This window comes from Spermophilus citellus, assembly GCF_964194105.1.
Source record: "Spermophilus citellus genome assembly, chromosome: 15".
Taxonomy (NCBI): Eukaryota; Metazoa; Chordata; class Mammalia; order Rodentia; family Sciuridae; genus Spermophilus; species Spermophilus citellus.
This window is the reverse complement of record NC_138195.1, coordinates 52,133,953-52,379,480: the sequence shown is the minus strand read 5'-3', so window position 1 is coordinate 52,379,480 and position 245,528 is coordinate 52,133,953. Positions and strand designations below refer to the sequence as shown.

The window sequence follows — 245,528 nt, the reverse complement described above, 5'->3', positions numbered from 1 at the left end:
GCTGGGCACCCAGGACCGCCTGGCTCGGAGGTGACCTCTTGCTTCCATTGTCTGTGGCTCAGGCATAAACATCCTGCTAGGGATCACACAGCAGAGTGAGAGGGGCCAGGCCTCGAACCCAGGATCCCATTTGCTCACCTCAGGCATGGCCTGCCCAGCCTGAGGCTTCCGGGCTGTGGTGGGATCTTGGTTGAGTGCATGCCTCCCTGTGCATGTGCCTGTGTGTTTTGTTTTCCCAGAAAACAAACCTAACACAAACAGCCTGAATTTCGACATCTCCTGCCTGGTGGAGTTCTGGAAACCAGTAATTCCCCTGGACAGGAAGGATTTCCGGTTGGACTTAATGCCCACATCCAGAGGCGGCCAGCTGCTGAGGGGCCCAGGAGAGAGAAGAGTCCATTAGAGAAGGGACATGGGGGACCCAAGAGGATGGCCCAGTTCTGGGAGGAAGCTGAGGCCCCACAGGAAAGGTGTCTCCTGGGGTCACCCGTGGACATGTGGTAGAGCCAGGATTTGAACTTTTCGAGGTCTCCCTTCCCACTGCAGTGTTTCAGAGACAGATCTGGGACTGACCTCCAGTTAGCAACCCAAACTCAGAATTGCCAAGGTGGGACAAGGAGTGAAGGCCCCAAGGGCTGGGGTGACCTTGAAGAACAAGAAGACCAAGCAGGAAGAGAAGGAGTAGGGGGAGCATCTCTGATCATGATGGTTATAGGGTCATATAGAGCCCCCTGTGTTGGTCCCTGACATAGAGCAGAAAACCAGACCAATACCCAGGCCAGAGAGGTGGATTTATAGGGCCACCCACCACAGCACCAGATCCCAATGGGGGCTCAGTGTCCTCAGGCATTTAGGGAAATCGGGACATCCTGAGGTCTGCAGTGGACAGCCAGGCTGCTCCCGCCCACAGCACAGCAGTGACCACTCTGCCCTGAGGTGGGAACCACTGTGGTATGGCGGTTCCTCACGCCAGGAGGCTGTGTCTAGATGGCCATCCAGACTTTCTGGCCTCATGCAATCCCACAGGAGCCCAGGGAGGGGATACTATGTCTAGGGCAGGTGGAGAAACTGAGGCTGGGGAAGCCCCTGACATCCAAGCCCTACAACCTCTGCTCCACTCTCCGACCTCCACGGTGTGCTGTTTCTGAACCTGACAAGGGGGGCTGAGTGAATGTCTATGAGCCCATTCGGTCTTCCATGAACTGCCACCTATGGGCCCTTCATCCTCAGGACTAGGCCTGGTGCCTGGCTAGGGCCAGCCCTCCATGGGTTGAGTCGACAGGCCCCACCTGCCCTCAGACTTCCTGACCCTGGCTCCCCAGGGCCTGGAAAACCCAGGGCCAGGCATCCAAAGGATGGCTGTCCTCCAAGCTGTCATCCTCCCGGGGTGTCTGGGAGCAGGGACAAGGGCAGGGAGGGGCCAAAAGGAAGTGGGGTAGTGGCTGAGGGTAGGCTCCCCTCTCAGTCAGGCGTTCTGGCTGTTCCCCAGAGCTCTGGCCTGAGCCAGGAACAGCCTGTCCTCAGCTCAAAGGCCTCTCCAACACTGCCCCCGCCATTGATCCTAAGGCTGGATTCCCAGCAGAGAGGTTAGAAGCACTTCCCTGCCCCCACCCGACCCACTCGCGGGTGCACACACACGTTCGCCTTCTCCCCCACTAGTACACACTGACACCATCGCACACGCAAACACAGACACCTCACATGCTCGTGCCCACAAGCCCAGCTGCAGCAGGTGGAGTGCCTGGGGCTGCCTCTGAGGCCAGCTAGGCTCTGCTGAGGGCGGGGTCTGCAGCCCAGGCCCCCAGCCTCTACCCCTCCCTTGTCCCCTCTTGGCCAACACTCACTTTAGGGATGAGGAATCACTATAGTGAGATCAGCTTCCTGTGAACCTGCCCACCTCCTCCCCCACAGGCCTCTGTCCCTCACCGGAAACGGAGGAGCCAGGTAGGCCAGAGAAGCCAACCAAGCCTCGGCCCAACACAGCGAGCAAAATCCTGTGCGCCTACTTCACACACTGGAAGGAATTCAGGTTCTGTGAGGTGTGATAACGACACTGGGAACCCATAAGAAAAGTCCTTACGGGTGACCACAGGACAACACCTGGGCTTTGTTTTCAAACAATCCAGAATGGCGGGGGTGGGGGCGCCGACAGGGGGTGCTGTTGAAATGAGACTGGCCAGCTGCTGAGGAGCACGGCTGGGAACTGGAACTGCAGCACTTGACGCTCTGTTCTCCTCTGTGTCTTTTCCACACCTGAGCAGGAGATGAGCTCACAGGTGAGCCAGGCCAAGGTGTCCAAGGCAGACAGGAGGGGTGGGGGGTATAAGGCACATGCTGTGATTAACACGCATCTTTTTTGATTCTTGCAACATTTTACACAGGAGGAAACTGAGATTCAGAGAGGTTGAGTGACTTGCTTAAGGTCACGGAACTGGCAAGGAGCAGAGCCCCCATTCTCCTCCCAAAGCTACCCCCCTTCCCAAGCCCCTGCCTCCAGGGGACAGAGGTACAGAGTCCGATCCCCCTCTCCTGCTGCTTCCTGCAACTCCCACGCAGCCCATGGGTCAGCAGCCTTACCCCAGCCCCCTCTGCCTGCCTTGGCCCCCTGGCTCTGCCCATCATAGCCTGCCAGCCTCCCTGGGCATCATCTAGTACAGGCCCATGTTTCATGAAGACCTGGATAGAAGCCAGAACCCAGGCCCAGTCCTTCAAGAAGCACCCAACTTTCTTGCCATTTCTATCCTTGGAAAGCTCCCAGGAGCCCCTCAGGGGTAGGGGCAGCTCTGTCCACCTCTTCTGTGCCCAGAGCGAGCAAGACAAGTTGGCACCTGTGTCTTCTCTCCACGGACATGTTTCTCCTTCCTCCTCCTGGAGCCCTGAAGTGCCTCCAGTTGCCCTCCCACTTCTCCCTCTTGGACAAGAAGCCTCCAGCCCTCAAAGACAGGAGCTGAGCAGCGTCCCCTCTACCACCTTCTCTCCATCCCCCCTCCCTGTTCTGGTCACTAAGCTGAGCCCAGCTCCATAGCCCCTCTGCACCCAGCTCCTGCATCTTGTTGGACAATTTGGGGTTCAAGTCCTGCCTTGTAAATCCAGGACCATGGCGTCTGCTGTGACCTGTCTCCACCTCACTACCCTCATCCTGGGTGGGACACTAGGTCACCTGTCTGACTCAGTTTCCTCCCTTGTTAATGGGAATGAGAATGCTCACCTACCTACCAGAGGGTTGTGGCCAAGATTAAACTGCATAAGGCAGACAGGAGCTTGGCACATGGGGCACACTCAAGAACTGTTAGCCACTGTGCTCATCACAGAGGTGGTGATGGCCACCTGGGGCCCCTGGATTTCTCTCTCGGCCTCCTCCCATCCACTTCTTGAGCCATGCGCTCTAAAGCCTGCGTCCTGACAGGCTACAGGACCATGCCCACACCTTGCCTCAGAGCAGGAACTTGGATTGTCCTTGGCCTACCGGCCACTTCCTTCCCTTCCCCAAATACCCACATTCTGTTAGTCCAATTCTTTTGACTGGGCTTCTGCCCCAGTTCTGTTGTACTGTGGCAAAAGGCCCTTGCCAGGCACATAAATTTCTAGTCCTCCTTTTCCTGGGAACCTGAACATAGTCCTGTATCAAGGTGCAGACCACTTTATATGGCCTGCACCCCCTGCACAAACTAGCTAGCCCCAAATTCTCTTCCCTGTGCTTTCTTTCCTTTTGCACCCATCAGCCAGTCCCCTTCTGCCCTCTGGTGGCAAAACTTGAGAACTACAACTGTCTGCTGGCTGGCAAACCTGTACTGCATAGGAGATAAATGGGGATTTTTTTTTCCCTTTCCCCCAAATCCCAAGTGAGTCCTGATCTCCTTAGGCCTCAAGCTTGAGTAAAATTTCAAGTGGTAATATTGTGCTTTCTCCCATTGAATGTAAAAACAATGCATGCACAATATGAAGTGAAAACAACAAAGATAGGCAGAAAGATGTGAACACCCCAGTAGTACATCATTGTTTGTAAAAGTCAATCTTTTTTAATTTTTTTCTTAATCACCTTTCTGTTTGGCATGGTGGAAAGATCTGGAATCAGAAGAGCCAGCGTTTGATCTGGCGGCTGTTAGAGGGTCAGTTCACATCCCTCTGCCCCTCCAGGTCTTAGTTCCCCCATTGATCTAAACTTTCAGGACATTGGGTTCCAGCTAGAACTCTTTACTCGGGCCCTCCTGACCTGTGATTAAGTCTGGAGTGGACAGAGCCCACAGGCTGCCTGGGGTCATCCATGTAGTGCGTCTGAGAGCCTGCAAACTCCCCAGAAGTCTAGGAATATATATAGTCTCATGCTGCATAATTAATGTCAGTTAACAGCAGACCACATATACAACAATGGACCCATAGGATTATATTGCCTCAGGTCCTTGTAACCACTTTAGCTCATGTAAATATACTCTGTGACATTCACAATGCAATCATCCTGTGATGCAGTTCTCAGAACATGCCCCTTGAATAACATGCATTATTCAAGGCGTGATTATATAAGCAATCATCCTTGACTTATGTTAGGGTCAATTCCAACAGCTCCATTGTAAGTCGACAGTATTGTAATTTGAAAATGCATTTGATACATTGAATCTAACAAATATCATAGCTTAGCACCATGGTATACTAGAGTACTAGTTGTTTACCCTCCTGCTTGCAGCTCTTGCTGCTATTGCCCAACATCACAAGGGAGTATTGTATTGCTAGCCCAGAAAAAAATTTCAAAATTCCAAATTCTAGTATGGTTTCTACTGAATGCATACTGCTTATACACCATTGTTACTCAGAACATCATAAGTCAAACTATCATAAATTGAGGACCATCTGAAATCAACAAGGAATTGTCTCTGTAAAATAAGAGGTCTTATAATTTGACAACAAAATCACTAATTTAAAAACACACAAAGGATCTGAATAGACTTTTCTTCAAAAAATATATATACAAAGGTCCAATAAGCATGAGAAGACGCTCAACATCACTAGCCCCTGGGAGGTATAAAAAACAAAATCACAATAATAATATTGTGGTTTAATAATGCCACTTTACATCCACAGGAAAGGCTAGAATAAAAAAGATAATAGTGAGTGTTGAGAGGTGTATGTAGGGAATTGGAACCCTCACGCATTGCTGGTAGAATTGTATGATGTAGCTATTTTGGAAAACAGTTTGACAACTCCTATGAAAGTTAAGAAAGTTAAGAATAAAGTTACCATTGGTATATAAAACTATTTTTCACATTTAAGTAAAATGTATGTCTACTTTTTATATTTAAATTAAAATATTATTTGCAATTAGTCTGTGATAAGTGAAACAATATGTAGTTTACCCCAAAGAAATCACTAAAAAGTAAGATGAAGAATTAAATCTAATGAGTCAATGAGATAGAAATGGAATCACTTGGGGAAAAAAAAATTTAATCCAAAAGAAGAAAACAGAAGGCAGATGGGACCAATAGGTGGGTGGCTTAAATTGACATATATACCATTACATATAAATGGTCTAAATATTTTGTTCAATGTCAGATTGGATCAGACAGTAATGCTCAATGCTCTGGTTGTCGGTCCACTGTCTCTTAGCTCTAGAGCCTCCCTTCTTAGCCATTTGTGACACTGACAGTTCTCCCTTGCCACTTGGAATATATTAGGTTATATCAGCAGAGGGCACTGCAGAGAGTCTTCGACATTTCCATTTGCTCTTAGGCATCACACTTTCCCTTTCAAAACATTGTGTTGTTTGTCTCTTGTTTGGATCCTGACTACATAAAACTGACACCAGGAGTGGTCCCACGAGATAATCCCCATAAAAATGGGATTTGGAGGTTTGTTTGGTTGTGCCCCTGGACTTGAAGGCAAAGCTGAACTACCTGCCAATGAGAAATGGTATGCTAATAATTCCTAGCATGCAGTGACATCCAAACTAGTCACATGTGGCCAAGTGCCAAAAGCATGTGCCTTCAGAGGCCAGTTGGCTGGAGCTCTTGACCATCGTGACAGGGATGATGACCATGAAGACTGTGATGTGGGGTGAATTCTTTTGTGGCTACTTGATTGCTTACCAAATGAAAATGAAATATGTTTATCCTTTAATTCTCAGTGTAAGTAATAGTCCGAGAACCAGAAATCTTCCATGATAACTCTAAAAGATTCTCCAGTTTCTTGTAGGCACTGGGCTGATATCACGTGAAATGAAACAAAAACTTAATTGTGTAGGTTGATGAATCACACTATCATTTGAGTTCAGTCTTATCAAGTTTTGCATGTGAAAGGGCATTGACATGAAAGAATGGGATCCTGAAGTTTGGAATGGGGATATCTGGTTGGATCCAAATGAAAGCAACAACTTGAAACCTTAAGTAACTCTGGTCATCCCTTACCAGAGGAATTAGTTTTCTCTCCTGAGCCTGAGATAAAATAAAAATACTGTGATAACCTCACCCAGGACAGGTGCTTTGAGAGGGCACACTCAAGACCCACCACAATCACCCCCTACATAAATAGGATGAATCTCAGCTTTTTGTTCAGACATTAAACCAACCGTGCATTCCTGGGATAAGTCACATATGGTTTGGCATTCATTAGGTATCAAGTGTGGCCAGGAATCTGCAGGTTTTACCAGACCTGTGATTCCTAGAAACATTGCTTTGGGCTTTACCAGGCCTAGGAAACATCTAAGAAATTTCTTTCATGCAGCAAAATTCTATAGAACTATGCACAACAAGTCAGACAAAGGTGAATCCTGTTTGATGTTTCTACAAAGTCCTAGAACAGGGACAGTTTATCTATAGTGACAGAATTCAGTGACACCTGGGAAGAGATTGGAGAAAACCTTTTGGAAAGATGGAAGTGTCTTAAATGGTACTTAGATTAACCAATGTATGTGCTTGACAAATCATTTTCATGCACACTTGAAACTTGTGAATTTTATTGTATATAAATTATACCTCCATGAAATCATTTTGAAAAACTATCCTGTCTTATAAATAAAATTGATGTTTCAGACTTTTAAAAACATGTTCACATGGTATCAAGTGAGCAGGTATATGGCTCATTGCTTCATTTATGCATTAAGTATTGAGTACATAGGACCAGCAACAAGCCAACATTTTCTTTGTGTATTACTTATGCTCTTGCTTTATATAAGAAATAAGACCAGAGTCAGGCTTTTGCACAGAGTATTGAGAGGAGAATTGCAGGGAGTGGGCTTGCCTTCAGAGAACTGTTTCTAGAAAACCCTTGCTTACCCCACCCCACCTACCCCATACAGGACACCTCCAGATGGAGAAAACTACACCCCCTCCTAAGTGAGAAGGAAACACTGGATGATTAATTGAGTGAATATTCACAGACTTGGAGGGATTGACATTCTGAGACCCCTCAGAACTTAGCATGGAGCACGTAGGTCAAGTTCCAAGGGGCTATCCCTCAAATTGTCACTGCTACCTGGAATGCCCCAAGTCAACAGCAACTGGCTTTGACGTCCAAAGTTGGTAGTAATCTGAATGTGTGTGATCCCAAGACCTTTGGCAATATGTCCCCAAAAGGAGCCTGTGCCATCCCTCTGGACAAGTAAGAACCCTAGGTTCTAGCCATTGCTCTGCCAATTGACTCACATGGTCACCTGGGGCTATTACCATCACTCCTGGATGATGTGATGAACAATTACCAGTTATTATTTGGTTCAAGATCCCATTCCTCAAATGAAATCCCTTTCAGGGACTTAAAGAAAGAAAAAATGAAGAATATCTTTGATGGCAAAGGGACTCAAGGCCCATGCCCCTCTCCTGCTTGCTCTACTCCTAGGTCCTTGAGAAATTTTTGAAAACTACCAGTCCTGCTGAGCTCCCAGTCCACACAGCTGCACCCTGAGTTCATGTAAACTCCATAATTCAAGGACCCAACCCATCACCATGACCTCAGAGTGACTACATCAGCCAGTGACTTCATAGAACCTGACTCAGGAAAGTCTGTGTGGAAGGACTCTTGGTCTCAAGAGTCCAAGTCCCCTCTCTGAGGACTGCCTGCCTGACCCCCCACCATCCTGACCACATAGGGCTCTGGTGTTTAAGGAAGGTTTTTTGGGTTTGTTTCTTTTTTTGGCGGGGGGGGAGGTATGCTGCTGGGGATTGAACCCAGGGCCTTGTGCATGCAAGGCAAGCACTCTACCCACTGAGCCTCTTAAGGAAGTTTTAATCCTCCTTTACCCTCCTTGTAAATTCAGAAACAACTGGATTCCAAGTTAGAGTGGCACATCAAGAACAGGAAAAGAGCTGAGGCTCAGTGCTAGAGTGTTTGCCTGCCACACATGAGGCCCTGGGTTCAATCCCCAGCAACACACACACACACACACACACACACACACACACACACGAAAAGTCCACTCCTTACCTTAGATGTTGGAGGCTCCTGGGCTTAGGCATCTCTCTCCTTTCCTAAGATCCGACCCATGGGCCACGTCATCATCCTTGTCATTCCAAGTGCTGATCACAGTGATGTGGCAGGCACTGTGCTATATAGTATATAGCTCACATGGATCATATCTAATCCCGACCACCCTGTGAGGTGAGCTTCATGTACCCATCATGCACCTGAGGAAAACTGAACCTTGGGACACTCACAGGCAGAGCCAGGACTTACTTGGAGCCAGTGCTCATGGTGGGGTATGGATGCTAAGATGGAGTCTGTCTGGGCCTCGGCTTCATCTCTGAAGGGGTGACAACAATGATCCCCTCATAGGTTGTTGGATGATTAAATGAGACAGTCCACACAGAAGTCCTCAGCATAGGGCTAGGGCTGTACCTCAGTAGTAGAGCCCTTGCCTAGTATGTGTTAAGGCCCTGGTTCAATCCCCAGCATTGTTAAAAAAAAAAAAAAAAAAAAACAAACAAACATCCTTGGTACATTACCTGACACTCAAGAAGCTGATAGTGCAACAAATTTCCCTCCAGCTGGGCATGGTGGTGCCTGCCTAATCCCAGCATCTCAGGAGGCTGAGCTAGGAGCATCATGAATTCAAAGTCCGCCTCAGCAACAGCAAGGTGCTAAGCACCTGTCTCTAAATTAAATATAAAATAGGGCTGGGGATGTGACTCAGTGGTTGAGTGCCCTGAGTTCAATCCTTGGTAACCACCGCCCTCAATTTTTTTTTTTTTTTTTGCTTCAATTTCTTTCTAAATCCATAGACACCAGTCTTTTGTAGAAAATAGGATTTATTATCATTTAAGGTGAACACTGAATGTTCTAGAAATCTTTTATATACATCATCAGTAGTTTCAATTTATTCAACACACATAAAAAGCAAAGACCACCAGGAAATACTTTCCTCCTGAGGACAGGGCACTTACAAGCCACTTCCATTTTTGACACAGTGATTCACATTGACTTGGCACAGCTAGCAATAGGTTTGTTCCCAGAGTCACCTGCTTCCACCCGCAGACCCTCCTCAAAAATGAGAGCAGCAAACCAATGGGATTCACAGTGATGGAAGGAAAGGCATCTTGGGAGCTTCTACAAAAGCCCTGAGTTATGTCTCAAAGGTCAGGCTCTCAGGTTCTGAGTCCTGTGCCACCAACTCAGTCACATCACAGCATGTTATAGTGTCACAGCTTCATTTCTAGGCAATTTTATAAAATTATTACAATTAGGAAGACAACACTGAACAGGTATCACAGCCCTTTTGCAGCAAGTGGCTGTCCCCCAGGTCAAGGATAAAGTAGAAAGCTTCACTGGACGCTGACCTGTCACCACCACCCATGACACAGATGAACTTGGGCTGGGCGATCATCAGCAATGCTTGATGAGGGGTGTGTGGCCTGATGTCATATTAGATGCCCAGAAATGGGGTCGTGAGGGGTGAACATCAGGAGAGTGCCCTGGGGTCCTGCGGAGGGGCGTGTCCCCAAGCCTTCCTCAAGCTCACACACAATGACAGTGGAGCCAGCACTGGCAGCTCTTTGGGGCACCTCCACTAAGAGCCCTGGGCAGTAACCTGGGCAAGTCCTAGCTGCCGTCCCAGCACCTTGGCTGTGGGTTAGCTTAGCTGGCCACAGTCTGTGATGACAATCTTCTTGGATGTCTTCCCACTCTTAGAACCAAAAGATTCAATTTTCTTCACAACGTCCATGCCCTCTTTGACGTGGCCGAACACAACATGCTTGCCATCCAGCCTGGGGTGCGGGACAAGCAGACACAAGAATAGCACAATGTCACTCAACAGCCCAGCCACTCAGTCATGGGAACATCTGCCAATTCTGATAGACCCCACTGATCCACTCCTGAAGCCCCCAAACCCTGCTGAGCTCCCCCAACACACTCCAGCAGTTGCCCAGTTCCCAAGACAGGTTCTGCCACACACATTGTGACCTTGCCCCAGGCCACTTGGCCTGAATCCTGGTAACCTGGTCTATGACAAGTGAGCTGTCTGTAACAAGTGTTCTGCCTGGGGAGATGATGGGATATTGAACTACACTGAAGTAAGATGTCTACGCAAGGGAACCCCTTTCACAGTCAGGAACTGTGAAACGAGAGCCAACATAACAGGTGTGGAGGGACACAGAAGCCCTGAGCACCTCTTGATTTGAGAAAGTTCCAAGAATGTGAAAGGCACTTAGTCCTGCTCCAATGAAGTCAAGAGTGTAACAGCCAAAGGTGGAAGTGGAAGGCCCATTAAAGGCTCCATGGAAGGAGAGAAGACGGGCAGCAAGACGGACTGCCCAGCCCTGACATCCCATCTTTCTTGATTGAAAGGGAGAGACTAGCAGGTGTGCATCCCACCTAGGAAATCCTGGAAATGAGCTTAAGTCTTGGCTCCCAGCCAGCTGTTGGGCCCCCAACCCCAGTGGCCCAGGGCTAGAACACTAGGGACTCCGAACAAAGAAACTTATCTCTTAATAGAAGATTTGCCAGGGAAAAGACATCCCCGGAGCCCACAGGCATGTGGGAAAGGGGGCCAGAAGGGAGTTACCTGCAGGCCTGAGCTAACACAGGGCTCGATGAAAACCTGCCATGAAATCCAACCATCTACTGCAGTGTTTTCCAAGGTACATCCCATGATGAGACATGGTGGCCTGGACTAAACCAGGGGGGGACCCGCTTCTACTCAGGCCAAGGTGAGCCCTGCTGGCTGAGGCATTTTCCAAGAATGTGTGGCAGAGAAACCCTCTTGTGTGGGTGCGCAAAATACACAGCAATGACAATAAGTCTGATTATGACAGAGTTGTAGGACAACCTGAATTCTCCCTCAATCCTTTCACTAACTCTCTCATATAGACACACAGGAGAGGGCTAGTGTCCCAGATAAGACATGCACAAAGTCTCCTCCCTCCCTCCATAAGGGCATCCCTCATTCCCAGAACGCCTGGGGTGGGGAACTCACCAGTCTGTCTTTATGGTACAAATGAAGAACTGGGAGCCATTGGTGTTGGGGCCTGCATTTGCCATGGACAGAACACCTGTCAAAACAAGCAGAGGTGAGCCACAACACCCCAGGGGGCATCTACTAGGAAGCCATTCAGAAGAGGGGATGGCTTAAACCACATCAAGGACGTCTGAGTCTGCAGATCAGAAAACCAGAAGAGAAGCAGGCTCAATATGCCTGCCCTTGCTGCCTTCAAGGAAAGGGCCTTGGGGAAGCTCTCAATGAAAGAGCTGAGCAGGATCCCCAGTCCTGACTTCTAGACTTTTCCACACTCCACCATGGTCTCAGGGGATAACATGCAGGGTTTCTGCTTAAAGGCCCTCCCCACCCAAGTTCCCAAAGGGAAGGTGGTGTTCCAAAGTCAGAACCTGGAAGGAGAAAACTCCAGGAAAACCCAATGGGCCAGAGTGCTAAGCCACCCCAGGGGGCGCTGAAGGAAGGGAGGGACACCCTGAGATCAGACTGCAGCCTCCTGGGGCCCGCAGCTGGGAGCTTAGAAAGGAGGACAGCAGTGCCACTCACCTGGCCCTACATGCTTCAGCGTGAAGTTCTCGTCAGGAAAGCGGCTCCCATAGATGGACTTGCCCCCAGTGCCATTGTGGTTGGTGAAGTCACCTGCCTGCACAAAAGCACCCTCTGAGTGGTCCCATACCAAGCTGGTGGGAGATGGTTCTCTGGCACTGCCAGCAGCCCCAGAGACTCAGGGCCTAGACTAGGAAGATGCCAGTCCAAGCTCCTGGATGCACTCAGGGCACCCCCAGCCTGAGAGGCATCCAGCAAAATGAGGACTAGTAAAATAATGAGGAAAATGAGCAAAAATAAAGTATAGTATTTTCTGTCATAACAACGACCCTTAAACAGTGAGCTTTTTTTTTTTGTCTGAGGTAATTTTTAAGTAATACTCCAATGAACCATTCTGGACTGTTTCTTAGTGACCCAGGATTTTCAACATACAGCTCTTAGAGGGTAACAAGGAAGTAGCCAGAGGCCATATTCCTGAGTGTGGTCTAGGGGAACAGCAGCTGGCTCGGGCCAGTTCACATTCCCTGTCCTGGCTTCATGTCCAGGGGTGCTGTTTGGAACACCCAGAACAGGGTCCCCCGGGGCTGGCATCCTTCCTCAGAGATTGCCTAAGATCTAGGACTTCCTTGGAGTGCTCTGACCAGAAGAATCATGTGACTGCCCTGTGCCAGTCTCTGGCCATGGGCACACTGCAGTTTTCCTGAGATAGGATACTCAGGTGAGCCAAACAACCTACCCATTCCAGCTAAAGCATCCACAGATGCCTGGCAGGTGTCCCCAGACATCAGGTCTCGGTCTCTGAGGGCTATTACCTCGTGCCACAGAAAGCTCTCCAAATTTGGAAGTCTTTATCTTGACTCAGGATAGCCACCTTAGCTCCTGCTTCACCCCTCAGCCAAAGGAAGAACTGTAAACTCTGCAGCAGAAAGGCCAAAGGGCTGGGCCTGGCTGGGCCCACAGCCACAGCCATGCCTGCCCTTTCCTGCCTTCACCCCATTCAACACATATATAGGCATCACATAACGCCAGGAGTCTCGGCCCCAATCCATTGCCAGCCACTGGGTCAGGGTGAAGGGAATGGGGATAGAATTCTGGGCAAAATTTCAGAAAAATCACACCATCCATGCCCCTGCCTTTAGGCTCCGCTGGCCCCAGGACATTAACCCCTGACTTTGAAGGTCTGCCAAAGAGAAGGCAATCTCAACACTGCCCAGGTCCTGACCCCTGGGAAGTTCTTGCTGCCAAGCCTAATCCCCAAGCCTCTGACACAGCAATACTAACTCTTTTGAAAAACAGGTAAGACATATTACTAAAAAGCACATTCACTTAACAGAGAAAAATGCCCTTCATGGAACAGAGGCTCCAAGTTCAGGCATGCACATTCCTCTCTGCGCCCCGTCTTCCTCCTCCTACCTCTTTCTCTCCATCCCCTTTGCCCAGTGTTCAAGGGATTATGCAAAAGGACAAGGCCAGGCACTGTGAGTCTGCTGCTCCTTCAAAGCCTTAAGGTCCATTCCCTGTGCACATCTATACCCCAACCCAGCTTGTCCCTTGAAGCCATTAATCTCCCTATGCAGCTAGGCAAGGCCATCCCACCACTGGCTCTGTTGCCTAATTTCTGGGGCAGGCAAGGATCATAGCAACCTGGACAAGCTGTGGACTCTCAGGGTGAAAGGACAAGGCAAGAGAGCAATGAGAAAAGCCCTCTGCCCCTGACCTTCTATGCAATGTTTACAATAATCCTTGGAGGCAGCACCACATACAAAGAAGAGGCACAGAGGGCTGTGGTTACCTGGCACATGAAGGAAGGAATCACCCTGTGGAAGGTCGAGCCTTTGTAGCCGAAGCCCTTCTCACCAGTGCACAGGGCTCTGAAGTTCTCTGAGGGGTAGAGGGAGAGGCAGGTCAACCGGACGAGTCCCCAACCTCAGGGACTAGCAGCCTTGGGTCCCCCAGGAGGTGAGCTGGAGATTGGCAGACCCTGGCCCACTTCCTGGATCTGCTCTGCCTGACTCACCTATGACTGGGACAAGTCACTTCCCTCTCTAACCCCAGTACCCAAACATGTGACAAGAGTATACAGTCCTGGCTAAGTTAACCAGGTCACTGGGACAAGGAATCCCAGGGCTGTGGGCACATTGGGCAGAAGGGAGGAGTTGTCTCTGGGAATTTATATGTGCCTTCCACTGGTTCTGAGGTTGTCAGCTACTACCAGACAGGTGGGCAGAGCCAACATGAGGCTCAGAGGGAAAGAAGGTCACCCCATGGCACCCAGCAGCTGAGCCTCAAGTGGAACTCCCACCTGATCATGGTTTCTGAGCCAAAACGCTTCCCACCAGCCCACAGGACTTACTTCACCCACTCCCTTCCATCTGGACACTAAGTTGCCCTTACCTGCTGTTTTTGGTACAACATCTGCTTTCAGCTATGGGGAGAGAAGAGGGACAAAAGAAGATAGTTAGTCCAGAGGTAGGCGCTGAAAGGAGCCTCCTCACCACCCTAATCCCACAGTGGCCAAGGAAGTGTGAGAAAGAACCACATGGCCATTCCACTCCTGTTACTCCAACCCTCCCTCCAGGAGGCAGCCTAAGCAGCTATCATTTCTGGCAGCCACTTCCTGAACCCAGGGCTGGGAGGAGGCAGCCTCAGTTTCCTAATTTATCAGAAGGGACTAACAATATCACCCTGGCCCACTTCCCACTTCCGGGGCAGAACTGACAGAGGGACTGGCCCCAAACCGTCAGAGACTCAGGGCCTAGACTAGGAAGATGCCAGTCCAAGCTCCTGGATGCACAGATGGGAAACTGAGGCCCAGAGAAAGGCAGGAAGGTATGGGTAAGGAAGGGAGGTTGGAGCTCCACCCAAGGAGGCCGCTTGCCTCTCACCTTCAAAGGTCATTCTTACAGTAAATGAGGGCAGGGAGGGTACTCCCCATTTCCCAAAAGAGAAATAAATAAATAAATACCAAGGGTTCCCAGGAAACCAGATAATCCATACTAACTGACCCCTTTATTCAAAGTGGGGATAGACTAGGGCTTCCTCTCCATTACTTTGTACATCATGTGTTTCTTGTTTTGCTTCTGAGAGAGGCAGGTGCTGAGTGTCCACCCCTAGAAGGAGGCTAGGACTGGGGCTCCAGACACCCTGCCCCATTCTCAGGAGCGCCATCCCGAGTTCACCCGGTGGTCCGGCCGTGGCCTGCTGGGTACTCACCACCCAGAAGAGGAGGGTCACAGCCTAAAGCCGCTTCTCCCTTCCATTACCCAGCACCCCGCGCCTCGAGTGTGGGCGGGACGGCTGCGCAGACCCAGGGAGCACCTGGTGTTACGCAAGGGCTGCCACGTGAGCGCCCAACGGGCCTGCGGCCGGTACCAGACCCGACACCTAGGAGCTCAGCGCACAGACCCGGGCCTCATGGGCCTCGGCACCGCTCCCCAGCCCGCCGGCAGCGTGGCACTGGGCCTTCACCCTCTACAGGCTGACCTTGAGCTTCGACCTCCCTACAGGTCTTTCCTATCGCCTCCACAATTCCGCGGGAGGCTGCATGAGACCAAGCTGATATCCCTTCTCAGAGAGGGGAAAACTGAGGTCCAGGACCCGGAGGTGGGAGGCTCAAGGTCATCAAGCGCGCCAGGCACAGCAGAGGGCCGGGGTCCAGTGCTGCCCCAGGACGATCCCGCACGCCCAGGCCAGCCCTGTCGGGGCGAGTGGCTTACCTCCAGCACCACGCGGCCGAGTGGCTGCCCATCGGCGCCGACATCCAGGTACACAAGAGGGTTCCCGGAGGAGGAAGAGGGTGGGTTGTGGGCGCCGCCACTGCTGCAGGTGCGGGCCGCCGAGAGGCGCAGCGGCGCGGAGCGAGGGACCGGGAGCAGGCCAAACAGGCGGGAGCCGCAACGCAGCGCCAACATTGCGGGCGCGATTGGGGCGGGAAGCGGTGCGAGAGAAGACTAAGGCAGCAGAGGTCACACTCCCAGGAAGCGATCCTAGATGACCGCGCGCCGCCACTTTTATTGGCCCGGCCGGCTTGAGGCTCCGCCTCCGTCACGCCCCCTCCAGGCTTGTCCGCGGGCGACCCCTACTGGCCACATAGGACTGAGCAGCCAGTTAGTGGAGCTGAGGAGCTTCAAGTCTTTTGATGGGCCCCTGACAGGACCAGAGACCCTGGGGGACAAACACGACCGTGCAAGAGGATGCAGCTCCATTTTTATGTGGATCTCAATAGATTTTTTTAATTTTCTATTTTAAAAGGAAAAAATCTGGACTGGGGTTGTGGCTCAGTGGTAGAGTGCTTGTCTAACATGCATGAGGCACTGGGTTCCATCCTTAGCACCACATAAAAATAAAATAAAGGTATAGTTAGTCCACCTAAAACTAACAAATAAATATTAAACAAATAAATAAAAGAAAAAATCCTAACTGCATGATTAACTGCAAAATATCACCATCCATGTTTTTCTTCTAATATAATGGAAGTCTACTTTTGTGCCTTGTATATAGAGACAACTCAAGCCAAAAGACCCCCTGCCACTCCTCTCCCTAGAGGTGCTGCATACAGAAATACAGAAAGATGATAGCACTGAGATTTAGAGAAAGGTGGAGATCAGAAAACTGATTAGAGAGGGCAGGCAGGAGGAAGCAGATAAGCAGAGACACCTTGCAAGTTACCTCACAAAGTGACCACAGGCCTCCTTGTCCTGATCTGAGCCTATCTCTAGATGCTTCTAGAGACCAGACCCTCTTCCATAAATGCACTGTGGTCCTACAGTGCTCCTGCCAGGTCCAAAGCCCTCTGAGGCTGACTCCTCCTCCCTAAACCCACAGACTGACAGCTCTGGTCCACACCAGCCAGGCCAGGCAGCGTCCCTCCCACCAAACACTCACCCTGAAATAGAGAGCTCCTGTCCAAACTCACAGCACCTGCAGGTAGATGCACAGCAGCCATCCCATAGGGAGTGCAAGGAAAAGTGACAAAACATGACACAGAAGAGAAGGGACATCAGAGAGGGGGACCACAGCAGGGGATTTAAACCCCAAATTACTTCATACAGCCTGGGAGGCACAGGAGGCCCTTAGTAAATGAGTACCAGCAAGGGCCTGAGAGGGCATCTGGGCTCACCCCTGTACTCTGCGGATGAGAAACTGGCCCAGAAAGAGTAGTTTTCTGACCCTAGAGGATCCTAGAGTCCCGCTACCAGTCAGTGCCAGGCCTTCCAGATACCTAGTAAAGTAGTGATGATAACCCTTACCCTGCTTTCTAACCAAGTCTGTTCTAAGGGGAAAAAATGAAGGAGAAAGAGGAATTAATCAACTGTTAGCACTGTGCCCAAGAGTGTCAGTAATGGATAATGTAGACCAACTATTTGGGGCTTGGGACTCAGACAGCAAGGAGTGTCAACTGCAGGGGCCCAGAGGCCTGAGGTAACAAGAGAAGGAAGCAAATTCTTGGAGGCAGGTGGACTTGAGCTGGAACCTGCTCTAGACTAACCTACCCCAGTCCTTGAGTCAGCTTATGGGAAGGGGTTGGGCAGCCATATAGGAAGAGCAGTGTCCTAGCCTCCTGAGCATGCAAGCTTGACCCCTTTTCTGGAAATTCACAACCCCCTTGTCTATATTTCTGTCCTAGCAGGGGTCTGGGCATTCATTGAAGCCTCAGTGGGATGCTGCCTACGTCCCAGTCCAGCTTGGGGCCTCACTTTGCCCTGGGGAGTGGCCCCTCTTTTCTTGTGATTGTGTCCTGAAGTAAGCAGGCCTGAATGGGGAACCCACTTGCTCCCTACCCCACCTAATCCCTTAGTGTGTCCCCCAGACCCCTCTGATATTCAGACACACTGTAAGATTTGAGGGAGGGCAGTGGCTCATCTCCCAGGCCCTGCAGTAAAGCTTTCTGAGAGCCAAGGCCCCCAGCAGCCAACCCCAGCCCCTGAGCTCACACAGCCCCCAACCATATCAACAGGGGTCTTTGGAACACTGCTCTCTCTCAAGCCTGCTCTTGGGACCTTAGTTTATTCCCCACCCTGATGCTGCATGAGCAGTCCTACCCAAGGAGAGCTGCTATCATTCACACAACCACTTCTACTCTGTATTTCCCCAGCCCTAAGCTCACCTGCTTATCACATCTACCTGAAAGGCAACCCCATTTACAGATGGGAAACACAGGCCCCAAGAATTAGGGGAGTGAATGGCCCAAAGACGGTGTTGGAGCTGTGCCCTATCTGTCTGACTTCAGGATTGGGGTTATTGCATGTCAGTCCTCCTTGCCATCATCAAGGAGCTGGGAATTGGGACAGAGTGGGGTGGGCAAGAGAGAAGTCTTGGACAGATGATCCAGAAATACAGAAGCCGAGGAGGTAGCCAAGAGCTATGGATCTCAGGGATCAGGGAGAAGTTTTCCACTAGGGGATCAGCTCTGACATGACTGTGTCTGAGAGAGAGAGACACAAAGATATAAAGAGGTGATTCTAGAGGGGAATAAGCCAGTGCCAACCCAGACAAGGAGAGGTCAGGGCACTGATATTGAGCATGAGCCCAGAGGCCTGTAGAGGCCCAGTCACAGAGCCTGGAGGCCAGGCTGAGGTCAGACACTGTTGGATAGCGCTGGAGAGCCACAGAAGGTGCTATGCCCCCACCCCCAGCTTTCTTCCTTCAGATTATTTCTCCTTCCCTTTTTGGAAAATCAAACATCATCGTTGCCTCCTGTCTAAGCCAGAGAAAAGTTCACCTTCCCCACGGGCTTGGTTATGATGTCATCCCTACCTGTGCTGTCCTCAGTGGTATCAGGAAGAGAGACAGTCCCCAGGCTGAGCCATGGCTGAACACATGCTCAGCCCTTGAGGACACTGGGCCCAGATGAGATCATGTAGGTGTTGGCACTCATCTGGCTCCCCAGCTATTTGCGACTCTGTGTCATCCTCAGAGACAGCAGTATTTCTCCCTACTCGGCCCACGAGACTTCTTGTCCAGGGTGCGGATGCTTGTTGCCACCTGGGGATCCTATAACTGTGCCTGTAGGCTTCACAGAGCTGCAGTGCTGGGCTCAGATTCATGTTTGGCACCTGCAAACGAAGGTGCTTGTGGGAGCTGGGCAGGTGACAAAACTGTGATACCGGTGGAGAAGACATAAGTAAAAAGGGGAGGGGACACTCTATCCAAATGGCTAAGGCATAATCCAGTTAAAGGGTCACTGCTGCCAGGCCAGCGCTTGTAGGTGGGACTGTGGGCCAGAGTAGCCAGCCAGGTGTTCTCATTCTCCAGTAAAAGCTGAAGACTTCAGATGTCATGCAAATCCAAATTTTAAATGTTGGTAACTAATTTTAAAATAAAATTAACCACTAGTGAGCCATAAACAACATATCTGCAATCCAGATGAGGCCTCAGGGACAGGAGTTCCTAAGTTCTGAGGGAGAGAACTGAAGCTCAGAGAGGTACAGTGACTTTTCCAGGTCACACTGCAGGGCAGTAAGTACTAGGACTATAGCCAAATCCCTGTCTTCCCTCTTTCCAAGGTCCTTTTTACGAGTTTTTCTTCCTGTGTGCTGGGCCCTGAGCTTCACCCTGGGGACAGGCAGTTAGAGTGCAGTGGCCTGGGCTGCTGCCTACATAGTAGTCCTTAGGTAGAGTAGGCCTTCATCTCTCTTGGTCCTGCTTGAGGGGCTTGGGGTCTGAGCCAGCACCTGGCACAGAGGTTCTCGGTGACCCTGCTGAGAGGCGATTGTGAGAGCTTTGCTCTGGGGCTGCTCCCCTGGGGAATCTCCAGGCTTCATGCAGTTCACATGAAAGCTGTAGCTTGTGCTGGCTTCCAGGACCCAGATCAGTATGGAGGGCAGGGAGAGGCCAAGACCTGGAGTGGGCGGGGTGTCCGCCTTAAGGCCTAGGGTGGTGACAGGCACAATGACCAGGGAGACACCCCAAGGGGAAGAGTCCAGCTGTGTGATCAAGGTCACCGCAGGCCCCCAGGGGGCTCAGAGGGAATGGCTCACACTCCAGCTGCCTGGTTCTGACCCAATCTCCCCAGCGCAGTTACCCAAACTCAGAAGTCCAGGGAGCTCACCTTCCAGTCTCTGCATGTCCACTGTGGGCTGGGTGACCCCAGGGACTGAGAAGACGACTTCCTGAGAATCCTCCACCTAGGGGAAAAGCTGGGAGGACTGGAGAGGCAGGCCGCTGGGAAAGGGTGGCTGTCCACCAGCCTGGGCCTGGCAGCGTGGGCTTTGGAGATGGCAGAACTCTGATGCAGACCTGGCTCCCCACTCCTTCCTTCATGAAATGAATCCATGGCGTCCCTCCATTGTATTTTCTGAGCCCCTGCCATGGGCTCCGTGCTGATCTAGGTTCTGGAAATAGGTGATCGATGGATGGACCCAGGGGCAAACTCACATTCTTAGGGAAAAGAGAGTCAAAAGACTTTCAGAGAGTGATATGTGTTACATCAGATGCGTTACATTGCCATTTGCTAGAGTGACTGAGTCAGAGTCCCTTCTAGGGAGGCTCCATGTGGCCTGACCACAGAGGGGACATTTGGACCCAGTCACAGGTGGCTGTGTGAGCTCAGGGAAATATTCTGCTTGTTTTTGTTTTGTTTTGTGCCTCAGTCTCCTCATATGTAATGACGAGTTAATAACACCTGCCTTGCTGAATTGCTCATACTAGGAAGAACAACATTACAAAGGCCCTTGAACCTACTAGGAGCTCAGGGAATCAATGAATGAATTACTTAATTAGTGAATGAATGAATGAATACTGCCCAGCTCAGGCCAGCTGAGGATTCAGGGAAGGGCAATTTGCATGGATGATTTTGTACCTTATGGTGGGATCCTGTGGGGGTTTGTGGGTGGGTTTTTACTACTTCCCATCCCAGGCTCTCCTTAGAGAATTAATAATGCCATCCCCGCTTCTAACTGGCATATGACATTTGGAGTCTTCCTTACCTGAAAGTATACTCAGTGCCGTGGCTGCTGCTGCTGCTGGATTTTTGTTTTGTTTTGTTTTTGGTACTGGGGATTGAACTCAGGGGCACTCAACCACTGAGCCACATCCCCATCCCAGTCATGTATTTTATTTAGAGACAGGGTCTCACTGAGTGGCTAAACACCTCGCCATTGCTGAGGCTGGCTTTGAACTTGAAATCCTCCTGTCTCAAGCTGCTGGGATTACAGGCATTCGACATTGCGCCCAGCTGTGACTTCTTTTGATCCACACAGTTTGTGAGGCTGGCTAGGCGGAGTTGTACTCTCATCTGATAGAGTAGGAAAGATGGGGGCTCTAAGTACATGGGGGGGGGGGACAGCCCAAACAGCCAGTGTTTAGGTTTGGTTTCTCTCCACTCTATAGAGAAAAAGTTGTCATGCACCCTTTCCCCATTCCCACCCTTACTGACAGTCTCTAAGTGGCTCCCAGTGATGCCTGAGAGCCTGGTACAGTCCCCTGGCCTTCAGTGCAGGGTAGATCAACTGATCCAGATTCTAATGCACACAGTACAGCTGGCATTGATGGGTTCATTAAAGATAAGGTTACAAAGTGACGATTCCAATTCCGAGTGTACTCTCCACCCCTCCCCACCATCTCTCCATACACAGACACATGCATCACCAGCTCCAATGTCATGAGGACACCAGGCAGCTTATGGGGAGGTCCCCACAGTAAGGACCCAAAGCCTGCCAGCAGTGTTCTTGGACATGGATCCTTCAGCTCCAGCGGAGACTTGGGGTGACCATTGCCCCAGCCCATAGCTCTGCTGCAACCTCCTGAGAGGCTCTGAGCCAGAGGCGCCCAGCTAGCCCACGCCTGGATACCTGCTCTGCAGAAACTGGTAATCCATGATTGTTGGTTTAAGCCACTAGGTGTTGGATCATTTGGTCGGCAGCAATAGATAGCTAATACACAAAGCATCTCACGCCCACCCCCAGCCACAGCCTTTTGAAGACTCCATTGCCTCACACACAGCCGATTGCTGATCTGCCATCTCAGCAGCTTCAGTCACCAGCTGCTCTTGGCAGAGACTCCACAGGCACAGTCAGAGAGAACTGGCCTTGCAAGACAGGACTTCCTTGTCTTTGTGGAGACAGGGAGTAGGCTGGCTCATTGGTCTCATTCCTCTGAAGGTGAGTGGATGGAGCTAGAGGAAAGGAGCTGGAGGAAGTCTTCAGCAAGGGGGCTCGAGCCTCATTTTACAACTATGTACTGGGTTCTGTACAATGGTGACACCCTGAGCCATCGGAGATTGTTAGCCCTGTCTTACAAGTGAAGGGATGGCGGCCTTGAGAGTGTAGCTGGGTTGCCCAGGTTCACACCAAGACAAAGTGGAGAATGGAATTCTGTCTTGGCTCTGTCTTTCTTCGAGACTTGATGGGCTCCCAGTGGCGTTCTGAGATGGATTATGACAGACTTCATCTAGTGCATGAAGTCTTTTTCCAGCTAGTCTTACACTGTGCTTAGTAATATAGATCTATGGTGCCATCCAGTCCTAATGATAATAGCACAGGAGGGTCTCTGGTTCCCATGTGATAGATCCCAGGTGGCTGAGTTGGACTTGACCCCTTGGCTGACTCCAAAGTCTGCACTCTCGCCCACTGCCCAGGTCTTCTTGCCCCAGGGAGTCTACCCTTGGCCTCTAGCCCTGCAGTGCCAGCCTCCCACACTGGGCGGGAATTGTGTAAAGAGCTCAGTGCTGTGGGTTCTGTACTGCTCAACTGTACACAAACCCACAGCACTGGACTGTTCACACAGCTCCCACCCAGGATCAACAGGAAAAGGAGTTGGTCAGCAGGACCCAAGACGTCCCCAAGCCAGCCTAGAGTGGCCCTTTGTGCATGCTTCATTCCCACCCTTATTTACTGTTTGCTGATTTTCAGTGGCTTTTCTCAACACCTCATTATCTAGGGAAAGGCCTGAGCCCTTGCCAAGGCTGGCTTGCTCAAACCTCACCTGACTCTGGGCTCTCCACCCAGGGAGGCAAACAGCCATAATTCTGCAGTCTCCTCTCCCTTTCTTGGTCTGTTGATTGGCGCAGTTTTCTTGAGTCTAGGGACCTGACCCTCTTAATCTCTACTTACTAATTCTGAGAACTTTCCTCTGTTGAAATAAATTCTCTTCTAATCAATGATGTTTGCCTTCTCATCGATATTGCCCACCATTGATCACAGGTGTTTATCTTTTCTTCCAATTAAAATAAGCACTGCAGCCTTAAGTGCTTGATAACAATAAGAACAGCTATCCTTTATTGCAATTTAATAAACTTCACTCAGCAAGTGTTTATAATGTTATTTATTAATTCCTGCATGGCCCTGGAGAACTAGCACTCACTGCTCTTTATAAATGTGGCCTCCAAAGCTGACAGAAGTGTCACAAGCCATTCCAGATCACGTGGACCTTCCTTCATGTTAAGTAAATGGCCAAGCAGCTGGTATTTGGTCCTGCTCTGCCTAAGCCTAGACTTTGGCTCCTGCCTTGAACATGATCTCTAGTGTCATTAAACTGTAGCATAAAATGTCAGCAGGCCAGACTGAGAGAAATCTCAGTTTATGAGACAAAAATTTCAGATTTTAAGTGAGCCGTGGCTCAAAAAGTTGATTGACTCACAGGCTATATTCCTAAGACAATGTCCATGTCACAGGTCCTGGATTTGGCTTTCCCAGGCACATCTGGGGAGCACAACAGAGGCCTCAGCTCCATGTGGACAGCCTTGCAAATTCAGCAGAAGTCCCAAGGAGATGGGGGCAGGGATCCTGTGAATCAAGGGTGTGCAGAGCAGGTCTGGCTTCTTTATTCACTAGAGGAGCAGGTGGGGTGGACACAGTGCCACCTCCAAAGAGATGAGAGGTGCATTGAGTCAGATGCCACAGCACAGAGGTCCCACAGCCAGGTCCAGTGGAACCAGATTTGGGTTAATTTAGGTGAAACAGCTTTCTGTCATCAATGGTGTTGCACAACAGTTTAATAAGTTTCCCGTTGCTGGAGGTGTGCAGGAGATGCCAACCAGAGATGCCCCCAGAGTATACCTACCCAGTGTGGGTGGTATGTCCAGGTGACCCAGGAGGTTCCTTCCAATTCTAAGACTCTGATTTAGTTCCCCTAATTCAAGGCTGCCTGGGGAAGAAGAAAGTTCAGTATGTGATCTCAAAGTGCAATATCCAAGTCCTTTGTTGACATCTTGGACCATAAAGTGTAACATGAGAAATAAAAGCCAGAAGAGAATATTGATATATGGTTACTGGTTTCAAAATGGTTCAAATTTTCTAAGCATAGAAGCAAATGAAAGGAAGTATAAGGGAAAATGTGGAACTATTTGGTGGTCTAACTTTACTACACCTGTGTTTCAAAAAGCGCCACTGGCCTCACTGGGGCAGAGTAACCTGGCCTTCTGTATTCCTCACTGCCCTGTTCCCCTGGGCTCCAGAGCAGGTGCACCTCAGAAATGAGAACAAAGATGTCAGTATTTGGCTTTGAACTTTCAAAAAATTCCTTAGGACCTAGACCTGCTTTGGAAACTACGCATGAATGTTCAGCCCATCTTCCCATCTGGCCTCTACCTCTGTCTTCCCCCAACCTGCCAGAGACTCTCAGGTTGGAGGAAGAAGAGAAGGGCACAGAGTGAGACCTACAGAGGGAGCACGAGGACCCCCAGATGAGAAATCTAAAAGCAGAGGTGACTGGCGCTGAGTGGTTGAGCCCAGGGAGGGATCACGCCTCCTTTTCCTGATGGGTTAGGAATGTTGTGTGGAGTGTCCGGGGTCAGCTCCAGCACTCCCCCAGCTATGGTATGGCAGAGGCAGCAAGGGACAGATTTCCTGGAGACCCAAGAGGGCACAGAACAACCCACAAGCCTAAAGAACCGAAGGCCTCAGAAATAACAATAGGGGCTCTGCAACAGACCAGAGCCAGATGGAATGAAGGACACCGGATAACACCAGAGGGATCAAGAAGGACAGCTGTAACAGATGCCCTCAGCCCTGCCATCTGGGCACCTCTGGAGTCTCCAGGAACTGAGAGGCAATGCCAGAGAAAAGACAGGGCAAGGGGCTTCACCCAAATCACTAAACTTGTGAAAGAAATTAGTTAAGTTATAGAAAAGTACATGATTAAATGGGCAACCAGGGAAGATATCTGGGATATGTGAGTGACTTTAATGCAAAACGATTCATGGAAATCAATAAGGAAAATTCTGACACTATAGCAGGAAATACCTAGAGAGCATGATCAGACCATCCCCACAATGCAAAATATCAATGATCAATAATTATAAGAAAAAGAATGTTGGAACTCTCTAGAAGTCAAAAGCAATGTCCATAAAAGGGATGTGACATCATTTGGCACCACTGGCCTTTTTCATTGTTCGTCATTTGTCTTTAAAATACCTCTTGCTTGTTCGTGCTTCTCTGCAGCAGCCCAGGTTCCCTCATGACTGCCCCATATGGCACCTTGAGGATGCATGGCTCACATCTCTGCCTGCAAGGAGCACCCAGTCTGCTGCACCCTGAAATCTATGGCCCAAATGTCTGTCCCCAAGCCAATGGCTGAGTATAGCAGGCATCCTAAGGCATCCCTTCCTGGGAGACACAGAGCCCTCTGATGGCCAATTTTGGCTAGTGGGCTCCTCAAAGGGCACCCAACCCAACCAGATTTGGGTCATCATCCTGAAAGATACAATCCCAAACACCATCATTCCAATTGTTGAAATCCCCAAAGAGCAAAATCCCTCAAGTCTAAAATCCAGAAAGATCAAAATCTCAAAAATATAACTCAGGAAAGAATCATTTTAAAAAAATCTTTGAAAGACTTTTGTTTTCATTTAAAAAAAGAAATTTATTGAGAAGCATAAAAACATGACAGAGCTCTTTATACAATAATAGACCTCTTTATACAATAATATAAGCAATAATAGCATGCATACTCTTGCAAGCATAGAGACTCAGGTATTCTAACAACAGTCACAGGCATAACAGTTATGAGCAGACAAACTATATTCATAAAGAGCTGGGCATGGTGGTGCATGCCCATAATCCCAGCTCAGGAGTCTGAGACAGGAGGATCGTGAGTTCAAAGCCAGCCTCAGCAACAATGAGGTGCTAATCAACTCAGTGAGACCCTGTCTCTAAGTAAAATACAAAATAGGGCTGGGGATGTGGTTCAATGGTTGAATACCCCTGAGTTCAATCCTCAGTGCCCCAAAGTAAATAAATAATGAAAAAAAAACTGTGATGGGTTGCCACCATGTGTGCAATTGTCTGAAGAGCTGAGTATTCAAGAAAATTTTATCTTTCACAAATGTAGATACACACAAATTTTTTCTCTTTGTTTATTAAGGAAGTTTTGACAATTTTACACGCATGCACAGTGCCCGGACATAAAGTCAACATTGTGATAATTCCCTTTGCGTGGTCAAATTTGCAAAAGAAAATACACAAATGAATTTGAATTCTCTAAAAGTCTTTATATGGTTTACATCTTCAGTTTTGGAAATGATTTGAAGATGAACTACACAGCATGGAGAACTGTAAACAACGATGCTGACGATTTAAAAATAATGGGAAAAATCTAAAAAAGGAAAAACTAAAAAGATCATTCAGCCTGTGACACAGTGGGTTCCAAGGATAGGTTACAGGCAACTGCACAGAGCTGTTCCCAAGAGTGGGTGGACCTTCACAATCTTGCTTGATACCTGCTTTCCCCCCTTTCTTTCTTTCAGGGCACGGCTCTCCTTGGGGAGTCTGCTCACATTCATTTGAACGTGCTGCTGTTCTTTCTGAAATTCTTTTCTGATTCCCTCGCTGACATGACTGTTCCCTATTACATTTTCCATCTTTTATGCCACGACTCTGTGGCCGTGGGTACAGAAGCCCCCAGCCCCCAAGCGCTCACTCACGTACAGACCAAGAATGTGCCTGGAACCACCCTGGTGAGGGGAGCTCAACTTCACTGCACAAGGTCTTCTTATCCCACTGTGCACATAATGATTTTTCAAGCAGTCAGTAACTTCACTGGCGGCTTCAGGCAAAAGTGGCTTTAATTCATTAAAAGCCCCCAGAATCTCATCAGCTGGAAGGAACATCAACGCCGACAAATGAGGCATTTTTAAACTCAAGTTTTCATAGCTGGCTTATTGCGTGGCCAATGCCTTCCCTGGGGCTCAGTTTCCTGCCCTCTTCTGTAGCTTCCCCCCACCCCCTGCCACAGGAGTGATGGTTTTCAGGAATTGTAGTTTGCAAAATATTCCGGATTTTAATCTTCCAGGATTGTGACTTTCAGAATTTGAATTTGGGGGAGTATGGTATATGGGATCAGCTCTTGGGAATCATGATCCGCACCACGCACAGACCCTCCTTCCTCTGTCCCTCCCTCCCGCCTGCCTTCCTTCCCTCTCTCCATCACTCAAGGTCCCACGTGACTCATTGGGACTTCTCTTTCCCTCTTTCCTGCCTTGGTGTCTGCTTTCTGGAGGGGCCTGCTAACACCCACCCATAGACTGGCTTCCTGCCTTGGGGGTCCATGGCCAGCCAGGTGGGGCCCTGCTTAGGGAAGACAGAATGGACTGCAGGATGGGCAGGGGTAGCCTCAGAGGGTGACTCTGGTCTGCCCCAGCCTGGGCCCCCCTGAGGACAGGCTATGATGGGGGAGCCCCGCCCTACCCCAGGGTCCCCTGGCCAGGCCCACTGCCCAGTGGTTCTGGGCCTGCCGGGAGAGTCTGACTTCACATTCGAGGTGACTCCTATAGGTGCTGTTGGCTCTCTGCACTCTTTGCTGCTGGGCAACGAGTTCTTTTCTGAAGGGAAACCCCGGGACCACCCGCCCTAGGTCATCATGGATCATCCTCCTGGATTATGAGACAATCTGCCCCCAGGTCTCTGTCTCTGCCCCAACTCCGTGCCTAGAGCAATAGTTCTAAAGCACAGCCATCACCCCGGGAAACTCACAGAACACTCCTCACCTCCTGGAGTCAGCAGATTACTCCCTCACCAGCCTCTGCTGGGCATGCAGGGAAAAGGGCTGTGGGCTCTGACAGCCTGACCTACAGCTGGGCTGCCCCCTGACTTTCAGGATGACCTTGGGAAAGTGACTTTACATTGCTGTTATTAAAACATTTTCTGGGCTGGGGTTGTGGCTCAGTGGTAGAGCACTTGCCTAGCATGTGTGAGGCACTGGGTTCGATTCTTAGCACCCCATATAAATGAATCAATAAAAAAATAAAGGTTCATCAACCATTAAAAAAAAAAAAATTCTGAAGGTGGCTGCCAGGATCCAAAGAAATGCGACAGGTAAAGTGCTCAGAAGAGTGAGCAGAGGGTCCACTCTCAGCCTCTCTGCCTGATTGAGGGCCTGTTATTACTGGCAGGAGTAGATGTGGCCCTGAGGCCCCAGGTAGCAGAGCCCTGTGAGGTGGGCCGAGCTGGGTGTGGAGAGGTCAGAGGGCACGGGAGGAACCTGCTCGTGCGGGACATGAGTGGTTGCTCGCTGCTTGGTTCTGATCCCAGTTCTAGTCCCATCAGGCTCTGTGGCTGGATTGTCACTCACAGTCCTGACCTGCCCCTGCCCACTGGCCACTGTGTAGGAGCCTTGTTTGCTGAGTTCCCGGTCCCGCTTGGCGCCAGCCTGTCCTACTCAGTTCAGCCCTTCCTCAGGGTTGTCCCTACAAGCCATCTCCCCCAACAAAAGGCCAGTGTCCTTGGGAGGGCAGGTGCTGCCCAGGCAGGACTGCAGCCCGGCCTGCCAGGGAGCTCTGGGCAGTCAGACCTCAGAGCAGCAATCCGGGCCTGGTCAGGCCAAGGGCAGGGCTGGCAGGTTCTTGGTTGATATTTTTGCTTTTGAGCCACTGTCCCCAGGAAGAGGTCAGGGAGGTAGGCCGAGGCTCGGGCCAGGGAGCTGAGGTGCATTTGCCAAGGTGGTGGCCAGAGGCCAGATGGGGACCTCCCAAGAGGGATGCTGGCTCTCTTTCTTCCCCACTACTGGCCCCGGCTCCACCTCAAGCCTTTAGGACACAGCTTGACCTGAGGCCCAGCTGCAAAGAGCTGGAGTCTACCCCATTTTCAAGCCAGACAGGAAGAATCCACACTTTCACAGGGGAATCTGGGCTCCCCTTCTGCTCTCCCCTCTCATTTTCTGCTCTGTCAGCCCTAGAAGCTCCTGAGCAGGCCCACCATGTACCTCTCTGCTGCCAATCTAGGCTGCCTACCCATCCCACAGGGCCAGACTTCAAACACACAACTGATCAGAGATGCCCTCTGGGAGTCACTTCTCTGAGCACAGCCTGGTCACAAGCAAGATTTAAGTCAGTGGTGGGCCAAGGCTACCAACCATCTCTGACCACATCAGTAAAGCCCACGTATCTAAAACAAGGGAGGAGAGAATCGTCTTTTCTGTTTGCCGCTCAGACCTGCGGGAATCAGACTATCTACAAATATTGGAAGGAGTGACAGAGAACAAGGACAAATAAATGAAAGTTTCAGAGACTAAAGAAAGCTATAGACTTCAGGACAACACGAGGATAGATAGAATTCTGTCAAGGATTTGTGTATGTTGTATTTCCCCCCATCAGGCCTTAAGCTCCTGGGGGATCTAGTTCACCCCACTAACTGCTCCACTCTCTCAGACGCTCACTGCCCATCATCACTAAGTGGTAGCAATAAATATCAGATCAATCAATAGATGGGTAGATGGATGAGTGTGTGGATGGATGGAGGCCGGTGGATGATGGCTGAGCAGGGAAGTTGATGGATGGATGGGCTGCATGGACCAGGATGGGTGAGTAAATAACTCTGACACCAGAGGGAAGATGGAATGGGAACTGGTTTGACTCTGACCAGCACAAAACCTAGGCTTGTCAAAGGTTTCTTACAGAGGATGTCAACAGCTCTCAAGAGAAAAGGTGGATGACTTTGATTTCATGAACACAGGTCATGCCCATTCAATGGAAGACATCACTTCAGAAATTGAATTAAGAAATGAAGCCATGAACTAGGTAAGGTGGCACATGCCTGTAGTCCCAATGACTTGGGAGGCTGAGGCAGGAGGATTGCAAGTTCAAGGCCAGCCTCAGCAACTTGAACTTCTGTCTCAAAATAAAAAGTTTTAAAAAAAAGGCTAGAATGTAGCTCAGCAGTAAAATGCCCCTGGGTTCAATCACCAGTGCCAAAAAGAGAGAAAGAAATGAAGCCATGAAGTGGGAGGAAATATTAAAAATATATACACATGAGCAAATATATCTTGTACATGTAAAGAATTCCCACAAATCAATAAGAAAAGGTAAACAGCCTGATAGACAGTAGTCAAATGACTTGTGCAGGAGTTTCACACACACACAGACACACACAAATGTATCCAAATGACTCATAAGCATGTGAGAAGGTACACAGCATCACTAATCATCAGGGAAAAGCACAGTAAAGCCCCAGTGAGATACCTACCAGACTGGCTCAAATTAAAAAGGATTGCTGGGGATGTGGTGTAACTGGAACTTTCCTATGTTGCTTGTGGGAATATAAATTGGTACAATCATTGTGGAAGACTGTGTGGCACTTATCTAGTAAACCTAAAAATATACCTATCTATGACGCAGAAATTCTTCTCCTAGGCATGTATCCAAGAGAAATAAGCATGTATGTCCCCACTAATAGTCTATCAGAACCCCAAACTTGAAGCAACCAAAATACCCATTATCAGTAAACGGACACATGTAAATGTACTTTCTAACAATGAATATTACTCAGCAATAAAAAGGAATAAATTATGGATATACGTAATAACATGACATCATGCCAGAGGAAGATAAATCATATACTGTATGATTCTATCTGCAGGCAGTACAAGAATTAGCAAAAGCTCATCTATGGTGACAGAAGTCAGAGTTCTTTGTGGGGATGGGGCTCTCTGGAAGGGAACACAGGAGCCTTTTAGAGTCCTGTGAATGCCGCCATCTTGATCTGGTGTGGATGTGTGTAAACAGTTCTAACTTGACATGGATGATGTGTGCACTCACCATATTTATATGTTAGACCTCAATAAAACTTTTTCTAAACCAGACACATTTCCTTTATTCTAGAAGAACTCAGGGTGCAGCAGGGAAGAGGGAGGAGCCCAAGGCAGTGTTAGTTCCGCCCTTCAAAGCCACAGGATTATCAGGATTCAACACCAGATGTTTCAGAGGAAACTTGTGGGAAGAGGCTGAATTTTGTCCAAGGCCAGGGGCTGCATCAGATGAGGAGGAGGAGGAGGAGGCTCCTACAGGGAAGTCTGTGGGATGGGGAAGATCAGGACCTGGTGACACACATCTGGGATCTTCCCACCAGTGTGCCTCCGGCCACGCACACCTCACCTGCGGAGATATGCAGGAAGCCTGCCAGGGGTTTCTGTGCCATCCTGTCCTACCCTTTGAAAGGTTGTGACCCCTCATGTGCTTCCTGCCACTCTCTCGAATGGTGTTCCCGGGAAGGAGGATCTGTGTTGGCTTCTGTGCCAGCTGCCAGATGAAATCAGAGGTATGTAGGAGCAGGTGGGGAAGGGAAGGCCATAGCTGTCTCCTGCCCCCAGCAGCCTCTCCTCTGTGACTCAGGGAGGCTGAGCTCCACTGAAGGTGGTTCTCCACCCCCTGGAGCTCAGAGGGCTCACCAAGCTCCTGCGCTCTCCCAGCAGCAATCACAGCGAGAAAGCCTGAGGGTTCAGTCTGCTGACCTCACTGAGCTAAAATCACCTGAGCCCCTCCTCTCATGAGTCAGGGAGTGTCATAAGATATAGGCACAGGTGACAGCTTGTGAGGCCTCCCTGTCAGCCATGGGACAGCCAGGCCCTGAGCTGGTTCAGGCAGGAAGCTCACAGATGGAATGGAACTGGGCAGAGGGGTTATCACAGGTGCCAGGAGAGGAACCCTCAAGTTGCCCTCACCTTTTCCTCCTCTTGCCAATCAGGCAGTCATGGTGCCCTCCGTATGTCCTCAGCCTCCTGCCATCCGTCCTCCCTATTCTGCAGCCCCTGCCCTAGGACCAGGCTACAGCCTCTCCCCTTAGACCCTGCGGGAGCCCTTGCTGCCCTCCAGCCCCAGCCCCTCAGTCCAAACCATCGGAGCTCCCAGGAGGAGCACTTCCCCCTCCTTGGTCCAGAAATGATTGACACACAGTAAGATGCACAGACCTTAAGGGTAGAGTTTGAGGAGTATTTACCTATACATGGCCCTGGGCAACCAGCACCGCAGTCAAAGAGTCAGTCATTTCCATCACCTGGGAAGGTTCCTGGATCTCTTGCAGGCAACCAGCCTGCTTCCCAGACGACAAGGGTGCTGACGTCTACCCCACAAAGGAGTTTTGCCGAGTCAGGAGTTTCACAAAGAATGGAATTTCATATTAGTTACATAGCAATACTCTCTAATGTGTGGCTTCTTTCACCCACAACATTTTTCACCCCTCATTCAACTTTTGTGACTTTTATTGTTGGGTAAGTTTCCATTTTATGATTGTAACTCAATTTGTTTATCCATTCTTTTATTGGTCAATAACTCGGCTGCCCCTGTCTATGACTGCTCTGGATAATGCTCCTCTGACCTTTCGTAGACAAGCTTTTATCTGGACATATCTTTATTTCTCATGGGTAAGGAGCTATATGTTGAATTGCTGGGATGTATAGTCAATATATGTTATTTTTTATAAGGAACTACCAAACTTTTCCAAAATAGTGGTCCCATCATGAACTGCCACCAGGAATAGGTGGAAGTTCCGGTTGCTCCACATATACGACAGCCCCTGGCATTGTCAGTCTTGTTAACTTGAGCCATTGGAGGATGTTTTTAAAGGCCACATCTAAATGACTTATATGTCCATCAACTGGTGAATGGGGAAACAAAAATGTGGCAAATCCATGCGATGGATTATAATTTGGCAATAAAAAGAAATGCAGCATTAGCTGGGCGCAGTGGCCAATGCCTGTAATCCCAGTGACTCGGAAGGCTGGGGCAGGAGGAATGTGAGTTCAAAACCAGCCTCAGCAACTTAGCAAGACCCTAAGTGACTTAGTGAGACCCCAATCCTAAATAAAATATAAAAGGACGGGGATGTGGCTCAGTGGTTAAGTACCCTTGGGTTCAATCCCTGGTACCAAAAAAAGAAGAGAGAGAGAGAGAGAGAGAGAGAGAGAGAGAGAGAGAGAGAGAGAAAGGAAGGAAGGAAGGAAGGAAGGAAGGAAGGAAGGAAGGAAGGAAGGAAGGAAGGGGGAGGGAGGGAGGAAGGAAAGACATGAAGTATTGACACGTGCTACAACATGGGTGAACTTTGAAGATATGCCAAGGGAAAGGAGCCAGTCACGGGAGACCACATATTGTATGACCCCTTTTATACAAAATCTGCAGAACAGGCAAGTCTAGAGAGCCCGAGAGTAGATTAGCCTTGCTTAGGCTGAGGGAAGGGCAGGCCTAGAGGGTGATGGCTTATGGGCAAGAAGTTTCTCTTTAGGGTAACAAAGTGCTCTAAAATTCATTGTGAATATATTAAAAGCCACTGAATTAAAAGATGCTTTAAATGGGTGTGCAATGTGTATCAATAAAGTTGTCCAAAGACCAAAACTCACCACATCTAGTTAGTAGCTACCCCCTGTGCCCCATTCCACCACTAGTGTCCTCAGGGTAAAGATCCAGATGCCCAAACCTAGAGTCATCATCTCCCTCTTCTAGAGCTGCCTCCAGATGTGAGAGACACCATCATGCCCCTGAGTGTCCGCACACTCTGTTCCCTCTCCCTGGAATGCTACCCGCCCCCCTGACTCATCCTTTCTGGTCCAGCTCATCTGACAGCCTTCCCTTCTCCTCTTCTGTTCCTTCCTCCATTCCTTGATGCAACATTAAGCACCTGCCATGTGCCAGGCTCTGTTCTGTACACCAGGGAGACAGCAGAAAACAAAGCAGACTAAATCCTTCGTGGAGCTGATGTGTCGTCTGCTGGACAGGCAGGGACTGAGCACTTAGCAAATGCACAGTCTTGTGTTCCAGGCCCCACCCTCAAACCTCCTCCACTTCCCCATGGTGATTGTCCCCTTACCTCCTACTTTTTTTATTTTTAAATGCAGTACTGAGGAATGACCCCGGGGGTGCTCTATCACTGAGTTACATTCCCAGCCCTTTTAATTTTTTATTTTGAGACAGGGGCTCAAATTGCACAGGCTGGCCTCAACTCCAACTCCTGTGGACTTGCATGATTTAGCAGTGGGTCTCCCCTGCCAACAGGCTAGAAACTCCAAGAACTCCAGCTTGCTCTCCTGGGCACTAAGGCAAGGCTGATAGTGTCCTTCACAGTTTATATCCCCTTGCACAGTTCTAATCTCATCTGATCAGCAAGCAGGGAGTTGGGGAGACACCATGTGAAGGCAGGATACTCACTGCCCAGATGAGATAATAAGACCCTGAGAAGAGAATGGCTGGATTGCACAGCTGCAGGACTGTGAGAACAATCTGGCTTCTCTCACTCCCTGCCCTGGGCAGCTCCTTGTGGCCTGGCCATCTCTGAAGGCTGAGGATGGGTGAGCCCAAACCAGGGAGTGGTTTCGGGGCAGCAGGGGACAGGGGCAGCAGTGAGTCCTTTGAGCTTCATTCCCTGCCCTCAACCCAGCTCAGATGAGTCACTAACACCAAAGCATGAAGATGTCCCCTGGTCTCCTCCCCCAGTGGTCATGCAGTTCACAAGGAAAGCCAAGGACAGAGGCCTGCGGGAAGGCCTCCTTCGTGGAGTGTTTAATCCTCATGTGGTTCCAGGCAGCCCTCCTGGTGGCACTGTCCTTCAAGCCTTGACATACACCAGCTCCTTTTTTACTTGTTCCTTCTAGTCTGTTCCGATGGAAGCAGAGGTGGGGCCTACAGTATCTGGGGCCTTCCTGGAACCCACATCCCTGGTCCTTTCTGGATTCTTTCTCTTTGGCTGTCTGGGGTCAGGTCCCAGATGGCTGGTGGCCTCCGAAGGAAACTAGTAAGAACCTGGCTACATCTGCTCTTGGTTCCTGACTCGCCCCTGGCCATCACCTGACCTGATTCACCTGCTCTTAGTCACTTGCTTTTGATTGACTACAGATAATACCTCTGCCACGTGGGTCCTTGGATCACCTTCTCCCAGGCTCAGTCTGTGGACATCTCCAAACTCCATTCTTCCCAAGGAGGTGGATTCGAGACTCACTCTCCTGCCTCCAGGTTGCTTTTGAATAACCCTTTCTTTTGCAGACCTTGTCATTTCAGTGATTGGCATGCTTCGTGGCTGGCCAGACAGGCCTGGATTGGTCACAGGAAGCACTTTTCTTCAGCTTGGGCCCCCTTCTGTGTTCCTGGAAATGTAGCCCCTGTGAAAGTGCTGAAGTGGGTGGGCGACACTTGAAAGTCTCAGAGACATGTGGCTGGGAAGAGGAAGCAGGCATTGGCCCATGGAAAGCACCTGAATGTTTTCCTCACAGACAAAAGGGGGTGGTGGGGATTCTCCCCAGGCCTCTGCAAAGCTTCAACAGGTACCTCAGATTATTTTCTCCATCTCTTCCTACCATCTCCTCTTTCCTCCCCTCTTTCTCTTAGGTTACCCCATCTTTCTTGAAGCCTAAGCCCTCTGGGTCCTTGAACTATCATCCTGCTGGGACTGGCAAGGAGAGGAAGGAAGGATTGACCCCATCTCCCATTCCCTGAGCTGTGCTCTTCTCAGATTTCTACAGATCTGCACATCCGGCACCACAACAATGGCTTCCTCCAAGGTGAGGGTCTGCTCGCCATTATTGAGCGGTGAACAACCCTGGAGCAGCTGCTTCCAGTAATAACTGTGGCTGGTCCTGCCCACGGATCTGGAGGCTGGCTGCATTCACCTAGGTGGCTCTGACTCCAGGGGCGTGCGGCCTCATCGTGGTGACGGGGTTGGGGTCCTCACTCAGGTCTGATGTCAAGCTGAAAAGACTTTGTTTTTCCATATAATATAATTGCTTATTTATTTTAAGTCTGAAACAAGCCACTAAAAAGCTATTTCTATGTTCAGAATGTTTGTCCCTCCAAAACTGAAGTTGAAATTAATTATCAATGTAATAGTATTTGAAGGTAGAACATTTAAGAAGTGATTGGGCCACAAGGGCTCCATTTTCATGAGTGGGTTTAATGCCTTATTCAGGAAGGGTCTCTCTCTCTCTCTCTCTCTCTCTCTCTCTCTCTCTCTCTCTCTCTCTCTCTCTCTCATTAAACTTCCCACTCTCTAGAACTATTAGCCAATAAATTTCTTCCTATAAATGTCTCTGTCTGTGATATTCTGTTAGAGCAGCACTAAACATATTAAGACAGCTATTAAACTAGTAAAGGATTCAATAAGCCATCAGACACATGATAACTGAAAAAATTCAGAACTGTTTCATATACAAGCAATAATTAAATAGAAAATATAACAGACATTGTCTCCTCAAAAGGGATAAAAATGTAAATACTTAGAGCTAACCCTAAACTGAAAGTCTGCAATACTTATATGAAAACTACAAATCTTTACCAAAGAAACAAATACTACATGTTCTCGAAAAGGAAGAAGCATTTTTTTCTTTTTTTTTAATTTGTTCTTTTTAGATATACATAACAGAAGGGTGTATTTTGACATATTATACATACATGGAGTATAGCTTATTCTAATTAGGATCCCATTACAGATAGACTTTTTAAAAGGAATGATTAATTTTATTAGTATGAACAATAGTCGGGTATCCTTTAGCACGTTCTTTGCTTATAGTATCAGATATAAAATGCAATTACAGAGCTCTTTATCCTAAAGTCAGAAAGAACTGGTGGATTTAAACCTTACTCCCAAACTACAATTATACCAAATGGAAATCTTGTTTAAAAAGCTGGATTGTGATTAGAAAACCTATTAAAAATATGTATTTCCAGGCTGGGGCTGGGGCTCAGTGGTAGAGCTTGTGCGAGGCCCTGAGTTCGATCCTCAGCACTACATAAAATAAATAAATAAAATAAAGATATTGTGTTAAACTGCAACTAAAAAATAAATATTAAAAAATATGTATTTGGGCTGGGGATGTGGCTCAAGCGGTAGCACACTCGCCTGGCATGCGTGCGGCCTGGGTTCGATCCTCAGCACCACATACCAACAAAGATGTTGTGTCCGCCGAGAACTGAAAAATAAATATTAAAAATTCTCTCTCTCTCTCTCTCCCCTCTCTCACTCTCTCTTAAAAAAAAAAATATGTATTTCCACCATATTAGTAGGAAGCATTTAGTGACTTCTTGGACCTGATTTTTAATCTCCTTTCTTCCTTCTTTCCTTCCTTCCTTCCCTCCTTCCCTCCCTTCCTTCCCATTTCTGAAAAGACTGGCAGCCAAGGCTGGAGCATCCAGAGCTCCGCAAGCATCTTTCACTTTCTATGTGGTCTTTCCATGGGCAGCTTCAGAGGACTGGACTCCCAACAGTGTCTGAAGGTGACTCGAGGGTCAATAAGAAACAGTCCAGTCTCTCTGTGGTTTATATGAACTTGACGCTTTTCCTGACTGTAACCTTGACTTACTGGGCACAGAGAGCCCCCACTCCTCCCAGCACTGGATTGTACTGCAAAGCATCTCTTCCATTACTGACAATGTCAATGAAGGGCATCCTGTCCAAAGCTTTTCACTTAATTCCTGGGTTTCTCCTGGATGACAGAGCTGGTGGAGAATTTCAATTTGAAGCCACTAAAGATCACACATACACCCTCTGTCCTATTTGGTTTCTCAGAATTCTTCCCTTTTCTAACAATACTTTTCTGGACGAAGTCTTCCTTCCTTACATTATCTGTCTCTGTAGGTCAATATATCCAGTGTCTGAGCCCTACTGTGTGAGCCAGGAGTCTGCAAACTTTTTCTTCAAGAATCAGATAGTCAATATATAAGGTTTTGTAGGCTAAGAGGCAAAATTTACAGTATGATATCAGTATTTATATAATCACTTAAGATGTAATCACTTAAAAACAGAAAAATCACTCTTAGTGTATGAGCCATGAAACAGAAGCCCGGCTAGAGTTGGATCCTGGACCTGTGGTTTTGTTCACCCCTGGTGTAAACCAAAGGAGTTCCTGGGGCACCTTCCATCAGACCCTCTCTCATCATCAGGAACAGAGGTCTGTAGAGGTGGGGAACAGTTTTGCCTGTGAATTCATCTTTAACCTATCAGGTGCCTCCAAGCAGGAAGTTATACCAGGACAGGGAGAGAAAGTTGGAATTCCTTCATTCTTTCTCGTACTAGTCTGGATGAAGCCATCAGTTCTTGTTCTCAAGCTTGTCTGGGACATGCTCCTGCCTGTTCCAAGCTTTTTTTCCATTTTCCCTTCACAACCTCTCGATTCACCTAGCAGAGAATGCCATTTGTTCTTTCCTGAGGGAATCAGAGCAGGATGCTGTTGCTGGCACCCAGAGCGCCCTAATGTGAATAGTAGTAGTTTCACTGTGCCTAGCTACCACGGGATCTTCTGAGAAAGCATTCCAGGGTGCAGGAACCCAACAAAGCCTGGGATGCTGGATTCCCAGAATCCAAACTATGGTCCCAGAATTTAAGACCCTACTCATTTGGGCTCTGGAGTCTCCAAGTCCTCAGAAATCTCACCCCTCTGCTTGGGGTGGGAGACATCCCAAGCTGGGAGGAGGGAGAGCTGGCACCAGCTCCGTCCAGGTCGATATCTCTTGTGACTCTTCCATTAATCCATCTCTTTTCACCAGTGCAGCAATTGCACCTTAGGCTTAGGTTGAACAAATAGCAAAGACCTGCATTTGCCCATTGTTCCTTCATGGCTAAAGTTGTGTCTGGCAGAAACCTAAGTCAAACTTGCTTAGACGAAGGGAATTCCACTAGCTCATATCCCTGAAGAAGACATGGGATTTCTGGGATTGTAACTCAGTGGTAGAGCACTTGCCTAGTATGTGTGAAGCCCTGGGGTTGATCCTCAGCACCATATAAAATAAATAAACAAAATAAAGCATTGTGTCCATCTATAACTAAAAAATATTAAAAAAAAAAAGAAGAAGAAGAAGACATGGGATTGACTGAGAAGCAGGGCTTCTGGGCTGCCCAGCTCTTTCTGTTGCTCTGCTTTGCCCCTCTTTGCTTGGCAGCTCCATGGTCACCTACTGCAGGCTCCTTCTCCACGTGGCCTGAGACATGACAGCTGGCTACTCCCAAGCTCATATTCACACAGCTTCCTGGCTAGAGGTAAAAGGACTTCTCCACCCTAGCACCAGAATGGAAAGTCTCAATGAAGGATTCTGATTGGCCTAACCGGTTTATGGGCCCACCTCCTGGACCAGTAAGTTCTGGAAGGCAGGATTGTATTGACTTCCTTGGGAGGATGCAGCAGAAGCAGGCTGCAGATTGCAATTGTCCAACTGGAAATATCCCCTTCCATTCTCACAGGCCTCTGTGCAGCAAGACATTGCAGCATCGTCTCTCCATCTCCCCCAACCCCTATTGAGTGGAGGAGTCCATTTCCCCAGTCCTTGAATCTGGGCTGGTGTTGAGACTTGTTTCAACCAATGGGATGGAGTAGCAGCCATGACATCGTGCCAGTTCTGAGCTTTAAGAAGCCTTTGCACTTCTTTCTCATCTCTCAGAACCTGCCACCACCTTCTGAACAAGCCCAGGCTGGCCTTGTAGGGGATGAGAGACATGACTGGTTTCCCTATCACCCCAGTTGGCTATAAGCCAACTACCAAACATGTGAGTGCAGCCATCCTAAACCCACCTGCTCACTGACTGCCGACACAAGGGAGCCCAGGTGAGATTACTAGTGTCTTGCTCAAGTAGCAGACTAGACCATGCTGAAAATTAAGCAAACAAATGGTTATTTAAGGCCATGAGTAAGCAGTTGGTATTTCACTGAATGTGGTGGCACACACCTGTAAACCCATGGTTCAGGAGGCTGAGGCAGGAGAATGGCAAGTTCAAAGCCAGCCTCAGCAACTCAGTGAAGCCCTAAGTCACTTAGTGATATCCTGTCTCAAAATAAAAAAGGGCTGGGGTTAAGCACCCCAGGATTCAATCTTGGGTACGAAGGAAAAACAAAAAAAGTAGCTATCTGTTATAGTAGCAAACGTAACTGATCTACAGACTAAATAATCATCACATCTGCCTTCCAGTTCACAATGACTGGTCCAGGGAGCTGGCACAAAGCTCAGCTGGACTCATCAGAATCCTTCCCTAGGTGCCTACATTTTTCTGGATCCTTGCCATCTTTCTGAGCTACTCTCCTACCATATTGGCAGCCAACTGCAGCCAAGTGATAGCGCTCTAACCAATGAAATGTGGGCCTGGCCCTTAAACTCACTCCCTACAGGATATGCCTTGGTTTTTCCCCATCTGGTAGCTGAACACAGGGAATTTCAACATTCATCTATTAAAGCAGCAAGGCCCGGCTTACGGAGTTGGGAGGGGCAGACAGAGGAGCAGATTCCCAAGAGGAAGCTGGCTGCGTTCCCAGAGGAAGGGAGGGGTGCTGGCAGGAAGGACATTAAATGTCCAATCAGAAGCCGGGAGTCACCTTGAGAGTCAGGCTACAAAACCAACCCAACAGAAAGCTTGGAGAGCTGCCAGGGCAGGACCTGGGGTCCACGTCTCCTTGCCAGCTGCAGTTGAGGGCAGCACTTGTTCTTGACTTGCAGGGAAGACACCTGGTCCTGGACAATGAGCAGTAATCACAGAAAGAAAGGGCTTCCAAGTCCACTGAAACCAGGATCCTCCTTTAGTGTGACATCTCTTTCCTTTTTATCAGATATGCTTTCAGTTAAAAGCTCGTCATCTCCTTTTGTTCTAATGACAGGGGTCAGAAAGCTTAACTTTTTTTTTTTTAATATCTTTTAGTTGTAGATGGATACAATATCTTTATTTATTTATTTTTATGTGTGCTGAGGATTGAACCCAGGGCCTTGCAGGGTAAGACAAGCGCTCTACCACGGAGCTACAGCCCTGGCCTCAGAAAGCTGAACTCTCGATATCAAAAATTCATCTTTAAAAGAGGAAATCCTGCAGTCTGATGAGGAGGGAATAAGTCAAAGAGAAAGATGGAGCCTAGTAACAGATTCCTCAAGAGCAAGGGAAGATTCTAGAGAGGAATCCAGGCTTCAAACCCAACCTGGCTGCAGGTGGCCATTCTGCAGTCTTGGTGCCTCAGGGCAAATTCTTGACAGAGGAAGCCACAGGATTGCTCACTGGCCAGCGGATCCTCAGGTTACAGGTCCATCCTGGTCTAACAGGTGAGGTCAAGGGAGGTTTGAGCTCATGAGGGACAGGTATGGCTGCCTTTCGGCAGAGGCCGGTGGCAGTTTCCAAGAAAGGAGGACAGGGGTGCTCAGGAACTCTCAGGAGTCTACCGTGGCATCCTAAGAGGAGAGATGGTCATTGGCAAATACACAGAAGTGTGGGGGTGGCTGAAGAGATGGGATGGTTCAGCGACAGGGATGGTGGGAGATGGGTCATGTCTTTGGGATCCGAGGACCATGTGTATCTCTGAAGGGCTTCAGGCAGGATGAGCCCTTCCAACTGCTCCAGAGGTACAGAACATGGTGGTTAAGTACTGTTCACTGGATTCTCACAGGGCTGGACTTGCATCTCAGTTTTGCCACTTAAACCAACATGTGGCCTTTAGTCAGAGGTCAGGAACTGGCGGACATTGAGGCAGACACAAACCACATCTGGGTTTAATTTGGGTAACATGGTTTCTGAGCAGATTTATGTTTGCTCATTTGCAGCATATATATTTATCTGTATACACACACACATACACACACACAAACACACACACACACACACACACACACACACACACACACACGCTCTTTGGTCCCAGCCAGTGCTCTCTAATTGTCCCCATCTCTTCATCCCCTAGCTTCCTGTCCGGTTCCAATGCCCTGTGTCATTGACCTTCTGCATCAGCTTTCTGTGCTGTTTTATTGTAGCAGAGAAATAATTTTTGTATCTATGTGTAGCAGGCAGAATAATAGCCTCACAAAGATGTCCATGTCCTAATCCCTGGACCCTGGCCCATGGCCAAAGGTAATTAGGATTGCAGATAGAATTAAGGTTACTATCAGCTGAGCTGACCACAGGTTCTTAAATGTGGCAGGGTCAGGAATGGAAAGGGAGGAAGACTCAACCAGCCATTGCTGGATTTGAAGATGAAAAGGATCATGGGCTGGGAGGGGTTGTGGCTCAGTGGTAGAGCGCTTGCCTAGCATGCATGAGGCACTGGGTTTAATCCCTGGCACCACATAAAAATAAACAAATAAAATAAAGGCATTGTGTCCATCTACAACTAAAAAAAATATTTTTTAAAAAAGGGTCATAGGCCAAGGAATATGGGCAGCTTCTAGAAGCTGGAAAAGGCAAGAGAATATTTATCTTCTAGAGATCCAGAAAGGAATACAGTACTGCTGACCCCTTAATTTTGAGCCCAGTCAGACCCATTTTGGAATTCTGACCTTCTAAAATATAAGAGGGTAAGTTTGTGTTGTTTCAAGCCACTGACTTTGTGGTAATTGTTGATGACACTAGAAAATTAATACATCCTGTCTCTCTCTCTTTATTTTTTTATAAATATTTTTTAGTTGTAGTTGACACAATACCTTTATTTTATTTATTTATTTTTATGTGGTGCTGAAGATTGAACCTATTGCTAGGCCTCACATGTGCTAGGCAAGCTCTCTACCACTGAGCATCCTGTCTCTTACCAAAATGAGCATTAAACCAAGAAGGTAATGTCCTTTGGGAAAAATCATGTCTTAAAGAACATGAAGAATATTTTTATTTCTTGTATTTAATTTGTCCACAAATTATATGTGACACCTGGGTTTTTCATTCACTATTTCTGTCTGGATATGAAGGCATTTGGGACCTGCTCTTTCAGACAATTATGATTGGCCCTCTATATCCATGGAGCCTACATCTGTGGATTCAATCAACTATGCATTGAAAATATTTGTTAAAAAAAATGGGTCAGTACAGAACACGTATGGGACTTTTCCCCTATTGTTATTCCCCAAACAATATAGTACAACAATGATGTATGTAGCATTTACATTGTATTAGGTATTCTAAGCAATCTAGAGATGACTTGAAGTATACAGAAGGATGAGCACAGGTTAGATGCAGATACTATGCCTGCTTATGTGGTAGACAAGAGCATCCACAAATTTTGGTATCTGAACCAATACCCTGTGGACACCAAGGGATGATTATACATAAACTTTCTGTTCTTCACTTTTCTTTTTGTAAAATGGATCCACTTTATCTTTTTGTCATAATAAAAAAAATTAAGCAAATGAAGACATTAATGTAGTATCTCCTATTGATTTGGTGAATGTTTACTCAATGGCACTATGATTAGAATATGAGGATGAATACATTAGAATGAGATAAGCTTTGCTGTAGTAACAAATTGATTCTTAACATCATTGACTTACTATAATAAAGGTTTATTTTTATCAAGCCACGTTTTCAGAATAGAACAGTGGAAGGCTCAGCTCCCAAGTCATTCAGGGACCCAGACTGCCTCATTTGTAGCATATGGCCTTCTTGTCACTGTGGCAGGGGAAGGCCTTAAAATGGCCTAGAAGTGACACACTTTATTTAGGCTCACAACTCATTTTCCAGAGCTATTCACATGAGCCCACATGCAATTTGATGGGGAAACACAATACTCCCAAGTGCCTAGATAGTTAGGAGAACCAAAATGATTCAGTGACAGAAGTCTCTAGTCTTCGTTTTGTGTTGCTATAAAAGAATACTGGAGACTGGGGACTTCAATAAAGAGTTCTATTTAGCTTATAGTTTTCCATGCTGAAAATCTAAGATCAGGCAGCCCCAGCTGGCTGGGCTTCAGTGAGGAGTGGATCATAACATGGCAGATGGCATCCCATGGTGGGGGTATATCTGGAGGGTAGGTCACACGGAAATACAGAGATGACCCACTCTCTTGGGAACTAATCCAGTCCTGTGAAACCAGCCTATATTTCTTCAGGAAGACAGTCATGACCCAATCACTTGCCACTAGGTTCCACCTCTTTAAGGTCCCAACACTTTCAATACTGTTATATTGGGGACCAAGCTCTCAGCACATAAATATCTGGGAGACAAAACACAGATTTTCTACCACAGTGTCAATAATAAGAATGGGGCTAAGGGAAAAGTTAAGAAGCTGTGAATTTGTGCAGATGAGAACGGATGGTGATCATGAGTTATAACATCAGCATTAGGGATAGAGAGAAGATGCGGCCAAAGAGATAATAGGAAGTAATCAAAACCTCTTGGTTAAAGCTATAGGAGGGGTTGAGATGCACTGAGAGAGACTGTGAGAGAGAAAAGGGCCTCAGGCTAACCTTTAACACTGTAAGAAAGAAGAGCTGTTGTCTCAGGTGGAGTTCTGTGAGGCAGAGCCCAAGTTGCAGATTCTTGTGAAGCCGATTTATTGAGGGACTGCTTGTTCACAGCCTGTGAGAGTGAGAGAAGCATGGTAAGGAGAAGGAAGAGATGAACAGCAATAGGATCTCCAGGAAAGGCTCTCCTTGGTTGGGCCACAGAACCAGGGCATTGGAACTAAGGCAAGATGGCGGGCATTTTATACACAGAGCTAGTCAATCATTTTGTGTGGGTGTAAACTCCCAGGAGACGCAGCTCTTGCCACTGAAGGGCAATTGACTACAGAAAGGGAATCTGTGAGCTCTTGGAATCAACCCTCACCGTAGCTGAAGGATGGGTGCATGGGCAAAACCCAAGGGAACATGGTAGAGCTCTACAGTGTCTCCTGTTCAGCCCCTGCACAGCGCCACTTGCTTCTCACATTAAGTTTATTCTGTCTGCCTATTGACAGATGCATGATGGTCATTGATTTAAAGTGACTAGTGCAAGCTAAAAGATAACAAGCCATCTTCTTCCACCTCACAGGGTGTAACCTCCCAGTTGGCCCCTCAGCTATATCTTTATGAGCTATTCTATGCTTTCTAGGTCGTCAGTTTCTAGATGGTGCCACATGAGTAGGACCAGTGGATCCTATAGTCACCAACCTACTGGCATACTGCCCCTGCTGTGACTTGTAGCGATGCTATATGAGAGCCTGCACCAGTAAATCACTCAGCCTGAGAGTCCTAAGATCATGGCAATGGCCTAAGGCACCATCAGAACAGCTTGACTCATACCCAAAATATATATGGCTCCTGGTCAGAGTGACTCTCTACCCTTCTCATGATCTCTTTATTATAAAGGGTCCCATGTAATAAACTTGCCACTGAGTGGATAGTTGGCCTCCTCATAGGATGTTACCATATCAGGGTCTAAGCTTTTGTCTCTGTTGATCACCGGTTGGACATTCAGCAGTAGCAGAAGCGACATCAACCTTGATAAAAGGAAGCCCAAGCTTTTGGGGTTATGTATAGATTCATAATTGTTACCATGATCAGGTGTCCATATTGTACAAGCACTACCTGAAGGGCCAGGGGCATTGACAGGGACTGGCTGATGTCCCTTGCATGAGTCACCTTGCCCACCTGCTTGTTGAATGCTCTATGTACATGTTACAATGTCACAGGGTGGATCTTCACACATTTTGCTGACTCTCATAGGGCCACATGCCTCTTTCCCAAATGTCTCTGATGGTCCAGTCTTGCTGTTTCCAGCCCTCTGACCAATAGCTAACCATTCACTACCCACCGCTAGTACACATATGTTCTTATCTCAGATCACATCTCTTGCCACGCCAATGGCCACTCAAATCTACCTGCTGGAGGGATTTCTTCTCATCATGGTCTTTCAGGGTCACCTTCTTTGGGCTGGAGTGCAGGTGCAGCTCACTTTTGGCTGGCCCCATATACCAAGTTGGCCCAAGCTCTGGAATTGTTCTTCTTCATTATCGGGTGGATATAAACCCTCTGTGTGGCAGTATGTGTGTGCCAGTGGAGAGGCATTGTTGCAAATGTCCCCATTCCAAGATTAGGGGCTCAATTTGGTATAAGAGACTGTCTCGATGGGGAATTCAGCCTTTTCTGTCAACCCACTGCTCTTGCGCAGAAGCCCTCTCCCTGATCCTCACTCTGTCTGCCCTCCGGCTGCAGAAGGTAAATGTTTTCAAGGCTTCCTGCCAAGAGGTTTCGTCTGACTCTCATCCTTTGTTTTAAATTGTCGATTAAGAGCTGTGCAGAGTAATTTCCTTTCTTCAGTGCATCACTGACACTTAGCAATAGACACCCAATGCCAAGGTCTTAATTCCTAGTCATTCTTCCCTTACCTCTCCAATGCCAGAGACTTGGTACCAGCTGGGACAGTAGCCTGCTTCATCCTATCCAGTTAGCCCAGGTGACACACTGCCACCCCTTGCCAGCCACTATCAATCTCTACCTGCCACCAGTACATCTCCAGCCTTCTGCCTGCAGAAAGTTTCCAGGAAGGAAGAGTAGTGGTCACATGTGCCTTTGAGCCCACTCTCTGAGAGCAAGAGGTTGCTGGTGAGCTGGCAGAAGAAGTCTCAGAGGAGTGGGCACAAAGTGGGCATGTGGTGGGGGCAGAGGAGAGTGAACAAGAGCCTGTTCCTTGACTCTCTAAGGAGCCTGTGTGAGAAGGAGGGGAAGGCATCAAAATCCAGGATTTGGGAAGCCGGGGGTAGACCTCACAAGGGCAGGGCTGAGGCCCAGACCTAGGAAGGAGGAAGGCAGGGGAAGGGGCTCCCGATGGAGTGAAGTGCTGATGGAAGAGAAGCAGGTTCTGGTGTCAGGGGCTGGGGAGGAGCTGGTCCCCACGGGAGGGACACCACCTCCTCTGAACCTGGGCTGAGGAAGGATGTATGGCTGGGGGGAGATGGATGTGGGCCTGTGGGTTGGGTGGACAGCAGTGGGCATCTGAGGGTGGGGCCCAGTCTGAGGTGGGCATGGCTGAATGGGAGGTGGGAGCAGGACATAAGAGCAATGGATGGTAAGAGGTTGGCTGGATGACCTGAGGACCTATTGGGGCTGGAGACCCCAGTGTGTTCTGGCATCTCCCTGTGAGGCCAAATGACTCCCCCAAGTAGCATCCTGCAGGCTTCTATGGGGGCTTTGTGAAGTGGGCTAAGGGAACCCCCAAGATGACCTGTGATGTAAAGCCCAGGTGTGTGTGTGGGGGGGGCTGAGCTCCTGCTGCCCTGAGCCAGGGCCTTCCCGGGGCTTTATCAGTAAACTTTTCTCATCCTGGGGTTAGGGCCCTAGAAGGAAGTACTCTATCTCGGGAGGGAGAAGGATGGGCCAGCTGGTCTCTTTGAAGCCTTGGGTCAGCCACAGGCTTGTATCTGGCTGTCTCCCTGGTTCAAGGTGTCCAGCTGAAATGGCAGGGAGGTGTGCTGTTTGTCGTGACGTTGGGGAACGCACTCCCTCCCCTCTGCTCACCCACTTCCACCTTTGGCACAATGCCATTCCAACTTTTGTTTTTAAACACAACCCACCGGTTCAACACGCGTGTGCATGTATACACACTCACACATTCACACCCTGAAAGTGGCCTGATATACTCCCTCCCTCTGTCCTGTAGGGTACACTGCTGATATTTTCTACTTTATTTTCATTCAAAAGTGTTGGCCATGCTCCGCCATGCTGATTGACAGCTTGCTGGAGGGTCAGGCTATAAGGAGCAGGAGCAGGACCTGCCCCTCTGGGAAGTGCTTCCTGATGCCCACCCTGCTCGGCCACCCTTAGAGCAGCAGCTCCGAGGGAAACGTCACTGTGTGTTGTGGCAGAGGGCAGTGCCTGCGGCTCAGCAGCAGCCTGGATTCCAGTCTTAAAGTAAACCCTTCTCCCTCACCTTCCATCTCCTACCCCAAAGGGAAACTCTGGCCACCTCAGTGCCACCTTAGAGTCAAGGGACTTCTGGGCACCCAGACCCTATAGGCAGTCCGTTGCCACCTCAGCCCAACTTAGGCACACATTACACCCCTCACTCAGTCCTGCACCCTCTCCTGACCCACATCCTCACAGACATTCCAGAATCACACTAGCACATAGATTTGGGGTCCCTGCCAGCCCCCTACTTCCCCGTGGCAACCATGCCTGTTGTCTTCCTGGTGTCCCGTGGTCAGGCTAAGGGGAGTCCAGCAATTGACTGCTGAGCTCTGCCAATCTGATTCACTTCCCCAAAGTTTAAATGGGACACACAGAAGAGCAGCCAGTCTGTTGGGTGCTGAGGCTGTGAGGCTGGTTGGGACTGTGGTCTGGGTGGGAGCCATCATGAGACCAAACCCCAGGGAAAGCACAGTCCTGGAGAAGAGAAATCCCAAGCTCCCCTTGGAGGGGATGAGGATGGGTGTACAGAGAAGCAGGTGGCCAGGCAGAGCTGGGGAGGGAGAGCAGCTGTTAACACTCCACTTCCTGTGAGGCCTGGGTAGGCCTCTGTTTTTTCATTCTAGACATTTTGGATCCAATCACCACTGGGGGGATCAACATGAATAGGTTCCTGCTTTTTAATCCATGGGGGACTATGGGTGACAGCCACCATTAGACACCCTGAGTCATGCATGGCTACAAAGACCTGGATCTGTTCAGGCCCCATTTCAGCCACACACCACTCACTACCCACTCCATCTGCCCCACCTGCCTGTCAGGATCAGGGCCTGCTGGAGACAAGTTCCTGCCAGAAGCAGGTGAGGAGGGTACAGGGTTCTGAGCACTCACTTGCCCACAGCTCCCAGGGCCCCCTGCAGGGCTCTTCCAGCTTCATACCCAAAGCAGAGTGACAGGGCAGGGGTAGTGGTTTAAAAACAACAGCCAAAACACCCAGACCACTCCTTGGCAGCCACAAAATAGCTGATTCACCAAAACCTTCATTTTTGTCAATTTATTTAGAAAAAAATTAACATGGGCAAATGAGATACCTCAGTGTTACAACAGAGTATAGAAATGTCTAGCAATAGTCAAATAATTTGATCTTTAAATACAAAATAACCACATGAACACCTAATATACAGGTTTCATCTGAATACATATTTATTAGATAAATATTAGAGGTTGTCACATCATCTAACTACATACAGCTTTGCAAGACTAGAAATCACAATTAGTTTTTCTGACCAGTTGAAAGTATGAAATGATTGCATTGTACATACGATGTACAGAGACGATGACGGTTTCTGTGGGAGTCACTTCAGGCTGCACGTGTGGGTGTGTTTATGTGTGTACGTGTGAATCACCTGCGATCATGATATCAAAAATTATACAAAGTATGAATTTGGTTACAATTTTCTTCTGAAATCCCCCGTTTCTTTTCATTATTTCCATAGCACCCTAAAAAGTACACAGGTGGCAGGACTAGTAGACTGAAGCTAAATAGTACATGTAGGTAAAATAAAAACAAAACAGAACAAAAATGCCTTTCCACACAGGGTCAGAGTATATTACATGAGTGGGACAAAATGTGGAGAACTCACAAACGCTAACAAACAGGATCTAGTTTTTCCACGTTAAGATGGAGTTCCAAGCCTTTTTTTTTTTCTCGTTTTGTTTTGTAAAAGAAAAAAAAAAACAATACACATTCCGAGAGAAATGAATGCATCTGCTGACGTGTGTCTATTTCTCATTTACATATATACACGTCCCTCGAGTCACTGCTGCTGACGCTGCCCTGTCTGGACGGGTCAGGCCCGAGGCCTGCTGGGAGCAGGCCTGTAGCTCTCTGGGGGTGGGGGTGGGGGTGGGGGTGTTAGGGCCTCCATTAGGGAGAAAGCATTAGAAGTTTCTTCAAAAATAAAATGGCTACAGGGAACATGATACATGGATAAAGCTTCAAACCAAGAAGATGGGGTGATGGCCCACAGGGGGCTCTTTCCGTCTGCCGGCTGCCTTCCACTCCATCTTTGTGGAGAGGTGGCAGAAACGTGCCTATGGGGTGGGTCGATGCGTATCATGGAAACGTGGCTTGCTGAGGCCTGTTTTTTTTTTTTTTTCCTTTTTTGAGGTTACTTATGGCTCCAAGTTGTCATCTGAAAGGATCAGGGAAATATCTTTCCAGAGCTCAGGCCTGCCTCTGCTTACAGATGTTGCTCTTATGTGCATCGGTCACTACTAAGGGACAGTTCCAGCTCCAGATGTTGTTGCTCCTCCCTCATACCCAAGACAAGCTCCAAAATTACTGTGGGAGGGGGATGTCCCTGGAGGGTGGGCTTCTGGCAGTGCCGTCCACAAGGAAGCTCTTGAATGAACTAGCTGGTGGAGGCTTGCTTGGGAGGGGGTCTAGGAAATCAGCCTGAGGTGTCCAGCCCAGAGATGGCCAGGAGAGGGGCCTGGAGGCCTCCCTGCCAGCACATCTACGGCTTCTCCACTAATGCTGTGGATGGGTCTGTGGGCAGAATCTGGGCACGCAGTGAAAAGGACCAGCAGGGTCCCAGGCCTTGTCAGGGCAAAGGATCATGGCAGGAAGCAGGATCATCTAAGGCAGGCTTCCGTCAGTCTGTCTGAAGGTGAACATTCCAGATGGTCCAACCTAGACCATGGCCTCCCGCCAGGCCACAGGCCCTGTGCAGGGACGACCACAACACCACCTGGCATGATCTTGTACCCAGAAGCCCACTGGGTATGGCTCTCAACTGTGAATTGCCTAGTCTTCCGACTCCCAGCCTAGCCACCCATTCTATTCGTCCCTCATCTGTACAAATAGCCCTGGTTTCTTTTTTTTTATTGTTTGTTGTTTTTTTTTTTAAAAAAAGAGGACTCGAGTTTTTGTTGTTGAGTCAAGGTATTTTAAAAACACCAGCAAAGGCTATAACCAGGTCATGAAAATGTTGAATATTATCAAAGACAATACTAAAATATTCACAAAGATATTTACAAAAGCGATTCTTAAAATAATTGATTTGCATACTGAACAACACACTGTTTGAAAAAACCTCGACAACGGGGACAAAGGAAGAAAAAGGGCGGGGGCGATGGCAGCTTTCCTACAGAAAACCTTGTGCCATTTGGTACGGTGACTGCAAGTCAACAGCTGAGGCCACCTTTCCGGTATAATCCGCAGAAGAGTGCTGGAGACCACCCACCACCCAGAGGGAGACTGGGAGATTGATGGCAAATGAGGATACCAAGAGTGGACGGGAGGGCAGGCAAGGGCCCTGGGCAGCAGCAAGAAGGGCGCCAAGAATTTATAGCTAGGACCCAGGTGAGGGGACACTCCAGCATCTCCATACGCCATGAGGCTCAGGGGCACAGATCAGCCTGGAACAAAGTGGACATGTGACAAGCTCCCAGGGGACACCTAAGCCAGATGGAGTGAAGCAGTGAAGGAAGACCAGAGGGAGCAGGAGTGTGTGCAGAGCTGCGGGTGGAGGGGGATGCCAAGAGCAGGCTGGCGGCCACACGGACACTCACACCATGAGTTGCCTGCAGGGCTGTCCAGGTGCACTCAGCGATGGCTGGGCTGGAGCCAGGGGCAGCTTTGAGCATGGGGAGAGATGCGGGTGCACTGGCCACCTGCTGCCCAGCTCCAGTGCAGGCCTCACCTGAGCCGCCCTGGCGCCTGCCCTACCTCTCCACCGGTTACCACTGCTGTCTGGCTGGACAAATGGAACGAGGACACAGAGGGAAGTGAGTGTCCCATGGAACAGTCTTGGAGAGGCGGGAGACGGGCCGCAGGAAGGAACCAGCACACGTGGAGGGAAGCTGCTTGCTGTCCAAGTGCAATCTTCCTTTCCTCCAGGTGACTTCGGGACTTTCCATGTGGCCATCTCAAATCAGGGAGTAGCTTGGAGCAGAGTTGTAAGCGGCTGCCCTATTTGACTCTGGCTGGTGGCAACCCCACACCCCCCTCCAGGGGCATAATCATTTGGGTTGGGTGCACACACGTGTGTGTTCACTCTCTGCCCTCTGAGGCTGAGCCTTGATCTGAGTCCAAAAGGTTGTGAAACCCTCCAATGCCTCGTCCTGTCTCCCGGGAGGCCCTGATTTCCTTTCCCACCAGTCCCCAAGCAGGAATGGCAGACCCTCTCAGACACAGAATCTTGTCCTTTTTCTCTGCTTTCTGAGAAAGTTTACAGGGTATCTTGGCTTAGAGGTCAGAGGCCAAAGTGATGACCTTTGGCCTCTGAGATGTTCTCCTTCCCAGAGATTTGTGCTTTTCTGTGGTGGGTGGTGGGGGGCAGGCCATTCCCCTGCTGCCAACTGTCACTGCTTCTCCAAAGTTTGGGGTTCCCCAGGTCTTTGGGGGCCTTCTCTCAGGCTCCAATCACTTGCAGGAAGCTCTGGGCTGGGAAGCAGGGAGGCAGGGCTACAGTTTAGAAAGTGGAAGAACCCTTGGGGACACTGGAGGTCATCTGGAGTCAGCACAGACAGAGGGACCTTTAGCCGCCATCAGCACAAGCCTCTTGCTGGGCCGGGCCCCCCTCAGTGGAGGTCATCCCGGGGCCTGCTCTGGGCATGGGAGACACGGGCTGCAGACTCACAGGCCTTCCGGGTACACCCTGCTCACCCTCAAGCCTGTGGTCCCTGTGAGGGGCAGCCTGAGGCATGGGCTCCTGGGTGGAAAAGTGTGTGGGACAGACGGGGTAGGAGGCAGAGTGGGGAGGGATGGCCCCAGTGGAGGGGTGGCCTTCAGTTGTTCTCAAAGAGAGATAGGAGGTCATCGTTGCTATTGCTTGGAAGGTCGGGGGGATCCAGATAAGAGAGGAGCTCGTCAGGATTTGTGAGTTCCGGCAGGAGCTGGAAAAGAATGAAGTCCAGATGAGGTGTTAACTGGGAGTGGCCCAGGGAGGGAGTGCAGGGATGCCCGCCAGCCTGGTCGTTCCCCTTCCATCTGCCCCCCAAGACCCTAGCCCAAAGAGGGACCCTAGCAGTGTTGAGTGTGGGCCTTCTGGCTGCCCACACACATCCAGGCCACTGGGCCTCGTCCATGCTCATTTCAAGCCTAGGGCAGAGGAGCTGGACTGCCGAGACCTGGGCTGGGCTGGTCCTTCTCAGGCACATACATCAACCCTACACCCTGGGAAGTCCCAGGGCAGGTTACACGGCCGCCCAGCAGAAGCCACGCGTGGCTTTACACGTGAGCACAAGGAGGTGGGCTGTGGGAAGGCCAGTGGTCTCTGCAGTGCTCACCACCCTGGTCCTCTCCCCAGACCTCCTAGAAAAGCCTGTGGCCCACTGTCTCCTACCCTCTACCATGACACCCCCACTGGCCTATGTCTGGGTGAGAACCCAAGATGGCAGCACAGTGAGTCCCACCTGCTGCGAAGCCTCTGCTGCCCAGTGGGCCCAGGAGGTGGAGGACAAGTGTCACTGAGTGGAGGACAGGCCTCCTCTGGGGAGCGTCGACGTAGAGGTGTAGGCCAGTCACTGCCCCCAGCAACCAAGGCGGGGATGGGAATAGCAAGCGTCCTGCCCCATACCTGCCAGTCCGTCCAACTAGTGCTCAGCCTCAGTCATTCCGTGTCCCACCCTAATTTTCCAAACTGTTTAGGCCTCAAGGTGGGGGAGCCCTGAACCTCAGTTGTCCCCTGATAGTGAAGCTGATCTTCCTGCCCCCCAGCTTCTGTCACCCCACACAGGGGCCTCTCGGAGTGAACGATGGAGCAAGCGGAAGCAGGGAATGGACAACACGTGGACAAGAAAACTGCAGACAGACAAGACCAGCAAGACAGACAGAAGGGCCCTGTCACTCCAGCCCCTCCCGTGCCTCAGGCCAGAGAGGGTGCAGACACAGAAACAGCAAGCTCAACATGGTGGGGAAGTGAGGGGAGGAGGTTGGGAAGAAGGGCAGGGACCCTCCTGTGCTGCCTCCAAAGCCCTGGCCCCAAGGGAACCTGCAAGGACCTGGGTGGAAGGACTGTGGTCAGGGGACTGTGGGGAGGGGCCAGCGGAGCAGGGGTTCTCAATGACACTTCCCCCTGGTGGGGCTTCCTGGTTCTGGAGCCAGGGCAGACTGGCTGGGGTCCACCCACCGCCCACCCACCTCTTCCACCCGGGGCCTTGAGCCCTCAACACCCACCCCTTCTCTCGGGCAGGTCCCGGTGCCAGGCCTGGCCCCAGGCCAAGGCGCATGGTGACCCCAACTTACATCCAGTGAAGGCTCCGGCATGTCGGACGCTCCCTGCGCGCCGGCCTGACCCTCTAAGGCTGAGGAGGGGTTAAAGGTCAGGTCGCTGTGTGGATGGTTGCTGGGAGCGGCCTGTGGCGGCTGCCGGGGAGGCTGGGAAGGAGGAGGAGGAGGAGGAGCCCCACTGTGATGTAATGGAGGCCCTGACTGGCTGCTGGGGTGTGGTACGTGCAAACCTTGTTGTATGGAGGGATGGGGCTGGTCAGAACTGCCAGCGTGTGGCATCTGTGGAGGAGGAGAGAGCAGGAGAAAGAAAGGTGAGGTGACGAGGAACAGCCACGAGATGCCTGGAGAAAATGAAAACCAAACAAACCAGGGAAATAACAACCCCCAAACAAAGCTGCCCCCTCACAAGGCTGAATGGTTGTTGGTGGGAGGGGGCAGAAAAACAAACAAAAACCCTGTCCTCCCCTGAAACTGCCAGCCAGGGAGGCCGCGGAGAGGAAGGCAGGGGACCGGGCCTCTCAGGCTGCACGCGGCCCCGAAGGGCTTTGAGACAGGCGCAGATGCTGAGAGCAGGCCCAGGCCCCTCCGAACCCCTCGGCCTCCCCACCCCAGACACCGTCACAACGAACAACAGCAAGGGCAGAATGAAGAAGCAAAATGGGCATGTTTCTGGGGAGCGGGGAGGCAAGTGGTGCTGCCGGCAGCGCGGTGCAGCCCCCCAAGGGCCAGGGCAGCAGAGAGCAGACGCAGACACATAGCATGGGGCAGGCGTGCAGCTCAGGCCCGGGGCTGCACCCCCCAAGTAGGCCCAGGAAAGGGGCAAGGCTGGGCATGAAGACGATGCACCCTGCCTGCCTCCAAGGATGGAACTCAGCTGTGACATCAAAGGGTAGAGCAAGGTGGGAACTTGGGTGACCAGGGGCATCTCAGCACACTGCTGGGCCCTTCTTCCTGGCCAACCCCCTCGTACCAGACACTGAGAAGGCCAGGCACCTCCAGGCCTTATTGAGCCTGGAGTTGTCTCTAACAGATCTAGGTAATTCTTTAGCAAGCATAAGCACCAAAAAATGGGTTGTCTGCAGATAGGTGGGTAGGTAAGATTGAAACATGTACCCTGCTAGTCTGTTTGTTGTTCCAAGCAGGCCCTCCCTCAGAGCGGAAGGCCTGGGGAAGGCTCTGAATGTTGAGCCCATGCCCTTATCCCCACTCTAAACATCCCCACAGGGCCCGCAGCCCCACTTATGTGCTGCCAATTGGAACAGGCAGCCCGGTGACCACATGTTTTCTTAGTCTTCTGGGCCCCCTCTCTGTGCCTGGCCCCATCTTCTGGGCCACACAGAAAAGCAGTTCTGAGTTTGCAAACAGTAGTCACGCTACCCCTGGTCTTCCCCAGACCCTAGTTCTTCTTCCTGTTTCTGCTGAGGGCTGTTACCCACTTCTGCTGTGGGCTGGCCTTGGCCCACAGTCCAGGTGGCTTTTCTTCCTTCCAGCCCCCACCCTGAAAATAGGGGATAACCACACGACCATGGGGTTTTGGGACCTTGGAGAAACCACATGTGGGATGACCTGAGGAAGAGACTGGAGGAACAGGCCACTACAGCTGTCAGTGAGAGGCAGATGACCCACAATGTCCATTCTCGGGCAGCAGGAAGGGGCTCCATATTCCTGTAAATAGCCCTGTTCTGGACAGATGGTCCTTGGATCTTCTGACACAGCCGTTCCCCTGGACCCTGATATGGGCTGGAATATCTCAGAGCCTGGAGGGCCAGGTGTTCTCTGAGCCCTGCTAATACACTTGTCAACCTTAACCTGGCAAGGGAGAGTCCTTGGGCACATCAGCACCTGGTGGGAGCTGTCCAGCCAGTCCTGGCATACAGGGTGGGGAGGAGGGTGGACTGGCTACCTCTAGTCGTGCAGGTGTGCTGGGAGTCGACCTGTGACTGCTCACCCCACCTAGTACAGCTGTGCTTCTGGGTCTGCTTGCCTTCTAGTGATAGGCCAGAAAAAAAGGAGCATCCCTGGGAGGCTCTGAAGTCAACTCACAGGCTCAGGTCCCCCTGCACAAAATGCCAGTGACACGGCTAACAGAAGACAGGAGAGCATATGGCCTTCCCACTGCCATCTCCCAGGGTCAGGACGTGTACGGCTTGGGATGTGTGGTGGGTGTGGAAGTGTGATCTGGGTGTCTCCTGGGTGCAGACTGCTGAAGTCCTGGGAAGCAGAGCCAAGAAAGGAGAGAAGCCCCTAGGAGTTGGAAGCCCCATGCAGAGGAGTTAACATTCAGACTCTCTGAGAATCCAGGAAGCCTCTTGCCCATAGGACAGCCTCTAGCCCACAAGAACAGCCTCTGGCTCAGCGGCAGAGCTAATTCCATGTTAGGGATGTGGAACAGCACAAGCCAGAAGCCCCTTTCTTGTAGGTCATGTGACAGAAGATCAGAGGACTAGAGTGACCAATTAAATGTAGGTGCCCCCGAACCCTGCTGCCATGTACTGTTGAGATTCCAGACCTTCTAACTGGCTGGTATGTTCTTTGGCAACTGCCTGTCCTCCCCAAGGTAAGAGAGCAGAGTAACTGAGGCCTCGGTCAAGCTACTTAAGTTTCTGCAAAACGCTAGTCATTCTTCCTCCACTGTGGAGGCTCCAGAAATTGTGCTCCATGAGCACAAGGCCCCTGTTTTTAGTACTGGGGATTGAACCCAGGGGCCTCGCACATGCTAGGTAAGTGCTCTACCACTGAGCTAATAATTTAATAATTTCCTTTTGAGAGAGGGTCTCACTAAGTTGTCCAGTTTGGCTTTAAATGTGTGATCCTCTGTCCCAGCCTCCTAAATGGCTGGAATTAAATGTATGTGCCACCATGTCCAGGGGTCTGTCTTGCTTTCAATTGGCACACAACTGACGTAGAGCATGCCTCAGGAAACAGTTGCTAAACAGAGGAGAATCCAGCACTCTCTAGATGAGAACCTTGAGGACAGCTGGGTCTCCAACCACTGCTGTCAGGGTTACAGGAAGGGTAGGTCTTGGGTAGCATGGGATCCCTTGCCCCAGAGAGGCTTCCCCAGCTATTTGGGCTGTGTGTTAATCATCGTGAAACAGGATGAGGAGCACAGACTCCTAGGGCAGTCAGATTTCCTAGCACTCTCTTTTGTAATGACACCCTGAAGACTCAGACCCTTGGGGAATAGGTGCCTGGGTTTGGGATCAAATTCTAGGTGGCTGGAATTATGTGCAAAGGGGTGTCGGGAGAGAGAGGGAGGCAGAAAGAAAGAGAAGGAGAGAGAAGTAGGTAGTGGTATGTGTGCACGTGTGTGTGCGATCGCCCAAGTATCCTGTGTATGTAACTAGGAGCCTGGAGCTTCCTCAATTTCCAGAAAATCCAAATTCTAGATGAAACAGTCAAGTCCACGGATGCAGATGAACCATATCAGGCCCCTTACTCCCTTCTGAGTCACCAGGCCCAATTCTTGGTTATCCCCTTTGCCAAGGAAGGAACCAGGGTACCAACATCAGGAAAGTCCCAAGGGGGGCCTTGTCCTAGACAGCTCCCGACAAGCTGGAGTGCGGCCTGAACCACCGGGCAGTGGGGAGGGTTGGGGAAGGAAGAGGTACTCACAGTTTCCTGCATGGGGTGACTGAGGGGTTTCTCGAGGGCAGCCATGTTGTTTGGCATGTCCGGGGGATGGGAGAGCTGGGGGGGTCCGTGCATGAAGTCATTCATGGATGTCCCGCCAGGATTCCCATGGGGGAAGTCGAAATTGCCATGGCCCTGATAGTTGTTGCCTGGGGAAGGAATGAGATGGGGACATGGAGTCACCCAGTGCGGTGATGGCCACCCCCAAGGAATGGAGAGAGTAAAGGTAAAAGCCAAGTCCTTGCCCCTCAGGAGGCTAGCAAGGCTCCTGCAAGCCTTACACTTCTGGGCTGCACAATGGAGCAGCAAAGACATCTCCTCTGGTGGGACAAGGTATTCTGGGGCATGCGCTGCTCTACTGTGGATGAGAGGCAGAGCTGGAGAAGGGGGACATGGCACAAGGCCAAGTCTGAGTGGTTCCTCCTGATGGCCATATTTCATAATGGGAAGACCAAAGCCCAGAGGTTCTTTTGCCAAGTCCACAAAGCCTCCAAATGTACCAGGCTCAAAGTGACATGAGAGGGGACAGTGGTCCAGCTTCTTCAGTCACCACACCCTCTACCACATGGTGATGGTGAAGCTCAGAGAGTCAGCATGCTGGCACACTGGAGTCCTCAACAAGCCATGGGACATGAACCAGGTGGGCTAATGTCTCTGGGCTGCTAATCACCCAGCAGTCCTGGGGATCTAAGATCAGGGCTCCTGGTTAGGGAGATACCACCCTCTGATTTTTGGGGTGGGATATTTTTTGGACCAAGTAGCAAGCAGTAGGGGTGAAGTGTAGTCTGGCCAGCAGGGAGTAAGAGCCAGTGATGGTGAGCTGGGTAGTCAAAGGCCCTAGGGATCCAGGTACCCGGACTCTGTCCTGGGAGAGTGGAGAGTTGGAGGGACAGGGACAATAAGAGATGTCACAGAAAAACACAGAAGGGTCTGAGGGAGGCAACAGGAGAGTGGCTCTGAGGCCTTGGGCTTTGGCTGCCCTCCCCTCCAAGTGCAGTGATTTTAGGATTCCTGTTTGGAGGTATGTCACCTCTGCCTCTTCACCTTCCCCTCTGCACCTGCTGCTATCAGCATAGAACTTCTGTGTCCCCACTGGACTCGGGGCTCCCCCACCTCGTCTGGCATCACCCACCTTGGTTGCTGTAGTCGTTGGAGTTGGTGCCCCCGGGGGGAGGTGGGAGTGGGTAGGGGGATGGGCCAGGGCCCAGGGCTGCAATCATATCCATGACGTTGGGCATGATCATCTGGCTGGGGCTCATGGTCTTGAACCGCTTAGAAGGGATGCCGTCAGGATCGTCCTTAATGTGTAGGTCTGACTTGATGGGCACTGGCCGCCAGCTGCACGTGGGGTCAATGGTGACCTCTTCAAACTCAGAGCTGTGGGAACAAGGGGATCAGAGCTAAGGCTATGGGGTGCAAAGCCTCCTGTCCCATTTCACCACACTCTGTAAGAACGGAAGCCTGGTGGGGATGTTGACAGCTCTGGGAGATGTGGAGACTGAGGCTAGGGAAATGAGTGGCTGGCCTAGGGCCCTCAAGGCCTGCCACCCAAGGAGCTGCTGTGGGGGTACTGCGAGCTTCCTGCCCTGGCTAGTTCTGTTCCCTCAGAACATGTTGGAACATTCATTTGCCCCAGGTCCAGAAATTCCCAAGGTAAAGTTACAGAGAGATCAGGGATGTGGTCAGGGTTCTGTCTGTCTGACCAGGGACGTGATCGTTGCTATCTGCAACCTCCCTCTCCTCCCCGCCCCCAGTCCCCCAATACTGGCCACAGTCCAGCCAGAGACCACTTACTGTTGAATGGCGTTCAGGATCCCCCACATGTACTGATCCACCTCCAGGCCCTCGAGCAGAGCAGTTTTACTGGAAGAGGAAAGGAGGGCCTTGGCCTTAGCTCTTGGGCTCAAGGAAGTGGGGCACAGCTGCCTGGCCCCACCCGTGCCCACCAAATCCCACCCCTGTTGCTGCTACACAGCAGGCGGCCCTGTGACAAAGGTTTCTTGCAGAGCCCATGGAACCCGAGCTCCTCTGCTGGGCTTTGGTTCTGATTTGCTTTTTGGCAGGTGAAAGTGGCTGTACCCCGGAGAAGGGGGACAGCCAAAGGGAGGGGGCGCTCCTCCCCTTTGCAGCCCCGTGGGGGAATTCTCTGCCAGGACAGTCATTACTCACTTGCACACAGGACACCTCCAGGTCCCTCGCTCACAATTCAATTGTAGATAGGACTCCAGGTCAAAGCACTGCAGAAGTGGAGACAGACAATAGACAGACAAATGGTTGAGACGAGGCCTATCAGAAGCTGCCTTGTGCACCTTGGGGAGACTTGGAAGACTGCCCTACCAGGGATGGGGACAAGCAGAGGGTGCAGCGAAAGGCATACCAACTTGTTTGCATGTGAACCAGCCCCTAGTCCCTCTGCCTGGCACCCTTCACACCCCTGACCCTACCTCACACCCTTTGAGATGGCTTCCTGGCCCCACATCCCAGCCATGTTGCCCTGTGAAAGCCTCTCAGTGAGGACAAGGGCAGTGTGGACTCTGACCACCCCTCTAGCCCAGCCCAGACACTGAGGACAGCTCTGATCACATCTATCCACCCGGCTGGTCAGATAAACAAAGTGACCAGGACATCCATCACACGCAACGTTCTCAGAAGGAGGGAGGCTCCTGTTCCCTGGCTTAGCCCTCGGGACCAGCCATGTTTGACCACAGGGTTCCGGGTGACGGCCCAGTGCCACTCAGCATGCCCTTATGGGCTGGCTCCTCACCCCTCTTCTGAGAGACCTTGCCTGAGCAGTCCCTACACAATGAATCTCTCCCAGCCTGGACTGTCCACATGCTCCTAGAGCCCCGTCACAGCCTACCTGGACTGTGACAATCCCTCATGCCCTCTCCTGAGTGCCTGCTTGAGGCAAGGCCCTGGACACAGCAGCTCACCAGGCAGAGGTGTCCCTGCTCTCAGGTCCTGGGCCAGCGGTGGTATCCTGGCAGGATTCCCAGTCAGAACTACCATCTGCCAGGATAAGGACTCTCTAACCCTGATCCTGTAGCCCTGGGGACCCAGGTCCTGACTTGGCAGAAAGGGTGCCCCAAGCATAAATGATGGCTGCAGGAGTAAGTGAAGGAAGCTGCTGACGGCGTCCTTGGGGCTCAGAGACAGGCCCTGCTGGCCCCTCGCCACCCCTGCCTGCTCCAGGTGCTTGTCTTAGAGCTGCCCTGGGAAGGCTCACCTGGACGTGTTTGCAGTCGTGGCCTCGGGCAGGCAGCTGGATGCGCCGGAATGTGATGGGGCACTTCAGAGATACCTTGATGGCTGTCTGCTCCACGCCGTCCTCCCCGTTGAGGGTGGTGTTGCCCGAGGAGGCAGCCACGCTGCTGAAGTTCCGCTTGACTGTGGGGTGGGAGACACAGGTGGTTGAGGGGGCCCAGGGGACGGGTCGACACACACACCTGAACACACCCTGGGTCCTCCCTGCCCATCAAGCACTGGAGAATGGAGCGCATTCTTTCAGGGGTCGTGCGGCCCAGCAATGAGGAATAGCAGCCTCCCAGTGTGACACGTAGGAGTGCTCATGCCCAAGGTAGGGACCTGCAGCTCCCCAATCTCTGCAGAACAGGATCGGCCTTGGCTAGCAATGGGGGACTTTCTGCAAAGTTCAGAAACCGTCTGGCACTTCTCTGATTTACTGGGTCAGCAAAAAAAAAAAAAGCCCCTCAGGCGCCTTTGCACTTGATTCTGGAGTATGGAAACGGAAACGGATGATGGCGCAAGGTGGCAGTATGAAGAGCAATACCAGAGGAAGAGGGGCCGTCTACACCCCACTGCCTAGGGCTCTCCCCAGGACAGGACCCCCTCCCAGGCCCAGCCGCAGGCTGTCACTCCTGTGCCTACCCAACACCCACTCACTTTTTGTGATGCAGTGCTCTGCAGGTAGGAGGCGCTTTTTGAGGAGGCCTTGCAGCACGGAGCGCACAGAAGGCCGGTGCACCAGCTGCAGCACGAAGAGGTGGGACTGCAGGAGAAAGCAGGAAGCCCGCTCAGTCCCCGCCCGCTGTCCCCAGCCCTGCCCCACCCGTAGCTTCTACAGCCTCTGTTGCCACGGCCCAGACTTTTGAGAGCTCAAGGTATTGCATCTCAAGGAGAGGGTCCCCCAGGACCAGGGATAAAGCCCAAGAATAGTCAGTGTATTCTAGTTGCAAGTCTGGGGCCTGAGCCGGGGTCACCACTCTCATGGCTATCTGTTTTCCATGTCGACAAGGTGGAAGAACTTATGGGACACGTGGCATCAGAATGGAACCCAGTGGCTTCCTACCCACCCCCACCCCGTACTGCTCCCATCCTGCGTCTTCAGCCCTTCCTGTCCCAGGGCGATGGGCTTTCCCCCCTCCAGGCCACCGTCCAGGACTGTCCACCCAGCCTCCTCACACTGATAGAGGAATGTCCTTGCCTAGCTCCCCTAGTCCTGTGACTCCCAGCTCTGTGGCCTCAGTGCTCCTGTACTTGCAAGCGCAGAACCAGAGCCTCTCTTCTCCTGGGTCCTCAAGGAGACCAGGAAAGCAGCACATGCGATTCACCCCATGCAAGCTGCCCCAGTACACCCCCATGTGCCAGCCCCGATCTGGGACAGCATGGCTCAGTCATGGTCCCAGATCAATGACTCCTAGGCTGGAGGGACAAGTGCTCACAAGTGTGGCACACACCCCTCCATGACAACAGGGCTGGTGGAGAAGGACAGTTAACTCTGGACTTAGTGGAGGTGGGTCTGGGGGAAAAGGTGGTTAGAATATAAAACACTTATACAGATGAGGTGAGTGCAGACCCTGGCTTTGAGGGATGCACCAGACTTCACAGAAGAGGGGTGCAGGTGGCCAGGGGAACCTGAGGAGTAAGGTGGAGATACGTGGACAGAGTGGAGTATAAAAGTGGAAGAGGCTGGGGCTGGGTGCCAAGAGCCAACGCCACGTGCGTGGCATTCGTGGAAGTTTGGGAAATAAAGTTTGTTCCTGCTTGAGTGGCTCGTGATTTTGTGCCCAGCCAGACTGCGGCAGCTGGGGTTGTGGCTCAGCCGTAGAGCACTTGCCTAGCAAGTACAAAGCCCTGGGTTCAATCCTCAGCACCACAAAAAATAAATAAATAAAATAAAGATATTGTGTCCAACTACAACTAAAAAATAAATATTAAAAAAAGGAGGGGGGAGGCTGAGTCTGAGATCAGAGCACAGTGGCTTCGATCACTCTGACAGCTGTGGGGTGGGGAACAGCAACCCAGGACGTAGCTGGAGGGGACCCGGGGATCCCACGAGCCCCACCCCGCCGCACACTCACACAGCAGCAGGCGGTGACGGTGATCTGGATGGTGTTGCGGCCTGGCTGGCACACGTGCTTGAGGTGCAGCGGCTTGTGTGAGGTCTTGTTGTCCCCACGCTCGATGGTGAGGGGCGTGGCGTTGACACTGACCTGCACCGAGGCGGGCCAGTTGGTGTTCATCTGCCGGTCCTCATGGTGGTAGCACTTGAACTGCAGTTCCAGGTCAGACCTGGGGGCAGGGCTCAGGTCAGCTCTGTGAGGCACCCTGGTGCCTCCAAACTACCATCACTCCTGAGTCCTGCAGGACGCGACCCCCACTGCTGCCCATTTCCCTGCCTGACCACCTCCTCGCTCATCCTGGAGATCCTGTCTCCAGTCAAAACCCACCCCCGCTGAGGCCCACCATTCCCATATAGCAATACCTCACAACAAAGACAGAGGGCCTAAAGGACAGACGCTATTGACAAGATGGACTGTGAGGTGGTTACACCCATCTCCAGGCCAATCAGGGGAGCAGCCTTCCACACGGGGCTCCCGGGTACGAAGTATGGGTAAACAGGGCCCACCTAGGTCTGCCCATGGGTGGAAAGTCTTGGCCCCTCCTGAACGAGTGTCCCAGCTCCTGTGTCCTGAATGCCCACTCACACAATAACAAGGTGTGTAAGTCTATGAGTGAGTGTGGAAGTGTGTAAGTCTATGAGTGTGGAAGTGTGCATGTGCCCAGAGCAGAGACCCATCTCCAGCCCTCAGGATGCTCACTGGGCAGCTGTCTAGTCCCAGGAAGGAGGAGGCAGCATGAGGGAGCCGTGCCTGAGGATGAAGGACCCAGGGGTAAGGGGTACAGGCTGGTTCTGGCATCCAGAGACCCAGGCCCAAGTCTTGGCTCTGCGACTTGCTAGCCCTGAGAACTCCCACCCTTTAAAGCACTTCTTTAGCCTTATTTCCTCAGCTGCCAAAGGGGAAAGCAATGTCACCACCCAAGATCACAGCAGGTTGTGAACACAGGGCCTGGCCCAGGAGGGGGCGCCTAGACCCCATACTTGAGTTCCCCATGTGAGTGGCAGTCCCGCCCAGTGGTCAGCCCCTTGCCCAGCCTCCCGTCAGTTCCAGCCTCATCTCTACATTTGAGGGTCTGGCCACATGAGCCAAGTTCAAATTCTTAACTGCTTTTTCCCTCTTGCCAACTCAGGGCCTCACCAGGGACAGCCTCCTTCTCAGCCACTTTTGTGGGTGGGCAGTCTCCCCCACACTCAGGACCTGGGTAAGTGATACTGCTTCCAGCCCCTGGGACACTGCGAGTGTCCCAGGAGCTCCCCAGAGCCTCACACAGGGCAGGGCCCAATCAATGATGCTGAACAGGTGAAGGTAGCAGGAAGCTGCTGCTACCACCCATGCAAGGCCACACCGGGCCCGGGGCAGTCTGTGGTGTTGTGGGAGCTCCCCCGTCCCACCTGGGCTGCGCCCCGCTACACTCACCTCCACATGAGCGTCTGGTGGACCGTGGGCCGCAGGTGAAACACGTGGTTGCTGACAGCCAGGTTGTGCTCCAGGCGGAAGGGCTCCAGCACCACGCCATCCCGCACAGGGAACGTGAGCCGCAGCTCGTCATTGTGGTTGGCTGGGGAGGGACAGGGGCCGGATGAGCCACAGGCTGCCACGGGAACAGTGGCATAGGCTCTGGGGCCTTGGGTGGGACTCACCCCCGTGAAACCGCCTGGGTTGCTAGCTCAGAGGAACTTGGGGCTGGGCCACAGAACCCCACAAGCTGGGCTGTGATCAAGTACACACCAGGGAACCAGGGAGCCCACCTGTGCCCTCCCATGACCCCTGGGCCTCCCTGCTCCGGAATTTTAGGCTCCTCCTCCTGGCTTCCTCCCCAGCCTTTGGCCACCCAGGTGGGTGGGCAGCCCAAATTCTAAGCCCCCTACTCCTGGCCCACTGGGGGCTCCCAGGTGAAAATGACTGGAGAGGAGACTGCGGGGTCCTCACCTGGGGGTGGCGGCAGAGCGCTCATATTTGGCTTGATGTCAGGTGGGAAGGGCGGTTTAACATCTTGACTGGGGGACAGGTAGGGAGGGATGCTGCTCCCAGGGGTCATGGGGGGCGTGGGGTTCCCTGGAACGGGCGAGTGTGGGTAATTTGCCACAGGAACTGGCCTGGGAGGCTGGAAGGAAGAGAAACCACAAGTAAGATATGGGGTCACAGGGAGGGAAAGGACCTGGCTGTGGACACAGCCCCACATTCTCCAGGGCCCACGAGGGTGACCACTCACTCCCCCTAGTGGAGGAGTCTCCCAGGAAACCAGTCTCCTATGGATTCCGCTCTCCCTGGAAGAGTACACCCCACCCTTCATCTGATCTCACACCATGAGCTGCTTCAGTGCCAGGAGAATGCAGATTTCCAAACCCATTTGACAAATGGGGACACTGAGGCTCAGGGTAACTGGGGACTTGTCTAATCTACCCTAGGAGGAGAGGAGAGCTGGGACCGGCCAGGCTGCCTTCCCACATCATGACTTGAGGCCACAGCGCCCAGCCCCAACCCATGGAGGTCCCCAGGAGCCCTTCTCCTCTCAGTCCTCGCCTTGTTCCCTCTCAGACCCACAATCCTCGTCGGCTCACCCACACAGAACTGTGGGCATCTGGGCCCCAAAGCAGATGACCAGGAGGTGTATGCCCCACCCGTGGACACTGCCATCCAGAGAGGCTGGGCAGGCACAGCGAGGACCTCTGGATCCTCCTGCTGCCCGAGGGTGAGAGGTCTGAAGACTCAATGGGAACATACCCTGTTGACATTCCCTTGGCTGTAGTTACTGTAGCTGCTCCCCGAGAAGGTGTTATTTTGTCCATTAAACTGTTCTGGCTGTTAAAACAAGAGAAGCAATGGTAGGAGCGGAGCAGGAGGCAGGGGCGCCCTCCCTTCTGACGGCGCTGGAGACTGCCTGGAGAACAAGGGGATGCTGAGGAGGCTCTGCCTGGGCGGGAAGGAGGGCGGAGCAGGGCGTCCCCCAGGGACCGTGTTCTGCCCCCTCCATCCATAGTGACTAATTTAGCAAAAGAGCCCAGCAAAATAGCAACACAAGCGCTGCTGAAGTCAGAGCAAAAATGGTAAACCCACGTGGCAGATGGCCGCGTATGCTGGCACGGTTCTTTGGCAAGTAAATGCAAAATAGTGACGTCTTCTTCATGCCTGAGAATGTATTTTATAAAAATCCGGAAGGAAAAGTCTGGATGCCTTAAGAGGTTTATCATAGTATTATTTCAAAAGTGAAAAATCAGAAATAACACAAACATCCAACAGAGGGAGAGAGTAGTAAATCAGGGTGAGATTGTTGGAGTATTAGGCAACTGTGAAAAGGAAGGATGAGCCAGGCGCGATGGCACATGCCTGTAATCCTAGCGGCTTGGGAGGCTGAGGCAGGAGGATTACAAGTTCAAGGCCAGCCTCAGCAACTTAGTGAGGCCCTAAGCAACGTAGCAAAACTATCTCAATATAAAATATAAAAAGGGCTGGGTTATAGCTCTGTGGTTAAGCATCCCTAAGTTCCAACCCTGGTACCAATACAAACAAACAAAACAAAACAAAACAAAACAAAACAAAAAAAACCCCCCAAAAACCCACACAGAAAAGAAAAAGAAAAGTGAGAGTAACAGAGACACTATAGCAATAGGTAGTATGCTTATTAACTCAGATTAGGTTAAAAAAAAGATGCAAAATTATAGGTGTAGCTGGGAACAGTGGCTTATGTCTGTAATCCCAGCTACCTGGGAGGCTGAGGCAGGAAGGTCACAAGTGTGAGGCCAGCTTGAGCAATTTAGTAAGACCCTGTCTCGAAATAAAAAATAAGAAAGGCTGGGAATGTAGCTCAGGGGTAGAGCACTTGCCAAGTATGTGTGGGGCCCTGGGTTCAACCCCCAGTAACAAGAAACAAAAAGATCACAGCTGTAATAAGAGTTTTATAATGTGTTGGTTTAGAATAAAATGTTAATATAGTCAGAGTGTATAGTTTTCTTTTGAAAAAGGCATTTCCTTATTGTTATTATCTTGTGTGTGCCATTTATGAGCAGGAAAGCCTCATCTAAACCCATAAGAACAGGAACCAAGGGGCTGGGGATATAGCTCAGTTGGTAGAGTGCTTGCCTTGCAGGCACAAGGCCATGGGTTCAATCCCCAGCGACACACACACAAAAGAACAGGAGCCGAGAGAGAGGCCAGTCTGACTTCCTGGCCTGAAACAGCTCTGAGCATACCCAGAAAACCAGAACCGCCCCCACCCTGCCCTCTGGTGTCTTGGGGGGACTCATGCAGCCCTAGAATGTCACCAGTGAGGTTGAGGATATGAATGTTAGGAGGGTAGTGAGGTACCCGGAGGTGGTGGGACTCACCTTGTAATACTGCCCCATGTTGACCGTGGGGGGCGGGTACTGCCCGGTGCTGGGCTGGCTCGGCATCCTTTGCCCAGGGTAGTTGGGAGAGGTGAGTGGCCGTGGGGGATTGGGGGTGGGGTACTGGCCTGGCTGGGTGGGGAACTGGCTGTTTGGTCCGTATTGCTGGTTTCCATAGTTGGGCTGTGGTGGCAGGAAAAGGAGAGGGGAGAGGTCACCAGTGTTTTGTAGCCCAGCTGCTCACTCCAATGCCGGGACCAGGCCTACCTCCCGACCATGGACCCTGCTGTCCTTCTACCCTGAAATGGCCGGCCTGGTGGAGAGGAAAGGCTGAACCTAACGAGCCCCTTCTTGCCTCGACACCTGGGGACATTATACTCTGTCTGTCCAACTCATGGGACACCTCTCCATATGGTCATTTGTCCTGAGGCACATGCCCTTGGGACTCTCGGGCCACTTCCAGAGCTTCTCAGTCCTGCCATTTTGAGGAGGCTCTTTCTAAAGTCCCCCTCTGTGTCTCTCCTAGTGTTTGCTTCAGGTCCATGTTCCCCAGGGTGCACCTAAATGTGACAGGGAAATGCAAGCCATAGAATGCTCTTCCAGAAAGCTGACACCCCCAGTTATTCTGAGGCTGAGTCTGGGTAGCACTGTCCCTGAACCCCACACTGAGCAGAACACACACACGTTCAGTTCCAGGCCATCACCAATCAGTTGTCCATGCAGAGCCTGGGAGACCTCTCCAGTAAAGGGACAAGATAACCTCTTCCTGGAGAAGCAATTTAGAGAAGATTCAGCGCCACTCTCCAAGTCCAGAGTCAGGTGATGCTCAGGCCCACCTACAGCCCAGACCCCCAGAAAATGACCTCCCGTGGAGTCGCCGGTTTCTTCTTCCTTCTCTGTTGACATTCTTGTCTCAGTGTCTCTCCAGTCCTCTTGGCTTAGAGATCCAGTTGGTGACCATGCCCCAGTGCCTGGCAGGAAGCAGGAGCTCAACCAATGAATGAAGGGCTTGGGGCACACACGAGTGGTCAGCGCTGAAGGACCTTCCATGATGCACACTGTCAGGACCTGGTGGCTGCTCTGTGAAACTGTGACCCTCCTTGCTGCAGATGTGAACCTGGATGGCACCTGCCCTCATCTGGGACCAGATGACCTGACTCCAGCCCGCCCTAAGGCTGATCATTCAAATGTGGAGGCGCCGTAGTGAGGAGGGGGCAACCTTCCCACAGGGGTCAGGCCAAACAGGTGGAAGCATCCAGCACTGCAATCCAGGACCAGGCAGTTTGTAATGGGACAGCAGTGTTCCAGGAGGACGACAACTTCTTCAGGAAAGATGAACAGGAACTCTTGGGGTGTTCTCCCGGGGCAGGCATCACATCGGTGCAGGTGCGGGCTTAGCATTAATGACCAGGGCTCTGCAGTAGCCACGTTTGAGATTACCTGCTTTATGCTGGCTGCCCAAGGTTCAGCTCACAGAAGCAACCCCAGGGCAGCCAGTGGGGACACTGCAAGTGTCAGCATAGGGGGACTGAGAAGAGAGCTCAGAAATAGCGGGGGCTCTGCGCTGGGAGTGAGGCCAGCCAAGGCCTGGGAGGGGGTCCATGGTCCTTTGCTGGCCCCTCCCTGAACCAAGGGATCAAGCCTTGACCCAGCCTCCTGGATGTTTGAGGACGGCTCCCAACCTTTGAACGGCTCCCCTTTGATCACAGGACACCTCCGCTGGTGCCAAGTCACCCAGCTTGTGCTAGAGGAGATGCTGAGGGGGCTGCACAGACGTTCAAGGACCTTATGCTCTTTGGGATTGAAACTCACTGCAAGTCCGACCTGAAGGCCACAGCAGGGAACCAGGCAGGAGGAGGAAGTGGACCTGACAGAGAGCCAGGGCCTGCTGCAGAGGTGAGCAAATGGGTAGGCTTCACGAGCATTCAGGACTCTGGAATCCCAGTGTCTCCTGCAGGTGAACTAAATCCTTACGTGGTGCCAAGATGGGCCAGTGGCTACCAATTTGTTCTCCCGTGTCACTGGGGGTCTGGTAAGACTCCCTTTCTCTGGCCTCCTGTGGAGTTCTGTACCACCTGCAGTGTTCCTTTATGGGTTCCGGTTTAAGTCGTTTCTTTCCTGCTTTAGTCTTGGGTTCCTGAGGCAGGAGGTGTGGGTTTTGCTTCCTTGAGTCTTCCCTAGCACCTCTCCTTAGCTGACTGTGTGCCCAAGAGCCAGCCACTGCCCCTAGCATGGCTGAGGCTGATGGAGATGTGTCCCAGTACTGTGCAGCTGCCTGCCAATCATTGATCTCTCTCTCTCTCTCTCTCTCTCTCTCTCTCTCTCTCTCTCACACACACACACACACACACACACACACACACACACACACATTTAAAGGGCATCGTCTCAGCTCTTGCTCTTAGGGGGAAGCCGGGAAGCCCTCGTGTGGACGTGAACCCCTGTTCTTCACGCAGTCACCCAGGCAGCATCTGAGGCAGGACAGAGAGAGTAGCAGCAGTGGCTACTGGTTACTAAGAAGGACTTCTTGTACATGACCTCAGCCAGGAACCCAGGCAGCCCAGTAGGTGAACTGGACTGTAAGTGCTTTTACAAATGAAGAAACGGTGGCTCAGGGAGGGGGCCTGACTTGCTCAAGGACTTCTGGGTGGGAAGCAGCAGAACCAGGTCTCAACCCCAGGTGCCCCAGCTCACAGAGTCCTGCTGCGTGGCCCAGGTTTTCTGCTGGTCCAACTGTGCCCTTTCCACGGTAGCACCCACAGCCCTGGCACCTTCAAGCCCAGACCTCCCACTGCCCTCTGCAGCCCTGCAAGCTGCTGCAACTCACCTCTCCGGGGTATGGCCTCTTTATGCTCTGAATGGGAAGGGACTGGGGCCGGGGGCCTGGATAGGTCTGCTGGGGCATCCGCTGCCCGTGCGTGCCAAAGGGGCTGATGCCGGGCGGCCGGGGCTGGTTCATGCCCATGGGAGGGCCGCTCATCCCCGAGGGTGTCATGCCAGCCGCCATGCTGGCAGGGTTCATGCTGCCCCCCATGGAGGCAGGCCCCCGAGGCCCGGGCTGGTTCATGAATTGGCTGTTATACGCCTGGGTGGGACCCATCTGGAAAGAGGAACAGACCTTCAACGGGAGAAGAAGAAGAAAAAAAAAAGAATAAAATGCCACATGCATTGAAAGTGCAGGGAAGAAGGGGGGTTAGGGGAGGGAGCACATTCCTGTGTGGCTGCTGCTGGAGACCAGGCCCCAAGGGACCCCGTCCTCCTGGGCTCACTGCTGTCCTCTGCAGGCCACACAGGGAAGATGCAGCTCCAGGGTGTTATGGAGTGGGGTGGGGAGCAGTCACTCCAATGCACAGGCAGCATTTCCAGGGAAGCAGGCAGGGGACGGGGAAGAGTGTGCAGGGTGAGGAGGGACATGGGGAGTGGCACTGGAGGGTGGAGGCAGATGAGGATGGAGGCTGAAGCCCCTTTCCTGGAAGTTCTGGTCCTTGGGTAATGGAGACACACCCTCCGTCCACAAGGTCTGACTCAGTTCCAGTTTTCACTTCCGCTATGTGGTCCCCACCTCCACACCTCCTGTCCTGCATTGCTATGGGGGTCCTCCTGCTCACACCCCAGGGCCTTCCTGAACTGGCACAGGTAGCAGATGCACCAGCGGGCCTACCCAGGGCCCCGCCCCAGGCCTCCAAAGTGTTCTGGGAGACGGGTTGGTAACAGGACTATCTGTCAACACTGAGCCTACTCTTGGGTGAACAGGGGGGCCAGACAGCAATACAGAACCTCTTTCCTCGTATGCAGGCACACCAGCCCACACCGAACACACTCAAGCTCCCACATACCCGCACCGCACCCAACCAGGCTGCCACACTCACATACGAACACGCAGTCTCTGTGTGCCTCAGAGAACACCCAGCGCACCCTGGCACCATCGGCTCTCCAGCACACACAGCCCCACAAGCATCTGCACTCTGACTGACTTCCCAGGCTGTCTGTCCGGGCCAGGCTGGGGCAGGATGAGCGGGAACCCTTACCGGTCCATACTGGTTAATGTCCTTGTTCTGCGTCTCCTGCAATGCTGCCACAGTGGCCGTGGCCGTGGCAGTGGCTGTGGCTGCCGCTGCTGCTACTGCAGCTGCTGCAGCAGCAGCTGCCGGCTGAGTGAAATCAGCAGGTGGCCTGGTGTGTGGAGGGATGCCCATGCCGCCAGGGGCACTGGGACCCCCAGGGTAACTGCAGGGAGGAGAAGGACGGAAGAGTCAGACACTGCCTGCGCCTAAAGATGAACTCAGGACTAATCTGGGGCTGGGGGTAGGTGGGGATGGGGCTATCCCGGGGCCTTGGACTCCAGCTGTTGGGTGTATGAGGCACTCAGATGCAGAGACCAGAGGGAACAAGGGACTCCTGAGGTTGGCAGCCATGGTGCCACTCAGAGATGACCAGTCCCTATGCCTGGAGCCCTGGCTGTTGTGACACCCTCACCACATGCTCTGGGTCGCCTGGTCAGCTGTCCTCTAGGGGTCGCTGGGCCCCAGCAAGCCTGAGCAACTTGCCCAAGGCACTCAGGCACTGAGAGCAGAGCTGCAGATGCAGCGCCAGGTGCGCCTGACACCTGAGTTAACCAGCAGGCTGTACTGCTCTACCAGCCCCAGGCCAGAAACCCAGCAGGGCTGAGGTCTGTACAGGAGCCAGGGAAGGTTAAAGCCAAGGTGGGGGTTTTGCTAGGGTAGGGTGGGCACCTCTGCTTGTCTGCGTCTGCCCTGGAACATCCCTGGAACTCCTTCCTGGGGTTCCCTGCTTCCTTCACAGACCAGCAAGACACAGTGGCTTTTCCTTGGTTGCTTAACAAGCCTGGGCAAGTGGGAGAGCCCTTTCTAGCTGCTCTGCAGCTCTCCTGGTTCAGCTCTCTCGATGGCTTCCAATATAAAGATATGAGGCAGAGAAGAGTCACTAGAGTGAGAACCTAGTAGCCCTCCACTCCTGCCGGCCCAAGAGCGTGCCACTCAGAGATGACCAGTCCCTATGCCAGGACACGGCCCAGCTGCCACAGCACTGAATCTGCAGGCCAGCCCAGACAACTGAGGGGACGGCCAGGAATGAGACAAGTGACAGCCCCTGCCCAAGCTTCTCAGGCTAGGAAGCATGACACTGAGAATTCAACTGAACCCTCGCATGTAGATGGAGGGTGGACATACGGCCAAGCTCCCCGCTGCCCGCTCACCTGGCCCCGAAGCCGCCGCTGCCGGGGTAGTTGGGCCGGCCATACACGCTCTGCTGGATGTAGGGCTGGGCGGGGCCGGCCTTGGCCGAGAACTGCTGCTGCTGCCCAGCGAACTGCGGGGAATTGAGGCCGGGGTTGCTGGTGGTCATGCCCGACGCCATGGGGTTGCCGCCTGGATTCATAGGGTTGTTGGCATTGGCCATAGGGTTCCCAAGGACCTGTGAGCAAAGAGAGTGGTTATCCCCCAAACTGGTACCCGAGGTGGCATGGAGACAAAAATGGAGAAACAGAGAGGGGGAGGGAGGAAGAGGGAAAGAGGGGGAGGACAACAGAGGAAAAGTAGGTGGCGGTGCAGAAGGACTCCCAGAGTTTACAAGGGGGTAGGCTGGGAAGCAGGCAGCGGCAGGGGGCGGGGGGGGGATGAGGGGACGCTCTGACCAAGGTCCACTAGGTCTGGGCAGTTCTGGAGAAGGGAGTGAGGCTGGGCCTGCAGCAGGTGGTGAGTACTGGACTCCTCGGTCCCTGGCCTACAACAGGGTCTGGATGCCCAGAGGGTTGGGCACACAGAGGCCCCAGGCTGCTACTCTGGAGGGCAGAGGACCTGGCCAAGAGGCCTCCTGGGGCCTGAGATGACACAGAAGCACAATGGCTCACTCCAGCGTGGCAACCAGCCTTGAGCCTTCCAATGGGGCTGTGGCTGACAGAGGTTGGGTGGGTGGGAGACCCTCTGTCAGGGAGTAAGAAGGGAGGAGGAAGGAACAAGCTGGAGACAGGCTTGACTAGGGGGATGACTGAGGGCTTGTCACAAGGTCAGTGCATGACCTTTTTTGCTGAAGTCTGACCAAGGGCATCTAGAGTCAAAGAACCCAGACTACACAGGAAGTTCTCCTGCTTATTTAACCAGAGTAAATGTGGCTAGGGAACATCCTTGTAACCCATCCAATGAAAGTCAATCTCCCAGGAAGGCTCTAGGATGGGGACAGTCCACAGGGGCTCAGTTGTAGCCCTCCTAGGTAGGTGCAGACCCTAACTGGGGTGGAGATGTGCTGGCATCTGGGTGTACCCTGAAAACAGGGGTGCCAGCTACAGCCTGGGAGAGCCAGGGGGACTGGCACGACAGGGGGACCTGGGGGCCTCAGGAATGAGGGGGTGCCTGGAAGAGGCTGTGGGTGAGGGCAAGACAGGCTCTTACCTGGCTCTGCGATGTGTTGGTCACTCCCCAAACCGTGGTGACCACGGACAGGGAGCCGGGAGGCTGGTTGGTGTTCTGCTGCCAAGGGACAGAGTCATAGGGGAATGACCCATCACTGCAGAGGGAGACAGAGGGAGGTCCTCAGGGGCTGGTGCACAGGGCTTGGGTGGGGCCATGTTCTTCACCCCATCATTCTGCCGCTGCTGCAGCAAGTCCCAGGTGACCCCATCCCAGTTAGCACAACCCTCCACCCCCAAGCCTCTTGTGGCACCTGGTACAGAACAGGTGGGCCTTGCATGGCGGCAGGCTGTACAGAGAGTGCCTCCCCCATCCCTGAGGGGCCAACCCTGTGTCCGCCTGCCTCACCTTGGCCCCAAGTCCACAGTCCATGAAACGGAAGGAAGCCGTGTGTCCTGAGGCTTGACCTACGCCCCTTCTGCAATCACGCTAACTCTGTGCAGCCCTCCAGGAAGAGCCAGGTCCCTGCACCACCTCCCCTGGGGGACTGCTGGGCCCCTTCTCAGCAGAGGCTAAAAGGGTTTGTGGTGGAGAACCTCAGCTCTTCCCACCCCCTCATAGCAGGCTGGCTACTGAGCCCAGCTGGCCTGGCCTTTGGAATGCAGGCTTCTTAGGTCACCCTTCCCTCCTGACCGAGGACAATGCAGGTACAGGCCAACCTGCCTTAGTCCTTCCCCTGCCCCCTCCCATCTCTTGTGTGCATCTCTGCTGAGCTAATCCCCTGCAACACCTAAGACCCTCAGCACAATCAAAGTCCTTCAGTGGCTTCCAGTGTTGACAAGGCAAAGTCCAAATGCACGCTGAGAATGATTTACCCACTAACTCCACGGACCTCGCATCTATCCAGCTCTGCCTCTGAGCTGCCCTGGACGCCTCCCCTCCCTGACCTTGCATCAGGCCTGCCAGTGCCCATCTGACCTGGTGAAGTCTCTCCAAGGAGCCCTCAGCATCAGAGCCAAAACTTAACTCCCCCCACGTCCTGTCCCAGGCGAGGAGTGGCCAGCAAGGTCTCCTGCCAACCGCTGAGGTGCGGGAGCAGGGAGGGCGCCTGCAGATCTCAGGGAGGAACAGGAGCTTGAGAAGGAGCAGGTGGGGTCACAGCATGAAGACCTGCAGGGGTCCCAGCCCCGGTAGGGACTGAGCTGAGGCCACAACACCCCTAGAACCTGTGCCGGGTCTCCTGTGCCACCCTGCCAGGGAGGCCACAAAGTCCCAGCACACAGGCCCCAGGAAGGGCAGAAAAGCAGAGCGCCCCACATCTGTGGCCCCAGCGAAGCCCACAGAGCACCGTGTGTGCGCGCATATGCACACACGTGAGCCACGCTAGAGACGGGGTCTGGCAGAGGGCAGGGTGGTGGGAAACAGCTCGTGCCTTCCTTAGGAAACTCAGTCCAAGGTGAAGGCTCACCTGAGCCCTGCCCGAGGGGCCATCCAGTCCTGGAGGCTGGGGTGGAGGTGGTGGAGGTGCTGAGGGCACTGCACTCACGGGAATGCAAGTGGGTACGAAAACCAGCCCGAGGCCAGCGCTCCAGGAGGGAGTCCCGCGTGCCAGGCAGGAGTGAGGAGCCAGCGCAGCTGCTCTGGTGCCTGTGCTGCCTGGGTGGGTCCTTGGCGATGCTGGTCAGGTGGTGGGACCCTGCAGCGGGCTGTGTCACTGGGGCTCACTTGCCCTTCCCCTGCCTCGGCCACCTCTCTCCTTATCTCCTTCTGCCTGGGGTCTCTTTTCAGAGGTCACCTGTGTGGAGGGGCTGGCCCGGCCTAGCCCTGCCCTCCTAGGATAAGAGCCATCTCTGCCCCACACTCCTTCTCTCCCTTTCCCTGGCTTTTGAGTATTTCCACAGCACTTTACCTCAGTTATGATCATCTATTTTGTTATTACCCTCAGCAAGAGCAGAGCCCTGTGTTTGTTCAGCATCTACCTGGACCCTGAGAGTGAGCTAGACCTGGATGTCTGCAGTCCTCAGTGAATCGAAATACTGAGGGACAAGGGCGCTGGCCTGTGGCCTGTCTCTAAAGGGAGTCCCTGAGCTCTAGGAAGCTCCTGCCCACCCTGCACCAGCACAGACTTCCCCCCTGTAGACCAAAGGAGGTTTCCAGTCTCGCCCTGCACAGGGGTCCTAGAGCAACTCGGCCTCACTGTTCTGGACCCTGATGCCCATCCAGAGGCTGACCCTGGATGCAGGTCCTGGTTCTACTCCTCACGAGCTCAGGGTCCCGGTGCAAATCCCCACATTGCTCCTTACATAAAACGGGCAAGCATGATGCCCCCCTCTATTCCTTCGGTGTTTTCTAGGTATAGGTCACAAAAACACGAGTGGGTCAGGACACTGAGCCAGCACGAGAGGAAAAAGTGATCAAGCCTGAGCTCACAGTAGGACGAATGCTATTCCTTAACCTTCTGTGTTGGTCTAAAACACACATGGGCTGTGGGATACTGTGTGTCTTCACCGTAGGTCTCAGGTGCTAAGACTGATGCGGCTCAGAGACGAAAAGGCTTCCTCAATTGGAAAGTGACACACTCATGACTCATGATGTCTGATGGGGAAAGAGCAGGAGTAGAATCTGGGGGAGCGATGAACTCAGCCACACAGACAGGATGAGGGTCAGCGCTGCTGCTGGAAGGAGGGAGCACAGACAGCAACAGAGCTGGCAGCCTGGGGACCAGGAGCCTAGAGGAGCAGGCTAGAGCAACATGGGAAAGAAAAAAAAAAAAAAAAAAAAAAAAAAAAACCTAAGCAGGCTCCTTGGGAATCTGTGCAAAGGACCCCCTGTTCTCCCAGGGAGGCAGCTGAGCATGAGGTGGTTCCACGGTGGCAGAGCAGCATCTGGCAGGGAGGCCCTGCAGGAGACAGTTTTAAAAACAGAGATCCCCAGATCCCTGACACTCACTGTCCTGCAGGGCTCGCAGCCCAGGTGTGCTGGATAAACACAGGTTCCCCCGGCAACGGAGCAAAACACAAGCTTGAGTCTGTTTTCTCTCCCCAGAACTCTAGCCCACAAGTTCCCACTGACCCTCCAGGCTGATGGTGGTGTAGACAAGGTTTCTGTCCTTTTAGAACTTGCCTGGCCATGCTCAGGAAGTGACCCCCCTCTGGGGCCCAGGCAGCTGCTGGCTCACCACCTCTGCAGGGGAGGCCCCTTGCTCATGGGGATACTGTGCTGGAGGCCCACAGGCAGCTCCTGACTGCCCTGCAGCTCTGTGGGTGGGCCTTGTGGGAGGAAACTGGCTCCTTCCTGTTTCGCCCACTCCACCCCAAACTCGGTGAGAAGCAAAGTTAACTAATGTTCCCAAAGTGGGCATCCCACTGCCTGGCTGGAAGGGTCACTGTCCCAGAGAAAAGGTGCACAGCAGCGTGCACATGGCATGCTGAGGATGCGTGCATATCCGGGGCTCTGCTGCTTTGCTGCCTTGCACACTGGGGACAAGAGAGCGCACTGGGGAGCGTGGTCTTGGTCTTGGGGCCTCTGTGTGCACCTGCTACAGAAGCAGAAGTGGCAGCCGCGCTGGTGCAGCTGTGACTCATCCCGTGTGGGACAGATGCTCCTGCCAGCACTGAGGGCTCTCGCCCCCGCAGGCCGCCACAGCAGCCAGCCCTCCTGCGTCCGCCTGGACTCATGTAGTCCCAGGGGGCTACCTGGTCCCTGTGCCCAGGCAGGGGCTTGGCTGTGGTGGGAGGGAAGCCTGGGGCAATATAGAGAAGGCCCCAGGGGCTTTAGGGGATAACTGGAGACCCCTTCTGATCCCCTGACAAGCACTGGTGACCCTGCAGGCACGCTCAGCCCCGGGCAGGGGTGTTTGGCCTTTTGGGACTGCCTATCAAGGGCCACGTCCCTTCCCTGTCCTTGCCTTGCTGCAATGCAGAGGGAGGCCTGAGCTCCCGAGGTCTGAGAAACCCACTCTGGGCGACTCTGCTCTGCTCTGTACACCCTGAGCCAGCACGCACCGTCCCCACCTCATGTCACAGAGTGCCCTCAGCCATAGTCCTGTCCAGGCACAACCGCCCCAAAGATCCTGGTCCATCCACAGAGGCACCAGTGCTGTGCGGCAGAGAGGCTACTTGTGTGGGCTCTGGGGTCTGACTGGGGTCGAACCTCAGCTCTGCCTTTGCCAATCCTGTGACCTTTACCACTTCATTTTCAACCAGCCTCAGTTTCCTCATCTATAAGTGGGACTTAACACTTTCCTAAGAGGAAAGGTGAGAATATGGGTGAAATGCCTGGCAGTCAGACCCTGCGCAGCTGCCCTTTCTCTCCCTCCAACTCTCCCCGCCAGCCATCTGCAGGTACCCATATTTGTTCAAGGATACACTGAAAGTGCTTAGAAGTTTTACAAATATGCTATTGATGAGAGGGGCCGTTACCATTCCTCTTGGTCAACTAAAAAGAATGTTTTCCAAGCCTTTGAGGCTTACCTTGGTATTCTCCTGCCTTCCCATCTCTAGCTAGTGAACTCCTACCTATACTTCAAAGCCCAGCCTGCATACTCCCTTTCATGACTTTCCTAAGTAAAACTAAGGGCACGTTCCTCTGTTCCCTCAACCTTTTTGTGAATATTTTATGGAGAGCTCTTCCCACTGCAGTTATAGGAGATGGCTTACATGTCTGTACCACTCTATGGCACCCAGCGAGATTTGCTGGATGTGAGAAAATGAGGTAGGCCTGGGGTGAGGAGTGATGGACCCAGGCTGCCGGGTACTCCCAGTGCCAGTGTCTGCACAGACATTCATGGAAGGTGGGGAGGCTTGCGCTTGTAGCTGCTGCTTTATTTGGGAGAAATAACCAATTCTCATGAAGGGTCTTGTCAGAGCCTAATTAATTGCCCTGATCCGGCTGCGTTGGCCCTGGCTCCGCACAAGGCTGTAGCGTGGCTGCTAATGAAGCGCCAAGCCGGTGAAGGGCCTGCGCTCCTGGTCTCTCTAATTTAGGGGAAGCATTAACATGTTCTCCATCATCACAATTACTGGGGCCTCCTTCCTCCCCTCCCTACGGGGAACTCGGGAGGCTTCCACAGGAAGGAGGAACAGAAAAGACCTTTGCGTCTTAGCAATCTGGAGCAGGTGGGGCAGGAGTTAGGGGTCTTTCAATTCTTTCTGTGCTTCTCTTTGAAAAAAGGAAATTTTCTGGGGGCAAGAAGGGCTCATGTAAGCTGAGCTTCGCTGCAGCTATGCAAAACAGAGCAAGAAGCAGCAGCTGTGATGACGGTAGGGATGTGACCAAAGTGAGGGGAGAGTGGGGCTGGTTTTGACTGACCCATCTCTGTGGGTTGACCAAGAATGAGCAATCAGGGCCAAATGGCACCAGGCCAAGGCTCAGGACAATAACGACTAATCTGTGGGGCTCCAGTGTGCCAGGGTTGGCCATAAGCATGGACTTCCAGCCCCTGATGCGCCCCTTCTATGGATGAGAAAGCTGAGGCACAGAGAGGTTAAGTAACTACCCAAAGTCACCCAGCTAGAAGACAGCAGAGCTGAAACCCAAGGCCCAGGAGGCTGGCTCCAGGGCCTGTTCCCACCTGCTACCCTCAGGGGACCCATCCTCTGAGTGTCAAATCCCACACCTGGAACAAGGGTGGCACCCTTTGATCTTGGAATCTTCCCCAGTTCCAGCTAGCTTTAATTGTAATCAAATTAACAGCATAAACAAGATTTATTAGGCTTTTAATTACCTTTGCAACACTGATTTGCATATGGACAATGTGCTAATCACAAATGACTTTCTTAACCACTCATTAAGAATCCAGGGAAGGAAGGCAGAAATAGTTGTTGGCATCAGGTCTGGGTCACTGCAGGGACACAGAAGGTGTCCTAGTGCCCGCCAGTGTCTGGAACCTCACAGGACCACAAGGCACCCCCTGGCCTCTCCTTCCTCTGCCACACACTGTGTCCAGTAGCAAGGACAAAGTGGGCTCCTCAAGACTTTCACAGTGTCCACATTCCTGTGGCCATTCTCAGAAACTGCCACAGGGCTACGGTAGCCCGAGCTGTCCCTGGCACCTCACTCATAGTGCTGAATGCCCTCGTGTCCCCATAGGAACTGTGGGAGTCAGCGAGGCCAGCACCTCGCGTGCAGCCACCACCCTGGGAGGGAGAACAAGCCGGGACTCTCAGCCTCACCCAGTGGCACACAGTGGACATGACTGTGGCAGTTGAGCCACAGGAATCCTGCAGTCACCAGGGACCTTCCAGGGCTTGGGGGAGGGGGGGGACAGACGTCAAACTTTCAGGCTCCTTGGCCCTGCCCCTCTGCTTGTCCTCGGACCTGAGTCTTCAGACAGCCAGCCCCCTCTGAGCAGCACGTCCAGAGCATCCCAGAGCGCAGCTCTCCCTGGCCCAGCGTCTGTCTCCTTAACATAAAGGCACAGAAGCCACCTTCCTCCAGGTCGCTAAGGTCATGGCTGAAGGTGATGGGTTCTGTTTTCCAACTCTGAAAGCTCTCAGTCTTCTCTCCCATTTCCTTCCCCTTCACGTTTAGGAAATTACATACGGGGCCTTAAAAGGTGAAGGGCTGTGCTGGGGTTCCCCTGGAAACAAGTGATTTCTCCCTTGGGACATTCAGGAAGGTCACAAGGAGAGACATGGCTAACTTGACCTGAGTCTTCAAACAGCCAGACCCCTCTGAGCAGCTGTCCTTGGAACAGTGCTCGGAGAAGAACAGGATGCTGGCCCTTGTTCAACTACTGACAATCTTCTTCCAAATTATTACTCCCAAATGAGTAACAGGTGGATTGGATCAGAACAGTAGGTGACCCTCTTCCAAAAAGACCCCCTTGATCAGGCTAATAACTAGATACCACTGACCTTGATCTACGAGTAGCAGGGTGACGGTGGTGTGCAGAACCCTGCTCTGCTCCTTACTGGTTGTGTGTTCTTGGGCAAGTCTACCTTCCCACTCGAGGTCCAGTTGCCCTTTCGGTTCTGCCACTCAGAAATGGGGAGGGCATTATCCAGAAAGCCCACCATCTTGCTTGGCTGAGAGGAGCCCTTATTCCATGGGACTGGTTGGTTACCCATCCATACTTAGTAAGACTTCTGGCCCACGGGGCTCTCCTTTCTCTGCAAGACCATCTGGGTCTGCAGAATAAACGCCAGCATGGTCTTTGAGCTCCCAGACCACCTGCTTGGCACTATCTGTCATTTGGCTGGACCTCTGGGGAGCCAGACTTGAAGTGGTGGCAGAGGAACAGGGCCTGGGATGCTGGCTGGTGGCTCTTTGGCTCATGGCACTTCTTGGCAGGGCCAGTGTGAATTCATAGAATGCATGTGCCTACGCCCAATCCAAGTCCTTGACAGTTAAGATCCCTGTCCTCTGAGCAGCCTCCTGACACTCGGCCCTGCTCACCTTTCTCCTTTTGAACCCAAAGTTACTTAACCCTAACCCTGCCTGGATCCAGTGTCCAGATTGCCCTGTGAGCCTTCTTTCCCTGGCTGGCTATCTAGAGCAGAGACACTCATCATTTCCATTTGGGATGGAACAATCTCATGCCTGAGCTCAACTGACAACTAGACCTGCAAAGGGCTGGCTGTGGTCTAGATCTGTAGCCTGATTATGGTCAAGCAGGTCTGAGGCGGGTCTCTAGTGGAGAACAAGGGGGCTCACGCCCATCATCAGCATCCACTTTGCTGAAATGACTTGGAGGAGAGAGGGTTGGGAAGGAGAGTATACCTGGACTGACGGGTGCAGTGATTCTGGAGGGATGGCTGGCCAGGCCAGAATCCTGAGCTAAGGTATCACAAAGGCATTTACCAAATAAGCTGCTTTGGTTACTATTCAGCCACTGCCTGTGCTCAGAGGCTGGGCCCCAGACACGACCTGCAGAAGCTGGAGCAGGGATCGCAACACAGGAGGCAGTGGTTTTCAGCCAAGGGTGATGCACTGCTCTCCAAAATGTGTGAGGGTGCTTTTTGCTTGGTGGGGAGAGGTCAGTCATGAGAAGACTCAAGCAGACAGCGACCAAGGGAAATGTCCTGCGAAATCCTGCACCACAGAAAATTCCCTTGGCCAAATGCCAACCGGGCCGAGCAACACTGCCACAGAAGGGAGGCAGCAGCAGCTGTCAGTGTCCGGGTCCAGAGTCTAGCAAGGCAGTGACCCTGGGTGGTGGTGGGCTTGCTGTGGTACAAGGTGCCCCTGACCGAGGCAGGGCACCACATGTCAGGGAGATCCTGCCCAGGCAGGGACTGGACTTGATGAGCACTGAGGTCCTTTCTGGTTCTGAGAGTCAACAAGCCTTTAATTTGATTTATAAAGCATGGTTGACACTCGAGTCCCCAGCAGTGCCTCTGTGGTGCAACCCAGGTCTGCCTGCAGCGTGCTCTGGGCTGTGGGTTCCTCGTTCAGGCTGGATAATGAGAGCAGAGCTCTGACTGCAAATGCCCCTCCCGGTCATTAGCAGGGACCCACACAGGGAGTGCAGACAGCATGACAGGCTCCGTTGTTCCAGGGTCAGCCTGCAAAGTGCTGGAGAGAGCATCCCAGCTCAGCAAGGGACTCTCGAGATAATTAACTGAGGGAATTGCCGGGCTTGGCCACGTGCTCTTCTGAGGCTGGCGCAGGGCGGAATGGCCAGTTCTTTGGTGCCTGGAGGCCTCCAGCAAGCCTGCTCCTGCCTATGACCCCAGACTTCCGGCAGACCCAGCCCAGACTCACTTGGCTCCAAGGTGATTGACCTGAGCTGCTTCCATCCCCACCTGGGGCAGGACCACCAGCCCTGTGACCTTCCTGAGACTTTGTATGCTCCACTTTTTTTCTGTCTTCCCAAGACCCTGAGTTCAGGACTTTTTAAGATTCCTGCAGAAGTCCAGAATCTACAAAGAAAGAGCCCCATGCAGGAACAGGGCAGTGGGGCTGGGGAAACCTAGTGTCCTCGGCCTGTTCTGATGGGGGAGAAATGTGCTCACCAAGAGGATTCAAAACCCAACTGTATCTTTGCAGACAGGGCATCTTTTCTGTGTCAGAGGCCCCTTCCCAGTCCTTATGCTTGAGGGGTGTTTCTAAGGAGACCAGGGCACCCACCCAGGCAGCCTTGCCCCGCCCCCTGGTGGCCTGTGCCCGCTCACCTGTGCGACAGAGTGGGTTTCATGGAGCTCATGGAGTTGAGGGGGGGCTGCATGGGGAGTTTCCCGGGGGGGTCGCTCTGACGGCTCTTCTGATGTCGGAGCAGCAGCAGGCGGCCAAGCTCCTCACACCAGGAGGACAGCAGGGCTGCAAGGAAGGACAGGATGGTCAGTGGGCACCTGGCGGCCAAGCCCTGCCACACTTGGTCCCCGCCTCACCCTCCCCGGACTGGGTGGTGTTGACGGACGCCAACTTTGCTCCCGGATTCAAGGAACACCAGGAGACTCACTAAGTCATCTTGGGAAGCCTCAGCGTTCTCAACTGTAAGATGGGACTAGCACCTCTAAAGGAGGATTCATTCAAACGCACCTGTTGCCAAGAGTGGATTGGAGGAGGGTTTTAATGGCCACCACACAGAGTGGTATCAGTCGGGGCAAGAGATGGAGGAGAGGGTCTAGACACTGAAGAGGAGGGCACAGACGGAGCCAAGGTAGGGACAAGGGATTAGAGGGCCTGACACGCACGACCTGTCGGGGCCTGGGTAGGCACTGCTTGCCGCCCCCAGACTTCAGAGCAGCCCATCCCTTTACACTTGGAATGGTCAGCTCAACGTGGTCAAAAATTTTAAGTTTGGACAAAATCCACAGCTTTCTTGGAGCCTGCTGACAAGCCAGGAGTGTCTGCAGGGCTCTCCCTGAAATACCTGCTAAGCACACAAGTGGGTACACGCCTCCTGGTCCCCACACTGCTGGACACAAATGCTTAAGGAGGACAAAGGGTTTCCATAGCAGAGGGTGGTGGGTGCTGAGCAGGAGACTGCGCAGGTGCAGGCACATGCAAGAGCTGTCTGCATCCAGGCCGAGCGGCCTCGACTGCCCTGGGTGAAGGGGGAGAATGCTTTTCTTTCATCCTTCACTGTCTCAATAAGTATGGCCACCAGGGGCCAAAAGCAAGCTCAAGATTAGTGTGTCTCAGCCTGGGCTCCAGGCCGGCTGATCCTTCCAAAGTGCAGGACGACGGAGCCAAGGTTGGAGGGGGGTCAGGAAGCCTAGGCTCTGTCACCATCTCTCTGCGTGACTCTAAGCCACTCACAGACCCTCTCTGGACCTCAGTTTGCTTGGAGGGAAAGAGGGGCAATATCTCTTGCCCTGCCTTCCTCCCCCGGCTGTGGGAAGGGGCAGGTGGAAGAAGCCAGATGGTGTAGCCCAGGGAGACCCCTCCTCAGCAGATGGCCCACTCCTGCTCCAAGCACTTCAGCCACAATGACCTCAGGGGTCGGGAGGCAGCTGACCTGTCAGAGGGCTCTGCTTAGCCATTTGGCTGGGTGCAAAGCCTATTCCCTCACTTCAAGGGTCACCCATCTGGACACCATATGACACTCTCCTGCGTCCTTTACTCCCATCTGCCCATACAATCCAGGACATTCCCTGTTATTGTTCCCATTCTACAGACGGAGCCTCAAGCAGGTTGAGTCACTAGTAACCACAGCTGGAGAGTGGCAGAGACAAGCGACGGTGCCCCTGCTCCTGGCAGAGGCCTGTCATAAGGGAAAACCCCAGGTGGTCTCCTGGCTCCTCTGATTTCATAATGAACCTTCGAGTCACCCCGACAGCATGCTCCACTGGTATTGGGGGAACGTGACAAAATACACAGTGACCAGGAGTGGCTGGGCACTTCACACAGAGTCCCCATCAGTGTAAGCCCCAAGAGGTCTTGCCAGGGCCACTGGGTACATCTGCTTGGCTCACGTGGGGAAGAAAGATGGCCATCCCAAGAAGGCAAGTGGGGGCTGCAATCCCAAAAGGGCACCTGGCTGCCTGGGGGTGGGCCATGGATGGTCTGAGTCTTAAAAGATGTGTCCTTTCTCTCTCTGCAGGGTCACCTTGCTGCCAAAGAGGGAGGAGGGTGTCAGAGAGGAGACACCCCCCCTCAACCCCGACCTTGTGTGTCTTCCCAGAGACTGGCCAAGGTTCCTGCAGTGGGTGCCCAGCACACATCTGCTGCCGCTGGAGGGCGGGCGGCCTGCCTATTCAGAGAGGCTGGAACAAACAGAAATGTGTTTCCAGATCGCCCCATTCTTCTCCCAGGCCCCTAGTTACCGCTTCTTGTGTGGGGGCACTGGGCATCTGGAAACTCATTTGCACGCCAAGCACGAGGCCCGCCCCATCACAGCCGTGGGGACCGCTCGGCTGCCACACAAAGGACAGCTGCAGACGGTGCCGCCTGCTGCCCGCCCCTCCCCTCCCAGCCCTCGCTCCTCCTGGGTGTCAGCCACGCCATGCTCCATGGGGGAAGCAGGGCTTTCCTTCAATGCCACAGGCTGCCCCCTGCTTGCTCAAGGACAGCCCTCGTCTTCCCATCCCTAGTGAAGTGGTTTTCTGTTAAGGAATAAAGGAAGGACCGCTTTGTGGCAGGGCTTGGCCACGACCTCGCGTGGGGGAAGGCTACATTCCTGCAAGGGAGAGGGGAAGGCGGTGCTGGCGATGGAGGCACAGGCCCTGGCCCCGCTGGGTGGCTGGCTGGCAGAGGCTGTGCCCGCACCCACCTTCTGCAGCTCCGCTCACGGCGGGCGGGCGGACGCAGTGCATGTTCTCATTATGGCGCAAACCAACGTGAGTCTTTAGGAGGCAAATACCAGCTGATGACAACACACAGGAATTTATGGCCAAAAAAGGAGCCTGGTCCCTGTCAGAGGACCAGGCGGCTGGACAGGGCCAGACCGAGGCAGGCGGGGGATTACGCAAGGACAGGGTGACACGGGTCAGGCAGGGTTCTGTGTGTGCCTGGATCTCGGGTCACGCACACATCTGATCTGGGAAAGGCCATCTGCTGCAGCGAGGCGGGTCTGGCCTCCACACCTGCTTGACCTGCCTTTGTCCTGTGCCCTGGCTGGGTGTGGTACAAACAGCCCGAGGACAGGTGACAGTCCAGGAAGGTCAGGTATGGTGTGCCAGAGTGCCTGGCAACAGGGCAGTCTCAGTCCTAACCAGCACAGCTGCCCCTTGCCTTGTCCTGAGAGTCCCACTCACCAGTGATAAGAAGGCTGTCCCCAAGTCCCCTTTTCCACATTAAAACAGCAGCTAGGATCACACGTCCCTTCCCCTTTTACAAAGTGCAGCTTGCCTGCCCCAGGGCAGCCCTGGGCAGCAGGTGTGACTGCCTCTCCTGTTGACAGCGGTGGGTGGCTTCCTGCTGATGCACCTGTGGCCAGATGTGTACATGCTACCTGCACAGCTGACAACAGAGGCCACTGTGACCAAGGCCACCCTCAAGAGCTGAGCATGTCTAAGGCGAGATACCCCAAAGCTGACCGGACACTTGGAAGTGCTCTCTGGCCTTTCCGTGCTCCCTTCTGGCCACCTCCCAATCTGGGGTGTTGCCAAGGGGAGGACCTTCTGCCCAGTCGAAACTGGGAATCAGAGGTCAGCCACAGCCAGGAGGAAGGTGGTAGGGAAGGCCGGTGGAGCTGGCCATGGAGATGAGCCAGAACCCCCCACCCAGGGCTGCCCCCTCGCTCCAGCAGGACCTGAGAGAAATCCCCTTTGCCACCTCCCGTGGGGCAGGCCTCACACAAGAGCTGAGCTGGGCGGGGGTACCTGGGGCTCTGGGCTCCTCCTCAAGCCCCATCTGTCATCCTCACCAGCCCGTCCAGGGCCACTGGGGGCCCTTCCAGCTGAACTCATAATGCCTATAGAGGGGGCTGGGGAAGCAGTAGGGTCACCTGAGACCCCAGCTGCCAGGTTTGAGCCTCAACCACATTTCCAAGCACTCCCAGAACTTCTTGGCATACAGTGCACAACACACACAACCTACCCGTCTAAAACAATCCCTTATCACCAGGCTCCCAGCACTCCATTCCATTCCCATCTTAGGTACCAAGGCATTCAATCACCCACCCAGCATCCATTCCACAGCTTCTGAGCATCTACTGTGTGTCGGAGCTGCCGTGGGGAAGGGGACCAGGTCAGCACTCCTGGCTGAAACCCTGCATAGTTCCCACCACAAAGTCCAAGCCACTCAGGACAATTGCCAAGTCCAGCACTCTCATCTCTCCTCACCGAGGAGGCAGCTGCCACACTCTGGCTCAGGGCAAGGAACCCCAAGAATCTGGGATCAAAATCCAGTTCTGCCCTCACAGCCATGTGACCTTGGGCAAATGACAGAATCTCTCTGGGCCTCAGTTTCTTTACCTGTCAAATGGGCATAATACAAATGTTTACTACTTAGGATTATTGTGATACTTCCAAGACACTGATACCTGTATAGTTTAAAAGAGCATCTGGCCTGTAGGAGGTGTGGGGTCTGTGTTGGCACCTTGTGTGGTCGCAGCAGGTAAGACACGTGCAAATGCACTCTGCTCACTGTGGCAGGACAGCACCTCAGAGACGGGAGGTGGTCTCTTGTTCCTCTGTCTCTAAGCCCAGCAGGCTCTAGGGCCACCTCTCTGTGCCAATGCCACCACCTCCCTACATGCCAGTCCCACGAGACATGATAAAATTTCCCACCTCTTGGCTGCTGCCTAGAAAATACTTCATCGCTTCCTCCGGGAAGCCATCGACCCCTCTCCTGGGTGTGACGCGGGCCAGGCACTCAAGGGAGAGGCTGGGAAGGCTTCCTGGAGGAGACTCCATCAGAAATGAGCCATGATGAGATGCAGTGCGGTCTAGGCAGAAGCCAAGAGGAAGGAAGGCGCTTCTGCTCCCCTGGGGTCCCCCACAGTCCTGTCCAAGTGCTTTACCTAAAGTGGCAGCATACTGGCTGGTCCAGGCTGTGTGCTGTGGAAATGGGAAGGAAAGCATGTGGGGACGGAGGACCAGGGGGGTTTAGGAAGCAGGTCTGAGTGCAGGCACTAAGGAAGATCCAAGCTCCAAAACCTGCCCCCAAGACCTTCCAGCAGCGCCCCTTGCAGCCAAGAGCCACCACAATGTCTTTTAGGGAAAAGCAGCAGGAAACTAGGTTAAGGGTGAGGCAGACCTGGATGGAGCCCCAGGGTGCTGGAGTCTTGGCTGCCCCGGCACGTCCTCCCTGGGGGGCCGTGACAGGCCTATATTTGCCTCACCAGCATTTCCCAGCAGAGTGGGGGTCAAAGCCAGGTTGACCAAAGAGAGGAGGCAGAAGCTGCAGTGCCCCAACTTGAGACTCGCGGGGACACTAGGTGGGGAGGGGGGAGCTGCGCTGTTTCCAGAGCCGCGGAGACCAGCCTTTGTTGGTGGCTGGTGAGGGGCTGTGGTGGAGGGGAGAAACAGGCTGGCTCTGGCCCCCACAGGGAGCAGAGAGGCTTGCCCGGGCACAAAGGGAAGGCTGCCCCTCGCCAGGCTGCGCTCCAGCTTGGAAAGGAGCAAGAAATCAGAGGCGGCAGCGGCCACAGGGAAAGAGGTGATCCTGGTGGAGCTGGGTGGGGAGGTGTGGACTGTGAGGGGAAGCCTGGAATGCTCGTTCCAGGTGAGATCTGGGAGCAGGAAGGCTGTGAGAGGCCTGGGAGGGATGAAAGGCAGTCTGAAGGAGGGGACAGGGACCCGGATGTAAGGGCAGAGCAGGCGCTTTATCCAACCTGCAGCCCCGGGAACCACACGCCAAACGAAACAAAGGCGGATTGAGTATCAAAGCATGTGTCAGCTGCTAAAAGGCTGCCAGAGAACAGAGGAGCTGTGTGTATGTTCTGGGGGAGATTCTGAGACCCACAAGACCCCCAGGACAGCACAGAACTCAGACATGCCCAGAAACAGGCCTGCGAGGCCGAGGGCCTCTCATTCTCAAACCATGCCCAGGGGAAAGGACAAGGGCAGAGAGTCAGGCAGAGGAAGGGGGGGGGGGGCCTTGGGAGAATGCAAGTGGGCTCACCATTCCAACAAAATACCAGTGAGGCATTTTTAAATGCTTCTATACCATCAGCTTCCTAAGGCCACCAGAGAGACTCTGACTCAAGGGAAGAGGGTGAGTGGTCCTGTTCCCCTGCGGGAAGCTGGGGGAGCATTGTGTGATGAGTAGGGGCAAGAGAGCTGGGCCCCTCTCTCCTTCCCCTTACCTTGAAGACATGTTCCTGATCCCACATCCTCTGGAATCCCAGGAATACCTCCAGTCACCTCTGGAAGACATGCCCTGCCCCATGCCCCCCACTGTCATCACCTGCATTTGGATCGTCTTTGCAGCCGGCTCCTTTGCTCCTTGACTACTCCAAGCCAACAACCTCTAGCATCCTTGACGGTTCTCTCTGAATTATGCCAAGAGCGTCCTATCATTTGTCTCAGTCAAGAGATCTGCCTGCTGCCAACCCCCCCTCCACGTGGCTGTCAGAGGAATTTTTCCCACACATGCATTCTGGCCACCTTGGGCAGATGGGAGATGATCAATGGACACAGATGTGAATCACAGCCTGGCTGGCCAGGGAAAGGCATGAGGTGCCATGGCGTGGGCATGTGCCCCCAAGGGCCACAACAGGGTTGAAGAGGCTGGCTTCTGCAACCCCAGCACGGGGTTTAGCACATGCTCTGCAGCCAACACATGACTATCAGGTTGCTGTGAGTCACACACAGAAATAATCCAGCATGCAGGGGCAAAGAGATGGTCACACACAGAGCCCAGCCTCTGGGACCCAAAGGTGGGGGTAGTGCCCAGAACCTAGTGCCCTGCACATTTCTAAACTTGCCAGCAGCTCATCATTCCTGGGGGATACCCAGCCCCAAGGGCAAGAGCCTCAAATGCAATCCTGTCAGAATGTGTTCAGAGATCGATAAATAAAACCCACAAAGGAGTCAAGCAACACCTGTCTCGCAGCACACACAGCCATGCACAGCTGTGCAGGTAATGTGAAATAAAGGGTTTCTGGTAAAAAGGTCCAGACCACACCCTCTGACCCTCTCACCTTCTTTCATCTCCTATAAACAAAGTCCTGGGACCTCTGCTGAGGGGATGGGGGTCAGAGCCTGTGCCCAGAACCCTTCCGGACCCTATTCCTGTATGCAGAAAAATGGTGGTGGGGAGAGGCAGGTATGTGGGGTGGGGGGGACACGTGGTTTGAGATGACCCAGGTCTACTCTCTTCATCCTTTCTGTAAAATAGAGGAACAATAAGGAGTCTTTCCTACTCATTGACCTGGTAAGAAGAGACCCAAGATGAAGGATAAATGAGCTTTGTAGCCACTTGAGAGATGGCAAAATCTTTTTTTTATTTTTGTGGTCCTGGGCATTGAACCCAGGGTTACGCTACCACTAAGCTGCCATCTCCAGCCTTCCATGATTTTTTTTTTAAATTTTGAGATGAGGTTTCCCTCAGTTGCTGAGACTCGCTTTGAATGCACCATCCTCCTGCCCTCGATTCCCGAGCTGCTGGTACTACAGATGTGCAACACCGAGCCCATCAAGAGAGACGTCTTGAACAAAAGAGTCCCAAGTAGAACCCGGGAAGCTAGAAAATGCTGACTACCACCTACCTTCAGAAGGCAGAATGGCCAAAAACCTAGGCCCTGGAGTTAGATTGCCTGGGTTCAAATCTCATCACCCACAGCTGTGTGACCTTGACATTTTCCTTAAGCTCTCTGAGCTTTGGCTTTCCTTACAAGGATTAAACAAATGCACACACACGATGCTGGTACAATGGCCGACACGCAGAAAGCATTCTATGAAAGAAACTGTTGCCTGGATGGCAAGACCCCGATGGGACCACCAGGACACAAAGATAATCCTTCCATATTTCCAGCTGCTCTGCACTTCTGCTTCACAAGGGGCCCTCAAGTGGTCGCCTGAGTTTGCAACTACAAGATTGTCAGTGGGGAAATTAAGACCCAAGATGGGTGATCTGAACACCATCACTCCATAGGACAGCAGGCCTGCCACTAATGCAGGAGGATTCCCTTTCGTACCCCAGCCTGTGACATCATGCCTGAGAGTAGGCACTGGCACATCCCCAGCTTTGTGTCCAAATCTGCTACCACTTCCTGTGTGCCAACGGGCAACTTTCTCCCCTCTCTGGGCTGCATGTAGGAGTGGGTGGGCAAGCCCCTCTGATCTTACAATGGGGCCACATCTCTCAGGGCCTGGGTGGGCCTCAACCTTGACGGGGCACACTCCTCCACCCTATGATTGTGCTGTGAGAGGAGCTGTCCACCCTCACACCTGCAGCACCCTCCTGAGAAGCATGAGGTGGAGGTGGAAACATCACCTTTCCCCAGGGCCCAGGTTAGCAAAGCGGAGCCAGCAGAGGGGAATGGGGTCAGGGAGATGACACAGGTGAGATCCCGGAACATGAGTCAGCTGGGAGCTCTCTGCAGCCTCAGCTGAGGGGCCAGGACTTCTCCTTGGTTACAGGAAGGATCCTTCCTTGCGGGCAGGAGGATGGACTTTGGTAGCCCTGACAGCTAACTGCTGGAACCTACAACCAGAGTGGTTTTCCCTGAGGGAAAAATCTTGCTATCCTGCAAAACAGGCTGTTCCACCACCATCAGCAGCACGTGTTCTGGGTTTCAACTGCTTCTGGTTTTTCTAGATCATTCCTGCCTTCTGCTTCCTGCTCTGTCATCTCCATCACTATGTAGGCAGGAAGGACAAAACTAGGAGAAACCATCTGATGGCCCTTTGGCTTTGAGTCACTGTGACACCCTGCCCACCTCCTTGTCCTTGCATGTACCCAGGCCCCACATGCAAGGGGCTGGTCTGGGGTACAGGTGGCCCAATGTACACACACAGCTTGTCCCCCTGATGCTACCTGCTCCCACAGCCTTGGTATGTCCTGCCTTCTCGGGTCCTGTGGTCCAGCCCAGGCAAGAGAAGGCCTCAGGCTGTCCCTCTCTCCAGAACACTCCTTCCTGCTCCCACTCCTCTCCCCAAGGGCTCCTGGGTTGGCAGGAGCTGGAGTCTCCGAGTGTGTGAACTCACCCTGGGAACTGAACTCTGGGGGACCTCGGAGTCTGCAGGGCTGACTCCTAAACCGGTTTGGCTGTTCCGCACCCAGCTTGGAGGCTGGGCCAGAGGAACAGGATGCAGGGACCAGGAGGAGATGCCAGATGGTTCGAGCCTCTCTGTGGGCATCAGGAAAATCCCAACCTGAGAAATTCCCTGCCCACCTCATGCCACTTTCTGGACCTGCCTGGATAAGGCAGGCTCAAGTACAAGGACACCTCAGTTCCAGATCAAGAGCATGTTTTCATCAGAAAGTGAATCCCCCTTTGTTCCTAGGAGTTGCATCTCTCTGCAAAGCACCCCTGTCAGTGGAGAGCATCGGGCAGGGAGCAGTCGCTGGGGACTGCACCCCTAAGAGGGGCTGGCCTGTCCTTCCCTCACTCCCCAGGCCCTCACAAGCCTGAAGGAGTAGGGCCTAGCCACAACTCCCATCTTGGGGAAATGAGATAATCTGCCTCAGGACACACCTGAGTGGGTGGCACTCATACCCTGGGGGTATGTATGTGCTGACTATTGTGGCAAGGATGGGGGAGCTCCAGACCACTTCAGAGGGAAACCAGGTAGTTTTAATAATGAAGCAAGTGTGCGGCGGGCAAGGAAGGCCTGAGGAGCGCAGTTACAATTCCCCTTTCAGGGCCCTTGGCCACAGGCCTGAGTCCTCTCTTCCCAACAGACTGACGCCAGAGGCGGGGGCGTCAGGGGCTCTGTGCGCTTGCCCTCTCTATTCTGGGAGGAAGTGGGCTCCAACACGACAGATCTCCTAGGCCCTCAAAGGAGCACCAGTGAACATGGGAGTGCTGCTGAGAGCCAAGAGTCCCCCTGCCTCCACTTTACCCCCAAGGACAGCCTGAGCAAGCAGGTAGAGGAGAACCCAGGGATTCAGAGCGGCCACTAGGCGATGAGGTCAGCCTACGCAGGGAGGTGAGGAAGCTCTCCCCAGGCTGGCGGTGGGTCACCACGCAGTGCCAGTGCATCTGCGAGGTGAGAAGCGAGCCACACCTGCGGTGCCCGGAGCCCTCCACCCCCAGGAGCCCTGGAGCTGCACGCAGGTCTCATTCCAGCAGGAGCCACCCTGAGAGGCTGTTTTCCATTCTGCATGCACAGCCTCTCCTCTGGGCTAAACACCACTGCCCATTGCTCGCTCTCAGGGAGCTGGAGGGCTAAGGAGGGGTTACAGGAATCAATTTCTTCCCAGGGTAATTTACTTTTCTGAGGCTTCTCAGCGGGATGCTCGCAGTCTGGCTGAGTCTTCCCCACCAGCATAAAATGGAGAGTTTGGAGGGAGGCCAGGCCCTCCTAAGACCCTACAGTGCCCTGGCTCTCAACATCTCAGCCTTCAAGAATGGCAACAGACCATAACTTTGGGTCCTAGAAGGCCTTGCGGTGCACTCCCTCTATTTGCTCTGGGTCCCATGTCCAATCCCAGACCCTTGGCTCTTGACCAGGGAGCCAGCAGCCAGTGACAAGCCCCAAGACCCCTCAAATGGTGGTTTCATTCAACCCTGTCTAAGCTTATGAAACCAGAGACTCGGTCTTGGGGTCCCGGTGCAGACACTAAAGCCTTGGGAAGCCGTGGATCCCAGGGCATCTTTGTTTGACAGTGGAGCCACCTGCACAGCTGCTCAGTCTAAAGAGGGACTAAGGGAGATATGCCGCAGTAACAAGGATCAGAGGCACTGGGCTGAGTTTTACTGGGTGATCTACACCTTCAAGGGCCAAGTTTGGCTCCAGCCATTTGAACCCCTTGCCTCACCCTACGCTTACCTGCTTCTGCTTGCCCTGGCTGAATGACTTGGGTAACTTCTAAAGACCTCAGGTTCCTGATGCAAGAAACCCAGAGAGTAACCCTTCCTTCCGCTCTGGGCTGGCGAGCCTGCGATTTAAAGCAGATCAAGCCTGGGCCTCCGGGCAGGTAGGCCTTGGAGGTCGAGGCGGGCTTCCTGCCAGCTGTAGGTATTTTATGCTCAGGAGGCATCCGGCACTGGCGCTGCTCTCCAAGCACGGCATGCAGTGGTGGAGACAGTCTCCCCTGACCCCACGCTGTGGGAGATGACAACCTTCAAAGCCACTCTCTTTTACCCTTCATCCAGTGAGCCAGGGGCAGCTTGCACGCTTCACGTTTCCCCATCCGGCTTCCTGGCTGGTGATTTTATGCCTTTTCCAAGAAGCCCCAAGTGTCGATTCCTTATGGGACTTGGAAAACTACCCTTGCTGGCCATCACGACCTCTCCAGGTGCCCAGCAGGTGCTGGAAGATGGATAACCCTGCTGCCTGAAACGCCTGACTGACCTCTGCTCATTCCACTGGGTCCTCCTAAACCGGTGTCCCTGGCACATTTTGGGAAATGTCTGTCCATTTCATAACGCTATCTGCTGTTTTCGTCACAGCTGTCATTTGTTCTAGTCACACACCATTCAAAGAAGACCTGACACAGAGTCTAAAATCATAGACCACTGGAAGGTAGGGCAGGAATCAGAGAATTTTCTCTTTGATTCTTTGGGAGGCTTCTAAATATTCAGTTGCTTTGTTGCAATGAAAGTAAGAATGGGTAACGAGGACTCTATTTACATCTAGTGCTTCTGGGTTACACCTGTGGCTCAGGGCAGAACACATCTGGGTGATGTCTGGGTGATCCACATCCTGGATGGGGAACTTTCAGGGCAGGACTGAACAATTTGGATCTCCAGGCCAGGGGTTCTCTGTTGTTACGGTTTAGATATGAGACGTGTCCCCCCCCCCCACCAAACTCTCATGTTAATGCAGGAATATTCAGAGGTAAAACAATTGAATTTTAAGAGCTGTGACTGAATCAGTCCACCCTAGTTTGAATGACTGGGTGGTGACTGTAGGCAGGTGGGGCATGGCTGGAAGAGGTGGGTCCCTGGAGGCATGTCCTGGAAGGACATCTTCTCTGTGACCCATTACCCCCAACAATCAGCTTCCTTGCAGCCATGAGTGGGGAGCAGCTTCCTTGCAGAACACCCCCCCACTCCCTGATGTGCTGCCTCACCTTGGGCCCAGAGCAAGGGACTGCCCATCTATGGACTGAAACCTCGGAAACTGTGAGCCCCAAATAAAATTTACCTCCTCTAAGTTGTTCTCAGGTATTTTGTTCACAGCGACAAAAACATCCACCTTGCCAAGCATCAGAAGCACTTGGAAGGCTGGTTACAAAGCCCCAGTGCTGTGCCCCATCCCCAGTGGGGTTTGGGACACAGCGGGTCTGGGGTGAAGCTAAAGACCGCGCAGCCTAACCCATTCCTGGGCGATGCTGATGCTGCCGGTCCAGGACCTCATTTTGAGAGGCACCACTCTGGATCCGAGGGTGGAAGAGCTCAGAGCCTGGTGAGACAAAGGGCTCTGCTGATGTGGGATGGGTCTAAAGGGGACTCTCTCCCCTGGGGTTCCAGAACACTCGAGCCCCACCTCGTGTGCTCGGCAAATGTTCTCCCAGGCTGCTGCTGACCTCCCCTCGCCTTTGTATTCGAGGCCCTAGAGGTTTGACCCTGGACTCATTCCCTGGCCTGTGGGAAAGGAGAAAGAACACTGAGCAGGGAGTCGGAGGTGGGTGGAGCCCAGGCTTCATCTATTAGTTGTGAACCCAGGGACCTCAGATAAGGCCCCAGTGGGCATGCACACCTGTTTCTTCACCTGTAGGTAAACCTTCCTCACCTAGGATTCTCTAAAGGTGTGATGGGGTAACCTTGACCATGGCTGATTCAAGACAGGCCCCGTTCTGAGCACTCCACATGCACACATGCACTTGTGGTCTAATTAAAGCTCCTACTCTAGGAGGTAGCACTGTTGTCCTTCCCTAGTGGCACTGGCTCCGCCAGTGGCAGGTATGTCAGCTGCATGCTCCTGAGCCTTCTCTGCCCTGGGGCCCGTGGCACAGAGTTGCTGTAAGGACTGAGTTAGGTCTTGCCAGGTTCAGCATCCCTGCAGGCTCTCAGGAAGCATCCCCAGGTATGTCAGGGGACAGACGCAGCCTGGACCATCTGCAGCTCAGTCTGGCTCCTGGTTTCTCTTCCAGAGCCGCTGGGGGAGGGAGCGTCATTTGTTTAGGCCTCTGCAGTGTTTAATCACCACGCAGCCCGCCCTCCCTCTTCCCCCTCCAGCGCCTGCTCTCTCCCTGCAGGAAACAGCTCTCTGCCTTCTGCCTCTGATGGAGGCCATGAGAAATTAACACTGCACACACAGAGAGAAGAGAGAGAAGGAAACACTGGGGCGGAGGGGTCGGGGCTGGAGGATCAGCTGGACAAGCTTGGAGCCAAAGGACTGGCTCCGCCAGAAAACTGACCACCCTTCAGGGCCACAGGGTTCAGGATGGAGGTCAGCCTGGGATCTGGAGTGAACTCAACTCCCCTGGAGGAGCTAGGTTACAGTCGGGACCTTCCTGGGGGTCTCAAGCCCCTGGAGAATCTGAGGACAGGATAGGTTCTCTTTCTCTGCCCTTAAGAGAGCCAGGTTATACAAGGACATGTCCTCAGGAAGGTCAACTACAGACCAGGCAGAAACTCGGAACATCCCTTTTCTCCATTCATCTTCCTGACAATCCTGCAAAGTGGAAATCACTGCCTCCATTTTATAGGAGAAAACTGGCACTCAGAGAGGTTAAGGAACCTGCTCAAGGGCAACCAGCAATAACACTCCATAGGGTAGAACTATTCACTTTTAATTAATAAAATTACTTTTTTACTTGCATAAGTAATACACAAATCCCACTCCCTTTGTAGAGTTAACACTTCAGGTAGAGCCCAAAATAGGGATCAGGACCCACGTCAGCAAGCTCTAAACCCATAGTTCTTCCGTTACATGTGATGACTCCATCTCACAGTTCCATTTCCTAACTCAGAAGTGTTATTTTGAAGAGGTAGGTATGTGCATGTGACTAGAAATATAGGGAAGTAGCTGGGCGCTGGGTTTGCATGCCTGTAACTCCAGCTACTCAGGAGGCTGAGGCAGGAGGATCAAAGTTCAAGACTGTCTCAAAATAAAAAATAAAAGAGCTGGAGATGTGGCTTAGTGGCTGAGCATGTGCCGGGAGAGAGAGAGAGAGAGAGAGAGAGAGAGAGAGAGAGAGAGAGAGAGGGAGGGAGGGAGGGAGGGGTAGAAAATTGTTAAATCTTGAAAAACACAACCCCCTCATCTTCTCCCCAGGGGACAAGCTGGTGGCTTGTGGCTTTTCCTTGCAGGGTTGTTTTATCACGAACTCACATCAGGGTTTTGCAACCTCTGCCTGCAAGGTTCTCACCCAAACACCCCCCAAGTCCTCCCTCAGCCAGGACTTCCCTGACTTATGCATCCCAACAGGCTGCCTGCCTCCTGACTGCCCCTATTTCCGCCCCCTGCTTCACTGCTCTCCACAGCACTTGCTAGCTTCTGCCTTAGGAAATCTTATCAAGCGACTCTTCACTCTCCACACTGGAACCAAAGCCAACCAGTGCCAAGCTGCCACATGCTGCATGCACAACCACTTCCACAGCGCCCAGGACAACGCCTGGCACTCAGGGGCACGGCCTGTCAGGAGAGAGCCACCCCCTGGACAGAGTCCCTCTCTACATCTGTCTTGAACCCTCTCTGCAAAAATGCATACTTCATATCAAATGCACTGCCACTCCTGGAGGGCAGGACCAGGTCTCTGCTGTCTTCTCTCTTCCAAGGACCCGAGCTGGTCTATGCACCTGGGAGATGCTCAGAGTGACCTTGATCCCTACCTCACACCACAGACAAAACAAGAGTGAGGGGGAGGCTTGAGCAGGTGATGTGGGGTGACACGGAAGAATTCCTCCATGGTTTGGGGGTTGGAGAAGACTCTCAAGGATGACAAACCGGCACTAACCCTAAGGGGAGGCTGCTCAAGAGTCCTGAGCACTGTGGAGAACTTTTGAAATTCTGGAACACCCCACTGAGAAAGTGGAAAGGCCCCTAGCTCAGGTGAGTCCAGAGACCGGAGCCACACGTGGCAGGAAACGCTCGAGGCTCTGGAGGGTTGGGCGACCCACGAGGAGGCGAAAGGTGGCCTCATGTCACTCCTCCCCAGTTCCACCTTCCTCTACCTCCTCCATGAAAAACCAGGGACTTTTAGAGAGACAGAAGAGCCCCCGCCTGCTTCTCCACCCCATGCAGAGATAACCAAGGAGGAAGAAACAAATTGAAGTGCCCAGGAGCCTGGCAGGGCCTCGGGTAGCTTGACTCGACAGGGCAACAGCGTTTAACGAAGCGCACCTCATCCATCACTCAGGCCCAGTCATTTAGATACTGGGCATTTGATTAAACTAATATGGGCGGCTGGGGCGAGGCATGGCTGGGCGCTTCCTACCCTTGCCTACAAATTAGACCGTCACACACAATCCGATTACTCTGACTGCCACATTTATCTCAAGAGAGGAGCTATCCATCACTCCTCAGCTGCTGGCTCTGTCGCCCCACATTAACTCCATCAGGAGGGGAGCCAAGTTCGCCTCAAAGTTTCACCAGGCAATGTTTACTAAGTCATTTATCCCGTGAGCCACCCAACACCTACCTGCCCAGAGCACCCCTCGAAAACCCTGTTCTTGCCCACTAGAGGCCTGGCAAGGGGGAGGTGTCTGGGCAGGTGATAAAGGCACCTAAAGCATGCTGACACCAGGACCCAGAAACTGCAGTTGACAGGAAGCTCAGCCCACCTCGTCCAGCTAAGACCCTGGGGCTGACATGTTACAGACCTGGTCCTCAATGTCACATTGTGAAATGGGATGACAATGTTATGCGTCACTGTGACAGAATTTCTGCAATGATAGAAATGTTCTAGATTTGTGCTGCCTGAAACCAGAGTCAAGGGCACTTGACCCTATGGGGCACTTGACCTGTGGCTACTGCAACCAAGGAGCAGAGTTTAAATTCCATCTAACTTTAATTAATTAAACTTAAGCGTCTATTGCCACATGGAGCTACTGGCTCCTGGGCTGGACAGTGCAGATCTGGTGGTGGCTCTGAAGGGGAAGCCAGGCAGCCTTCACATGACCAGCACAGGGCTCTGCCCCCCCACAAGTCCTCTGCAGGACTCAGAACCCCCCCCCCCCTTCTGGATTCCAAGACCAAAGAGGATAGCAGCCTCCCGCGGCCTTTGACAGAGCAACAGCGTTTAACAAAGAGCACCTCATCCACCACTTGGGCCCAGTCATTCAGACGGCTATCACCCCTTGAGTCCCATAGTCTCGAGATGCAGGTCGTGTTCCCATTTTAAAGAAGATGCAGCTCAGAGGTAAAGATGGCACACACCATAACACAGCAGAGGCAGAACTTCATTGAGGAACTTTGTGGCTTTAAACCCCGTGTCTTTGCACGGATGCTGGTGGGCAGGCGGGGCCCCGCAGCCTCCTGTCTGCCCGCACCCAATGCTGCAGAGGCCACTCTGCCAGAATCTCTTCCAGATCAGTGGCTTCAGTGTCGGTGCTGGAGGTGGGTGCAGGCAGTCACCCCAGCCTGCCCTAGCCCCTCAGCCAGGCCAAAGGCAATACCAAGCCCTCAGAGCCCAGGCCCCAAAGGGGCAGCGCCCGAATTTTGGTTCTAAATATACTAACTCCAGATCAGACCCTGCCCTGAGGCTTTTGCAAGGTGACCAGGGTGGTCCAGCAGCAGGCCTTGGTGCCATGGTGACCAATCAGAGAGCTCAAGGCCATGAGGCTCTCTCCTCCCTTACAGGACACCTGTGAGCACAGGCTTGGAAGTCTGGCAGGTAGATGGGGTCAAATCAGCTCTGTCACCAGGAATCTGAGGGATCCCCATTCCAGCCCTTAGTGTCCTCTCTGGGGACCTGGCTGTTCCCTCCTGGTGCTGTGTGGGGACAGGAAGTGCTGGATGGAACACACACGAGGAGCAAGCTCCTGCTCGCCGGGGCCTGTTCACATGGTTAGTGCTGCCCGAGGTCTCGGGGGAGGCCAGACTCCAGGCCAGAGCCCCAGTCTGCCCCAGTGCTGCTCACCTGGAACAAGCCTCCTCACCCCACCAGTCTCTCTCTTTTTTTTTTTTTTTAAATCAACAAGTGAGTAAAATCACAAGCAGCAGCTGGGCATGGTGGTGCACCCCTGTAATCCTAGAGACTTGGGAGGCTGAAGACAGGAGGATTGAAATTTCGAGGCCAGCCTCAGCCACTTAGCAACAACTCAGCAACTTAGTAAGACCCTGTCTCAAAACAAAATAATGAAAAGAACCACAGATGTAGCTCAGTGGCCAAGTGCCCCTGGGTTCAATCACCAGCGAACCCCCATCCCCCCCAAATCACAAGCATTTGCAAATCCTCAGTGAGGGTCAGACAGGATGTGCAAAGGCACGTGCAGCCTGGCCTGGTCACACATGGCAGGGTCTGTGTGCCGGTGGCAGGCAGGAGTTCCCAGTAGCTTCAGAGCAGCCTGACCCCAGAAAGCCATCGCTGCCCCGAGCAGATGTGCACCCTGTGGAAACAGCTGGAACCTAAGAGTCCAGTCTTCAGGCGCAGAGGCGCCCTGCTGGCCAAGGACTGTTCATAAACCTCAGGCTGGAGAGGCCCAGACCCGGGTCACCTGAAGCTGCCTGCAAGACCCTCCTGAATGTGCCTACAGCAGAGACCGGAACCCCCCCCCCCAGGAGTGGCTGCCCTGGCCCACCTGGCGGGTACTGTGGGCCCTAGCTGTCCTGGGAAGGATTCAGGGACACAAGGCAGCTGTGGGAGGGAGGGACAAAATGTAGGAGGTTCCTGGCCAGAAAAGCCTGAAGGGATGAAGCAACTTAGAAGAACCAGGTGAAAAGAGTGGTACCAGCTCCCTAGAACACCCCCCCCCAAATTCATCCTTTCCATCGTCCCAAAGGCACCCATAGCCACTCACACACTGGTATAAACGAGGGTATAACTCTGTGCCAAGTCAGGCAAAGAGCAGTAGCTGAAGGGAAGAGAATGGGGGGGAGGGCAGGTAGCTCTCCTTAGCAGGCTGCCCCCTCAGTGCCAAGCAAGGCACTGGGGAGCTCCTCATGGGGACCCTCTTCTGCCAGGACCACAGCATTCCCTCCACCCCTCCCCAAAATGCCAAAATGCCAACACTCCTTTGTTGCCACTTAAACCAATTTGGGGGTAATTCCGCAGGCAATTGTCTTCCGATTTACAATGCGGCTCTGTGATTGCATCCAGGCTGATGGTTCAGGCTGTAATTGTATGGTAATCACTTCTGTTTATGATCGATGCGGAAATCACTATTGTTTTCCAGCAGGCTTGTTAAATCAAAGAAGTGGAGGGGTGGGGAGGGAGGGTTTATTTCTGTGAGTTGGAGCCCCGGGAAAATGAAATTAAGCAGAACAACCCAACGTGGGGGAGGTGGCTCACAGGCACCCTCATGAGCTCAGAACCAGAGACAGAGACAGGCAGGGACACGGAGGTGCAGAGTTGGCGAGACACAGAAGCACAGAAAAAACACATGGGTAGACACACAGGGATGCCCAGACCTTGAACAGCTCAGGACAGAGATGCCCAGAGGGACCCCACTCCTGAGACAGACAAAGGAGTCAAGATGGAGATATGCCATGGGACCCCTTTTTAGACACCCACACCCACATTTACCAGACCTGCTCTCACTCATTGTCACAGGAAGGCAGGGACAACCAGGTGCCAGGTAGCAGGCCAGGCACTGGCTGCCCCTCTGGATTGGAGCACCATACCTTCCCCACCTGGGATCTCTCTGCCTTCTCTCAGCCCCTGTCCTGAGGCCACCCACCTGCCACTAGAAAACAGGATTGGCAGATGGCACCTGGGGGCCCAGGTGCCAGCAGCAGGTCAGGGTTGAGAGCTGAGCTGCTGCTTCAGGGAAGGCAGGGAGCTGCCCACCTGGCGGGCAGAAACCCGAACCTCCCAGAGGCCGCAGTGAACAGTCCCGGGCTGGGTGGGGGCAATGCCTTCCAGGGTGTGGGGGAGGCACCACAAAGCACCAGAGGACTGAGCCCACCCAGGCTGGAGGCCACCAGCCCTGCAGGGCAGGAGCAGGTACCAGCTGTCACAGGCAGCTCAGAGAAACCTCGAGGTCGCCGGCTGAGCATGGCATATGTTTCTTCCTCTCCACACCCTTTTCCCCCAGCCAGAGTGGATGGGGACAAGTGGACGACATGCTAGAAATCAGCACTGTGTGAAAAATATCAGGTGTTTCCATTCCGAAGCCAGCAAGGCTGTGTGGCATCCCCTCTGCCAGTTGTCCCCGTGGTGGGGCCCCCTCCTCTGCCTAGCTAAACCGTACTTGGTATTTCACGGCTCTCCTTCATCCCTGGAGATGCTTCCCTCACCAAACTGGACCCCAAGGCACCAAATGTCACACTGACTGCAAGTGCAGGTCTTGGTCACCCCAGACCTGGCTCTAGGTGTGGCATAGTTCCAATTAGCCCGTGGTGACTTTGGCAGGTTGCTTTAGCTTTGCTTGACAGCGAGTGGGGACAAGCAGGCTATACCCTGTCATAGGAAAGTTGCATTTAGAGCAAGAGGGGCATTCATCAGATCCAGACGGGGGAACAGCCCACCCAGACCTGACTTTGTGGCTTCCCTCAAACCCAAAGCCAACTCTGCTTCTGTGTTCTGCATGGTCCTCCACAAAGGCAGCCAGAGCCCTGGGATGGCGGGTGATGATCTCAGCCCATCCCTGGATAGAGGACAGGACTGGCTCCCAGACCCTTCAGACCCTGCTGGGGTCCAGTCCCTGAGCTTGCTGGCCTGGCCCTCAAACATGTCAGCCCCCCACCATGTGGGGCTGGAGCTGGGGCATCCTGAATGTTTAATTAGGGGCTCAGCAGGGCGTGACAGAAAGCGGCCGGAAAACCTTAGAAGTGTAACAATCGCTCCTAATTGGACTTCTAGGACTCATCTTAAAAAAAAAAAACAGACTGCTTCTCCCTCAGGGATTCTGTTTCTGAAGTATATACAAATAAGTGATAGTTATTCGACATTAAAAACAAAGTTGATTAAAAATGAGAATTTAAGTTATAATTAAGTTTTCTAGATGGAGAGGAAAACCCCAAGGGCCAGGCCCATGTGAGTGTGTGCATGCATAGTGGGCAGCAGTGCATACGTGGTGCACACCCGTGTGTCCAGATGGGGCACGTGGATGCAGAGTTGGGGGTTATCATTGGGGTTCCAGTGTCATCCTCCAAGTCAGGGGCTCCTAAGCATGTGGTAGACCCCAGCGAGGCTCTGTTGTCTGGGCCCCAAGAGTCCCCAGGGCGCTGTCGGGAAGTGAAGACCAAGGTCCTCGCCTGCTTTCCTGGTGGCTGCTGAAGACGGGCCTCTGGAGGCAGAAGGCCAGGGTGGGGGCCTGGGTTCCACACAACAGCCCCACACTCCGAGCCTGGGTTCCTCTCTCACCTCCTGGAGGTGAAGAGAACATCTGCCCTGGGGAGAGAGGGCCCCAGAGATCACAGATATAAGCAGCGCCTTCTGGACTGTGAAAAGCTCTAGAAATGTGGAGTGAGCCCAGCTCTTCTCCAACTTGTAACCACAGGCTCTGATCCTCTGGCCTCTGTCTGCTTTGCACTGGAGCATAAGTGGGGTCCTGGGTCTCGGGCTTCAGGTAAGGCCATGTGGGCCAGGAGTTCTCCATCCCTGTGCCCCTGAGGGTGATAGTAGCCAGGGTGAGTAGGCAGAGTGGTGGTGTCTCCATGGCGAGGCTAGGGCCAGTCTGTGGGGGAGCCAGGCCACCCAAGGAACCCACTGCTCCTACCCAGGAGCCATGCCTGAGAGATGGTCCAGAGGCTCCACCTTCCCTGGGTCCTTCAACTCTGGTGCTAAAAACTGGACCAGAACCAGAAAGAACCAGCCCAGTTTTCAGATGGGGAGAAGAGGGACCTGGAGAGGCAACTGACTTCTTTCAGGGGTGAAGGCAGGTGGGCATTCTGAAAATGCACAGCATTCTTCTGTCACCACTGAGACAGGAAAAGAGGAAGCTGTGGAGACTGGGGTGGATTTCCCCGAGGAGCCACCAAAGGTCCCTTCCTGAAGGTCTGCAGTCATGTTTCTAAGGATGGGATGGGCCATCTGGGACCCTGCCATTCCTGGGGTAAGCCTGGTCCCCAGTCCCTGACAGCAGTGAGGCCAGATACCCCCTCGAGGGGAGGCGTACCCCAGAAATACTAGGCCTCAAAGCCAGTCCTGTTAGAATCGCTGCTCAGTCCTGCAGGAGTGTGCCAAGGGCTTGCCTGCACGCAGAGGTGGCCGCATGGGACGCCATCTCTCCTGCCACAACGTGGTGCTTATGACCAAGATTTATACATGGCACTCTTTGTGTCAGGCACATGAACTGGGTCCCTCTGACAATCTCAAGGTCATTGCTTATTGCTATCTCTGTTTCTGAATGTGGAGGCTGAGACATCACTGAGCTTTAGAACAGGCCTGAAGTCACAAAGCCGGTACTCGAGGGGCTGCCACACACAGCCAGCCCTTCTCCTCCCTTGTGTACTGCAGCATGGCAGGGAAGGACAGTGGTGACACCTGCATGCCCCAAAGGGATCAGGGCATGGGAACTCCTACACTCATATGCCACATGGCCCTCCCATGTTGCAGACATACTACTGACACCCCCGTGTTCGTAAGCATGCACACACTCAAGAGAACCAATCCTATACCCTCATCCTACCAAGATTCAGCTTGGAAACACCCTTCACATGTTGACACGGACATACCCACGTCCCCCTGCATGTGTACGTGATGCATGCACACAAATGCAAAACCCATGTCATATTTGCAAATGTTCCATCTTACGCTTTTCTTCATCAGCACACATTCCCTTTGACAGGCTCACCCCCACATTACCCTGAGATGTACATGTGGCCCAGTACACTGGCACCTTCCAGACCTGATGCCTTCATTCTGGGATTTAAGATCCCAGGGGGGCAGAGGCCCCACCCAAAGCCTGCTATTTTTGTTCATTCACTCATTCAAAAACACTAGCACACATGCATTGCTGACCTGGACACTAAATGTGCAAACCTGAATGAGCTTCAGCTATGAACTGGAAATACCATCTTTCCGCACAAGCCCAGGGTGGTACTGAGTGCTGCAGTGATGGTACAGGGTACATGGTGGGTGTCTCAGGTGTGTCCATTAATATAAGCACAAGCAGGAGAGGTACACACCCAGTGTCCTCAGCGGGATGCCTGCACACATGCCTGCCCAGCGCGAGCCAGTTACTTAGTGGCTCCGGCTATGACAACAGGTCTGTGGGTGAGGATGTCTCATTCTCCAGAAGAGGAACCTGAACATGCTGCTCAATGAGAGAGAAATCCCAAGCTCAAGACCTCTGGGTGGGTGATAGCAAGGCTTCAAGACACAGACCCAGGACCAGGACCAGGGGCTCCAGGAGCCCAGGAAAGCCCAGGGAGGGTGGTCTGGGCCAGGCCTTACCAAAGGCTGGTTTGATTTGGGTAAAAGCCCAGGGGACACCACTGGGGGAACCCCACATCCTGGGAAGAAACCCTACAGTGGAAACCTCCATCCCAGGGGCTGTTACCTGAGGAGAATTTTATCCAGGTCACTGAAGGTATTTCTAGAGAAAGTGCAACACTGTACAAAGCTCAGAGGATTATGGGCCCCTGATGGACCTGATGCTGGAGAGGCTTAATTCTCAGGCCGAGAGTGGGCTTCAGGAAACTCTGCTCACCAGGGGGTGCCTGCTCAAGAGGGAGGCCTGGAAGTGATGGTTCCCCTGCACGTCCTACTGGCTTGCTTGCTGCCCACTGGGACCATTGGGTGGCAGTGGTACCAGGAAGGTCAGGTGCACAGGGAGGAGGTAATGCCTCCATTTCAAGGGTCAAATCTGCCCTGGATGGAAGGAGCCGGAGGCTGGGCTCACAAGGAAAGCAGTGCTGGGCTCTTGCTCTTCCCCTGTCTTGACATGACCTTTGGAAACCTCCTTCCCACCTGCACTGGTCTCTCAGAAGTCACTAGAAACTAGTTCCAGTGGTCAAGGCTGCACTGCATCCAGGGGGTTAGGGTAGGGAGTTTCTCTGCTTTGGGTGCTACTGCCTTGAAACCCTAGGTTGATGGTTTTGTCCTCCTACTAGGGCATCCCTGGGACTGTCCTGGAGCTTTGGGGGACAGTCATTGTCAAACAACAATAAAAAAAGACACACCTGTGCATGACAAGGGCAGTCCCCAACACCCTGCAGAGAAGCCACAGGTCTTTTCTCAGCAAATACTGAGTGAGCCCTAAGCTCCTGACCAAAAGCCCCAGAGGCTCCAGGGCAGGTGGAGACAGGCAGGGCACGGTGTGTACCAAGATCTCTCAGGCTCAGAGGAAGCTGGGCATTCTGCATCTGCCACCAATTTGGATTGTACTACAGGGAAGGCACTGCCACACAGGTGCACACAGGAGGGCTGTGCAGGTGGGCTGGGGCTGCAGTGGGTGAGTAAGAGGCCCCTGCTGGGAAGGAGGAGGAAGATGTGTCCCCAGAGGAGCAGGCCTCACACACAAGCAAGGAGCCTAGGTCCTAGGACCATGCTCGAGGCTTTGGCTGGAAGAGGCTGTGTAATCCTCTCATAGCCCTATGAGATAAGCACTAGCTCCCATTCTACAAATGAGGAAATTGAAGCCTAGAGAGCGTTTGAGGCCCCAGTGTGTGAAGTGCATGAGCGAGCAGGGACGAGGTGCCAATGAGCAAGTCTCAGGTGGGGGACTCTGAGGGTTAAGGGCCTCCAGTCCCCACTGCGGGGAGCCATGCCCTCCCCATCTGTAACCTACTGCCATAGCACTCCAGAGGAAGCCTGCCCCAGAATGCCCAGTCTCACCTCGCCTCTCCCCATGGCGACAAATGCCCAGGAAGCACCCTCCGCCCTCTGCAGCAGCCTGTCTTCTTGCTGTGCGATCTGTTCCCTGGGAGCGTGCTGCTGCCTTGCTCCCCAAGGCTGGCTGTTCTGCCTCTTGGAACCCCGCCCAGCACCAAAAGCCCGGCAGAGGCCAGGGCTTGGGGTGTGAGGAAGCAGTTTGCTGGCCCAGGACCTCCAACTCCCAGAACTTGTTTTCAACCAGGTCCTCTCCCGGAGGCCTTGGGGCAGAAGGAAGCCAGGCTTGGTGCTATGGGTCTCCCCCCTGTAAGCCCACCCTTTGTAGAGCTGCAGGGACCCCCTAAGAACTACCACAGCATGGCTGGGCTCATACACCCTGTGCCCAGAACTCAGGGAGTGCCCAGGCCCAACAAACCACAGATGGACCTCAGAGGGGAAGCTCCAGAGGGCTGTAGGCATCCAAGGTTGTTTCCCCTGAGGGAAATGAAAGTGGGTGCATGGGTGCCAGCCCTCGAGCACCTCCTCCAGAGCTAGTACATGCACTGGGTCCCCTCTGACAGCCACTGGTGGGGACAGTCCTACAGCTGAGCACAAGAGGCAGATTTGAGCCCCTCTCCCTCCTCCTTCTCAGGATCTCCCCTAACAGCTATCACTTAGGAGGGAGGAACAAGCACCTCCCCGGGCCCTGGCAAAATCTCTGGTTACAATATACAACGTGAAGACAGGCAGGAACAGGCCACATGAGGAACGGAGGCCCAGAGGGGGCCGTGGGGAAGCCAGGTCAAGAGAACCAAAAGGCAGCTGTTTTGGAGCTAAATGACAGAATTGTCAACCCAACGAATGGTAAGTAATAAAAGCTGCCACTCATTGAGCAAGTACCACATGCCAGCCACCAAGCCCCATGTCACTAACACCCCACAGCAACACAGCCAGCTAGGTATGGCAGCTCTTTCATTGATTGGGAAACAGAGGCTTGGAGAAGTGAAGTGACTACCCCAAAGTCACCCAGGAAACAACAGATGTGGGTTTCATAATTACTCTCTGACACTGTCTTGGTTGGACTCTGAATGGCTCCATTTTAAGAGTCCTGGGGGGTTGGGGCAGGGAGGAGCTGCCGGTCCTGTCGGGGTGAGGGGGTGAGGGGGTGGGTAGGGTGGGTAGAAGCAGCCACGGGAGCTGACAGGGAGGCAGGCAGGTCCTTGGTGTCTCAGGCCCCCTACGGCTCCGGCCTCCCATGGAACCACAGGTGACAGCTGTGAAAGCCTCCGAGGCTCTCAGACACACACAGCACTGTTCAAAAGCCTCCTGCCTGATGGAGTGGTCACTAGTGACACCATTCAGTATATTGGCCACTAGTCCTGGGGGGTTGCCAAGAACTTGGAACTGGCTACTGTAACCAAGGAATTGAAAACAATTTGATTTTACCTAAGGTATAGCTCCACGGCCACATGTAGAGAGTGGATGTTGTACTGGATAAAATCCAGGGCTGCTCTTTAAAGATGGGGACACTCCCTTATATCACACGGCTAATTTGGGACCCAGAGCTGGGCAGCCTCTCATTGCCTTCCTGGGTGAGAATGCCTTTGCCACAACCCACCTAGGCGCTGTGCTGGTCATTTATCAGACGTTTATGCAGCACGTGGCATTGAGGTATGTCATGGCTGGCCTGTTCCTGGACTCACAATCCAGCAGGGCTGACACCTGGTGGGCAAGTGATCACATAAGACATACCAACATCTTGTGGTGGGATGTACAAAGGGGCTTAAGGACACTCAGGGAGAGTGCCCATGTGTGCTGGAGGTGGGGACTGGGCAAGGCTTCTGGGTGGTGGCATTTGAGCTGGGCTGAAACATAGTAGAACTGAGAGGAGATACAAGGCCTCCTCCCACATCTGATGAGTACACATTGTATAGAGGTGCGGAATGTTACACTGTATACCAAGAACATGTGAGTTACCTCCTCAGGAAGGAAGGCAGGCCTCTTTTCATTCAATCATTCCTGGGGCTGCTTTTCCCTTCCTTGCTGAAATCTCCTGCCCAGTTCTTCCCAGTCCTCCCTCCTACACCTAGGAGCTGAAACAGACCAAGTTACAATTTCTCCTCCATCAATCCGATTACAAACTCTTGGGAGGCAGCAAGGGTCCCTATAGATCACCAGTCACTTTAGGCTTTGTCCAAGAGGGCAGAGATTAAATACTGGAGCACAGAGAGAATGTGAGAACAGAAAGCCCAGAGGCTGTTTCTTCTCATCTGTGTGCTCCAGCCCCAGCCCTGGGGAAAGGCCCACATCAATGTCAACCTCTGGGGCCTGGCTAGAACCCCTGAGGGACAGTTAGTTCACAAACAGGTACAACTCTTTTTTTTTCTTTCCCAGAGGCTGCACTGGTGGGGGGTGGGGGGGTGGGGGGGACAAGTTCCATCATGTTCCCAGAGCTCCACCACTGAAGGCAGAGCCAACTGTCCCCATCCCCCACCACAGGCAACTGCACATCAGGAACCCTGCGACAACAGACTTTCCATTCCCGCAGCAGGATCCTGACCTCCTCACTTCCACGCACAGATTCCTGCCTGCAACTCAGCTGCAGCCCTGCTCCTGGAAGCCACAGGAGTCCCAGGGCTCCAAAGCCTTCAATGGCTCCCTGATGCTCTGGAGATAAAACCTGTGCTCTGGACTGGAGTTTCAGCAGTGGCCTGACTTAACCTCTAGAGGAGGTTCTGTCCACCCATCCCTGCTTCTCCTCAAGTTCCACACCTCTCCTAGATCTGGAGCCCGTGTCCCCCTGTCTTGCCACCTGACATTCATTCCGCTCAAGCCCCTCCCACACACTTCTAGGAAGAGTTTGGGGCTGCTCCAGCCCTAGGCCCTAAAGTCACCATTTCCTCCTTTTCCTTCTACCGTTTTTTTTGGACATAAACCAAGACCTCTCTCTACTGCACCCCTTAGATGCCGATGGTCCCTTGGGCAGGACCCAGCTTCCTTCCTCCTTCTCCCCACCTGTCTCATATGCCCTGTTGGGGGCTAGTGGTTGAAATCCTGGAGTGGAGACTGTCTTTCAGACATGAAAGAGATGACACAGCAACATCCTCAGGACAGAGATGAGAACACTCGGGTTCCCCCCAGGGGATGTGACTTGCCAAAGGTCACACACTAATTCGGCACCACATCATAGATATTATCACTTGAGGGCAGGGCTGAGGAGCTGTATTTCCTCCAACAGCATCAGAATTCTGTGGGGGGGAACTTTGCAAAGCCAATGCCAATCACAGAGGAAGGCCCCACCCCAGAACTACCAAGTCTCCAAGGTGATTCTGGAGCCTCAGCCTCAGAGAACAGGGTTCTCCTGGCTAAATACCTTTTCACCAAACACACATCAATCACCCACTACTGCCCTGGCCTCACCCTGTGTTGTGGGTGGGGAGAAGCAGAAGAACCCCAGCAGGGCTGCAGAGGCTCAGAGAGGGCCCTGAAGAAGTCTCCAGAGCTCAAACAAAAGTCAGGACCTTAGCTGGGACTATGGAGAGAGAAAATGGGCCTGCACTTCCTAAGCCTACCTGGGTAGGGGGCAGTAGGCCAAGGGTCCTCCTGCTCTGGGGGAAGCAGGGTTTGGACTCTGAGTCACTTTTTAAGGACCTGTGGCTATGGCTCATGAGACTGTGGAACAAGAGCCCTAGGCATCCCTAGGTGGTTCTCCCTGGCTCTGGGGAAGGGTGCAGTCTGCAGGGGCCCTAACCATCCCCTCTCCACATCCTCATTTAAGAGGACTGGAAACCTGGAAATGTGGACAAAGGACCTCTTATCTCTCAAGCTGCCTTGGAAAGGCCTTGAAGATCCCATTTTCTGGTGTGCTAGGGTCCATTACAGACCACCACCCCTCCAGCCACCTCAGGGCACAGGAGCCGGAGTGCAGTGAAGTGGGCTGTACAGGACATAGGGACAAGGCCTCAGATAAACTAAACTCACCTATTGGAGCAAGGACCAGAGAAGAAGGGGCCAGTTAAATCATAACCCTCAGGCTCACAATGGTGGACTGGGATTTGCAGTGGACTGTGCAAGGGTCTTTGCTTCATCCCAGGTCTGCCCAGCCATGTGACCTTGGGGCAGCAAGTCCCTTCACCCCTCTGGACAGCAGTTGGCTGTCCTTCTCTGCCTGTGGGTGCTGCCCAGGTGCACCCAGGGGAAGATGGATGTGCTCCAAGGATAGGGGCCTTGTTTTTCCCCAAGCAGGCTCCCTTGTGAGGCTGTGGCTGCTTGGCAAGCCCTTGGAGAGTTTCCTCAGCAGCTGAGCCTTCTGGGAAGCACAAAAGCAAGCATGGCCCAACAGATACCCCATAATGCAAGGGGCGGTCAGCTCCTGGCAGAGTGAGAGCAGGGGGCAACTGGTACCATTTGTCAAATGTCCAGAAGCCTTTCCCTTCCTTGGGCTCTGACCTGCACCCCTCTGTCTGGGGAAGCGCTGAGCAACCAGGCTACTGACAAGGAGCTAGCCTCTCCCGAGGGACCAAAGCCACATCCAGCAAGGTAAACACCTCCTTGCCCAGAGTGCCTCACCCTCTCAGCGCTGCCAGCACAGAACTATCTGTTCCTGAGGACAGGGCCAAGCTGGCTCTCCCGCCCGATCGATGGATGACTTCACAGACACTGACGCCTACCGGCATCAAGACGGTCCTCAGGGAGGTCTGAGGATGTGCCTGGGACCGCTGCCCACCCATGCCCCCTGGCTGACCTCTGCTGGATGGTGAAGCACTGGCTGAGGAGGGGTCAGAGACCTGAGGCTCATATCACTCCCTCACTAGGTGACCTCAGGCAAAACAGAACCTCAGCTTTCTCCTCTGTTCCATGCGAGCACCTGGCTGGTCTAGGCTCCCCTCCCAGGGAGGCTTGACAGGAAAGGCCAAGAACACAGAAAGCCTCTTCATCTATCTGACTGGCCCCGCACTGTCACACTCACAGACTCTGGGCTAGTGTCCTCAGCTGACATCTATCCAAATCTCCACCCTTCTAGGCCAGAACTGTCCCATACAACTTTCTGCCTTTGTTGAACTGTCCTATAATCTGAGCTGCCCAATAAGGTAGCCCCAAGCCTCATATGGCTGTTGAGCATTGAAGTGTGGCTAGTACCAATAAGAGACCGAACTCTCACTCTGGATTAAATTCGTAAGCAGCCACATGTGGCTAGTGGCTACCATATTGGACAGTAGTCTTCGACCCAGCTCTATTATCTCTTGCTCCCTGGTATGTAGACCAGAAAGAGCCATTCAGGGGGTCCCCATGCAGATCTCTGGCTAAAAACCTGTGGTAGTGCCTCTCATTCTGACTGGCTGACCCCAGACTAGGAACTAATCTTAGCGTTCCCAGGAACTGAGCATGAGCTGGGTGCTCAGTAGATGCTCAAGCAATGCTGCTAAAGATTTAGAAGTGCTCTTTCAATCTCTCCACCAGACTCTCACCTGCACAGAGAAACAGCATCTGACCAGCTTTCTGCTCAAGCAATCACTCAGCAGGCACTGGGAACCCACTATCTGCCAGGCACCATAGCTGATGCTGGAGAATACAGCCACAAGTAACATGCAGTCCCTGCCTTCAAAGTCTTGCTCCAGCAGGAGCTACACTCAGTTGCCTCCATCCCCTACTGGGTGGTCTCAGACACATTGTTTTTTCCACCTGAAACTGGGGCTCACAAGTGCTTGAATGCACAAGACGGATGGGAACTCAGAGGCAAGAAAGAGAGAGGTGAAAGGGCTCTTGGCAAAGGGAGGACCATGCAAGGGCGCAGAGATAGTGTTAGGAAGCAAGTCTCAAATTCTGTGTAGGCTGCTGTTTCCGGTAAAGACCCAGATTCTCACCAAAGCATTGCTGTTTGGTGGTTTCTCACTAAGGAAGTTCAGGGTAAAAATAGCATAGAAGGGACTTGAATCCAGCTAGTTACAGAGTAGTCACTGCCTCACTAACACATAAAAAAGGGAAACAGGCTTATTAGTAGCCATACGAACCCCAAGATTCACCAGCCCAACCCACCCACCCACTTTGGGACGGGGGCTTTTCACTCTGTGGTGTATGGGAAATGAGCTTCAGTTCCAGAGTCCCAGATTTGGAGGAGTCTAAGTTCCTACACACTATCTGGGGTTGGGGTTTCCCTGATTTCCGGGTGACACAGCCTTGATCACTCTATCTCCTTGGCCTGATTTCTGGCCCACTCTCAAGGATGGGCCACTGAAAAGCACTCTGGCACCAAATCCTTGCCAGCTGCTTCACAAACCCTTCCTGTTGGAAGAGCCATCAGCTATGCCCAGTGCCCATATGGCAGTCCTGCCTGATGGTCAAGGGCAGGGCACCTGGGCCCCCACTGTAAGAATGATGCTCTCCTGGAGCCCATCTAAGGAGTTGCCACCTGTCCTCTCCTAGTCTCCCCCAGCTGGCTTCCAGTTAGCCTCAGGAATTGGGATCTATTTGATGCCTGGGACACCAATACCAAAGCTACATTCTGGGGACCTCCAGCAGCTGCCCCTTACTTAACCCTGGCAGTGTTCTGAGAAACCTGCTCTCCAAAATCTGGTGCAAGATCCTCACAGCCTAATGTCAGGCACCCCTGAAAGGCCCCTTCCTGCACTCTAATGCAGACCCATCTCCCTCCTCCTCGACAGCTGGCTTCCCAGCAAACACTTGTCAGAAGTGCACCCACCACCTCTGGGAAGGGCGCCCTGCCGCAATGGTGGCTTCATCAGCGCCCATGGAGGTCTCCTAGTGCTTTGGAATCAGGCATGCATTCTGACAAAGGAGCAGCTTGAAGTTAAGAGCCTCAGCCACTACCTGCAACGCTCGCTTCCTAGCCGATTCTTATTTTTGCAACGAGAGCCTACTGAGGACGGACAGAGCCTTGTAAAATGCCTGCTGGACAGCCAACACTTCACCTTCGAGGAAGGGGCAAAGGGAGCATCCTGACCTCCACCTCTGTGGGTGCACAAAATGGGCCCGGCGCACGCTGGTGCCACTCTCGCGGCCAAGCCTCGGGCTGACACCATGCAGCACACGGCGCTACCCACAATGCACCGGCCCTCCTCTGTCACACACAGGCACGCACACTCGCCCCCGCGCCCGGAGGGAGCCGGGGCCCGGCCAGCGGGCGCCCCGCCGCCGACCCCTCCAGCCCCGTACTTACCTAGAAGTTGCACCGGCCGCGGTCCCGCCCGGAGCCCGCGGGGGGCTGGGGCCCAGCCTGCCGCGGCCGCGGCGAGCGACTCCGGGCAGGGTTCAGCCCGCGCCGAACAAAGGCTGCGCGCAGGCAGCGGGCGCCGCCTGCATCCCCGCTCCGCGCCCGGGCGGCAGCGGCGGCGGCGGCGGCGGCAGCGGCGGCGCGGGGGCCCGGGCGGCTCCGGCGCCCGCTCGCTCCGCGCTGCCCACTCCGAGGGCGCTCCGGCTCCCGCGCTCCCGCTCGCTGCTGCCCGCCACCGCCGCCGCCGTCCGGCTACCGCACCGCACACATCAATTATTCATCGCCCGTCTCCAGCTTCCCGGGCGAAGCCAATCACAGGCGGAGGCTCCGCTAATGGGGCCGCCGCCGCCGCCGCCGTGGAGGCAGCCAGCCGCGCGCCCGGGCACAAGCGACAGCCCTCCAGGGACGGGGATGGGCCGGGGGCGCGCGGGGGGCGGGGGCGCAAGGGGCGCGCCGGCGAAACTTCCCACGGCCCGCGCCCTGCGCCGCGCTCCCGGACCCTGCGGGCGTGACCACCCACCCCGCGTGCGCCCGCGTGGGGCTGTGGACTCGGGGGAACCGAGCGCGCCGCGGCTGGGGGAGGGGAGGGAGGAGGAGGAGGAGCGCGGGAGGAAGATGAAAGGCGAGCAGACCTGCCTCGGCGTCTCCAGGGAGCCCCAGCTCGCGCGCGCCCTCCCCGCCCCGCGAGCCTAGCCGTCCGCACCCCCGCCCCCCTAGCCCGCCGCCCGCCGCCCGCACTCACTCGTGCGCGCAGACCGCCAGCCCAGCCACTTTGCTGCGAGAGAGCGCGAGCGAGTATGAATCGGAGGCAGCTCACATTTCAAACTTGCACGCAGGGGTGGTGCTGGTGCACGCCGCCGCCGAGCGAACGCACGACCCGACGAGTGGCGCTCCAGCCTCCGGGCGGGGGCGGCGACCAGGCCCCCTTCCCTCCCCCGCCTAGGCAATTAATTGCAAGCAACACTTGTGCGAGTGGGGCTCCAGGAGCGCTGTCGCCCGAGGGGGCCGCCGGGAAGGCGCTAGCGGTGGATGACTTCGGGCGTCTCCCACCCCTCAGCGAATCCTCCCAAGTGGTCATGCTAATGAGGGTCCACGGAGGGGCGGGGGCTAAGGGAGCCGGGCTGGTGGCCGGGGGAGGGGAGGGGAGGGCAGGGGCGGGGCAGGCTAGGGGTATCCAGATTAAACCTCGGTTTAAAGGATTTTCGGAATGGGCTAGGGGGCGGGGAAGGTCGGCAGCCAGGCACCTTACAACCCTAGCACTGGGGCCCTTGTCACCCTTGGGATTCCCCGAGTTCAGGGCCCAGGGCAGGGTGAATGTGCGCACGTACTCTCAGGCTCCCCGACTTCGGGGAGTTCCTGTGCGTAGGAGCTGGTGGCAGGAGGGAAACCGGGGGCGGCTCTGCGCGCGGCCCCGCCCCGCTCCGGAGCTGCCTTCCTGACATTGCATCCTGTGGTGACCGGCCTCTTCCTTCCAGCCAGCCTGTCGCAAGGCCTCCAGGCTTTCAGCTCCAGCTTGCCCATTTCTCTTGCCGGCAGACACGGCTGGAAGCACACTCCCTCAGTCGGTTCCTTAGGGGTCGGAGCCCCTCCCTCTTTTGCCAGCACCTCCCACCTCCATCACGCCCTAGCGGGAACCTATTTTATAGCCCCCTTATCCCAGTCCCGCCCACTCGCCAGGGAAAGTTGTTTGAGTGGTTACCTAAGTGCCCCGAACAATTAGGAAGGTAAGCGAGGGCCCCATCATTCGACCCCACAGAAAGGTTGCCAGGACCACCTTTAAAATTTCTGTAGTGGGCTGTGAACTGCTGACCTTGCATTGGGAACCGACCCGGTTTGCGTCCTTTTAGGTTGCTTCCCCTGTTCTTTCCTCCTTTTCAACCTGAGCAGCTGATTTGCCTTAAACCTTCCTGTCTGTCCTGCTGCCCGCCCTAGAAGTGGCTGAGACAAATCACTTATCTAGAAATTATGTTCTTGCTCCTTGTTTGACATAAATCGTTAGCAGGCGCTAATCCCACCCACTGCCACTTGAAATATCACTTTCGGGATGGCATTTGGAAATTCAGTTGTCATGGGCTTTCCCTCTGGTTAAATGAATTAATTCATACTTCATAACTTGCTGGCTTTTGGACAAGAAGTAGCTTCCTGCAAGAGATTAATTGGCATCCCCTTCCTGCTGGACCAACCCCAGGGCAGCCAAAGGAGGGACTTCCCTCCAGTTTGCACAAATTCTGGGCCCTGCTCAGTTCATCTCCTCTGGGGTTATAAAAGGTTCTTTGGGACAGTCATTAACTTACTGAGACATTCATTAGAGCCCTGCCCCTCCAAGCAGCCCCGCAGGATTTGAGACCCCAAGAGGCCAGGTGAAGACTCTTCCATCTTTGCTACTGCAAGTCTCCCAGACCTCTGATTCACTCCAAAGCATGCTGCTCAGCCTAGAAAAGGACAGGACATGACACTGTGTTGAGAGCCACAGCTGAGTAGGGATGGCGCCTAGCATTTTGCCAGAAGGAGTGGTTGAGAGGTGACGCCAGCGAGCCATTAAGATGATGAAAATTAAGTTAAGCTGTGTATAATTGCTGTGACTGGATGATGCTGGATTGAAACAGGCTGTGTGTTCAGTTGTATATAGACCCCTGCTGTCCGACAATAGGGCTGCTCCTGCTGCCTGGCGCTACTTTTGAGTTCCCGTGGAGTTCTCGTGGAGCCCGGGGGAGAGCTGAGAGAGTTCCCGGGAAGTGCTCGGGGAGTGCCGGTGGAGTTCGGGCAATAAAGTAGTTCCTGTTTGAACCTACAAGTGCCTCATGGAGGCTCGGTTATTTTGTGCCCAGCCAGACTGCCGCAACTTTGGCCTACATTTCAGAAGAAAACACTGCAAGAAGCCTCTAAGACCTGGTTTCTAATCTTAATCTAACACAATGCCAGTGCTTGCTTCTCAGTTATGTAAAATCAAAGAATTAAGCCCTCAAATAACCAGAATACCACCACCAACTCCGTCTGCCCTCCCAGAAGTTCTGGAAAATGACCATTCCTCACAATTTTAACCTGATTCTTAGTGCCTTCTGAACCATCAAAGGGGACTTCTAAATTATTCTTAAGAGACCTCACATATGTTGGTATTCTACATATTTAATTCAGAAAGAGCTCTTATAGGTTGAACCAGAATTCAGACTGGAACTGAGCAAATTTGCATCTCAGTTACTGAGACCCAGTGGCACCACCTGGAAAACTTCAATAAAGACATCCCGCTGGCTCATCTTCCTGCCTCACCTTAGAGTACTCCCAGGAACCCAACTTGGGAGAAGCCCAGGAGAACCTACCACAGTTTTAGATTCCTCCCTGGTAAACCACCCCCCTTCCCCGCCCCTCACGTAAATACTCTCTTCACTAGCAGATTTACATAATTAGAAGAACAAATTGTTTTTAAGCATCCATTCAGCAGCCTTCACTGGAGGCCTCCAGCCCCAAACTGGCCCTTTTCACATGCTAATTTCAGAGCCAGCTCCCCTGCTACTCAAGCCCCTATCTGGCCCACTTGGTTAGCAAGCTCTTTTGAGTACTGCGCAACTGGAATCTACAGAAATACAGTAGTCAGAAGGGTTTCTCCCTACTTGTTCCAAGTTCCAACTCCACTTTTCCAACTTCCAAAGATTTGCTCTGAAGCCTGGGGCCCAGAGCAGCCCGCTCCACCCCCAGGCATTGCCTTGATAAGGATCTACAGCAAAGAGACCTCAGACAAAGGCTCTCTCGGCCTCGATTGGCAGGCCCTCCTCAAGCTCTCAGAGTGACCTCGGCAAGGGGGGCCTGGCCCCGGGGGGATGACTTGGGAGGGAGAAGAAAGGAAGAAGAAAGGACGAGCTGCAGTCCTGTGCTACGACTCCTTGATGAATGCCCGCCAGCGCTCGGGAGGCCTGACGTGGGATCAATAGCGGGTGGCTTTTCTTGGGGATTTTGAACTCCTCCTGCCGCGGCCCTGGTGAGGAGGAGCCACCAATAAATCATAGCTCTGCAGTTGGAAAGTGTCCTCCAGAGAGAGGATGCTTCATTGGCTAGGGAAGCCTGTCGTACAGAATCTACCTCTGCAGGACCAGCTGCGCCCTGGGGGTGGGGAAGGGATGGCTAAGGTCAAGCATGGCAGCTCAGACCTGGGGCCTTCTCCAGGGCTCTCCAGTTCAGTGACAGAATAGGCTTTCTGGATCCTGTCCCAGCTCAGGTCAGTAAGGAGAAAAGGAGTCACGCCACCTACCTGGGATGTAGGTCATTTGGGGGTCAAAAGTGGCTCCAGGCGGAGTCACCTTCTATATAAAGCTTTGTGTTGAGGAGTCTTAGGGGCCATGAGGCCACTGGAAGAAAGGAAGGAAGGATCTGCTATACAAAAGCCAAGCTCCCTGTAAAGAAGGCAAACAATGAACCCAGAGGTGGCTTTCTGGACACTGGGTTCTGAGCCATAGAGCTGCACTTTTTTCAGACCGTTGTGGATACAGTGGGTCTGAGCATGAATCCTGATAACTGGGGAGATGTCGCCTAGAGTTCTCAGAGGGAGGGTGGGATCCAAAGGGATGACCCAGGTAGGTAGCTCAGGCCCTGGGAGCTGCCTGTGCTGACCATTTTTGCATACCTGTCCTTCTCCAAGGCACATGGAAGAGGTCACAGGGCAGAACACAAAAGTGCAGAACTAGCTAGAATACTGGGTACACAGCTACGTGGCCCACAGAAGGCTCAAATGCAGCACTGGCATGGGTCAACTCAGTGCCTCTATCTCAGAGACCTCTCTTGGGGCTTCTATTCACTTCTGAGGGCTCGGGTGCAAAGTCTACATCTCTCAAGATCACTGTTCCCTCCACCTGCTCTCCCTGGTCCTTTGCCCTGACAAACCCCCTCAAGTCTATTTTTACAGTCTTGAAGATGGGAGGCATGAGTGAGATTCAGCTCCTGGCCAATGTGCGCAGCCCCACCAGGCCCCAGAATCCAGCCCACACTTGGGGATCCAGATTGAGGACCCGTGCTGGATCTGGCTTCTGTCCTGTACTAATGCAGAGCTCATGGCTGTTGAGTGCCTGCTGGTTGCCAGGCTCAGGTGCTTCCCAAGCACTAGCACACAAGATCCTCCCCAGCAGCACTGTCTGGCCTGAGGTGATTATTATTTACATTGTACAGAAGGTAAAATTGAGACACAAGAAAGATTTAGACAACTTTTGATGAAGGATTTAAGTTACTCTGCAACTTGGTTGCAAAGCCTGCACTGAAAACATACTATATTCCCAAAGTGGGACTCTTAAGATCTGGAAAAGGACAGTGACCATTCAGGTGACACAGCCAGTTACCTCCGTGGTGAGAACTCCTGTCCCCTGTTATATATTCTCTCCAGCACACCACATTACATCTACTGAAATAATATCTTACTTTGTTTCTCTGAAAAGTTTAGCATCTGTGCATTTGGTAAGCATCAATTTGACATTTTTTGTTGCTGGGGCTCTACCTGAGGAGGGATGAGACATGGTGCAGAATGAGACTTCTATACCTTCCAACCTCCTGTCACTGAGCCCTGCTCCCCTTCCTGGATTCAACCCTCCAGAAGGCTGTATCCCAGATCTGGGCTGCATTGTCAGAACTCTGTGTCTGGCTTCTGCCCACATCCTATAATCATTTCATTTTGAAAACAACACCAGTCTCTACTACCCCACACCTCTACTCAGCATGTCAGAGAAAGCCCTACAATTTCAAGGTTATTGGAGATCCAGGAAAACCTCCTGTTGGGTTGAAGTTGCTGAGGAGTGGTGAGGAGGGGACCTATAAACCAAAAGGTCCTTCAGGTGACTTCAGCCTTGGGGAGCTGCCTGCCCTCTATCTGCACAGCTGGGGAGGTGCCAGGCCCATGCTGTATGCTACTGGGACACCTGAGCTGGATGCCTTGTGGGCAGGGAAGCTGGCAGGCAGGGTTGGAGCTGTCCCCAGGGCCAGAGTGCGGAATTGGCCATGCTTCTTGGCTAACTGAGGGCCTATGGAGGGAAGGGATGTGCCTGGGTTTGGAGGCTGAGGCTCAGGAAATAAGTAGTAAGTAGCTAGTGGCTATGGACAAGCCAAATAGGCTCTCTACCATCCCCCATTCCCTGCCTTTGCAAAATAAGGGTGACCTAGAGAAGGACCAAAGGAGAAAACATTGATAAGTCAAGGTAAGTTGACAAACCACCACATTAAAAGTAAACTGTGTGCCCCCCAAAAGTGTTGAAGTCCTAGCTCCAGGACCTGGGAATAGGACCTTATTTAGAAATGGGGCCTTTGCAGATGATCAGGTTAAGATGGTCATTAGGGTGGGCCCTAATCCCACATCACAGTGTCAGAAAGGGGAAATCTGCACACACAGTCAGCCAGACAAGCACACCTGGAGAACAAGCATCCCGTGAAGACTCGTCACCACAGCCACTGAACTGCCAGAAGCTGGGAGGGAGGCCAGAGTGGAGCCTGGTAACGCTTCAGAGGGAGCATGGCCCTGCCAACACCCAGATCTCTGCCTTCTGGTCTCCAGAACTGTGAGACCGTCAATGTCTGTTTGTTAAAGCCCCCAATTTGGGGGATTTTGCTGTAGCAGCCCTAGCAAACCCACACGCAGGGTCCTTTTGAAACTAAGCCACAGCACATCAGTCCTCCAAATGCTCCTGGACGGTCAGTGTAAAAACCCTGCATGACCAGTATCATGTCATCTCTGTGACCTTATTGCATTCCAGTCCTCCTCTGTGTACTCTGCTTCAGCATCTGGGCCCTTCTAGATGCCCCACCCCAGACTTTGCCAGGAATACTGTTATCCAGGTAGCCTGGGCTCCCTCCTGTCCCTTCCTCCTGTAGGTTTTCCATCAGGTGACCCCTTCGCAGGGAAGCCTCCTGTCACACTGTCCTGGGCCGCACGCAGCCCCTCCTGCCACATCTTAGGACTCTTTCCTGAGTTGGCTTCCTCTTGAGCATCTATAACTGATGTGTTTCAATTATTTATCTTGTTTAACACGGTCTCCCTCACTAAAAGGCAAGCACCACATCAAATGGGACTTTTTGTCTGTTTGATACTGTGTTATGTTGACAGTATCTAAAACATGCCTGCCAGATGCTTGGTTTGCTGTATGAATGAAACAAGGACCAGCTGCCTGAATGAATGCGTCAAAGAATGAATGAATGCACAGTGAATTACAGGCTCCAAAGAGCTATGGTGGCCCAGCTACCCCACTGCCAGCCCAGGGACTAGGTCCCCAACCTAGGAAGAACGTGGGCTATTTCTCAGGGAGGGCGGCCTGTTCAGCAGGAAGCTCAGGCTGGTTAACAAAGGGGCTGCCGGAGGTGTGGGGCCAACGCCACCCAGGCCGCTAATGAATCTCTTCCCATTGATTTCTGAGTGGCCTTTGATGGGAGGGATGCAAAGGCAGCTCGAATGTCTGTGCCTCAGCAGTCCTGGGGTTTTATTGCTTCTCCCAGGACACAGCTCTGACAGGGGGCTTCCGGATGGCCCCAGGGTTGGACTGACATAAGCTCCCTGCAGTTGGAAATGCAATTTCCCTTCCTGCTGGAGCTGTCTGTCTGCTGCACACCTCGCTGTCTGGGCTGGAGCTGCCTGATTCCACTTCTGATGCTCCCTGGGCAAAGGTTCCCCAGGCTGCCAGGAGGTCACCATCCATCATGGAGAGGACAGAGGTGAGGCTCATGTAGGGAAAAATTTGAGGCCACATGCACAACCATCCGGACCCCCGTGCCCCTAAACCTCGCTGGCCTATTATTCTCTGACTCTTTTAGGATAGAGCCCCTGCTTGCCCTTTTTGAATTGGCAGCTCATTTAGACATTTCAAATGAGGCAACTGAGGCTCAGAGAGGAGGTGAGAGCGCAGTCACACAGCAAATTAGTGGTAGAGCTGGGACAAGAACCCAGGACTCCTGGCTTGTTCTAGAAGCACAAACTGTCTGTGCCCTTGCCCACTGTAGTGCTGATGGTGTGTTCTCCAAACTGTAAAGTGCTTGACAGATATGAGGGCTGTCACTTCTAAAGAACTCTCATGCATCAATCACCTCTGTCACATGGGGGGGATTCATGGCTTCCACTGACTCTTCCTCTACTCACAGGGAGGTTGCGGGGGCAGACCTCTGACCCTTCAGCTCCTCCTTTCTGGATCCATGGTGGGAGTCACCTACATCATCTTTTAAGTGTGGGCTTTAAAGAAAAAAGACTCCCCACGAGTGGCAGTGAGCACCTTGTCACCTGAGGTGTGTAAGCTGAGGATGGAGAGTGGCAGAAGGGATTCTTTGGAAGGCTTATGGCTTCCGAGGCTCTTGATGCTTTGGGATGCTAGGTAGATGAGGTTGAGAACCAGGCCCTAGGGCGTTCAGTGTCTTCTGGGCAGCACTGTAGCTGCTTTATGAACTTCCCAAGCCTACAAAGGTTGCCAGGTGTGCTTTATCACCTGAGGCCACTGTCCCTCCCTCCTCCTGCAGCTGTCCAGGGAGAGGGGAGCTTCTCCTGGATGCCAGCTCCCTTCCAGCCCCTTGTTCTTGGCCCATGGCAGCCTAGGGGATCTGTTGGCTTCCTTCACTCCCCAGTGTGGTCCCAGCTGTCCCCCACCTGTGGACATGAACAGACAGGCCATGTAGGAATGTCTGTCTGGAAAACATCCAAAGGTGGCCGCCAGGGCAGGGCAAGGAGGGGAGGCCTGATGTTGAAATCAGAATCTGCAGAGCTAAGATCAGAAGAGTAGCACATGCTTGGTGCAGCAAGCCAAGTACCTCACTGAGATGAAGGCTGCCTAGAGTTCGGGAGCTTGCTGTGTGAGCAAGTGTGGACCACTCTCCCTCTCTGAGGCCTGGTTTGCCCATCTAGATGCAGTACATCCCTTTATTGTTAGAGGCAGAAGCCTCCCTGGGCCTGGCCAGGTAGTCCCCAAGAAGTGTCACTATTATGACTAATGGATAGCCAGCAAATTATCGTCCATGGTGGTGGGATTTCAGCTTTATTTTCTTTATAATTTACTGTATTCCTTGATTGTCCAACAAATAGAATTATTTTTGTGGTGAGAAGAAGAACACCATAAAACCACTACGATCTTGGAGTTAGATAAACCCAAAGTTAAGATTTTTTTTCCCTGAAGGCTGCTAGGTACCATCTTCAGACCAGTAACAAGAAAGTCAAGCAGAGAATGGTCTTGAGGTCATGTCATGTCACCAACCAAGCTTCCAAGGCCCAGCCTGTGGGTGACCCAGGGCAGGACACCGTCCCAGTGGGCTTTGCTGGAGATTCATCGTTCCTTTCTCTACTCATGACACACTTCCTCCCAGAAGATTCTTGTCCCCACAACTGCGCCAACCTCCAAACTGTTACCTGCTGAGGCTTTCTAAAAGGCAAACTTGTGACCACATCACTTCCTTGCCTAAAACCTTCCCTGGCTCCCTAGGGCTGTCAGGATCTGTTCAGGTCCAAGTTCTTCATATCAATGTGGTCCCTGCAAGAGTCATACCTGGTCTCCAGAAGGGCCCTGGCACTGCTCTCTGCTCTCAGCCGGGGCTGCTTGTGTCTGATGCCTCCAGCAAATCCCTGGGAGGTGCATCTAAACCCTGGTTTGCCCAACTTTATGCTCTCCCACAATGGCCATCTGCCAAAGTGTGGGGCAGCAGCCGTGTGTGCCAGCCTGAAACCAGACGGGGAAATGGCTACAAATCCAGGAGTGGCAGGGAAACTGAGTCCCCCTGCCCCACCTACTCACCAATCTCTGGGATTTTCCAGGGGATCTGAAGCCAGGACTGCTAATACATTCACAAGGGAGGGCAAGTCCCCTGCAAGCAGCTTAGACTGGGTTCTGAAGGAGGAAAAAATATCAATCCTTGGGGATCTCAGCCCTGGGGATGCTAATGGTCTGAATGTTTGTGTCCCTCCACAGTTTATGTGTCAAAATCTCAAGGAGGTGATTCAGTCACAAGGGCTTGGCCCTCACAAACAGGACCAGTGCTCTTTTAAAGGGCGAGAACTTTTGTCCCTGTGGTGAGGATAAAGCAAGAAGGTGGGATCTACAAAGAATGGGCCCTCACCGAGGTTGAATCTACAGGCACCTTAAACTTGCCTCCAGAGCTGTATAAATTTCTGTTGTTGATATATCACTCAGCCTAAGGTATTTTGTTATAACAGCTCAAATGGACTAAGACAGAGGCCAGGTGGCATCGCCTGTCCCCTGTCACGGTTTCCCCATCTGGGATGTAGGCCATGTCCCAGGCTGCATAGGGGGAAGGCTCAGCCCCGGGAACCACACCAGTGCTCCTGAAGGCTCCTCAGCAAGGGGAGGCTGTGCCCCTCTTGAGCCCCAGACAGACCTGGGAGTGTGGGGTGTAATTGAATTTGACCCAATTACCTAATTATGCTCATGAACAACCAGTGCTGACAGTCCCCAGTGTTGGGGTGGTTGGAAGCCAGGATCCAAGAGGCAGCCTCTGGTTCCCCAGGCTTTCAACGAACCAGCGCTGGGTGCCAGAACCTGCACTGCGATTCACTTCTTGGATGCTTGGAACCCCAGGGGCGAGTGGCACTGTTCACTGTTCCCATCCTACAGATGGGACAGGGTCAGAAGACGTAGGGAGGAGAGTGGAGCCCACCTGTAGGGGGGCCTTTGAACACTTTCCTTTGCCAGCGGTACCCTTCTCTGTCCTCCTTTCCGGGCAGATTGCTCTTTGGAGCCTCCCAGCAAGGGTTATTTCTCAGCAAATCCTTCCCTAAACTCTTCTCCTTGAGGCCCCCCCCCCCACTGTCCTTCATAGAACCATCATGATGCTGACAAAGCCACTGTCAGAGGTCATTTCTTGCACGTCTGTCCTGCCTGTCAAGCTTCAAGTCCCTGGAGGGCGAGGATGATGGCCACCTTACTTACACTATGTCCAGGAGCCCAGCAAGAGCTGGGGGCATGGTGACACAATGAGTGCTTGCTGAATGGATGACTGAATGACCTCATATACCTCTAAATTCTAGATCTTTCTAGACAGTTGTGGGTTTCCAGGCTTTGGGATGGGTGCCTCATCTGCAAGAGGTATAGTACTACAGGCTGTGCCCAGCATCCTCTTGGAGTCACAGGGGCTGGAGTGAGCCTACAGGCCAGACATGTCCACTTACTGACACCTGACCAGGAGGATGGAGACCCCTCTTGGTGAGGTCCTGAGCTGGAAGCTCAGATAGTCAGAACTGTGTGAGTCTAGGACCTGGCCCCCTGTCTTCCTCTGCTGTGGTCAAATGTCAGAGTGAATGAACAGGTGGACAGAGGAATTTCAGGTGGGCCAGGTGAGGCAGGACAGGAACAGTCAGATCCCACAAGGAGGCAGCTGCCCTCTGGCCTGAGTCGTAAGCCACGCTGCTCCCGGGGTGCCCCTAGGCCTCCACACATCTGGGGGCCTCGTCAGGCCTTCTTCTTCCTTCTGGGAGGCGAGGTGGACTGGAGACCCAGGTGTGGTGTGCCTGGAGATGGACTTCCTGGATCTGCATTCTAGCCTGACCACTTGCTAGCTGGTGGCCTTGAGGAAGTCATTAACCTCCCTGAGTCACAGTTTCTTTTCTGTTTTTTCGTTCTGGGAATTGAACCCAGGGGCGCTTTACCACTGAACTACGTCCCCAAACTTTTTTATTTTTTGAGACAGAGTCTCACTAAGTTGCTTAGGGGTCTTGCTAAGTGGCTGAGGCTGGCCTAGAACTTGGTGATCCTTCTGCCTCAGTCTCCTGCGTCACCAGGATCATAAGAGTTTACTACTAAGATCAGCGAGTCCCAGCCTCTGCTTAAGATTTTTGTAATGATGCAGGGGGGGATGGTTGTGAGCTCTTTTCCCCAGCATTTGGAACATGGTAAGGACTCAGTAAAAGCTAAATGCTTGATTGAGTAGTAACAGTACAGGTTGACTATCCCTCACTGAAATCCTTGACATCAAAAGTATTTTGGATTTCAGATTTTTTTTTTTTTAGATCAAAATGAGAGGGCTGGGGATGTGGCTCAAGTAGTAACGCGCTCACCTGGCATGTGCGGGGCGTTGGGTTCAATCCACAGCACCACATAAAAATAAAATAAAGATGTTGTGTCTGCCGAAAACTGAAAAATAAATATTAAAAAAATTCTCTCTCTCTCTTTAAAAAAAATGAGATATCTTGGGGATGGAGACCAAGTTTAAACTAAAATTCTCTTGTGTTAGATATATCCAAATTATAGACATAACCTGAAGGTGATTTTTTTTTTCTTTTTCTTTTTTTTTCCCGTGGTGCTGGAGATTGAACCCAGGGCCTTGTGCATGTGAGGCAAGCACTCTTACCAACTGAGCTATATCCCCGGTTCACTTGGAGGTGGTTTTTTGCAATATTTTTAGGGCGCCTCGTTTTGGCTATGACCTGCTACATGATATCAGGTGTAGAATTGCCCCGTATCTCAGAGTATGGGATTTTGGACTCCAGATTGGAGATGCCCACCCGGTAGGATAATAGTATTTAAAGCCACAGGTGGGTGGTAATCACAGCAATAGCAGCAGTCGAGATGGCAACTGTAGTAATTGAAAGTACTAGTGCTGGGGGCAGTAACTAAGTAACAGGAAGAGTACTAGTGATGAGTCCTTGACGTTGCCAGCCTGGCCTTTGGCATGAAAGGGACACTAGGAAGACTGTGTCCCTCCTCTGTGCCAGTCTCTTCTCAGATAAAAGTAAGTGATTGGGTCAACTGACCCTAAAAACACCTCTAGTGCCTACATTCATGTCAGAGAGCAATTGTAAGAATAACGCAGCACTCCTGCCCATACTTGTTTACACCTAAGGTTGCCTCAGGAGCTCCCAAAAGGCACTGTCCTCCTGCTACCCCTTCCCTGCCCGCCATCTTCTTCCCCATTCGAGTCTCCTTCCTCCCACATGTGATTCTTTTTCTGTGTGGGGAGGGTGCTGTCTCAGCCCCTGGGGCAAACAGCTTTCCTCTACCTCATCCCATCTACTCCTCAACACAAATAACCCTGAGAGAGAGGTATCCCCATTTCTTGATGCAACAGCTGAGGCTCAGAGAGGTCACGTCAGTTCCATAAAGCCACTCAGCACCAGGGTGGATGTAGGACAGTGGAAGAGTGTGGGCTTAGCATGTGCAAGGGCCTGGGCCTGCTCCTCGGCACCCATAAATACATAAATAAAGCCACGTAGCTCAAAAGGAAGAGAGAAGGAGGCAAAGCCAGGACGGACTCTCTCTGGACTGACCTGCCTTCCTGCATCAGTCATCATCTGTCCCTGACTATTGCTCAAGTGATAGAGGGTTGATGCCTTCACTGGCCACTGAGAGCCACCTTTCTACCACACTGGGCTGGTCATAGTGTCTTAAATAAGAGGTGGCCAGCAACAAAGAAAAAACACTTGCTTTCTTGCAGAATCCCAATCCTGGCAGTTCTGAGCATGTGTTACACGTGGCCTCAGGTGGACCCTGGCACCATGGCTGTCCTGCTGAGGGGGCTGGGAGCTTTGATTCCCCAGACCTGCTTCTTTCCTCCCGCTGAAGTGCCCCCTTTGTATCACCTGTCTGGCTGGGTGGACGTGCAAATCTGACACAGAGCTATGGCAGCCCTTCCCACCCAAGGCAGAGATGGGACCAGAACCCCCAAATCTAGCCTTGGCCCAACTGGAGCCCTACTGCCCTCAGGAGACCTGACCTTGGCCTTGGGGCCACCTTAATTTCCTGCACTTGTTCTCCAGAGTGCAGGACTCTTGACCTGCACTCTCCTTCCATTTGGAGAAGACACAGAAGTTATTTGGAGAGCCAGACACAGAGGCCCCATCCCCAGCAGTGGGTGTGAATCTCTCCCAAGGGGACCATCCAGGCTTCCACACCATACAATCAAGAGCGTGGGCCTCCCCACCGCACTTTGCAGCCCGCCTGGCTTCCCCATGGAGCTCAAGGCGCACCAATTTCCCGCCACCAGAGCATGGGGAGGGCAAGTTCCCATTTCCTCTCTTCCCAGTTTGCACAGGCGTGTGCCCTGCGCACAGGCAGTCCCCTGCCTCTCCGCAGACGCTTAATTAGAGGAAGTGATTCTAAACATCTGGGGCACACATCTGAGAGGGGCTCAAGACCACATGGGGCCAGGAGGAAATGGGGATATTTGCAATTATGTCACTTCCTGAGCAGGGAGTGCTCAGGAGGGGGCAGAGCAAGCATTCTAGGGCTGGACCAGAGCCATGTGCCCCTTGGACAGTGGTCCTGGGGCCTAAAGCAAGAGGCTGGCAGTGGCTCTGTGGCTGAGCTGAGCTGTAGCCAGCAGGATCAGTGGTGCCTGAATCTGTGGTCCCGAGGGGGAAAGGAAGAGACAAAGGAAATAAGGAGAGCAGGAGCGGGAGAGAGGGACAGAGGAGGAAGGAGACAGAGTGAAAGAAAAGAGGAATGGGGAAGGGAATGTGGGAGGGAGTGGGGGAGGGGACCAGAGTGGGGGTAGAGAACTGTTGGACTCAGAAAGAGGCCTCGGGCTTCCAGGAAATGGAGCCTCCCCCTGGCGACATACCACAAATGGCAGCAACGCTGACAGGGTAGGCTGACCCAGTTCTGATTTTGACCCAGCCCCTCCCCAGCTGTGTGACTCTGAACATGCCACTGAACCTCTCTGAGTCTCAGTCTCTTCCTCTGGAAAAGGACAGGAACATTTCATCGTGAATTGTTGTAAAGGGCTCATGTTTGTAAAGGGAGGGAAGGTGGCTGTCCCTGAACTGTCCTCCACTGCTCAGTCTAGGCTGGCAACTTCCAGCTGGAAGTGGCTGGCCCAGGGGCTTCTGCATTCCTGCCTCTCAGCTTCTCCACCCTGTGATATGGGCCTGTTGACACTGTCTACCTGCTGAACATGTCCCTGCCTGGTCTGGGTCTGCAAGTTCTTTGAGGGTGCAGAAAATCTCTAGGGTTACCTAATGTCAATCACACAGTTTGCACTTCCTAGGTAACCAGGTGCTATGTGGCAGGGGTGAATTTAGTTTATCCTTTGCACCCAGTTTCTGCTGTCATTATAATTATGAGCTTGTATGAAAGGCAGACTCCTAATTTTTCCCCCCAGTAAATCCTGTTTCCTGCCAGAGACAATAGTGTCTCTTCATCTCAAACAGGTGAGACTGGGTCCCCTGGAATTCCCTGCAGGAGTCCAGCCCGGGGCAGTGCTTCCCACCTGGCCAGCCTCAACAAGCCAGGAAATGTTCCTAGGAAGAAAATGAAGCATCTGTTCACCACTCTTCAAGGAGAGCCACTGGGTTCAAGGAGAGCCCAAGCTCTGGGTTCTGTATCTTTCTGGGCCCAGGAACAGCACTTGCAGCTGGCATGGCCAAGATGGCTCTGCTGCCTTCCAGCCACCTGGCTGGCCACCACCCTGTCCCCAGTGAGGGGAATTACCATCTTGCAGAGCACCTTGCCAGGGTGACGCCATCCAGATTGTCTCTTGAGAGACAGCTGGGTTGCCATGGAAACAGAATCACTGCTCCAGCCAAGAGACCTGCTGGACCCCAACTTTAGAGAGGTGTAGTGATTTTCATAAAGTCACACAGTTAGTAGGTTCCAAAGCCTGGACTGCCAAGCAGGACTTAATAAGTGATCAAAACTGTTGTGAGATGTCTGTTTGTGTGATGTACTTTGTATCCATCATTTTATGAGGCTGGAAGACAAAGCTGGGGTCACATATAACATGGAAGTGGCAGAGCTGAGTCAAAACCATGTCATTTGATCCTGAAGCTTGCCCTAGGCTACCTCTCAATTCTGGTTTCTGGCACTGGGCTCAACCTGTGCTTGAGATCAACCCCATCCCAGAAGCTCCCTCGGCCTGATTTGAGAGCTGCTAAAAGGTGGAGGTGAGCTGGATCAGGGGTCCTGCAGGCCGAGACCCAGAGATTCTAGGGCCTGGTCTCCTGGAGCACTTGCTCTTCTGCACACTATGACCTGGCAGCTCATGCTGGGCAAGAGGGCAGGAGTCTGCTGGCCAGGGCCCTCTTCCCTGTCCTATATGTCAGATGGACCCTGGGGACAGGTGAGGGCCACACCCATTAGTAAGATAAAATTACTAGCACATATATAACAATTTCTAGACAACAGGCCCTGTATAAGTGAACTCACTTAATGCCTATGATGTAGGCATTGGTAGGATCCCCTCTTAATAAATGGCTCATAGAGGTTAGGTGATATTTCTAACCTGGTAGGTGGAATTCAGAGCAGGAAGGCTGCTCCACAGAACACATGTTTTAACTATTCCTCTTCTCTAGGAAATAGCTGAATGGTTTCTGGAGACAGTATTTGAAATTGGGGCCAAGCCAAGCTCTCTGTTCCTCTTCACCTGCAGGGCTGTGAGTGTCGAATGAGCTCTACGACGGGAAGGTGTTCAACCTACCCATGGGGAGAAATCACTGTCACATACTCAACACAGCCACCTGCAAACAATTTAGGTGATCTTGACAGGTGTCATGAGTCATTATCATGTCTCTCCCAGGATTTCATGTTAACTTGTTCAGAGAGCAGGGTCAGCAGATGGCTTTGAGGTCAGACTGGTATGTAGTCACAACTCTGGCTCCTTGTAATAAGGTTGCTTTGGTCAAATGACTTCACCTTTCTAAACCTCAGTCTCCTCACCTGGAAAACGGGGCAGATTCGAGTCGCAGGAGGTGAGATAAGTGAGTTATACTCGCTGATCACATGTTTGCTGTGTCCTGACTAAAAGGGGATATAGATCAGATTTGTTCCTAATCCAGATGTGCTTCTCTGACTTGCCCCAGCTGTGTCAGTCTAAATAGGCAAGACTGATAAAGACTGCACCATTGTTAATTCCTGTCTGTCTAACCCAGAAGGTATTTACGAGGCAGTGGCTTGCAACATTTGCTAAGAAAGTTCCATAACCAACTTGCCTACTTCCTGCCAAGCCCCTGCTCCATTTCATTCTCACACCCTCGAATCCCCTGAAATCCCTCCTCTGGGGGCGAGGATGCTAAGCTCCATCTTAAAACCAAAGCTCTGGCTTCCTTAATCCTCTTACCTGGCTCTTTTCTCTGCAGAATTAATTGCTGCTGATGGCTTTATTAAGCCATAGCATCCTCAGGGCGCCCTGGGGGAGTGCAGGGGGATTGTTTTGGCAGGACCTCTGTCCTGAATATACCTTTGGATTGGGTGGCAGGAGGCAGATACGGAAAGACTCAGAAAGGCAGACTTGTGCCTGCAGAGTGACAACTGTGGTGCCTTCAGGGTGATAACACTGTGGACTTGCATCTCCAGACAGTCTGTTCCAGTTATTTGGAGGCACCAGTGGGTCCCTGGCTACGGCAGGGATGTCCTAGCCAGAGCTTTGATCCCCATTTCTGCTTCTGCAGAGACCACCTGACCAGCCCTCAGGGCCTCAGTTTCTTCCTTAAAATGGAAATGAGCCTGCTTTGGGGTTTCACAGAGCTGGACACTGACGGCAGGATTCCTGTCAGAATGGAGACATTTATTTCAAACCACAAGAGCAAGGCCTGTGTGTGTGTTGCATTTCTATGTGTCTGCAGGCCTCTGCTTAGAAAAGGGTGGACCTGGCCCCGGAAGCTAATCATTCCTTGCCCTTCAAAGTCCTGCAGCCATGAAATGGTGCAGAGGCCCTGAATGGAGGGAGAAATTGTTGGGGCACGGGCTCCCCATGTCCCAGCATTCTCCCTCGGGGCTGTCCTTTGACAAGAGCATCCTCATGTGTGGATGAGATGACGTGGCCCGTAGGATGACGAAGGTGCTCAAGGGCCCCAGTGAGAAAATCACTGCCTCATCAGCTGTCCTCCAACTTAGGGTGTTGTTACTCCTACTTTGAGCACACTGCATTTTAACTCTTTCCTGAACTCTCTCATCTCCCCTTACAACTAGGAGAAAAGGGGCCCAGGCTCCAGCTGTTGAACAGATGAACAGACACCCGTAGCTCAACTCAGGCACAAGACATGGCTTCTACTGTCTTCATTTTGACAGCTTCTGAATGTGGCAAGGGAGCCTGGCCCTCCGGTTACGGTAATAAAATGTCCCTTTACAATTTCCATGTGGAAGTTAAAATAAGTGAGTAAACTATGAACAATACAATCATAATCCGAGCTGATGGGAATCGGCTGAGGTGATGAGGGGAGTGTTCAGAGGAATGAAATGTGGACAGGCCTCGAGGCAGGCCCTGCAGGTGCCTTGTCCACCACCCTCTGCTCACTGTACTCCATGACCCTGCCCGGGAATTGTCTGTCCTCACACAGAGCTGTGTGAATGCTGGAAGGTTCCTTCACCTACCCCAAGCAGCCTTCAACCAATAATGGCCATGGCATGGTGGATAAATACCTCCTCTCCCCGAGGCTCAGGTGGTAGGGGAGCATTCTCCTTTGTCTGCCAGAGGTCCTGGCAGGACTGAGTCCCAGGTGTCCCCTCCCAGCAACTTAGTTACCAATCCCACTCTTCCTTAACTTCCTCTCCTTCTGGTCTTACCTCCTCCACTTCTCTATCAGTGTTTTCTGGAATTCTCCTAAAGAAGTGTCATGCCCTGGAAGCTTCATCTCAGGGTCTGCATCCGGGGAAACCAATCTCAGAAATGTGACATTCTGTGGGAATCTTCCAGCAGCTTGTCCTCATGAATCCCCACCCCTCCACTTCCAGACCCCTTGTCCCAACCAGGAGGCTGGGTGGTGGCGTGGATTCCCAGCAGGAGCTCTAGACTAGGGTTGCCATTTGGGTAAGAGGAGCAGGCCCATTTTGAGAAGGGTCCACCTGTTAGGGTCTCTGGCTCTCAGATGCCCTCTCCCCACCAGAGATGCCCCCACTCCAAAGCCTGGAAATTCCATGTCCACTGGCTGGACCTCAGGCAGCACTGTCCTCGCACACCCGGGCAGGGGTGGGAGTGGCAACCATGAGCTAATCTGGCAGATGTGAGGGAGGCAGGAAGGGTGGCCTCTGGACAAGCTGAGGCCTGACTCCTGGGGCTCTCAGGGAACTCAGAGAGCTGTGCCTGGGAAACTGCTGAGCCAGCCAGGAGACAGGGCTCTCCAGTCTCACCCACCCCTGCCAACTGCAACTGAGCTCTGAAGAAAGGCCACAATGACTCTCACTGCTCCAGAATACCTGTCCCCTGCAGGAAACGTGGGAAATAGAAGTGTCACATGCACGCCCTCATCCAGATAGATCTATTATTTATAAGTTGACATTTCGGATATCCCCTTCTGTTTTCTGTGCCTAGATGCACTCATGTTTTGTTTCTGTACCTGGCTGCGATCATACCCTGTAGACCATTTTGTAACTGTTCTAAGACGTTAATAATATGACTCCGTTCTAAGCGTTTTCCCACAGGTCTTATTTTGAATGGCCATGGAAATCCTCAGCCCTCTTTCATTTCTGGGGTGGCTCTGCCCTTCCTCACTGTGCACCCCAGGGACCTTTCAGTAGTTATCTCCCCAATTCCTTGGCTTGGGAGGACTCTGCTCACAAAGCTCCTCCTGCTGTCCCTCTTCTCCAAGAGGTCACTCTGATCCCAGGCTCATCCCTCAGGGAACGGGGGGAGGGGAAAGGCCAAGGCTACTGCCCCAAGACAGACTGCCCAGTCATAGTCACTCAGAAGTTCGGGTAGCTCCCTGAGCAACAGCCCTGGCCTCCTGGAAGCAAATCCTGCTTCTGGTACCAGGAGCCTTGTAAGCTGGGTCTGTCTTTCCCCTCCCAGAGCCTCAGTTTCCTCCTCTATAAATGGGTGTGCTGGTAAGAGTCCCAGACTCCCCTACAGTGTGGACAGCAGGGGCAAGGACATGAGCAGGTTTTCTCCATGGCACAGATCTGGCCTCCAGTGCCCATGGGCCTGGTGATGAAGTCCAGAGCCCTTTCCAGGGGACCTGACTCAGGGGTAGAGACGGCCCAGCAGGAGGAAGGAAGCCATGTCCCTCTCCTACATTCCAGCTCTGCTGAGCTCAGATGTGGGGGTGGGGTAGTGTCCAGGAGGAAGTCTGTCCTTGGCCTTGGAAGGATGCCCCAGCCTGCTGGGCAGCCTGGTGTTTCAAGGGCATGGCCTCGCCTACCTGCTGTCTCGGGGGAGCCAGCAGAGTTAACAAATCCCCTGCAATTTGCACCCACCAATCCCGCCTGCTCGCTGGGCGGCCGTGAGCCGTTTTTCACGGAGAGCTGCGCACAGCTTTGTCTTAGAGAGACAGCTCTGGCAGGGTGTCCCTGAATGAGGCCATTTGTCCTCCCTGGTGACGGGAAGGCGGCTGCGTGGAGAGGGCAGAGGCAGAGAAGGGTGGAGAGAGGCTAAGAGGGAGCGTAAAGGTGGAGATAGGAGTCAGGCCTTCGAGAGTCACAAGAAATGTCCCCACCACCACAGGGGTCTGAGAGTCCCCTATTTGCAAGGTGAGAGCCAGCAGGCTTGGTTTCAAAGACAGCCAGAAACCGCAGTGACCTCCTGGCTCAAGGAGTCCTGAGTAGAAGACGTGGGAACCACCTGGCTGGCCTCTGATGCCTGAGTCCCAGCTCAACCTCTGTGAATGGCAGGACACTAGTGCCCCTGGGGTCAGGGCCTCTCTCTAAGCCTGCATAAGCCTCTCCCAAGCCCCTCCTAAGTAGACTGCAGGCCACAGAGAGGGGCGAGGCAGGGGACCCCACATTCTTGATTCTTCATCTCCAGGGCCAGCTGGGGCCCAGGGCATGTCTCAGTCTACCTCCTGTGACCTGTGACATGCCCCATGATGGTTCGCTCCTCTGGGGAGCATGCCAAGGAGACCCAACCAAGCAGACGCATGGGGACTTAAGCTAGCAGCCTACTTGGGCTGGGATGTGTGGGTGTGCTTAGAACAGAGGTCAGACACATGTGTCACAGGGCCAGGCTGGTCTTCAAATGCACTGGGTGTAAGACAATAGGGAGGAGGGGGGCTGGGCACAGCACTGCTCCAGGGGGTATTACCCTAACCTAGTCACTCTAGGGAATGTGGTCTCGAGGCTCCGATTCAAAGGAAGTCAGACATTTACCCAACAGGGCCCTCTCTTAAAGAGCATTTAAGGGCAACTGATAATCACTTTCTAAAACTACTGAGCAGTCTGACCCAGGTATCTGCAGGCTGCATCCAGCCCACGAAGGCCAATCAGCACTCTGATTGACAAACATTCTCCGCCTGTCCCTAAGGAAGGTTGGCCTCCTCCTCATGATTTCAGGGACTGCCCCTTCCTGCCCTGACCACTCTCCACTCTCCTGAGTTCTATGGTCCTTCTCCAAATGCCCAATGGTGCTTCTCAAGACGGCCCTGGGATGCCCCTGCCTCCCACAGCGCTGTGTACATGTTGACTTTACCAACAGCCCAGGTGACACAGCCGTCACACCTCAGGGAAACAGGAAGGGCACTAGGAAAGGCAGTGGGCCCCCCAGGCCCCCTGGGCTTCCCTGTGACTCGGGGTGGGTCCTCCCCTCTCTGATCCCTGGACTTTCTATCTCCGGGGCTCTGACATTCCCTGTTCCATTACTTCAACACACGCTGGCTGCTCAGTGGGGTCAGCTGAGGTGACACAGATTTATTCAAGCATGGACACGAGCTGAGGCATGAGGGCTCCCGGGGACTTTGGACATGGCGACTGCCTGGTGCTCTCACCCACGTAGCCAGCGTGGACCGATGGGCGTGATGAGGCTGACATTTCAGCGCTGCCTGCCAAGTCGCTGAGGGCTGGCACGCGGGGCGGGTGGGGGCAGGGTGGGTGCATTAGGGAGGAGGTGGAGGCGGGGGCGGGGCAGGTGACTTTCTGCTCTAGGTGTGTGGGGGGAAGCAGCTGCCCCAGGAGTCTCCGATGAGGAGGATCCTGGCCCTGTGCGCGCCTGCGCTCCTGCTCCTGTGTGAGCAGAGGCTAAAGGCTGCACCAGAACAAAGGGCTGGGGGCTGGGTACCAGGGCCCCACGTGCAGACGCCCGCCTTGGCTGCTGCAGTGTCTGCGGCTCCAGGCGCCGGCTCCCCTCTCTCCCTCTCTCTCTCCCCCCCCCACACACATGCATGCACACACACACACACACACACACACACGTGGCACAAGCTGCAGCAGTGCTGCCCCCAGGCCCAGCTCCTGCTCCACAGCCCCAGACGGATGCCCAGCCCGGCTCACCGCCAGCCATCCTGACAAAGCTCCTCTCCTGTGCCGCATGAGCTCATCCTGCTCCTTGGCCCAGCCCAGCTCCTGACCAGACAGACAGGGATGGGGCCGGAGGAGGGGAAGGGGAGGCACCCACCTAGGCGGCCATGCACACACACAGCACAAAAACAATTGTGCACATCAGGCACACACACACACATACCACACACAGGGACACGTGCAGACTCGCACACATCAGACACAGCCAAATGCACAGGCATGCACGCGCACACACAGCCGGGTACCTCACACATGCGCCGCACAGAGATGTGCACATATGCACATAGCCACAGACACACCACACAGGGGACAAGTCTGAGACCTAGAGAAAATCCAGAAAGAAAGCAATGGGAAGCTAGACATGGAAGGGAGAGATAGACAGACAGAGGATTGGGAAAGCTGCACAGTGATCAGACAGAGCAGGAGCCCAGACAGACACAGACACCGGAGGGAGGAGAAGCAGCTGGCTGGCTACAGAGGCTCTGGGGACAGAGAGCTCTGGAACTGCAGAGGCCACCCGGGAGAGGTCTGAGAGGGACACACACACACACACACACACACACCAGGGGCAGGGTACTACAGGGTATGCACCTACCCCAGAGGCAAGGGGAGCCCCGGGAGAGGCAGCCTTGCTGGGCAGTGAGGGCCAGTTAGGAGGATGCCAAGCTGGGGAGAGATGGAGGTCAGGAAGTGGCACTCACTCGGTACCCATGTGGTCAGGTATTGGGGGGTCCCTCTCTCCTGCCACATTAGAGAGCTTGCTGAGTGCTCAGAGACAGCTGAGCGTGTGTGTGCCCTCTCTGCAGACCAAGGCACAGCTCCCAGGTGGGGAGGGTGGTCAAGGAGGGGCCAGCACCAAGCTGCCCTTTAAACTTGGGGTCTCTGCTCTGCTCCCTGTGGCCTCTGCTTGTCTTATGTCCCAGACTGTCCCCAGCAGATCCTGCATTCCGTGAATGAAACCAGCAGTTGAGGCTCACTCAGATGACCCCTGCGCTTCCAGGCAGGGGGATGACCCAGACTTCACTGCCTGGGAATGGTGGTGGGTCATGGCTGTCAGCCCGACAAGGGTTGGACTCCTATGGAGGGAATTCAAGTGACAGCCAAGCCACAGGCTTGCTGTGCCTCAGAGTTCCCAGTGGCAGAATGGGTGTCTGAGAACTCATCGGGGGTCCTAGGACACATCATGTGACTCATGGGACACAATATATGAGAAGGGGCTCTGTGACCTGCCAAGAGCGATGCACAGCTAGAGTTGCAGGTAAAGGACAGAAGGATTCCCTGTTTCAGGAGAAGTGATGCTGGAAACGCCACTTGAGGAGCATGGGGCCTGGACAGAGAGCCCTGCACATGTGACATCTCATCCGAGGGGAGTGGCTTCCCCGATCCTGCGACAGGAAGCAGAAGTCTCCTAATGGAGAACCCTGACCAGCCCTAGAGTCAACAGTGATTGAGCAGGCAACAGCCCTCAGCTCAGAGTCAGGCTAGAGTTCAAGTTGCAGCTCTATCATTTATGAGATGTGTGACTCCAGGCAAGTCACAGGGCCTCTCTGAGCTTCAGTATTCTTATCCATCAATGAAGATGTCTTGCAAAGCTGAGAATTGTGGCAAACCACAGGAAAATACCCTGCACGTGCCAATAAGGCCAGGGCTTAGGAGAGCCCCCTCCTCTCACTGCCAAGAAGGGGGAGCACAGGGCCCTGAGCCTCTCCTCCTCCACAGGGCCACAGCTGGGACTTCTGGGGCAGCCAAGTCTTCTGTTCTCCTTACCTCTCTGGCTATGCATCCTTTGTCTTGATTTGGGGCCCCTTCCCCACCCTCCCTTTTGTGTGTGTGTGTGTGGGGGGGAGTGGGCAGGGGGGCAGGCCACAACCTCGGGGCCTCTCACATTCTTGGCAAGTTCTCTACCACTGAGCTCCAGCACCAGTCTGGTTTTTCCCCTTAGATCTCCTTTTCTCTTCCCTTCACTCCACTCTTGTCTTCCTTTCCAGCACCCCAAACTCACCAGTGACCTGCCAGCTGACCAGCACCCCCACTCCTCTGTGCAATTTATTCTTTGGTAGCAGAATAAGTTTTTACAAAATGAGGATTTAACCGTGTTCCCATTCCTTTAGGACAAAGACCACGACCTTCAAGACGGGCCCTGCGAGTTCAGCTGCTGCCTTCACCCGCCTCACCCTTGCCACATGTCCCCCGACTCGGGGTTCCAGAACCACTACCATTATCTTAGTCTGACACAAAGCCATGCTCCCTCCTCACTCGGGGCCTTTGCACAGGATGCCCCCTCACCTACGAAGGACTGTGCCCTCCTTTTCTTTACCCACTCAACTCTTAACTTTCCAAAGCGTCCCCTGACCCCATGGTGAGACCAACATCCCCAACACTGCCACGTCATCTGATGACTTCTGCTTCACAGCACTTAACACAGCTTGACTTACACACATGCACGTGTGTGCACACACACATGCTCCTGTAATCATTTGATCAATGGCTTCTTCTTCCTGTAGGCCAGGAGCCAGGAAGCTACTGGCTATCACTCGTTTTTATAAATAAAGCTTTATTGGAACTAGCCATACACATTCCTTTATATATCATCTATGATTGCTTTTGTAGCCCACAAGGCCTAAAATAGACACCATCTGGTCCTTTATAGAAAAAGTTTGCAGAGCCCTACCCCAGACTGTCAGTTCCTGCAGGCGGGACCCTGTCTGGTTCCCCTGGTGACCTCAGTCCCGGTGGGTATCTGCACAGAACAGGCGCATGAGAGACGCGTTTCTTAAGATGCAATTTTTCCCTCGTCTAAATTGTATTGACTTATTATTAAAACTGCAGATTCCGACAGGAATAGACGTTCCCTGTGAGATTCCAAGACTGTTTTCTGGCAAGCGATTCTGTGCACAGCAATATCCCAGCTCAGGCTGGCGGAGAAGGGGTTTCAGAGCAGCTATTGGCTCACGAGACCTTCACACACGGTTTTCTAAGTGAAGCACACCCACGTTTGGGGACTGTAAGTGTTTTCGGAGGGGAGTGTAAACCGCATTCAAGACACTATGGATGAGCAGATTTATGGAAACCCGTTGTGAGACTTCCTCTAAGTATTTTCTTGAAGGCTACTTCCAAACACACACCAAAGAACTGACTGGTGAGTCTAATGAAATTGTCTGCTTTATTGTCATGCAGAAGACACGCGATTCCCCCACCCCCCTTCAACTACTGGCCCTGAATCAATAAAGAATGTTAACACTCAGACACTGTGCCAGATACTTTATATATTTCTAGAATTTACCATGACCCCTGCAAGGCAGGTCTCATCATTCCTGCCTTCCTGAGGCTATAAACTGAGGCCCAGAGACTAACACTCAGCATGTGACAGCTAGGAGGCCACAGGTTTGTCTGCTGTAAAGGTTGCTGGGTACCTGCTGTCTAAGCCAGGTTATGAGGATGATGGTAACTGTAAAATTCTATCTTGGCTTTTTTTTTTTTTTTTTTAAAGATAGGTCTCACTTTGTTGCCAAGGCTGGCCCCATACTCTGGGCCGAAGTGATCCTCCTGTCTCAGCCTCCTGAGTATCTGGGACCATAGCGGCACCCAGGCATCCATGCTAAAACTGCATTGTTAATGTGCTTAAGTCCCCCATAGACAGACTGTTGATTGGCAACTTCTGTGGCCCTTATGAAAGATGGGGTCAGGAAGCTCGATGCTTCTGCAGGGCAGGCTTTTAGGAACACTGGATATATCGTTTCATTTTGTTCTGATTTTCAAGAAATGGGTTTTTTGAATGCAGTGGAGTGTAACGGTTTAGCACGCTGACTCTGGAGTATAGGCCTGGACTTGAATCCCAGCTCTGTTGCTTTCTAGCTTAGTGACCCTGGGAAACCTCTTCTGCTTCTCTGAGCCTCAGTTTTCTCACCTATAAAATGGGGCTGATCCCAATTCTTATGCCCAGGGGTCATTGTGGTGTTGGAATGAGAGGATGCATGTCCTGCCACCAGCACAGTGCCTGCTGTTGGGGTGCATCATGCCTTGGAGCCCTCTGTGGCCCTGCAGTGCATCTAAAGTGCCCTAAGACAAGAACATGTGCAGGGACAGACATAGGGCTGACCCTCACCTGTGGGCTCCAGAGCCTGGCTGCTGAGCTGCTCCTCCTTGGAGCTCACACCACACCTAGATGACCCAAGGCACCCAGGTGGCAGACAGCCCTGGTAGTGTCTGGTCCCCTCCCACCTTCCAATGAAGCCCGAACAGACGCCAATAGACGCTTACCGGCAGACTTGGGAGTGAACTTGTCTCGGTTGGCGGCACACACGGCCAGGAGTCTGTAGCCGAGGTCCAGGTCAAACCCTTGCTGGGCTGCCACTCGGCTGACCACCTGCCAGGAGGGAGGAAAAGCAGGCGTGAGTCACCATTCGTGCAAAGCCTGGGAGCCCCGGGGTGGGCGGACAGGCCCACCTCACAGGTGCACAGGGGAGATCGGCTGGCTAAGGCAGGTCCCCAGGTCAGCAGGGCTGGGGTTCCACTGCGCCTTGTTCCGCCACTCAGCAAGGGCCCCAGTTGGCTGTTGGCTGGGAATGCCCTGTGACCATCTTTAGGGTGGCCTGAGGCCAGTTCTCTGCTCCACCTGTGGGGCTCTGTAACTTACTTCTGAGTCCTAGCACCCAGGGGCCCTCTCCTGCCCATAGTTCCCTGCCGCTGCCAAGCTCCTGCGCCCACCATGGCGGGCACTCCCGACTCCTCGCTACTCCCCACAGCACCAGCACATGTTGGAAGCCTGTTAGAAAGGCAATCTGCTGCCCAGCCCCGCAGACGTCAGGTTCTGTAACCCAGAAAAGGCAAGGAGTTAGGACACATGGCTTCCCCAGAGCTCAGAGAAGAGCCATTGGGAGATTTCGGGCTGCCCTGGCCGGGGTGGATGCACCCAACCCCACTCAGCACTGGCTCCAGGCCAGGCCCCCCCCCGCCCCCCCCCCCCCCCCGCGGCCCTTCACACCCAGCTTAGAAATGCAGCCTGGGTCTCCAACTCCAAGCTCTGGTGTGGCACCTATAGCGCTCCATAAGAGTGACAGTGTCCTTGGAGCCAACTCACGACAGGGAACGCTGGGAGGGCTGCCAGTTCCCTGGGGGGCAGTGGAACCAGGGTGCTCCTGGGGCCCCACCAAGACTCTGGAGGCTTATGCCCATCTGGTTCCACTGTCCCTCCCCATTCCCAGGTGTCCCATGACTGCCAGATCTACTCATTCCCACCCGCCTTCCTCATTAAGAGCAGCAAAATTAGGTTTCCTTATTAAGAAGGAAGGACCTTGTAAAGCGTGGAAGGCAGCTGGGGCAGCCATGGCTGAATGGGAAAGGCGCATTCTCCCAGATGTGCTGGGATCCTGCGCTCCAGAAAGGGGTGACGCAGTCATCACGTTCCCAGGGGCCACCTGCTCCAGAGCCTCTGAGGGGCCTCAGGCTGCCGGGTGGGCGTGTTGGCCGGGGCCCCTGGATCCATCAGAATAGCTCCCCTTTATTGTTTCTATTTTAGGGGTTTCCTGCAGGGGCTCTAGGGCTAAAAAGGGTGGGAAAACCACGCCTCTGGGCTACCTCCTCATTTAAACTAAAGGGACATGCTGGAGGTCCAGAGAGTGTCATGCTGAACCAGGGAGGAGTCAGTCCCCTTCCCAGGACCACCAGTGTCTCTTGGAACGGTGCCTTGGGCCCTCTCCAGCCCTCCCCTGGGAATGCTCCGGGCTGGGCTGGGAGGAAGAGGGCGGCTGTCACGTTAGAATGTCTGCCCAGCTTCTCCGCTGCGAACAGTAGCCCCTGACCCAGAAGCCTCCTGCTCCCCCCAGGCCTGTTTCCCACGGGCTCTCTTTGCCCCTCTGCCTATCCCAGAGTCTCTAGGCCACCCCAGGGTAAGGGCATCCTCCTCCTCCATCTCCCTGTCCAAGTCGAAAAACCAAGGTCCCCAACCCTTTCTGGCTTGGGGAGGATTTCCAGTTTGCAGGCGCACACTCTCAGGAGAGGCAGGAAGCTTCTGGGCTGGGGGCTGCTGCAGCTCTGGCACTGCCTCCGGTGCCCTCTTTCTTTGGCAGGAGAGCCTTGGGTGGGATGCCGGTGAGCATAGGCGTGCGGCAGTGTTTGGACTGGTGTAGCAGTGAGGCTGCTGGGTGGGGAAGGTCAGTGCCCTTGAGCAGAACCCCGAGAATGCTGGCTCCCAGGGAGGGCTAAGTAAATGCTTTGTGGGCCACAAAAGGCCACCTTGCCAAAGGTGGGTGTTATCGGTTATCCTAGGAGGAAGCTAAGGATGGATTACGTCTCAAGCCCTATCAAGGAGAGAGGCAGAACATGGTCTCAGGCACTTTGGCTGCAAAGTCTAGGCTTTGTCCATGATGGGACCTCTTTTCCAGCCAACAAAGGGTTAAGTCCGTAGTTCCCAACCTGCCTGGAGGACTCCAGGGCCTTGGGTTCAGGGCAGGAAGGCAAAGGTCCCCATGTTTGGCCAATACTGGCTAATCCTGTTGCTCTGGTTTTTAAAAACAATACTAGCTGCGTTGGGCAAGAGGGCCAGGGGCTGTGTGCAGGCTGCAGGATCACAGGCCAGGGAAGCAGGGCATGTCTGCTGGCTGCCAAGTCCCCTGAGTCCTGGCATTCAGAAGGACTCTTGGCTCCAACAGCCTGCTTTCACTGACAAGGAAGACAAGGCCCAGAGACAGCAGGACCTTACTCAAGGTCACACAGCACAGAAGTGATAGAACAAGCCAAGCTGGATCCTGTGACTCCAGAATGCCTCATGTGCTGCTAGCCCCAGCTTCCCCCGGGGCCTAGTCTGAGGACTTGGAGCAGAGTTCTGAGAGGCGGGGTCTGAGGGGTAGGGCTGTACTCCAGCCGCGTCCTGGCTCTATTGCGGTTCTACTCAAGCAACTGGAGCTTGGCGAGGCCTGGTTTCACCTCAGTGGGCAAGGTTCCGTCTGGCAGGGGCCCATGGGGCATGACTACCCCTCCCCTATAGAGGCCAGAGGTGAGCAGAGGCCCTCTGCTGGCTGCCAGGGTCCTGCAGGTCTGGGTGGCCCAGGCCCTCCTGAGACTCCTACACTCTGGGGACCAGTAGTACCAGCCTGGGACTGGGGTAAGCCGCTCCCCCTTGCTAGGGTGCTTGAGGTCATGTGATAAGTTACATCAGTCCCCTGGGGCAGCGCGTTGCCCTGACAAGCTGTGAGCTACATGCCAAGGAACAGGCTGGAGAGGTCTTTGCTCCCTGGAGGGGCTGGTCCCCACGGTCCTCTCTGACTAACAGCCTCTGAGGCAGCAAGGGAGGCCCGGACCCCACTCCTGCCCCACCGGTCCTGTGCAGCCTAAGGCAAACTAGTTCACCTCTCTGAGCCTCAGATTCCTCTTCTCTGAAGGTGCAAGAATGGCTCTATCTCCAGGGTTGTGCCTGCTGGGCTCTGGCTTTGTTCCAGCTCCATCTCCACAGTTACACCCGATCCCCATGGGGCTGAGCCCGTGTTTCCCACTTGGCTACCCTTCTCAACATAGAGGTGCGGGGACAGGTACCTGTGGCCGTGGCTGCTGTTGCTTTGAAGCCAAACATGACCCTGGAGTCTGTTTCTGCCCTGTGCTAACTATCCCACCTCACCCAGGGACTGAGCCTCTTGGAGATCCATTTTTCTCATCTGTGAAATGAGTGCATGTCCCTTGGTGGCAGGATGACAGGACAGCACCAGGTGCGCGGGTGACATGCAGTGAATGCATGTAAACTGCTCCCTTGGGCCACTGGAAGGTCACAGGGAATTCCTCATTGGGTGCGAGGACAGCCAGCTGGGTTTCACTTCCCCCTGCACTCTGAGCACCAGAGCCTCCCAGTTTCCCCAGCATATCAGCAAATGCGCTCCCCTCCAGGGAGGGCGAGGATCAAGGGCAGAGAGGTCATCCAGCTGTGGGCCGGACACCCAGAGGGGTGGCTCAGCACTGCCAGGGGAGGGGGTGGACGGAAGGTCCAGCAGGGTCAGAAGGACAAGGTCCTGGGGAGGAAGGGTGGTCTAGGGCAGAGACCACCCCCCAGGGAGGGGCCTGGGACGCCTGCTCCCCTCTGTCCTGAAGTCTCTGGAGGTGTGAGGGGAGGGAGGGGCAGGCCCTGCCTGCAACCCTGAGGTGGTCCAGCCTCAGAGCTGCTTAGAAATCAGTGGCAAAAAAAACCATGCCCATTTGCTGCCTGAGGCTAAGTGGTTTTAATTTATATCCTTAAAGTAAGCTGGAGCCCAAGGAACTTGGAATCCACTCCCAGAAATCACGGAGGGGATCTGGGCCACCTGGAGGGCTTGGCGGCCACCTAGATGGGGGGTGTTCGATTTAGCATGGGTGTGTGTTGGGGGTAAGGGTCAGTGACCCTGCCCTGCCTAGGTCCCCTGGGGTCTCTGAATCTCCCCCAGCTACCCTCCCTCTATGGGACAGTGCAAGGGCTAAGGGTGCCCAGGGGTGGGAGGATTTGCAGGAGGACCAAGAGGTTGCTGGGGGTCAGTGGTCCAGGCAGGGACTGGGGTAAGCTGCTCCCTCTCTCTAGGTGGCCTTGTTTTTGAAGGTGGCCTTCTCTGGCCCTTCCTGCCACTGTCTCTGCTGAGGGCTGACAGACTCAGGCTGCAGCAGCCGTGGCTGGAGGGTTGGGAGTAAGAGCTGGCCACCAGCCCAGAGAGCGCCTGACCTGGGGGCAGAGCGAGGGGAGGCCAGGGAGGCTGTGCCTCTGTCCACAGGCTCCCCTGCTGGTAGAGCCATGGCCTCCTCTGTCCAGGCAGTTAGGGTTAGGGTTAGGGTTAGGGTTAGGGTTAGGTCCTCCCTGTTTTCCTCCTCTAGGAAGCCCCCCCGTAACCCCCCATCCCTGCCTCCAGGGATGCTCCCTGACAGAGCTCCTGTTCCCACATGAATCATCCTCTTCACTCCCCTGCCTACTATCTCTTGCCACCCCACTGCCTTGGAGAACACCAGGCTCTTCCTGCTCAGCCCAGGGATCCTGAGTCAGCTGCTCTTGCTTTACACCTCCTTTTGGTTCCTTGACCAGATATAGCCTCAGGGCCTTTGCACTGGCAACTCCCTCTGCCTGGGGCACCTTCCTTTAGTCTTGGCTAGGAAGTCAGCTCCCTGGGAGAAGTTTGCTGACCCACACCCTGGCCCCTCTCCAAGGGGCCCTAGCTTGTCCTGGCTTATTCCTCCGCAGGGTTATTGTCAGTCTCCCCACAGATATGCCAACTCCTTGAAGGGTCTAGAAAAGTTGGCTCATGGCAGGGACTCGGTAAAGGTTTGTTGAATGAATGAATGACAGGGCCATGGAAGGGCCAGTTTCTGGTCCATCCTGGCTGCCCAGGGCCACTGTTGACGCAGTCTCGAGTCGCCACCATTTAAGCAGGGCCGGGCTTGGGCAGTGGGCTAGGGGACTATGGTGGCCTGTCAGGTCACTTACTGTGTGTGGTCCTACCTCCTCCTTCCTCTGGGCCACCGGCAGCTGGGGTGGGAGTGAGGGGACCTTGGGCAACATCTGTCTCTGGACATGGGCTTAGGCTGAACCAGGATCCCCACAAAGAGGATTAAGGGAGTCGGGGGAGGGAGAGGAGCGCCCCAGGGCTGAAGGATGAGGAAGGGTCAGTGCAGGTGGCTGCCCGAACTGGTCTGATGGCCCTGAGGGAGCCACATGGTGTCTTTTCTGACAAACAGAGGGCTCCTGGGAGGGTGTGGGCTCCATCCCTGTCTGGCATCCCTTATGGCTAGGAAGGAACTCCTCTAGAGGCAGGCAGGCCCAATTCTAAGGCTGTGTGACCTTGGGACGTCAGTTCAAAGTCTTATTGGGTCAGAGAGTCTGCAGGGCTGACCTCACAGAGCGCACTCAGGGAGCCAAAACACTGTGGGCTGGCTTAGCCTCCGGCTCCAAATAGGTGCCTTACCCTGCAGCCCTAAGTATGGTCTCTACTTCTTCTCCTCCGAGACAGGGCCAAGCTGGGCCTCTTGTCTCCCTGTCTGGAGCATCTCAGGACACATGGTGCCCCTGGACTAGTAGACCCACTTTTCTGCCTGGCCAGACACCCTTGGTCCTTCCTCTTCAGGCCTGGGGAGGGGAGGTACCTGGCTCTCTGCTTACGTGCCTTCCCTGCAAAGCTGGCTCAGGCCTTTGAGGACACTTAAGCATGCAGGCCACGTGGTGGGGGACATCTGCCTACTGTGAGCAGCTTCCACGTGGCTCTCTTCTGCCTGGTGAATCATGCCACAAGCCCTGGACCTGGCCTCTCTCAGCTTGTACCTAGAGCCTTACCCGGTTCCCCGGGTTCTTTGGGCATCTGTGCCTTTGCATCTGCCGGCCTAGCGTGCTCCCGCCCCCAGAGGGGCTTGGCCATTCCCTAGGTATGTATAAATGTGCCTTTTCAGTTTTCTGTGACTTGCTGCACCTTCCAGGCAGTTGAGGAACTCCCTTCTCCATGCTGCCCTCACCTGGTACATGGCTTTCACAGTCATCATCTCTTGACACGCTGGCCACCCCAACAAAGAGGAAATCGGGCTAGGCAAAGTGGTCTTCAGCCTGGCTGCCCAGGACTTGGCAGAGGGGATCACACAGGGTAAGCAAGGGATCAATCAACGTGCATTTGGCTAGTCTGACAGGCATGATGGGGGCTCAGTGAATGCTATGTGGCTGGGTAGGTGGGCGGGCGGATGGATGGATGGATGAATGAATGGATAAATGGGTGGATGGATGTGTGGATGGACGTATGGGTGGATGGATGGGATGGATGGATAGGTGGATGGGTGGATGGATGGATGGATGGATGGGTGGATGGATGGATGGATGGATGGGTGGATGGATGGCTGAATAGATGGGTGGATGGATGGGTGGATGGGTGGGTGGATGGGTGGGTGGATGGGTGGGTGGATGGGTAGATGGATGGATGAGTGGGTAGATGGATGGATGAGTGGGTAGATGGATGGACGAGTAGAAGGATGGATGGATGGGTGGGTGGATGGATGGATGAGTAGATGGATGGATGGATGGGTGGATGGGTGGGTAGATGGATGGATGAGTAGATGGATGGGTGGATTGGTGGGTGGATGGATGGATGAGTAGATGAATGGATGGATGGGGGGTTGGGTGAATAGGTAGATGGGTGGATGGGTGAATGGGTGAATAGGTGGATGGGTGGATGGATGAATAGATAGATGAGTGGATGGATAAATGGTTAGCAGGCAATTAAAAGGTCAATAAATGCCGAGTGACTGAAGGATTGCATAAAAGTATGGCTGAGACCCCTCAGAGTCTTGCTGCTTTGCCTATGACAGAACATTGACCCCCAAGCGAGCCCTGAGTCTCAAGTGTGGAAACTCACGTAATTCACCTCCCCATCAGACCCAGATTGGGGGCACACATGGCAGGGCCGCCCCCGCCAGCACAGTGTCTTCCCGGCTGTCACTCCCATTACCTTGCACCTGGACAGGCCCGCACCCCCCCCCCCAAACACTATGCAGTGCAGAGGCCCAGACTCACCGTTAGACACCCCATCAGGCTCTGCTCAAAAGGCCGCTGGAAGGCTCGCGGGTCTCCACACCAGTCCAGCAGCTCCGTGGCGGCATTGTGGAAGTTGGCAGGATTCTGTAGGTGCTGTGGGAAGGAAGAGAAGGTGGCTTGAGGTGCCCAGAGTGAGGCCAGCAAGAGCTGCACTGGGGTCTGGGGAAGGGAGGACACAGCCTCACCAGGAGATGCTCAGAGAGGGGCCAAGGGGCAGGGTGGGCTGTGAGCGGTCCCACACTCACTCCCATCTTCCTCTGCACATCGACCACCCTCACCTCGCAGGGAGGGGACAAGCAGCCCCACTGCAGAGACAGGAATGAATACCAAGGTCCGGTGAGGCCAGTGAGATCAAGTATTCAAGCCCACTCTGGATGCTGGGGTTGGAGGGGGTGGACCCTGCAGGGTTCTGAAGGATGGCACACGGCCTTTCTGAGTGGGGACTGACTCTCTGACCCAGGATGGGCTGCCTGGGGATTCCCTCCTGATGAGCACCCATCTAAGCTCCCAACCCAGACTGGACTCCCAGCAAGCTCAGCCATAGTCAAATAGGGCAGGGAGCAGGGGAGGCCACCCTCAGCTGAGAAGGCAGACCACAAAGCACATGGTGCTCAGGTTATTGTCACAGTGTGGTCTGGCGTATGTGGCTTAGGGCCCTCCCAGTTCTCCAGGCCCTGTCTGCCTCAGCTTGGGGACTGCTGGCATTGTGGGGAAGGGTCCCCTCCTGGTCAGGGAGTGAGAATTCTGGGGCCAGAGTGCTTGGGCCCCAGATTCTATTTCAGGCCCAGTTAGAGGGCCACCAGGGTACAAAGGGGAGGAGGTGGCCTGTAGGTCCCCTTCATTCTAACAATCCATGTCTTCCCAGGTCCTCTGAGTTTGCCACTGAGACCAGGAGATAAAAGACTTGCCCAAGGCCAGGCGACAGGTTAGAAGGGCATCTGTGACTCTGTGGTGGGGCTTGACCCAGTGCAGGTTTGGCTGCTGCTATTTTCCGGGGGGCCTGCATCAAGGGCAGAGGGTACACAAGCTGCCCAGCTGCGGGAATGGTGGCAGCTCCTGAGTCCTGCTGTCCTGGTGCTGGGAGAGACAGCAGAAGAGTGACTGGCCCACGGTGGCCCCAGTATGGTGGGTAGGGCCTTGGGCCTACAGGTCCTAGGGCGCTACAGGTCCCCGAATGGGAGTAGGGAGAGAGTGTTGCCGGAGTCCCTGTGGGGAAGGGACCCTGGTCACATTCTGCCTCCTACTGGCTGCTGACCTAAGACGATCCCCTCACCTCTCTGAGTTTCAGCAGTCCCATCTGCACTTAGGGTTCCATGGCTGTTGATTGCTACCAGGGGGTACGTGCAAGTCACAGTTTAAAGGCAGAGACGACTGTGAATTCAGTTAGGATAGCCTCTCTCCACAGAAACAAAGGAAAGGAAAGAGGTGAAGGGGAGGGTGTGGGTGAGCACGCAGAAATGAGCCCCCGTCCGGCGCTGGGGTGGGGATTAAACAAGATGAGGCTTACAGGCCCTGGCAAGGCGCCTGGCGCGTGGGTGCTCCCACGTGGGGCTGCCCTGGGCCCAGCCTCTGCCCGCCAGCGTCCCCCTGGCTCCTGGAGGCACAGCTGCCTCAGGATAGAGGGACTTCTATGAACAGAGCTGTGCCCTTCGAGACCTGGCGGGCCTCCTCTAGTATGTGCCCCTCGGAGGCCATGGAGGGCCTTGGTCTCCATGTGGAAAGCTGCACACATCAGCTCCCCACGGCTAACTGAGTTGTTCCATTTATTTGTGTGATGTCACACCCAATTAGCAGGGTCACCTGCCACTGCATGCTGCTCTCAGAGCTGCCTGCTGGCTCACAGGTGGCCACAGCACCCCTGGGTCTCTGAGTTCACGAGTGACCTCTGAGGACCATCTTGGGCTCAGTCTTGTTCTGGAGCCTGAGCACCCGCCTTTGGTGTCTTGCCAGCTGGGGACCCTTGCCTTTAGCCTGGATGGCTGGCTCCGCTGTGGTGCATCTGGTGAGTGCAGCCAACATCAGGCGTTCCCTTGGCTGGCTTCTGTGCATAGCTCTGTAGCCTTGCCTGAGCCCCCTCCTCCCTCCGTGTCTGTCAACTACGAGGTCACTGAGTTGCACAGAGAGACTGAGTGACTTGGGGACACATGCAGAACGCACCTCGTCCAAACTCCCAACTCAGCCACTGAGCCATGCAGCCCTGGGGACATGACTGGGTTTCAGAGTCCTCATCTGTAAAGTGGGGGTGGTTTCACCCTGGGGAGTTGCTGTAGAATTTGGAAATGCTATGTGTAGCCAGGCCTGGTGGCACACACTTGTAACCCCAGTGACTTGGGAGGCTGAGGCAGAAGGATGGCAAGTTCAAGGCCAGCCTGGACAACTTAGCAAGATCTTGTTTATAAAAAAAAAAAATTAACAAGGGCTGGGGATGCTGTTCAGTAGTAGAGCATCCTGGGTTCAAACCCCAGTACCAAAAAGAAAAAAAAAGAAGGAAGGAAGAGAGACAGACAGACTGGCTGATTGTGTGTAAGGAGCTCATTAAGGAGCAGGTGCCGCGGCTGCGGTCCATGGCCTCTCACTAATCTTTCTTGTTCCTCTGGAGAGTTCCTCAAGTGTGGAAACAGCCTATTGCTTATCCTTGGAATCCTTAAGAGTGGCACAAAGGGGGTTCCCACAGGAAATTGCTGGTGGGCAGTTAACTGTCCAAAGGATGGCCCACCTGCCGAGCAGACAGAAACCTGGCCACTTCACAAGGGGACCCCAGTGGCATGGAGTAGGGAAGAGGCTGTCAAGGGCAAGTGTGGCCAGCTATGATGGCCCTGGAGTGTATATTGAGTCACAAGCAGAGTGTATATTGAGTCAGACTGGTTGGTGCTGGACATTAGTACCCTGTCCCCCATGAAAAAGTTGATCGGTCTCCACATATTCTCTGAAGGTTTGGGTGACATCTCCTGGCTGCTTAGTCTACGGGTGAGAGTAGGGCACACCAATGCCTGGACCAGGGCTGCCCACCCAAGAAATGATGGATTCATTTTCTCATCAACCTAGTCACTCACTAGTCCATTTGGGAATCAAACGATCCTTCTATCCATATAGTGCATTCACGTATCCATCCATCCATCTATCCATCCATCCATCCAAAATGAATCAATTCATCCATCCATCTATCCACTTGCCCATCCACCCATTCATCCATTCACTACTTTATCTGTCTCTCACCCATTCATTCATTTATCCACATATCTACTTATTCCTCTAGAAGTCAATTATCCAGCCACCCACTCATCCATCATCTATACCCGCCTGCCCATCCCTCTAACTACCTATCTGTATGTCCATCTATTCCTTTATGCGTCCATCTGTTTGTCCACCTGTCCCAGGCACCTAACCAAAATACTTGGGTTCCACCCTGGGCTGGGTACAAGGTTAGATTCTGTAGGCTTAGAGATAAATGTAGCACATCTGCCCCCAGGAACTCAGTCTGGTGGGGAGCCCTGATGCATGCCCACAGGACTTAGAACTTGAAGGAGAAGGGGAAGGATGGGTTGAGGCTGTAGGTGGTGTGCATGTACTGAGAAGGGAGCCCGGGAGTTGGGGAGTTGCAGGGCTCTCTGCCTGGATCCCAGCTGCCCGGGGAGAGGAGCACCTTATAGAGAGGGAGCTCTCTTCCTCCCAGCACTGAGCAGCTGAGAAGGGGAGCCATAGCTGGGCTGGAGGCCTGCGGAGAAGTGGGCCACAAGGGGCTGGGAGTGGCGAGTGTTAACGATGGCTAGAGCCAGGTTGAGTGGGGTGGGAAGGCTCGGCTGGGAGGTGAGGCAGGGCTGCGTGTCCCCTGATGTGAGCCATAGCCCTTGCTAGCCCAAGGTTCTTCCAGCCTACACATCTGTCACCCTCAGCAGAGAGCTTCTCTTTCTCTTTGGATTAGGTTACGGGATGCCTGAGAATCAACGGTCTCCAGCCAGCAGCCACCCTCTGTGGGGCAGCCAGACACCAGCCCTGAGCTGTGTCTGATGGGAGGAGTAAGAGAAGGGGTATGGAGGACATTGGCGGCTCTGCATGATTCAGGGGCATCTGGATAACTGCTTGCACTCCCAAGCGTACCTCTATCTGTCCCAAATGCAGGGCCCTCTGAGCTGCATGCGGGTGCAAGGACAGCCGGGGCGGGGGGAGGGTGGTGCAGCTGGGGCTCCAGCCCTCGGTGCTGAGTATACATTGGCTATGATGCCCTTTTACAGACAAGGTAAGGCAACGTATCAACTGAATCAAGGCCATGTAGCTTCTAAGTGGTGGACGCAGGCTTGCTGACTTGAAAATCTGAGCTGTGTGTACCCAGCTACAGGGTGAGAGTGGGGCACAGCTACAAAGGGGGACAGCTCCAGAGAAGGGCCAAGGGAGTGAAGGGCACCCTGACTCCTGGTGGCACACAGCTGGGCAGGGGAGAAAAGTCAAGTGGAGAGCAGGTCTCAGGGGAGCTGTGCGCCTGGTGCACGGAGGGGCTCAGGAAGAGGAGATAGGTCTATTGAGGGTGGGGTCACTGCTAGCCAAGCCCTGGGCAGGAGAAACTGGGTCAGAGGCAGTGCTGGGAAAGAGTGCTGTGAGCCTGATGGGGGAGACGGGCAGGGGGGCACATGGTCTGGATTCTACCCCGTGACCACAAACAGAGGCAAGTAATTGGCGATTGGAAGACTGTCCGGCTGGGTTCAGTCTGTAACAGGCCTCCAGTTTGCTCTCCCACCGGCACAGGCTGCAGAGATTGCTCTGTTAGGTGCTAAAGAGAGGACACCTCCCTCACTCCTGCTGAGTAGCCACAGTTCACTGGCTGGGCACCTGGGGGCGGCTCCATGGGGCCCTGGATCCTAGGGAAGGAAGGCAGGAGACTGTTTCCTGAGGCCAGCGGCTGGTTCCCTGAGCTTCCTGCCGAGCCTGCCTGCCAAAGGACTGTGCCCCAGCAACCACCTGCCTGAGATTCCGAGAACAACAGTCATAGCTGCCATTAGCTCGTCACCTGCTGTCTGCCAAGGTTAGGTTGTGTGTTATCACCCACAGTGCTGCCGCTGCCATAGCGTTGAGTGAGGTGGGCCTTGTGGGCCCCATCTGACATACTAGGAAACTGAGGCTCAGAAATAAAGTGGGTGGACTGAGGTTGCCCCATGGGGAGCAGGGAGGTGGACCTTGCATTCTCTGGAAGCCATGTCCCTTCCTCCCAACTCTCCTGGGTCTGTGCAGGGAAGCTGCCCACTCCTGGTCACCTCTGGGGGCACCCATGAAGGGTACCCCACCTCTCAACAATCCAGACCAGGGACACTCATGGGTAAACTGCCTCTTGCTTGGTGAGAACATGAGCAGATGGGGAACTGGCCACCTTCCAGCACCACTGGGGTCCAGTTTGGAGCTGGGTGACTTCTGCCCACCTCTCTTCCCTGTGCCTCTTTCCTTTTCTGTAAAATGATGGCGTTTCCCAGGACCTTTCCTCCTCTTGTAACCTTGATTAGCAAGCAGCGGGAGCAGAGGGGCCCAAAGCTTAGGTCTGGGGAGAAAGGCGGTGAAATGGGTGGGGGTCGTCACAATGTAGGGCAGTTCACTGCATCCTCACTGCAGCCCAGAGAAGGCAGGACACTGGCCTAAAATCACACTGCTGGGAAGACAAAAGGCAGGACTGGCATTCAAACCCAGGAGGGAGTAATTCCAGTGTCAGGCTGGTCTGTACCAGCATGCCTGCAACGCTGTCACTAGACAGATGTCGGGAGCTGGGGTGGCTGCTCCAGGCCACCATTCCTGCCTCCTAGCCCACAGCTCCTCCGGGCCTGGCCACACCCACCTGCTTGATGCACTGCAGCCGGTCGTTGGTCTGCTGGATGTGCCTGTCCATGGAGTTCATCCTGGCCGCTTTGCTGGGCTCTACCCGAGAGCCATGAACGTGGTCCAGCCTGTGAAGAGAAGGGAGAGGATGTCACTGGGGTGTCACCAGGCCTGTCACCGGGCATCCGTCCCTCAGTCCACCCTGCCCCCCACCAGCCCTGACACTTTGGGGTTCCAGGGCCCTTTCCAACCCGTGGTGGCCTCTTTCCGAGCTGGCGCGCACCCCCTGGGCTGAGGGCAGGAGGTGGTCCTGGCTACTCTCCGGGGGTGGCTCGTGTGAGCACTGGGCAGGCAGAGCCACCAGGAGATGAGAAACTGCACGGGAGGGGGCACGCATTTCTGTATATGTGTGTGGGGAGCGGGGTTGGTTGTGGGGAGACAGCAACCCCACCCCCAGAGTCCTGGTTCAAGGCTAGTCCACTTGACGTGGCTGTGTGGGGGGTGCACCTGTGTGAACGAGGGGACCTTCCTGTATGACAAGCTTCACGGCACGCGGGCTATAGTGTAGCTCTCCTGTCACTGGTGCCACGTGCCCTCCTCAGGTCCCTCTGGCTTTGGAGTTCTTCATGCTTTTAAACCACTCACAGTCGGACGGTTCCATTTACCCCACTTTGCTGTCCTGGCCAAGAAGGAGGGCAGGAGTTAGCACCGTGCCCATTTTCCAGACAAGAAAACTGAGGCTCAGAGAGAAGAAGGGAGCCACTGGGGTCATGGGGTGTCCTGGTTCCCACACTGGGCTCCTGGTGCCAGCAGGTGGCAACATCTACTGCACAGGGCAGAGTGGCTGTAGATTCCCATCCTGATTCTGGGGGACCAGGACATGGACAGGATGCCTACCGAGCTTGGCCTTATCTCCCACCCCACCACACTGCCCTGCAGAAGGCCTCTCATCTCCAGCCATGTCACAAATAACCCTTTTACCAGACACTCTCTGCATGCTGGATACCCACGTTCTCCCCTTTAGAGGTTCTACAGGGGAGGAAACCGAGTCCCAAGACCTGCTAAGTCTGCACGGCTAGAAGAAGTGTGGACTACGTCGGCCTGCTCTGCCCTGGCTCTTTCCCTACAGCCTCAGCATATTTGTTGAGGGGCTGTCACCACTATCTGGCCCTGGCCTTAGAGAGAAAGCCCTGCTCCTTCTCTAAGGAGCCTTTCACCCTGTGGCTCCTGAAAAGGCGATCATTTGCACAATTCAAAAACCAGGACATCCACAGGGGTGTCCAGGGACAAGTCCTGGCTCTGTCCCCAGCCCCAGGGGCCTTTCCTGGGAGAACCTGAGTGGCTTCCTGTAGAAGCAAATTCCTATGTGTACCATCCTTGCACGACTCTTTTCAAAACATACACAGCAGCTCTCTGCCCCGTCTGGACCTTGCTTTTTCCCCCGTTAATGACAGATCTCCTACTTCTTCTCCATCGAGACAGAAAGAGCCTTTTCATTTTTTTAATGGTGGCACAGTGTTCCAAGCACAGGAAACATTTACCAACTAACATCGGAGTGAATATCTACACCGGTCAGGGGCTGTCCCACTGCCCTAGGTCCTAACCAGGCCCTTGTACTCAGGAGGCTACCTCGGCCACCCGGCATGAGGGAACCTGGAGCCATTCATCATCAGAACGACCTTTCATAGTGACACCTCGCCCAGGTGTGGGTGTTCTTGGAAGTGAAGGGGCCGGGTCATTTGGACATTTGTATTTATTTATTTGGTATTAGGAACTGAACCCAGGAGCATTTTACCACTGAGTTATATCCACAGTTATTATTATTATTATTTTTTAAATTTTCAGACAGGTTCTTGTAGGTTGCCAAGGCCAGCCTTCAACTAAAGATCCTCCTGATACAGCCTCCAGAGTAACAGGGATTATAGGCGTATGCCACGGCACCCAGACGGACATTTTATTTTTAATAAGTGCTTGATCATGGAATTCTCTGGAAAGAAAGTGACAGTGGGGGTTGTTTTCTCTGCCAACCACCCCCACATTCACAGTCCCTGCCACCTCTTGCACATACTCCCTGACACCTAGCTCCATATTCACCATGTATCTACCTCAGCAGCCACCTGTCATTTGTGCATCTGTCCACTCCCCCAGGTACCCATCCCAGCACCCACCCCTAGTTGGAACTTGCTCCCCTGCGACTGCCTCTACCCCTAGTAAACACTCTGTGATGACTCTGCAGAGCCAGGTCCTATGTTGGGCTGCTCCTATGAATAGTCTGGTGCTGGCGCAAGCCCTGGCACACACAGACACTGCTCTACACTCTGCAGATGAGGAAACTGAGGCTCAGAGTTGATGGCAGATTTGGTAAGAGTCAGCTCCAGAATCCCAGCTTCCCATTACCACCTAAGCTCTTGAACAGCAACTGGGGAGGGGCTAGGGACTCTGCTGGAGGCTGCCATGGTGTTGCTGGGGAAAACAGGTTTGGTTCCCCTTGTTGCCCCCGAGGTCCCCCGACCATGTACCACCTGCGTGTACTTGCACTGCGCTTCAGCCAGCATTCACATGACAAAAGTTTTCTGGAGCCAGGGCCAACCTTGGGGAGTAGGGGCACGGGAGGACCTGGAGCAGAAGTAAGCTCACATGACCTTCCATAGGCTACCTCGGTTCTTGCTGCCAGACCCCATCTGAGTCCAAGGGACATGAGTGAACAATAGCAGCCAGGGTCCCAATAAAGAATGAGGTTTCCACATCCTGCCAGGACAGACATTGAGCCAAGGACCCATTAACCAAGGCTGGAACAGCTCGGTGGAGTTTGAAGGGAAGTTCAGAGCAACTCAAGGTCTGGACAGTCCTCCATCCCCTGTCCACAGGCAGCAGCCAGCCAAGACAAAGGGTCTACGGTGACCACGCAGCCAGCAGGGGGTGCTGTTGACAAACCTAAGTGCCCAGAGGGCTGGAAACCAGCACCCTAAAGGTTCCAGGGTTCTGTGTACCCCGCCCCCGCAGCCCCAGGGAGTACCCAGGTGTCCCTAGTCACAACAGGCTTAGTGCAGCCTTGTCTAGCTTCTAGGCCTTGGTGTCTCCATCTTGTAGAACAGGATAGAATGAAGGGAGAATTAGATGGTCTCATCACGTTCTGCCCCTAAGGAGGAACTTCCCAGGGTGGGCATGGCATTTAATAAATGCTTATTTAATAGCTGACAGTTTCTGGAGGCTGGGAGTGCTCAGCCCACCCAGGGGTGCCCCAAGCAGACATCAGGAGCTCAGACCTCCCTAGCCGATAACCTCAGGGTGCTAAGGCTGCTCTTCCCTGTTAGGCCACAGTGGAGTGGAAGGGATTGGGGGCAGGTCTCACATTAGGGAGCAAACAGCAAAGACAGAGACAGAACTGTCAAGTTCAGGCAGGTCTCCATGCAGCTCTTAGGCAGCTGTCTGGAGCCTGGTGGCTGGGCTGCATCAGTGGATTCAAAGATCCCAGGAAATCAATGGGGAAGGTACTTGGAGTACTCCCCCCAACCAACATTTCAGCTGGTTTTATCTTAGGGAGCCTGAGACCCACAGGTAGTTTTTTCAAGGTCACATGGCACATCTGGGCTGGGTCCAAACCCCAGGGGGCTTTTCTCCTAGGCTATTGCTCCATTTTATGGGAATCAGATAGAACCTGCGAGGCCCAGGGGCGGGTAGGCAGCTGTCAGGAGAGATATCATAGATCACCGAGACAGGTGCGTGTCCTCTGTCTTGTAATCTACAAAAGGATGAATGTGTTGCTGAATTAAGGAGGGACCCACAGGTGAGGTGACATTGTTAAACTGCTGAGATCAGTGGTGGAAAACTGGGATTATTAACACCAGGAATGGATGGCATAGGAGGCTCCTGTCCTCACAATAATGGGTATAAGGCCTTGAGAGCTAGGGTCCTAGGCATGAAGAGAGAGGGGTGGGCTGAATGAGGCACAAGAGATGTGGCTGGTGAGGGTGGACTGAAATCTTCCATTTGTTCTGCACCTGCTACCTGCTGGCATGAGGCCAGGACCCATGCGCTGCTAATTTTCTTAATCCTTAAAAGGCTCAGAGAGGCGAAAGGACCTGCCCAAGGTCACACAGCCAGGAAACTCCTGGCCTAAGATTTAACCCTCTGCCTTTCTAATCATTAATGTGTTATCCTTCCCACTCTTCAAAGACTGGTGGTCAAAGCCTCCTGCTTGGCCCCACCTGAAGGTATGACCCAGTCCTCAAAGATGTCCTTCTTCCTCCCAAACCCCTTTAAACCAGATTATGGTTCCAGGGTCTGAGCTTTGTGTTCCGACTGGCTCAGGGAAGCAGGAGCTCGTGGCGGCCAGCAGAGGTCGCCCTCCGCCGTGGGACCCAGCTCAGGCTCCGAAGCTGCCTCTGCCTTAGGGGGCCTGGACTCTCTCAAATCTTTACAAGTCATTACAAATCTGTGGTGGCTGCAGCTCCAGCACCCACAGAGGCCTGGGCTCCCACCTGGCGGGTCGCTGTTGGCTTGCCCAGGCCGTAGCCCTTCCTAGTGGCTCTCTGCCTCTGGATGGGTCACACCCACCCCGCTCAGGGACCTGCATCTCTCCCCTCTGAGCAGCACCTGTCTGCCAGCAAAACTTGTGTGCAGACAGAGCTAGCCAATCTGCAGGTGGGAGAAGCCTGCTCTGCCGCCCTCTTGCTGGGTGAACGCACAAGAAGCTGAACGTCAGTTTCCCTGTCTGTAAAGCAGAGTGTCGGGCTAGTTAGCCTTTGGTGGCCCATAAAACTCCAGCATCTGAGGATTCCTGTGCAGGAACTCGGGCTGTTTGGGACAGTTCTCCCCAGGAGTAGAACCCTTGGCTTTGAAACTGCAAATCCTGTCCCAAGGCAGGTCCTGGGGAGCCCTCCAGCCTGGGGCCTGCAGAGAGGCCTCCTTCTGGGGTGTCCCAGGGCCACAGAAGCTACCCCTTTGGGGCTGTGTGCCTTATGGAAGGTTTCAGAAGGTGACATGGGGGTCAGCTTGGTCTTCCCAACTTCCAGGGGCCGTCTCACAGGGCTGCGCTTCCATCTGTACTTCTCACCCCCCAGCAAAGAGCAGGCTGAGTCCCCCCATCATGGTGCCCCTTACAGAAGGCACGGTAGGAGCTGCCACTGCACCTGTAGAGCTGCTTGCCCGAGGAGCTGGGGACCAGTCTCTCCCACACCCTCTGTAGCCGGGTGAGGGGCAGAGGTAGAGAAAGGGAGAGGACAGAGGGGGTGCTGAGGGCCTGGCTGGGCTGGACCCCTCTGGCTGTTCTACATGGGGCTCTGGTTTGTCTCTGGGCTGCCAAGATGGGGAAGGCAAATGGTCCATGGTGGGATTCTCCCTGGACACAGGGACGTGTGCTCTTATTGTCCCATGGTCATGTGGAGCCCTAGAGGCAGCTCCGGAGGGTGGCAGGCTGACCTATGAATTCAAGTGTGTTTTATTCTCATTTTCAGGACTAAGTAGTTCATCTACACACCTGAGGCATCTGGGCGAGGAGCATTTGCATATCACAGGTGTGTACACAGGCTCAGGCCTGCAGGCCCCTTTGCACACTTCAGAGCAGGTGTGTGCTCACACTGGATGCTGGCACAGATGTCCTTGGGCACACATGTCTTGTACCAGCTTGCACAGGCAAGTGACATGACCCCAGGGACCTATGTGAGCAACAGTGTGCAGAAACGATTCAATCACCTTGCATACCTGCAGCCTGGGTCCCCCAAGGTGAGCAGAGGCAGGGGTGGGAGGCTTCACCTAAAGCCCGACAGTGCAGGCCATGCTTCAAGACATGACCATGACCAGTAAGCTGGGGAATGTCCACTGCTTGTCTAACAGAAGAACCTGAGGTCCAGAGTACCCATGTGGCCAGCCCCTTCACCAGCTTCAGACTTTGAAAGGGACAGACATGATGGACCCTGGGCTTAGCAGTGACCTACTACCCTGTGTGTGCCAGCACCATCAGGGTCCCATTTGGCCTGGCCATCACCTTCTGCCTCTCCCAGTTAGAGCCCATGTTCCCCTGGGGCCATCCATTGCCTCCTAGGCTGAGCTCTGATGGCCATGCCCCCAAGTCTTTGCACTGAAGCCCCTCAGCCCAGAATGCCCTGCCCTTCCATCCATCAGGGCCTGGCCCAAGTGTCACCCCAAGCAGAGGGGCTCACTTCCACTCCTGATCCCTTAGCCTCATGTCATGCATCCCCGTGCCAGTGGCCCTAGATCAGTGTTTCTTTGTACCTGTTTCCCCATCAGCTGGGATGTCCTCCAGTTATGGAGTCCAGATTCTAGCACCGGTACCCAGTGGGGGACTATCCGATGGATGAACAGATGGGTGGATGCACTGTCATCCTCAAGTGTGCACAGGATCCAGGGTGGCAAGGGCTGAAAGCCCAGTGTCCCAGCTCTGACCAGAGAATCCTGGGACTGGAGAGACATCAGCCACCCAGACCAGGGTTCCCAGATAGTAATGCCCATACTACCAGGGGGACCGGGTTGATTTTAGGTGGTCTGTAGACAAACCTTAGAAATTTTCATGAGGTTTTTAGACCAGGAAAATGATCACAGCTGAGTTCATGGATATTACTGAGGTCAAAGTTAGATTAGGTAGCGATGGCCAGCCTACACGGGGTAAAAGTGACCAAGATCAGGAAGCTCTGGTGTAGACCAACGGCCTCATCATCTTAGAGGGAAGGAGCGGAAGCCTGGAGAGGAGCTGTTTGGGGTCACCCAATGGGGATGCTGCACGGCCAGTCCTTGGTGGTCTGCACAGGCACCTGCCTGGAGGCAGGGGAGGAGTGAGGTGGGGAGCAAAGACAGTGGGTGAGAGTGACTTTGACCTTGGGGCTCTACCCACGGAAGTCAGAAGGAAGGACAGAGGGAGAGGAGACAAAAAGGGAAAAGAGCAGCAGTACCAGGTGGCTACAGGGGCCGCTGTTCCCCACTCCAGGCCTGCAGCCTTGCATAGGGTGGGGCCCCCTAGGCAGGGTCCCTAGAGCCAGACTCTCTGGCAGTGAGGTTGTGGGAGGCCATTTCACCTCTTTGATCCCATGTCCTCAACTGTCAGCAAGAAAGAGACCTGCTCCTTTTCCCACCGAGCTGAGAAGCTGAGTAGGTGACATCACTCAGGGACAGTGTTCTGGGTTTGGATCATGGATCTTCCAAATCCAGCCCCTCCTTCTTCATCCTGAGCAGTGCTCTGTGCCAAGGCTTGTGGGCCCCCCACGACTTGGCCTCTTGGTCCGGATGCTTTTCTCGCACACTTGAGGCTTCTGGAAGGGTGGATCTACTTCCTTGACCCAATCTCACAACACCCACCCAAGTCCACACACACCCTCTTCCACTGCTGGTTAATGGATGAGAAAGCGTAGCCTTGGCATTTCAGAGTGGGGGCTTCCCCAGGGCAGGCCCCACGCAACTATGCCTGACAATGTGTCCTGGACACAGAAGTTAATCTAGAGGGAGCAATGACATACTGGGGGACACTCATCAATGCCACACTGACTAAGGCGTAGCCTCTGTCCTACCCCACACTGGGCTGGGAATCCAGCTGCATTCGGGTGTGCCCTGTCCTCTGGGCACATGATGCCATAGCAGATCCGGGCCAAGCCCTCCTGCCATCCCTCTGGCCATGCTCCAAGTCTCCGACCTCAACTTCCCCTGGCGGCTCTCCCCACAAAAGACAACAGGGGACAACTCTGAGCAAGTCCCCTGCATTTTCTTTCATCCCCCAAGTTGTGCTCCCACTTTCTTCTTCCTCAGAGTGGAAAGAGAAACCAAACAACTATTGAACCTATATGTGCCAGACACTAGGTCCTCTACACCACCTCACTTAAGCCTCACAATTCTACTGTAATGTTCCGATTTCTATTGCCATGCTATAGATGAAGAAACTGAGGCTCAGAGAGGCCCAATGTCTTGCATAAGGCCACTCCACTGAGATGTGGCAGTGCCAGAATCAAACCCTGGTTTGATGACAGAGCCCATGTTTTGTGTATCATACTCTCCGTGGGAACATAGCAGGCTTTCGTCAACTGGACATGTTCTTCCTTGGCCCCAACTGAGTGTGAGGATGGTGACAGCTGTTGCTGTGGAGGGCTGGGGATGGTACAGAGTCAGGGACATATAGGCCTGAGGGACAAGTCCAGTGCTGGGCGTGGGCCACAAGCCTCTCCCAGGGTGACAGTGCCTGACCGACTCCCGTCCCTCCATCCTTCTTCCTGACCTCATGCAGCGACTCTGACCTGGCTCTGCCTCCAGGCTCTTGCCTGCCATGGGAGACTCAGCTCTCCCCATACAGTGGGGGAGGGGGTGGGGGGGAGAGGTACTCAAGTGTGCCTGGGAGATTTGGGCAGCCGTGGGGCTGGACGTGGAGGAAGGGCCTTCTGAAACACCTGCAGATGCTTCTAAGCTCTAGCTCTGGGACAAGGAGGTGCTGTGGACTATCCCTTCCTTCCTCCAACTCCCAAGCCTCCAAATCCACCCCCATGGCATTCTGGAGCTCCAGACTGGCAGGGCCAGCAGCATACCCCAGGGAGAGGCAGACATGGCTGGACAAGCCCTTAAGGACCCCCTGGCACAGGGCTATGGAGCCCCCCCCCAAACCAAGGCCATTAACATGGCCAATCAGTCACCACTCTCTTCCCACCATGTCCAGACACGCCCAGTCCATCCTCCACGTATCTCTCACCCAGCCACGCTAAACCACCTGGGACCTGGCAATGGAGACACCAGGTGGCCCACCTTTCAAAGAGTGAACAGAGACCTGGAGAGGCGAGGCTGAGCTCAAGGCCACCAGGCAGGCTTTGTGGTCTTTCTGGAAACTGGGAGTCAGAGTCAGGCTCTTCCCAAGTCAAGGGCCCCATGGACGGACATGCACCAAGCATCCAAGCTTCAAGCAACATCATACCGTGGTCTCATGCTGGCCTGTATTATTCCATCTTGCAGATGAAAACATCTAGACTCAGCATGGCTCACGGGAGGCGTGCCCCCCCCTCCAGCAGCTGCCCCTCCTGGGCCTGTGCTTTTATTTTACTAACCAGGCACGCCTTCTCCTTCAGTTAGTGACTAGTAACTGTCAGTAGGTTTTTAAAAAGTTTCTCAACAGCTTAAAAAAAATTAGAGCTATACATTTGAGCTAAAAGAGGTAGATGGGAAGAGACAAGGAACGAGCCCCGGCTTAGATCTAGAAGGAATCTGGGGATGCGCTGGGACCCATTTAAACACTTATGAATGAGGAAACTGAGGCCCGGATGAGGGTGTGTAGGGGACGAACAGAGTCACGAAGGTCCCTGGGGGTCCCACATCCAGACCTTGGGAGCCCCAGCTGCCCTGAGCTTCTGGGCTCTCTCCTTGTGTCAACCACATCCAGGCTGGCCCCCTACCAGGCCAGGCTTGTGCAGTCTGCAGAGAGCTCAGACGGTATGTCCTGGGAGCTCCCAGCTACCCCAGGGGGGGGGGGGTTGGCGGGACTGGGTGACATGCCAGGGGTGACAAGAGTGGGGACTCCATGCCCACTAGGAAGCACCTGAGCTGTTTTCTAGAGCCCCGTGTGCCCCAGGGTTCCAGGTGGACTGCTGCAGCATCCCTGGGTGTGAGGGTTCACCTGGGCTGAGGCTGCCACACTATCTCCTCGAGCCCCCTTTCTCTCCAAAAGGTGCTTGTCATGTGGGGTGGACCCAGCCAGGGCTGGTCCCCGTCGTGTGGCCTGGCTTCTCATCTGTGCTCCAGGAGTCTCAGGGTATGAGGCTACTCAGGGGTCTGGTCCACTGACGTCCCAGACCAGGCAGCCTACAGGGACAAGGTCCAACCCACCTACCAACAGCACCCACCACGGGGCTGGACCACAGAGGCCTGGGTTGGGCTGGGGGCACCCACAAGCTTCTGGAGGAGGAGGGTAGGGCCAGGCTCTGAGGGCTGGGAAGGGGCACTAGGGGGACAGTGTGGCTAGGCAGAGGGCTAAGATGTGGGGATGGGCAGGGGAGGCCTGACTTATTTTGGAAATAAAGCCACGTGCCCAGTGTCCTCTTGACCAGGCCTGGCTGGTCAGCCTGGCAGGGTGGCAGAGGGATCTTTCCTAAAGGAGAAGGTACTGAAAGGAAGCAAGACCCTCACAATGTATCCACTTTTTAATTAACTTGCCCTGCTGCCTTAAGTGATTCCCTGCTTACGCTGGTTCTTTTGAAAATTCCAAAGTGCTATTTCTGACCTGTGATTTACTATTGCCGTACGTCTCCATAAGCAGTGTTTTAGCTTAAGTGGCAGTTGCATATTAATTACAAAGTTAATTATGTGCTGTGTAATCATGCTGTAATTCATTAGTTTACTCTACACTCTGAGAGTCTCATGCTAATAGCAAGATCTGACAAGGTTTCAGGAATCAACAAAGATCCACTGAAAATACAGAAGAGGGCTGAAAAGGGCTGGGGACCCTGAGATACTTCCCGGGGACCTTGCCTCTCCCCGGAGCTGGTCTGTGCCCTGCTTGGAGCGTCACGTGGACAGAGCACTGGACCCACAGCTGCCTAGGGCTCTGCACAGGCACCCCTCTCGGAGCACATGCCGCTTCGAATTGCAACCCTGAGTCTACAGAAGACAGCGGAAAAGGCAGCTGGCTCTTCTCCCCGCCCCCTGCCCCCCCCCCCCCCCCCGGAAGAACAGAGACAGGAACAAAATTTGTTTAAAATTACTTACGGAACAGGGAGTCACTTTTAGGTGAAAAATTAACTGTTCAGATTGAAAAAAAAAAAACAAAACAGGGAACAGAGACCCTGGGGGGCAGGCTGGGGAGGGGCCTGGAGGACTCAGGAACCAGACTGTGGTTCAGATAGGGAGGGGAAGGGCCTGCGGGGGGCTTTGGATCAAGGTCTTTCCATCTCTCTTTCCTCCTCCAGTGGATTCTCAGAAGCATTCAGGGATGCCCAAGGGGACCCTGGCCAGAGCCTTTCTGACTTCTTTCCTATTTTGTCTCTAATAGCCATCCACAGGGCTTGGCTGTGCTCCTGACTCTTCTTCTTGGATGGTCCCAAAGGCTCCAGGAAGCCCAGGTTCCTGTCTGGGAGATAAGCGAGAGCTCCCACATCCTGGCCTGGGGACCACATGATGGACAGGAACGAGATCCCCCAGCCCATCCCTTGCTGGGGTTGTTCCAGGTGATTCTTTCCTAAAACCATCTCTCCCAGGCCCAGTGTTGTCAGCTGAGAAGAAGCTCCATGGTCTCCAAAGGCATTTAAAAGTCAACCTGAGAGAGACAGGCCCGCTCCACACACCCGCCCCTCGCCAATCTGCAGATCAGATTTCAAGCCCTGGTGGCAGGAGGGGGTACCAGGCCTGTGACCTCCCCCGGACATAGCGATCTGGTGGCTGAGACCCTCTGCTTTCCAAATATAAACCTGCCTGTTTATTTTTGCTGACAGCTGAAGGAAAAAAAAAAAGATGTGGAAGTCCTTTCCCTTCTGGCTTCAGTCAACAAGAGGAGAAAGACTCAGAGCCCCAGCTGGCAGGGGAGGAAGATAAATAAGAAAAAACAAAACATGTCCTTGTGCTACAGTGGAATGTTTTTAAAAGAGGTGAAAAACACAAGGTCAGGGGCAGATTTCATTTTCTATCATTTCCACAGGCTCAAGGAGGGGGCAGGAGGCTGTCTACTGGATGATTTCAGAGGAATCGGTTTCGGAGGGAACCTATTTTTTGGGGGAGCACAGGGGCACCTTAACAGCCCAACCACTGTGGTTTCCTTTCCAGGGAACACACTGGTTTCCGTGGCAACGAAGAAGTCCGGCCTCCAAAGTTCTGACGAGAGAGCCCAGGCTTGGCCTGGGATGCTCCTGACAATTATCCACGGCCAAGGCTTCACTGTCCAGCTCACCCAGGCAGAGAGCTGGGAGGGAGAGGTGCAAAAACGTCAGCTCTGCAAAAATATGGGCCCTGGTCCCTGCCTCCCTCCCCCCTCCCCGCATTGTGCAAGCAGCAACTCATCCCAGATTCATTGCTTTCGGGGGCTTTATGGCTGAGCAGGTAAAAATGCCTGAAACAGCTTGGAAACCAGCCCATGTTTGACAGCACCCAAGGACCCTGAGGAGGCTGTAAAGGCATTGGGGTGGGAGGCGATGGACCTGCAAGCGCTGGGCTTCCTGCAATAGCACACTTCAGCTGGCGTAGTGGGCACAGGGGACCCGGATCAGAACAGGGCAGGTCGGGTTTTCTAACGTCATCTTCCATCCACATTCGCTCGGGGTTGTTCCAGAGGCGCCTTCTGGATTTAAAGCCCATCTTCCCAGAGAGAAATATTGAAACGTCTGGCCTGGGAGGATGCGGTGCCTGTGCATCAGGTGCGCGAGGGGAGAGGGGGGCGCGTGGGAGTGCAGAGAGGAGAGGAGGCAGACAGGGGCCGCGATTGCATTTGCAGAGCACTTATCCAGCTGCCGCCGGGAGCGGGGCTAAGTGCTCCATGTACATTATCTCATTTAACTTGCTCTCCAGCTGCCCGGTGAGGCAGACGCAATTATCCTTCACTGGAGGGAGTGGAGGGGTTAAGTGACCTGCCCAAGGCCACCCAGTAAGTGCATAGCAGAGCTATGAGTAACACCTGCTCATCTGCAATGCCCATTCTCACGCCCACGGTGCCTTGTGCATCAGGGTCGGGAGAGGGGTAGGAGGGAGGCCGTGTGGCTAGTGGTTTCTTCCCCTGTGGTGAAGGAGACAGAGGTTCCTGGAATTCGCCCCTCCCCAGAGCCTCCCCTCTCTTCTAAACACTCTGCACACTGTCCTCCCTCAGCAAGACAGGCCACGGAGCAGAGCCACCTGGAGGCTCCAACCCAGAAGTTCCAGCCCCTGTACTCCACCTTGAGGCAGACATGTCCCTACTGGCTGACATGTCCCAGGTTCTCAGATCACATCCTTTATAAGCATTGTCCCCTTTAAGCCCAGAACAACCTTTGGATGTAGATAGTTAACAGTCCATTTCATAGCTTAGGGGCTGGAGGATCAGAGAGGGTCGGAAGCATGTCCAAGTTCACACAGCTAGCAAGGGGGCAGAACTGGGGTTCAAGCCTTGCCCTGACACCAAACCCCAAGTATACTTTTAATTGATGATGAAAAGATGACAACCAAGCCTTCCTGAGCTCTTACTATGTACTCTGCTCTGTTGGGGGGCTTTTTGTTTTTGTTTTGGGGCACTGGGGATCAACCCAGGACCTCTCTTGTGGTAAACAAGTGCACTGCTACCAAGCTACCTGCCCAGCTGTTTTTATTTTTTATTTTGGGGTAGGGCCTTGCTAAGTTGCTGAGGTTGGTCTCAAACTTGCAATCCTCCTGTCTCAGCCTCCCGAGTACCTGGGATCACAGGCATATGCCACTGTGCCCTCTTCCCAATGTTTTAAGTACTCTATACAGATTAACTTATTTTATTCTCTGAATTATATGCTTTAAATAGCCCCATTTCATGGATGGGAATCTGTGGTACCAAGCTTTGAAAGCAACGTGGCCAAGGGCACAGTTACTAAGTTGCAGGTTCAAAGACTGAGTCCAGCCAGGCTGTTCCCAAGCTCACACCGGTCACTCACAGGATGTGCCGTTTCTCCACCCACTTAGATTCTAGATGGTTCTGGGATCTTGCTAGAACAAGTAGCATTTCGGGGAGCTGGATCTTCCCAGTGTGTGGCTCCTGAAGCTCCTCCCTCCTGCCCCGGGAACATGGAGCAGGGCCTGCACTGAGTGGCGCATGGCAGGTGCCTGTGAGTGGCTCTGAGCCTCAGGCCTGTGCCGCACTGGGGATGTGCGTGCAGCTGATTTATAACCCCAGAGAAAACAGAATTGCAAATCTCACCCACAAATCTTCCTTATCGAGGTACTCGTGACAGGCAGACACGCCGTGAATTCCCCAGGACAGGCAGGCTGCCCCCCGGCCTTGGCTCCCTCAGCCTCCCTGCTCCTCGGGGCCTGAAAGGGGACATGTGTTGGTCCTGCGAGGTCCCTCTAGCTGCCAGCAGCCTGGTCACTTACCCCCGGGGAGGGGTGGCTCCCCTAGGTGGGTCCTGAGGAACCCAGCCCAGGAGAGGCCCACAGGGCCCCATAACACCCACAGAACCAAGGAGGAGCAGGGCAAGGATCTATTTAACACTCCAGGCGGCGTGGGCTTTGCCTCCCTCCGTGTTTCAGGCTCATCTTCTCTCGCTGTTGAGGCTCAGGGAAGATGTGACGTGCCCACATCACGGCAGTCTGACTCTCAGAACCTCTCCACCACGCTGCCTCAAATCCTCACTTCTCAGGTCCTCAAGCTACACAGGCTTGCCCAGGCCCTGGCCCTGGCCCACTGCGGCCCTCCTCTGCCCCACTAGAGTTGGAGCCACCTCATGGGCACTTAGCCCCATCTCATGTTTCACAGAGGTGGACCACAGGGACACGTTTCCAGCTCCTGCACATCCACAGCTGATGCTGCCACACTGTGAGTCCGGCTCACGAAGGACCCTCCAAAGCCACCGTGATTGCAGAGCAGAAAAGGGAAGCACTCTCTACTCCCCACTCCCCTGCAGAGCCTGACCCATCAGCTGGGCCTTCTTGGAGGTCTATGATGACCTGGTCAATTCCCCTGCTGCCCCTGTCCCCGAGGATGGTGAAGGAGAGCAAGGAAGAGGCTGTCCTATCAGTGGCAGTTGGTGGCAGGGCGAAGGCCAATCTTGGCTCTGCCCTAACCTGCTGTGTGGCCCAGGCCTATCTGCTGCCCTTTCTGAGCTTTGTCTTTTTTTCTGTCTGGAAAATGAGCTGGGTTTGCCCCAGGATCATTAGGACTATTAAATCGCAAGTATAAGAGAGGTCTTGACCTCCAGAAGAGGCTTACACACACACACACACACACACACACACACACACACAGAGTTCCGGAACATCAGGTTACTGGAATTCCCATCCCAGCCCAAATAGCACCACGCATGAGCCCGCCCTTCCCGTGAGGTGTCTCTCTCTGGCCTGGCACCAGGGAGAGAGTCCCAGCTCCTCCTCCTCCAGCTCAGACTCCCTCAGTCCCAAACCTATAATCCCCAGCAGGGAAAATGACAGGCTTGCCCAGCAGCCGCCCTCGGCCAGTGGGTGGGGAGCTGGGCGGTGGCATGGTGGTGGCTGGGAGGCGGGCCCAGATCCTGCAGCTGCCGAGTCATGAGAGGTCAACAGTGGGGACCTAATGCCATGGGGACTGTGGGCTGTGGGCAGAGGATGGATGAAGAAGGAGGGAGACCCCTGGGCTGGCCCGAGGTCGACCTTCTGCAGGACAAAGCCCAGAGAGGGTCAGCAGAGGGTCATTACTCCAGAAGCAGGGCCTTGAGAAGGGACTTCAGCCCGAGAGGCTGAAAGCAGAGGGTCCCAGGGCCAGGCCCCTGGTCGCCCAGCTGTGAGTGGGGAAGTTACAAGTTCACCGAGCTCTCGCTCTGCCCCGGCCTCCCTGGACAGCCGGGGAATCTGCGTTTTAGAAATCACCTCTGGCATCTGCTAGTGGCCAGCTGGCTGTTCGGGAACCCCTGGATCACCTCTGCTGTCCCCTTGGCACCCACCCCCACTTGGCAGGAGGGAAAGGCTACTACAGTGCCATTGGCACCCTGACCACGTCTGCCGCCCACTCACCACCTGTCTCCGCAGACGCACACGCCTGTTTGCGGGCAGGGCCATCTGACTGCCCCCCGTTCACTAAGGCTCAGAGAGAAGTTAGGCCTGGCTTAGCTCCTGAGCACTCCTCCTGGTCCCTCCCCACAGAGATGGCCATCCACGGAGGAACTCAAATCGGGGAGCTCTGGCAGGAAAGCTGTAACCAGCCTCTGCAGGAGTTTTCTTCTGGATCCATGTGAACTCTTGGCCCATCTCAGGGGGTTCCAAAGGCCTGATCTACCACCTCCCACACACCGGGGCCTTGATCAAGTCATTTCCCTTTCATTAGCCTCAGTTTCCTCATCTAACGCAAACATGGGAGGAAGCTGCGCTTGGGGACATGGGCTAGGGAGGGGAGAGAGGACGCTGGGTGAAGGGGTGACTGGAACAGAAGCTGGCAGTGTGAGAGCAGTTGGGACCTGTGCAGATGGGCAGGCCTGGACGATGCAGCAACTGAGTGGGCTCCGTGGCTGAGGTCAAGGTTGAGACTGCAGCTGGGGAGGCAATGAGTTTCTCTGACTGGCTCTTTCTGAAAGGGTTGTCTGTGGGCACTTGGTCCCTCTGCAAAGTGGTGCTTGGCAGTGGCCCCCAGTGTCTCTGGATCACATGGAGGGACTAGGCTACCTGCTCAGAGGAAGGTGGCAGTGCTTGTTGGTGCCCCTCTGGGCTCCAGCTGGGGCTCCTACATCACCAGGGAGCTTGGAGCAGGAGGGAGGATGGGCTGGTGCAAAGGAGGCAGCCTAAATCCTAAGTGGCAGGGCTGGGCCTACCTGGACAGGACAGCTTACAGAGCAGAGAAGGCAGGCAGCACCCAGGGCCAGGGAGAAAGGGACCATTTGAACATCTGGCCCAGGTCAAGGTCAAGGCTTAGCTCAGGCCTAGAACCGAGGATACTTCCTGGGGAGGTGCTTCCTCCCCAGGCTGCCAGGCTGGACTCCCTGCTGTCACTCCATCCTAGCCAGTCCATCCAAATGTCCTCCCAGATGCTAGAATCCAGCCTCTTTTCAGAGGTCCTGCTGGAGGACAGGGTCACTGGGATGACCCTGGCCCCAGCTGTGATGTGTGCAGCCTGGCATCCTTGGGCATTTCCTCCATCCACGTCCCTGAGAGGCCAGTGGAACCCCAGGCTAGTCTTTGCTGGGGAGTGGGCCCAATGACCCTCTCCTGGCTCCTACCTGTCCCCTCTGCCCTCACTCTCTCCATCTATCTTCCTGAGCTTCAAGATGGTGTGAGGCCTGACCCTGACTCCACTCTTGACACCCCTCCAGGAAGGGGACAGATAGACAGGAGGTGGGACAGGTGGACGAGAAGCCAGTCAGTGGAGGATGGTGCCTGTCTGCTATGTCCCTGCTGCCCCTCTTTGCCCAACGATGTCGATCGGAAGCGGGGCCCCTGAGAGAGGGCTGGTGGCACAAATGGCAATTGTTCCTGTGGCCTGCCTGCCCAGCGTGCCTGCTCACCCGCTGCCCGGTCCCCACTTGCCTTGGCCTTGCCAGCCCCTTCCCTGCCCCCTCGCCGGCCTGAGATGGCTGTCTCCATGGCAACCCTGCTCATTCAATCCGGGGATAATGAAGCCAATGTGTTTTTCATTTCCATGAGCTGGAGTGCCGAGCTGAGTGGAGAGAGGGGGCTTTCCCCTCTGGCCCCTCCTTCCTGTGGAAGAGACAGAGAGCAGGGCCTGACCAGTAGAGGGACAGACACTGGCTGGCAGGAAGGGGGTGAGACCTGGAGCCACCAAGCTCTCTGCCCACCATAGCTGGAATGGCAGGCCACCCTGCCAAGGCTCAAGCCTCGAAGAGGTGGCTTGGTGCCACCAAGAACAAGTAGTGGTGCAGAAGCCAGGCAGATCTGGGCTCCATTTCTAACTGTGTGCTTCTGGTCCACATTCTTTACCGTTCTGGTCTCCCTTCAGTAGCATCAAGTTTACCGGGCACTTATTGGGTCCTACCTGAGTGTTGGGCTTGCTGTTGTCCCCAGGGAGCCACAGCCCCTTCTCTTCTAGAAGCCCCCAGGTTAGTGGCAGGAGTTTGTACTTTCTCAGTTGGAAATTGAGGCTGGCAACTCTGACCTGCTGCTACCAGCAGCAGCACAACTTTGAGTTACTGCTGGTGGGCACACAGTAGGTATTTAATAAACGGGAGTCTCCCTCTCTTCTTCATCCTGGGGCCCCTGGTCTGCAGCCCAGAGGCAACAGATGTTTAAGAAGTTTCCAAGTGTGAGTCAGCAGTCCCAGCGGCCGGGACACTTCTCCTTCCTCTTGGGTCTGGAGGGGACCTGCTCTTTCTGCTGGAGGTGAAACTGAGGCCTGAGTGAGGCTGGACTCGGGGGAAGCCAGGCTCTACTGGGGGTCAGAATCCAGGGAACAGAGCTGTCTGGCAGCTCAGTGGCCCCGGGTGGCTGCCATCACATGCCTCCCCAGCCCCTCTCCAAGGGCAGAGAGCCAAAAGCACTCACGCAGAAAACCCAGGCCTGTCTCCCCCACTGATTCAATCACCCTGGAGGCCAGCGGCCCTCTCTCCTGGCTGGGCCCACAGATGAGAGGGGGAAGGGAGAGGAAGTATAGGGAGGCAGTGGGGTGGGGACAGGGAGGCCAGCATGAAAAAAGCAGAACCAGGCTTGAAAAATGAAGAAATAAACCTGCCAGGAGGGAGACAGCCTCAATCCGTCCTCCATAAAGCTGTCTTAGGGCCACCAAGGACGTTGGTGGGGTGGAGGGAGCTGGAGATGGCTCCTCCCGGGACCCCTGCTGCTCCCGCCGCCCAGCTGAGGAGGGAGGTCAAAGAGGGCAGGGGCATGGGGCAGCACTGGGCTCTGGTCAACTAGATGCACCCACGGCAGCACACAGTAGGCCCTTGGTATCCATTTACAGACCTACTAAGTGGAGGAGCACCTGCTGTGTCTGCAGCCAGCCAGCAAGCAGGATTTTGTCACAGGAGTCCATTCACCCCCTTCACAGACTGGCCAGAGTCTTGCAGAAAATCACAGCCACTTAGGTTCCCCAGCACGGGGGTCTGGGCCAAGCTGCCTTCACCTGGAACTACACTGCAGGTTGGGGGCATCTCCCCACAGTGTCCCCAAAGGCATCCCATCACCCCAGACCAGCCCAGGGCAAGCTGATTGCAAAGGGGGACACTGCTCTGACCCCTCCACAGAGCCATTAAGAATCACATTTTCTAGGAACATTGAGTGACCCTGAAATCTGCTGGTGACTTAAGTTTGAAAAAGAAGGAAAGGAAATTACAAAGTGATGAGAAAGAAATACAGCGAACGACCCACCAGGATGACCTCTGTGGGGGAGGTTAGAGGCAGTTTTATTTTTCATCTTTCACTTTTCTGGACTTCCTGGATGTCTACAACAAGCAGTATTACCAAGAAAAAAAACCAAAAAACAAAAAACAAAAAACAAAAAACAGGACATCATTAAAGTTACTTCTGCAACATATTACCCCTGTTATAGGACAAAGTCAAAGAAACTCCTGTTGAATCAGGCAGCAACTTCACTGAAACAAAGAAGCCACACACGAGGAGGGCCTTCCTCAGTGGCCTGCAGATCCTTCGAGCTTTCTTGGGGCAGGACAGAGAGGACCAGGTCTGCCCACACCTTGCTCAGGTCCTGAGTCTCTCTCACTTCACAGCGGGAGGACCAAGGTGTGGACATGCTTGCATTAAGCTTGTATGATATCATGGATTGGGGACACAGGGCTCCTCTGATGAGAGGGGACTGTCTGGGGCCGAGGGGCAGCTGAGGTGTCTCCAAAGGCAGGGCGGGCCAGGGGGCAGGGCGGAGAGGCTGTCAGGCAGTTCCAGGAGGGGAGGGGAGGCCTCATCCCCTGTTGACAGTGGAAACACAGACTTGAAAAGGTTTCACTTTTCCACTGTTTTTGTGGCGGTGCTGTGGGGAGTTAGGGCTTCCTGAGAGCGAGGCCAGCTTTCCAAGGCCACACGGAGTCCAGCCCTGAGCTGGCCTCCAACAGGAAACATCGTGTTTTCGATTTACAGGTCCATGCCAGGAGCTGCGAGCAGGCCGCCCGCTCCATCAGCCTGACTGTGTGTGGAGAGCAACTCCAGGCCCTGCCGCAGTGGAGAGCTGCACAGGGACCTCCTCAGGGGCCCTGGCTCCCAGACAGCTTCACCACAGGTGCCCGGCACAATCTGAACGCTTTTGTTTGTTTTGGGGGTACTGGGAGTGCAAATGCTAAGCAAGCTCTCTACCACTGAACTACATCCCCAGCTCTTTTTATTTTGAGACAGGGTTTTGCCAAGTTGCTTAGGCTGGCCTTGACCTTGTGATCCTCTTGCCTCAGCCTCCTGAGCAGCTGGGATTATAGGCATGCACCACTGGTGCTCAGCTAATTCATATGGTTTTGTTAGCAGCAGACACACTCAAGACGCTCACTGCACAAACTCCACTGCCTGTGCTCCTGGCTCCCACATCAGCCAGTCCTGCCCTTCAAGGACAAATGCGGAAACAGGCCCTCTAAGAGAAAAGGCTTTGCAATAGCACCAGGTTATGAGCCAAGAAAGCATGCACTCAACTTAGATTAGCAATGTCCAACCAGGTCGCCTGGCAAAGTGGGACTGTCCCACCTCCTATGAGTGACAGCAAAGACGGCTGTTCTCTGCTACCTACTACAGGGCAGGCAGTGAATGCTCATCCAGGCCGTAGGACATGCTTGAGCTGTCTGTCCTTTACATCTCACAGCTGAGGAAACTGAGGCCCAGGGGAGTTAGGATACCTGCCCAAGTTCACGAGGCTGGGTAACCCCAGAGCTGGGGGTCTCAACAGAATATGCCAAGCTGCCCTTCCCTGCCCTGCCCCGCGCTGCTCTCAGCTCTGCTGCTTGCTGTCTGGGGCCACCCTTGCTCAGCCTGTCCAAAAGCCTCACTACAAGCAGGCCCTGCTGGCCCCTTCCATGCCCAGGTGCTTCTGGGAAATTCCCAAGAAGGAGCGATGCTTACAGCAGGGGTGTTTGTTCATGAGCCAGTGTGCACAGAATACCATGGGCTACACTGGTGGGCAGGAGGCTGTGCCCCGGCACACAGGAGGGTCTCAGGCTAACTGCCCCCATCTCGGGGTCCCAGCTCCATGATCTGGGTAAGGGACCAGCTGGGCTGTTGGCAAGGCCTCAGAGATCCAGAGTCTCTGCTTCTCTTCTCCCTGCTGAACTTCCAGTTCCATAACACAGGGACCTCATCTTTTGTTTACTGTGGTGTCTCAAACACTTGAATGCTGGTATATAGTAGGTACTAAATAAACACTAGCTGAACGACTCAGGGGGAGTGTGGGCAGGAGCCTCTGCTCCCTTGGTGGGTTTGACGAGGTCTGGGAGCTTTTCCCACTGTCTGTGTATATATGAAGTTTGCAGGGGAGAGGAGGCACAGTCCCGGCCTTCAGTCTCCTGTGGTCGGTGCCTTGGTGCGGCTGCCCCATCCCACTCCACCGCGGTGGCTTCCAGCCCTGGCCTGGCAGCACAGTGCGCTCCCTGTACCCTGTTTCTTACTTTCTGGGACTCCTGAGCGCCAACTCTAGAGAGACAAAGAGCACATTTTCAGGGAATAGAATCCCTTTCTTGTTTGCTTTTTTTCACAAACTGTCCCTTCTCTGCCTCTTCCCATCCAGGGCACTCCTGCTCCCAGATGGGAGCCACTTTCCAGACCAGGTGATGGCCAGACTCACAGGGGCCCCCGGGATTTCTGGGCCAGGAAGGTCTGCTGCAGACAAGTATGGAGCCCATTTGGCACGGGGAGCCCCTGCGGCCAGTGAGTGGGTGCTCCAGACTCTAGTTTGGATTTTGAAGGCCGCACTTTGAAGGCTCAGCTCCAAAGGAGATCCCCAATGTGAGCAGCCATTGCGGTCAGCAGCCAGGGGAGCAGAGCCACTGTCCTGAAGGCATTTGGGCTCTGTGCTCTGACACCGGGTTTCAAGGAAAGGCCGGTGAGAAATGGTGCAGTGTCCTCTTGCAGATCAAAACCTTTGCTGGCTCCTCACTGCCCACAAAACAGAGGTACAGCCCATCGGTGGTCCAGGTCCCCTGCCCGCCCTCCTACTCACCCTCTGGAGGCAACAACTGGGTGCCAGGGATTGGCCTGCCACTGTCTTGCTTCACTCTCTTTCCTGTTTGTCCCAGCGTTTCCCTGTCCTCTCTGCGGGAGCTGCGTGTCCTGGGCAGCCCTGGAACTCACCCCGCCCTGGCTCAGCGGGTAGAGAACACTGAGAACATCTCCTCTCCCAGTGGGTGCAGCAAAGGGTGCCACGCCACTGCATGATGGGCCGGGCCTGACCCACGCCTGGCAGGGCAATCTGACTCCTACAGGACCATCCACTGGACCTGGGATGGCACCTACTGTGTGTCTAGCCCTCCCAGCTCCTGGTGTGAAGGCTCTATTCTTGTTTTCTGAGGGTGAGGAAGAGTCTCTGGGAGCTCGGGGGATCTGAAGGTGACAGACCAGGTCCACTGGAGATAAGCCTCTGATGTACTCTCCAAGCAGCCTCCTCTGCTCTTCCTGGTTGGCAGGGGGTCTCTGTCCCTGGGGTCAAGGCTGGGGGCTCGGGCTTGAAAGTCATGCTTTCAAGTTCTGGCTCCACCTCCTATGGGCATGTTACTTCACTTCCCTGTTCGTCAGTTCACTCATTTCCTGAACAGACTCCTGTGAAGGTTAAATTAGATGATGCATACAGAGAAACTGGAGCCAATGCTAATTAGTGCACCTACCATTAAGATTTTCCCAACCCACAGCCCATACTCTCACATGGTCACGGGTGGCAGTATTATACAGTGATGAACAACAAGGATGGGGTCTTAAACCCTGGCTTGGTGGCCTTGGGCAAGTCACTTGCTCTCTCTTTCTCTGGTGATGGAGATATGTTCTTAAAAATTTTCCGTATTACTCTCGGAGAAACTCTCTCCCCCTCCAACACCTCCCAAAAACCAAAATGGCAGATTGTCCTGGCACCTAGACATCTGGGTGCCCTCTGACCCTTTGCCCCTTTACTGTTCTCCAGGCATTGTCCCATCCCAGGGAGCTCCTCAACCCAGAGCCTCTCTGATGGAGCCAGGTTGGCCCTGCTCGAGGGAACCCAGACTCAGGCAGCAGGACCGTGGGGTCTTGGATCAGCTCATTCTTCAAGCAGAGCTGGCAGATTTGGGAAAATCATGTCTTAGTACTGAGATCAAGCGCCTTTCATTCCTGCTGAGTCCCCCTCTGACTCACTGCCCCCTCCCCTGGTTGGCCCCACGCTCATTACCATTTAAACACCTGAATTATCACACTGTCCAGCACCAAAGGCTGGCAGATAATTTACTTCTGTTACAAAAGGGTGATTCAGGGGAAGGCCCATTCTCTCAGCGCTGGCCTCCATCTCTCCCGCGGAGGGGGAAGGCATGGGAAGGAAGGGCCTGTGCAGGTATCGATAACGGGAGACATTCAACAATATTTTCTTGAGAGTTTGTGTCTTTCTCCTCTTTTCCAAAAACGTGCTATTGGGTCCTTGCGTTGCACGCGTTGACTGTGAACATTGGGTAATAAGACCCCAGGTCAGGTGAGAGTAGACGGAATCAGAGTCAGAGGATGTGCCTTCCCTTCCCACTCCTGCCACCCGGAGGCCCCAGCTCCTTCCTAACTTCCCTTGGCCTGAGTTTCCTCATCGGTGAGCAGGAGATGACTGGGCTGGGGTTGTAGCTCAGTGGGAGAGTGCTCGCCTAGCATGCATGAGGCACTGGGTTCGATTCTCAGCACCACATACAAATAAAAATTAAAGATATTGTGTCCACCTAAAATAACCTTAAAAATAAATATTAAAAAAATGGAGATGACTGGTCTTCACCTCCTCGGGTGCTGTCAAGATGGGGTGCCATGATGCTGACCCAGCCGTCACCATCTCTGTTCTCCTAGCTGTAACCACCTCGCAACTCTGTGGCTCGGCTCTGCTCTGACCTCCAGTGGTGAAGGACCCTGGCTCTAGGATGGGTGGGTATCTCTGGGACAAGTCCCCAATGTTGTTACCACTCTGCAGCTGGGCCCTGAGTGTCCTGCTCAGCCGGTGTCATAGTGGGCCTTCAGGAAGGTGAAGCAGGTCTCTGGAGGACACCCTGGCAGGCGGGGTACCCTGGGTTCTGCTGAATTAGTTGCCCTTGGAGCCATCCTGTCCCCAAGACCTCGCACGTACATTCTGTCCCAGTCCCTGCTGCTTCCTGGCCTGGTTCTCAGTTGCTGCATAGGTATGTGGGTGTGTGCTATGCACCCTTCGTTCAGTCTGCATTTAGGGAGTGCCGGCGACATGCTGCTCGTCCCCACGACACTTACAGAACAGTTACTTAACAGGCATATGGCCTACCATGCACTGGGCCTGATCTGCAGTGACCTCCACCACACGGGTCCATCCCCACGGTCTGGGAGGCCACTCTGTCACTCCCTACCCAGGAGAGAGCAGGTGTGTGGCTACTGATGCTCTGGTACAAATGCTATCAAGGCGCCCACCCAGCCCAGCTGAAATCCTGGAGGACTGAGTGTCAGTTGGCTCTAGTAGGCCTCCTCCAGGAAGCCCGCCACGAGCCTCACCCCCAGGCCCCTCCTCTTGTACTCTCAACAGGGCTCCATGGGCCCCACGTATCACCAACTGCTCCTGCACTAGCTTACACGGTGACCTAGACCCCGAGCTCCCTGAGGGCTGGCACAGGTCTACTTTTTTGTTGGCCCCAAGAGCCGAGCATGAAATCATACAAAGAGTAGGCGCTTACTACATACCGCTACCTTCAGATGGAGAGTACCAGGAGGTGGGGTGACTTGTATAAAGGCCTGGAATGGAACCTGTACCAGGCACCCAGCTGGGGATACTGGTCCGGAGAGATGAAGCCACCCACCATGGCCCCACACTCAGGGCAGGCCGTGCCAGCTCTGGCCCTGCATCTGAGTGACAGCACCACCCAGACAGACTCTAAGCCCCAGGCCGTGACATCACCCAGGTGGGAGTGGATGAAGACCTGGGGGATAAGTCCTTCTCTGTCCCTTGTCATGGCTGGCCCAGCCTCAAACAAGCCTCCTTAGGACAGGACCAGCCTTTCCCTCTCTGGGCACTGACTGCCCTGAGTGCCCCAGGGTGGCAATGGGGGTGGGAAGGGAGTGTGGGGCCTTTTCATTTCTCTTGCTTACTCACTGTCCTCTGCAGGCGTATTTTTAGACACCCTCCATGGGCTGCCCTAGGGACCGGGAATGGATTTAGGCTGACAGTGCAGGTCAAGGAAGGGACCAGTGTCCGGAGCAGGCGGCTCCTTGGCCCCCCTCGTGGCATGGCCCTGTCTTTTCCCAGGGCTGCAGAGGTTTAGGGCTACCATCTGGGGGGACTGCCCATCCCAGGTAGCCTGAGGGGAGACCTGGAGTACAGTGCAGCCCAGAGACCAGACTGTGGGCCCAGAGATGCAAAGTGTCCCCTGCTCTCTCCCTGGGTGGTCTGGCAAGGCCCCTCAGTTTCCCTACCTGTAACAGGAAAGGGCTCTGTGAGCCATCCTTCAATTCAGTTCAGCCCGAGGACCCCGCTCCACTCTTGTCCCCTCCCTGCCCCCCTCAGCCAGCTCCAGACGAGCGGTCCACCAGGCTTGTGGAAAGTTCTCAGATCTTAGTGGAGTTGTTAGGCGCCTGCTGAGCTATAGGGTCCCTGGAAGGCCCCGGGGGTTGGCCATTAAATGGCACATGGTGCCTAGGGGATAGCTTCTTGGTTTCTAGGGCTGCTGGGAGGCCGAATGCTCTGTGGCCAAAGGAATGGGGCAGAAACCCATAGTTGACCTCAGGAGCCTGGCCCTCGGGACGTCAGGGTAGTCCCATCAGGTCACCATAAGGTTTCCAGAGAAGGAGGAGCCCTCACGGATCATGGGGACCCTTGGTTTAATAGTGCTAATCCTGGGCCACACAGAGAGACAGGCCTTGCCTATGCCAGTGGGGCCACGTCACCATCCAGGGCCCTGCCCCTAGTCCAGCTCCCCTTTACAGGCTCTGACGTATCAGATTGACCTGACCACAGGGATTATCTGGGGCACCTGTTAAAGCTTCAGAGACCCGAGTCCAGATCCAGACCCACAGAATTAGATCGCAGGAGAGAGCCCAAGAATCTGCATTTAAGCCAGAGCTAGCCCCGAAGGCCCATGTGTGCTGGCAGGCTTGGCCGACACTGTCTCTGTCCTGAAGTGTCATCCCCAAGATTCCCATTTAAAAGCTTCAGAAAGGACTGAGGGGCCAGTGTCTCTCAGGAGGGCAGTATCTGGTTACCAGAGCTGACGGATGCCAACCTCAAGTGAATGCTCCTGTCTGGGGGCGGAGTCAGCCCCCAAGGGGATCAGTCTACTGTGAGCAGGGGCCATGGGCCCCGGGCATCTCCGGCTGCTTTCCATTCTTCCACTCCTGGCTTCACAGAGGAGAAACCAGAGGGGAGACAAAGATAAATCACCTTGTCCAGTCTCACTCGGCTGAGAAGTAGCCGAGCAGGGATTCAAATCCAGAGCTCTGTCCCTACACCCACACGGTAATCACATGCCCGACTGTGTCCTTTACCACCCTGAATTTATAAGAACGAAACTGTGTCTGAGCAACTACTGGAAGAGCTGCGGCCAGCATGGGATGTCCTTTGTCAGCCCTCCTGGAGCTGTGACTGGGGACGGGCTGAGCTTCCTAAAGGATGCTTCTTTCACACAGAGAAAAAGTGTTCTAGATTGTTTGCAGGTTCTAGGTCATCAGAGTCCTCCTGGCTCAGTCACTGGCCACCCTGCAGCTACTGGGCAGGAGGGGGCTAGGAGGTGCAGGGTGTAGAGCTGGCTCCTGGGCAGCGAGAAGAGCAGGGATGGGTGATGGGTGAATGTGATGGGGAGTCTGGCTGGGGCTGGGGCTGGAGAGGGCTCACAGGGCCACCCAGGGATGGATCTCAGGTTAGACCATGCCAGATGGAGATGGCATCATGGGAGAAAATTCCACGGAGGTTATGAAGCAGAGACACTCCCTCAGGCTCCAAAAGGAGCCCCTAAAGATGCCTCAGGGAAATGAGGAAGGGTCCTGAACAGATGCGAGGCAAGATGTGCTGCTTCCAAACTGGAACCGAAGAGGGTGAGATGCACTTATCGGCAAAGGCAGATGGGAGGGGAAAGTCTCTGGAAGCTTGGAGACCACAGATTCTCTCTCTCCATTAACCAGTCAGCTCACCGTGGACTCTGGAAGGTTCTCTGGGAAGCAGCTCACCCAGCAGCCAGGGTGGACACACTGAGGTCACTGCCTCTTCCCACCTCCTCAGCCCAGAACTGAGAACTCGGTGCCCAGGGAGGGGAGTGGGGAGGGCAGGTGTGCACCCCTCATGGTGCCTGATGCTATTTTTCACAGAATCTACAGGAAAGCCCCAGAATCCTTCTTAACCCAGCCCATCGAGCTCTGAGAGAACCAGCATACTAGATAAACCTCTGCCGTCCCTGTAGGGAGCCGAGGGCACACAGCCTGAGTGCTGAGGCTTCTGTTGCCCTCCAGCCCTGGAGTGCCAGGAACCAGGATGAGGATGCGGCCTGGAGCTTGCCCTGAGCCTTAGAGGACCTTTAGGTCCAGTGGGGCAGACAGCAGGCAGCTGGTGTGAAGAAGCAGAAGAAAGGAAAGGTCATGGGTGCAGGGGCTGAGGAGGGAGATGGGAGAGCACGTGGAGAAAAAGAGGGGGCTTTTGGCTCAGTGCGTGCAAGCTCTGCAGCTGGAGGGAGGAGGAGGGTCCCTGAGAGAGTGGCCGCAGCCCCATGGAGGGAGATGGCTCAGCACCTGAACCTTCCATGACTCCCTGCCACGCTTCCTGGGCAGAGGCAAACAAGAGAGGCTTCTGTAAATGGAGCCCGCGGCCAAGTGCAGCCGGACGGGGTTTGCAAGCAACAAAGAAGAAAATCGGCTCCGGAGGGGGCTGCTCTGCTGCCATCCCGCTCCCCCAGAGAGACCCCATCTCTGGAGAACACTTTCAGGCTGCCAGGTCAGCCCCAGACTCCAGGGAGGCAATTCTCTTCCTCCTCCTATGCTCTGTGCTCAGTGTCTAGAAGCAGGGAGGAATGAGGGAGGGCCAGAACGGCACAGTGTGGGGGGCTGCCCTGGACTGGGGCTACTGGGGATGAGGTGGGGGCCAGCCTAAGCTCACTGCAAGCCCTGTTCACAGGGAGGGTCAATCGTGTGGGGTCCAGGCACAGTCCCGCCTGCCTCCATCTGTCTTTATGGCCTCAGTGCCTGGCTCTGTGCCTCGCCTACAGAGAGAGCTTGCGCTCTGCAACACACCCTCTTCTGGGCCTCAGTTTCCCCACTGCAAAGTGAGGAAGCTGTTCCCTGCCAGCCTGTGCCAACTACCAGGCACTCGGAAGGCCCCGTGGTGGATGAACAAAGAGGAGATGCGTACGTGTTGAACACACACCAGATTTCCAAGACTCAGAATGGCAACTAGAATGTAAATCATCTTCCCTGCGTATCTAATATATCATCACCCCAATACGTGATCAATAAGAAACAACACAGCGGCCCACCCCATGCGTAATTTCAAGGGCTCCAAAAGCGCCAGGAGGAAGGGCCTGGAGTAGAGGAGAGAATGGGAGGGAGCAGGTGTCAGGGACCCCAGGGGCAGAGGTGGGAAGGGGAGAGCACGTGGCAGGCGGGAGGTTGCTGGGGGTGGGAGGGCTGTGGAGTGCAGCAGGTGGGCAGGGTCCCTGCAACCCCAGGGTGCTGGTGGAGGCTGGCATGTGACAAGGCTGGGAATGGAGGCCATGGCCAGATGGTGGCAACTTCCCATACTAGGCTGAGTGGCCGGGCACATAGTGGGCACTTCCAGGAAGATGCTGGCCAGGGACTGGGATGGGGAGAGCTCCTCAGAGGGCGTCCGGGTGACTGAGAACCCCCAGGCAGGCGTTTCCCTGCGAGCCCACCCTCCATTTCCCTCTTCCCTCGGGAGAAGACAATTTATTTATTCATGAGCATACACAGGCTCCCGCCAGGCGGCCAGCTCCTGCACACCTCACTGCTAATTATAGCAGGGATTTCATTAATGCTGCAGGGGAACGCCAGCGTTCCAACGGCCCCGCTGGTGGGCACAGGCCCCTCTGTTTCCTGAGAGGTGCGCAGCCCTGGGGTGGGTGGGCTCTCGGCCTGCGCTCAGAGCTGCGAGATCCATCTCCACCCCGAGTGGCCTGAAGAGCAGGTCAAGATCCCCAGGGAGGGGACAGAGCCACCTGGTGCCCCCACCACCTGGCCACACACAGAGCACTGCTCTGAAGGCCCGGGGGTGTGGGGAGATGCCTGGGACACCTCCAAAGTGCAGGGAGGGAGGAAGGGAGGGAGGGAGGCAGCGGGTGTTGCAGGATAAACATGGCAGAGTTGGGAGCCCGGGAGGTCTCAATGCCGGAGACCACGGAGGGCGTGACACACAGCAGACCTGCCACCGGGCTGCCTGGTGAGCAGAGGATCTGAGGGAAAGGGCAGCAGAGGTGGGGAGGCCCTGGAGCTCAGGGAGGCATTCCAGAGAGAGGGGGGCGTGCTGAGGAGGGAGCAGCAGACGGGGGCTGCTGGGCAGGACAGCCAGAGAGGAAGAGGAGACAGACAGCAGGGAGAGGCAGTACCATGGCTCTGCACCCAGGAGAGCCCAGGTGCGCGCGCACACACACACACACACACACACAGCACCACCTGCAGCCTGAGGCCCAGACAGAAGCCACAGGGCCAGGTTGGGCCTGGCTGCTGGGAGGACTCCCCTAGAAGACCCGGCCCACCCACAGACACTTGCTGGGCCCATCCTGACTTCACTCTGGAGACACCCAAAGCCTGTTCTGTCCGTTGTGGGAGGGAGGCCGGCGCACTCAGGCCTAGATGCTATCTCCTCTGGGGTCCCTTGGGAGTCCACCTTTACCCCCATGCTGACCCTCGTCAGGGGCCCACCAAGCCAGTCTGAGTAGGGAGTCGGTGTGAGGGTCTTAATGAGGCGCTGCCTATGCATGGTCTCGACAGACCTGGGGGTTTCCCTGTTCCTGAACCGCTCGGGCTTATTCACACGACCTTGGACCTGGCCCCGAAACACCACACCCTCACCCTCACACCTTTTCACCCCAGCGCACACGTGCTCACACAGCTGAAGTTCAAGTTCAGAGCCTACTCTAGTTCCCACTAGGGCCATGATGCCCCTCCTGGGTGTCTGGGTGGAGGTCCAGAGCCCCACAGTAGAGGCAGAGGGAGAAGCTCCTAAGGGGAAGCTGGGCTTTGTCAAGCCCACCCCTGGCTCCCAGGCAGAGGAGGGGGCTTCAAGGGGAGGGCTTGGAAAACATGCCCCAGCTGCGGCTCCCTCCTAAAGACTGTGGCCCAGATTCTAGGGAGGAAAAGGGAATTGGGGAGGGCACATTGAACATGACCTCCATGGACCCATGTCTAAGGCCCCTACTCCCAGACAAGGGCCCTCTGTTTCCCCCTGTCCCCCTCTCTGCACCACCTCATCCCATCCTAGTCCCAGCTGGAGAACCCCCTGGTTAAGGAGCCTGGGTCTTTCCCCTGATGCTCTTCAGTGCCTTGGTGCCCATGCAGTGGGACCAGTCAAAGGAGGGAGGACAGTATCAGTGTCCTGCATGGACAGTGCCCCCTGCAGCCCTCCCTGGGGGCCTCGGGGAAAGAGCTTTGGAGGGAGGGACTTTCCCCTGCCAGTCTAGCCTCTCTGGCATCTGTCCTAGGGAGCTTCATGTTTGCCCTGGCACTCAGGGATGCTCCGTGCCCCTTATCTGCCCTCTGGATGCCCTGAGCAACCCCAACTCCAGCTTGTGCCCTTGGAGAACTCACTATTCCCCAAGAGGAATCTTAAAACAAAACAAAACAAATCTCCAGACAGCTCAGACTCCTGGAAAGTTGCATTTGAAGAAGCCAAGGAAACAGCAGGGTTACCACTGTGTGGCCCGAGCTCTCCTGGCCAGTGGGCCTGACTGTCCTTTCCTCCTTAGTTTGGAGAGTGACACCACTGGCCCATCAAACCTGACGGTTGCTCCACATTATAACAGAGTTGTAGCCTTTACCACTTCCTCAGAGACCCAGATAACCATCTATGCACTCATTAAAATATCAGCAGTGTGCACGGCTCCAGGGTAACTGTTAATATGCTTCTCTAGTCTATGGCTCACCCTTCACCCATTTTACAGATGGCAAAGTTGAGTCCAGAGAGAGGCAGCAACTTCTCAGAGTCACGCAAGGAGCTCATGGTCAAGAGCAGAACCTCATGCTGCTGTGGGCGCTGACCATCTGCCAGCCCTGGGACAAAATGGAGAAGGCTGCCCATCTGCCACCCCCAACCCCAGCAGGAAGTATTGATTACCACCTTGCCTTGGAGGGGTTCTCTTTTCCCATCAAGGCTTCTGTTCTTTGTTTTCTTTTCTTTTTCTTTTTTTAAAGAATAATACTGGAAGCCACTCCTATGATTAATTACCAGCTGCCTAATGCTCCGCCACTGGCAATTTCTGGAAAGGGAATGAATTACCTTGAAAAACATCCGAAAAGAGAACCCACCGTGAAGGAGAATTTTAAAGGTTACCTGACAATTAGCAGTGGGTTCCCCTGGCTGTGCCGGATTGCCAGCGGTCCCTAAGGGGGAGGGGAGTTGCCATCTGCAGTGGGGGCCACCCCTGGCTCCAGAGAGCAGCCAGCTGGAAGGACAGGGCCAGGCAACTGCAGCCCCACCTCTCTAGAGCCACGAGAGCCGGTTAGCTCCCATGGACTGCGGTTCAAATCCCCACTCCCCACTTACAGCTCTAGGGGTTCCTTCACCACACCAAGCCTCTAGAGAACGAGGCATTAAACAAACCTCCTCGAGGGACTCTTGTGGGGAGCAGAGTGCCTGGGACGAAGCTCACGGGACTGTAATGTTGGAAAGGATTCTCAGCTTCTCTGCGGGCCTCGGAGCAGTGCCATCTACAGTGTGTCGTAAACAGTGCGTTTTCAGGTGGGAAACTGGCTCTAACCACAGAGAAGGAACCTGCCCAAGAGCAGAGAGCTGAGGAGCAGGGAGTGGGGATTCCTGCAGCAGGAAGGGAATGAAGCCCGCCTCGCTGGTTCAGAGCCCGAGCCCAGCTGGCTCTGCCCTGCCTGGGGTCCACTGTGAACACCGGGCTCCTTGGAGAAGCTGAGGGCAGCGAGTGAAGCCTACATGCCACAGCGGAGCCACTTGCTTTCCCAGGCTGATCCCTGGGGTCATGACACCTTGGGATAAAGCGTCCTGGCCAAGGAAGCATGTCTGTGAAGGCGTCTCCGCTCTGGGTTGAGAGCCACAGAATAAACAGGGATCGCACAGGTTGCCCCTGGCATAGGGCCAATGGTGATCAACCCTAAAATGCCACCCTCTGATGAGACATGATGATGACCAGGTCCTAAGTCCTATTTGAAGGCTCAGCCACTCTCAGGAGCCCCCTGAGGGACCCCAAGCCCCTCATCAGCAAGGTGACCAGTGCATGTCTATCCTGGTTTGGTGGGTCCTCAGGGGGAAGGGGATGGGAGGCATGTGGGGGGGAGAGAGGGTCCCTGCACCCTTGAAAACATTCTGCACAGTATGATGTTCCCTCACCACGACAGTGGGGGCTCCCCTCCCCATCGGACAGACGGGTAACCCGAGGTGCGGAGTAACCGTCCAGGATCACAGTGGACAAGTGCTAGACTCGGGATTTTCAGCTCCCCCTTTGGCCTGTTCAGGTGGGCACCCATGCCAGGGCACATGCCACCCTGCCGCCCAGGCCTCCTGAGTGGCTGCCTCGTTTCTCCATGGGGGGGCCCCAGCCCCAGGAGGTTCAGAGCAGTGTACACAGGGACAGAGACTGGGGATGCCAGGTCTGCCCTTCTCCCCAGGCACCACCCACTCCATCCCCTAGTCATGGAGACACAGCCAGGACAAGAGACCCTGGGACGCCGGGTCCAGGGCCCCATTCACGATGGCATGATGATATTCCAGCAGAGATCACCAGCACCCAATCTCACCCACGAGGGCTGAAGTCCCCCAAAGGTGCCAGCACCTGTCCTTCAATCAGGACAGCTAGGCTGCAGGCCTACCTCTGTGATCTGCAAGTCACCAGTGTCCCACGTGCTGGTCAGCAGCTGGCAGCCCTTCCACTTCACTCCAGCTCCATCCTCCTGCAATGAGAGGGGTGGTCAGGGTCCAGTGCCAGGATCTGGGCACTCATGCTGCAAGAGCTGTTGCCCACAGGAAGTCCATGGCCAGGAAAGCCCCATCAGCCCCCTCTGACAAATGGGAACTTGAAGGAGCATGACCTGGACACGCTCCCGGGCTCCCTGCCTTCCAGCTTCCTCATGGGTCCAGATGGAATCCCAGTCTCTCTCTCAAGGTTGTGGGAGGATCCAGGAGACAGGGTGACATCACTCATTCACTCAACACACATTTAATGAGCACTGGGTGCTGTGATTGTGGTCCCCAGCCTCGTGGGGACAGTGAGCAGGGAATAAAACAGTACACAGTTCAAAGTCATGCCTGCCAGGAAGAACAAATGCAGGGGCCACCCAGCAAAATACAGGGTGGTCTCTTTAAGGAAGTGAATTTGAGGATGAGTCAGGGAGTAGTAGGTCAAGCTGCAGGGAACAGCATTCCAGGGGAGGGAAGAGTATATTTGAAGAGTCTGAGATAGGAGCAGGAAGCCTGGTTCAGTGGAGAACTGGAGAGTGGGAGGGATACAGAGAATGGGGGGAGAGGTGGTGTGAATGGGGATGGGGAGGCAGAGCCCATCACAGAGATGGTAGAGGGAAGCCACAGGAGCGTCTGGGCATCTAAGGGGCATGGCTCTAGATGGCTCAGGACACAGGAAGCGGGGAGAAGCTGCAGGACCTGCTGGTAGCCTGGGCTTATTGGGAGGGTGTCCAGTTGGCCCACCCCGTGAATGCTCCACCAACATGCCACCCACCCCCTCCACCCATGGATCCCCACAGGAACCCAGGACAGTGAGACCCAGAGGCCTGGCTGGTGGGCATCAGTGGGATGCAGAGCCCTGAATCTGAGTCCCCCTGGGAAAGTGCCTAGCTCGGTGACTGTGGGCCTGCAAGGCTGCGTGTCTCAGAGGGAAGCCATGGCTAGCAGCAGGAGAGGCCATGCAGGGGCCACAGCACTCTGGATTCTACACAGGCCACGGGGCGAGGTGGAGGCCCTGGCTTCAAGGTCTGGGGTTTGAGGTTTGGACTCAGTGATAAAAACCATTAGTTCCAATCCTCTTACCGGGTGTGTGGTTGGGACATATCCCAAACCTCTCTGCATTAATTGTCTCAACTATGGAGGGGATTAGGGTCCCCCCAGAGAGATGCACAGATGGTCTAAGGTAACACAGGGCACAGTACCCGCTGCACACCAGCTAAGGCATGGACTACCTCAAAGGGATCAGCATTGGGCTCCATAGGGCACTGGGTCCCCAAGCCCCAGGGTCAAGAACACAAATAACTCTTGAACTCCATGGCCCCAATTTTCCCATTTCACAGAGGAGGAGACTGAGGCCTAGAGAGGGTCCCAGGGTCACACAGCAAGTCACTGGCTGGGGCAGGAATCAGTCTCTTGCCTCCCCCACCTCCCACAGCTCAGCGTCCCTGAAGGTGAGCTGGCCAGCCGAGCTGCTGACAAAGAGAAGATCATCATTCCGGCAGCTGAGACAGAAGCTAGAGTTGGAAAGCCGTCGCTCACTCAGTGAACCTGGTCCAGGCCTCAAGGAACAATGCCCACCCCGTCCGCTCAGTGTTCTCCAGCTCATGGTACACACACATGGGCCTCACTGCCCCCTGCAGCTCCAGTCCCTTGGTGTGGGGCAGGTGAAACCAGAGAGGGGAAGGAACCTGTCCCAAGTCACACAGTGATAGTAGAGGATTCGAACCACAGGCCCTGGTCAGGGACTGTGGGCCTGCACTGGACCTCCCATCTGGAAAAGTCAGGAGTAAGAGATTCACATTATGGAGTCTGTGTTGTGGGTTATGCCTGAGATATTTCCTTTAACCCTCAGAGAACTGTTGTGAGGTAGAACCCGGCAAGTGAGCCCAGAGACTCTGCCTTGTTAAGGTCACATCGTTAACAAGGAGCCAGGGGGAACCATGGAGAGGTGGGTGAGCGCTCTGCCCTGCCCCTGCTCTGTTCCTCCTGTCAGCCCTGGGAGCTGTTCAGCAGACCTGCTCAGAGCCTGGGGGCCCTGGTGGCCCTCACCCCAGGGAAGGGGACGCTCAGGAGCCCAGACACGGAGGTAATACAGTGCTCCCACCCACAGCCCTGCGGGTGCTCTCCCCTGAGGCTCACAACCTAGGAGGGCTTGGCCACCTAGCCAGACCAGGGAGAGAAGGGGCAGATGCTGTGTGTCCCCCAGAGCAGCCTAGAGGGTAAACACCATGGGTCTGGAAGGTGCTGTTCTCTTCCTAAATTAAGGGCCTCTGAGCCATGGAGAGGTGCAGCCTCAGCCTCAGGGACCACAATGAGTTGTGGGCATCCCCTGGGCCCCAATGTCCAGAAGGGGTTTCATGGGTGCCTTCTGCTCAGGACTCTCACTGGGCAGGGGGCCCCTGGTGGAGGAGGAGGTGGCTGGGGGTGTCTGAAGTCCCTGGGAGAAGGGCAGGCAGGACAGATGCCCATTTTGCAGAACAGGATCCTGAGTGAGGTTCCAAGGCAGGAGGTGTCATGCCCAAGGAATGACCAGGCTAGATCTTGGACAAGGCAGAGGTCACTGAAGGGTGGGGACTATCCCAGGACGAAGATGAGCTCCCCCACCACCTGCCTTCACCTCTCCACCTCCTCCGAGAGTCCCTTAGGAGGAACTGGGTGCAGGCTTGGGGTGAAGACACCTGGGTAAGTCCACATTCTGGGCCGGAGCCTTGGCCCTGGCCAGTGTGGTGAGGCCGGGGGCAAGGGTGGGTACAGCTGGGTCTGGACCCCTATTCTGCTCTTTATTGCTAGGTGACCTCAAGCAAGTGGCTCAGCCTCTCAGACACCCCACCTCCTTTCCAGACGGGGATCCATCTCTCCTCCAGCTCCTCCACCTTAAGGAAGCTCCAGACCATTACTGGGGGAGGGGTCAGATGGCTCCAGGGTGGTCCTTTGGGCAGAGACAATGGCGCCCCTGAGCCTAGGGTTCAGGGCTCAGCTCCTTAGCCACTCACCCTTGCTCTGGCCACTCTTTCTTCTCATTCCCTGTGTACCTTGTGCCCGGGGACTGTGAGCTGTGCAGACACAGGGGCCATTCAGGAAGAGTGTGGGGGATGGGGACTGTGGAAATGTGGGGAAGTGAGTAACTAATTGCTCAAGGTCATAAACAGCCACGTGGACATCAGAACCACCTTCCCGACGACGGGGTCTACCAATCCTGGTCCAACTGCCACTCCCACGGCTGAGCCGATCTGAAGCAGCTCTGCCACACTGACCCTCCGTCCCTGGGCTAGACTGGCCAGCTGTTTTCCACTTCACTTCACCGAGGGACCCAATGACTGCATGTCTTGTGGCCAGGGCCGGGAGCCCCTCCACTGTCCCCGCACATTCTCCAGAGGGTAAGGCTTTCCTTAGTTTGAAGACCCACCTGGAGGTGTATCCCCTGACATGACCCTAGGGACAGCCCTCCCTTGGTGGCCAGAGATGGCTCCAGCAGCAAGGCAAATATTTACCCCCATGGTTATCCAAACCCATCCAAAGGGGCCAGCCGCCCGCCTCCTGCATTCCTGGAATACATGTTCCCTGACCTCACCAAGTTGGGGGCTGGGAATCCAGACCCAGGAGAAGAGCTGGACTGGGCTCCTGGGCCTCGGTGGGGACCCAGGCCTGCTAGACGCAGGGCAGGCAGCTTTCGGTCACCCCTTGGCCACTCACCCACTCCGGGAATCTCAGACTGCTCTTGGAGAGCCGTGGGTGCTGGAGCTTGCTGGGGCACCGGTCAGCACACCACAGCTGGCCAGGCCTGGGCTGCCTAGGATGGGGCAGGGGCTATGCTGATGCCACATGAGAGCCTTGGTTCAGAGCTCCTCTCTCCTTCTAAACACACACACACAGAGCGACTCAGCTTGCCAACAGGGCAGATCCTTCTGCCTACCAGCGAGGGCTGTACTGCGCACCCCTTAAACAGTCCCATCACTAGGGAGCAGGAGGGTACCACTTTACAGAAAAGAAAATGTCCAGCAGAGCCCAAAGGCCACATGGTATAAATAGGCAGAAGCCAGTGGCCTCAGCCCACACCGCACCCCCAACCACGCATCTCCGTGGCGCCGTGGCTGCTCTTGGAGCCTTGTCCACCTTTCGATGCCCAAAGGACCACCTCTTCCACACTGCTTTCCCTGAGAGTCCCTCAAGTGACCTTCCCCTCCCTAAATGTCCAGAACATCCTGATAGTGTTTCTCTCCTCCTTGAGCAATTAAAATCGGGTGCCTGGTGATCCCTTCAGCCATGAGACAGTGACCCTGTCCTCATTCCAGGTACGGCGGAGTCAAGCCCAGGGGTCTGGGGAGCCGTGAGTGCTCCGGGGAGGGCTGGACATCCTCTGAACCATTTTACCACAGAGCAGTCATGACAGTTGGCTTCAAAGAGCAGATAAGAAAGACAGACTTGGCAAGCAGGTAGTTGGGGTCCAGGGAAACTCCTGGGCAGGACTGTCTTAGAGTCACGAGGTGCCCTGGGTCAGTAACCCTGTCTGTCTTCACTTCCCCTGAGAACTGTTCCACAGTCTGCCGCACCCAGCCCAGGGAAGCCCAGCCCAGCCCTGCCCTGCCGCACAGCAGGCCCCTGGCTCTGCAGCCTTCCTCTCTCTTGCTGGAAAGTTTGCAAGGACCTGTGGGAGGAGCAGACAGGCAGCATCTGGCTGACCTGCTGGAGAGGTGGCAATGCCAGGCCTGGTGGCTCTGGATCATTGGGAGATAGCAACATCTGCTTCTGAACCCTCACAGACACCTCCATGTGTGCAAAGCTTATGACCCAAGACACTCTATGCAAACCTGGGGCCACACTCTGGCTCCGCTGGGGACCCAGAGTGCATGTCAGGGAAGGAAGGATCTAACCTATCTCCTGCTTAGGTTCTCTCCTTTTCAAGATGGGGCTGCAAAGTGACTTCCAGGAGTTCTTTGTTCACTTATTCATTCATTCAATCATCCATTTCCTTCTTTTAATAATGAATGGCTGCTACTATCTGCCAGAGGAAAAGGAGTAGCGGTGGGGGCAGGGCAAAGGGTCATGCGACACAGCCTCCCTAGGGTGTCCGACCGTCTAGGGTGAGGTGGGGAGGACAGGGGATGGGCAGAGGGTTCCAGGTCTGCCAGGGCTGTGGGGAGAGAAGGCTGGAGGGTGTACCCAGATGGGCCTGGGGGTAAAATGAGGACATCATTCTCTTGGGCAGAGTCTTGGGGTGGGAGGGCAGCACTCCAGGGCACAGGCCCAGAGGTTTGATGGGGAAGAGGCTGGGGCTGAAGATAGCACTGTAGGTGGCAGAGCTGAGGCCCCAAACACCATGACATAGAGCTGCAACTGGGTGCCACCATCCGTGCTGTGCCTTGGTCAGAGGAACAGTTGTTCATTTGATGACTTAGGAGGAGGGAGACCCTTCCTTCCCTCTTCCCCCAAGGTGAGTGGGCCGGTGCCAGAGCCACAGGCCTCTGGTTGTTAAGAATTGTTGCTGGGGCAGTTGGGGGTGGCTTTGGGAAGGAGGTGAGCCTCCCTCACCCTTTCCCAGAGGGGGATCTAATGCAGAATGTCAGGAAAGGGGACTCAGTTCCCAGCCAGGGCCTGAGTTCAAATCCAGTCTCCCATCACTATGTGACTCTGCATGGTCTGTTCCTCTCTGGTCTCGGTTTGTCTCTTCCCGTGGCCCCACACCAAGCTAAAGCAGCAGCGGTGGTGTTTCGTGGGGCTGAGCACCACCCAGCAACAGGAGGGTGGCCGCCATCCTTAGGGGCTTGGATGGTGCTCACTGAGAAAGTGTGCTGTGTGGTACTGGGTAAGGAACTTAGCCTCTCTGGACCTCAGTTTGATCATCTGTAAAATGGAGATGAAGAGAGTCCCTGTTCTTACAGAATTGAAGGACTTAACAAGATTCTGCCAGTACTGTGCTTGCCAGGGAAAGGCTTAGGGTGCAGGGGTGGCCCTTGTCACAGTGGCTCGGGGAGCTGCAAGTACAGATGTGGGGTCCTGCCCAGGTGGAGGTTCTAGACCCCACAACACAGAGACAGAGACCTGTCAGGCCCCTGGGGAAGGCACAGCCTTTCCTTTTGGGGGAGCTAGGGTCTCACCAACAGGAATCCACCAGGCTCCCAGCACCCACTAGGGCTCTGACCACTTTTGAAGCCAAGGCCCTAAACTGAAGTTTCGTTTCTTGTCTCTGCTCATCTGGGGCTGCCCTGGAATCCTGGGGATGCCTCCAATCCCAAATCCCCTGTAACATAAAAGGGCTCTGGCCAAGGCTCTTAGAAGAGCCCTCAGAGGTCCCCAGGGAGCCCCGAGTCCAAGCCTACCTCCTACAGAGACTAGGACACAAGCCCAGAGAAGAATGGGCTGGTACCATGAACAGGATCGAAACCCAGGTGTTGGAGGTGGGCTGAGGAGCTAGGGGGTCCAATCCTGGTCCACAAGCAAGTCACTTGATCCCAGGTCTTGGCTTCCCCATCTGGGCTAGCACTGGCTTAAGGACTAGGTGAGCCATGTCATACCCACTTGGTGCAGGAAAGTCGAAAGGCTGAAGGGCACAGGCCCCTCGATGGCCACACAAACAGCCGAGCTCTGCGTGTTCCCAATGACCCCCTTCCTGGGCCAGGGGCCAGCCTCCGGCGGTCACGTTTCCCAATCAGGCATCCTTCTGGGATTCTGGCCACAGTGGACCTGGCCAGCGCACAGGGATGGCCAAGGCCCAGATTTATAAGTGCCAGACAAAGGAAAGCGCTGTTCCTGCTAGCAGGAGGTGGCGGGCCCCAAGACATGCACCGCAGTCACCCAGACCCAGACAAAATCCCATCTATGCTGCTCACAAGCCAGGTGACCTTGGCCAAGTAAGTCCTCGTGCCTCCCTGACTCAGTTTCCTTGATGGGGTGAGGGGAAGGGAGAAGGTTTGACTGGGTGATATGTGCCTGACCCAGTCTCTGGCCCTTGGACGAGTCCTGGCACCAGGAACTCTTTTCATTTATTGAATCATTAAGTCCCCCCCCCCCCATCCAAGGGCGGCCAGTGGTGGTCTTCAGGGAGCTGCTGGAGGCTCGGGGAAGAAACTGGACAGCGCTCTTGTCAGGCTCCCAGCACCCACTAGGGCTCTGACCACTCTTGAAGCCAAGGCCCTAAACTGAAGTTTGGTTTCTTGTCGCTGCTCATCTTCACTCTGAGGCCTGTCGCAAGAGACTTCTCCAGCCCAGACTCTGCAGAAGCTCACCTCCACTCTTTTTTTTTTTTTTTCATGTTGGACATTCCTGTTTTATTTAAAAGTCTTTTGGGTGTCCCTCCCCATTTGCTCATTCAGGGGATCCCTCTCTCGCCATTCTCCCCAAGCAGAACCTGGTCTCATGTCTTCTCCAGGTTCTCTCTTTTCCCTTTTCCATCACAATTAGCTGTTTTATTCTGTTTTACTGTCTTCTCCAGATAAATTCCCCTCATTGACTAAGGTAGCAAGATTGATACTACAAGCCCAGATACCAACTGATACATATGCCCTTAGTTAATACCTTCTCCATTGAACCATTTGGAGATACTTTCACTCTCCAAATTTTTCCCTTAGGAATTCATCACCTCCACTCTTGACTGGGAGGTGAAGCTCAAGTCCCATCTTTGTCTTGCACCCTTCCATGAGCTGGGGCAAGTGCCTCCTCATCCCTTGAGGTCCCCACCTCTCTATCTGCCAAATAGGAGGAGACGCCTGCCTGACCCAGGGTTGCCAGGAGGACTCTAAGAGGAGGCGGAGGAGGATGCGGTCAGGGTCCCCAATCTGTGTCATGCACTGCCTGCCCTGGCCAGTCCTGCTCCCCTGGGAAGCTCTGGGCCCAGCCCTGACTGAGTCAGCTCACACCCAGAGCAGGGCCTGGGGCCCACCCAGAGGTGCTAAGGACCTTGTCAGCTGCTTCCCAACTGTGGGCCTCAAGGCAAGACCAACATGCCCCTTCTTCTCCCTTGAGTCTGGGGTCTCCTTTGTTCTTTTGGAAAGTGGGGCTTTCTCAGCCTAGCGGTTTAGTTGGATTCTCAGAGGATCCACCCCTCACCTGCCCATCTGTCCACAGGACTGACAGAACCTGCCCTCTGGGGCCCTGGAGGGACCTAGAAGGACCAGGGCCAGCTCTGGTGTGGTGCAACCAGCACTGGCCATGCGAGATCAGGAGTGCTGCAGTTTGAAATTGTCCTGAAAGTTCCTATGTTGGAAAGAATTCCAAAGTCATATGTTCACAGTTGTTGGAGGTGAGACCCTATGACAGCATTAATGACTTTATGAAAAAAAAGGAAGGAGACTCAAACTAGCACTCTTCCTCTCTCTCTCCATGTGATGCCCTCTGCCATGTTATGCCACAGGAAAAAGACCCTTGCCAGATGCTCTTGGATTTTCCAGCTTCCAGAATCATAAGAGGCAAATAAACTGTTATTCTTTACAAATGACCTGGCCTCAGGCATTCTGTTATAGTGGAGAAAATGGACCAAGACCAACTCCTGGTCCCAGAATGTTGGCTGGATGAATGAGCAGTGATGGCGGCGAGTGGCACCAACCCCATTCAGATCGAAGACGGAGGCAGGTGGCAGCTGCACAGAGCTTACTGCACCTGCCCCAGGCCAGCTCTAATTGACACTCTTCATACATGGGAAGCCATGGTGAACTCACTTAGTCCCCAGAGCAATCCTATGAAGTGAGTAATGCTAACCCCATTCCATAGAAGAGGAGACTGAGGCTCGGAACCATGAAGTCACTCGTCCAGTGTTAGGAAATGGCAAAGCTGGATTCAGCACAGGCTCTGGGCTCTAGAACTCACGCGCTGATCCAGAGCGTTACCTTCCCAGAGGCCCTTGGAGAAGGTAGCCCATCAGAGGCTGCCTAGCCTGGCTGTAGGCCTTCCCCAGGGGGAGGACTTAACTTGTTGGGGTGGGTTATATTTTGAAGTTACCCTGGACCTCACCTGGGGCCTGGGTCGAGAGCCCTTGGTCAGCCCAACTATCAGGGAGGGAGGGAGGGGACTTCCTGAGTGGGGGAGCCTGGGACCTGGAGCTGGATCCCTGACTCCTCTCTCCTTGGTTTTGAGCTCTTGGAAACAGAGTACCCCCACCTCAGGGGAGCAGCCCACAGGGCCCAGATGTAGGCGGGAGAGATGAGCAGACAGGCTGGGGACGTCAGCACAGCATGCAGCCAGATGACACACAGCGCCAGCAGTTCCTGACTCATAGCCACCCACCCCAGGACTCCACCCACTACCAGCACCCCCACCCTGGCTTGCGCCCCGTGGTCCATGACAGCTTCTGAAGTCCCCTCCCACTGAGGACCAGAAAGCCACAGAGGGAGGAAGGAGCAATGGTCCCCACCCAGGGCTGAGTGGGACACAGGGACACCCAGAGGAAGAGGTGAGGGGCATGGCGCCAGTACTGGCTCTGCCCAGCCCTCCAAGCAGCACCCCACCCACCCCAGCCTGCGCTCAGCACCCTAGTCAGGAGGAGCAAGGGCCAGCCTGGGTCCCCTGGTGCTGACACCCACTTGGGCCAACTTCTTACCACGTGACGCTTCCTGAATCAGGTCCCTCCTCTGGGATGTGCTCACCAAGCTCCTCTGAGGCCAGCTCCTCTCTCTAAGGGCATCCCATCGCCAGTGACTTGTCATCTTTCCTAATTGTGCCTGGACCTTCCTACCTCTGCACCATTGCCCGTGCTAATGCTGCTGTTGGGACGGTCCCCAGTCCCTGTGGTCTGGCTTGCAAGCAAGGGCACAGGGGGTCGGCTCTGTGCTCCTAAATCTTGAGGACTTCTCACAGCACCCATCTCCTGAGGCCTCAAGGGGTGATGTGTCCAAGGCTACCACACTCAGCTGTCACTATGCCCTGGGGAGTGGCTTGGGCTGTTCAAGTGCAGGGATTTTCCCATTGCTGAGGAGCTTTGAGCTGGTCCAAGGGTTCAAGGTGGCCCTCTGGTCTGTCAGTCTGTCCAATGTTACTGTGACTTGGGCTGGCTTGCTCGGTGCCCCGACCTCTCCTTAGCTCCTTGGGACTCAGTTATAAGTCCCTGCTACTATCCCTGCTGACCATGGGCTGGGTTGAGCTGGGGACACCTCTCGGGAAAGAGGAGAAAGATGGCGTTGGGAAGGTGGCAGGGACCTTCCCACAGTAAGATCCCCCTGTCCCCTCCCGGTCTTCCGTCACAGACCCACTAACCTGGTGCCTCTTGCCTGGGGAGAAGGAAGGGCTCCTCCCAGCCCTGCAGGGATGTACGAGGGGGTCCTGAGTAGTCACCCCAAATACAATCCGGCCTACCCCAAGTCCTGTCTCCAGTGGGATGCTCATAGATGGAGGAGCCTCCACCTCTGCCCTGGCCTTCTACAGAGGCCCAGCGTTGGTGAGTGACTCGTCCGAGTATACCAGCAAGCCGGTGGCCCATCCCGGACCCAGGTCCCAGCCTCCAGGCTCCCAGACCTAGCCCCACTAGGAGGTTTCTCCTTCCAGGCCCCCAAAAGTTCAGTGACTCCAGAGGAGCCCAGTCACCAGAGTGTGTGGGGTGAGGGGTGGGTGTGGCTCAGAGCTCCTGCCAATCGAAGGCCCTGGGGGCGGGTCAGGGCAGGTCAGACACAGGGCAGCCGACAGCTCAAGGTCGGGCTTCCTTTCTCAGAAGGGCATGATTCCTGGAGGCAGCTCCCACGGGAACAGGAGAAGCACCAGCCCAGGGAAGCTCGGGTGGGACACAGGCGGTGCCGGGGCAGGGTTTCCTGTTGGGGGTGGGTGGCCCTCGCAGAGGCTGGGTGACCTGCGCGGCTGTGCCCCTGGGGACAGGCCAGGCTGGGTTTTGCCTCATCCCTGGCCCTGGCCCATCCTCTCGCCAGCCCTGGCTTCCTGTCCCACTGGCTCCACCCGACCCAGGGGAGAGGGAGGGCCCACGGAGGCCTCCTCAGAAGTCCCAGGGTTTTCTGGGGGCAGAAGTGATCAGGTGACTCTCGTGTGCTTGGTGGCCTTTGGCCTCTGGCCTCCAAGCCTCCAACCATTTGTTTCACAGGATGAGCCCTCAACAAAAGAACCTCTGGCACAACTGGGGACCTTGAGCTTGCTCCACCCTGGGCAGCTCGACAGTATCATTTTGGAGATGTCACGTCCAGGAGACCAGGGTGAGAGAGAGAGGAGGCCAGTCCCGCGGCAGGCCTCAAGGCAGAACGTTCTGGTGTCAGAGACCAGAGCAGTATGGTGATGCCTTTGGAAGGCACAGAGTCCCAGCAGGCAGTGCAGCCCTACAGCCCCTCACCAAGAGGACATGAGGACATGATGTCTGATCACAGCCCAGAGGAAGACCCTTTCCCCATCCCAGCACAGCAAGCCTGGCGCTCAGTGTCAGGAGAGCCTTCCAGAGACACCAACTCCATTCTGGGTGGTGCCAGGAGTTAGGGGCGCACCTATCCATGGCTGGGGGCATGGCAGGAGTGGAGGGGTGGCGGGTCAGACCCAGTGAGAGGAAGGGATTGGAAGACAAGCCGCTGTGGTTCAGCTGCCTCCAGGTCCCCATCAAGGTGACTTAGAAAGCAAACAGGCCAGAGAGAGGAGGCCCTGAGGCCCATTGCCCACAAGGGTGCAGTGCTGGGGAGGAATGCAGACGGGAGGGAATAAGAGAGGCCACAGGCGCAGGGACAGAGCTGGGCCCCAGGTCTCCTGCCTGCACACGGGTGGCCCAAAGACGACCCCATGAAAGTAAATCCACAGAAGTCCCTTGTGAGCGAGGCCTCCTGACAGCTGGGGCAGTGGGTCTGCTCATCTCGGGCAGGAACCGACTGAAGCCATACCCTGGCTGCCCGGGCGGGACCTGGAGGACCGGCTCCATGACCAGAACGCATCTGCTGGGCTGTCTGTTGGGGGGAGTCTGGGGGGGACTCAGGCGCAGGACAATAAAGGCCTACGGTCTGTGGCCTAAGGCAAGCAGGGTGGAAGACAGGCAGACGAGTCTGGTGGGGGCCAGGACTCAAGTCCACCATGGCGCTAGGAAGCCCCGGACCCTGAGGTGGGCCATGTCAGCCATGGGCAGGAGGAAATGCTGAGGCAGCATTCTGGGGTTCGGCCTACCAGCCAGACTACTAGCCCTGCCCAGAGCCCATGCCAAGTGGTGGAGCCCGGCAGTCCTCTCAGTCACTGGCCACCCCCTCCATCCCGATCCCTTCTTTAGAGCTAGGGTTTCCCAGTTCTAAGAGAATGGCCTTGAGCCCACGTGAGCACCATATCCCCGAATCCCATCACTGCAGAGAGAGGGCCTGGTGATGCTCTGCTGGCCCTGACGCCAGCCCCCTGTCCTTCATCTTGGCATCTGGTGGGATCATCCTGTGGGGAGGAGTGTGCCTCAGCTTCCCCAGAGCCCAGGAAGCTGGAAATGTCACCTGTACCTTGAACTTGGTCTCCACCCACTGCTGCCCCTCTCTGGGCTCCCCTCCCCTGGCCCTCGGGTCCACCCTGTGCTGCGTGGTGGGGGCTGGGCCATAAGCATCCCCAGGGCCAGGGGTGTGGCTTTCACTGAACACAAGTCCAGCCTTGAGGTGGCTGCCAGGAAATGTTTGTCAAAGGGACAAAGGAAAGAGGCAGCTGGTGCCAGACAGACACACAAATGCAGGTGGACGGCAAAGCATGGCCCCCAAACGCCACCACAGCCCTCCTTGTCCCTCAGGCCCTGCGCTATCTAGGACAAGACACAGTGAAGGCTGGCAAGCCAGGGTGAAGGCCAAGGGAGCCCACTCAGGCTTTCTCAGGTGGGCCTGGAGAAGGGTCCCCGATGCCCAGGGCTCAAGGGCTCTGTGCTCTGTCCCCCCATTACATACTGGCTTTGGCTCCACCTCACTGGAGGAAATGAACCCTCTCCCCAGCTAGAAACCCCTTCTCTGTCCATGAGGGACTCAGCAGCATCTCTCAGCTCTCTGCCCTCAAGTTGTGGCTCCTTCCTCTTGGAATGGCCATGGGGTGGGACATGGACATTTATGACAAGATCACGGGGGTCTTTGCAATGAAAGGGGATTCTGCCCAGACAACAGGAAGAACACATAGATATGAGGTTCCACAGAGGTTCTGGACAGGTGCTCTGCCACCTCCCTATTGCTATCCAGCCCAGGATCTGGACACAGCAGATGCTTGATACATATCTGCTGAGTCCCTCAGCAGCTAGACGGATGCATGTGGAAGGCCTGACTTCTATTCTGCCAAGGTGGCCAGGGTCCTGCCACATACTCCAGGGACCATGACTGATGGAGGCTGGGTCCACGTGTGCCCACCCCCACCCAGGCCAAGATGCTGCCTTCTGGGCTCTTCTAGGTCAGAGAATGCCTGTCCCCTCTGTTTCATGGTGGGAGGGGTCTCTGATCAAGCCCAGTGTCCACTCTTGCCAGACAAGAAAGGGGGAAGTAGAGATCCAGGGCCTTCCCTCAGCCCAGACCTTCCCATTTGCAGCCCAGGGGCTCAGGAACTCTGGGATCTGACCAGGGCTTGCTGCTGGCCCAGAGCCCACAAGCCCACAGCATGGTGGCCCCTCTCTTCTGTTCCGTGTCACAGCCTCCTGGCTGCCGCCAGCCTAAACTGCTTACTTAGACAAATAGGGAAAGAAGGCAGCCATGTGATGGCTGAGGTTTCCTTGACCCAGGCCCCCCCCACACACACACACGCACACAGGCACACGCGCATGCGTACACACACACACACACACACACACACACACACACACGCGCGCGCGCGCTACTCCTGTGGGTCAGGTGGTCATGCAGTCCTGAAGGACAAGGGCTGGGCCAACTTGGGTTTCTGTATCTCTGAAGGACAAGTGACCCGGTTGCCTTTCTTTACCCAGAAGAATGTTCTTTCTAAACACTTGCTCTCTTCTCCCTGGACAGGCCAGGGACGGGCCGGATGGGAAGCAAGTGGAGTGGGGGGTCCAGCCCAGTGGCCTCTATCTGGGCTTTTCCTTCTGGGAAACTGTGGCCACCCAGTCACTGCCCGAGAGCAGGAGAATACCGAGCGGCACACGGGCTGGAGGTGCAGGGAGCCGAGGCTCAGGAGGGGCCCAGGCTGCCCGTTTGCTCAGCTGGAGCACTGGTTTTGCAGCTGGACTCCAGGGCATGACCTGGGGAGTCGAGGGGATGAGAGGGCTGAAGGGGCCATGTCCAGTCCCACGTGGCAGGCCAGGCTCTGCCTCTGTTCAGCTGCCTGGCCAGGTCTATGGCCAACGACTCGAGGGCCCCTGCAGTATTGAGAAGCTCTGTCCCCAGCCACTCTCCTGAGGAGGGCAGGCCGCCATGGGTGCTCTGTCACTGCCCCTGCTCTGTGGGGGCCACAGCCAGTTTCCCCCTTTCCTGGCCTCAGGCCTTCCTGCCAGAACCCCAGCAGCACAGGACCAGCAACCCATTCCTGATCTCAGGTGGGCCGAGAGTTCCTAAACCAGGGCCAGTCCCCCACCTAGCCAGGAAAGCCCTCCACACAGTGCCTCTGAATGTCCTCAACCCCAACTCAGGGGACCTGGGGCACTGAAACAAACACAAACCAACCTGAAGTTCCCCCACTAATTAGAGGTGGAGTTGGGATTTGAACCCACAGAATCCAGCTCCAGAGTCCTCATTCTCCATCAGTCCCTACCCACAAGCCCAGGAGCTATGGCCCCCGCTGCTGGGCTGGGCCTGTCCTCCACAGAGCTCCTAACCAGGCTTCTGGAGGCCAGGCCCTGCTCCGCCAGGGGTGCACAGGGCTGTCTGCTGGCCCCAGCCCGGTGACCCACACCCAGCGAGCTCTCCCCTTCCTCCTCCATCTGCCCAGGAAGCCCTGTTTTATAGCAGCTCTCAGTGGAGGAGGAAGGAGGATGGGCAATGAGGGAAGAGGCAGAAAAGCGAGGAAGGGAGGAACACAGGGAGGGTCACAGACAAACACGGAGGAGGCATGAGAGCAGCAGGGAGAGACCAAGGTGGGGCAGAGAAGGGCACGGAAAAGGAAAGCGCTGGGCGTGGTGGGGCACGCCTGTAATTCCAGAGGCTCTGGAGGTTCAAGTAGGAGGATCACAAGTTTGAGGCCAGCCTCAGCAACTTAGTTGGTCCCTAAGCCACTTAGTGAGACCCTGTCACAAAATAAAACATAAAATGGGCTGGGGATGTGGCTCAGTGGTTAAGCACCCCGGGTTCAATCCCCAGTACCAAAAAAACAGAAAACACAGAAAGAGGAAAACCTGGAGAATAGAAAGAAGAGGGAGGGGGAGAGGAGAGGGGGAGGAGGAAGAGGGAGGGACAGGGAGCACGAGGAGGGCAGAGGAGGAGGAAGGGAAGGCAGGCGGGAGCGGGAAGGAGGTGGAGGGCGGGAGAGGAAGCCGGAGCCCAGGAGAAAGGCAGAGGGGCCAACAGGAGGTCGCAGGGGGAGAGGGTCTTGGAAAACGGAGAGACAGACAGAAAGCCAGCCCGCCCACCAACATTAAATACCTAACAGGAGATGACAAATCAAATGGGAATTACTGCGGTAAAAACATAATTAGAAACTTGATTGAAGTTAAACAGAATTTACATAACACTGCAAATTAACTTTACACGGAAACTATTCACTGGGAAGGCAATGAAGAGGCATTTCATTAGTAATCTATATTTAAACAATAGGCACAATGGAGGGAACTTGGTGCCTTCAGTTGGAGCGGAGCGGGTGCCAGAGGCTGCTAGAGGACCCAAAGCAGTGGGTGCTCCAAGCGCAAGTGGGCAGAGTCCAGGGCAGAATCGGGAGCCACTTCTGCCTCTGCCTTGCTGTGTGGCCCTGGTCAAGTGACTTACCTTTTCTGGGCCTCAGTTTCCTCACCTGCAAAACTAGGATGTTGGAGAGGTGGTTTGTAAGTCTGGCTATTCTAGGAGAGCCTGGGAGATGGGAGAGGGCTCTGATAAGCTTGTGGGCTTTGCAGGGGGATGGGATGGTCCTGCCTGATGCCACGGAGGCAGGGGAAGGATTGAGGGAGAAAACAGGTAGAGACAGGCCTACAGAAAAGTGGGTCCGAAGACACAGGATTACCTGTCCCCTGCCCCAGCACACTAATTAGATGACCTCAGTGTCCTGCTATGAACACAACACCAGTCCCGCACTATGCAAGTGGCTTCCCAGTCCCCAGTGCAGAGTCAGAGGGGCATCTCCATCACTGTGTCCTCGGGGAGGGGGTCAGCAAGCCCCTGTCTAGCTCCATGCAAGTCTCAGCCTGGAGACGTCTCCGGAGACTCTGCCCACAACCCAGTCACGACACACCAAGTGGCTTCCGCAGGCCGACGGACTCTGCCCCTGTGGCTCCCATGGCTTGGGCATGCGAGCCCTGACCTCCTGCCCAGCTCAGCACTTCTCTCCTCAGCCTTCCTGGAGGCCCGACTGGGTGCCTTTCCTGCCGGAGGCTGCAGACTCCTGGTGACATGGAAGTGGCTGGTTCTGTCCCCGGCCCCCACCGTTCCAACAGGACTGGCAGCTGTGGGACAGGGGAGTCCTCTGTTGTCACCTCTGTACATGCCAACCTGAGCCCTGTGTTTGGCACAAAGCAGGCGGTTAGCAGGTTCCAGCGGGCAGTGGTCAGGGCGACCCTGCAAGAGGTGGGTAGGAGGTGAGGTGGACAAAAGGCCCAAGAGACACTGGGAGAGGTGAGTGGCATGAGGGGCCAACCTCAGACGGACAGGGACAGCTCAGAGACCCCTAGCTTCGTTTCTGGGGTCTCTGAGGCTCCCTGTCCCAGTGCCAGCTCAGGGCACTGCAGCTGCCTCCTGCTGTGGGGGTGTGTCTGGGAGCTGAGGGAGGGAGAGCAGGCCCGGAGCTCCTGAGACACACCTGCTCCCCAGGGTCCTACCAGCCCACCCTGGCCCAGGGGGGCCCTCCTGGGAGAGACTGAGAGACAGAGATCTGCTCCTCCTCCATTCACGGCCCAGGACGGTTGCTGTTCCTTTAAGATAAAGGAGCCACTGGGTGCTAGGAATTGCATAGCGCTGTGGGTAGCACCTGAGCTGCCACCTTGAGCCCTATGTTTTCAGACAAGTGCTCCAGGTAAGGGGGGCGTCCCATGAGCCCAAGAACCCCGAGTGGCAGCAGAGGGTCAGGCGAGCTGGGTGAGGCTGCTTCAAAGAAAGTGCAAAAGTGGGCAGACAGGAGGGCAAGAGGCTCGGTTGTGGGGGTGCTGGCTAGGGGGACAGGGAGAGCCAGGTCAGGGGCCACTTGTACACCAGACAGGTACCTACAGGACTTCACACCTGTGTGGCCAGGGGTGCGAGGAGGAGGCCTTGGATCCTCCCCTCCCAACAGCTCATTATGGAGACCTCTGAGCCTTTGTGTACATTCCCTCTGTTCCACCTGCCTGCAGTGCCCTTCCCTGCTCTGTCCAGTAACATAGACAGACTCTTGTCCGTTCAGAGCTTGCTCCTCTGTCTGCTTCTTCCCCCAGGCTGCACTTTTCTGACTGCTGCTGCCTCCTCCTCACCTGCCCTCCTCCTGGGGGCCAGATGGCCATGACTCAGACTCAGGTCCCTGACCCTCACTCCCTCCCCGCACCTTGAGGTGACCTCAGCCGCACAGCCTGCAACTCCAGCTGTGCACCACACTCCCAAATCCGCATCTGTAGCCGGGACCTCTCTTGCCTTCCAGACTCCCAACCCCACCGCCACTCAGCCTTTCCACCCGGATGGCTCAAAGGCATCTCTCACTCCACATCTGAAGCCCAACTCCTCGGCTTTAATAAGCCCTCCCCGGCCATTCTTCCCAGGCTGAGATAATGACCCCTCCCTTCTCCCACTGGCTCCCGTCCCCAACCCAAGAACCATCCCTGGCGGTCTGTCTGTAACCCTCCCCTCTCGCCCACCAGCAGGCTGTCCCCAGAGTCTCAGACACATTCTGACTCTCAGCTTCTCACCTCTTCCCCGCCACGCCCTCCTCTACGCCGCCACCACCAGAGATCTACTCCACACTGTCCCCTCCATAAGTGGGTCCCCGCCGCCTCTCACCTTGTGCCCCTCACAGAGCACCAGCACCCGGCTTCCCTGCTTCTCACCCCAGCTCACTGCCTGTGGTATCTGGTCTCCCACCTGGAGACCCTGTGCCCTTTCCTGCAGTCATTTCTTAACACTTAGCATCACCTCACATACGAGAGATTCGAGAGATTCGATTTTCAGGAATTCATTGTCCACATCTCCTCATAAGAACAGAAGCACCCTGAGGGGGGAGTTTGTCTATTCCCTGCTATTATCGACCAAGCTTCAAGAGGTCCTGACACAGCGAGGAATGAATAAAAGGACAGTTCCTCTCCCTGAACACCTGCTGAGGGCCCAACTCACCACCCCTCCTGCCTCCCTTGGGCAGTGCCCAGCGCTACGCAGTCTCAGCACCGCCCCACGGTAATGAGCCCAGCTCTGGGATCCCGAGTTGGCCTCTGCTCATCTCCAAAACCCAGCCCTTAGTGCAGGTCTGACTTGGCACAAAAGTCTGTGTGTGTCGGATGAATGAATTAAACAGAAAATGGGGGGATGGACGAATGGGTGAATGGACGGATAGGAAGGGGGGTGGATGGGTGGAGGTGGATGGATTTATGGGTGGGACTAGATGGATGGGTGGGTAGAGGTATTTAGGTACAAGGATGGATGGATGAATAATAAATGAATAGATGAATAGGTGAGTAGATGGTGCAAGAATGGATGGATGGATGGACAGGGGCTGGATGGGTGCACGGATGCATGGATAGATGGATGGATGAATGGACGGATGAATGGATAGGTGGGGGGAGGATGGACATGTGAGTGAACAGCTGGATGAATAGATAGAAGAAAGAACAGGTAGATACATGGATAGGTGGGGAGAAGGCTGATGTGTGGACACATGGATGGATGAGTCTCACCACAAGCACACAGTGGAGCCTAGTAGAGGCTTGGGTTCAATAGCAGCACTTCTCAGGGAGGATGGGTCAGACCAGTGCATGGTAAAGTGGAGATGCAGATGCAGTCAATAGGGTGGTCAGAGCTGGCTCTGCAATCCCTGGCAGACCTAGTCACTTCCTGTGGTGAAGCATGGTCTAAGCATGCAGATAACTCTTGCCCAGGGCTGCCAGGGAGAGAGCGTGGAGTCTGAATGCTGTCACAAAGGAGCGCACAGGCACAGTGAAGCAGCTCTGGATGTCTGCCTTCCACAATCCTCTCAGGCCCCACCTGCTGCTGACCTTGGGGCCACATCATGCTCCACCCCCCCACGCCTCCCCCTCCCCTGGGGCCCTGGCTCCACCCTCAGAGAGTACAAACTGGGCCAGGCTGCTAATGTCACCTATCTCCAAAGAACAATTGATCCACTCCATTCACAGAACCTCTAGAATCAGAGTAAGCGGAGGGCCTGAGGCCAGCACCCATGTCAAGAGTGTTGTGTGGTCGTAAGGACAACTCACAAGGAGGTACAGGGAAGCCCACGGCCAGGTCAAGAACAGCTGGGGGAAGACCACACCCCTGGGCTCGGGTCCACCCATCAATTCCCGACCTCACCCCTGTTTCGCATAACCTGGGCACCAGGGCCGTGAGGATCTGGTGTTACCTTTCAGGGTCTGGCAGCTCAGTGACGGGGGAGGCTCCTCTCCTTCCCTCACACACCTTGCAGCATTGGTCTGATGCTACGGGCCCCTTCTTCCTCCTGGGAACACAGGGGACAGATGGGACATGCATGAGCAACCAGGCACACAGACAGCTGCCCGCCCCTCCTTTCTCTGTCCCACCACTGGACTAGTTCCCGTGGCCGCTAAGGCCACTTAAGCCCACTGTGGGATGCTTGATGGATCAGCCCGCGACATCCTCCCACCCAGCAGCCTCCAATGAGCAAGACGACTCCTCCTGGTGAGATTTAAAAAATACACGCACACACGTCTTGTTTGCTCTGGGGCTCAGCGGCTATTGTGTCTCTTCTTGGTGAGAAGAGCAGACAGCCATGGCCTTCCTGCATGGTCCCCAGGCAGGGTGACGGACGGAGAGAAGCTGTCGGGGTATTTTTAGCAGGGCACACCAAGCCCTGGCCTGGTCTCCTCTCTGTGTGGGGCCTGGCTTCAGGGAATTATCTCACACGACTGCAGGCCTCCTGCAGTCAGTTCCAGAGCCACTCTTGACCCCTGCCTGAATTCCTTCCTCACGAATTCCTCACCAGGACACTTTAACACCCCTGCACGCCTCCTTGGAAAACCAGCAGGGCACCCTGCTTCTCCCCTCCTGCACGCCTTGCCTTACAGGCTGCTGCTTGGCTTAGCGCTGGGGAGGGAGGCCCAGAAGCAAAGTCTAAAGCCCACAGGAGCCCTGGTGACATCTGACTCTGTGTTCCCAAACTCCAGGCCTTCTGCCGTGCCCTTTGCGATTTTGGGTAAGAACTGAGGCCTACCTGCAGGTGACTCCATCAATACCCTGGTTTTAAGCTCTGATCAATCATGGCCATGAATTCCCGCAGGCCGGTTATGTATTTCTAATATATCTTAATAAATATATCTTAATAATACTACCCAATTCCAGAATCTCGTCACAGGCTACCAGAGTTTCCTGGGCCAAGCTTTGGCAAACTGGCTGCAGTGTGTCAGCCCCCTCCACGGACAGGAGAATGAGAGGGGCGGTAGGCTGACAGGGCCCAAGGACCAGGGCCGGTAGAGGTAGAGGGCTCAAAGTCATGGTGTGCTGGAAGCTCCTAGTGTGGGCCTCTCCTTCCAGCACTGGTCACAACTAGCCTTATACTTGAACACTGCTGGGAGGAGCCAGGTAGGACAGGTGTCCCAAAGGAGGGCAGTGACACAGAGGCCCAGGATTCATGATGGCTCATTTCTCAGCATTCCCTGAGGCCTCTGGTCCCATCTTGGCCCTCCCATCAGGCTCCCCATGGCTGGAGTCAGTCCACGGGGACTAGAAGCACAGAACACATCCCTGAGCCCCACACCTGAGCTCTTGTCCTTGATCCTGTGGACTCTTGGCACAGCTGGGCCTGGGTGTCCCTGTATTTGCCTTGGGAGCTTGCCCTGATGATTTTGGTGGCCTCAAAGCTCTCAGGCCTCACCAACACTCTCTGTCCTCTCTGGGTCTGCCACAAGCAGGAGACCCCAGCTGGGCCCCTGGCTGTCCCCGCTGCCTGCCCTTCCCGCCCCTCCTGCTGAGCACAGGATGTGGGTGTCAGGAGGTGAGGGTTGAGTGTGGGGGTCGGGTGGGGAGTAGCCTTGGGACGGGACTTCCTGAAGCCAGATCGGTTTACCACAGTCAGTTGGGCACAGGACCTCACAGCTGTGAGTTATAAATGTCCCTGTCAGAGCTGGGGTGGAGAGAGGCCCTGCTGCAGTGGAGACACCAAGGGGCCACGATGCCCACCTGGGGGCTTCTCAGCCACTGGCCCGGCCTCCCGCGGGCCACTCCTGAGTCTCAGTTTTTCCATGCACTGGTTCTCTGCACCCCTTTCTGAGATGCTGGGGTGATGGGGTCTGACACCACCTTCCCCTGCCTACTCCTCTCCTTTCCAGGTGTGAGTCTTATATTTCCAGCAACCCTGAGAGTTCCCAGAGAGCAGGAGCCCAGGTCCTGCCCGGCCCTAAACCCTGGGCCCGGCACACAGTCGGCCATCTTACTGTTCCAAGCCAGCAGCCACTGCCCTCCTGTGCCACCCACTGGGACACAGACTAGGGGCAAGGGCAGGGAGGGGCTTCCAGCCTGCGTCCAGGGCACTTGGCCTATACAGGGCAGGCACAGCAGGGGGCCTCCAGCACTCTGTCCCCAAGGCTCCTTCTCCCTGTCTGCCCCCTGGGGCTCCTGCAGTTTGCCGTGAGAAGTGTGGAGCCAGCTCAGGGGTGAGTCTGCACACAGTGTGGCTGCCTAGGAGAGAGAAATTAGGTCCCTCCAGCCCCAGAGCTGGGGCCATCCTCCAGCTGGGGTCACCAAGGTGGGAGGTACAAGACCAGCCGCAGGAACATAATAGCTAGTATGGTTTGGGCTTACAGGGGCTGAAGCTTACACAATTTTGGAGACCCTCTTAAATATATATATAAAATTATAAATACCTGTCTAGAATCAGAAATCACAACAAATCCCAGGAGGCTCAGGGCCCTGAACCCGTTTTTCAACCCATTTTGGCCTCTTAAACAATTTGCCAAAAATGCCCGTGGCGAAAGCTCCCCACGGCACCTGTGTGCCCCAACCCAGAACGTGCCACAGCTCTCAGGGACTCCCAGCTTCCACCAGCTTCACACACTGCCCAGGAGTGCCCTTCCAATCATGGTGACAGTGATGAAACTAAGGGTAATAATGATGTCCTAAGGGGCTGATACTAGAGGGGCTTTATCTGCACCATCTAAGTACTCTGTGAATTAATTCATTTAATCTGACCCCAACCTAGAAGTTAGGTGCCGTATCCATTTGAACAGATGAAGAAACAGAGGTCAAGAAGCCAGCCCAAAGTCACACAGTCAGGATAAGAACCCAAACAGCCTGGCATTGGTGCTAGTGTTCTCTGTGACCTCTCTGGAGGGTCTAGAAGAGTTTTCTCTTCCTGTGAGACTCCAGTGACCTCTCTGGAGGGTCTAGAAGAGTTTTCTCTTCCTGTGAGACTCCAGTGACCTCAGTGACCAAGCATTAAGTAAAACTTGTTCTCTCTCTCTTTTTTTTTTTAAAAAAAAACTTTGGTACCGAGGATTGAACTCAGGAGTACTTGGCCACTGAGGCACATCCCAGCCCTATTTTGTGTTTTATTTAGAGACAGGGTCTCATTGAGTTGCTTAGGGGCCTTACTTTTGCTGAGGCTGGCTTTGAACTTGTGATCCTCCTATCTCAGCCTCCCAAGGTGCTGGGATTACAGGGATGCATCACCATGCCCCACATTAAGTCCCCTTTGATAACCATTCATACATCCCACCCAACTGCCCTGAGTACACTGGGAACCCAGCCCTGACAGAAAACGGGGTCTCCTGACTGCCTCTCCTTCCCAGGGCTGGCTGGCAGGGGTATGGGAGAAGCAGGTCCTAGAGATGGTTGGGCCTGTCCCAAGGAGACCTCAATGGTGGGGACTCCCATTTAGACTGCCCCTGGCATGAGAAGGGACCCCTCTCTTGTGAGCTGTTTGCTCCCTACAGGGCAAGGAAGAGGAGGCACCATCCAGGGGCACTATTGGCCTGTCAGCAGGTGGGGCGAGGCTGGCCCAATGGCCAGGGACCAGCCAACCCTGCCCTGCGTCTCTGCTCCTGCAACCTGTGGCCTGGTCCTCCCCCTCAGGCCTCCTCCGGTGTCTGCCACTTCAGGTGCCAGACACGGAAAGCCACATCTGTGCTCCATCCTCATTATTTATGTATCATTATTTAAATCACTTTAAACCAATCACTTTCTTTTTATTTAGCTTCATCTACAGCCATATTATCTGTGAAATCAGGGGTTTGATGAACTAATTACATATCTATATTTTTTCTAATCCACATAAAAATAAATACATAATATTAAAATTTGAAATTTAGTTCCTCACACTCGTCGAGGCGGTCAACAGTGCCCAAGGCCAGGACAGAGTGCAGGCTGCTTCTGGGGAAGGCTTGGCCCAGGCGGGGATGGGGGGAGACTCCATCAGAGTGGTCAGGGAGCTGAGGAGCAGAGCCTGGACGCTGGGCAGGGAAATGGGAAGAGGCAGAGGTTTCGAGAAGACTACACAGAAGGTGTGGTTCGGTTCATGGGCTCAGACCAGGCTAAGCTCTTTCCTCCTTATGGGCTGGAGTTTGGGCCTGAGAGCTCTTCAGCCATCTTCCAGCAAATTCCTCCTGATGAGAGCAGGATACCGGGGCTGAGCACGGGAGTGGGACTCCAAACATGGCAGTAGCTGTCATCTCGGCCACTGTCTTGCTAGGAGGCAGCTAGGGCTCTCTGGGCCTCAATATCTCTGTGTACAGAAACGGTGGAGGAGCTCCATCCATCAGCACGCAGCCCCGCTGAACACTGGTGCAGCCTGGTGCTCCTGGTGACAGGCCCCCTAAGTGCCCAAGTACCCCCTTGGACCTCTTCCCCTTACACCTGCTCCGAGGCCTTGAGTGGTGTCTGGGGTGCCAAGGGGAGACAGGGCCATCCTGTGTGACAGCTATAAAATTAGATAATCAGCTAATCACCAGCAAATTAGCATCCCATCTTTACATAGAACAAATATAGTATTTACGTAAAAGTTGTTAGGAGTTTCTCTCTTTTTAATTAGCAGAAATAAATGCAAAATGAATGGTAATTAGGCAGCTGATGGATTCGGTAGTACAATTATGCCGGCAGCGGTGCCCCAGTCCTTAAACACTGCGTGCTCCGAGGAATCAGAGGAGCCTATTTATATAATTTATTTATAAAACAAAGTTAGCAGGAACAGAGGAGCAAGGCCTGGCACGGCGGGGGGAGGGTCTTGGCTGCAGGGGCAGAGCCCTGGGAGAGGAGCTAGCTGAAGCGCCCAAGGCCTGGCGGGAGGGGGCTGCTTGGCACTGGGCTGTGCAGAGCACCACCAAGGCCCCCACGTGTCTATTTCAGGCCCAGCATATGTCACCAGGAGCTGGGAGGAGCCAGGAGCAGCTGTCCTCGTCCTCCTTCCTGTCTGTCTCTTCCTCTTCCCTGGTTGCCACCTCTCTCCTCTCGGTGGGCTCTAGGCCTTCCCTGAGCGCTTCTCTGCCGGGCACCTGGGGTGAGTGCCAGATCATCAGAGCAGCTCTGCCGTGGGAGTCCAGAGGCAGGAGCCCGAGAGGAGGCAGCCCACAGGAAGTGACGCTAGTTGAGTTTTGAAGGATGCACAGGAGTTTTCTGAGAAAGCAGGAAGGAGCAAAAGGACCTGCCTATGGAAAGCTGGGGAGGCAGGAAATGGCACTGTGTGGCACAGTGAGGAGCAGCGCCTTGGGGCTGCGGGGGCAGAGAATGAAGCGGGGTCTTGGATGCCGGGCAAAGGAGTTGGATTTGATCCAAGATGCCACAGAAGAGTCGGAACGAGGGAGCGGGCAGCCTCTTCCCACTTGCAGTTCTTTTCTTGGTTTCCCCTCCCCCACCCCAGAGCCAGAGCGAGGACCAGGTCCACAGGCCATTAGAGGCAGCTGGTCCAGCTCAGCAGAGCGAGCGCTGAGCAGGAGGCTAACCTGATTACAGGAACAGGAGGTCTGTCTGCGAGGGAGGGCTGGCGGGGAGAGGGACTCCGCTGAGAGTGAAGGGAAGGGGCAGCTTCCTTGGGTCCTCTGACTAAGGGGACCGTCTTCCCTAGAACAGAGTCCTCTGCCCTGTCCTGCCTGGAGGACAGGAGCCAGCAGCGCCTGAGATGCTGTGTCAAACCCCAGCTGTACCCCTGCCTCGTGCTATGACCTTGAAGAGCCACTGGGCCACATGTTCTTGTCTCCAAAACAAAGGCCTGAAGCAGCATGGGGGAAGGGCAGCAAATCTGGCCCTCAGCCCCATCATAGGGCTTTATGGGCCTGGGTTGCCAAACTTTCAGGAATCTGGGCAAGGCAGGCACTCTCCAATTTGCCACAGTCCCTGCCACTCCCTCTTGCCTCACCCCAGTCCAGTTCCCAAGCTGGTGTGGTCCCTGCAGACAGCCCAGTGGAAACCCCTGCAAGATGACTGGGTCCTTCCAGCTGACAGCCTGTGACCTGGTTTGGGCAGACTGAACACCCAGGGCGGGTGGAGATGGAAAAATGGCTGGTAGTCAGAGTCACTTTTTAGCCTTGCAAGGGGGTAGATGGAGTCACAGCCACAGGCAGGCTGGGGTGCCTCTGCCAGGGCACCCAGCAGTCCCTCCCTCTAGTGGCTGCGAGGACTCAGTGTGCCCACCCAGCCCTGGGGGCATGTGAAAGCTCAGAGAAGCATCCCAGTCAGAGTCCCAGGTGGCATCTGTGACCGTGACTTAAAACATGGTGGGCTTTCTCAGAGGGAAGCTGTCACACTTTAGTAGTGCTGACCACTGTCACGGGCACCTCCTGTACCTCGCAGACCCAGCCAGGACCAGGAACGGTGCCTGTGTTGTCAGTGGCTCTCGGGGACATGCTCTGAACTTGTCAGGGAAGCCCAGATCACAGGGCACCACTTCTCCATTCTGTACGATGTGATCCTGCCTTGGGCCAAAATCAATAGAACTCTCCACCACGATTGTTCCCCAGAACAGGGGCCCCAGCCCCTGGAGATGACATTCCACCCACAGCGAGTGCCGGGGGTGGGGGTGGGGGTGGGGGGCTCCCTTTATCCAGTGACCTCAGCCTGAGAGCAGGCAGCAGCTGAGGTTGGGGTGGGGCGGGTGGTGACATGGGAGGGCAAGCCAGGGGCTCAGGCTGCCTCTGCGCCTCCCCAAAGACACGCCCGGTGCAATTCATCAACTGGTTTTCAGGGCCGTGAGAAATCAATGGCGTTTGTGCTGCAAACTCATCATTAGGACAGGAAAACTCTGCAATGGAATTGATTTGTTTAAATATAATAACACGATTTAACAGAGAACTGTGGGGGTGGGGAAGGGACCCAAGCAGGAGAACACGGCGAGACAGCTCAGACCCAGGGACAGGAGGTGGCCTAGAATCACCTTCTGGGGCTGCTCCACCTGCCCCACAGGGGGCCGGGTGGATGTGCGCTGTAGCCCTCAGCAGTCTGGGGATGGCCTGGCTGGTCACTGCCATGCTGTTCTTTGGAGGTGACTTTGTTTGGTGCATATCAGTTGCACCCAACCAACCCTTATCAGGCCCCGGCTCTGGTCCAGACACCTGTGTGGGCCGGGAGGCCACAGGATTAACAGCACAGAAGACGCACATGGGGATAGGGTAGGCTTCCTGGGGTCTTAGACGGTGTGAGAGAGGCGTACAAGGACAGGGTGAAGGTCAGTGGGCAGAAATGGAAGGTCTCTTCCAAGAGCGGGAAGAACCCCCTTGAAATATGGCCTCAGCTCATGGATAAGGTTCCTGTCTGACCTGATGATGACTGATGAGAGCTGATTTTATTGATCCCTACAATGTTCTAGGACACTGCAACTATTTTACATCTGCCACTTCACTGAATCCTGCTATCCTGTAAAGGAGGGACTATGATCACCCACATATCACAGATTATCCCACTGAGGCTCAGAGAGGTCAGAAGGACTGCCCTAGGACACACAGCTAGTCAGTGATGGTGCTGGGATCAGACGCTCGTATTTACCACCCCAGAGTCTGGTCCTTGCCCACTGCAATCTACAGTCAGCTTGAGAATGAGCCACCATGTGCCTGGGAGAAACAGATGGCTCCTCCCTGCTCCAGAAACTGAGGCATGAGATGCACGGGGCAATTTCCCAGCAGCAATTCAAGGTGTGTCTGAGGAGGGCATAGGGTAGCCCGTGCATCCACACGGCCTTCTGGTCCTGGGCCCTGCAGCCCTGATGAGGCTGGAGTGCTGGCAGCCTGGAGCTGGGCCTGGCACTCGGGGGGCACAGATGTCCTGGCACCTTGTGGGAGGAAGGCCCAGGTAGCTTGAGCAGCCTCACTGAGCTCACAAGGAGCCTTCATGGCAATCTCCGAATTTGGACCCTCTTCCTGGTGACTGTGAGTGGGAGGCTGGGAAAGGATTTTAGAGGCAAGAAGGTGACGAGGCCTGATGGCTGGCAGGAGTGGGGTGGCCAGTGGGACACAGAGAGGGTTCAGGAGGTCAAATGCACTACTGGGCTCTGGGGGGAGGGGGAGGGAGGTCTCAAGGACATCTAGGCTTCTCCCCTGCACTTGGGGCTTTGGGTGCCCAGCTCCCCTGGAGCACCAGCCACCTGCATCAATAGGAATTGACCCGAGACTCTAGGGAATAGCAGTCCCTCCCCCCAGGAAGCCCCGACCTGGGGGAGGGTGCTGCTACCCGTGGCTGACACCAACTCCATTCTGTCCCCTTGCTGACCTTTCTCCTTTGTCAGCAGCACACTCCATCAATGCCCCGGAAGGGCCCGTGCAATCCTTCCTGCCTGCCCTGCCCAGCCCGGCGCTGGGGCAGGGGCTCCCCTCTGCCATCCGTCTTTTAAGAAAAGAGGTTTCCAGAGTTCTCTAGGGAGCTAAGAGTAGGGCTACCAAAGCCCTCGTGCAAAAGGGAAGATGGAGGCCTGGTGAGGGTGGCCCAGGGCCCACCGTCCACAGCAGGTCAACAGCAGGCACAGCCCCAGGCACAGAGAGCCCAGCAGGCAAGATCCAGGCCCTTCCTGCTAGAGAGGGAGGGAGAAGAGGAAGCTGGAGAGGCAACTGGAGTCAGGGCTGGGGGTGGACGGGAGCACTGATGTCCGGCTAGGGAGGCCAGTTATCAGGTGTGGGCACCAGCAAGCCCCCCGATCCAAGGAGGGGTCAGGAGGGCTCAGAATTGGAGCCAGTGCATTCAGACCCCGCCAACATGGCCACCATCCTGGTTTGCCTGGGAGAGAGAGGTTTCCAGGATCTGGAACATTTGGTACTAAAACTGGGATGGTCCTAGGCAAACCCAACTGGCCGGTCACCCCAGCAGGGCTGATTCTGAGTTCTGGTTTTGGGTTCTACCATTTTCAGACTCCATGTGGCCCCTGCACGCCTCAGTGTCCTCATCTGGAACACAGAGTTGACAAGGGTGCCTCGCGTGTGGTCACCAGGAAGGCTGAATGCAGTAATGTATGCCAAGTGTCGACACCTGACACCGAGAACTCAACCAGCAGCAGGTGGCCACGGATACTGCCACCAACTGCAGGACCTGCCTCACTACAACCGAGGCCCAGTGACACGGGCCCACGCTCACCCGTACCAGATGCTCTTCTGAGTGCTGCACATTTGTTGTAACCGAACCCTCATGACACTTATAGGCTCGGCGCCATGATCGTCCCCTTTTCAGGTGAGGAAACCAAAGCACGCAGAGGCCGCTCCACATGCCCAGGCTCCCGCAGCTGGCAAGTCCAGAGCTGGAAAGCCACTTCTGTTTCCACTGGGCTGACTCCAAAGCCGGCCAGCCCCTGGATGAAGGCCAGTGTCCACAGGCTTCTGGTCACACTGACCCAGCCCCCAAACTGGACAAACACAGGCTGGGCAGGCACGCCAGGCCACTCAGGAGGGGCACAGGGAATGGAGCAAGTGTCCCTGACTTGGGGGAAACTGAGTGGCCAATTGTTAGCTTGGGTCTTCAAGACCTTTCCTTCCTACCCAAATACATCAATCTAGTGCATTAGGTTGCCAGCGTGTGTTTACACAGCAACAGAAAGAACAGCCCGAGACACACGCCTGCTCCAACTGTGCAGGGCCTCCACTCTGGCCATGCCGCAGGCTCAGGTGAGGATGCTCATTTCAGAGATTACAGGTTGGCTGGGGAGGTGGCTCCATGGTGGAGCACTTGCCCAGTATGTGCGAGGCCCTAGGTTCAATCCCCTGCACAGCCAAAAAAAAAAAAAAAAAAAAAAAAAAAAAAACCCAGGTTAGAGGCCAGCAAGGTGCAATTCCATTTCTGAACCCAGGCTCATTTTGGCTGAAGTGGCACCAGGGCAGGATGCCACACTGTGTGCACTGGGCCCAGTGCAGGTGAAGGGAGCAGCAGAGGAGGAAGGGCACAGGCCCCTCTCCTGGAGTCCGGGTAGCTCAGCAGAAACCAGCAGCTCAAGGGAGGGTCCCAAGCGTCTAGGGAGATGGCAGCCACCTGGACAGGAAATGCGTACAGGGAGTCCGGGCACAGAGGCTGAGGTTCAGGCAGGGCACACTGCCCTGACATCCCGCAGACAGGATGCTTGCAGAGACCCAGACCCAGGCTCAGAAGCCGCAAACGCAAAGCCACTCCTGCTTCAACCCCTAGGAAGCCCCGGGCACAAGGGACCATAGAACACTCGCAAACACTTGGTTTCTAGCACCCAGGAGAAAGGTCGCTGAGGCAGGCAGGACTGGCTGGGCAGGGGCCCCAGGAAGCTGGACCTGGTTATTTTTAGCCTCTTGATTTTAGAGGGAGGAGGCTCTTCTCCTTACCAGGTAAATGTCAGGCCACTGGCGGATCCAGCCGATGAAGGCAGCGGGAGCCCAGGAGGGAGACGATGCCAGAGGCCTCCCCCCCACACACACACACCTGGCTTGGTGCAAAAGGGGGGCTGACCAGGGGTCTGGGTCCTGGTTACGAGTCTTGGCTTGGCTGTGTGACCCTGGCCCGGTCTTATGCCTTCTGTGACTGTGCTTTCTGTCACTGACACAGGGCCTAAGCCCATCTGATATTATGAATGTGATGTGACTCAGGGGTCATGAAGAGGCCTCTGAGTTGAGGGAGACTCGCCGCCCTCCTGTGGGGTGGCTGCCGTACTCTTCCAGAAACAAATCCTGGCTTCCTGAGCAGGAACTGGGCAGCCCCAAGCTGGCGCGTCCTGTGCTGGCGGCTGTGCAAATCGCCGAGGGGACTTGCGCAATCGCGGGTACTCGAAGTCCAAGGAGCTGTCGCTGCTGCTCTGCTGATAGGAGGTAGGTGAGAGGAGCGGGCGGGTCAGTGGAGACCCAGCCCGGCCACCGGGAGGGGCCACACCCTGGGAGGGCAGCAGGTGCCTACGGGGCCTGCAGAAGACTGTGGGCCTGGCACCAGCACAGGAGGCTCCAAAGGGCACTCTGTCTGCGTCACAGTCTGAGCCCCGCAGCCTTGTGGGGGGGGGCAGACTCCCTGGCAGGAGGCAGTGGCCGGTCACAGGAAGGACAGGGGAAGCCCAATTCTCTCAGTCCACCCCCGAGCCCTCTCCATAGGTGGGTCAGCCCCGGGGGCCTGCTGCTTCCTCCCAGGCTGACAAAGCCGAGAGTCCGAGACTGACTCTTGCCAGAGAGAAGCCCTCCTTGGCCAGCTGCCCACCAGCTCCTGGGGGAGCCCTGTCTGCTCAGCCTAGGACCCTGGTACCTGCTCACAAGTCCCCAAAGGCAGACCCTTCCACCAAAGCACCAAGTGCTCCTGTGGCTCCAGGTGCCTGGAGCTCAGAGGAGATCTGGGGGAAACTGAGGCAGAGTGGGTGGTAATCTGCCCCGGGGACATTTAGCAAGTTAGAAAAAAACATTTCCAACTTCCTTCTTCTGCCATCTGGCCTCCAGGGGGCATCTGCACCGCCTTCCTTTCACCTCTGGCTCTTGGCCCTCTACCCAGCCCGCAGGTCGGCCTCTGTCCAGCTCGCGGTTCAGTTCATGGTCTGGCTCCTTCCTCAGGGCCCAGCTGCAGACCCACCTCCTCCAGGAAGCCCTCTCTGATTGCTGCGCCCTCAGAAGAGCTGCAAGCCACTTGCCGGATATGCTTCTGTGGTTTTCCCAGACTGCAGGCCAGCTGGGCACTCCAAAGGTCCTTGGCAGAGGGGGCTGATGAGGACACGGTGGACTCCGACTTCCTGAGTCCACTTTCCTTCCTCACCCTCTTACACCCTGACAGCTCTCAGACCAGGCCTGTGGTCCCAGGCTGTCAGCTAGATGGATGGGGAGAAGCCTGTTGGTGGCAGGTCTGGCTGGGGCAGTCACAGGAGGCGGGTGAGGGAGGCGGTCACCCATGCAGCTCCCAGAGCCCACTGAGTGGGTCTCCACAGATGCCCTGAACTTCCACGGCCTCCTCGCTGCGTCCCCAGCCCCCTGGAGTTGGTGCTGACCACCACAGGTGCTCTCCCCTGACAGCTTCTGCACCCGCGTGCCCTCAGCGTGGTTTAGGGTCACAGCATGCCCCGCTGAGAAGTTGAATGCCATGTGGAGTTACTGTGGGGTGCACCCTGCCCTCTCCGGGCCTCAGCTCCCCACCTGCGCTCGAGGGGCCTTGACTGACCAACATCTGGAGACCATTTCTCTCCACGAGGGAGAGTGGCCACCAGGGCTTAGCTAGGACTCAATGAAGATGTTACCCTTGCAGCCCCACCTGTGATGCGAGGTCATCAAGTCTTTGGACCCAGGGACACAGGACATGGGCAAGGTTGTTCTCTATTCCAAGAGTTTGCCTCATGGATTAAAGGCAGACAAACTCCGGGGCTTGGGAGAGGTGGTAAGAAACCTTAGTGGGAGGGGGAGTAGCCTGCCATAACACCCACGGAGCACTTCACAGCTTGTCACACCTAGGTGAGTGATGACATGCAACTGGGGAGGCATTCCCAGGATTCTGGGAGAGCCAGAGACACAGACTTGCCTCCTTGGGAAGGACACCACTTGCCTGAGCTCTGGTCTCCTATGTTCACCATGAAGCTGCTGTGTGTCTCCAGGCTAGTCTCTGGATGTTTCTGATCCCACCTAATCACTAAACACTCTAAGCTCCGAGCTGATGTCAGGCCCACAGGGGTTGTGGGTGGAGTACGGGTATAGATGGTGGCAGAAGCGGGTGGCACTCGGATACCCACCTTCATGTTTCACTCTTTGGGGAGGCTGGCATGTCCCTCCTGGTAGAGGGCTCCAGTGCTTGGTCAGGAGAGAGGCTGGCAGCAGCCCAGTGGTGCCAGGAGGTGTGGCCCCTGGAGCAGACACGCCCTCCACCCCCGTCTCTGGGCAGGCCGAGTCTCAGGCTGGGCCCCACTTCACCCTGGCCTACCAGTGGGCTGAGGCTAACCCTCCTGGCTTGAGCTTGGAGAATGAAGGCCAGGCCCTGGGCCCGGCCTCAGGGGCCCTCCAGAGCTGCCTCAGCTCCTGCTTCTGGGATCATTTCCTGCCACCTCGACTGTCCTGCGCCACCCCCAAGTGATGCAGAGACCCCAGGAAACCTCCAAGGAATCCAGCACACCTCCGCCTCCTCCAGGCAGTCTCCCCGACCTCTTCCTGCCCCTTCATCTGCTCCCCCATGAGGGCTCCCCTCCAGCAGCTGCGCACTTGGGCTCTGTGAGTTCTGCCCAGGCCTGGGCTGCGTTCACCCAGCTCCTCCTCTGCCACTCACTTTCAGACCAGAGTGGAACACAGTGCCGAGACCAAGGAAATGACCCCCCACCCGGCTGTGCGAGTGAACGGTCACCCAGTGACCATAACAGGACCCATGAGCTGCAGTTTGACTTAGCGGGAAAAACACACATTTTACTACCAGGTCAAGCTGTGCTCCACCAACAGCCCCATGACCCTTGGTAGGTTTCCTAATCCCTCTGTGTTCTGTGTTTCCTCATTGTCCCCCTAGTATAACCCCGCTTCACCGGGTTGTTGACACCCTTGAAGACGGCACTTTGTGACCCCTTGACCTGTCCTCTCTGAGCAATAAACAGCTCAGAGAGAGACAGCGACTTATCCAAAGTCACACAGCAGGTCTGAGGTGAGACTGAGGCTTAAATAAGTCCCACTCAGAAGGCCTGCCCAGAGGCAGCCTCACCCTGCTGCCCCAGAGGGGCGTTCCCCGCTCAGGCAGGAATGAGCAGCAGCCCGTGGACTATTTGCAGCTCCAGCCAGGGGTGGGGGTGGCCAGTTGGGGCTGCCAGCAGAGGGGCCTGGGCTCTAGGCAACACATTCCAGGCCGGGGGAGGGTGGTGCGCATTCTCAGCTGGCGCCCAGGAGTGACAGGCGCACCACTTGCGGACCCTGGAGCCCTAGGCTGGGCCCGGTCAGGCCCTCTGTGAGTGGGCTCTGGCACTCAAGGTCTTAGCAGCCAGCCCCACACCTGCCCCTGTGACCCTGAAGGGTGCTGACTGACAGGTGATGGCCCTGCAAGCTGGCAGCATGAGGCCGCGTGTCAGGGTCTGGTGGAGCAGAAGAGGAGGGCGCCCCCCGCGCCCCGGGCTGCCTGCAGAATGCTGAGCGGCAGCTGTTTGGAACCACCTCCTAGGGGACCCAAATGCAGCCCTGTTTTCCCCACCATTTTTTCCTAAATGACCATGTCACTATGTCCCTGCCTGCTCCAAGTGACCACAGCCCCATGCAGCCCACAGTGATGCCCGCCACTTGTCTGCACGCTGCAGACTGCTGTCCATGCTCTATGCACTGCCGTGCGCCCTGCCCAGGGACCTCAGTGACCTCCTCACAGTGGTCAGGCTGGCCCTGCTCTCCTTCCTTCACAGACATGGACACGGGCACAGAAAGCTTGTCACTAATCTGAGGCCGCAAAGAAAGGAGTGGCAAGACTGGAATCATCCCGAGGCCCAGGCCCAGAGCCTGCACCCCTAGTCACAGTAGTGTTCCCTCATTTATCCACCAAGTGTTTGAGTGCCTTTTATAAAGTGCCAGCTACACGGAACAGCTGGTCACTCCCCTGATGTGTGTCTCTGTCCTCTGAGTCCAGCCTTTTCTGGCTGTTACTTTCCAAACCAGCTCGGGCTTCTCTCCTTGCCGAGTGTGTGACTCCCCAGGCTTTGGAGCCCCATTTACCTGGCTGTCCGCCGCCTGGCTATGTGAACCGAGCCACGTTACCCACAGGCCAGGGCAGGGCTGGGGGCCTACCTCCTTTATCTGGCTGGCCCTCAGGGGCCCACCAGGGCCCCCTCAGTCTTCCAGGTACCTGGGGCTGCTCCTGGACCAGAGGTTGGAGCCCTTTAACAGGAGGGAAAAGCCAGTCTCCCCAGAGGGCTGGAATGTGAGTCTGTCCCAGGGTGGAGTCCAGGTATGGTCTCTGCTGTCCCCATCCACACCCCGTCCCACGTGCAGCCCAGGAGCTTGGAGTGGGGGTTGCACTTTTCTGAGCCTCTGTTTTCCATCCAGCAAATGGGAACAGGGCCTCTCAAGGGCTCGGAGGAGGGTCAGATGGAATGTGGAAGGGGGTTGCGCTCTGGCAAGAGCCCCACAGAGCAAGGGGACGTTGAAGGTACCTGGAGGAGGAGCCGGAGTCAGTCAAGGCTCCTTGGCATCCAGCCCGTGGGAGTGAGTTTGCCAAGAAGAGCGAGACGAACAGGCAGGGGGCAGTTAAGACAGAAGGCTCTGCAAATAAAACACAGCCGGCCTCAACTCACGCCCAGCCCACTCCTCACACATCTACCTGGCCTGGTGAGTTAGGAAAAGCACGAAAAATAGAGCACAAGACATGCAGGAAAGGGTTGGAAGGAAGACAGGGGCAGGCCAGGGGAGTCCTGGACACCATGCCTGATGGAAAGGCTGCAATCTCACCCTAGCTGAAGTCTCTGTCCTGGCTGCTTGGGACAAGCTGGCCACACCAAGCCTCGGCTGCAGGGAGGCGGACACCGATGCTCCGGGAGCAGCGAGGCTCACAGAGCTGAGGGGCACTTGCCCCAGGCTGCCGAGCCTCTAGGTCAATGGAGGAGGCTGTACACAGACATGGTTCTTTTCACTTAATCCCACGACTACTACGCTCACTCCACACAAGGCTGGCTTCATGGACAGTTGCCCAAGCTTACAAAGACCCCACTCTACTGTCACCATCTTGAAATTCCTAGTAACTTGTGCACAATGGACTCTTCGATCATTTTCCATAGGGCCTCCCAAGTAATGGAGCTGGTCCTAATTCTAGAAGATTCCTCTGGGCAGATGCAGGCACAAAGGGCTGTAAATGAACTCTCACGTCTCTGGGCATTGCTAGAACTGGGGCCGCTGCTAGATCTTCCTTCTCCTTAAGGCCCAGCTAACTGTCACCTCCCGGGTCAGGCCTAATCCCAGCTAGCTGTGCGGGGAGGGGGGGGGGTCCGCGCAGTGACACTGTAGCAGATTAAAGAGCCTGCTAACAGGTGTGGGAACCCACCTGCCTCCCCCAGGGCTATTCCAGGACTCCTAATGACCCTGAAGCCTCCTGCTAGCCACGTTTCCAAAGGACAATCCCAAGGACACTTTACCAAGGGGTCTCAGAGGAAAAGTTTCTAGATCATGCTAGACAGCAGGCCTCAGAGGACAACCCATCTTTTTATTTGCAAGAAAAGGACAAATATGCCCGGGGAATACTGAGCCAGGAGGAAAGCCCAGGTAACCCCAGAATCTTCTTGGGGAACCTCTCCAATTCAAAGTGGCCCCTCTAGGAAGGAGGGTGGGGATTGGATCTAGGGGTGCAGTGGGGTTAATGAGCACTAATCCTGGACCTGGCCCTTCCTGGCTCTGGGGCCCAACCTCTTTGTTTCCCTATCAGCAAAGAGGGCCTGTTCCTGGAGGGAGATCACTGGATTAAAGAGCACAAACCCTGAGAGCCAGTGGCCTGGCCATGAACCCAGCCCAACACTTCTGAGCAGGTGTCCTGGAAACTCACCTAACATGCTGTATCTGTTTCCTGTCTGTGGGGTTCTGTGAGGCCTCCCTCTTGGGCTTCTCAGGTGGGATTCAGAAAGCGTGTAAACAGTGGGCCAGTCTAACGTGATTGGTGTGCCAAAATTCAGTGCCATGGACCCCCGAGTGCCCAGGAGTCCACAGGTAAAGGCACTGGCAGGGATGACGCGGGTTGGGCCTGGTGGCGCACGCCTGTCATCCCAGAGGCTGGGGAGCCTGAGGCAGGAGGATCCCAAGTTCAAAGCCAGCCTTAGCAACCCCACGAGGCCCTGTCTCTAAATAAAATACAAAAAAGGGCTGAGGATATGGCTCAGTGGTTAAGCACCCCTGGGTTCAATGCCTGGTGCCAAAAAAAAAAAAAAAAGAATGGTTCAGACCCCACTGTCTTGGAGAAGACAGCGGGGTCACCTGTTGTGCCATGATTCAGAGGATGCCCAGGCCCCAGGAGGCTTGGATGGAGTCCCCAGGGGATGAGGAACAAGGACAGCACCCCACAGATGTCCCATGGCAGTGCCTACAACCGTCCCACTGAACCCATGACCCGTTTTCTTATGAGAAAAATAACTCCAATTCATTGAAGCTGCAAAGCACCGGAAATTGTTCCCAGCAGCCTCCATCTTGAATCCTCATGACCACCCATGGGCAGCAGAGGGGGAGCGCTCCTGTTTCCAGAGGAAGCCCCGGGGGCGGGTGGAAGGCAAGAGCTGGGCCTTGCTCAGTCACGTGGTCAGCCCCCCCAACACACCCACAGAGCTTCAGCCTTGGCCCAGAGCTGCTGGCGCCCGGCACCATGTTGACATGGATGTGAAGGAGCTTGCATTTGCACATCTGCGTTCGTACCTGTGCGCGTGGCCAATCAAGCCTGTGTGCATGTAGACACGTCTGCACACATGTGCAGGCATGTTTGCAAGTACGCGGTCAGGTGCACACCTCTGTCTGTTTGCACACAGCCATGACTCTGGGCAGAGAGGCCTTGGGTGTGTGGGAGGACATGGTGGCTAGTACCCCCTGACTTACCACCCTCAATGGCTCCCGCTGCCCCCGGGACCCACGTCCCAGCCTGGCCTTGATGGCCCTTCACAATCCCCTGTGCCAATTCCTTCCTCCTCCTGCCAGCTCCCCACTCAGTCACTGCTCCTCTCTCCCCACACTGTGACTCACTTTTGGGTCATCTACCAGACTTCCCCCCTCTAACCTCCGAGACCTGTCTTCCACTGTAGAGGGATGTCCCTGCTTTGGCTGGATAGTCTGACAGGCCCCTCTCCCTGCACGTGGTGCCTGCATACAGTAAGTGCTTAATACAAACTTAGGAAACTGAACAAGATGGGTAAAAATGGAGAGAGCCTTACCCAGCCAGCCTACTCCGTCTCTAGAGGGGACTCTGGGTATCACCTCGGAGGGACCTCACAGGCCAGGGCTGGTGGAAGCTGTATGGCATCCACTGAGTCCTGACCAACCCCCAGGCCAAACAGCAGCATTGGAAGAGGTCCGTCCTTTTGCCTTAAGAATGGGACCCAGCACTTCTGAGAACACTGATGATGTCCTGATCCCCACTCTCAAGAAGAAGCCAGGGAGGGGGCAAGGCCAGAGGCAGGGTGGGCCAGGGCTCAGGTGCCTGGCACTCTGGTGCACACAGACCTGGGCTCGAACCCCCGGCTTGGTCTTGGGCAAGTCACTTCCTGACCACAAGGCTCAGGTTTTCACCTACGCCATGGTGACGATGATAACTAGCGCCTCCTGGGGAGGTCACCAAGATGAAAGGTCATAACCACACAGGACCCAGCACACCCAGATAGATAAGTACCCGAGCATCAGAGGGCATCACCATCACCATAATCTCCATCACCATCATCATTAATTCTATGTACTCGATAAGAAAACCGAGGCGCTCAGCACTGGAGGGACCGGGCTCCCCGAGGCTATGCTGGGAGTTGGGAACAGAATAAAAGCAAATGTCCCAGTCCGGGGCCAGGGCCCCCCTGCCCTCCACTGCCTGGCTTGGGAGACCAAGGAAGAAGTGGAAACTGGCACTCAGCCCTTTCCCTCCTGGCTCTCCAGTCACCCTGAATCCCACCGCCCACTCTGGGGGCACCCCGTGCTCCCCGTCCAGCACACACTGGCAGACGCACAGACCCGGGGGCCGTTCCGTCCCACTTACCTGCTGAGGTTTCTGCCAATGGACCAGGACTCAGGTCGCGGGTGAAGGGGACGGTGGCCCCAGCCCTGCTATATCCAACACAGTCACTGCGAGTCCTATGGGAGAGAGGGGAGGGGACAGTGAGCTTCAGGGTCGAACCCAGGGGCAGCCCCTCAGTCCCTTACCGACCTCTCGACCCCATCTGCCTGGTCCCTCTGGCCATCTCCTGGTAGACCAAGCTGGCCCACCAAGGGGAAGCTGGGCGCTGCCCACCCACTCCCAAACTTCACATTCAATGCCCTGAACCAGCCCCAGTGGCACTGCCCTGCGTGACAGCAGCAGCCGTTAGCACAGCACAGCCTCCTGAGCCCACCTCTGGCGTGCCAGGGGCACACTTCTGAGTCCTTCGAAGTCTCACTGGCCTTTGAGAGCCTGCCCAGATGCTTCTGTGGGTCCCCTCGGACCTGCCCTGCTTTCTCTGCTCACCCCCAGGCCAGCTTTGGGCCTGGCTGGGCCTGTCTCCTCCAGCTTCTGCAAGCTCATTCCCCTCTTACGATGGAGCCCCTGGTCATCAGGAATGAGGTCTAGTTAGTGAGAACCAGAGCCGCTTGGTGAGGGTGGACGGTAGGTGGTGGGAGGAAGGTGAACTGAACAGGGTAGGCCAGCCATGTGCCTGACATCAGGAAGCCCCCTGAGGCCTCCAAAGCATCCCCCATCCTTCTTGCTGTCAGAGCCCAGGGAACGGGTCAGTTTGGCGAGAGGACAGACACTTGGTGAAGCCGATACTTCACTTTGTTGTTTTTATAAGTGAGAAAACTGAGGCCAAGATAGAGGAACGGCTCCTCCCATGGTCCCGTGTCACACACAGATGAGGCCAGAAGAAGGACCTGCTCCCGGCCTGGCCCACCGCCAACAGCTGTCAGGGTCCGTCTCCCCAGATCCTATGTCTGCAGACATGGGGGGTTCCTGACTGTGGATGGTCAGGCCAGACATGAAAGGCAACTTCTAGGAAACAGAGAAAAGGCAACGAGAGGACCAGGAGTTGGAAAAGTGCCGCAGAAAAAGGCCCACCTGACGGCCCCACGTCCCCCAGCCTGGAGGCCTGAGGTTTGGGGTGGGCAGAGGGGACATCACAAGAAGCCCCTTCTAGTGTCTCTGCAGCTGCACAGGGTCAGAGGCATCTTGAGCTAGGAATCTTTCTAAAACCCCGCCTGAGCCCTCAAACACTGCTGCGGGGTCTACACTAGTACTGCCACCTTGGAAAACTGTGGAAGTGCCTCCTACCGGGTTGCCCATCTCACCACCCGGAGACCTCATTTCCACAGAAGCCACGCACTCGTTCACCAAAGACGCACCTAGAGGGTTCCCAGCCAGTGCCGCACAGAACAGCCCGAGGACTCCCCAGCAGCCCCAACCACAGGTGGATAAACTGATGAACCCACACGACGCGTTACCCCACAGCCCTGAGAAGGAGGGGTCTGCGGCCGCATCCAGCAGCACGGAGGGAATTCGCAAACACGACATGTCCAGCCAGGGCATCTTCGTGGCTCCTCCTATCAAGAGGCGGAGTCGGCTCTCTGCCCCTGGATCTCAGTTGGCCTTGGGACTTGTTTTGACAGTTAGGATCCGGCAAAAGTGACATGGTGTGACATACCGAGACTGGGCCACAAGAGGTCCTGCCGTTTCTGACCTTGATGGAACAGACAGGCCACAGAAAAGAACCACCTAGCTCTCCTGGAGGACCGAGGGGAACTGAGGCCCAGGGAGCAGCCAGCACCAACCGCTAGGTGTGACTGGGGCCATTCGACCTTCCACTCCACTAGAGACCACAGCCACAGGAGCCCGAGGCAGACAGGGAATTGTGAGATTGGATAAGGGGCTGTTTCAGGCCACTCGGTTTGGGGCGTTGCTGGGCAGCCGTGGATAATTGGCAGTGGGCTGTTGCAAGTCAACATAGGTCTGGAATGTTCTATTTCTCGACAGCATGAGGGTTACACAAAGGATGGTCACTTTCAGACGATTTGTGGTGCTCTACATGTAGGATAGGATCTTTTCCACACAGATACAACATGGATGTTTTTCAATAGTAGCTAAAACCAAAACAAATTCTGAGGCTCTCCACCCAGGAGTGGCAGGTGCCGCTCTGCCTTGCCTCTCCACCCATCCCCAGTCCTGTCGGCCTCACTTTCCTCCTCTCTGCCCAACCTCGCTCCCTCACATCTCTCGTTTCCCTTCCCCACCAGCCTTCAAGCCTAAGCCAGGCAGTGCCTCCTCTGGGAAGCCTTCCCTGACTACCTCCCCACCTTATCTGCCCCTGTGCCTTCAGCATCCTCTGTGACCAGGCCCATCTTCTACTAGGTTTACAGCTTTTACTTCTGTCTCCCCACCTCTTGGAGGTCTCCAAGCAGACGCTGTGTTAGGGTTAGGCAGCACCTGGCCTCTTCTTCCCCAGGTTCAAGATCCCACAACCAGGCTGTGGTGATCACAGCAGGCTCCAGGGACACAGGGGACTGGCGATCACAAGTTGAGTCACCTATCAGCACCAAGCAGGTGTTCCCTGGCCAACTCCTCCTACAGAGACCAAGGTGAGGCTGAACTTCAGGTAAAAAGAAGGTCTACAGGTGGACACGGGGCTCTCCAATTTGTAGAGGACACCCCCTCCCCGGAATTATCTATTAAAATAAGATGGAAAAATGGATGGGTCATCATGCAATACTCCACTCTGTGACAAATAATGCAAACTTCCCGAAAAGAAGTCAGGCTAGACCCAGACACGGGGTCCACCGAAATCCTTCCATATACTGATTCAGGAATCCTCTCCCACCCCCCTGCACAGCCTCACATGGGTGACTGGGACAGGGTCTCAGCTGACCCCCAATGCCAGGGCCTCAGCTTGGACTCCTTAGGCCTCTTGCCCGCTCTTTGCAGGTCCAGCTCTGGCCTAAGTGGAGGTGTGACTCCTCCAACCTGGCTCCCCTCACCGTCATCTCCAAAGGAGACAGTCTTCTTTCTCTGGTGGGGACACTGAGCTCTGACAGGCCAAGGGGGTTCGGAGACCCAGTGCTTTCTGCCTTCCTCAGGGTCCCCACTGTGTTGAGAGGCTCGTGGTCAGCAGCAGGCTGTCACAGCCATGCCAATCCACTCCACAGAGGCCACAGCCCCCTGTCCCCAGTCCCCTGTCTTTACTAAGAAAGAAAGCTCCCTGCTCAACAGAAGCACAGCCAAGGCACAGAGTGGCCAGGCTGGGTGAGGGAAGGACATTAGGTCCCTAGAGAGTGGCTGTTTTGAAGCAGAGGTGACAGCAGGTGCACAGGGAGCTGGCTAGGTCACAGCCTAGCATCAGGAAGAGCTCCAGAATGGAGCATCTAGGGTCTCACAGGTGTGGGGTTGCGCACCCAGTGCCCAGAGGGAGTGGCCACGTGGCACTCTGGGTGCTGTGGGCGTGAGGAGGGAGCTGGACTCCCCCGATGATAAGAATCCCCCCGGCTGATTGGTAAACCCACAGCCTGCCAGGCCACTCCCCTGAGGATGAAAGCCTGTGTGCCTGGAAGAGAGCCCAGAAATTTAAATTGTTAACAAGTCCTCCCAGGTGATCCCCTGCATCTGGGAAGTTTGGGGGAGCACTGGCGAATGACCTTCTAGGTCCCTGTGGGCCCAGAGATGAGTGATTCTGAGTCTCCCCCTCCACAGCACCCAAACCCCATCTGGAAGACTCTGGCCAGCTGGGCAGCCGCATCATTAAAATACAAATGATTTCAAAGCTATAGGAGGGGGGCAAAGAAGTCAGGGGAAGGGGGATTCTCAGCCCATGGTGAAATCAGCCCAGCTCCTGGCTAGCCCCCCTGAGCCCCCAGAGCCATCCAGAAAAGCTCAGCATGGTGGGGGGGGGGGCGGTGGCGACAGCTGTTCAGTTGCTGTTCAGTGAGGCCCCGGAAAAGCAATTATCTTGCTCTTAGCAGAGAGGCGCTGGCTTTTACCCGCCCCTTCCCTTCCTCCCCCTCCCTCCACCTACACACACACACACACACACACACACACACACACACACACACACACAAGCACTCGCCCAGGCCAAGATGCTGTGGCTGACTCTGAGCCCGCCTCCTCCATCCCCCCTTCCCAACCCCAGCAGCCTCCAGATTCTCCAACTCCCTCCACCTCCATCCTCTGAGCACATTTCCAACACTTAAATCATTTAGCCAGCTAAACCGGAGACGGCAAAATGGGTGCTATTTCTTAAAAACATACAGAGAGCGTATTAAATTATTGATAGCCATTAAACAGGGGGAAAAAATTAAACAGCTCTCAGATCTTATCAATCATTCATGCAGTTTCCACTGGGGTGTTTTCTGGAGAGTGATCACTTGGGCAGCCTGGGGAGCCGCCTCCTGCTGGCAGGGAAGGCAGTGGTGGGGGGAAGTGGGGTGGGGGCCCCCCTAACCCCCAGCAATTGTGTTCCCCAGGGGTCAGGGGCAGGGAACAGGGGCAGGTCAAGCTCTCCACGAGCACACTCCCACCTTCCCTCTTCCCATTAAGGAAAGGAGACTCCAACACCGCCTTCAGGAACTACCTTAATTAAATCCAGCCTGCTTTTATTAGGCACCTACTATATATCAGGCCTGCAGGATGCACAGATAAACAAGCCTCCGGGCCTTCACGGGCTAATGGGGGAGTGCTTTGCAAGAAAATGTGATTATACTACATTGTGACAGTGTCATTAATAGAGGTCCATGGAGAGGTGGCTCTGAGAAAAGGGGACAATTTCAACGGGAGGAGTGGTTGGTTGCTAAGGAAGACTTCACCCGAGGAGTAATTCTTGGGTGAATTCTTGGGTTGGAGAGGGAGAAGTGTCCAGAGGATAAATGGGGAAAGGCATTCTATGGGAAAGAGCCAGGCTGGGGCCGAGCAGCATGAACGGGCACAGCTGTGCGTGGGTCCCGATCCCCTCCTGTCAACAGCGTACTTGAATGGCTGCTAGTGACCAAGTGGGACGGGAAGCTGGGCCCAGAGGGTGCAACACAGAGCAGGTTGTGACCTCAGTGTGTCCTTTAGGCAATGGTCAAATCCAGGCCAGGGGAAGGATGTGTGAGGCCAGCACCACCCAGGTGTGGACAGGCAGGGTCAGGGTTCACCCCAGCTCCAGGGGCAGCAGCCCCCCCCCCGCCCCCCACATGGCAGATCCATTTCCTGGCTCTGACTCAGGACACCTAAGCCAGTGTGACGCAGGCCACAGAGGCTACGGGGCCAAGGCACCCCTGCTCTCAGCCACAGACAGGCCTGGCAGAGCTACGCTAGGGAGACAGGCTCCCTCCTCCTCCTGAGCCGGGCCAAGGACTTGGGCACCAGGGCTACGGGAGCCAGAGGACACCTGATCCTGCCCTACCTCACCACCCAGGACCATCCCCAACCAGGGGCCATCTGAGGCCCTGAGGCCACAGCAGCAGCAGGGAGCGCAGAGGCCCCCACCCCACGGCGGCCTCTGCATTCTTGAATGCCTTGCAGAAGCCCTCACTCGCCTGGAGCCCAAGCTGGGAGCTGGAGCCCAAGAGGCCCTGCCAAGCGCGGGTAGCACCCTCGCCAGGGAAAGCTGCTGTCACAGGCAAACATTCTGGGGAGGAGAGCAGTTGTTTACCACCAACGCCGGGCACTGTCAAGGCATCCTCAAGGAAATTAAATCTGCAAAGTTGTGAACGACACAAAGGAACCCCCTTCCCAGACTCCCAGATGCTTCATCCCCAAGGATCAGGCTGCTCCGATGGCTGGTTCTGGGAGGATGCACCCAGAGCTGCAGGAATGGGCGGCTGAGTGGGACAGGGCAGCCGTGAGCCGGAATCAGGAGCCAGGACCCTGAGCTCTGCCTCCCTCGGCCACCAGCCCTCCCGTCTCTGGGACTCATTCTGCTCATCTGCACAATGACAGACACACATTCAGATTCAATAAGGTCTGGTGGGTCTGGTGGGACAGAGGTAACCTCCAAACCGTCTGTCTCCAGAGCCTGCCAGGAACACAGAGAGCCTGAAGCTGACTCTAACACCTCTGCTGCACTCACTGGAGGGCTTCAGGTGATGCCATCAGCCTGCTTCCCGTAGACCAGAGTTTGCACCCATACCTTATGGCTCCCCTGGGTCCTTGTGGCCCTTATTTGGATTGCTACATATGACCTCTTCTCTCTAACTCAGATTTCCACACAGGTGCAGGGCCCTGGGCAGAGCTTGGACCCAAGCTAGCAAAGAGTAGCCTGCCCAGAAAGGCTTGCTGACCAGCAGAATCAAGACCCAAATGAGTAAATACAAATACAGCTGTCCCTGCTCAGGGACCAGCCCTGACTCCCCGTCACCAGAATGTCCCACTGCCAAATTCCCAAGCCATCCAAGTCCTTCACTCATTAGCTATGTTCAGTCCTAGAAGTCTCTCACACCCTCCATACCCCAGACATTCCACAATCAACCTTCCCTGGACTTTCATGGCCCAGGGCCTTTGCATATACCAGGGATTTCTCTGGGTCAAGCTCCAGTTTGCCCTTTGTAACTGTTGTTCACTAGACTGAATTCTGGTCACATCTGTTCTGAACTAAATGGGGACATCATGAAGATAAATAGGATTCCTCTCATCGACACATGGCACACAGGGTCAGAGTGAGCCTTAAACTTGACCGCATACAGACTGACCACCCCAGGTTTCAGCCAGCTACCCAGAAATAGTTCATCCTAATAGCTAACCTGCATAGCTCCTGCTGTAATTTTGAAAACCATTCCCTGGATACTGGGTGCGATATTTTCAGCCAAGTGTAGATGAGACTGTATTCTTAGAGCTCCGGAGCCGAGGGAAGGAGCAGGCTTGGGAATTTCCAGGCAAACGCCAGCAGAAATTGGCCACAAATGAATCATTAACTTTTGAGTCGAGAGCTCTGAGTAGCTGGTGCCAAGGTCTCAGGCTCTGGCCTGTGTGGGCCACTTGGCCTCCCTTGGCTCAGGCCTGAGGTCACCCCCCTCTGCCCCTGCTGGCCATCTGCTTCACCCCACAGCCACTGGTCATTGAGAGCTGGAGCCATCCGAGCCAGAGCTGCCCAGATGTCTTATGGGAGAGATCCGCCTTTCCTTGGGAAGGACTCCAAACTGTGCCCACACACTAGTGTCCTTCTGGAATGCTGTCCCTTCCAGTGAGCTCAGCTCTTTGTCCTTCAAGGTCTGTCTCTGGCCCAGCCTGCCTCCGCTCTTGCCCCTGTACCTGGGCCCACCTTGGCCCCATGACCTCTGAGCTCTTGCAGCCCTGGCCATGTCCACGGGCTGCCCTCTGCCTGCCCTGGCCTGGGTGCCAGAGGCTCATCTCTCCGTTGAAGCCCCTGCCAGGATAGGGCCTCTGCATCCTCTTCTGGATCTCGGCAGCTGGCCGGGGCGGGCACAGGCTGGGAGGTCACACCATATGGGCTCACTCATGGGCTCCTTCTGCAGCCAGCAGGGACGCACCTGGGCCAGCACCTACGGGGCTGCTAGGGGGGTCTTCAGCCCACACCTGGCTCCATGCTTCCTCCTGGGCCTCCTTTCAGGGCCTCTGTGGTCTGAAGGAGGCAAGTCACCGGATCGCAGGCCCCCCGTAGCAGGACTGGGTGGTGCCAAACACTGGTTCCTCAGTAGTCAGCAGAGATCAGAACCAACCACCTCCTTCCCCAGGTACCATGCTGCAGCTGGGGCTGCTGGCTGTACAGCAGCCCCTTGGGCTCCCTGAGGAAGGGCTTGTATTCTTCTCCAGTGGGACTGCTGGACATCTAGAAGCACAGAGGATACCTCAGCAGCAGGCATCCTGCTCTGATGGCACACCATTCTCCACGTGCTCACCGGACCAGACTTACTGGCCCCTCACATGGCGGTAAGAAGCACCATTGCTATGCCTTTCTCCTAGATCCTTCCTCCCTTTGCAACATGAGGGAGACTACCATTAACGCATCTGCTTGGAAGAAGAGGAATCCCAGGTCTACAGAGATTCCGACGGAGAGGAAGATGAGGTGGTCTACCTAGTCCCAGGGGAGTGTGCGGGCGCATGGGGATTCAGACATGGATGTCTGACCCAGGGCTACGTGTCGCCCACACGCATGCCCAGCGCCCTCGTCTCCCATGCTCAGAGCCGGAATAAGTACTGTGAGAACCACCCTGCCCCTGGGACTGACCGATTCTCAAAACAGTCCTAGGAGCTAGCCAATGAGGGTCATTAGTACCCCCTTACAAAAAGGGAAACTGAGGCTTGGTGATCTACCCAGCAGTTTATGCCCCGCTTAAGTCCCCACCATGACCCCATGGGTTGGCCATTGTTAAAACCATTTTGCAGATGGGAAAATGAGGAATGAGGGTACACAAGGGATGGCCTGGTGCCACACACTAGGGACAGAGCCTGGGCTTGTGTGCTGATCAGCCTGCCTTTGGACCACGTTTCTCATGTGACCCACGTGGGACCCAGGGCCTGGCCTCGAGGACATGATGGACAGACATGGAGGTGGCCAGGAGACCTGGAGGCAGCTGCAGGTCCCTCCCTCTCCTCCAGCATCTGTATGGAAATGAGGCAGAGGTGCTCGGAGGACAGACGAGGCCATCTCCCTGCCTCCTGCAGGGCTCCTCTCCCTTTCTGACAGCAGAGAGCCTTCACAATGAGCTTGTGAGCAGGCCAGGGCCTCTGGGCCACACTAGACACTGGCATGCATGTGTGAGTGATGCCCGTGATGGTGCACACACGCCTGCCTGCTTGTTTAGGCACATGCATGAACTCCATGTGCACACACACGAAAGGCTGTCGGCTGGATGGCACCCATGGAAACAGGAGGAGGTGGGGGCTGCATGCTTGCCCCCCCACACACCTGACAGACACACCCATGCTCCCACACGGCAGTAAGCAGATGCCCAGCCCACAGATCCAGAAGCAGACGAACACAGACAGAGACTTCTCAGAGGCCATGAGCCCATAGAGCGCTGGCAGGCACATGTGTGTGTACCCGGCACACCTGTGTCCATCTACTCTAGAGCAGCACACACCCGCATGCAGAGCTGACTCAGTCTATGGGCCACTCAGCAGGATGTGAACATCCTCTTGTGCTTGCAGCCCGTTGACCTGTGCACGTCCACTTAGGCGTGGGCTCTGGGGCACACGCATACACACGCACACAAGGAGTCCTGGTGGGGGCTGGGCCCAGGAGATGTGGAGGGAGGCAGGAGGCTGCTGGCCATCTACAGATCCATATGAGGAGCCCTGCGCAGCCGCCATGCTGGTGTAGTCAGGCCTATCCACAATGGCCCCATAAATCAGGAAGCAGCCGGCCGCAAGCGCTTAAATCACCATTCCTGAGACGCGGCACTTAGGAGAAGCTGCCGTCACCAGGCCCTGGCTCACCATCTGCGTGGTGGGGAGAAAGGATATTGGTATTTGGCATTCCTTCTGCCCAGGGCACCTCCCACCCTGACCCCCTGCCAGACCCTCATCTTGCTAGCTCACTAAGTTCTTCTTCTCCCCCGTTCTAACCTCCCTCCTCCACACTCATCTGAGACCCCTGAGTATAGTCCCCCTCCCCCAGAAACCAGTGTGCAGGACCCTAGGGGATGGACTGTCTGTTTCTGGACAGGAATACTGTGGTTCCTCACTGGACTCAGTCACTGAGCTCCAGTGCGAGGAAGTCACCTCCCTGCACCTGGCCTTGTCTACGCTGTCTGTTAAGTAGGGATGGGAGCAGGGCCTCCTGGGGCTCTTGTCCTGGGGATCTGCGGTCCAGGAAAAAGACCCTCTGTGATGCTGGTTAATTATGACGATTAATAATACAACCGTCTGGGTCTCACGGAGGAGTGGGGGGATTAAAACTGGGTGCTGGGCCCCAGCGGCAGAATCAACGGGTCTCTGGGCCAAAGGGTATCAGCACTAGCCCGAGGGCAGTGGTGATTCCTGGAGGGGAGAGCTGTTTACACTGAGCACACAGATGTGGGGAGGAGAACCCAGTGGGCAGCTGGACAGACAGACAGTGGGGAGCTGGCTCCTCAGAGGAGGAACAGTTGACAGGACTCTCTGGGCCTGACCCCGGGATAAGCCAACCTGGCCTCCCTCTGCTCCCCAGCTCACCTCCACCCCATTCAGTGCAGCCCAGAGCCTCAGCGGCCAGGGGTGGCATGGCGTAGTCCTCTGCCCAGAGGAGCCGTGCGTGATGCAATGTGTCGGGGCCGAGGCAGCCCCTGTGACGATCTGGGACTACACCATGTCACATCTCTGCCTGGTGTCCTCTCTGTCCCCCCAAAGAAGCCCTGCTCTAACCAGCCTCCTGACTGGGCTCCTCCCAGCCTTCTGACTGCCTCTCCCTTCCCCCATGGGGCCTGGCACCTCTGCCCTCGCCTGCCCATTGAGCGCTCCTTCTCTTTCTCTGGGTGCACACCCCTCCCCTTCTACACTGGGAACTGCTCCTGACCACCCTCACCTGGTACAGCCCACCCAATGAAGAGAGAAGACCCCCTCCCTGACCCAGGCACTGTGAGCCTCAGCATCCCCACTATGGACCCACGTGGTATTTATGCCCATTTATTAATGAAGACACAGAGACACAGAGAGATTAAAAGTGGCCAAAAGTCACGTGACCAGAAGTGGTTAAAACACAGACCAGACCATTTGGCTTCTGAAGTCTCATCCACGAGGCTACAAAAACTCCAAGTGAATGGATAAGTAAACTCATAAGTGAGATTTAAATACCAGAATGCGTAACATGTTTTGAGTTATCTTTGTGAATGGAAGGTGAAGTGGCCAGGAGACGGGTGCCCATGGGTTCAGCCCAGGTATCTGCATTAATTTGCTGTGTGACCTCAAATAAGTCACTTGCCAACCCTGGGCCTCTAGATCCTCATCTGTAAGATGGGGGCAAGTTGGGCTGCCCATCCACTATCCAGACACGAAGGCGGTGGTTGAGTGGGTACCCTGACCATGAAGAAAGTGCTCTGTGCTGATGGCTATTCATAGGGCAGACAGGATGTCCACCCAGAGCAAGACAAGAAATGAAGGATCAGGCAGCAGGACTGTCTTAGAAAATCTGGGGGCAAAAAAAAAAAAAAAGAAAATCTGGGGGCACTCGGCTACCCAAAGAGGCTGAGGGTGAGGGAGCAGTAGGTGTGCACAGAGCCCAAGGATCTCCCCCACCCCCTGCTAATGGTTGTCCTGTGGCCTCTTCCCCTGGCTGCTCCGTCACGTTCTTAAGTCCTGGTGGCCTACGCTGTGTCCAGCCCTGGGTCAGCTGTACTGGGGAGGGCGTGTGGGAAGCACATTGGCTTTCTGAGCTTAAGGGCTATGTGCCGTCCCTCCGGGGCCCACGATGCAGTGGGCATCCCCATGATGCACGGGGAACCTGCCATGAGGTTTGAGAACCTCAGAGCAGAGAGGGCTGCATGGTGGGCGCTGGCTGGGCTGCAGAGTCTCCTGGGATCTGGACCACCTCCCCCCCCCCCCCAGGAGACACTTTCCCTCAGCCTGGACCCAACACAGGGATTTCTGCAGCTCCTCTGTGTGGGACACAGTCACCCCCTCCCCATCCCCTGTGCGGAGGATGGAAACCACACGCAGGACAGTTTGCAGGGCTTGGCTTCCTCGGTTTCGTCAATTTCCTCCCGCCCTGCAGATTGCCAGGAGCTCAGTATTTTTCTTGAAATCAACTCACAACTTTTGCTGAAATACATTTATTTTATTTTTTTTTTTTAAATTTCTGGAGTTACCTTCAGTACAAAATTAGCATCATTCAGCACAAATATAGGTTCAACATAAAAGCAAATGCAGGGAGGATGAACACACACCGCTGGGCCGTTACCCGCCTGCCAGGGGCTCTGGTCCCCCGACCAGCTCGGCCCCGTGTTGAAAAGGGATGTTGGCGAAGGTCTGCATCCCAGGAGGCTGTCCTGGACCCAGGCAGAGGGATGAGGGGCCTGGGGACAGGGGGGGTTTCAGTCCTGATCAACATGTATCAACCACGGACAGTCACCTCTCTGTACCTCCCAGGCAGGCTCAGGGACGCGTACAGGCTCCAGGGGGCGGCAGGTGACAGCTCTGTGGGAGACAGGTCACAGAGGCTCTCAGAAGCTGACCCACTGGCCCCAGGTCACACAGCGGTGAGTGGCTGGGCCAGGCTGACGCCTGGGGCTTTTTGACTGAACACAAGGTCTGGTGCTCTCTGTTGGCGCTGCCGTGTCTGTGTCACACGGAGTCACTTGGAGCAGAGTCACCCTGACCTGCGGCTGGCGGGGTAACAGTTTTTTACACCTGAGGTTAACAACTGTGATTTAAGAGGTTATTTGTCTTAATTTTCAGAAATCAGCTTCTCGGGGAAGAGATAACTAACACATCAGGCACGGGAAGCTCATCTTTTAGAAAATATTTATAGCATTTCAAGACAGTTTGGTGGCAATTGGATCCAGCATCTGCTATTTTCCTCACTTTCCACCACAGCTCTAAAACCCATGGCAGTTCACACACACACACACACACACACACACCACAACAACACAACAGCAACCACATCAGTGCTGATAGGAAGTGGGAGCCTGTCGTTTCTTTGAGAAATAAGACACGGTGCTGGCAGGACTTCAGAGCTCAGTAGTGCCTCTGGTTAACAACCCAACATGCCCCTGCGAGCAATACCTATGGCCCATGCTCAGAGCCACAGCCAGCGGGCCAATCCCCAAGGCCATGGTGAGGTTCACGGCCTCCAAGTTAGGTTTGGAAGGGTTCCCAGGTCCGGGACTGTGGCTCCCACAGGAAGCCCCAACAGCGGCAGAACTCTCCCCTAAGATTTGGATTCCAGCTGCAAAGTGGAGACGGACAGGGAAAGAAGGGGCCACCAGAAATCGAAGGCATTCTACGGCCAGGCGCTGGGCTGGCTGCGCAGCACGTGTATTTACCCCGGATCTGCAGATGGCACAAGTTAGACTTGGTGAAGTCCAGGAAATTTCCAGAGGGCACAAGGGCTTGGCCATCCCACTTCACTCTGTTGACGGTCCTTGACGTGTCTTCTATGCCACATTCACCTGTTCCCAGGGCCCTGCAAGGCACCTCTGTAGCTCACACTAAAATCCACAACCATCTCAATGCCAAAGTTCCATAACCAAAATGCAGTGTATTATGTGGGTACCCCGAAGACCTTCCATTCTATCCTGGGGCCTTAGATAAAAAATCCAAGGCCCTGAGAGGGGTGAGGACATATTCAGGGTCACAATGCACTGGTAGATACCAAATACACAAAACCAAGTCTGCTGTGAAAATCCCAAAATGTGTCGCAACTCCCTCTGGCCTTCAACCCCAGTCCATGCACACGAGGGACAGCTAGTACTTCACCATAAGAGGTAAACCCTGCTGAGAACGAGGCTGGGGAGTGACACCCAGGGCTCATGTCCAGCTGACAGCAGACACTGCTCCAGGCTCTGTGGCCAAGCCTTTGACCCCTCTGCACCAAGGCTGCAGCCCTGCTCCCCCACCAGGACTGCCTCCACACCGGGGCACACAAGGCCCTCATCCATGGTGAACTGGGACAAACCCCAGGCCAGGCCCTGAGGGAGCACCGCCCACACGGCCTGGGGGCAGGCTGACAGAGTGCCTGGGGAGCAGGGCCGTCAGCCCCGGACTCCCCTCCCTGTTCTGGTGCCAGTGAACATCTGTATGTGCAGGATGCCATCCCCCCTCGCCTGCCCTCCCCTGAATCCTGTTCTCCTCCGCCCTCCACTGCTCCCATCAACTGCCCTTTGCCCCCAGCAACCCAGGTGTCAGACCCTAAAATCAAGGCCTCAGTCACCTCCAGGCACACCTCCCTGTGTGCTGGCTGGCGCACTTCTCACCCCACCCCATCCCCGTGGACGGCCCCCTGTGCGTCTGGCCCCACCCACTTCGCGAGGTACCGCCTTCTTTCCCTTGGCTCCTGGCCCCCTCCAATGGTTTCTCTGCTGTCCTCAGATGCCAGGAGTGTTCCAGCCCCAGGGCCTTCAAACTTGCTATCCTCTCACCACCTGCTACCCTCGCATTGGTTGTCTCCAGGGGTTCTTGCTGGTGGTCCCTGGCTAACATACACGTGCCACCTGTGATTTCCTATATGGTGCATCCTGCAAGCTGATTATTGCTTATATATGCACTTATTCTACCCCACCGTGCTCCCACCCCTGTCCTTCCCAATGACGTTAACCTGGGAGGATTGGCATATCCTCCGGCTGGCTTCCTGCTTCACATCCAGTGGCCAGAACAGCGGCTGCTACAAAATTAGCACTCAGTGTGGCCGCAGGAACGAGGGGGCACACGCCCTTGATCTCCTCAGCGCCCCGCCCACTTCCCCCCAGCAGGTTGGAAAGGAGTCCGCTTCACCCACGAGGGGCTCTGGGACATCCAGAGGTGTGCACATGCTTGGAGCACACCATGGGGGCAGTCCTGCTGACCTCCCGCCCCATGGGCCTGAGTTCCTTCCCAGGACTGCCCAGGCCTGGGCTCCAGCCAGGCCAGGAGGGCACAAGGAGCAGAGAAAGAGCCGTGAAAAAAATCAGGAAACTCTGGCTCTAGCTTTTCTCCTGCAACTCGAAATGTCGCCTCTCAGAAAACCACATCCTGTCCCTATGAGCTGGCCGCAGCCTCAGCTCCGGGCCCTGGGCACCCTTGATGAGATGCCCCCAGCCCCGCCCGGGCCCAGTTCCTTTTCTGAGTGGGTTCTGGAACTCACTGAGCCTGCCCTGAGGCTGGTGGGGGAGGAGGAAGGGCAGGGGGCAAAGCCAGCCTCCTCTCCTGGGAGGGGCAGGACCCGGGGCTGAGCCAAATTCGGGTCACGCTGCTGCACCCACAGCCCTCAGAGGGCTAAAAATAACTGTGTTTACACACTTCCAGAGCTGGGATTTCTGCCTCTGTCAGAGGGGCTCAGGGACTTTACTACAATCCTCGCATCCCCCTGTGCCTCTTCGGTTTGGGCAGGGGGTGACCTGGTCCAATGCACACAAGGAGCAGGACTCACAGTCTGCTTTTAGGAGGAGATAAATTAAGGAAAACTGAACAAGCTCTTGATTCTGTGTAGGCAGAGGGTTTTTTTTTTGTTTGTTTGTTTGTATTGTTGTTTTTTTTTGTTAGGAGACAGGCCCTCCAATGGCAGGAGGTGTGGAGAAGGTGGCCAGGTTCCCCACCACACAGGAGCCCAGCCAGCTTGACCCAAGGCCTCAGTTGCTGTAGTGGCACCAGGAGGCTGGACGTCAGGTGGAAGTCCAACTTGCAGTGTGACCTGAGGCAGGCCACTTTCCCTCCCTGGTCTGAATCGTCCAGGTCTGCTGGTAATTGACAGCTGCTCCTCCCACCACATTCTCAGTGGGAAGGGTTGATAGTGCATCTCAGTGTGTGCATTTAGGGCTGGGGGGCTCTGTGAGAAAGGGTGCCAGCCCCTGGGTGTCCGTGGCTGTCTTTGTGCCAGATGACAGGGCACACCTGCCAGGACAGCTGTCAACAGGCCACCCGCCTTCCTCCCTCCGTCTCTGGCCTGGTTCACCCAGATGGACTTTAACACCGGAGGGGCAGGTGCCAGTCGCCTGCTTAGAGCGGACCCTCCCTCTGGGCAAACAGGCCCTCCCCTGATGCCAAGGCTCCCACGAATGCCACACCATTAAGAGACATGGGCTGTCCGAGAGTTGGCACCTGGCTGGTCACCCTCCTTGGGCTGGAAGTGGCCAGCAAGCCCTGACCTTCCCACACCAAATGTGCCCTGGGTGAGGACCTCAGCAGCCCAGGATGTCAGGCCCCTAGTCTCTCCTCTCTGACCGGGGAGGTCTGGATGACTGGCTGCCCCTAGGCAGGAGCAAAGTCCACCCCACTGGCCTGGCTTCGGGAGCCGCACCCCTCTGGCAGTCCGAGCCTCTGGCAGCGCTGTTCCCATGTCTCCCATTGCCGTCCCTCGCCACCCGGCCTGGGAACCCCCTCAGTGTCCACCTCTCCAGCAGAGTGCGCTCCGCAGTCTGCCTGCACTGTGCACCTCCTCTCCACCTGACAGTCAGTGGCTCCCTAGGGCCAAGCCTCGCCCTCCTCACCCCTCCACACAGGGCTGCATAGGAAGGCACAGGCAAATGTGTGCCTGATTACCTTCAAGGGCAGAGCTCCGTCCTCCTCTCTCCTTGCCCCTTCCAGACTTTACAATCTACAGCCGGCTCCATTCTTTCATATTATGGTACCAGGGATTGAACCCATGGGTGATTAACCACTGAGCCACACCCACAGCCCTTTTGTAGACAGGGTCTCCTTGAGCTGTTAAGTGCCTCACTAATCTGCTGAGGCTGGCTTTGAACTCGTGGTCCTCCTGCCTCAGCCTCCTGAATTGCTGGGATTACAGGTGTGTGCCACTGCGCCCTGCAACTGGCTCCATCCTTCTTCTTCAGAGCCTCCTGTCCTCTTGGGACCCCCGAAGGTCCAGCCTCTGTGATCCTCCTCAGATCTGAGGCTCTTAGCCACGCTTCTGAATGCACTGCCAGTATCTGCATGGTCAACAAGTGCCAGGAGTCCTATACGCAGAAGACCCATGGCCAAGGGCACTTCCACACCCCTTGAACTCACTCCCTTGGGACATCACAGCACCCAGTTCCCCTACCAACCACCAGCCACCCAACCCCAGCCAAGAATCACTTGCAGCACTGCTCTGGCCCCTTCTCCTGTGCCCAGCCAGCCAGTGGTGGCCTCATGTCCTCTCCCCTGGACAAGAACAGCGTTCAAGTAGCCACTGTGCTGATCACGCTCCATATTACACCCACTGACAGAGCTCCTTGCTGACTGTGCTTGAAGGGAACAGGCACTCAGAGCCCTCGGGGTGCACTCGGGGCCGGGGGAGCTCCTGGCTCCCCTCCTCAGCAGGCTTGATGCCTCCCCTGCCCTCTTTCTGATGAGTCCTGACTCATCCTTTGGGATACAACCCAAAGGTCACCTTCTCTGGGAAGCCCTCCATGAATGTCCTTCCACTGCAGGCTAACGTAAGCCTGTCCCCTGGAGGCTCTCCTTGGCAGGGCTCCTGTCTCCACCCAGCAGGCCCTCGTGCTGCAGGAAGTGCCTGGCCTGTTCCCTAGTGAGGCTCTGAGTTCCTGGGTTAGGCCAGGAAGATCACCCAGGGCCTGGCATGAGACTGCCACTCAACAGCAGCGTAGTCCTGAGCACCAGGGGGCCCAACCCAGCCCAAACCGTGGGCACAAGGGTCCCCGCTCTGGAGACACGCAGAGGGGCTAGAGATGTGAGGCGGCCCACATGGGGTCGGACCACAACAGCACAGCACGGTGCTCCAGCTGCCTCCGTGACCAGCCCCGCCAGGAGCAAAAAGGGGGGCTAAGTGGCTCCTCCCTGTGCACCCGCAGCCACTCTGCCTCTAGCTCCCCTGCACCTCACCCCCACCCCCGCACTCTCATGGCCAAGGCTTCTCGGGAGCCAAGGGGATACTTCCTCCAAGCTTAAGCCAGGGGGACTTATGGCCCCCATCAGGTCACCTGGGAATTTCAGGACCAGGAAAAGTCAGGGTCTCAAGCTCAGCAGCAGGAAGGAGGCCCCCAGGGGCCACGAAGGTCCAAGGAAGCACAGAGGGAGCCTGGGTGGCCCTGACCCAGAACCGCCTCCTACTGTCAGAGCAGAGCGGCAGAGCGCCCGGGTCTTTTCCTCACCTCATCGAATATCCTTCCTCTTTCCTGAGGCCCCAGGGGGCCTGCAAGCCGCCCTTCTTGACTGGTAATCACAGATGCAGAACCAGCCCCAGTAAGGCCAGGGAGCCTTGGGCGGCAGGAGCACCTCAAAGTTAGCCTGGAGGGAACCAGGAGCCTCCCAGTCCAGAGGAGCCGGGGTCCCTGTGCCCAGCCAGGTCCTCCCTACAGCCCCGTGCGCCTCTCCTTCCGGCTCCCAGTGACCAGGGCTGCAGAGTGGGTGTCAGGGCAGCTCCTGACAGGGTGTAGCCAGGAACCCCCAAACTCTAGCTCCTTTGGAATTTGCCAGCAATGTGGCCTGCATTTACCTCATCTGCCACTCACTGTCACCCTTCTTCAGCCAAATTCTAGAACCCCATGCCGATCCCTTGAGGGCCTCTCAGAACTTCTCCAGTCACCACACAACTACAAAGACTGAGCTCACTCCTTGTCCACCCACGCCCAGGTCATTTACATCCTTGCCGATGACAGTGACCCCACAGGCCAGTTTACTAAAGTCCCCACGCCTCTTTCTTCACACAGGCACCCAAGGCCCACAGTGACCCCAGCCCCAACAGCACTCTAGAGAGCCTGGCTCCCATCCCAGCCCTGCGTCTGACCAACTAGGTGAGTGTGGATGTCATGTGAACAGTCATTCATTTATGCTCATAAGAGCCCTCAAGGTGGCTGGTCCTTCACATCCTACACCCATTTAAGAGATGGGCAAATGGAGGCATGGATCAGTTGAGTAGCTGGCCCCAGGGTGCCCAGTTGGAAAGCACAGGAGCTGGGAGGCAGGCCGGCAGGCTGGCTCCAGGGCCTGTACACTCTGCTAAGCTGTGCCCAAGCCTTCTGCCTTCTCTCCAGGTCCACTGGGATCCAGCCTGGTCAAACTCTTCCCTCCCTCATAAACTTTAGGGTTCACCCAGGATTCCACGCCTGGGCCCAGCTAGTAGGTCCTCCCCTAGTCTGCCAAATACATTTTGACACAAGTTCCAACAAGCCATCCATTTCCCTCTTGACTCTTAGGCAGGAACAACCAGATGACCATCTCCACAGCCCTATGGCCTAGGCTTCCATCAGGATAGCTGGGGACCCAAGGGCATAGACTCACTCAGTGCCTTGCAGATTGACTGAAAGAGCCAAGGGATCAGGTCCCGCCTGTGCACACTGGCCTGAGAAGCCTCTGGTAACGAGGCCCCGTAGAAGGTTCCAAGTGGGGGCTGAGGCCCACTCCAGTGGCTCCCCTTCCTCACACCATCTGGGGTGGGCAGTAGGCATCTGAGCAGCCCCGCAGAGAGGTGCCATGAGGACCACATATGTAGTGAGCACAAAAGCCCAAAGTGACAGAAATTGATAAAAACTTCACCGCGCCGCTGACACCCCATATATCAAAGGCCCCAAATCTCATTCTCTGCTTGCCTCCAATTTCTATCAGAGCTTGCCAGCTGCACATTTATTGAGAAGTTTGTGATCTGACAGGCACTGTATTACCAACATTAATGATGCATCAGTCCTAGAACGACTGGGGAAACAGTCCAATTGATTTCATTATCATCTGGAGTTCTTCACATTTCATTCCAGGCAGCTCGCTACCAGGGTCTGAGCAAGGATCCGAGGAAATAAACGAAGGGGGCAGGGCCAGGGTGACCCCGGGCCAAAGGCCCTGCACTTATCTGGAGACCTTTGGTCACGGCCCTTGCACCCCTCGGCCTCCCTCTCTGCTTCCTCCACCCTCCGTGATCCCAGGAGCCACTCAACTAGCAGGTGGTGTCAAGATTGGAGCCAGGATTCCCATTCATGCCGCAAAGATGGAGGTGGCTGGTGGGAGGCAGAAACAGGCCATGATGTCACCATCACGTGCCCTTTGGCTGGGGCAGGGAATTGGCCTCATGTGAAACCCACCAGCAGCTCTGGGCCATGTCCACATCTGACCCACACTCACCGCAGCCCTGCTGGCTCTCCCGGGACAAGTGGAACTGAAGGGTATGTGCAGTGCCACCTCATCCCCACCTGCTGTGTCCTTTGCCTGCTGTCCCCCAGACACTGAGGCTTCCTTTCTGCTTCTCAGCCCATGCCCAGGCTGTTCCTGCTACCCGCGGGCTGTCTCTCCTCATCGTGCACCATCTCATGGCCCTTCCTGAAAAGGCCTTCCTTGTCTGAGGCCCCCACACCCACCTCCTGGAATTTTCCATCCTGCACCCTGCTTGTTTCTCTCTGAGAACTTCTGCTTTGTAAAGGTGTCACTGGCTTGACTTGTTGACTCATCTTCTCCCTTTGGCTCCCCACAGGCAGGGATCCTCTCTATTCTGGTCACCATCTGGACCCTAGAACCTAGCAGGGTGTGGGCCTCCATGGCCCAGGTCTGAGAGTAGACAGGACTGGAGAAGCCAGTTGCTACAGATCCCCGAAGGCAGCATATGGGGACAGGAAGTGCTGGAGAAAGCAGCCAATTGTTTCAAAGCAGAGTGACCTCCTCCATGCCTGACCCCCACTTCCAGAAGTTCTGTGAAGTCCTTTGCTTTCCAGCTTTGGACCCATCCCCCACACGCTCAGCTTCCTTCAGGAACATCTGAGGCTTCAGGGCTGGTAGGAACAGAGGTCTGAAGTCGAGGCCAGGAGCCAGGTTCAAATCCTGGCCCCACCACTTGGGCAAAGCATATAACTGAGCTCAGGTGTGCCCAGTTTCCTCCTCTGCAAAACGGGCTTTAGAGCCTGCGGCCCCAGCTGTCTCTCAAAACCTTGGGGTTCTGCAACAGAACAGATGAATCCCTAAATCATCATGACCAAGACACACCCTAGTCACCTCTGCGGTGCTGCCTGCCAGTGTTCCGCACTACGTTGAGATTCAGAGACCCTGGCAGCCCCAGGATGGGGACCCCGGAAATGCTTGGACTGAACTCTGAAGGAGGCTCATTGTGCCCCAGTGGTGCAGGGGCCTGGGGACATCTCTGGGTGAACAGGTACCAGGCGCCCTTCTCATGGTGGCACTGGTTAGGTCATTCTAGGTCTGAGGTGGCAGGCTAGGCACAGAGAGAAGGCAGGTGGAACCAGGAGTCTGCATTCAGAGCAGCCAGATAAAAGTCTAAACCCGCTTATCGAACCAGAGACAGCAGTGGACACCAGGAAATCCAGGAAGCCAGCGAGAGCTGGCCGAGTCAGGGTCGGCTCTGAGTAAGGGTCCCCTTCAGGAAGCACACAGAGCAAAGAAATGGTCCCTGCAGGGGCAGGCTTCTAACACCTGGCATTATAGTCATTATTGTTATTTAGTACCATCTGGAATTAAATCCGAATATGTGATTTAATAGATAGTGTTCTGACTTGAAAATAGGTTTTTTTCCCTGAAATAAATATTACTGACATAATTTATTCATGAGCGTTCACCATGGGGCCGGCTCTATGCTGAGCACTAAACACATATTATTATATTTCATTGTCCTAACAACCCCAATTGTCCCTACTTTACATCCATGAAAACTGAGGTGGAGAGGGGACCTCCGATGCCTGACGTCCCACGTCTGAGGTCCCATGGATGGAAGACACGGGGCATGACATCCAGGCTGGTCCCAGAGCTGGAGCTCCTGCACCCTGTGGGGAGGGAGCAACCCCTTGGCCCGAGGGTCCTAAGCCTCTGACTAGCTTCCAGCCCCATCACTTCCTGAGGGGGACAGTGAGGCCCAGGGAGGCCTTGGGCGTGTGTGGGATCACCCACCCTGCTGGCTCGGTAGACCTACCTGATGCACCTACTGTTGACTTCAACTCACTTCATTCTCTGAATGACCTGGAAAGTGAGTGGTACCCATGAGATGGCACAGGATTTAAGTCTCAAGAAAAAGAACCTCCTGGTGGTGGTGGCTGCTCTTGGCGGCGGCCCCAAGTTCTGAACGCAGGCCCCGGCTCTGGAGGCTGGTAACCACTGGGCAACTGGCTCCAGACTCCTGGGACCTGGCTTG

General features: G+C 54.7%; 2 protein-coding genes across 9 annotated transcripts; both read right to left on the bottom strand.

Moving 5' to 3' along the window:
- Positions 1-9,312: 9,312 nt before the first annotated feature.
- PPIF (peptidylprolyl isomerase F) lies at positions 9,313-16,165 on the bottom strand. The gene is made up of 6 exons (XM_081268849.1): positions 15,673-16,165; positions 14,351-14,381; positions 13,749-13,837; positions 11,957-12,053; positions 11,393-11,468; positions 9,313-10,184 (listed from the first exon to the last, which is right to left on the bottom strand). Exons 1-6 carry the CDS (start codon positions 15,865-15,867, stop codon positions 10,049-10,051), a joined length of 624 nt encoding a protein of 207 aa, XP_081124975.1. The 5' UTR covers positions 15,868-16,165; the 3' UTR covers positions 9,313-10,048.
- Positions 16,166-48,866: 32,701 nt separating this feature from the next.
- ZMIZ1 (zinc finger MIZ-type containing 1) lies at positions 48,867-224,036 on the bottom strand. 8 transcript variants are annotated; one of them, XM_081268295.1, is made up of 24 exons: positions 223,940-224,036; positions 205,293-205,388; positions 185,681-185,761; positions 153,024-153,132; positions 147,188-147,301; positions 139,957-140,062; positions 82,728-82,872; positions 73,654-73,768; positions 72,462-72,679; positions 71,275-71,473; positions 70,074-70,364; positions 67,247-67,429; positions 65,646-65,723; positions 64,851-65,025; positions 64,338-64,479; positions 62,880-63,090; positions 61,462-61,567; positions 60,785-60,945; positions 59,728-59,795; positions 59,353-59,421; positions 58,691-58,935; positions 57,541-57,707; positions 53,941-54,204; positions 48,867-52,589 (listed from the first exon to the last, which is right to left on the bottom strand). In XM_081268295.1, exons 4-24 carry the CDS (start codon positions 153,081-153,083, stop codon positions 52,482-52,484), a joined length of 3,225 nt encoding a protein of 1,074 aa, XP_081124421.1. In that variant the 5' UTR covers positions 153,084-153,132; positions 185,681-185,761; positions 205,293-205,388; positions 223,940-224,036; the 3' UTR covers positions 48,867-52,481. The 8 variants fall into 8 exon arrangements, with proteins under 8 accessions (XP_081124421.1, XP_081124424.1, XP_081124425.1 ...); XM_081268298.1 differs by having other exon boundaries at positions 70,074-70,346; XM_081268299.1 differs by lacking the exon at positions 53,941-54,204.
- Between the last annotated feature and the right edge of the window lie 21,492 nt (positions 224,037-245,528).

Bases quoted from the DNA above. Each gene is read 5' to 3' on its own strand.
- PPIF (XM_081268849.1), bottom strand. From the start codon at position 15,867: ATGTTGGCGCTGCGTTGCGGCTCCCGCCTGTTTGGCCTGCTCCCGGTC. The intron at 13,838-14,350 runs GTAAGGGCAACT...TCTACCCCTCAG, and splicing joins TGTTGTACCAAAAACAGCAG to AGAACTTCAGAGCCCTGTGC. The intron at 11,469-11,956 runs GTGAGTGGCACT...TTGTTTTGACAG, and splicing joins GCTGAAGCATGTAGGGCCAG to GTGTTCTGTCCATGGCAAAT.
- ZMIZ1 (XM_081268295.1), bottom strand. From the start codon at position 153,083: ATGAACTCCATGGACAGGCACATCCAGCAGACCAACGACCGGCTGCAG. The intron at 65,026-65,645 runs GTATGTTCCCAT...TCTTCCTTCCAG, and splicing joins GCCAAGGGAATGTCAACAGG to CCTCCCAGGCCAGTTCCTGT. The intron at 57,708-58,690 runs GTGGGTGATGCC...TTCCTTCCCCAG, and splicing joins CAACGACTACAGCAACCAAG to GCAACAACTATCAGGGCCAT.